The sequence below is a fragment of the Epinephelus fuscoguttatus genome, linkage group LG15, assembly GCF_011397635.1.
Source record: "Epinephelus fuscoguttatus linkage group LG15, E.fuscoguttatus.final_Chr_v1".
NCBI lineage: Eukaryota > Metazoa > Chordata > Actinopteri > Perciformes > Serranidae > Epinephelus > Epinephelus fuscoguttatus.
In genome coordinates, this window is record NC_064766.1 from 16,266,839 (window position 1) to 16,542,241 (window position 275,403).

The 275,403-nt window shown below is 40.3% G+C and overlaps 9 protein-coding genes across 16 annotated transcripts in view; 7 read left to right on the forward strand and 2 right to left on the reverse strand.

Moving 5' to 3' along the window:
- Positions 1 to 12,860, forward strand: part of LOC125902330 (microtubule cross-linking factor 1) — a 98,416-nt gene extending 85,556 nt beyond the window's left edge. For 4 of the 7 annotated variants that reach the window (XM_049598578.1, XM_049598579.1, XM_049598580.1 and 1 more), the window contains one exon: positions 11,620 to 12,860. In XM_049598578.1, coding sequence (XP_049454535.1) covers positions 11,620 to 11,823 — 204 coding nt within the window. In that variant the 3' untranslated portion in view covers positions 11,824 to 12,860. Of the gene's footprint in view, positions 1 to 1,695; positions 1,754 to 11,619 lie in introns of those variants that run through there. The other 3 variants (XM_049598583.1, XM_049598585.1, XM_049598584.1) reach the window with 3 other exon arrangements.
- Positions 12,861 to 37,501: 24,641 nt separating this feature from the next.
- Positions 37,502 to 57,798, reverse strand: acss2l (acyl-CoA synthetase short chain family member 2 like). The gene is made up of 19 exons (XM_049597993.1): positions 57,359 to 57,798; positions 57,071 to 57,228; positions 56,731 to 56,926; positions 52,264 to 52,355; positions 51,763 to 51,866; positions 49,105 to 49,177; positions 48,827 to 48,902; positions 46,573 to 46,657; positions 46,073 to 46,210; positions 45,174 to 45,344; positions 44,929 to 45,062; positions 42,708 to 42,840; positions 42,469 to 42,525; positions 42,107 to 42,187; positions 40,582 to 40,690; positions 40,279 to 40,347; positions 39,869 to 40,045; positions 38,641 to 38,715; positions 37,502 to 38,538 (listed from the first exon to the last, which is right to left on the reverse strand). The coding sequence occupies exons 2-19, from the start codon at positions 57,192 to 57,194 to the stop codon at positions 38,411 to 38,413; spliced, it is 2,022 nt and encodes a 673-aa protein (XP_049453950.1). The 5' UTR covers positions 57,195 to 57,228; positions 57,359 to 57,798; the 3' UTR covers positions 37,502 to 38,410.
- A 1,067-nt stretch (positions 57,799 to 58,865) lies between these two features.
- Positions 58,866 to 65,092, forward strand: ndufv2 (NADH:ubiquinone oxidoreductase core subunit V2). The gene is made up of 8 exons (XM_049597994.1): positions 58,866 to 59,022; positions 59,999 to 60,061; positions 61,582 to 61,644; positions 62,229 to 62,345; positions 62,470 to 62,638; positions 63,081 to 63,190; positions 64,698 to 64,774; positions 64,890 to 65,092. The coding sequence occupies exons 1-8, from the start codon at positions 58,981 to 58,983 to the stop codon at positions 64,981 to 64,983; spliced, it is 735 nt and encodes a 244-aa protein (XP_049453951.1). The 5' UTR covers positions 58,866 to 58,980; the 3' UTR covers positions 64,984 to 65,092.
- Positions 65,093 to 66,899: 1,807 nt separating this feature from the next.
- On the forward strand, positions 66,900 to 115,466 carry ankrd12 (ankyrin repeat domain 12). Of its 2 annotated transcripts, XM_049597743.1 has the most exons (13): positions 66,900 to 67,074; positions 96,889 to 97,002; positions 99,936 to 100,086; positions 101,232 to 101,303; positions 101,683 to 101,823; positions 103,357 to 103,560; positions 103,881 to 104,023; positions 104,777 to 104,924; positions 105,647 to 110,121; positions 111,675 to 111,773; positions 112,019 to 112,162; positions 112,254 to 112,349; positions 114,192 to 115,466. In XM_049597743.1, exons 2-13 carry the CDS (start codon positions 96,943 to 96,945, stop codon positions 114,375 to 114,377), a joined length of 5,919 nt encoding a protein of 1,972 aa, XP_049453700.1. In that variant the 5' UTR covers positions 66,900 to 67,074; positions 96,889 to 96,942; the 3' UTR covers positions 114,378 to 115,466. The 2 variants fall into 2 exon arrangements, with proteins under 2 accessions (XP_049453700.1, XP_049453701.1); XM_049597744.1 differs by lacking the exon at positions 101,232 to 101,303 and having other exon boundaries at positions 114,192 to 115,465.
- A 2,499-nt stretch (positions 115,467 to 117,965) lies between these two features.
- On the forward strand, positions 117,966 to 140,227 carry twsg1a (twisted gastrulation BMP signaling modulator 1a). Its single transcript, XM_049598111.1, has 5 exons — positions 117,966 to 118,415; positions 119,253 to 119,411; positions 130,625 to 130,724; positions 138,112 to 138,372; positions 139,753 to 140,227. Exons 2-5 carry the CDS (start codon positions 119,286 to 119,288, stop codon positions 139,932 to 139,934), a joined length of 669 nt encoding a protein of 222 aa, XP_049454068.1. The 5' UTR covers positions 117,966 to 118,415; positions 119,253 to 119,285; the 3' UTR covers positions 139,935 to 140,227.
- Positions 140,228 to 141,090: 863 nt separating this feature from the next.
- ralbp1 (ralA binding protein 1) lies at positions 141,091 to 150,585 on the forward strand. The gene is made up of 10 exons (XM_049598110.1): positions 141,091 to 141,176; positions 143,191 to 143,493; positions 144,554 to 144,985; positions 145,115 to 145,464; positions 146,020 to 146,181; positions 147,506 to 147,637; positions 147,841 to 147,951; positions 148,112 to 148,233; positions 148,331 to 148,451; positions 148,691 to 150,585. The coding sequence occupies exons 2-10, from the start codon at positions 143,244 to 143,246 to the stop codon at positions 148,988 to 148,990; spliced, it is 1,980 nt and encodes a 659-aa protein (XP_049454067.1). The 5' UTR covers positions 141,091 to 141,176; positions 143,191 to 143,243; the 3' UTR covers positions 148,991 to 150,585.
- Positions 150,586 to 151,652: 1,067 nt separating this feature from the next.
- On the forward strand, positions 151,653 to 163,586 carry rab31 (RAB31, member RAS oncogene family). Its single transcript, XM_049598703.1, has 7 exons — positions 151,653 to 151,849; positions 152,902 to 152,981; positions 153,878 to 153,959; positions 155,969 to 156,040; positions 159,251 to 159,357; positions 159,648 to 159,757; positions 161,461 to 163,586. Exons 1-7 carry the CDS (start codon positions 151,814 to 151,816, stop codon positions 161,556 to 161,558), a joined length of 585 nt encoding a protein of 194 aa, XP_049454660.1. The 5' UTR covers positions 151,653 to 151,813; the 3' UTR covers positions 161,559 to 163,586.
- A 2,737-nt stretch (positions 163,587 to 166,323) lies between these two features.
- vapal (VAMP (vesicle-associated membrane protein)-associated protein A, like) lies at positions 166,324 to 184,284 on the forward strand. The gene is made up of 6 exons (XM_049598249.1): positions 166,324 to 166,494; positions 171,764 to 171,916; positions 175,960 to 176,063; positions 177,638 to 177,718; positions 181,700 to 181,879; positions 183,327 to 184,284. The coding sequence occupies exons 1-6, from the start codon at positions 166,437 to 166,439 to the stop codon at positions 183,486 to 183,488; spliced, it is 738 nt and encodes a 245-aa protein (XP_049454206.1). The 5' UTR covers positions 166,324 to 166,436; the 3' UTR covers positions 183,489 to 184,284.
- A 1,594-nt stretch (positions 184,285 to 185,878) lies between these two features.
- LOC125902627 (protein APCDD1-like) lies at positions 185,879 to 219,464 on the reverse strand. Its single transcript, XM_049599123.1, has 5 exons — positions 219,083 to 219,464; positions 210,119 to 210,305; positions 207,224 to 207,749; positions 195,827 to 196,148; positions 185,879 to 188,525 (listed from the first exon to the last, which is right to left on the reverse strand). Exons 1-5 carry the CDS (start codon positions 219,120 to 219,122, stop codon positions 188,062 to 188,064), a joined length of 1,539 nt encoding a protein of 512 aa, XP_049455080.1. The 5' UTR covers positions 219,123 to 219,464; the 3' UTR covers positions 185,879 to 188,061.
- Between the last annotated feature and the right edge of the window lie 55,939 nt (positions 219,465 to 275,403).

Consider the following 275,403-nt stretch of genomic DNA (forward strand, 5'->3'; position numbering starts at 1 on the left):
TTAGTTAACCCAGTGAATTACAGCAATTATTTTATTTCATTCAAGTGGTGCACCCAATTCAAATGTTATCATTTGAATAAATGGCCGGTAGTAGTGGTTATCAGCGTCATAGATAAGGGTTAGAAGGCTCCCGCTGCATCAACTAGCCTGTTCAGAATGCCGTTGTCACCCATTTAATGCCCAGTTTCGTAAGGTTTCACTTTCACTTTCCCACAGACTAGGTGGTTAGGTTTAGAAAAACTTTATGGTCTTTGTCACCTGCCATATATAAAGTACCTAAAATAGCTCACAATTGACCTTCAGTTTCACACAGGACACAAACCCCAGTCTCCTGGGTCAAAGTCCTGTGTTATTTCCGTCCAAACTCCAACTTACCTCCTGAGACAGACAGCTGATTTCCTCCCTCACTGCAAAACAATAACATGCCCTTCTAATGTGCTGATTAACGACATTCTGAACATAGTAGTTGTTCTTGCCCAGGAGTGTCCAAACTCTTTTTGAATGAGGGCCTGATTAGATAATGTAAAACTACCAGGGGGTCAGCTGCTTCTCACATCATATGGGTTATTAAAAAAAAATCACTTGCAAATGACAGAAAAACAATTGTTTAATCTTTAAGTGAGAAAGCATTCAACTTTCCATCGTTCCTGACAGCAGCATCCCTCGCTCTTGACTTTATGCGTCTTTGTTGTGGCCATGTCTGCTGCCTTTCAGGAAATATCTGGCCTTAGGCAGCCTAACTGTTTGTTCACTTGTTTACTGTTTATCTATGAAAACACATCAGTTACTCCTGCGTAGTTTTGGTGCACATCTACAAACTGTATGATAGTCATCAACGTGATGATAACCCAATATTGTGTTTATCATATAGTATTGAAAGTCAAGACGAGGGCTGTTTAAAATAGGTCTGCAGGCCACTATTTGCCCCCGAACGGACTTTGGACATGACTGCTCTAGCAGGATCCTACTAATCCATCTCTATGACAGTGATAACCACTAATAACGCCCATGTAATGGAGTGATAACATCCAAACTGGGTGATTAATCATCAAAAAACAGTGAAAGTAGCCCATCAAAATGTTCCGCAGACATCACACTATTTGATATAAAATGAAAATGGTCACATTTGGGAATCTAAAATCAGCAAATATTTGGCAAGTTTTCTTTAATATATGAGAAATACATTATTGTCGATTTGCTTTCTGTTGATCAACATTTCAGCAATACAGTGAAGGAAATATCTGTCAAATCAAGATACTTCATGGAATTGAAGAAAAAATAAATTAAATCTAATGATGCCTTAAAACAGTCCTGCAGTGGTCTAATATAGCAGAATTACTATTACGTCAGTAGAAATAGTGTCGGAAAACCTCTGCCAGTAGTAACTTTATTACTTTTTGTATATTGATAGATAAACTGAGGTCAGTGTCCCAGTAGTGTTTTTTCCAGGTCTAACATGAATGGGTGTGTGTTTACTTTCTTTTCGGTATGGTCTGCAAACTGAAATCGGCCACCTTATTTCTTCTGGTAAACCTCTCTGCCTGTAATATGCCAGATTTTTCAGACTTCCTCTTTGCCCGATTTGACCAATTAACATTTCCCGCTCTATCTTCCCTCCTCCTCCTCCCCTCCTCTCTCCTCCCTTCTGGGCTCTATCTCTCCCTCCTCCTCCCTGTCCGCTGTGCTCTGATCCAGAACCACACTGTCATACTAACAACTCCTTGGGGACTCTAACTCTGCTTGTCTCCGTGATGTAAGTTCCTCTTCCTCCTCCTCTTCCTCTACGAACCTTTTGGCGGTGGGTTCACCAGCCACACGGACCTCTCACCTCACGCCCTGCAGACCTCCCCCCCTCTCCTCCTCCTCACCCTCTTCATTAATGCATGCTTCACAGGACGGCAGAGTGACAGTGTGTGAAGCCATCGGAGTGGTGTCAAAAGTTGTGCGACGGCCATGCATCTGTTTCTTCGTGTTAATGCACGCATGCTCAGTTTCTTTGTTAGAGATCATCTGTTTTTTTAAAGGACCATAATGGTGTTTTTGCATGTTTTAGTCCATTAACCACATAAATCACACCTACTGTTTATCATACCATACATTTTTAGAATATTAGACTTAAATAAAATCTTCCACCAATACAGTATGAACATCAACTTTAGGAGACTAGCATGAGATAGGTAATCAGGTACAGCGAACATTCATCAAGCTGGATTTGTTTTGGTGAGGTCAGTCACAGCTGAGAGCAGCAACTTATTTGATCTTCTTGTTGCTGGAAGTACAGCGTCATATACTATTTGGACAGATAGTTAACACCTCTTTGCCACTTATGTATGTTTGTGTAGACGAGACAACTGTAAGAGCATTCTTTCCTATGCGAAACTCCTCCTCTCTGTAATATTTTGGTCCGGAATTTGCCTCAAGAACATTAAAAAAACTGAACTTTAGCAATGGATTTCGGAGAGACCGTAGCTTAGCTAACAGGCTGCTAAGTGGCTAACTGGCTATTTTCCTCAATTCAGTTGCCTGTGTTGATGTCAAGTGAATCTGTACAATTGAAAATAACTAGTTTATCTAGTTTTAACACATTGTGAATCTGAGTAATGTTATTCTGCTAAATATGGCTATACAATATATAAATTCACATTGTCATTATGACTCGTTCAGCCGTTCATACGTCTTTTTAATTAAATATTTCACAAAACATACCACGTACCTGGCAGGCCAACGCATTCATTTATGTGTTGCCATGCGTTATTGGTCCTGTTTTTGTCCCGGTAATGTTCCAGGCAAATATTCCAAACTACTGGATGGCGAAAGACGGACAATATTAGCCTCCCCTAGTTGCTATCAAGTTTCTATCCATCCGTGAAGAAATGTACTTCCTTGTGTTGGACACTAGGGGCATCATCTGTATTTTTACAGATCTACAGACACCAGTCATATACATAAGTGGATACGAGGTGTATATCAGCTGTCTTAAATCATTAACTCCTTCACTTTTCACTGCTCTTCATACACTAAATTCTAGCATTAAAAAACCTAACAGGCAAAATACATTGGGCGTCACGTCAGGGCGGCAGAGCTTGGTTTCTTCAGCCTCAGCTTCACTGTATATTGCGTTTTACCAGGGGATAATGCAGTTGGTTATGCAGGGTTTGGAAGTGCAGAATAAATAAACTGGTACTGAATTAATTAATTGGATGTTTTAACTACAGGATGCACTGATTTAATTTATGTATTTTAATGTGACATATAAAAAGACACACAAGGTTGCTCTGCTGCGTCACATAGCCTCTGGTACAAACAGACTGTAGGCGTAATTGTTTTGTTTTTTTTGTTTGTTTTGTTTTTACCTGTTGGAGTGCCACATTAATCTGAAGCCATTTTCCAAAATTTTGCCAGTTGATTGTCATACCACACAGAGAAGAAATAAAACTAATACTGGCAGTAATGTAAAATATATATGATTTGACATTAATAAGATGCAAAACCACTGGTATGGTCCTTTAAAGCAAACTCAGTCCATGTGGCTCAAAGAGTCTTCAGATTGTGTCTTGACTACTGATCACGTGTGAACCAGTAAACATGACACAAAAAAGACAACTCTTTTGGAAGTTTCACACATTCCTCAGTGCAGGTTGTTTTGGAGGGCCCTGTGCGGACCCCATAGTGTAATATCTGGATTATTCTAACACTGTGTTTCCACCAGGTCCTCCTGTTTTTGTCACCATATGTGCGACTGGATGGACTGTGATGTTTTCTTGTGATGTTTTACTTTCTTCACTCTTTTTTTCCATACAGTGTTTTCTTTCCTCTTCCCTCTTACAGATGTCCCCCCTAGCTATTTCCTCTCACACTAACAAGCCCTCCAAAGATTAACTGAAGAAGACCGCTGCTAACACTCATCACTTTCTATACTCTATCACCTGTGGGGGGTTATGTTTGATGCCTGGTGGATATTAACTGCTTACTCTGGTTCATTTTGCATGCTTAAAGGGAAAATCCACCGTCAGATACTCTGACAATGTTATACAATATCATGCTGCCAGCCTGTCAGTGCATTTTTATGATGAGTGCTGAAGTTCCCTCGCCTACTCCTAATTCAGTTTCCTACATTATGTAAAATACCTTTGAAAAACAAAATATGCAGAAAAACTGCAACTTTCAGATTTAGTGGTAGGTGGCTGAAGCAGAGAGTTTTTTTGCACAGTAAGAAAAAACATGACTGACAATCTGCTCTGTTTTGATAACTCTTCTTGACGAATTCAAGGGCTCGCAAAAAGCTTTGAGATTCGAGAGTCTGCTGCTAAAACCATAGATGTATAAAGAGAACTGGATACAGAGTTGGAGGCGGCAACCCGTTTATTCTTACGCATTGGTGGCATATGCAGTTAAAAATGTTTGACTGCGGTGTATAACAGTGCCCAGATGATCAGCACCACTTTTGCATCTTTAAGCTCCATGGAGCAAGAGCTCCAGAGACTCACGGTTTAGTGCTATGCTAACTTAAATGGGGACTAAATGATTTAATTTTGTAGCTCTTGAAGACTTTCCAAATAGTATCGCACTGAATGGTTCAAATTGTGATAGTAAAACAGGTCCAAAAAATGTATCCATTGATTAACCGACATTTCTTTCACAATGCCAGTCTTTTTGGGCCCAGTGGCAACATGTGATGGACCCAGAAGTTGTAATTGCACTGTTTGTCAAATATGAAAATTGGCTCGAAGCCTGGGGCACTTAATTCATTAAAGCTGTCAGGAAGTCAGATTTTATAAAACAATATCAAAATATTAACATTGTGACAAGGATAATGTGAATTGGGTCATTTTTTGTGTTTAAAGTGCTGCAGACAAAAAAGCAGCTTAAGCCCTGTTTCCACCAAACACTTCAGGTATGGTACCTTTGGAACCACAAGTAACCCTTCAGACATGGTACCTAGACCCTTGGTCCATTTAGCAATACCACCTCAAACAGTACTCTCTCATGTGGGCGGGGTTGTTGTCACTCACTGCTTCGTCCACCACTCACTGTATTTCTTCATTACCGGTGACACAGATGGAAGTCTGCACCTCGTTTATCAGCCACAGAACGAGGTTGCACGCCAACATTTTCAGAACAAAATAGAACAGGCTGCAGTGAGAGTCTCTCTGCAGGCTACAGTGAGAGTCTCTCCATGGGATATTTAAAAATAGCAAGTTTATGCATTTGGTCCTTCTAAGGCAAGCTCAGGGGTTTAGGGTTGCCATAGCCCATAGGAATGATGCTCCACGATGCTTTTTTTTCTCCAAGTGAGGATTAGGATATATGCCGTTCACGTAATCCTGTCAATCCCGTTAATATATTTTCAAACGCAAACGCTTGAAGATCCACTCATTACTAAAAGTGTATGTCATCCAAGAGAGACAATAAAAACTAAAGTAATGGTCAAAGTTGTCACATTGAAGGTGTGCTGATGGATTCACATCGTGAGCTCATACATTAACATTCCACCTTAAAAAGTTGCTGGCAGTCGGCCAAGTGGATTCAATTATTTTTTTCTCTGCTACAGCTGCTGCAAGAGGCAACAAAACATCCTTTCATTTTATAGTTAGAGTTTATTTATATGTATAAAACTCTCCACGGTATGAACAGTGGTTACATGAGCCTCAAAACCAGTCACAGCTCAGCCCTGAGCAGAGTGGTCGTCCCCTATTGACCAATCAACAGACTGCAGTGTTCACAGCTCCACTTTTTAGTACCAGATCTGTGTGCTAGGTACCTCAACAGAGGGGTGACCAAAAATTTGTACCATCCACAACTTTTCACAGTGGAAACGGAAAAAATGCGTACCAAACTGAACTGTACCGTACCGTACTGCTCGGTGGAAACAGGACTTTAAGCCTTGTGGTGTACTTACAGTCCGTACACTCGATGCAGGCACCACTGTTCACACACTTACCTGTGTAATTTGTTTGTACTTGGAGAGTAAAAAAGTTTAACCATTAGCCTGCAAATAATCCCTCGTTAACATAAGAGAATGGAACATATTCTTTGAGAACTTTAAATTCTCTGGAGCATCTTAAGTCCCAAAGGTAAATATTTTTTATGCACACAAGATAATAGGCGAACTTGTTCACAGAAGATAATCAACTTGTGGGCACAAGATAAAAAAAATATCGCCTTACAGGATATTAGGAGCTCTTAAAAATTCTGTACTATCTAAAAATAACATGGAGACATTAAATATGTCGAGTTTATTGTAATTTTAATGGGATCACAGCAGAAAGGCCACAGAAGTATTAGTTTCTCTGTAAAACTTTCTGTTAGTGTTTCAAGTGATATACGGCCTATACTACCATTATTCTCATGCTGCTTTTTAATAAAAACCTGACATTTAATAGGGGTTAATTTATTTTATTTTGTTATATTTGTTTTATTCAGGGACAATGCTCCTTGACTAACAAGAAAAAAGCTGTAACTTTCCATCTGTTGTCGGAGCGTAACATCCGATGTTGAAAGATAGACTATTTTAGCTGTAGTCTACATTTGGCTAAGTTTCCATGGTGACAAAAAACAAAACATGCCCACAGATGCAGTCACATTATCTGTTTCGACAGTGTCAAAGTGTTTTACGGTGGATTTCTCCTTTAAAGTTGAAGCATCGACTGAGAAGTCGGAGTTGATGTTAAGCTGTTCACGTTGCTGTCTCCAGCAGCCACTCCTGTGCACTGACTTCCTGTTCACATTACTGGTGCATGATCTGTGACGTCGTGTGATCTGATGTATCCGCATCACGTAGAAAACTTTGTATTAACCCACAAGTCGCCCATTAAACAACAAGTTGTCTGTATTTCCGGTGTGTGTACACAGTCTTAATTAATTATTGATGGAGACGCCACCCGTCCGTCTCTGTGACTTGTTTTCCCGCCAGTTCATCAGGACTGCAGTTTGTGCAGCTCCTCACTCACTGTTGGGACAATCTTTTCATTCATCTGACTTATTTTTTTCTTCAGTTCATCCTCTCACACCAACGCAGCCTCACTGCTATGTATTTTTAGCAGAACTAGATTGTTGCTTTGCGGACTCGATGTCCCCCATCCTTCAGCCGAAATCTAACGCCTGGAGATGAGCTATTTATAAATCAGGCCAGTGGTGTGATGTCCCGGTGTGATCATTCACCCAATCACACTCTGACATCAGTCTGACAGGGGAAAGAAAACTCACCCACAGCCACTTCTCTCTCTTATCGCCCTCTTTTCCTTTTTCATTCAGGGGGCAGATGCATAAAATTTATTTCACCACCATTAATCTGTGTGTTTACCACAGCAGGAATATGCACACACAGTCTGGGACCATGTTTATATACCCATGTGTTTGCATTATTCTGTGTCATGTATCTCAGTCATGGTAACATATATGGATGTGAACACACTGCATCCATGTTTGAAAATAAACCAGGACAGTTTGTCCTTCATCTGACTCCAGCAGTGTCTTTTAACAGCACTAAAGTGTCTTGTGTGTCGTTACACCACTTGTATGACAGAAAAGTGTTGATTCATTTGTATGGTCATTTTTGAGGCTGTGGTTTGTGGTGTCGTTTCGTATTCGACTGGATTCTGTTGTAAAAAGGCTGCTTCAACTCAAGATGGTTGCAGTCTGTGGGGATTTAAAAAACACTGCATAGACAATATGACGTTACGTATATCCCTTAAAATTTGGGTTCAATTACTTTGAACGAGGGACTTTGTCTTGAGCAAGGGACGAGGGACTTGAGCTATTCATGTTTATGTTTTTTCTGCATTATTAAAGAAACAGTTTTTGCCAGAATCAAAAAGACATATTTTCCTCTTACCCATAGTGCTGTTTATTGATCTAGATTGTTTTGGTGAGTTGCTGAGTGTTGGAAATATTAACCGTAGAGATGTCTGCCTTCTCATGAATGTAATGGAAATAGATGGCACTTGGCGTGTGGTGCTCGAATCGCCAAAAAAAACGACTTTTGAAAAACTCAATAAGAATGTCTCTTTCCAGAAATCATGACCTGATTCCTCAACATAATCCACATACCTTGTTGTGAGCGGTTACAAGAAAAAAATATTTTTTATTTTTTTTTACCAAACTACACCCAGCAACCATATCACCATGTCGAAGGAAATGTGCATCTACTCATGGACAAGAGGCTTGTACTCGTGCAGGCTGTTCTCACAAACTGTATGTTTTTCCACAAAAAGTAATGCACCCAAATTCATATGTATCTCACATATTTTGTAAGGCTGCATCCACGTAACCAATGCGTTTAGTGAACAAGGAAACAGTCCTGATCAGTCTTGTGAGGAGGAATGTTGGGGGAGTGGATGGGTCACACTTTAGGAGATATCGATAGTAGAGATGTCTGCCTTCTCTCTAAAAAACTCAACAGCAATGTCTTTTCTAGAAACTATGACCCGGATACTAAAGATAATCCACAGACCTTGTTGTGAGCAGTTTCATGTAGGAACTATTTCTGTCTACTAAACTAAACCCACCAAACGTATCATTGCACAGAAGGAAGTGTGCATCTCCTGCTAACCCACCTAGCACCACTGAGTTGGCTAATGTTCCAGCTCTGCTGCGGAGGACGCCGTTAATGTTTACATCTCACGCTGTCATGAGCCATTGTATTCTTATAGAACAGTTTGTATGATATCCTATAAATTAGCACCCCACGAATGATGTTACGTCCATATCGTACAGTTATGTTACGTAAAGTTACGGAGTTTAGGTTTAGGTAAGCAAAGCTGCTGTGGTTAGGTTTAGGAAAAGAAACATGATGAAAACATACCTTAAAATGACTCAAAGTTCACTCAAAAGTCACACAGTTCCGAACGCGCAACTTCAGGGCAAAGTCCGTTTTTTGTGACCCATCCACCTATCCAACCTGCATCCTTAAAAGACCAGTTAGGACTGTTACTTTGTTTACTCCCATCAGCGCATTGGTCACGTGATCGCACCCTTTCAAAATACATGGGATACGTAAGAATTTGGGTGAATTACTTTTTGAGGGAAAACATACAAACAGTTTGTGAGATCACCCTGCACGAGTATAAGCCTCTAGTCCATGAGTAGATGCACACCTCCTTCTTCACGGTGATAGGGTTGGCGGTTGTATTACAGTAAAAAAAAAAAAAAAAGTTCCTATATGAAATTGCTCACAACAAGGTCTGTAGATTGTCTTGGGTAATTGGGTCATGATTTCTGGAAAGAGACATTGCTGTTGAGTTTTTCAAATATATTGTTTTGGCACTTTGAGCACCACAAGCTGAGTGCCATCTAGTTCCATTATATTAGAGAGAAGGCAGACATCTCTACGGCCGATATTGCAAACACTCAGCAACTCACACCAAAATAATCTAGACTGATACGAACACTATGGGAAAGAGAAAAATAATGTATTTGTGAATATGGCGTGAACTGTCCCTTTAAGTGCCAATTAATCTACGCTTTTTGAAGTTTTCCATTCAAACTGTAATAAAGACTTTTAAAAAAGTGAAATAAACTGTATGAAATAAATGTGACATGAGCCTTGTTCCTCACCACTATCAGGGTTTACCCTTTTATTAACTGAGTATCTTGCTAGTTATTCAGTTAATTTTTCAGTCAAGTAACACAGACTTGTTTAAGTTGTGTAATTTTTATTTGTTTTAAATGGGTCTTACTTCTTAAAGTGATGTGGGATTTTTTATTTTTTTTAATTATTTTAATGTTGTGCTGTTGCAGAGATTATCTCAATCAGTGATAGTGAAAACAGGTGTGCATCATTAGGTCCTCTAATCAGTGAGTGATTGAGCCAGTGTGCTGGTGTGGAGGGAAGGGAAGTAATTGTCTGTGTCAGCAGTAACCAGGCATCCCTATTTGGATATTACACATCACGCCTGCACCTGTTTAGCTGACTCCATGCTTACCTGAGCAGATGGTGAGTTCCAGTTAGGTGAGAAGTTAAAACGCTGTTCACGTGAGGCTGTGGATTCCATTGATTCATTTTCCTTCAGCTTTAAGTTGGTTTGGTTGAATTTCTTTAGGGTTGTTTGTGTTTCTTCATATTCACTAACATAAACACCTCTTCATTTCTGTATCAGCTCTACATCTATTTAAAGCTGTCTCTAATATTTTGTCCCTCATTTACGTACATGGGAGGAACAGGACATTAGAAATACAACTACACCACCACCTGCAGCCTCAGAAATTACCAATACATATTGATTAGGTCATTAAAGTGACAATAAGTGACAGGTTTTTAGTTGTTGAGGTTCCATATTGAATTTTTCTCTGTGTGGCATGTTCTAAACACGTGTTAGTATTTAGTTCATAAAATTCTGTCATAATATTAGTTGTATTTGTAACCTAGATGTCTACAAACCTTTAACTTGTCTCGTGTTATCTCGTCTAGATGATCCTAAACTTGGAAAGCAATTGACAAAACACTCAACTTAGGCCAGCCTTACACCAAACAAGTTTTCAAGCAATTTCACTGTCACAGACAAATTTCCAGTATCTGAATAAAATCATGAGATATTTATCTCAATTAACTTCAATCCTTTGGGGTAAGGAGGTCATAAAACTCAGTCTTTTAGTCTTTTCATGCAAAAAGCGAGGTTCAATGACATGAAAGTTGTCAACGCTGCTTCTTGTTAGGACCAAACAGGAAGCAGTAAACCAGATAGACGGTAAACATTGAGGGGAATCCTGAGAGGCACAAGAATGTGAACTAGTCTCGGTTTTCTTGTACTGTGGAAAAGGAGGAGAAACTGTTTGAGTTGTGAAGTGAGCAAGAGTCGATGTTTAAATTCGATGTGCATCTGATCCATCAGGCAGCATTTATTTTGGTGAGAAATCTTAATTTATGAAACGGTTCACGTCTCATTCCCACAGTCTCCTCCCACTAAAGTTGCACAGCGAACCGAGAAAGGCTGGTAACGAGTTAAGATGGCAAAATCCAAATTGTAAAGTTTTTAAGTTTTTTCTTTTTGATACCCAATAAGACAAGAATTCTGTCAACATGACGGCCTTTATCAAATTTTTAGTTACGTGTGACACATGACGAATTGATAATATGTCGTGTTTTTTAATGGGAGGTTGGCATAACGTTTCCTGCCAGGAGCACGATGGGAAATAATCTCAAAAGGAGTCTAGTTGTAGTCTTGAAAATAGTGACCCTGTACGATCCCCAGTCTTTACAAAATCTTATAGTGTGTGACTAAAAAAGTTGTTTTTTTTTTAAGTCTTCTAGTATATGGTAGGCTTTACTCGTTTGTTATGGAGCCTCATTAGGATCTACTGCATTTTAAACTGGTGAACCTAATTAACTCCACCAATTTAAAATGATGCTTGTAGAAAGAATGATAACACACAAACAATAGAATTGTTATAAGAAGTCTATGATAACCTGAGAAAATTAAAGTTCCTAATAAAATGACATTACCTCTTTTTGGTTAAAGTGGAAAATTAATCGTTTTAGTTTTCTGTAAACATATTTTATCCATCTGCCCCCGCTCATTCACTTTCGTTTATTTCCGTTTCTCAGTTGAAATCTGTTCACTTCCTGATTCTTTCACCTCGTTGCTCCGCCCCCTCTCACTGACAGCTCCTTGTCATTGGCAGGATCTGCCTCGCTCTCCAGTGGCTCCACCCCTGGACTCCTGCTTCTTGAGGCCGGCCCGCCCGGCCAACCGCCGACCCCCGTCGCGCTGGGCCGCCCGCTCCCCCTCCTCCTCCCCCAAGTGGAGCGAGGGCACGAAGAGGAGGTTCACCTTCCCACCACCGGGACACCGGAAGACCATCCTGGAGGGCGAGGAGCCAGCATGAGGCCATCCTCTACCTCCTCTCACCCTCCTCCACCTCAGCCTAAAAGACCCAGTACCTCAGAAACACCACCCACCCCCCAAATCTAGAGACTCCTGAGAGGCGGAGCCTGAAGGGGGGGTTGGGATCCACCCAGTAGCACCAGCTGACCATCGAGGAACCAGAAGTTCTCGTTAGAGGAACCTGGAATGTACTGTAATATCATCAAAGAAAAAAGATTTAGAAATACATTTCCATAAGAGGTGCCTGCACACTTGAGTTACTCATCACCCCACATGTGGATATATATGTATTTAATACATATATATATATATTTTAGTCTCAATCTGAACCTTTGTCCAGGTGAAACTTTAGGTCAGCTGCTGCATTTGTATGAAGTTTACGCCATTTTTTCTTATCTGTTTACACTTTTTTTTTACGTTGTCCTTCATCAATTCATGTTTAAGCTATTATTTTTTAATAAGAGCATACCTTCTGTTTTTTGTTGCCAGCCTTTTAAGCTTGACTTTTCTGTTTATTTTAAGGAGAGGAAAGACAACACAAGCAAACAAACAAACAAACAAAAACAACTTCTGCTTCATCGGGTCTGAAGCAGAGACACATGATGTCATTTACTGATGCTAATGTATTTATTTTTAGGTGGGTGATGAATGTTTGGCTCTGTAAACATGTAGACAATGGGTGACAACAAACTGAATAACCTTATGCATATTTGGAAGGCAGTTGTACAAATATCAGTCCAATATTTGCATGCCTTTTGAACACTAGCACTTTAGTGCATGTACATACGAGCTCTAGTCATTTGTGATCACTCGGCTCCGCTGTGGGGGAAAAGAAAAACTTGTCGTGATGGGAACTCTTGAGCTGTCGTTTTTGTTGTCACATGATTTGCATTGACTAAAATGAGGACAATTTTTAAGTGAATTATTGTACCTACTGGGCTGTCTTTGTACAGTTGTTACTATTGGATATGAATTACTTTTTCTTTTGACAAGAAAAGGGGATTGTGGGGGGACAAAATATGAATGTTTTAAATGAGAAGTCTATGTCAAAAAAGTCTAATGATCTATAGTCTTATGTAAATATTAAATGGTAATAAACATGAATGTGTATTTACAAGACCTCCTCCTCTGTGTGTGTGTTTGTATCTGTTGTCATGTTTTATATTTATCTCCCCGTGATGAAGGTTAGATACAGCTCATGATAGATTATACGCTCTTTCATTAGACCTGAGTTTGTGTTCTTGGCAGAGACTGATCCTGGATCGTGTGTGTGTGTGTGTCTGTGTGTCTGTGTGTGTCTGTGTGTGTGTGGATTACAGTGTAGACCACAGGATTACAGTGGGTCAGGGGGGACAGACACACACACAGTGAATGTGAATAAGAAGATTGCGTCCTCCCAGAAGTCAAATCCTGTTGCATCATGGTCATACATGTGCCACCTCACTCATGTTACTCAGCTTGTCACGCAAGATACAGACCCGTAATATAAACCCAGACTAGTTTATTTAAACATGCCCTTAGTCATTTATATACATAAAGCAGAGGAGATACCTGCACACCACTGCAACTGGGCACAAAAAATGTCAATTTATTTAGAACATTCGTGCAAAGCAAGACGGGTGCTCATTCATTCATTCATTCATCTTCTAACCGCTTCATCCTCTTGAGGGTCGCCTATCCCAGCTACATCGGGCGAGAGGCAGGGTACACCCTGGACAGGTCGCCAGACTATCGCAGGGCTGACACATAGAGACAAACAACCATTCACGCTCACATTCACACCTACGGACAATTTAGAGTCACCAATTAATCCCCAATCTGCATGTCTTTGGACTGTGGGAGGAAGCCGGAGTGCCCGGAGAGAACCCACGCTGACACGGGGAGAACATGCAAACTCCACACAGAAGGGCTCCCACGCCCGGGATCGAACCAGCAACCCTCTTGCTGTGAGGCGAGAGTGCTAACCACCACACCACTGTGCCGCCCAAGACGGGTGCTCAAAGTGCAAAAAATAAAAAGTGAAAAAAAGGGACTCAAATGTTTGCTGCTGTTTTTATTCACTTTTTATCATTTTTTGCACATTGAGCACCATCCTTTTTGTGCACAGATGTCGTTAATAAATTGACTTTTTTGCATTGATCTCAGCTCATGGAGCTCTTTGTGGCTGTCCAGTTGCATTGGTGTGCAGGTATCTCCTCTGCCTACCTTTCTTGGTTGTCCATTGTGCCGACGCACCCAAGATAAACTTTTTTGTCGCAGTTTCCCAGCAGCTCTAAGACTTTGCATATCTGCATATAAAACTTCTGCCAGTAGATCTTTTTCACTGCAGACAAAAATAACATTGACAATAACTCTGTTCAGTTGTTCAAGTGTCTCTGTAAACCATGACAGTGTGACAGCGAACCAGCACGCGCAGTACCAGGACCGTGAGACTGAAGCAGCTAGATGAGATTCAGGCGTCATTCTTTTTATTCCTACTATGACATATCAATAGTCTGCTGAGAAAAGCCTTTACAAATAAAGCTAAATACAGTTCTGTTTGTGCTCAAGTATTTAAAAATGTCTCCAAAATGTCTAATTGGCTTCCCAGACTTACCCATATGATTAACAAAAATGACTCAGAGGAGCTACAGTATATATGTGATGTAGTGTCATAAATAGTCCCAGTGGGACGGGATTGCCTGCACACTCTGGTGCTACAAGCAAACATGGAGGTGGCTGAGCCAAAATGGCTGAGGCTAGCAGTGAGAGTGGGCTTTACGCTTCCATGATGATCAGCAGGAAAAAACGTTGGCATTGTACGTTTCTGAAAACCATGGATATGTTACATTTGCACATTTTTACGTACAGTAGCACATATGCTGTGACTAATGGTAGTTCGGTTTAGACACAAAAACCACTTCCTTATGGTCAGGTAGAGCATGACATGATTTGGCTTAAAATACCCAACACTGGGGGCACAATCCCGACAGGACTGCAGCAAAAAACACAATTTCGTGGCACTATAATAAAAGACAGGTTGCTACAAAACACCTACATTTGTAGCCTTAAAAGCTTCTAGAAACATATTGACAGGTTGCTACAAAACACAACAAAACAGTGGTCTGCAGTTTGGAAAGCATCTAATCCATCGTCCCATCAACCTCCCAGTGACAGTCATCCCAGTGCCACTTTACAAACGTAAATTGTAAGATGAGATTTGTTTTCCAGTAGATTTTCTTGTTTTTCTCCGTTCATTATTTTGCATCACATAATGTAATGTTAACTACATTTATTTATTATTGACATATTTTATTTTGCTCTTTATGTTGAATTTGGACAATTTAATACCAAGCACCTAAGGTGCTGGTAATAGGGGTTATGATTAAGTTTGGCAGAGTGGAATGTGTAAGATGTGAGATGCCACAATTGTTGTCGATGTTCAATTGTCCTACCTTTCTTTTTAGGGCATTTAAGTGGATCAAGTTACACAGAGAAGCTGTCCCCATGCTCTCACTTCACCCACAGCCCTTTGAGAGTTGAGTCAGTAACGAGTAGGTTTACATGTAAGACATGAGAGAGAAACCTGCCTTACAGTTTGTACAGTCAAGAATCCAGACCATATTTTTAATTTGAATCCATTTGTAAGAGGGGACAAAAATAGGGTCCAGGAAAAAAAATTTTCAGTGTAATTCAGACTAAAAAAAAATGTCCAAAAGACACATATCTCAATACCTGGAAAAATAAAATCCCAAACTATCTACATGGCTATATCACTAGAGATTAATTAAGATTATTTAGGTGAACTACCCTTTAATAAAAAGATGAAGTCTAAAACAAATTTACGGTAAAGGTGCAGCAGCCTCTGGAGTGTGATGCTGCTGCCAGCTTATAGAGACAAATATCACCATCCTGCTTCGTTCTGCTCATTTTCAGCTCTTCACATCCGAGCAGGAAATATGGCACGAGAATTAAATCTGTAAATTTTAAACGGATGGCTTTTACCGGAGAACTCAAAGGTTTTATTGGCTCTGAGGGAGAGAGAGCTGATTGTAGGAGAGGGGAGGGGAGAGGGAGCGATAAAGAGGCAGAGAGCTGAAGGCCTCCGTATACCTTTCACAGAGTTATAAGGATGAATAATTAATGCGGCCCAGCTGCACTCTGGGAGCTGCTGATGGCACTGAGCAGGTCAGCGGAGGGAAGAAGAAGAAGATGCTCTGCTTTTACTGCCATTCGCCCTGAGAGAAACCCACCACTGCTGAATAATTTAGCCCTGAAGTCCCTCCACACACACATACGTACAACACACTGCTACTCTGCTTTCATGTTTGACGCCGACTGCAGCAGGGAGGGTGTGACCTCTGTGAAACAGAAGTCACGTTCAAATACAGTAGATGTCCTGGAGCCAAGATGGAGAAGGACAAGTCTGCTTTGAATTAAGTGTGTGACATTTTCAGAAAGTAAAGTGTGAGTTTCTGTAGGTGGCACTAAAACCTCTGCTGCTGTTTAGCAAGTAAAACATTATAGGATGCAGCTTTCAGGTGCCGAAACAGCCTGCTTGAGGATGGGAGGGGACCTAAGACAGTTTGAAATTATACTCTTATTTTTGTCTTTTGGCGAATTTATTTAGTTTAAAAAATAAGGCTGTCCTTGTTTGACATTAGTGTCAACAAATCCCATGGAAGGACTAAAACCAGCAATGAACAGTCCATTCACTCCAACTGAAGGCATGGCTCTTTAAAAACAGGTCACAGATACATTTTTCAGTCCTCAGCATGTTCCCTCCCATTCCTCATCACCAGCTCCAAACCCACCGTCACACCTGTTCCCAATCCCTTCATCAGCTCCTCAGTATATATACCTCCTCTTCAGCCATAGTACTCTCTCTCTGCCACCCTGTCTAATGTGACATCCCAGCTGTTTGTGCCTCCTGTCTAGTTGTTTGTACCTCTGTTTGCCTGGTTGTGCTCCTTTGACCTTGGTTGCTTGATTATACATTCATGTAGCATAGAGGGAGAAGATTCACCAGACACCTTGTGTTTGAATCCACAAATGTGAAACACACAGTGGCCCAAGAAAGCTCAAAGCACTGCAAGCACAATAAAATACATGTTCATCAGTTTTTTTTAGTGTCCCCTGGAAAGTTTCAGCAACTCAGCCTTTGCTTGTGCTTTCTCACGGAAGCTTGAAATTATTTTTTAATGCCTGTTTATAAAGATGGCATGTTAATCATGTTTTCTTGGGATCATGTGTTAATTCATGTTTATTCTCGAGAAAACAAAAGGCCAATTTCTTCAGATAATGAGATCATTTGTCACGAGAAAACCACTGTTTCCTTGAGAAAACGAAATAATTATGGGTTCTGTATGCAACATTTAGAGCATTAATATAGCAGCAAACTACTTTTTGCTATGTAAAGATTTATTGCAGGGGTGTCAAACTAATTTTAGTTCATAGGTCACATACAGCCCAATTTGATCTCAAGTGGGCCAGAATAGTGAAACCATTGCAAAATAACCTATAAATAACAACCCCGTTTTTAGAGTAAAGAAGTTCATTCTGAAAATGTTCATCCATTTACAAAACAAATTATGAAAAGCCTGCAATATATTTAAAATAAATATGCGCAAAGTCAACAGTATGTCTCAGTTTTTCCACATTCAGTCAGTCTGCTACTCACTGTCATTACATGTGCATTTTGTTTAATAAATTCCCACTAAAGTGAAAGCTATTAAAGAAGCAGGTTAAGTCATCCACTGCCTTACAAACCATTTACAATCTGAAGTTTTGTCAGTGCCTCAGCAGGAAGGTTACACTAATATTGTTTTAAGATAGAAGTCTGATACAGATTCTTTTGTACTGAAGCTGCTGCTTGACAATATTTTGCAGTGTTCAATATCTTTAAATATGGCCACAGTTAGTATTCATTGTTATTTCAGAGAGTTGTATTCTGGTCAGGCTGAAGGCAGAATTTTACATTAAATATCTACTCACTGATCAAACTGCTCCTGAAACCTCTTGGCCTTCACATGTGCATCAGTATTAGGTGTGCAAAGTCATCCAGTGGGCTGGATTGGACCCTTTGGTGGGCCCATTCTGGCACCCGGGCCAAATCTTTGACACCCCAATGCAGTGAAATAATGGTGTAGGAAATATTGATTGTTACATAATTTATAATTTATTCTGTGGCAGCATTTATTAAATAAATGCTCGCTGACATACTCCACCATTTTGTATGAAAAGTTTGATTGATATGATTCATTTAGGGTTTGCATTCTCCACCATTACATATGTAAGATTTGTTTGATTATATACACTTTATTCAGGTGCCTACGTTTTTCACCATGAATACTGTAGGGTTTGATTAGCTCAATATTAGGAAAAAGTGATGTTAATAAGAATCGTTAAACATAACCACTTTAATTATTCGTCCAGCAATATAATTTCATAGTCAGACTAATAAAACCACACCTCTTGTTGATCAGACAAGAATGTTTAACACACTTTGGGGAAATTATTAATTATCAATTGTCAATTCAAATAGAGCTCAAATAGCCAGAATCTTTGCACCCGTAAAGTGACTGAATGTAATCCTACAGAAAACCAAGACAACGATTTTATAGACAAACATTTATTCTAAACTACTGACACAGAAGACCAAGATACAATACAACTAACAACAGACAAGACAATGAGTAAATGCAACTATGAGTGGAATGAAATGGATACAGCGATGCTAATGAATGAATGAATAACCAGAGTGAACCAGATGAAGCAGTGAGCAATGGTGAAATAATTATCAGAGGAAACTTTAACATGGACCTGTGAAAAGCACCATTCAACAGCTGAGAGGCATGGGAAGCAAAAAAGGAAACATCTGAAAACTTAGGGGAAATCCTAGTTTTATCTAATGCTCCCTACCATACTTATTAAACTACGCATCAAACCCCAGCACAGGTAAATGATGTTGTTTCACCTGAGTTGTAGCAGACCAGAAAGAAGATGCTCTGGAGGGGGAAGAGGAAAAGGCAGCGCTGCTCCTTGGTGTGAACCGCTCCTGGTGCTGTCCCACGGGGCAGCCTGCTCAGCTGGTCCTTCTCTTCTCCTCAGTCGAACTTCCTGGAGCCCTCTGGCACTTTTGGGCGTTCTTGAGCCCACATGGCAACTTTGGCTCGGGTGAGCTTGGCTCTCCATGTCGGTCATCTTCACACACCCAGTGTGGGCATCCAGGAGTCTGCCTTTCTTCAGTCCTGACCTTGTTGGTCCAGGACACAGGAGTTAGGCAGACCTTGTGGCATAAAGTTCTTTCTGTTGGGTTTTAGCATGTTCAGTTCTGCTCAGGATGCAATCAAATTGCCCAGCGGGGCCATACTGGATGGGGCCCAGCGTGGCCCGCCGGCTTCTCAAAAATTCTTCTTCTTTTCTCTTTTTAACTTCTTTAACTTCTCAAGACAAAAAGTCTCTTCTCATCTTATAGTTGTTTCAAGGGGTTGAGACTGGCAGGCAGGCTCCGGCCTCTGCGCTGTGATTGGCCTTGCCAGCTGTCTGTGTCAGGCTGAGTCCAGTTGGAGCAGTTTACTGTCACTGGCGGGACATTATACTCCTCCCCTCCTGTACCTTTGCTAGTTTAAGGTTTAATTTACTTTAGTTGCTTCCTAGATGGTTAATGAAGCTTGGAACATTTCTAATGCTTCTATATTTACCAACGTGCCGCTGTCTGCTATTGAATGGTACCAAACACATATTGTCTGCAACAGGATATTACCAACTTATAAATAAGTGGTCAACAGACACTATTAATTCAGATTTAAATGTTATACATGGTGATCATGTTTTAACATCATATATATATGTACATGTGTATGTATATGCACTGAAATAGAAAGAAAGGTGAAGCATAAAATTACAATCAAGATGTTGGTTCCTGAAAAGAAAAATAAATGATGCATCAGAGAGACTACTGGATGTTTGTCGGGACGCTCAGTGACAAATACTTGCTGATCCAAAGTGATTATTGTGTCTGACAGGACACAACAGTTATACAACGTACAAAAGAACCAAAGTCACATGTACAAAAAAAAAAGTTTTGGAGTTGTAGAAACTTTTTAATGGGTCACTGCATTGTCTTTACTACTGTGAGTCATGTGGAGCCAACAGTTTGAAATCCAAAAATGCTGATCCATGAATAAATCAAAACTGCACTACGCTTGTTGCAAACAAAATCTAATTTCATTGCTGTGAAAAAGCTCTATCAGAATAATCAATGTGAATTAATTTTTTTCTGACCAAAAGAGAATTGACAGCTAGTTCAGGTGAGATTTTTCAAGTATACTGAGTTAAACTGTATGTGTCTGACTTCCCTCAGTATCAAACCACCTCCTTAAACCAAGCTGCTTTTGAATATTTGCTCTGACATTTGATTGTGATTGAAAAAGATAGAGAGAACCACATTTTCCTTGACTGCCAGCGATGAATAATGCAGTGGTGACTGTCTGGGCTCCTCTGTCAGATTGTTTAGAGCAGTTTTCCCTCGTGTTCCCAAATCTTTGTCCGTTTGACTAAACAGATGAGACGGGCCTCTCGTTTTCTCTTTTGCCTTGTTAAGAGGAGTTTGCAGCTGCTGTCTGAGGACTCAGCTGACAGTTGAATCTCAGCACTGGGGATCGATGTGCAGGGTTCAAGTCCAGTAGTTGTCACACCAATCTGCAGTCACTGCGGAGGAACACACAGCACATTTGTTTGTTTAAAAGCAGCAGAAAACAAGACTTTATATGCAGAGATTCAGCTGCAGCTGAAAAAAATGTCCCATCAAGCTTTATTAGGACTCTGTTCCTGACACCAAAATATCTGGAAGGAAGTCACCGTGAAAACTACAAACGTCACCATTTTTCAAAATCACCACCCTCACCAACCTGAAAAAAGATGACATTTCTCCTCGTTTTCAGTCCCAAGGCATCCAACACTGCCACTTTGTCACGCCTCTGTGCATGTCATATTGACACCGAATGCACCCTTTAACATCTTTATGAGATGCACCAAGCTTTCACCTCACCCTACTGTAAACCCATGTGCGGCAATAGTTGACACTAAGATGTCTGATGTAGTATAAAGATCAAGAAAATTTGCGGAGGGTGAAAGGGTCAAACAAAAGTGGGCTTTGACCCTGGAGACCACACTTTGTGTCCCATGTGAAACCAGAAGTCAATGTTGTCTTAACATAATGTTAATACAGTTTATGTACAATTGTTGCGTACTGACACTATTCATGTGACATAAGACGTCACCTCACATTACGTGATAAAGATGCCTATTTTAACCCAAAATATTATCTTTTTTCTAAACCTAACCAAGTAGTTTTGTTGCCTAAACATATAACCACAACTGTTTCACAACAGTGTAACAACGCGTTACATTGTTGTTGTGCGTCACATAGGTACATCCAAGGGTGGCCTATGCATCACTGTCAGATGCCAAACAGCATGCCAAAGGGTCAGTATTTGATGACCTGGAAATGAGAACGGGTTCATTCACATTCACATTAAACAAGGAGAAGTTTATTAACTGTTTAAAAACAGTTGTTTCTTGATGTCACCATGGTGTGATGTTGTGTCATTTCTCAATTGAGGTGAATGGGAGATGGAGCAAATATTTGTAGGACAGAAGTGTTATGTAACCATATCATAAAAACTTAAAATAAAAGATTTTTTGGCCACTTGGTGGCAGCAGAAACAAGTTGTGAACACAACATTGACATCATCACTTTTTGAATTGATCTGGCTAGATTTTTAGCAAAATGTTGCTTATTTACACATCCAGCAGTTACAAAGCAACATTATCATTCATTTGCATTTGGAGACGTGTTTGTGTCCAGCTGAAGAATGCAAGTCCAATATTCACTCTCTTCAAGCTCAATGTTTGGTCTCTACCAACTCCTCAGGAAAATATCTGTCTGTTGTGCCGCTAAATCACCACAAAGCTTTATAAAGCCGAGCTGAGCTGCAGAAACCCCTTTCACATTGTCACATTGTTTTTTACTTGTCATTTAATACATTGATTTTATAAAAAAATATTTAAGCCTGTTTTTTGGCCATAGTTTTGAGTAAAGTCCCCTTAATTTGTGTGCCCATACCCGAGCCCTGTCAAGGGTGACTAGATCCCAATAAACCAAATGCGGGACCAAGAGTATGTTTGTGTGGGCCAATGAGGGGCACGTTACCAATGCTGAGAGGAAGTCTAATTATTTTAATATAAAGATATAGAACTCTTTTGTATAAAAAAAAAAAACCCTCTCTAGAATCATCATCCGTCGGCTTCACCAAGTTATAAGCACTTTCCAGTCTTTGTCATGGCTGCATTAGTTCTCATCACATTCCACTTAAATCTGCACAGCTCGTGACTTTGTGGTGACTTGCAGTTCTCCCAACTGGGTGCAGAGTATACGGCAGTGACAGGTTCACCTCCACTTGACCCATGTGTGAGTGCTTTGATTGACATTAAACACAGCCTGGTGATGACAGCTTTCTCTGCTTTCTTTACAGCCATTTTAGAAAAGTGTCTGTCCTGCAGTGGTTTCACTTTTAAAAACTAGAGCCAGTCAAAATGCAGAACTCAATATGTGGGATGTGGGACATGGGATAAAAATGCTATGCAGTCCAGCACAAAGCGGGACACCTGGTCACATCAGCCCTGAAAAACTGCCTTGTAACATCTTTAAATGTGAAACCCTCTTAACTAAAACGGCATATTTGAGTTAGTTTGGTGAAATTTTGAGACTTAGCTGTACTTTCTAAAACATTTAGGTCGGTTTATTAGTTGTAACAGGTATATTATATATTTATGCCAATAAATTATCAGCATCAGATCAGTAATATTTGTAGGTAGGGGTTTGGATGTGCCAGGTTGCCTTTTTATCTAACTCTTTAATTTGTCAGGAGGGGACACCTGTCAAAGTGATTTTCAAATATTTTCACAACCCAAAAGTTATCCGTATTAATGGCTTATTACTGAGCTATAAACTCATTTATCAACCATTGATACACACTGTGGCTCAGAGGTAGAGTGGGTCGGCCACCAATCAGAAGATCATCGGTACGATCCCCAGTTCCTCCAGTCTGCATGTTGAAGTATCCTTGAGCAAGATACTGAACCACAAATTTCTCCCGATGAATGTTCCATTGGAGTGTGAGTGTGTTAAAAACTGAGTAGCAGGTGGCACCTTGTATGGTAGCCTCGGCCACCAGTGTATGAATGTGTGCGTGAATGGGTGAATGTGACTCGTAGTGTAAAAAGCGCTTTGAGTGGTTGGATGACTAGAAAGATGCTATACAAATGTAGGTCCATTTACCATTTACCATTTACACTGGTGACAACTTGTACTCTCTTTTTTAAAATTATACTACACTAGAAAATTGAACCAAAATATCAAGAATCGTGAATCCTCTCTAAAATGTATTAAAAATGAAGTGACCTGCTGTCCAGACAGTTAAATAACAGCATGTACAATCTGACTTTGATAAAGACGCATTTTAATCAATTTTACTAAACTGCCTCGTTCTCCATGTGTCCCGCTGACAGAATTAACCTTTCTGAGGCTCCATGCTGCCTCGTTCAGCGTGCAATCTGTCAAAAATTGGACCCCAAATTGCACATGCCTGCAGCTGTGAGCAAAGGCCTCAAACAGACAATGAGTGACACAATGGGCCTGGCTGTGCCATTAGCTGAGAGGTTGTCATGCCAACGATACAAAAAGCCCCTACGCCCGACCAGGAGCCCAGAGGAGAAATCATATTGAGCGAGAGCTTTGCCTGGAGGCCCTTCACTCCTCCTTACTTTCTGTTACATCATTATTCATGTGAGGAAATAAAAGCCCGTCCTCTTTCTAAGGCTTCCTGTCGCGGCCCGCAGACCGGAGCGGTGGCAGCTACCAGTGTGTTCAAACTGGGGAGGCAGCGTGGCAGAGGCTGGGTGTCAAGTTTTTTGTTTTGGTTTTTTTGTTGGATTTTAGCTCCACAAGAAGTGCACTATTGTATTTGAGTAAACAGACAGCCCCATTGTGCTGAAGAGTGCGACGACCGTTTGAACCCCGAACTAAAGCAGCAGGGCCGTCGCTCAAGCTGGCATCGAATCAGAAACAATACGTCCAGCAAGGAAACATTTTCAGAAAACAGAAAAGCAGCTGAACAAGAGATGCTGAGAAATAAGGCAGAATGCATTTTTCAGTTGACGATGTGAGTCAGTGGGGGAGGAAGTACTCAGATCCTTGACTTCAGTAAAAGTTCCATTACAGCAATTTTTAAAAAAAATACTTAATTACAAGTAAAAGTCCTGCCTTAAGAATTCTAATTAAGTAAAAGTACAGAAGTATTATCAGCAAAGGGGAACACCAAAGACTACATTAATGTGGGAAATGTAGGCAGCAGGTTTTGACAAGAAAGAAGAAAACGTGTGGAGTATATTCCCAGATTGAAATGGGAATACTCAAAATAACAATAAATGTACCACAGTAGTTGCACTCTGCTCACTATCATTAGTATATAGCACAAGCTTAATTTTTTGGAGCTGATCTCTGACCTGTGACTGACCTCCACCAGGTTATTTCAAAGCCGTCCTCTTCAACATACAGTACCATTTCAAAATAACAAATGTCAGTGGGCTTCAAGTTCAGTTAGACCATCTGTCTGTCTTTTGAAAAGCAAAAACAAAAAGACGGCATTCATTTGGTGCCTCCTTGATTCCTCTTTTGTTGTGTAATTTGCTTTGGACGTGCCTAGTCTCACACACACACACACACACACACACACACACACACACACACAGAGCTCACATCTTTGTGTCACTCGCAGTGGGGCTCTGCCTCCACACAGGCTGGGATGTAACCTCCAGGTCTCACAACATCTGAGGGCTGAGTCCCTCTCTCTCTGAGCTGGTGTGATTCCACATCAAAAACAATGACGGAGGATTTTGGGCCATAATCCTCCGTCAGCTCGGGGTTGAGGAAGGTTGGAAAAGAGTTACAATGCTTCACACACACACACACACACACACACACACACACACACACACACACACACACACACACAATAATGTTCTGCTTTTCCTTCCTTAGTATTGAAACATGTAAATGTAAATGTTAAAATATAATTGCGATATTCTCAGTTTTCTGCACGTAGAATGTTTCAGCACTTTTTGCTAAAATGGTCATTAAAAAATCTTCACAAATATGCTTTATTTGGTGGTTGCTTCATCTTCAGAGGTACCACCATGGCTCCACATTGATTATATTGTGGTAATGCCTCACTGCCAGCTTTGCTTGGGTCAGCTCTTCCATTAGAATTGTACACTTACAAGTGTAACCTATGGTGTATCATTCAATGTCGATTCTGGCACCAATTTACTCCAATCATATGTTTCCACCCTCTTTAATAGAGTCTACCTTTAAGATTTGGAACAGTAATGTCATATATCATTTTAAGGGCTTGCAGGTAGTTAAGGTATTTACCTCATTTACTCAATTGACTCAAACGTGTAATATTCCACAGACCCATTTCTTCCGTTATTTACAAATTAGAAATTTCGTTGGTGGATTAGTGGATAGAGCAGGCGCCCCATGTACAAGGCTGTTGCTGCAGCGGCCTTGGTTCGAGTCCAGCCCATGGCCCTTTGCTGCATGTCATCCCATCTCTCTCTCTCTCTCTCTCTCTCTCTCTCTCTCTCTCTCTCTCTCACCCCTTTCACACTTGGCTGTCCTGTCCATTAAAAGGCAAAATGCCCCAAAAAATATCTAAAAAGGAAAAAAAAAAAAAAAAAAAAGAATTCTCGACATTATTGTGCACAACAGGGGAGTAATCAAAGTGATATCTACTACAGTATTTACTCTACATTCTCCCCCTCTCTCCACTATTAGATCCCAGTGGCAGGATGATTTTGTTTCCACAATCACAGATCACAACTGGCAGTCATTCTTCATTCTTTCTAAATTTGTGCCAGATATGGCCTCCTACAATTCAAGGTCTCAGATCCCTTATGCAACAAATGTAGAACAGTAATGGAATCCCTCCTTCATACTTCCTCGATTTGTCCAAATCTTAATAACTATTGGACATCGAAATTGAATACATTATCTGTGGTTTTTGGAGCCAAATTTACCCCTTCCATACTAATTGCAATTTTCTGAATAGTTCCAGAGAACATACCTCTTCTTGGACACTCTTCAAATGCAATTGCCTTTGTATTTTGGTATTCCACTCTGGATATATTACAGCTGTTGTTGTTGAAAACAAGGAAAATTGAAGACAAAAAAAAAGTCTTCACATACATATTGTTTTCTGTCACTTAAATATGCCTTACATTTCTTTCCCTGTTTTTACCCAAACCACAACATGAATATCCCCAATGTAATAATAATAAAAAAAAGTCCCAAATCCAGTCTACATACTAATTATCAGCAGCATTCTCCTACAATGCTGTGTATCCGCTCAGAGCTGGAAAAATATAAAAAGTACAGCAATAACATTTTTGGAAAACATTTGTTATCAGCTGCAGCCCTGAAGTTATAGACTGATGTCTGGCAGCATAAGTATCATATAATTTCCTGCTAGTATAAATCAGTTAAGTATGTTATTTTCTTATATAATAAGTTATAATCCTAAAAATCTAATGACAAACATTGTGGGGACCAGCTTTTGTCTCCAAATGTGAGGTGAGTCCTTATAATGTGACTTGATAACACTGTCCTCACAATGTATGTAAAGCAAGTATAGTGTGATTAGTGTGATATGTGTTGAAGGTTGACACTGATGTATCAAATATTTAGTGCCATGACATTTGACATTTTCCATCTCAAAAAGCATGAGGTTCGGTGGTTTGCCAATGACTTTTAGGGACTGCATGAAAAGAATAAAACCTTCCACAGAAAAGGAGGAGAGTAATATGTTTCTTATTCTTCTATTGTCTTTGCCGAAGGGGGTGGTCCAACTTTTTGGGGAGAATGGGGGAGGATCTTTAGCGATTAAACTTCACTCCAGAGAGCATGTTGTTTGTCAATTACCTGTAGAAGCTTCAACCCTCATTTTATTCTGTGTTTTAATAGTAAGCGTTACTACAATAAAGTAAACAGTCTTAACCAATGTTTCATATAAAGCAACAGTGATGGCTTTTGGTTCAAAAATAAGGAATAGCTGTAATATTTGGTTGGCAGGATTTATCTTTTTGTCTTGTTTACCATAATTTTCTGATGTCACTTCTGTTGTGTAACTTGATGGCTATGTGAAAATGATTATTCTATAAAAATACGAAGTTTTAAATTGGATATTAAATTCTCTGTGCACTTGGTTATTCATGGGAAAAAGATAGTGCTGAATAGCTGTTAAAAAAGTGCTAATTATTGTACAATACCTTTTGCAAAATCTAATCTAAAGTAGAGGATACTGTTATGACACTATGAGTGCTACTAAATGGAATCAAGCAGATTATCAGACTAAAAATCAAAATTTTCACAATGACCTTAGCATCCTTTCAAATTAAGATCCAAGGTTGCCAAATATTAATCAATTCCACGATAACAGTGTAATCAATAAAACTATAATATCCACATCATATCAAATGTGGACAACACAGATATCTGATATCCACTGTCTTATTTCTTACAATCAAATTACAGCCTCAGGTATCAGCCTAACACACACAGCGGTTTGCTGTATGTAACCGAATTAAGGAGATTGAATTTCACAAACTCTGACTTTAAAGCATCGATAGCTGGAAGGAGAGAGCAGCTGAGCACTGCTGACAGAGCAATCCTCACAGAGTGACAGTCCGCTGGATATCGACAAGCAGCAGCACATCAGACTCCAAACAACAGAGGATGATGACATTATGGCACACGATGAATTATTGATCAACTGCTCTGGCATTGTTACAATTGATCTACCTATCCATCTACTAATGACTGGGCTAGGTTGGGCAAAATATTAGAAACACCTCTCAGTTTATATTTTAAACATCACATAACGGAAAAAAATGAATACTAATTCTGATTACTTACTTTGCAGAGACATGTCTTTGGTATTTGTGGACAGAAAATGTTCAGTTATTCCCTGATCAGTTATCACAGCTCTTACCATTCATGAAATTAACTGTAGAGAGAAACTTTGGATGTATGTTTAGAGATTTTTGAACACCTTTTTCTTCCATATTTAATAGTTTCTTTAAGTTCTTGAGAAAATGTTGAATTATGGAGCAGATTTTGTTGGATGGTACATTTTGTTTTTTACTCACATGATTAGTCTTACTTTTAATATAACATCTAATATAAGATTTCTGTAGGTTTCCCTGAAGAGTTTTTATTGATATTGCTACCAGTTCCTTTATTCTGACAAAACTTTTCACGAGAAGAGTACTGTTTAACTCTTGATGATCTTTGGGGAAATGTTGGCTAGTATGCAGGTGTTGGGGTCATTACTCAAAAAAGTAATGTATTACACATTACACATTACTTAGGAAAAAAGTAATCCCTTACTTTACTTGATTACTCCCTGGAGAAAGTGATTAGTTAAAATACACGATACATTACTAGTTACTCTGTAAAATTGCCTAAAATGCATTGTCAGTAATTTGCCAGTTAACGAAATAGCATTGATTCTTACGTGTAACAATCCTTAGGTAGGTATAGTTCACTAGATGGATATACCCAGAGTCAGCTTCACGAGGGGGCACCAGGGGGCAGTGCCAAGCCAACCTTTCTCAAGAAAAGAAAGGTCCGGCTGGGCCGACTCTCACTTTGAGATTGGAGAAAAAAACGCCCCGGCTGCTTGTATTTCTTTCAACCAATCACAATCGTTCTGGGCGGTGCCACAGCAACGGTGCGCTTGCAAAATATTGCCGGGGGGAAACAGGTTTTGCTGTAACACAGTCACAGAAATATCGCCTACAGGACGTGAACTATGGCAGAAAAATGGCTACATCCGCAAGATCAAACACCGCAAAAGTTAGTAAAGGTCGTGTTGAAAACGGTTGAAAACTGCTACACAACCGGAGGTGGTAGGGCAGGACTTCAGCAGGTGGCTCGTTCCGCCCAATGAGAGGCTGATCTATGCAGCGAACTTCCGCCCACTCAGACTAGTAAAATACTAACCGTGTTATCAATACTTGGTAGGACAACGGACGTTACAATTATGAACTGGAAGTGTGCGGTCCCTTTGCGCACAGAGTAGCGGAGTGAGACGTCTGTCCTCGCTCCTGCTATCTGCTGTAAACACATGAAGCTGCTCCCATGTCTCCCCGGATCTCCGTGCTTGTTTGTGGCAGAAACTCTCCCATCCTCTGGCTCGTCCCCACATCTGTGTTTGCCGCTGACAGGTGTTGTGCCGTATTAAGCACACCTGCCGCGAAAAGCACCCCTGGTCGCAGTGGGGACGCACATTCCCGCAACTAGGGGTGCTTTTCACAGCAGGCGTGCTTAATACATGGAACATGGAAAGGACCAAAACGTCTAATGTGATGTTCCCATTAACACGCCAAATTTGTACGTCTTAAGACGGTAAAAAAAATGCTCTGTTAACATGATTGGTACATCTTAAGACGCCAAAAAAATACCCTGTTAACACGATTTGTATGTCTTAAGACGCTAAAAAAAATGTCGTTAACACGATTTGTACGTCTTAAGACGCCAAAAAATGCCATTAACACGATTTGTACGTCTTAAGATGCCAAAAAAATGCCCTGTTAACATGAAAATGCCTAGCCTACCCATGATCCTCTGCTTCTTCTTCTTCTTCTTGTTTAACTGCGGTTAGCATCCAGCTTAATGGTGCATTACCGCCACCTTCTGCTCTGGCAGCGAAACCTAGGGGCCAAACCACAGCGAACATCTGAAATGAAACGGCAACAGAGGCTGCAAGCTTTAGCGGACAGATTCCAACAGCTGAGTAAACAATTCTCTAATACATTTATTAGAAATGTTTTAAATACACAGTACTATCCTTACCAGCTAAAAAGAAAATATGTTCTGCATGATTACAATGACGTGGAGGCAAGAAAAATAAGGAAGAGATATTTATCTTATCCAATCCCACACAAAGCTAAAGAGATGACATTTAAAATATTAAATGATATCTATCTATCTAACAACTTCCTACATGTAAGATTTAATTGGGACAACAACTCATGTGGATTTTGTGAGAGTGACATTGAAACAGTAGAGCATATTTTCTTTGAATGTGATCTTGTTAAAGAATTTTGGTCTTCATTTCAAAACTGGATGTTAAAGGGCCAGTGTGTAAAATGGGTTGAAAACAGTGACATCAGTGGTCAAATTCTAGATTGCAGGGCTCACTCGCTGACCCCTCCCGTCGGGTAAATGAGAGACAAAAAGCCTTGCGCACAAGTTTTTCAGGAGTAGGTCTATCTAGCAACGAGGTGAATGTTTATTTAGAAATCTAAACCATGTTACAATATTGCAATGAATCCCTCACAAGCAGAAGACCAGAGGAGCGTTCGGGAAAAAGGCCCATTTATTTGAGCACTCCAAAAAGTCTGGTAACACTCCAGGGGGTAAAAGACTCCGTCCCAAACTCTGACTCTTCTAGCGTAACAGACACACTTCATACACACATACTCGATTACCATCCCAAGTGGGGACCCCCCTCCCCTCTCTGCTCCGCCAATCTCCAGCCCGCACACTGACTGACAGCGTAGCCGGTAAACAGAGCTCAGCTGTTTATTTAGCCTAGCAATATCTCCGGACTATAGTAGCTGCAATGGCGACTTTGAACACGATTTTGAAGAGTTTCTTGTAGCAGACACAGACCCAGAGCCATACCTGTTTGAGCTGGAGCATACAGATGAGGAACTCCATGTGTTTGATGCTGAGCGGGCGAGACGAGAGGCTGAATGCACAGAATGGGATTCAGTGCTACTGCTACCATCGTTGGCAGATACATCATCAGGAGGAAAAGCGCCACAGAGAGTGCATCACAAGGAGTGAAGTTGCATCTTCTTTTCCTCGCAGATGACGGTTTGGGTTCATTCTCTCCTGTTGTGTGGTAAGTGTGGTCCATTCGCAAACTTTATAACTAAAAAAACTTTTCACTACTCTCTATCGACGAACTACTAACACTCTGCTGTTTCTTCCTCCTTCTTCATTTATACACACGAAACGCGTTCTCTGGCTGGCTGGACTGTCCACTCGGTCTGCCGTACATAGATGGCGGCGCAAGATGGCGACCTCTATATATATATATATATATATATATATATATATATATAAAAGCATAATTATAAGGCTACGAAAACCAAACGAATTTTATTTTATAGCGATCATACACTTGTATAAACATATTAATGGGTAGAATATTCAGATTCAGATTCAGATTGACAATAAATCATGCCAAATATTATACACTGGCCCTTTAACTAAACACATAACAGTGCACCCTTTGAACTGGATGTCTATTAAAGTTGGAGTACAGTTAAAAGATTTTATTCACAGATGCAAATACCTCAAGGTGAAACCCCACATCAAGAAGAATGAACTCAAGCTAAATAAGAAATCCCTGTACTACATGACAAACAAGAAGGCCCAAAAACTATCTTCTTTAATGGACTTATTTACCCTTCTAGAATGAGACCCTCACATTGTTGTTTGTTTATTTTTTTGTTTTTGTTTTATTGTGTTGATTTCTCTTTATAGAAGCTGATTCAACATCTTCAATTGTAATATCACCAACTGTGCCTTAAATGTTTGTAAGGTGATGATACTTGAATAAAGTGGGGGAAAAAAAAAAAAAATTCCAACAGCTGGTAAATCGACAGTCTGCTACCCAAAATGACAACAGAGCCGGCCTACACTGCGTATGTGCAATCCCCCCATGTTTGACCCCGTCTCAGCCTTCTCTTGATAAGCCTTGCTCAGTCATCGGAAGTACAAAACATGTCATCGTTACGTAGCATGGTACGTAGGCTAAATGTAGGCTATCCATCACAGGTGCGTATAAGAAACGTACTCACTAGCGAGAGCCCACGTGACAACAACGTAGGCATACATACAGCCCAGTGCAACCCCTACGTTAATAAGGGGCAGGTATATTGATGTCAACCAATGGCAGGGAAGCTTTCATGTCCAAACGTCTTAAGACGTTTAAAATTCACGTGTTAACAGGTCATTTTTTACCGTCTTAAGACGTACAAATTTGGCGTGTTAATGCGAACGTCACATTAGACGTTTTGGTCCTTTCCGCGTTCCATATTAATACCGCACAACACCGGCTGGACACGGAGGACGACCCGTAGGCAACAGCCTGAAGCCCATCGTCACTAACTCTTAAGTAAAGGGAAGATCTAATGATGAATTTATGTAATGTAAGTAATGACTTAAGTGTTTGATTAGTAACTGTAATGTGATTGCTGCATTTAGAGACAGTAGTGCCTTACACTACTCTTTACTGAAAAAAGCCATTTACACCCAACACTGATCACAACACGTTAATCTTTGTCCAATCACAGCTAAACATTGTCTGACTTCCCCTGGAGATCCCTGCCTGTCCGGCGGTGGAGGTCCAGGTGCTGGCAGCGATGCCACACAGCTGGTTCAATATGCTTACTCCAACAGCTTGACGGACCGTCACAAAGGGGCGGGGCTTAGCGAAAGGTCAAGTCTCTGCTTTTCCACTCAGGTTTTGCTATGTGCATTTCCAACTTGTGTATTAAAAAACCTGAGTGCAAACGCACTCAATTGCTCAAATCCATCTGGCTGCTGCCTTTCTGTGTGGAGTTTGCATGTTCTCCACTTAGTTAGGTTGGGTCTTCTCCGGCATGCTCCGGTTCGCCCAGCACTTGAAGACATGCAGGTTAGGTCATGGAGCAGCTGGGCTCAGCAGGTTAAGCAAGGCATCTACTGATCCCTGGCTTCTCCTGGCACTGAACCCCCAGCTGTTCCAAGCCATAACTTTAGTAGAATAATAATAAAATAATATAATTGGAATTACCACCTTATGGTTGTTTGTCTCCATGCACAGTTCACATCCATGTCTGTGAAAACATGGTGCTTCACGCTCATTGTTCCCCGACAGCACAGATGATCTATACAGCAGAGTTTGAAGGTGGGCACAGATGATGAGTGTCAGCAACTAAGTATCAGACTAAATGTCTTCCTTTCTGTTCCTGAGGTATGACGTTGAATGATGGCCAGAAAAGTGTTTTCTGCAGAACATTATGATGTCAAAGTGAAGCTGACCTTTGACCTTTAGGATATAAAATGTCATCACTTCATTATTTTATCTGCTTAATTGTGCGTCAGCTCTATGCTGAGCCTACACACATGGCCTATGCCGTTGTGAACATTTACACTTGTGTGGTGGTGTGTCTGTGTCACTCTGCAAAACACTGGTCAGCAGTGGGGCTTCTGTCAAGTGCTGTAAAGTTTAGTTGATTCAAAACACACATTAAACATGGCTTAAAAGAGACAAACACATTTCAAACACAAGAACACAAATGTCTTCACTATAACTCACAGCATTCACTGACTAAGCACTTGTCTTTATCTGGACACGTTTCCCCCACAAATCCCCCATGCTAATGTTATTAGCATGCACCGATGGCATTTTACATTGTATAAATTAGCTTAGCGGCTAGCTGACATTTCCTCTATTTACCACCAGGGACAACAGCAACATTTAACAAAGGTAACGGTACATACAGCTCACAACTGGTTCACTGACAAAACAACTGTCTCATACTTAACACCTTTTCTAAACAAATACAACATGCTAACATTATTAGCACAAGCCTATGGCATTTTACATTGTGTAAATTAGCCTAGTAATAAGCAGAGATTTCCTCTGCTCATATGAAGCCAGGATAAATCACACACAAGACTTAAAATGCAATTTTGTGGAGGCTTTGCCGTCTTCACAATTTATTGTTTCTTATCTGTGAAATTAAAGTAAGTGTCCTTCAACCATCTAAAACTAATGAGTTCATTGTTAAGTCCAAGTGAACATTTGTGCCAAATCTGAAGAAACTCCTTTGAGGTGTTCTTGAGATATCATGTTTGAAAGGATGGGACAGACGGATGTACAGCCATCCAAACAGACAACCAGGAAACATAAAGCCTCTGGCCACAGCTATCACCGGCACGGAGACATCAAAATATTGCAAAACATAAGAGTCATGATTATAAACGCTCCCTTTTCTTCAAATGAGGGGTGTTGCGATATACTGTTATTGATGAAAACCGTGATATTCAAAAATAAAATACATATCATGATGATAATACACTTTTAATAGTACTGTGTAAATAATACAGCACCTCTGAAATAAATGGGTCAATATCACCATGAAGTGCCTTTGAGAATTCAGTCTCAGAAATAAAAAGCTGAGATTGTTCATTTAAATTCATACTCATTATATTAAGAAGACATTAGGCTGTTAGAAATATGTGTTGCTCAAGCTCCAGCACTTTTCATAAATTCACTGAGTAGACAATATACAAGCAAACTGCATAATATGATGTCATGATGACCCAGCTCATAGGCCATGGCAAAGATGGCAGACACACATGGTATCAACTGAAAAGTGCACAGATTTATTGTTCACAAAAGATAATAGCAAAAACATAGTTAAGTTATGAGGTGTGTAAATCTGTGGTGTTGTATGGTATAGAACACAAACTGAAAACCACAGGCCTGTGCTACGAAGCAGGGTTTGGAGTTAGCAAGGTAACTTCAGGGTTAACTATGCTATTTCACACTCTGATCCATGGGTGCAGATCCCGGGGGGGACGGGGGGGACATGTCCCCCCCAAATTCTGAAAAACACAAATTGTCCCCCCCAGTTCTAAATAGCTTAAATGATTGAAATTGAACAAATTTATACAGTAGTCCTATATACTGGGAGAAAGGGAAGATGATGAGGAGAAATGGGAATCCGTGAGAGGCGAGAGATGAGAACGTGAGTGGACATAACATGCCTGAGACCCTGAAACTAGAAGTAGCATTAACTAACAGCGAAGCAGTGAAAAGGAGGGTGATGGCTGGTTCCATGTACTACTGGCTGTTTAAGAGAAATAAACAGCAAAGGTAAGCATATGATTCTCTGTGTAGTGCTTTTTGAATGACTTGGTGATGGTGATGAGCCTCTATGAAATTGTGAAATATGCTGGCAATCTCAAGTGCTCTGTGGGCATGATTTGCACGCGTGCAATTAAAAAAAAATCACAACTGATTGTGTCCCCCCCAAACAAAAATCAGATCTGCACCCATGCTCTGATCCCATCACTGCAGCTCAACATAACATGAGACACCTGTGTGATGAGAACTAGGATAAAACAGATCATATTTTATTAGTAAAATAATCCACACACTGTTATGGCTCCTCTTATTATAAATGCAACATTTCGGTCAGATAGATCTCATTAATCATTAACTACTTTTCCACACTTTACTTCAACAGCACAAACAGTCTGGTGTTACTTTAAAGTGTTTTATGTGACATATTCAGAGGAGTTTTAAAACCTAAACAGCAAAACATACTTTCTACTAATGTCACATGTAGCTCAGTGATACCTACAGGTAATTTAAAGCCCTATTCGGATGGGATTAGTTTAACGTGGAGACGTGGGGTAAAGTAATTATTACCAGGGATTTTAGTCCTGTCTGAACGTGCCATGTCTTTAATCGTTACGGATAATGTCAGTAAAAATTACGGCGACTTTTACCTTCTGTAAAACAGTCCAGAGAAAATACCTCAGGTAATATCGATCCCATGCATACGTGATCCTCTGTAAAAATTTGTGTAAATATTTCGTCACGTCACTGAGGCTGGGGAGCATCACATCCAGCTCCCAGTCCATCAGCACTGGTGCCCCCCAGGGGTGTGTCCTCTTCCCACCGCTCTTCTCCCTGTATACTTACGACTGCACCTCAAGGGATCCTTCTGAGACACGCCTCTGTGAAACTCCGGAAATTTGCGGATGACACCAGTCATCGGTCTAATCCGGGACTGTGGTGAGTCTGCATACAGACAGGAGGAGGAGCAGCTGGTCCTCTGGTGGGGTCGGAACCACCTGGAGCTGAACCTGCTCAAGACTGTGGAAATGACGGTGGACTTTAGGAGAAGCCCCCCAACACTGCTCCGCCTCACCATCCTCAACAGCTCAGTGTCTACTGTGGACACTTTAAGGTTTCTTGGTACCACCGTCTCTTGGGACCTAAAGTGGACCTCCCACATAAACACTGTCCAGAAAAAGACCCATCAGAGGCTATACTTCCTGCGACAGCTCAGGAAGCTCAACCTGCCTCAGGAACTGCTGATCATGTTCTACACAGCCATAATCCAGTCTGTTCTCTGCACATCCATCACCGTCGGTTTGGATCTGCCACCAAACTGGACAGGAACAGACTGAAAAGGACAATCAGGTGCGCAGAGAGGATTATCCCTCCATTGAGGACCTGTACAGGTCAAGGATCGGGATCAGGATCCTCCTCTCCGGTAGGCGCTACAGAGCACTGTTCACCAAAACTACCCGTCACAAATACAGTTTCTTCCCCCAGGCTGTCGCTCTGATGAACTCCTACACAGTCACAGAGTGGCAGGTGAAACAACACTGCATCCTTGTACATTGCATATATTTTTTGATATATAGTTGTATATTTTTTGTATATTGTATATTCTGTATGGTTACTTTGTAACGCGTTACACCCAACACTGGATGTATGTAGGTTTGTTAGTTGTCTCAGACTGGAGAGCAGTGTGCATGTGTGTGATGTTGATTTTTCTTAATCTGCTTCATTGTTATTTAGTGTATTTTACATTTTGTGGTGGAGAGTATGGATTTGGACATTTTGATTTGTGTGTGGTTGCTGCAACATGTTTTAATTTTATATCTCTTAATGATGAATTATGAAATATGACCTATGAATAAATAAATACCTGAAACCTCACCACTCTGCATAGTGTACCTCATCCCAACAGTATCATACAAAAAACCTTTAAATGACCACAAATTTGAATCGTTACCTCTCTGAAACAGTTTTCAGCATTAACTTAATTATATGGTGCATGACTCCTTTTTTATGGATTTTAGTTGTTGGTTTAAATGATATCATACAGGTCAAAAGATGCAGAAAATGTGTGTCTGTGCTGCGTGTAGGTTTCATTTACCCACGGTAGTGAGTACATATATGAAATGAAAGATTTGTTGTCCTCCCCCAGGATATTTGCACATCAAACACTGCATTTTCTGCACTCTGGTGGATTTATATGCATCAGATTTTGTGATGGAAATGTCTTTGTCAAAACAAGTCTTCTGCTACCTCAATATTTCTATTAAATACACATGTGAAATCCACACCTTTGTGTGTGTGTGTGTGTGTGTGCAAGAGAGAGACCAACAAGTCAGTGTTGTCAGGTTACAAAACATCTGCAGACTGCTGTTGTGGTCAGAGGAAGAAGGAGGGTTTACAGAGGCAGTTGAGGAGGTGGGGATGAAGAGGTTGTCATGGTAACCCCTCCTCTGCTGTTGGGGGTGATGATGTAATATTACCCATCGCCGTGTTTCTGGGCTCTTTTCTCCTTGTCCTTGCCACCTCCACACACACACACACACATACACACACACACACACACACACACACACACACACACAGCGCTGCATGCACGTGACATGTAATGGTGTAGAGGAGACAAATAAAAGGAAGCACAGGAGCCCCACACACTCTACATGACCCGACGTTTACAGTAAGATAAGAGAGCAGTCACTCTGAGCCACTTTCACAACAACCTGCTGCAATCTAATCTCTTCTTTTCCTCCTCCTTAAGGCCACTGATGCTTGTAATTTTAAAAGAATCCAGTGCACTTAAGATAAAAACAAGCTTCTCTTTTCTTCTTCACTGCATCCCGCTGCTTCCTGCGGCACCAATCACACCATCAAAGCCCTGTGTGTGTGCGAGTGTGTGTGTGTGTGTGTTTGTGTGTGTGTTTGTGTGCTCCGTGCATCATTAAAAGACAAAAGGCAGAAAGCTCTGGCAGCTGAGTAAAGAGGGCTTTTTACAGTAAACCATCAGATAGCAGCTGTAGAGGACGACTCCTGCCACATGAGGGGGCCAATCAGCTGCTGAGCTTGATGTAAAAGGACAAAGGGGACCAGAGAGATTAAACACTTCATTCTCAGGTTCATAGAAATGTATCACAGATTGAAAATATACGTTAGACATCAATCAAAAACAAGCTGTGCAAAGCTGACTTTTCTCTCTCATCTGAAAAGAGAAGATAGATTCACGTCCTCCTCCAATGATATGAGACACGCAGCTTAAAGACATTTAGAAAATATAAAAGATAATATTCTATGTTTAGTTTGTTTAATATTTTGGCCCAAATGCAAAGCAACAACAGTCCTGTATATCAACGCAACAACAACTTTTTTCAAAATTCCTTCTTCACATATAACAACAATTTAAACATATCAATGTCAGTGGTATTATTTTCTGATCCCAGCCCCGTCATTTAGTCCCAGAGTGCACAGACGCTGATCCAGAACCAGCAGTTTGTGATTGTCTTCATGTGTACCATTGCATAGTGTCAAAAGAAAGAAAGAGAGGAAGAGGATGAGGAGTTTTTTTCAGGCTGCAGCTTCACATCTCTGGCTGAACAGCTCATCCACCACCTTCGGGTCAGCCAGCGTCGAAAGGTCGCCCAGGTCTTTCTCATTGCGGGCGATCTGCCGGAGGATTCGCCTCATGATCTTCCCTAAAAATGGATCCAGAGTGAGAGGAGAGGACAGATGTTACTGAGGAGGAGCAGGGAAAGAGGAGGAGGATGTTGGCTTTAAAGAGGTGTTGAGCAATTTACCTGAGCGAGTCTTCGGGAGCACTGGAGCATTTTGAATAAAGTCTGGTGTGGCAATTGGTCCAATTTTCTCTCTCACTGACAAAAGGATACAGAGAGGGAATCAGTGCAGAGCCGATCAAAGCTCGTCCTCACTGGATTTAAAAGGTAATTTCTTTTAACAGCCTTGTGTGCTACAACCTATTTCCAATTGACAAAACCAAAATCAGACTGGTTTCACCCAAAGGCGTCAGTGCAGGTATATCAAACAGTTAGTGAACAACAAATTAAGCATCGTTCTGTAAAAGTACGCTTGTACAATGCAAAGTTTCTATTGTTGGCTGCAGCTGATGATTTTTTTTCTGTTATTAACCAATCTGTTGATTTTTTTTTCACTTATCTAATAATCATTTTGTCTATAAAATATGAGAAAATAATAATAACAATAATAATAATAACAATAGTAGCACAGAACCTGGGGAGACAGGGCGTTTTCATTCACTGCCCCCTCTCTGTGGAATTCACTACCACACCACATAAAAAATGCTCCACAGCATTGTCAGCATTCAAAAAGGCCCTCAAAACCCAACTCTTCAGACTTGCCAACCACAGCTAACCCCCAGTTTCCCCAGCTGACTGATGTTATTCTTTTATTTTATTGTCTTTAACAAAGAATTTACTGTTTCTTTAAATACCACTCTACGTAAAGCATCTTTAAGGACTCCGAAAAGCACTATGTAAGTGTGATGTATTTATTATTATTCAGTCCATCTGAACAACACTCCAAAACCCAACCCAAAACACAGAAAAGCAACAAATGTACATGTTTCAGAAGCAGGAATCAGAAACTTTTTTGTATTTTTCCTTGATAAATGACTTCTAGCTTGAGCTCTAGGATGTTAGACCAGGCATTTGGTCTGGTTTTCTGATGTTTTATAGACCAAGGGAATAATTGATTCATTAGACAACTACATGTTAAGTCTTCTTTTTGATCTGGTAAATCATCTTGAGACCAATCAGATTCGTCTTGTGAACCTTTGGAGGGATCCAGACCTACAGGTTGTGCTTTTAGCAATCTCCATTTTAATGAGAAAATCCAATCATCATGTTGTTAAAGTTCTCATTCTAACATCTGACATTTGTTAAATTTTATTTGACGTACTACTCAAAGGGCAAGGCGGACAACAGAAACATTTAAAACCAAAATGTACATCCACTCCTTGAGTAAATCCCCCGTGTGTCAGAGCCTCACCCTGTCTCTTGAGCTCCTCCACCAGTGTGTGGTTAAACTCCCTGCTGGCTTTAAGGGTGACGAAGCAGTACAGACACTCGCCTTTCACCTTGTGAGGCCGACTCACCACCGCAGCCTCTGCCACAGCCGGGTGCTCCGTCAGAGCCGCCTCCACCTCCGCTGTGCTCATCAGGTGGCCTGAAAAACACCAAGAACCACAAAGTCGTAAGAGACAAAACATAAACATACAAAAGATGAATAAACACACAGTTCCTGCAGAGGAAAAATAAAAGAAAACACTCTCAAAAGGCTGCGAGTTAAAATGAGTGTTGAAGTTACTGTTGCAATATTACATAACACAGTGGAAATAGCTCAGTTTGGTATAACCTTTATCGAAGGTTTTGAGTAGCAGCTGTAACACAATACAGTACCTGACACATTCAACATGTCATCTATTCTTCCTGTGATCCAGTAATAGCCGTCTTTATCCCGCCTGCAGCCTGAGAGAGGAGAAAACAAATTGCATAACCCCCAAAAGAGTTTTTATAGCATCTTTGTCTGTCCCTCAAGACACTCTTTGGTATTTCAGTAAGAAATCAAATACATTTTTGGCATTTAGTCTCTTGTGATGTACAATATTATATTCATTCTTTAGTTCAGAACCAGGGGGTGTGCAGCAGGTGGGTGAACTTGAGTGTGCAGATAGTAGATGTTACATATTTTTTGTGGCTTACCATCACCAGTTACATAGAAGCCTGGGAACTTCTTGAAGTAGGTGTTCTCGAAGCGTTCGTTGTTTCCGTATACAGTCCGCATTATTCCAGGCCAGGGCTTCCTGAATACCTGTAACCAAACACAGAAAACACCAACAAAATCATAACATACTACCGCTACTACTGCTACCAGTAATAGTTATAAAGTTAAAGGTTCAGTGAGAAGGATTAAGGGGAACCTATATGCAGAAGAATGTAATATAATACGTATGTTTTCTGTAGTTTATAATCACCTGAATCATTGGGTTTTCATTGCCTTAACATAAGCTGTTTATATCTAAATACAAAGTGGGTCCTCATCCACGGAGTCTGCCATGTTTCTAAAGTAGCTCAGAACAAACAAACCAAACACGCTGTAGATGGGGCCATTTGTGTTGCTGCGCTAGCCACTGTAGCAGCCACTTTGTGACAAGCCGAACGGCATTGGAAAAACACTGATTTTTAACATTTAACAACTTTTTTCAGTGCTTTTACCAGTTTAAATCATTGGGTCTGTTTGCTTTGGACAGAAAGATACCTCTGCAGATAATTCAGCTCCCTGGAAAAACCTCCTGAACTTATGGATCTTAAGTTATCAGGGAAAAAACATGAGCACACATTAGCAGATGCTGGGCTAGTGGCAAGTCTGTGACATTCCAAACAGTGTTGAAATGTCATGTGAAACTGCTTTTCTCAGTGTTTTTACTGGTTTTAATCACCTGGCCCATTTGTTTTGGAGAGGAAGACACCTCTGTGGATAATTTGGCTCCCGGTAAAAAACCTCGTGAGCAATGAACACTGAAGGAATTCTAACTGGGAGTTCATGCTTGGTACACAGGAGAAGTTTCAGCTGGTTGCGATCTGCAGTTCTCACCACTAGAAAATCACTAAATCCCACACACTGCTCCTTTAACAATAAATATTCACATCACACCTTTCAGTACAAAGCTAAATAGTGATTTACAAATGAAAATCAGAATTAAAACAATTCAGGGCTATGATTAAATCATCAGGCAAAAAAATGCAGACAATAAAATGAAATACATCACAATAAACATACGGTAAAAAGCAAATAAAGCTAAAAAGAATTACCACTACTAGTAGCAGGGTAATCACACCTTTAATTAGTATTAAACAGAATATAATACTATCGTTTTTTATGTTTTTAAAGCGCTTCAAACTGAAAGTCTGAAGCTGAAGCTAAATAATGCCAGCAGCAGAGATGTGTCCAGTCAACAAAACAAACGATGAATGGGTAATAATAATTGAAACCGAGGTGCTGAGCTGAACCTATCATTTATGGTTATTTATGAATGTTTTTATCATCAGTTCCACACACAGCACATTTATTTTTTAAGCCTATAACCTTTGAATGTTTATGGCTAACAGCATTTTTCTTTCCTTCCCATCTACCGTGTGTGTATCTGTTGATCTGGTCGTCGAGCTGCTGCATACAGCTGCCCTTACAGGGATAAATAAAGTTGCGTAGAATTGAATTGAAACTCACAAGATAACCCTCGGCCTCGCCTTCCAGTTCCTCCCCGTGTTCATTGAGGATTGTGGGCTCCACCCCGAAGAAAGGAAAGGTCTGAAATATGAGAAGTGGATTGAAGGTGAGATAAGGGTGTTCTTTCATTATACAGCTCCTGTATGTTTCTTCCAGATCACAACCCTGATCGTAATCTACACGTAGAAAAACCTAATAGAAACATATATGAAAAAGGTTGCATCTCCTGCATTGGTTTAGTGAAGGATACTGATGCATCTGTTTTCACATACAGATGAAACTCAGCAGAGGAAGGAGGTGCTGGTGTGTTTAAGATTTACATAAAGATGTCAGAGTATGATGTAACCGATGTTGTCACTTACAGCAGAGCCTGGTTTCAGCGGTGTGGCAGCAGGCAGAGGAGTCAAAACATGACCTCCCTGTAGAGACATAAAGTGATACTTACAGAGGAAACTCAAAATCATGTTTTAAGTAACTCCTCTTAGCTGAACAGCATATGGACTGAAATTTATTCTAACCCTCCAAACAGGATTCTGAAATATTACTCAATAGCAGCTGAGGTGTGAGTTAACTGCAGGCAGATGGCAGTGCCAAAACTTACAGTTTCTGTCTGCCAGAAAGTATCGACCACTGGACATCTGCCCTGACCGACGACCTCATAGTACCACTGCCACGCCTCTGGGTTGATGGGCTCACCAACAGTACCTAGAATCCTCAGGCTGGATAGGTTGTACCTGGGGGAGCGAGGTGAGGAAATTCCCCTCAGATTATCTTAAATTTCATTATTATGTGAAACTGATCACTGCTCTGTTTTTTTACATAGACCCTGATCTCAATGAGACTAACTGATTGAATAAAGTTGTATATCAATCTGTAAGACTAAATATATTCCATAAATTCAATTTTCTGCCATATCTACCACACCGAGTTAGTGATTGCTACATTTCAAAGACATCAGTGCAAAAATGATGTTTGTTTATTCTAAGAATTATTATTCCTTTACTGGTGATATTTTACATGTTTTGTGTTGATGTTTTAAATCAAAGCAGTAGTTCACTTATTTGTGTTAATTTTCATTATTGGGGTAATTGTGAATATTGTGTCCAGCAGCACTCAAAGAGACTGCTGGGCAACAATAAAAGAGACTCAAAAACAGGAAGAAAATGTAACCTCAAAACACACAAAAGATCTGAATCAAACATCTAGATATTTGAGACTGAAAGATATGACATCATTTCCAAAAGTTGAAAGTCTGGCATTTTTTGTTTTTAACCAAACAAGGATTTTTGCTTAAAAAAAAGTCATGTGTCCAATCCATGTTGCAAAAAAATCATTTGCTTCTACACAAAATGTAAGGTAACCTGATTACAGTAAGTTTTAGTGCCATTTCAAAAATTTTAAGCATTTGTTGATGGTTATCGGGATAATATTGTGAATCAGAAATTAAGCATAGCACTATTTCAGTTCTTTGCTGCTGCTCTCCCTGCCTTAGACCTTTCATGTAGGCGCATGGAAGGGCAGGGAGGTGTACTCTCACACCTTAGGCTTTCCATGTAGGCGCATGGAAGGGCAGGCAGGTGTACTCTCACACCTTAAGCTTTCCATGTAGGCGCATGGAAGGGCAGGTAGGTTTGCTCTCTCTGCCTTAAGGCTTTCCACGCAGGCACGTGGAGGGGCGGGGAGGTGTACTCTCATGCCTTAGGCTTCCCATGTTGACGCATGGAAGAGGCTTTCTGCTTAGGCCTGAGGAAAGCCAGAGGGGCCCCAGAACAGAGCCATAACTCCAAATATAATACCGCAAATGGAAATAAAAGTTTTCTTTGATTAAAGTGGTCCTGAGTGAATTATTATTTTGGAGAGGATAGTCATGACAGTATTTTTTTTTTCAATCCAATGCCTAGTCCAAAGCAAAAAAAATCTGCCTGCCAGCACCACTAATGCTCGCTACTAACACTCATCTCATTTGTTTAACATGTAGTAAAAAAATAAATAAATAAACAAGGCGGAAAAACAATAAGTTGATGTTTTATGAGGTTTTGTGTGCCAAACTACCTCTTGGCAGTGCCGGTGATTTCCGGTCATCTTGTCTGAGACTCCAGCACAGTAACAGGCTAGCTGTTTCGCCGTTTCTAGTTTTTATGTCAAGCAAAGCTAACTGGCTGCCGGCTCTAGGTTCATATTTAGCCTACAGACCAGAGAGTGATATTAATCATAAGCATATTTTACAAAATATCAAACTATTCTATTACATTTTCTGCCATAAAACTCCATCATGGCTGCATGGTAAATGTCTCATGTTGGAATGAGCAAAGGAGGTTCAAAAAAGGAAGACAGGCAATCAGTATCCGTTTTCAAGGTTTGTTCAACTGTTTTAGGGTTGTTGTTTTTTTTGCCAATTTCTAGTGTTGCACTGACAAGCTGATGAAACTTTGACTGGTTATCAAATCACCTTTGAAGTAAGTGCTGAGAGTTTTCCCTGCATCTTTTTTGATGGATATTGACTTAAAGGATTCTTGTATATTTAGAGCTGAAAATGCATGACAGTTCACAGAGTATAACTCACATCACCATTCATACAGTTTGTCTTCTTCACCTCACTACTGAGGAGCCTGTTACATAAGATGTGAGAGCAGAGGAAGGAGGTCTTTCAAAAATGAAAGGTGGATATTTCCATATGGAAGCTGGGAAACCCTGCTGTAAACTGCACTCAAACTATCTATCACATCAAGCTGTGTTTTCAAAGTCAAACTCCTGCTGTAGCTTCTGTAAATCAGGATTTTTCTGAGCTGTTGTGACATTCATGTGTACACGCAGGCTCTTACTTTTGCAGTGGCTCCCGTCCATACTTCATCAGCAGGCGGATGGCTGTGGGAGCTGTGTAGAACTTGGTCACTTTGTACTTCTCAATGATCTCCCAGAACCTGCCGACATGAGGGTGAACTGGGATACCTTCAAACTGGAGAAAAAACACATATACATCTCTAAGAAAGGATCTTTATAGTGGCTTCTCTGTCTTTAATGGCACTGTGAGAATTTTAAATGAAATAAAAGTCTCATTCAGACTCACTAGGACACTTGTGGCACCGTTTGCAAGGGGCCCGTAGGTGATGTAGGAGTGGCCAGTGATCCAGCCGATGTCGGCCGTGCACCAGTACACGTCGTCATGGTGATGGTCGAAAACGTACTTGAAGGTCAGTGACGTGTAGAGCAGATACCCAGCAACAGTGTGGAGAACACCCTGTACCGTACACAGTGACAGAAACATGAATGAGGAGGTAATTGATCAACACAGAGACAGCAGACAACGAAAAATAAGGGGGCAGAGGAAAGAGACATGTATGCAGGTGCAGGTGCAGGTGTGTGTGTGTGTGTGTGTGTGTGTGTGTGTGAGGGGGGACATGTATTACTCCTGTTGTGGGGACATAAATATGTTTATACAATCACATTGTGGGGACTCGCCTTTCTTCTGGGGAAAAACACTCGTTCCCTTAACGTAAATTTAAAGTTAGGGTAAGGTTAGGTTTAGGTTAGGAAATTCATGTAAGTCAATGTAATGTTCTCTATACTGACTCTGTGTGTGTGTGTGTGTGTGTGTGTGTGTGTGTGTGCGCGTGCATGTGCATGTGCGTGTAAGAGAGACAAAGACAGAGATGATCTCATACTATCTGATGTTTTGAGCTCTGTGTTTTGTGTCATTTCTACTTTCCTCAGGCTGCATTTATGCCTCTTAGTATTAGGAAACCATTAATTCCCACTACTTCATAGCAGAGACAGCAAATTATGTCAAAGCCTGCAAGGTTACCGCCATTAGAGGCTCATCAGAGGAGAAAATAAGACGTGATTTAAATGTGTGGTTTCACTGAGAATTTATAAACAGAAAATGAGCAGCATGCTTTTCTTTCTAGCAAAGCTACAATAAGTGTTTCTACTATAAAACTGGTTCCTTCGCACACCTGTACACCTTACCTTGGGTTTGCCGGTGGAGCCACTGGTGTAGAGGATAAACAGTGGGTCCTCAGCGTCCAGCCACTCGGGTTCACACTCTTCAGGAGAGTCTCTCATCGCCTCATCCCACCACACATCACACTCGGAGTCCCAGGGGGTCTGAACACATCAGAGCAGATGCAACACATAAAATCACTCATTTCATTTGCTCACAAACTGCTCAAAATACAAGCAGCAACACACCATGTCAATTTTGAGCTGAATATAATTTAGCGTGCCTCTGGGGGGGATATTCAGACTCCTAAATTAGAAGAGAGCATGTTTTCTTGTGATTTTTTAAAACCAAAACATAAAAATAGATTAGACTAGATTCAATTTTATTGTCGTTGCACAGAGTGCAGGTACTGAGACAATGAAATGCAGTTTAGCAGTGAAGTGCAGAGTAATGTGTAGTATAGAATACATAGTAATAAACAGAATAAACAGTGTTAATTAGGTGGTAATTTGTAAATCATATCTACCTGTAGTTTGTTGCATGCAGCTCCACTTTTTGTCCTCAGTGCGGGGTGCTTGATGACGAGGCATTTAGTAACACTACATGATGCTCTAAGAGGAAATTAAAAAAAAAAGTGTAAGTATTAAAAGGGACCAAAACCTGTCATAATGGCTACTGAGCACTTGTGAGGCTCTGCTTTGCATGACTTTAAAGGGCCAGTGTGTAAAATGGGTTGAAAACAGTGACATCAGTGGTCAAATTCTAGATTGCAGGGCTCACTCACTCACCCCTCCCGTCGGGTAAATGACGGTGGCCTTGTAGGGACAAAAAGCCTTGCGCACAAGTTTTTCAGGAGTAGGTCTATCTAGCGACGAGGTGAATATTTATTTAGAAATCTAAACCATGTTACAATATTGTAATGAATCCCTCACAAGCAGGAGACCAGAGGAGCGTTCGGGAAAAAGGCCTGTTTATTTGAGCACTCTGGTAAGTGTTACCAAGTCTGGTAACACTCCAGGGGGTAAAAGACTCCGTCCCAAACTCTGACTCTTCTAGCGTAACAGACACACTTCATACACACATACTCGTTTATCCCAAGTGGGGACCCCCCTCCCCTCTCTGCTCAATCTCCAGCCCACACACTGACTGACAGCGTAGCCGGTAAACAGAGCTCAGCTGTTTATTTAGCCTAGCAATATCTCCGGACTATAGTAGCTGCAATGGCGACTTTGAACGCGATTTTGAAGAGTTTCTTGTAGCGGACACAGACCCAGAGCCATACCTGTTTGAGCTGGAGCATACAGATGAGGAACTCCATGTGTTTGATGCTGAGCGGCGAGAAGAGAGGCTGAATGCACAGAATGGGATTCGGTGCTACTGCTACCATTGTTGGGGAGATATATCATCAGGAGGAAAAGCGTCGCAGAGAGTGCATCACAAGGAGTGAAGTTGCATCTTCTTTTCCTCGCAGATGACGGTTTGTGTTCATTCTCTCCCGTTGCATGGCAAGTGTGGTCCATTCGCAAACTTTATAACTAAAAAAACTTTTTACTACTCTCTATCGACGAACTACTAACACTCTGCTGTTTCCTCCTCCTTCTTCCTTCCTTCCACTGTCTTCGTTGGTTCACACGAAACGCGTTCTCTGGCTGGCTGGGCTGTTGGGTTGTCCACTCGGTCTGCCATACATACATGGCGGCACAAGATGGCGACCTCTCTAAAGCAAGGCCCTTGTTATATATATATCTATATCTATCTATCTATCTATCTATCTATATATATATGTATATACATATATATATATAGATAGATAGATAGTTAGATAGATAGATAGATATAGATAGATAGATATATTCAGATTCAGATTCAGATTGACAATAAACCATGCCAAATATTACACACTGGCCCTTTAAAAAAAAATTAAATATTATGTGAGCCTTTGGGACATGTCTTTATTCTCATAAAGGACCAAACTTTAACCAGAGTTTTATTTGACATCCCATGTGACAGTTTTCACATGAGAAAATTAGAGTTTACAAGCAGTGTTTTTTCTGTTTCATTGTTTTTTCCCATATATATAGATTGAATATTTGTCTTACTGGGCTTTACAGTCTCAGCAAAATGAGATCTCACCTCTTTTACCCTTGATTTGTATACGTAAAAACACCAAAAAACAGGAACAGGAAAAAAGGGGGACGCCTTAGAAAGAGCATCAGAGTACAGATCCCTCTTAAAACTGACAGAAGTAGCACTTAACAATATTAAGTAAAAAAAAAAAGTACATGATATAATAAGTTATTAGTAACTAGTAAGAAATAGTAAGAAAATACTAGATTTGTGTCCAAAATCTGAATTACACTTTTGTTTTGCCGCATGAGGTGTTGGTATAGTGAATATCACTATATGTTTTATTTTGCAACGATACCTCCACACCCCTGATAGCACATCCCTCCCAGGCTCATGTTGCCATGGGAGACGAGCAGCTTGAGCTTCCCAGGATGAGTGTAAGCGCCCCATGTTGCCCGGCAACCCCGTAATGTGGAAACTGGGCAGTGTGTTTCCTCAACATCCTTGATAACAGCTGATATGGCTTTGCTTTATGTGTGTGTGTGTGTGTGTGTGTGTGTGTGTGTGTGTGCATGTGCGTGCGCGTGTGCGTGTGTGTATGTGTGTGTCCAGTGACTCATATGCCAGCGGCTGAGTCCCATTACCAGCAGTGAGTGTAAATAAGGGTGGTTGCTGAGAACTGACAAACTGTTGGCCTTGCACGCAGAACATACTTTTCGCGGCACTTCTCCAGAGCCTCGTCTGCAATCTGTTTCAGGTTGATCAGCTTCTCTCCTCTGTAAACACCATCTGTATATCACAAAGGGACGGAGGGAGAGAGTGACGGTGGGACAGATGAGGAGGTGTGTGAACCAGCAGGGAGACGGTGTTTAAACACTGAGGCTCTTTACAACTTAAAAACCACATTAAGAGCCCCTGAGGGCAATAACACATCACATCCTGGCGCTGCTGTGTTGGCTGACATATCTCTTATCTGAGCTGCCGGACCTACCTGCTGTCACCAGGATGCTGCTCTGGGCATCTATGATCCTCTCACACAGAGAGTCAGCGGAGAAACCTGCAAACTGCAAAGACAAAGACAAGACACAGCTTATGACCTTTAAATAGATAATTCTGTTCTATTAAACGTGGGTGTTACTGTCACAGTTTTGTCCACCATGTCTATTGACAGCACTGTAATCATCAAAATATTTGCTGAGATCTGGGAACACAGCAACATGGGCGACACAAGAAAGTCCAAGAGGCCAAAAAAACATGACAGGTTGCAAACAAGCACATTATCTAAACCAATCCAACATTGCTCAGGAAACATGTGGGCACACAACTAAAGTAAATATGTGCAAATCAGTCTGTAAACTCTGATGAACATTTACTGTTTGCCTTTATTTTTGCTTTAAAGTAAGCTAACAAAAAACCTGTTTGATCTGACTGCTTATGTTTCTTGTCAGATGCCATTTCAGCGATGTTGTTGCATTCCTTGGTCTCTGCATTTAACTTTGTCAGTACAATGTTGTATTATCACTAATATTAATGACAGCCAGCTATAGGAAGAAGCCCCATCTGGACTGGACCTTTAGCACCAACAGGTCTAAGTCTCTTTAAAGGGACAGTTCACCCCAAAATGTAGTTCTATTTATTAGTCTACATTGTTTTGGTGGGAGGTGCCAACTGTTTGGAGATATCAGCAGTAGAGATGTCTAGAGTGGAACTAGATGGCACTGGGCTTGTGGTGCTCAAAGTGCCAAAAAATACTCTCTCTAGAAATTATGACCCGGTTACTCAAGATAATCCACAGACCTTGTTGTGAGCAGTTTCATGTAGGGACTATTTTCTTTCTGCTGAACTACATCCGCCAACTGCATCACTGTGCTGAAGGATGCATGCATCTACTGCTAGCGCACCTAGCACCACTAAACTAACCAACAGTACAGTTGAACTGAGGAGGGCGCTGTTAATGTTTATATCTTGCACTGTCACAAGCACGAGCCTCTCATCCATGAGTAGATGTACGCTTCCTTCTGTGTGGTGATACAATTGGTGGGTGCAGTTTGGTAGAAAGAACATGAAACTGCTCACAACAAGGTCTGTGGATTATCTTGAGTAACGGGGTCATGATTTCAGGGAAGAGACATTGCTGTTGAGTTTTTCAGGTGTATTTTTTGGCACTTTGAGCACCACAAGCTGAGTGCCATCTAGTTCCATTATACTGGAGAGAAGGCAGACATCTCTACAGCTGATATCTCCAACACTCAGCAACTCACACTAAAACAATCTAGACTGATATATAACACTACAGGTAAGAGGAAAAATATGTATTTAGCTTTTGGTTTGAAGTGTACCTTTAACAACAGGGAAAAAGTGTGTCAACCCAATAGATTTGGTTTCCTCCTAATCAAAAAACAAGATATGACTTCTAGCTTACATTTGAAGCAAGACTACGTAACAATTGTGGGAAGAATTACCACATTTTTTGTCTGAAAAACTACAATTTTCATTTCTACATAAACCACAACTCTGACTTTATGTCTGTACTCTTCTGGCGCTACTGTTACACTATGTTTTAGATTCAGTCATTATTCCTTGATTGTTACTTGTGGCCACAAATAGCTGCAGTTCGGTAAAAGGTATATAGTCTCCGTTAAAGTGCAGACAGACAGTCTGAAGCATGCTGTTCCCTCTCATTACCGTGTATAGCGCAGTCACCTTGTTCAATCTTACATAATGAACCAGACATTTATAATTAATCTTTTATATGATTGTCATCTGCTGCGTCCTCTGCCAGATGCTTGTGTTCTCACCAAGGTCAATAGTTCAGAGTATAAAGTTTCAGTGTTGATGACAGCATTATGAATCAGGTCACTGAGGATTCTGGACTCAGCAAAATGTCACAGTGTGAGTGGCACTGGCTGTCCTGTCTGGCTCCATCTATGATTTAATTTCATACCAAGCTAATTTATGATTAATATTAACAGTCACGTGAGAATCCAAGAAGCTGGCTCTATACCAAAGATCCTTATGTTACTGCATGTGTTCATGTCAAATGTAAAAACTCAGAGCTGGAAAATGTGCAACAATGCCAAGCACAGGCAAGGTCGCTTTCACGTCAATCTGTCAACAACAGGCCTTTGCAAGTCATAAAACAAACCATCTTGGAGCAGCGTGGAGATATTTTTAACAGGGCCACTAACCTTTGCGTGGATGAGAAGGCTTGAAAACCTAAAATACTGCTGGCTTGCTTGCAAAACTGCACAGACTCTAATGCCTCTCCAAGCTAGATACAGCCAGTAAATGACTGACCCATATATTGGGTGCAGGTGCTGTCAGCGCTATGTTCACACAGAGAACAGCTGGTAACTACAGGAGCGAGGCAGTCTGGACTAACAGGAGCAAGAGCTCAGGTTCAAGTAAGAGCTGCAAACACCGCAAACTTACGTGACTGTCTGCACCCAGATTGAAACGTATGCATGCCAGATATAGAGTTAAATAGTCCCATAAGACAATGATGCCTGACTCCTGCTTGGAGCACCAGAGAGAGTTAAGTTTCTCACAGATGACAACACAACAGGTGTCAGAAAGTTGAAAAAAAAACCCTTGACATGTCTGTGTCTCCAAAATGTGTCAAACAAAGGCCAAACATCCATCTACTTACCACAATGGAGTGAACAGCGCCTATCCTTGCACAGGCCAACATAGCGTAGACCAGTTCTGGGATCATGGGGAGGTAGATAGACACCCTGTCTCCCTTTTTTATACCTTGAACAAGGAAACAAGCAGATTTGATGTTTTGGATAACACAAATCACACCTGGGTATTACTTCTCAACTCAAACCAACAATTGTACTGTAGCTTTAAGGTGAATTTCAACATGATGGATATGTGCCAGATACTGCATTGAACATCTGATATTGAACAGGTGCATTGGGCATACTGCCGTATCTCTTGTGTTGCAGCATGCTGGTTTTTATCATTATGTTCATCTTCCCTCATGAAACCACAAACTGAAACATGTTATTTTGTGTACATGTCTTTCCTTTTTAAACTCAAACTTTTCAATGCTATAAGTAATTTCAAAAGGTCAAGTCATCTATATTTGGAGCTACTGGGCAAATTATACTATGTATTGTTTGCATGCAAGATTTAGGTTTCTCACCCATTTGCTTGAGGACATTGGCACAGCGGCAGACCTGGCTCAGCAGCTGGCTGTAGGTGATGGCCATGTGGTGGTCAGGTGAGTTCCCCTCCCTGAGATGACAACATACAAGAGAAAATACTCAGCCTAAACAGTCATGAAAAACCTGTTTCAGATTGTGTGAAGCTCTGTATGTGTTAAAGAGCTAACCATTTTTATACTTTTTATTTTATCATTTTCATACATATAGAAGACAGATATGGAGATATACTGTAGATACAGAAACCCTTCCAGTACAGAGTTCTTTGAGTTCACAGGAGAGATAACCTGTTCCCACTGTTAGTGCTGTCTGTATTTGATTTGAATGTTTGTCAGAACAACAGTTTGTGAAAGCCAAAACAGTGTGCTAACTTGGCATCAATTTTACACCATGATGATGGTGAAATAAATCAATACACTGACGAAACGCAACTGCTATTGATTATGTCCACATATTTGGTTGTCTTTAAAAGGTCCTTATATGTGATGTTGTGCCTCTTGGCAAATAAGTATCAGAGCCAACCAAATGAAATGTGGAGCTCCACAGGAGCCAATCCTTGGACCTCTTTGATTCAACTGCTAAATGCACCCATTAGCTCTAATATGACTCTCTGAAACACACCCAGCTGTGGCAAAATGTAGCTTATCAAAATAAATTGAGCAATGTGTTCAGGCAGGACACAATGTCAAGCTCAGCTCACATCCCAGCTACATCAGCTGATCTCAAACAGCCCAATCAACTAATGGAGCAGCTGATAGATCACATGATTCCTTTCTATGCAATCAATTGGCAAATCTCATTCAGGACGCCCTATTTAAACTGCTCTGGCCTGCCTACTGTTGCTGCTTCCTCAACAAGCCGTGTTGCAACCCACCTCCACCCCAGCTCCTCCTTTTCATGCTGCGTCTGACTTATCATTGTCATTTCTATTTGTCACTGATGCTGCTCTGTTCTGTTTCCGGGGGGTCTTTGCTGCTGCTCTCCCTGCTTTAGGGCCGTGATAGACTTGCCGCTTGATCGAATGTACGCTTACACAATGCGCCATGTCTGTGTATATACTTGCTGCAGCACTACGCAGCCAAAATACACAATACTGGCGGTCTCCACTTGGGGCAGACAACAGAAATATAACCCGGATATCAGGTAGTGCATGCTGGCCGGCAAGTTTTTTTTCCTAGGATGGTGAAGGCAAGACCCGCTCTACTCTGCCTTAATCTGCCTCAGATTGACTTACCCTGACATTCTTTCGTTAAACCTAACCAATCCAGCCAAAAAAAGGCACTGACTACTAGCCAATCAGAGGGAGAGTAGGGTGAGCCATGTCTTCGCCATCCTAGGAGAAAGAATTCAGTGGCCGGGTGTTGTAAACAAACATGGATGCCCTTGATATGCTTGTTGAGGAAGAAGAACTATGTCACTATGTAACAGCATGGAAACATCATAGAAATGTGGATAGTTCCGCACTAGGTCTGTCAGCCTCTCTTCAAAAGTTTCCACCATTGCTCCGACAGCGACTCTGTCTGGTCTGATCTCATGGTCACTAAGTCCATTCGCACAAGCGCCTCTGGCGGTCATGTCAATATTGCATCTCACGCGTGCGTCACGGTACCTCATGTTGAGATGTGCGGCCAACGCACCAAACGAACGCAGATCATGCATGGCAGCCATGATGCAGTCGCGTTGTTTGCAGCAAGTATATTACGGCCCTTAGGCTTTCCATGGAGGCGCATGGAAGGGCAGAGGTGTTTGCTGTCTCTGCCTCAGGCTTTGCTCATTTGTGCATGGAAGGGCAGAGAGGTGTGCTCTCTCTGCCTTAAGACTTTCCATATAAGCGCGTAGAGGAGGCTTTCTGCGTAGGCCTAGGAAAGGCAGAGAGACCCCAGAACAGAGCTATACCTCCAAATATAATACTGCAAATGGAAATAAAGTTTTCTTTGACTAAAGTGGACCTGACTGAATCACATTTTTCTGTGATGGGAAGCATATTCATGTGTTTCAGGTAAGAAGATGTTCTTTGTGACATGAGTCAACATGTCACATGAGTCACAAGACTCATTACCGATTGGCTGTGGTTATCCTCTGGCCTTAAACTAAAAGTAAAACTATCCCCAACTTTTAGTTTGGCCGCTCTTTGCCGGAGGACCAAATGCCTGAAGCTCAGAGTGGCCACCACAGCTTTCCATATACACTGCATTGGTGTGTTTTTGGCGCAAAGTTAACTAAAAGTCAGGTTCATCATTATTGTCTGCTGCTGAAAACCCAAATGAGAAATCTTGGTGTAGTCAGGGAATCAAAACCTAATTTTGATGCCCATGTCGAGACAATAACAATGTGGCCTATTACCAGCATAAAATAGAGCATGAATCAGGGAATTCACCAACAAACAAGATTTAGGAAACCTAATCCACGTCTTGATCTCTGTAACAGCCGGACTGCTGTAATAGGATTTTCTCAGGTCTTTCTTAAAAAGCTCTTTGACAGCTGCCACTCATTCAGAATGCTGCTACTTAAAATCTTAGAGAGACCAAGAAAGCTGGGAACATCACTCCACTTCTCAAATAACTTTTAGCCAATACAACTCGGCTATAAATCCCCAAAATGATTTATGAGCAAAATACTTTTGCAAGAGATTCAAACCCACAGATCCTCTGAGGTCGTCTATCATAAAATCCAAATATGGTGAAGCTGCTTTTAGCTGCTGTCCTGCAGTGGTATGTTTACCGTTGCTTTTAGCCTTTGTGCTGTTGTTGTGTATGCACCATGGACTTCAGTCTGTCATTCATTATGCTCTTTAATTTTCTTGGCTTTTTGGTTTGTCTTGTCTAAAAGATAGAAAAAGAAAATGGCACTGAGACAAACCTGACACTGAGATATCTCATTTTATCTGAAACTTGCAGTTACAGCAACAAATGCCTAACACATGCACTGATGCTTCTACTGTTTAACAGCTTTAAAGGGCATTTTGAAACAGCTGATAAATCACCTCTGAGGCTCTAATTTTACTTTACATTCAATACCTTAAAACCGGATGTTTCTCTTTCTATTATGACTCACCCAGTGAGACAGAAAATGTGTTGAGCTTGAAACCATTTCTTACAATCACTAGGTCAAGGAACGTATAGAAAATTGGTATTTATCTCTCTTTGTTTAAAACAGTTTGTTTGTTTGAATTTGTTTAAAGGGTGACACTTCAGTCATGGGACACCTGTCATCACACAGCATTGAGCTGCTTCTCAATCTCAGACTCTACTAGCTGCAAAACAGATGCACTTTTATACTTATACAGGTGAAACCAAACAAAAGGTCACACATTTGACTTTCAAATACTTTTTGCTGTCTTATTTTTTGCAGCGTGTCCTCCCATTTGAGACAGTTCTGCAACTGCTGTTTGGCAAAGGTGTGGGCTGAAGTCGTAAAAGTGTTTAAGAGTTCAAAACAAACCATCTGGCCACCGATCGTTTGAATATAAACACATTAACAACACAGCTGAAAGCTGCATCCTCCTCATATGGCGTGCTGCGTGCCCCAGCAGGGCAAACACTTTAGCAGGTATATTACATAAGTGCTCTGATGGAGTGCAAACAGTGTTAAGACACTTGTGTGGGCGATGGCTGGTCTCCACTGAACCCAGTTTCATTGAACTATTACTGCTGAACATGCAGAACCCATTTGTTGTTTGCTAAGCCTCTTCTGTTGACAGAGCAACATGACGACTGTGCCATGATATAAAGTCAAAACTACAGAAAGTATAGAGCCTTTATGGGAACTTGTGAAGGTGAAAGGAGAAAATTTATGAGCTTACATCCAAGATAAAGCAACTGAAAATACAAGTATTCTGAAAACAATCCAAAAGGCTTTTAGTGGACTTTCTAATTGGAAGATTTTCAGCTTTTGCACTGTGATAAATATCAAAAGCTTGTTTTTATAAGGGGCTCTTACGGTAATGTTAGATTGTAAAATGTGTTGTACCCAAAGTTTAAGTTTATTTACTTTATTAATCCCCCTGAGGGGAAATTCAGTGTTTTCACTCTTGCTTGTCAATTACACACAGGTCTGAAAGACACACACATGCACAAACAGGACCTATACATGCACAAAGTGGAGAGATGTCAGAGTGAGGGGGCTGCCCTTGGCGAGGCGCCCCGAGCGGCTGGGGGGTTCGGTGCCTTGCTAAAGGGCACCTTGGCAGTGCCCAGGAGGTGAACTGGCTACTGCCGCCATGACAAAGCATATGACATGTAATAAAATCCTGTTAAATGTTCTCTGTTGATTTACAGGATTGAAAGTTTGAAGCTATGACAGTGTGCTACACTAGCTGAGGTCTGCTTTGGTGCACTGGAGCTGGCAGAGGAGACACAAGAGTTGCTATTGACTGGAATACATGACATAACTCCAGGCAGTGTGTCCCATCAATGCCATCATTTACGGGACAAACATTTTTTGCTTACCAGTAATAGGCAACCTTATCGCGAAGATTCCTCTCCCTCACCAGCCTGTCCAGGACATTATAGCACATGTTGGTTTTGGCCCCTTCCATGCATTTTACGAAAATGTTCCCTTTTGTCACATCAAAGTTATACTGCAGCATTAGTCCTGTTGCTGGCTTCTTCCAAAAGAACTCCTCAGCAATCTCTTTCCAGAACGCTGGAACAAAGTGATAATTCATGTCAGTGTTACAGGCTGCAGACCAGGCAGATAAACACAGAGAGATACTGCATACAGAGGGAGTTGGGAATGCAAGGAAACACTGCAAGCACTGCACTAAAAATACAGACTTGTTTGACCTACCTTCTGGATTCTCGAGAGACTTCCTGTACAGTGCCAGATAGGAGTTAAAATCAGGCACATGAGCATCCCTCTTCAGGTCATCAGGAGGGTAGTACATTTTGTCCTGAGACTCAGGAACAACCATTGTGGAAGCTCAGATGCAGACGGGCCTATTTCATCTGAGGGTGAGTAGGAAAGTGGGTTAATCTGGAGTCACTGCTGATCTGTCTGGATCCTCCTGGGTAAGGTGAGAACACTACAAGGCCTCTTGCTCTGAAGCAACACAATTCAGCATGCATAAAGACCCACCTCTAATCCCTGAGCTGCAGGATCTCTCACAGTCTACTTAGGGCCAGGCCAGCCAATCGTCTCGCAGTGTGCGGCACTCCCACTTTTTCATTGGTTGAGCCCTCCCTGGCCTGTTGATCGTATTATTGTATTTTTCCAAGCAAGGAGGTGGAGGAGGAGAAGGAAGTGTGCAGCAGCAACATGAATGCTCAGGATTCATGCAGGCACAGGATTGATTTGACAGGGAGGGTGATGGGTGCTCTGAGGAGAGAGAGGGGTGGGATAGGGGAGCGGGGAGGGCTGTTTGTTCACTGACAGCCAATAAACTAAATTCCTGATCCTCAAAGCATTGTCACAGAACGTTCTCGGTATAGTAGCTGACACATTTTTATAGTTACATATTTGCTATTGCTGTAAGAGTTCTTTAGGTCATGTCAAATTATAACCCTTGCTTAACATTTATTGTCTGACTTGGCGTACATGTGTCATTATCATACCTTGTTTGCATGACAGATTTAGACTTTGTCACATTGTATTTTATATATGAAAATGCATGACAAAAACTGGACAGTTAATTTCACTGCAAGACCTGAGACATGAGCAATTATTATCAAATGACAAAAAAGTTTTTACAAATTAAATAAAAATGCCTCAAAAATAAATTGTTTTTATTTTACTCAATTTTTTAAATGTCCACTGAATATATATCCACTTAACTGACTGGAATATGTTGCATTTATTATTATTGTATTTTGTGTTGTTATTGTATTGATTATTAATTACCTGGGTATTTATACTTTGAACTTGTGTGCATCCCTTGCTCAATATTTTGCACATTCCTGCACAAAACTCTGCAGCTCTCCCACCTAAAAAACAACAACAAACTTTTTTTTTTCCATTTTCAATTGTCAGTTTTTCTATTTTATAACGTGTCTTTTGACTTTTGCATTGTGTTTATAGTTATGCAACAAATCACCAAGACACATTCCTTGAATGCAAGGGCATAGGTTTTGTTCCAACACTGGGGAGGACACATATGAAAAGGGAGGTTTGGGGGTGCTCTGCAAAAAAAAAAAAAAAAAAAAAAAAAATCCTAATGTCAGACACTCAATCTCCTGCATTCTGTTGAATTTTTATGTACAAATTTATGCCTTTTCTGCATCAATTTATGCTGTCAATACATTTAATCTTGTCAAAATAAAGGCTCCCCTGTTATTGTCATGTTTTTGTGAGGGGGGCAAATGTTCTCCTTTTCCCCCTACTCTGATAAAGCACAGTCTCAAAAAAAAAGTTTAGTATCATTTCTTTTATAAAGCTATTACATTCTTTATTATAAAATGTTATAACGTGTAATCAAAAAACTCTTGTCATGCTTGGGAATATTCGTCCCTCGTAAACACTGGTAGACATTAAACATGACGTACCGTTCAGGTTACATAACAAATGTCCAAATGTGCTCTTGACGTGATTTGTTGTCGAGCTCAAATTTCAATCTGGGATCGATTAGGTTGCGCCGGACTGACGTCTGACGTAACATCTCACGTCAGACCCTCTTAACCGAGCGTGATAGCGCTTGTGTTGATGTCGGCCGCTGCTACCCGGTCCATTTGGTAACATATCGGGACCAAACTTCAAGCCCCAAGATGTTTTTGTCTGCTGCTGTTCGCTCTGCAGTTTCGCAGACGGTATGTTTGTGATATTCTTTATGGTTCTGGGTTGAAGTATGTGTGCCATTTTTAATAATTTGTAGAGAAATTGCTGTGACTCCTCACAAGGGCAAGCAGGGAAGGCCGCTAAGCTAGCGTTGGGTTGAGTAACGTTAGCATGCTAGGTACTTTAGCTTTCTGCTGTCAGACGTTTACAAGGTGATATTTGGACAAAATTACCAATGCAAAGGAAATGTTACCCGACACGAGCAATTGCATATTAGAATTGACTTAATTATTCTGATAAATCACGTTTATTTTAGACATAACAACAAAATGTGAGCTAGATTCAGAACACGTAACTCACTCAATGTTGTAGTTGGTTATGTATGTGTGTGCTGATACTGCAGTTGTACAACATAGCAAAGCACTGGTATTATAATCACTGCTAGCACTAACATTTATTTCAGCTATGTGTGATTTATGGCCCTTGGGGGTTGGTTTAAATTAAAATTACATCATGATATTAAGAATTAAGGCAATAAACAAGCTGGTAACAGCCTTATATTCAGTTATACATACCTTATATTTTTCTTAATGAGTGCCACATGAAGATGCACATCATAGTATAACTAATCTACGACCCCTATTACTACAACTGCAAAGTGTTAAATGTGCAGAAACTAGCGCTCAAGTTATGCTTATGTGAGGGTATCACATGTTAAATGTTTTAAGCCTCTTACAGTTAAATAGTTAGACACCACTACAAGAATAGTCTGATTTTTATCCTTTTATTTGACCTCACAATTGTGGTATAGTTAAGTTAGAGAATGTCAAGTGGAAAATGACAAAATTACCAGTTTTTTAAAAGTCTTTTTACCTTCAACATTTCCCAGTCCTTTTAGGTTGTCTGAAGCAAGACAAACCTGCCAAAAGTCTCTCTCTTGGGATGTCAGAGTATGAATTAACATACTGACAAGTGCTTTATCTGTCCTCTTTCTCTCTGTGATTTCAGGCCAGGCAGGTCAGGAGTTTGCATCGGTCTGCTGTGCGCGCTGGAGCTGGTGGCATCTTTGTGGTGAGCTTCATTTTCTTTGACAATGTCTAGAGATGTGTAGAATAAGTTGAGTACAGACTATCCATCAGTGCTATGGAGTCAGGCAAAATTGTTAAAGGCTTGTTGAAAACCACAAATTGTGTCTCAAAGAATAAGCAGCTACTAGGGTAATTGTAAGTTATTATAAGAACTGATTGTCATGTTGCCTGTGTGCTTCAGCCAGAATCTGTGAGATAAAAGGTCCTAGAATTTGGTGAATGGGACCAGAATATTAGTGGTTTTCAATTCTGTCAAGCAGATTTCATTCTAGCTCTTAAACCAGGGACTACTTGGGATAGCAGTGAATGCACCAAGCCACCAGGGAGAACTGCGATCAACATTGGATGACCACTTAAATAATCAATCGTATTTTTCTTAATAGCGCTTAAAATATTATGAATAATATGCACTATTGCCTAGATCTGAATCACCGTTAATTGTCCTTATTACTGACCTCTGTGGCCTTGTATCAGTGTGGTCAGCCTGCCTGTAACAGATACCATACACCAATGTAATGTAATGTAATGTAATGTGCACCAATACTTTGTATTACGTCACAGCATCAGTACATTGTTTCTTTATTTATTGTTTGAAAATACTTTACTAAGTTAATGCATTTTGAAAGGGTATAAAAAAGATGTAGGACTGGGATTTTAGAAAATGGGCCCGTTTTACTCCAGTGTTCACTCACAATACTGATGTAAAAAAATCTTTCACAACCACAAACTTAAGTCAGTTGAGTTTAAACTTGCATTTACCCATTATTTACATGTGGTCATATCATTTGTATTTGTTTCTAAATAAGTCAGCCAGTAACTGTTTTGTGTGAATGTTGCTGTATGAATGCATAACTCAACAAAATGTTTGTGTTTCCATTTTCGCTGAAAAAAAATCCCAAAGGTGTCAGTTTTCAAAAAGTTCTTAATTTATCCCAGCAGCTGCCTTCAGAGCCTATTAGAGTCACGCTGTGTGACAAAAACATCACATGTGATATTTTCACGTAATGGAAACATGCCATGGTTTCATTGTCCCCTGGTAGTAAAGATGTTTTTGATCTGTGATTGAAGGAAAGTCGGTTCGGCTGAATTGTCTGCAAGCCACTCTTTTTCCATCAGGAATGTTGTATTTGACAATTTAATCTTCAAACACCATTACATTTAATTTTTTTCTTTAACTGCACAAAGGCTATTTGCTGCTCACAAGGGGGCAGTGTGTACAGAAGCAGAAATAATTGTTATCTGTGTTGAGTCTTTTCAACAGTCTGATAGCAGCACCTGTTTTCCCCTGTGGGCTTACATGATAGGTTATTCATATTTTATCAGGTACTATTAGAAACTGCACATGATGCTGTTACTCACATGAAAGCAGTGGTTACATAATAGCAGCTTCATGTTTTGAATCAAGACTTAAAAGTCTGAATAGTTAGAATAGTTATTCATAGATGAAACCTTTGGTATAAACAATGTTAACTGTCCTTTAACACTGTGGTCTTTCTTTTTTAGCACAGAGATACTCCTGACAACAACCCAGACACTCCTTTTGAGTTCACTGAGGAGAACAAAAAGGTAAAGTTAACATCTGAATCGAGCCAGTAAGAATATCTACCAATATTTTCCCACCTGTATTGGCCAGTTCTGATATGAGACTATATAAGTCAAACAAGTTGAGCTTTTCAGACATGCCTATCTTTAGTTTTTTTTTCTTTATTATCATGTTCATGTTCTTCTAATTATTGTTATATTGAATTGCATGGCTGTCTCACTCCCCTTGCAAGCATGCATATGTTTCAAAAGTTACAACTGGACATTTTTCTTTTTAATATCTTAAACTGAACCTTGATATAGGGGTTTCACCCCATATTTTGGTGAAAGGTTATATACCACTGTAGCAGATAGTAAAATAGGAAGAGCTGATCATCATCACCAAGATAAAACAACGATTATTTTGATACATTTAACTTCATATTAATTTTGAAAAGGTACCAGTATCAATTCATTTCTTGTAAATACCTGTATAGTTAATACTTTTGTATGAGCATCGTTTGATATTTTAAATTGGTGTAATTGTTGAGGTAAAGTGGGATACAGTCATTCTTATTCTAAGGAATGCCACATTAGTTAAAATGTCTTTTGTTTTTCTTCCCCTGCAGAGGATCGAGGCGATCATTTCAATGTACCCTATCGGACACAAGCAAGCAGCCACCATCCCAGTGTTGGATGTAGCCCAGAGGCAACATGGATGGCTTCCTATTTCTGCCATGAACAAGGCACAGTGATTCTTCCACAATTTGTTTTACAGCTGTGTAATGCCAATTTGTTGGACCATAAAACACCACGTCTTATGTCATGTAAGGGAACCTCATTATATGTTTTGTAATTGTTTTCATTCAGGTCGCTGAGGTGCTGGAAGTCGCTCCGATGAGAGTGTATGAAGTAGCGACATTCTATACGATGTTTCTGCGTCAGCCCGTGGGAAAATACTTCATTCAGATCTGCACAACAACACCCTGCATGCTCTGCAACTCAGACAGCATCCTGGAGGCCATCCAAAACAAACTGGGTAACAGAGCCATTTTCCATTTTATGGTGGGACACCAGAGAAGAGATGAAAACGCAGATGAAAACAATCTTTTTTTTATTGTGTATATTTGAGATAAACACAGATTGGGAACAAACATGTAAATATACAGTTGTTTCTGCAATTCAAACAACAGCGAGCCGTAGCAGCAAACAAGAATACACATGAGACTGAAATCAAGCCAGACGACTGCTAAGCTACATCAGTCTCTGTAGCGTTTAAAAGAGCACCCTCAGATTTTTGTTCTTTCAATCAAACAGATAGTGAGGTTATACTTTTTGTTATAACTCCCATATAGTGTTACAGCTGTGTAATGTCACGTAATGCTGCTTGAGTTTAAATTATTTGTTGCTTCAGTAACATGTGCAGCTTGTCGGAGGAGATTAGCTAAATAAAAAGCATGTCTTTATTTGTTTTTCCACAGGTATCAAGGTTGGAGAGACTACTCCAGACAAGATGTTCACGCTAATAGAAGTGGAATGCCTGGGTGCCTGTGTGAATGCTCCAATGGTCCAGATCAATGACAACTATTATGTGAGTGTTAGACTACTCTGTGCAGATGGCCTTCTCACCAAACATTATAACTTAATTAACAAAATAACGTTAAAGCCTGAAATGAGTTTTGCAAAGAATGTCTGCAGTGAAAACATCTCTCAGTCCTCTTTAAGGAGTGCTACTTTTTTTCCTCTGGAAGCCAATGCAGGTGTGGTATAGTCTACACTTGTAAGGCTCAGAAACTGAACGGGGCGGAAATGGAAACTGTGACAGGAAAATAATCTTGCATTATTAATAATATGGCTGGAATAACAACGTTGTCTCATCCATGACCTGAGCTCAGAAAAAGATTATGAGCCAGATGTAATATGAAAAGTTTGCTTTTTGCATTTGTGGTTAAACATTATGTGAAACTAATTCTGCAGTCTATTGCCATGGGAGAGTTTGGTTATTGCAAGCTGAGCACAAGTGGATGACCCAATTAAATTAAATGCGACTGAGAAAAGAGGAGTTTTCTGTAACACGTAAAATTGCTGAGGTGTGATCATTAGAGACAGAACAGGTACGGTGAGTATGGTGGTACTGAGTTTAGCATTTTCTGTGATTAATTAGCACTCAAAAATGCATGTAGTATCTGGGTTATCATATTAATTCCATCATCAGTTACACGCATTAGGTTTAATTCAAATTGTACAGTTTGTAAACAGGCATGTGTGAGGTTGTAAACCTGCAAAGACACAGCTTAGGAGCAGTCGAGGCAACACCAGTGTAGCTGCACAGATAGATATATTCCTGCTTAACAGGCGGTCCATTTGTTTTTGCAGAGTCTCATTCAGTCTTTCATACACATTAACATGGTGAATAATGCTGTAATTGAGCTCATTTTTTAAATGCAAGTGGATACGAGTCTTCAGCAGTGATGTAGTTGGGTGTAAAATTACTCTTATCATAACCAGTCCTGCTTTGGTTACCTGGGTTAAAAACAAGTTAAGTTATTTAACACAGTTTTAACCTCTTCAGCGCTTAATAAAGAAAATCATAATGTTATTTTATGAGATGGAGGTGAACTGACAGGGTTCATTATCTTTTGTAGTGCATTAACATTTGGACATTCTGGCTATTACTATGTCTGATTCAGTTTTGAAAGCAAAAAGCATCACAGGGCAATTATTCTGCATGTCCTTTTTCCCCCAACAACACAGTTATTTTGAAAATTTAAAAGATTTATTATCTAGGAAGACAGTTTGACTGAAAAACCTGCTTTAATATGATATCTGGAAAATCATGCTTTTCAGAATTAGCTATAATCATCATAAGCTCCTTGCAATATTGCAAAAGTAGTATTTCAAGTATTGCCTTCCAACCATCTCTGCTCTGTCTTTAGAATTAAATTTAGTAGGGATTAAAAAAAAAGGTGCTCATATAGGTTTCAGGATGTGGAAAACTGGTAAGACTTTAATGATCTAACATGAGACCACTAGTGATGGAAATCAGTGCCCGATTATGCTTTCTTTGCATTTAACCTTTTTCTTTTGCTCATTTTCAGGAGGACCTCACACCTAAGGACATTGAGGAAATTATTGATGAACTTATAGCAGGCAGAGTTCCACCACCTGGGCCCAGGTACATACTGTTCCTGGTCGATTAATTACATAGTTGTATAGATTTTTTTTTTTTTTAAATATTCTCTTTACGCTGATTGCATGTTAAGATTTATTTTCTTTTCCCTTTCCTACAGGAGTGGTCGTTTCTCCTGTGAGCCTGCAGGTGGATTGACTTCTCTGACAGAGCCGCCTCCAGGACCAGGCTTCGGTGTAAGAGCCGACCTGTAGACTTTTTCGGGCCATCATCTGCTTTTATCAAAAGCAACTCGTCGTCCCTGAAGCTGATATTATGCTTTACTCAGACATGTTGTGTAAATAAATTGTTCATATACCTGTGCTCTTGGCGTCATGGTGTCACTTACAGGGTTCTAACAATGACAAGGTAATAAAACTGATTATATATTTTTAATTTGGCTTGTGACCACAACTACAGCTCTTCTAGGCACACTTGACATTAGAGGTTGATAATAGACAAACTAGATATTTTGTAGGCATTTTCTGGCATCGTTATTAATCTGGTGTTTTATAGATTTATTATTCTACCATGTCTTTTCTTGGTTTTAAAGATTTATTGCAGTGATGCTATTTTATGAACTGTACTGTTGCAACAGATCAAAATAACTATACCTAACATGCTGTAACATGTTGCATTTTGTTAAATATCACCAAGATTTACCAGCAAAGAAAAGAGGCCTATGTCGCAGTTTCCAGTGTCAACACTATTTATGTGACAGCTTTTTCTGACAAGCTTATAAAGGGTTTTACTTTACAATCAATTATACAGCATGTACACACACAAATATTTCGAGGAGTCATCTGCATCATCATAAAATGTTTGCATACCCCAAAACAGAAATCATTTTATCCAAACTCGGTCAAAAAAAGGGAAGACATATATCCACATACACATTTCAACCTGCATTTCCCCTCTTGGGAGCAGTAAAGACGTATTTTAGTAAGAATCCCAAACATAATGATGTCAGAAAATCCAAGTCATTTTATCATACATTAGCTTGACTGAATTCATATTATAGATAAGCTTGGTGCTGTTCATTCAAGACTACTACTCTAATGCAACTTTGGACTATCATCTTAGTTTCAAATATGCAATACCATATGTAATAGTCAACAATTAGATGTTCCTGATTGAAACTGTCACAAGTCACAACTACATTGGAGACATTCTGTATTTATGTTTCAATTTAAATTAAGATATTTAAATCCACACACTAAAGAGTTAATTTGTGGATATTAATTGGAGGCTGCAACTTAATATCACAAGTACCTAAAGCCTTTGTAATAAGAGTGCAGTTGCTGGTAACTTAAACCAGCACTTTGACGAGTCAATATGTAGTAATAGCCGTGTTAGATTAATATTAATTCTAATGACTTATTCATGTATTCCAGACATCTTCACAGTCAGTCCGGTCAAGCTATTGTATGGTAAACCCTCTTCAACACACCCCCTTCATACAACTGCTCCTGTCATTTCCATTCCGCCCCGGTGGCGTTTTCGTGTCTAGCCGGTGCCCCTCCCCCACTCCGGTTTCCTCTTGCGACTTTGAAGCCTGCTCTGCAACATATAATATTATGCGCCATGACGCATGCGCGCAACACACCATGATGCAAATGTCACTGCGCAACCAATTCAAAGCTGGCCGATACAATGAGATGGCTAAAAAGGGGCGAATTTCAGCCGTCGGTTTATTCATGAAACTGTACCCAAATGATTTAGCCATGCTCACGGGCAAGAAAAGAGCCGCCATTCCACTGTTAACCTCAGCCGTGATCTTCGAGAAAGTTCCCACTAACCGCAACACAGCAGCGGAAAAGATGACGTCAAGTGCCCGTTACTGTTCTCCCTCTCCATTCCTTTCAGTCCCAAATTCACACGCTAGTAACCCACCAACAGATGTTACACACGCCGCTAGCTGACAAAATGTGACAGCACGGAGAATATTCTTAACATTAAAGGTGCGGATTTACTCACAGCGTCGATAAAACAAAGAGTTAAATCGTTTCCACACATACCCATCTACAGTCTATCCAGCAGACGGAGACCTTATAAGCTCGGTGGGGCTCAAGCGGTCACGTGACGCCCTCGACCAATGGGAACGGCGTTTGCATGTTTTGCTGGGCTTTTCTCGGAGAGGACGGGCGACGAACGGCTGCGATGTTTTCAAAACCAGCGATGAACGTCACACAGCCGTAGGCTACGGTTAACGTCCAATATTTAGGAAATAACTGTTTATATTGCGCAATATTCACATATAGCTGAACCTGAATGAGTCGGTGGGATACGTGTGACCCAGTTTAAAGGTAAGCGGAAAACTAGGTTTGTTGTTTGATTGCCTCGGATCATAAGGGGGTAAAAATCCTAGTTAACGTTAACCATCTGGCTAAGTTCTACAGCGAGCAGGCTAACGCTGAGCTAACGTGAAGTAAACTGCGTGCGAAAATTGAGTGTTATGTGTCTGCGTGGGCTTGGTATAGTTGTGTGCCACGTGCGTTACACACATTGAGTACTTTCTCTTCGCTAACTGGAATTTCACCCGTATCTGCGTCTAATAGCTCGCTGCCTTGTTGAAGCGAGAGAACAGAAAGCTGATAGGAAAATGTCGGGGCGAAGCAGAGCGAGCTGGGTTAGCCCCAGCCAGCCAGCGAGGCTGTGTAGGGCTGGGAACGAGCTTGCTAGCTAGCTAGATTAAGCGCTGGGGAGGGGGAACGTTGTGAGGGCAGTGAAGGGGCTGCAGTGGGCTTTTGTCTCAGGCTGTGCTCTCGTGTTAAATATTTCCATTAAAATATGAAACTTGAATGCTCTTTCTGTTGGCCACAGAGTGACAGGGCACAACACATTTACTAGTGCAACGCATTTCGGGACATAACGTTAATGATACCGTAGCTCGTTATGTTTACTTACCGTAGCCAAGTTGAAGATTTTAGCGCTCAATAACATATTGCTGGCTGTGCATTGAAGGCAAGCACGAGCGACATTTACCGTGAGGTGGGTGGTGTTGTCTGCAATGATCCAGCCAACGCCACCGTTTATTTACACCCAGCGCAGTCGTTGGAATAATAGCTATTATAAATCCAGTGTAAATATATAGTAATGCTTTGCTAATTCATACAAGGAACTAGCATAGCTTGAATTACTAGGAGCTTGCGCCTCCCAGCCAATGACTGTGACATTTTGGGGGTGTGTTGCCTGATACAAAAGCTGCCTGTTTTTAGATGGCTGTCCGTGCAGCGACCGCTCTGAGCCAACAAAACGTCGACCTTACATTTAAAAATACCTAAAGTTAAAGCAAGATTTTGTAAAGACTGCATTTTACACACTTAAATGAACCTTATATTCACTTCCCATACACCATTAGCAGCACCAAATCGTGGTAAAATTGCAACAGCATTTGGCAGTTGTGTATTATATTTCATGTGTTTTGGCAAGGCAAAGGCAAATAAAGCCTAAAATTGTACAACCATGCCAGTATTCCCAAGGATAGGAAGGCAGGGGTAAATTTTAATGTTTTCTTATATTATAATATTTTTTTAAATCTCAGTATTACAGGGTATGTTCCTTTGTGATCACAAGAGAACAGTTTGTCTTTCTGTTGCTGAGCACTGCTTGTGATCACAAAACCATTATGCTCAAGAGAAATGGCTTATGTCAACAATACATCAGAAAACATGCCACGATTGCTGGATGATACATGTTAGTTGTGTTGACATCAAAAATATTTTTCTCATAACCACCAAAAAGCAATAATAAAAACATCTTAACCCATGCTCCTCCCTGATCCTTTGTCAGTTAGAATTTATGCAAAATAAACAATTTAGCAGTCCTTAAAGGCATCATGAGCCACAGAGGTCTTCTTAATATGTCCAATCTTGCACATACCTTAAAATTGGCTTCCAAGTCATCAAAGCCAACCAATGTTTGGCCATTTGCTGTTAAATTCAACTTCTGTATTTGTGTAATTATTTGGCGGTGGCATCAGTCTTAGTTTTTCGTCTTATTAGTCACCACATGCTCTCACAGGGTTTTGCATAAGCTCATTTCAAAAAGCTGTATGGCAGGGTTGTCAAAGTACCACGGAAGACGGAGAGTTTAGCTGGTTTTCAGGTTAAACTGAAAAACTACACTTAGTCATTACAGTCATTGTCACACCTTAAACCAGACAGGAAGAAGTAATCGATAAAATTGACTATGGTAATGTACTTAGTGTTTGAATGACCATCTGTCTTCTTTTAGTTCTCCATGACACATCATGTTTTGGCTTACTGAGGCTATCTAAAGCACAGGATTTGCTACCTGCCACACTTAGTCATCGATGACCAGGAAATGCACAGGAGCTACAATTACAAAGTGCTTTAGAAATAATCGTGTTAATTTTCTATTTATTTATCGTTTCTAAAATTCAACAGCAATTAAGATAGTTGAGGAGAGCAAAGCTTCAAATTATGTTATGACATAGTAATACATATGTGGGTGAGAGTTTGCTGAGTAATCCATTATTCACTGGCTGACTAACATTTGATGTTAGCTGGTGCCTTTTTATATACTGACACCACAACAAACAAAAATGTTGATAGTCACAGCCCAGGCAGTAAAGAGAGACTACAGACTGCTTTTCAGAAATGTATCTAGTTCTTCTCCTATTAGTATAATAGCGTATCAGGTGCTAGCACGGTGTCTCCTGCTAGGGGTTGATGGTCTGCACAGCCAGTTTGTACTGAATTGTATGTGATGGGATTAGCAATCTTTTTGTTTAATGTGCCAGTGTAATCTAATTCTCCCACTTTACCAATGGTTTCTGGATCGCTCTCAGTCAGTATGTTTTTTTTAGTGTCCATGACAAGTTAGTGTGAATATTTCAATTTAACCGCAGTCCCAAAACAAAAAGGACATGAGAATTGATAAAGATCCTGCACTTAGTGTACTTAGCAACCAAGGATGCATCAGATGGTGATTTGGCTGAGAATGAATGAGAAGTCCCACGGTGCTGAAGGTTGTAGTGTGAGAATAGGGTGAGTACAAGACATTTTTATTGCAAGATATCACGCCTTATAAATACTCTGGCATCAGTACCGCAGTACCTTTTTTTTGTTGCGTCAGTGAGGCCAAGGTGTATCCTTTTACTTTCTGCAGTCACTCTGAAATGTTGTGCTTTCTGACACTTAAATCTTTTGCCAGCTTATAGATATTTGATATTGAAACAATGGCGTATGCTTATGTTGTTTTGTGCATAGAAAGGTTGTGTCTCTAAACCTTTAATGTATAAACCTTTGTTGAACTGAAAGCTCTTCAGAATGCAGTGAAATAAATAGCATAGCATTAATTTCCACTTCATTGAGGTATATTTTACTTTGTGGTACAACTAATAGTGTGATACATCTTGCACCCATGTATCGCATTTCTCTCACAGGTCTTAGAAAAATATTTGACGCAGATAAAGCAAACTATAAGTTAGTGACCGACAATGGACTATCATATCAACTATGCTGAACAGAAAAGGCACACTCCTGTTATTGTTTTATAAGTAGGCTGGTTTTATCTAACTGATGAACCCAAAAACAGTAAATCACAACAGTACAATTAATTCCTCATTCTGTAATGGCACTTACTACAAAAATATGTTGAAGAAATTTTTGTTGTTGGTATTAATGGCTATTTTATGTAGTTGGGGGTTTTAGTTTAATATATTGATATCCACTAGGACTGCCACTAACAATTATTTTCATTGTCGACTAATCTGCTGATTATTTCTTCGATTAGTCGACTAATCATTTCATCGAAAAATGTGTTAAAATGTTGAAAAATGTCGGTCTGTCTCGCGCAAACCCCAAAATTACGTCATCTAATGTCTTGTTTCATACTCACGCCAAAGGGTTTTAGTTCACTGTCACGGGAGAGTGTGTAAAGCTGCCAATATCTGAACGTAAGAAGCTGCAGTAAGAGTATTTTGGGGCACTTTTATAGTACTTTTCTATGAAAAATGACTCAAACCGATTAGTCGACTACTAAAATAGTCACCGATTATTTTAATAGTCTATTAGTCATCAATTAGTTGACTAATCGTGGCAGCCCTAATATCCACATAAGTATTAGGGGTGTAAATCACCAGTTTCATCATGATACGATATTATATCGATTCTTTGGACAAAGATATAATATTTTCCGATATTACAAAGTCTGGTACAATACGATTTCGATTCAATACAGTTCAGGAGTCTGTAAGCGATATTAGGCGATATTTAATGCCCATTTAACACAGTCTGTTACAGAAGAAGCTGCCACTCCTCTCTTTTTTACTTTGGCCATAAAACACATAAACAACACATAGATAATAAGTACAGTAAAGTTAACTTTAAACTGACTCCACTGGCACAAATAAAACAGCAACAACATTCAGCTCAGTAGTACCTGTCAAAGTTCAGAGACAAAACAATTGTTTTTTGCTGATCACCCATGATTAGCTTAAGCATGTGTACATTGCATAAATTAGCCTAGTGGCTAGCGGACATTTTTTATCTACTCATAGCTTAACTTTTCTTACTTACTGTTGGTTTAAGTCACTGTATCTCCCAACAGAACAGCTCGGTTGAATTTCAGCCTGCATGCATGTTTTTTCAGCCTAACGTTAAAACAGAGCAGCTAATGTTGCTAAAGCAGGGAGTTAGCGGAGTGAAATGCTCGTCCAGGCAGGTAATGTTATGTTACGTCTCTTGGCTGATTACCATCTGCGTGCCGCTGTTTGACACTGACACAGGCTTTCAAAATAAATGCCTATGCTAAAGATGACGACATGATCGAGGTTTCCGCTTTGCATCAATTATATTGGATCTTTGATCATTAAATCGATATATTGATCCAGATCGATGGATCGTTATGCCCCTAATGACTACCATATGTGGATAAACACTTTAGTAATGAAAACAGAGTAACCAGAAAAATAGAAAGACCTGTATAATTAAACAGTGTAATACAAAAGCAGTACAATAACTGCTACATTGAAATGTCAAGCTTTTGTTTAAACTCTCAGTTTAGTTGTTTAGTTGTAGACATTTCATATGTCAATATGTCAAGATGCACCACTGTATTGTTTACTTTATCAAGTGTCAATGCATATTGCCGCCCCAGACAAGGAGCAAATGAATCATTTTTGCTCTCTGGATTGTATTCTGGTTACTGTGTTAGTTGGAGTCGGTCCAGAATTAACTTTTTTGTCCACCGGCCAAATGGCTGGTGAATGTTTGGATTTTACCAGCCACTCAGTTGATTACCACTGTCATTTTAAGGCTGGTGAGTGAAGCAACTCTACTAGCCACTTGCATATATTACAATCATTTGGCCAGTGGATGGTGCTAATTTTGTCCCTGGTATTGGTACCATGTCTGCTGTCTGGTAAATGCAGGGCTCTAGATTACCTTTTTAATTGGTCACACCCTTTTTTTTTTGTTATCAGCATCTAAAGTGACCCCTCAGTCGACTGAAATTGTCTCAAGTCGAGGAGCCGTTTCTTTGCATTGTACTTCTGGGGATACTTTGGTCCCCAGATTTTGCTGCAAAGTGAGCGCTTTTGATGCTCACGCTTTTGATGCTCACGCTACTATTCGGCACAGGCAGCTGCAGACATGGAGGCAGCTGCCCAGAGGGCCTGGTCAGGCTCTGAGATAACATTATCGTTGAATCTCTGAATATACATATTGAACAGCCAAATCTGATTCGACTGCCATAATTCTGAGTCAGATACAGCCCTAATATATATATATGGCCCTTGCTGGCTGTTGCTGTGGATGAAGGGAAGGCTGAAGAACGGAGGAGAGAGAGAGAGAGAGAACTGACCCACCGGTCTATGTGACCAGCAGTATTAATTTCTTCTCCATTCATCTCCATTCCTTCTCCGCTGTTTTTGTTTAGCATGCATACATGATGTAATGGATGGTCTTTGTGGTTTGAAAGTTGAACATTTCTCAACTCTCTGCAACCAAGAAAAAATGCCAAACATGCAGGCCCAGCGCAGACTCGTGATGCTGCATATGCTGCAAAACATTGCTTTCACAGTATGCGCCTTTGACTGTCATGGCCAACTGACTAATGCCAGTATTAAATATCTGTGCATATCCCATGTGTAGGGTGAATTTAACAGCAGCCAGTGGCCAAATATTGGTTGACCTTGACTAATGACTGTCAATATAACTAGCCATGTGGCTCCCACCACAGAATACAGCCACTTGTGCTGAGAGGGTGCAGTATTCTTTGTCAGAATTGGTGTTGGATATGCTAATTTCCTCTTCCTCATCATTTCTTTAAGGGTTTCCTTGACTGACTCATTTTGGTCTTGTTTTTGCTGCTCCTCCAAAGCTTTTCCTTTCACTATTACCCATCCGTCTTTCTCTCAGATATTAGATTTGTTTTCATTCCTTACTAACAGTGCCTGTGCACAGTTTGTCACATGATTTCACACAGTCTTGACATTTTTTGGTGCAGTTTGGAAATAAAAGCTTTTAGTTTGATGGAAGGATTTGATCTCCCTTCCAACACAAATGCAACTGTTGTCATATATGAATGAGATTGCATAGATGCATGATCAATATGGAATCAAGAATTTGCCAAAACGTGGATGCAGTTTATAAAAATCAGCGTTTTCTTTACCATTATAAGAATTCTCTAGAGCGGCACAGCCTAATTAACAGAAGAAACCTATACTACTATGTTTTAGTGTAATTTTCGGCCATGCTGCTTCTGTCCTCTGCTCTCCGTGTTGGTGTTTCACCATGGGTGGATCTGGGGTTGAGCTCCTCCACACGTATCTGGGCAACTGGCAAATTGATTGAGCCAGTGCTTGAAATATCAAAAAGTAATAACAATTTCCCAGACATTAGTTTGCAAGCGACGCTCTTGTTTAAGTTTATTTCCTTTATTAATCCCCTCTGAGCTCCAGAGGCAGCATCTGATGTGTCTACATCGAGCTAGCCGTCACTCGCATCTCCCTGCTCCCCTATTCTGACCTGTAAATGCATTGAAACAGGTTACGATACAAATGATTATGTCTGCTTTTCAAAATAAGGTCTTAACACAGTGTAAATACATACACGGAAATATGATTAATTGGATTGTATTCACTGACCTACAAAACACATTACCTGCACTCCATATGAACTAAGAAATTCCGCTAAATTGTGAGGGAAATCACGCAATTCCTTGATGTTGGGTTGCTGGAAAAAAAAATCCTGACAGTGAACGTCATTGTTGGACCCTGCAGTCATGTGGAAGAGGTTCTCTGAGATGGCTAATACTGTGTTTACACTGGAGCAGTAAATGCCACGATATGTCAATTGTTGTGCAAGCAATAGCCTGGCAGTTCTGCGCTGGTCAACAGGTGATTTTGCTCCTCATCTCATTCTAATCACATACAAAGCTCTGTCTGCCTGCTTGTTCACGTTTGTGTGTACGCGTATGTGTGCCAGTCTCTCACTCTCTGTTTAGACACTACTGACAACATTTGGAATAAGTAGCAAAGTAACAAGCAGCAGTGATACTAGGCTATTCCAAATAAATATGGTGGATAGGCAGATTTTGAAATTTCATTATGTGTGGGTAAAATAAATAGATTGCCAGTGTATTTTCTTGCCAGATTTGCTCACGGAGAAAACAGACCTGACACTGAGACTATTCTTGCAGATTGTGACCCTTTCTGCTTCCATCGCTTAAAATGGGCGCTAAAACGAAGCGGGCAGCTCTCTGCAGAAGATCGGTGTGCTCTGCAACGCTTCTTTGTTCAGTGTGAACCTGGTGCAAGTCATCCGAATAAGAGGAATTTGATAACTGTAAAGAGAGAATCGCAATTTTAATGTCCAATAACTGCCACTTAGAAAATCCCCCCATGTACATATAATGAAACTACGCTGAGCACACTGACATACCTGGTTAGTTTTTAGCCACCTTTAAAAAAGGTCCACCTAAAAAAAAATCAACTTTAAATGTGTGCTGTATTCAGAATACGTTAACCACTTTACCTTGCAGTCAGACATCCCTTTTAAATGGTGAACTTTTATCTAAAACAACCAGACTTAATTGACAAAAACAGCAATTTTACTTTGCAGAACACGGGAGTTGGTGGTCTATTGCTACCTAAATTAGTTAGTGTGTAAGAAAACCATTGAAAATATTCTAAATTTAGCATACACTTGAACTGAAACAGTTGTTTTTTGGCCGCTAAAATATGGTATGTTGCGGTCCCTGTCCACAGCAGTACATTGCTTGGCTTTCATGTGGATACATTTGGTTTAAAATGCTAGCAAGCCAACTGTACATAAATTAAGCACAGTAGAACCGTCAGATAGGTCAGACCACTCTGTTTGACTATATATCTTGAAATGGTACAGTTACAGCTAAAAGTAAACAAGTATGGCGATTTCACATTTCTCCGCTATTAAAAGCAATTGCCAGTCTTAGTAATGCACCGAATATTCGGTAACCGAATATATTCAGCCGAATATTGCAAAAAACCACACATTCGGTATTCGGTTGAATAAGTTTAATAGTTTTATTATTCGCAAGGCCGAATAATAGTGGCGTGTTTTGATAACACAATCAAACAGCGTGCCGTGACGGGCGGAATAAAATGTCGGCAGTGTGGCGATCCGTCCGTCACCGCACTCGCATTTGTGACTAAAAATAGTTTTGAGCGAGCAAAACAGGCTTAAATCATTCAGCACTCTGTGCGAGCAGCCTACAAATTTCAACCACCAGCAGAAACGAAAGGCCAATCCCACCGGTTGTGGGTTGAACAGGGGTCACAGACACAGACAGTAATGTATTCCTGTCAATTACGGCGGCCATCGGCTTACAGGCGACGGAGAAGTTGGCTCCAATAATATCCTCTTCTTGGCGTCATGACTGCCCAGAAGTACCTGAACAGCCGAGCCAGCCGAACACCGTACGTGATGTGTCAGAGGAGAAACGGGCCGTTCACGGTCCACAAACCTCACCGCACTTTAGGGACTGTTCTGTACTTATGAAGTGACTTGTCAGGGGAGGAGGGTGGCTGGTTGATTCTTACTTTATTTATTTATTTTATTTTGATCCCCCTATGTTAATCACTTATTGATGCTGTTTTTGAAGTATGAATAAGTCAATAAGTAATTTATTCCATTGAAATATCATTGATGTATTATAGAAAAGTGATTTATCTTTTTATAAATGACAAAAGGCACATCTGCCTCATTTTCACTGTGGTATCGCGATACTACTCAGAACCATGATATTTTCATTGGTATCGTACAGTGGGTCCCAATTTTGGTACTGTGACAACACTGATCTGGAAGGGGTTCATCTGCAAAAACTAAACAACGATATTTGGTATTCGGTACTCGGTATTCGGCCAAGCGTTTAATATTATTCAGCTTCGGCTTCGGCCACAAATTTTCATTTCAGTGCATCCCTAGCCAGTCTTCTGGTCAGAAGTGATTGTTGTTGTTGTTAGCATGATGTCATGGTGATGTGGTCTGTTGAAGCACTTTCTTTGATAAAAAAAATATTGCAATGTTGTGTTACTTAATATGATTTGATATACATTAGATTTTAAATATTTTCTTATTCAATTGCTGAATTTTAATTCTTCAAACACATGATTAGATTTTTTTACTGATGACAAAATGTGCTTAAATCACAAAACAGATTTCTGAAAAATTAAAACGAAAAACAAGTTAAAAAACGAAATCTGGAAAATATTAAAATTGATTGCATAGGGCCCTACAGAGTAAAATATTAGCAGGTTATTTTTTATTTTTCTACTCCATTTATTTTTTGGCTGCTAGACTGAGACTGAGCCATTTATAGAGCATTTAATTTGTGTTCTTTGACATAACAGTATTTTGTAAATAAAATTAGCTAATTGTTCAAAAAACTGGATGAATTAAATCATGTGAATACTGATGGAAAATAGTTTGTTGCAGCCCTAATCTGAAGCTAGTCTGAGGAACGGCAGGGAGAAGATTTGGTCAGTTTGAAATGTTATTTTCTTCGTCTATCTTGGCGACATTCATTGCCAACTTTCATCCTCTGATCTCACCCGGATGCAACGAGTGCCAGGTCTGGATACAGAAAAATCAAATTTTCCTCTAATTTCTGCCAGATCATGAAACTCAGATGAGGGAGGGTCTGCAGTCACATCAGTTTTACACGTGCAATCCAAGCAACTGCTCACACAAGCAGGGAGAGGTACAGAGTGTGAAAAGCAACACAGGCACATGTAAAGAAATGCAGTCTCAGGAGACGCATAATGGACAGTTTGATTTGAAGTATGTACCATTAACACAGTCTTTACAAGCTGATGTCCAATCACACTGAAATGACAGATTTGCTAAATTATGTTTGAAGCCTTTCAAGATTTTCTGGCTTGGTAAACACTGGCACAGAAGGTACCTGCTGTATATGTAACTGGGAAACCATACCATGACTGCTGTAGCCTTGCTAGACAGATTTTAAGCCTCTTAGGTAGAGAATAGGGTATTGACCAAGGAACTGTAAAGCAGGAACAATTATGTAAGAACATACAGTATTCCCTTGTGTGCTGCTTTACAAGTTGAGTCTTTTTCGAAATTTCAGGGTTTTTCATCACAGTGGATCTGTTTATCAGTCAAGACATTTCATGCTTTTTAAAAATTACTATTAATTTGCTTTTATGTTCGACATAACACAAGTTAGAAGGGCCACTGTTTCTAATCTATTGATTTCTTTGTGTTAAAGCTAGTGATATGTTGTTTCGTTAGAGTGTAAGAGACAATGGCTGAAGATAGATTACAACACCGCTATCTTGCTTTTTAAAGGCAACACAAAATAAACCACTGCTACGAATCTTTGCATTAAAGGATTAGATAAAAATTGTTCCATTGTTTTTCAGAATCAGTACAGTATCACAAAACATAATATTGTGATACTCGAGTGTATCAGTACTTTTTACACCCCTGATCTGATTGGTTATACATCACAAGTAATAGCCTATCAACACTGAAGGCTGCTGTGCCACACACGGCAAAGACAAACACAGACTGGAGCTGCTCTGGTGTGCAAGCAGAGCTGTGTGTCGAAGGCAGCAGGTATTACTGAAGTTGTAATAAACATCACAATCCTCAGAGCTGCATTTGCAGAAACACTGGTAATGTTTTGCCATGAGTAATAGTAGTTACCTCGTGTAACTTGATTTGTTTGCAGGGGTGAAAACTTGTCACCTAATTACAAAAATTGACATTTTTTATCCAAAATAGGTCATTAGTGAGATTCATGTATATCAGATAAGGTTTTGAAATGGAGGGTGGGGGGGCCTGGGACTGGGTCTGTGAGGACAGAGTCACAGGGAATCAAATTAGGTTAGTTTTTGTTTGCTGGCATGCCTTAAGGTAAGAATCTCTTACAATAGCATTATGCTGTTCTTACTTAGCCTGATAAGGTTGAGTTGTTAGTTGTTTTGATTTAGCGATGCAGGCCATCACGATTTGAATCTAACAATCTGTGTTTTCATGGAGTCTAACATTAGTTAGCTAGCTACTTCTTCTTTCAATTTCTACTTGTGTTTGTGCTCTGGGACTACTCGTTTTATGTTACTGTTTTGCCGACGGTTACAATACAAGTTGAACTCCTCATTTTAGGTGCCAGCTAACTGCAGGGGCAGCTTGTTGAGCTCTCATTACATCATGAGGTGGAACTCTCAGTATGGCTACTATGGGTTCATTCACTACGGCATCACTCTCATATACTGGTTAGTGGAACGAGACAAAAACAGACTGGAGGTGAGTCCTTCTCTCGACAGTGTTAAGGCAGCCTCAGACTGCAGATTCAGACTGCGCCAAAGTAATAACTAATGCCATGAATTGTTTATCCCTGCATATAAGTGATCTAACGTGATCAGAGTTTTTCCCTAAATCCTCATGCTGAAATTCACTGGAAATCCACATTTTAAAGCTGATATTTTTAAAAAGCATCTTTCCAGGGGTTCGCATCTTTGTCACCTTTTCACCTCTGATAAGTTTGCATCCTTGTATATCAATACAAGAACTGCGAGAAAAGGACTTGGTGAGACGCCACCTGGATGTGGGTAAGAGATGTGACCAGATGATCAGAGTTTAGAAAGATTCAGTACAGTGGTGATGCAGACAATTCATACACCAGATGTATATAATGTAGACCTGCCAATCCGCATTCAGCCTGTGCTGGACCCATTCATATAAGTCAGCCTTGGCTCTGATTGTCACTGTCAGCAGAAGCTTCGGTCTGCAATGTAGTCACATTGGGCTTCATGAGGTTCATGCTGTTCCCGTTGGCTAGTTAGCTCCCATGCTAAAAACTAGCCAGGGATGTGACAGTCTATTCCAGCAACAATCTAACGGCACCACAAATTACATATATTCATTTATTGATTTCGTTAGAGGATACAGTCCTACTGGTTGGCATACCTCAGAAGACTCATGAATATGTCCATATAAAAAGTTTTGTGCATCACACATTTTTGGATGGTATATTAAGTAATTTAAGAAAACGTGGCAGGTCAGCAGTTTTTGCATACCTTCATACCATGCTGATATTACTGGGGTATATGGTATATAATGGTATTTGAGCGACAAAACAAAAAGTCATTGCCCCCCTCTATCTGCGGGCCAGCTTTTTACTGGTCCTACAAGAATATCCCCCCCACTTGCAGTCACCATCTTTCTCAGCTTGGCTTCCTGTACCACCAGTAGGGACTGACCTTGGGTGCTGTGCAGTACATCACCTAAATACTGCATCTCTGGATTTTTGACAGTATTGAAAATCATACCCATACCCGGATTTCTAAATACCCTGGTGTACTGTAATGCTGTGATAATGCCCCAGAATAATTTAGCAACAATTATACTTTATCCCTGAAAAAGATAGAAATGCTTACAAAATAATGCAGATTAAAGTCTGTAATGGTGGACAAACAAATGTCCTCAAGTGTGAGCCTCAGCTCATGATGTGAATTATAAGAGGAGTCAGTGTAACTCCTAAAGTTGGTGCCTTTTGTGCCGAAGTTTTCTCATGGGAGGCTTAGCCTAGCTGGCGATGAGATGTTGGGACTTAGATTTTGTCTTCAAGGTCTAATCCTTCTGTCATCTTGAAGCACACAAACCTGTTAGGAATTCTGTCTGTAATAAAGGTGTGAAAGTACTGGCCTTGAACATACTATGATTGCAGTTCCTCTTTTTTTGTTTTGAGTGATCACACCAGGGCAGTATCTTCAGGGAAACCCCCCAAAACGGTCAGGGTTTTTGTTTTACTCTTCTTCTTCCTCTTGTTTAAGATTCCTTCTAACTTGATTATGTCGAAGGTTTTGAAAGATTGTAATAAATAAGAAAAAATCCCACAGCACGGAGCGCCAAAGGCAGAAATCATCTGTTTCCTCTATTCCAGACAGCTTAAAACTCTGTAAATATCACTTTCACTTCAAGTTGTGGACCACTTTTATTGTGTTGCAGTTCAAACGAGACTGTGAAAGCGCTAGTGCCGTTTATGATATGAAGTGCCTCTAGCCAGGCATCTGCAGTTGGCTCCGTCAACCGAGTATCTGCGTCTTCGAGAGGCCCAGCAAGTGTGCGTGTGTGCGTGTGTGTGTGTGTGTGTGTGTGTATATCTTTGTGTGAAGAGGGTGGAGCCTCCTGATTACACAACATGTGTTAGCCTTTGCCAGCAGCTGAATGTGTGCAGAGCGTTGTTTTTGTTTGGTACGTTGAGTGCAGTATCTCGGTCTGTAACGGCTGATGATGCCCTGATAATCCACCATGTGCTTTTAAAGACTGACAGTTTTAGAGCCTGTGACCTTCCTGCAGGAGAACACAGCATGACAACGCAGAATGGAGGAAAGAAAGGAGGGAGGAAAGGCTGGGTTGTAATATTACAACGTTCTGGGTTTTTAATAATTGATGAGCCTTAAGTTCCCTTTTATGAATGAGCAGGGAAAGGTAAGCGTGTGCGTTGATGGTTTAGGGAGAAAAAAAGACAATTTGACAATGGGCATGTGGTTTAGATTCTTCATTGCTGAGCTGCTTTCACTTTACTGATGCCAAAGACAGCGATCATATCCTGTTTACTCTGGTTCTAACAGTGACCATGCTTTCTGAGGGCTGAAGACCCTCCTGCTGCTAAATGAGTTAATGTGTATTTCACTCCAAGGACATTGACTGAATTTGTTTTATCTCCCTTTTTTTTAATTGAATTAAACTTTTCTCCAGCCTTTCAACCTGAGCCTTTTTCCGGAAATGTGGTCAAATGTGGTTAATCATTGACAGTGGTATGACTTACTATTCATGCAGCTATTCATGTCTGTACTTGTTTTCGTTTACAGAGGTTTAAACCTGATCTGAAAAACAGCATGGCCACATCTATCAATTAGGGCTGGGCGATATGGCCTAAAAAAAAAAAATCTCCGAGCCACTATGAACTACGGGAGCCAAGTGTGGAGCGGCAGTGGTGGGTTGTAAATAGAAACTCAATTTTCATTAAAACAAATCGGCCTAAACTACAAATTCGAATTAATCGATAAAATCGATTTATCGCCCAACCCTACTATCAATTTTCAGATCAGTTGCATACATTATAAGACAGTGACATGTAGTATACTCTAACAAAGAGACCACTACCATTAAAGTTAAATTTGTTTCAATAATGGATTTAAAATTATTTGCTTTTAGAATCAGTGTCTTATTAGCAATTTCAGCATTATTAAGGATGACGGAGTTAAAACTTAGAGTATTATGTTTTTGATCAGTAAAATGTTGCATGCTGTATTTAGGCAAGGCAAATTTATTTATATAGCACAGTTCATACACAAGGCAATTTGAAAGTGCTTTAGCGACATTTCAACCTTAATATTGAAAACATGCACTAAAAGATTGAATAAATGGAACAACATTGTGTTTAATGGGTTACGTGTAGTCATATTACTATACAGTTTAGAGGAATGCAAATATGGTTGCAATTAGACTATTCCAGTGGCATGTTAAAATTCAAATTGGTTCACATTTGCTCAACAAGATGACTAATGTTGAATATAATGAAAGCAGAACTAATCAGCACTGAAATAGAATTTGAAGAGAAAGGAGTTGAAATGACTCAGGCCAAGTTCACATTACAAGCAAATGTAAAATTAAATTAATTAATTATTTTTTGCTGTCATGTGATATAGAACTTCTTTTTATTTCTTTATTTCAGTAGCGTAGACACAGAAATATGTTTCTTTCTCTCTTTTTTTTTTGCCCAATCAGATCTCGGCCACTTTCATATAGGGCTTGGCAATATACAGGGATGCAAATTTTTGATTAATTCATTAATCGATAGTTGTTTCATCTTATCGATCGATGATCGATTAATTGATAAGTGGCAATTTTCCTGAGAAGCTGAATTTCCCTCTGAATCAATAGGTTCTATCTATACATAACATAAAAAGCTATATCTTCCTTATGATATACAGACAAAATGCAAATCATATTCCTTAATGAAAGATTTATTTTGGGATATATTTGGGATACACTTGAGGGCAGGCAATAGCATTTTGGTAGCATATCAAAGATATTCTGAACAGTAAATATCAAAATATTACGCAGGCTACTTGTAACCATATTACATATTCGCTGAGTAATGCCCTCCGCTTTCCCAGCGTCACATACCGTCTGTCCCAACGCTGTGGTGATTGTAGGCTGTGAAGCCGATCCACTCACTCCATGTAGCACGACTGAATGTGTCATATTCAGGTGCTAATTCAACGAACTTGTGGAGTTGTTGTACTTTAAAATACTACCAAATATTGTGCATTTGGCGTCTTTGTCGTCATTAACCAACTTAAAATGGCTCCACACTGCACTCCATCTTGTCTGCTTCGTCATGCTGCTTCGTGTTTATGTTGTTCTCATCAGAGCCCTGCTTCTCATGTGTTCTTGCATGTGCATCAAGTACATCTGGCGTCAAGAGCGCCCTCACGCGGACTGGCAGGGAATTACGGGTTTAAAACCGCAATTAATTGCAATTAATTTGTTTTAATCGAGTAATTTCTTATCGACAATTAATCGATAATCGATTAGTTTTTGGATATTGTAATATTCTAAGTGTTGTCTTTTACTGGTTTTAAAGGTTGCATTGCAGTAATGTGAAGTTATTTTCTAAACTTTGTAGACTGTTCAGGGCTCAACAATAATGACTGCCCAATTGCCCGGGGCAAGTAAAACTCAAGGTCGGGCATGGAAACTAACAACTCATTTGCCCGATCGGGCAAGTTGCTAAAAATAGTAAAAGTTAATAACTAATTGATAAAATAAATGTATTTTAAAACATGCTCTTCTGCTCTGATGCAGCGGTCTCTCTGCCTGAAGTCACGGGCACACGTAACAATGTCCTGCCCACAGCCCCCATTGATATTATTTTGCGCGACGGACGCTTCATATAATAACATAACAATATACTATTTATGGTGTTATGTCATCATGTCATTTCTGTCTCTACATGGTCACGCCTTAACAATTCTCCTCTGCTCTCTGTATCGCGCACGGCGGAGTTCCACCACACACACAGATGAGCAGAGTGTGGAGTGTGGCTTGGGCCGCATTTTCCTGACCAAACCTGACCCCGAGCCCGGTGCAGTTTGTCAGCTGACAAAGTTATTGTTATGGACACTGTGAAAATAACCATCAACAGACTGCTGTTATACACAGACAAACACGCTGCTCGCACAGCAGCTCAGTACGGCACTCGTGCTGAGCTTGTGTTGCGTTCGGGCGTTGTCACGTAAATAACAACTTCCAACACTTAAATAGGTCATAGCACAAAACAGCAGCATGTCATGTGACTTTTTACTTTTATTATATTCAATAAAATTGTATGTTCCTAAATCTTGAGACACCTCATATGTAAGCTAGACAGACATTTCACCTGCTCATTACTGTGCGCACATTTACTGTACGTACTTAGTCCTAAAGAGCCCTTATGGCGCCAGTAGATACATAGAAACATCCCAGCAGGCTGTGCTTTGCAAGCATACAAAAAAGTTTTACGCAAGTGAAAATTATTTTTCATGCGTGTGCTTCACCTCCGCTGCTACAACTCCATCCTAGGGGAAACACTGCTGTGTGCGTTTTGTGCAGCAGGTGGATGTGGTAGTCTACTGGTAGAGTAGAGAGAGAGCTAAGTAGCATTGGAGTAGAGTAGAGCAGGGCAGAGAGATAGAAACAAAATATATTAAACCTGGTGTTATTACAGCAGAACTGGAGAGAGGGGTGAAAAATAAATAGAGGCATGGCTCAAGTAGGGCGCAAAATTATAGACAGAACGATTGACAAATTTTTCACTTTAAGCCCTGACACTGTCATTTTTGTGTAGGAATTAAGCTACAATATATGACATATGTTGTTATGTTAATAAATACAGTGTGAATAAAGATTACATAACATAAAAATAACTGCAGTCTTTGTTATTTGATAGCCGCTTAAATTAAACAATGTTTATAGGGCAAGTAAAAGCTGACTTCGGGCAAGTAGATCGCTGACCAACTTGCCCGACTGGGCAAGTGAAAAAAAAACCTTAGCGTTGAACCCTGCTGTTCTAGCTGTTCTATTATTAGCCTTTACCCACTTCAACATTATATCCACGTGACTGGTGATTAATAATCAGAAATCTCATTGTGTAAATTGATTTATCGATATCGAGGTATTTGCTCAAAGATATTGTGATTTTTGATTTTCTCCATATCAGCCCTACTTTCATTTGTGGTTCCTTATCCGATAAATATGTGATTACTGGCCATGCAGCTGCCGTGAGATTGGTCATTTCTGAATTCACGTGTGTTTTCCTATACCTCCATGTTTTTCCACATCACACTCGCCATACAGTGTTGGAGCGGTCTGTTGAAATTACAAAAGAAGAACAGCAAAAATGGAGGAGGGTAGTCCGCCGTCACAGCCGCGCTGTGAGGCGCCAACAAAGTATTTGGAATGTAGCCTTGGGCAGCGTAGGTTTTGGAGTAACTGTTGTACGTGAATCTCTCCATATCGCAGCAACACCACTCCTGACTTCTCTCCCGCATCGTCACCTCTCTCCACAGAACTTCTCTAATGGTTACTAATAGAGCTAAAGCTATGGCTTTTGTGAGTCTTCTTCTTCTCACCCTCAGCCTCAACATCAAATTATCATCCAACCTCTGCAGCAAGTATTTAGGGAGATGAATGCTTGCACTGCTATGTCATTAATTTTCCCCTCAAATGCCTGTCTTACAAATGTGACTTTTTTTGTTGTTGTTCCAGTGCTCATACGTGGAGTTTGGGTTAAGGAGTTTTAGCTTTGGGAGTTTCTGAAACAGTTTATGTTATCAGTGCAGTGGAAAACACAGCAGTTGGAACGTTGAAAGATGACAAAAGCTCACGTATGTATGCGCATCAGCCGATCTAGCCAATCTAGGTGTTGCATAAGATAGGAGTAATTGTAAAACCAACTGGTCTCTCATTTTGTCATTCCCAGATAATAGCAATCCTCTGTGTCTGGCCTGTTCTCCCTCCCGGCACTGAAAAATATTCAAATCTAGATGCAGAGCAACCTTTTGTCACCACAGAGTTAGCCCTTGGTGTTGACTTAACAATCTGATATACAGTATGTCTCATGGCTGCAGCTGTACCCTCCGTGCTGCTATGCCACAAATTTATTGACAAGTAAAGGTTTAAATTTGTTTTTTGGCCTTGTATGTAGACTACTGGAATAGTTAGTGTTCACCACTATTGGCCATCTCAGCAATACACAATGTAAAATCACAATTGAAGTAGGAGGTTTCTTTTTCATCTGAAATGGTGTTTATTGTGTCTTTGTACACAGAGTGCACTGGAGTGTTCAAATGTGAGGTAGTCAGGCCAACTCGCATTATTCTGTAATACTTACGTGTTAAGATTACCAGTAGCAGTTGGAATAAATTAAGCCCAAGGTCTCATGTTTAAAATGCAGGAATTGTCCTGATACAGCAAATAGTCACAGCAGTCAAGTGTTAAATTTGCCTTTTTGTCACAGAAGCTCATCTCTTTGACAGTTCCTGTGATCATTTCCTTTCGCCCCACACAGCCTCACGTTTTAAATTGAATACTTGGGAATCCAAATCAATACAGATTTATTGATATGAATGTGCTGGTTTAGATGCAGTGCTGACTATAGAAATACATCAACTCTGAAATGCTAGTATGACTGGAAATGGTTTCTGCAAATGAGTTCCTACCTCAGGGCAAGGGAATATTTTTCTCCTTTTCTGTGCATTAAGACCGGGGTGTTGAAAAAGGAGAGTGATATTTGTGAACCAATAGTTAGTAGAGCTAAAGTGAAAGTGTGAGGAAAATCGGTGGTTCCAGCTTCTCAAATGTGAATGTTTGGTGCTGTTTTAGTCTCCTGTCATTGTAAATTGGATATATGCAACATTTGGACTGTTGGAAAAGCTGGGCTGGTATTTACCAGTTTAAAATGGAGTGTCTTTCACTTTCCTCTTGTTTTCTTCCGTAGTAGCAAGCATACACTGTTTTATTGGCAAATAATCTTTTTGGTCAGTGTGTGGTTGTTCAACCTATATGTTGGCTTTTTTAATTATTAATGTGCACAATAAAGTAAGCTCTGTTAGTGCACTCTGTAGACAATATGAGGTGTTTATCTGCATTATCTGAAAAGCTCAGTGGTAAATACACTGAAATGAAACTGCTACTAATCTTGCTGCCTGACTGTTGATCAAAGATGTTGTTTGCTCAGTAGTCTGTGTATTCCTTACACTCCGAAGACGCTGTGTCAACCTTTACATGCAGGCCTCGCCGAGGCTTACTCTAGCACTGCAAAGCTGTGGTTTTGGCACAGCTCAAGCAGCCATGTGTCGCGCCTGTGATCGGATCGACATCTCATCAAGCCTAATAGGATGTGGCAGGTGTAGATGGAGTCATGTCTTGAATGTAATGATAAAAACTAACATAACATTTCCTCCCATGGTTCATTTTCCAGACCGAGGCCTGCATGTTGCTGACATGGAGCCCCGCAGATTGGGGATACCTTGAGGTTGTGGCACTTTGTTAGAGAAGTGTTTTGTTTTATAGTCATGTGGGAAGCTTCTGGTACAAAGATGACAAAGCAATTTTATTAATGTGCTAAGTGCAAAAGATTTGAGATCACTGTTTTTGAGTTAACACATCCTGTTTTATTGCTGCTCATATTCTTGTCAGCATATGAGTTGAAAAGTGACCAGAAATTAAGGTTTTCTGTTTACTTAACACGGATGCTTTTCCACAACAAATATAATGAAATAAGCATGTAATTTCTGAATTTTGAACAATGTTTTCTATCAGATTTCCACAGCTTAATTTCTGTAGTCGATATTGGACATTTCCTTGAAACAACAGCAACAGTTCCTCAGTGTTTGGTCCAGTCATGTGAGCTTGGCACTGTGGTGGAAAAAAGAAAAAGACCCACGCCTAGGTCCTAACCTTTGCTCTAATCCCTCCCGCGTTCCCTCTCCCCTCCCTTTTAACCCATAATCAGCACTAAAGGCTTCATTGTTCTTGTCCACTGCTCGAATATCTGATCATTAACCTACATTTAGAGCAGTGGTGGTAGGCTTCTTAAGGCTCCCGGACTCTCTGTGACCAATTTTAATGGGCGTGTTTCCGTGTGCTGAGCCCTATTCTCCTGCCAGTAAAGTTAACCCTATTTACGCCTCTCTCGTACAAACATTAGGCTATTTTATGAGGCTTTTGATTTGTGTGTGAGCCATGCCCTGAGCCTCTCCCTTGTAAATTTAGGGCTATTCCTGTTTTTATGGAAGCTTTTAAGTGATGGCTAAGGCTGTGAAACTATTCGGCACTCAGTCTTACATAAGAATACACATTTAGGACACATAAAGTACATTATGTCTGGGTCTTACAACAGTTTAATGCTTGGATTATTATGATTTAAACCAGAAAATTTGGAGTCCTGAAACTGTTTTTGCCAAACTGATATGATTTGTCCTTAGTTAAATTCAAGAGTATTCTTGCTGTGCTGTTGGATGAGAAGAAAATCAATCATTTGGTTCTCTTGTGAGACTCCCATCAAAATGACCATTTTCACTGTTAAAGGCGCTGTATGTAAGAATGTGGCCAAAACGGTTACTGCACTCAAATTCAAAATACTGCCGCGAGTTGTGTCCCCCCCCCCCCCTCCCCTACAGATTCAAGGTTGCTGAACAGCGGCATGCTGGAGACTGATTTGTTTGCCCACGGGCACCTGCTGTGGCAGGGCTGCGTCACCGCGTCCCTCATCTTCGGTTTTCCAGTGGACCATTCGAGCAAGTCCGGCTTCTCAGCTGCTAACGCTGCTGCCGGGATACAGCGGAGGAGGAGTCGGCTGCTAATGCTATGTACCGGGACACTACTAATGCTGCTTGCCGTGCTGCTGTAGCTCAGTCCTAACTGTAACTGATGCTGAGACTCTACTGACTGCGTGACTGGTAGACGGCGGTGGGTGGCGCAACAGGCCAAAACACAAATTCAAAACATAAACATGATTTGCGGACCATAAAATTTTTTTTTAAATGCGAATATTCTGGCTGTACTATTGTTGTCAGTGAGATCAGTATGTTATATGAACATTATTCCGTAGTCTCTGTGACATATTAGGATGATTTTACGATTGTTTGCTTTAGAATTCTTACATATAGCTCCTTTAAACCAGGTGGTCTCATTTTGACCACCAGATGCCATCTGTAAGGGTGGCTGGTGCCTTGATATTTTATCAGTTTCTGTGAAATTTTGGCAGCAGTTGTCTTCTGCTTGTTCATACATTTACTCACCATTACTGGCAATGGTAACCCATGCTTTTCCCATGTGGAGGAGGTTGAACCAGAGCCTGTCCACCTCTTCCCAGGAACATAGCTCATTTATGCAATCGAACAACTACTGGAACGAAGGCCAGACACTCTGGTTGGAGGAGGCGTGTTTCGTCTGTCTAGGGTTAGGGTAGTGAGAGGTGAGCAGACGCCTTGAGGCATCCAGTGTCACTTGCTGTTTGTCTGTCCATGTCGAAATCAGTTCAGATGACCCAGTGACGGGAGGAAGAGAGCTCCACTTATTTGGTGCATGCAGTTTTTATGCTTTTGAATGTGGTCGACAGCTAAAGTGGAAGGATTGCATGACCGTGGCTAAATATTACCAATGTGTGGTAATTTTAATTTGTTCATTTTTTTAAGTAATTTGCAGGTTTTTTGATTTTGTATGCTTTTAGTTTGGGCATTTTTTTCAGGTACTCCAGTCAGTGCTGAGTAGAGTTAAATACCACAGCAGCAACTGGCCTCGTTTACAAATTACTACAGGGTTATTTCTAGAGTTAAGTATTATTATTCTATCAGTGATTAATCCACTATACTGTTATTAATAAATATTTTTGCTCCATTAAAAATTACACACATCCATATAAACCCCAGATCTTTTAATTTAATGTTTTACAATTGCATAGCTAATCTGACTAACAGCCACAAATTCACAAAAAATGTTCAATTCATAAAGACAGTAAGTATAAAGAATATATATTTGATTTTTGTACATGATAAATACATTGGATGAATACCTCATCATAAAGAAATGGGATTCATCAATTTTCCATCATTTTAACAATAATTTAAATTACTGACATGTTGAAGATTAGGATTATCTTCTTATTTTGTATTGTCAACGGGATAATAATTGGGCTGGACATTTCTAGGGCATGTAACAGATTTGGCACACACAGTGCGAGGTATTTATATGTTGCAGGCACAAAAAAATGGTCAATTATTTAGACATGTATGCTGTTAGTCTGTGCATGTGTGATCATGTTGAAGATGGCTGGCTCTTTGCTGGGTATTGTTGCCTCCTCTGCCCCTCTCCCGTAGTCTCGGTAATAGGGCCTTTGCGCCTGGCTTTGTCCTGCTACTCATTAGGGAGTCGGAGAAGGCGGCGGAGGAGACGAAGGCTGGGAGTGGATGCGCAGCTGAGAGAGACCTCCCCCATCATTTAGCCTGATGGCATACAGGACCACAATCACGTGACCAGCTGTTTACTGTCGCAGCAAGCATAGTGTGTCTCCTTGAGCGTGTTACAGGATTTGCCTGCCTGCTATTGTAGGAAAAATCTGACTCAAGCTTTAACATAGATTTCACATATTCTTGCTAATAATCCACTTGGTTTTATTTCTACTGGTCCATAACCTTTTAAATGCAGTGATGAATTCAGAGCGTGTTTTCTATTCGGTTCCTTTGTGTGTGCAGTCGTAACTGCAGCCACATGGGAGACCAGGGGAAAATCACATATATTTTCCACATGGTGCGTGTGAGAGCTCACAGCAGGCAGTACTCTGCGAGCTGTAGTGGAGTAATGTTGCTGCTGCTGCTGCTGCTGCTGGTGCGGGTGGTGGTGGCGTACTCTGCACTCTGTGTGTCAGGCTCCATGCTATTCTTAGCCCTCTTCCCTCCCTGTCCCATCCTGCAGTCTGTGGATCAGGTTACTGTACTGTGTGTGCTCTCCATCCATCCCAGCTACACCACCCCCACCACCACCACCACTCTCCTCCTCACCACCCCCCAACTCCTCAAACCCCCAAACCGCTACACTCATGCAAGGACACGCACTGAAGCAGCCGCTCTGCTGTCAGGGCCAACATGCTCCGGCACTACAGGGAAATGGTTGTTATTGTTGTTAGTCAGGAACCAGTGGAGTTAAAGTGCAGGAACACCAGGTTATAAATAAATACAGAGACATCTGCTTCTCAGAGGGACCAGCAGTGCAGCCAGCACATTTAACTTGGGATTTTAGTGACTTAGTTCAGTCAGTGCAGGTGGATATTTAGATATTTTTAAATTCAGACCCATGTTTTTCATTACAAGTGGTTGTCATGCCCAGGCTTTAAGAGGATATCTTAGAAAATATGTCATATTTTTAAGTCTCATAATCTGGAAAGAAAATTGACCTCCAGCCCTGATGGCCACCATGTTTTGGTCATCCACTGAAACTGTTACAGTAATGTGTAGTAGGGCAGAGTATCAGTCAAAAGATTTTGATACTGGTACTGATAACTTGAATTTGATACGGGTTCCTAAACAGTTCTTTTTTTATTACCAATTTTATAAAATCCATTGTAATGAGAAAGAAAACTAACATTACACATCATAGTACAAATCTGTAATTTTATTTTTCAGCTCCTTGGCTTTTTACACACACAAAGCAGTTTCATAACATAAAATATATAAACCTATTTACCACATTGTGGTTTAACTTAAGCAGTATGTTTCAACTCTTAAGTGTTATGTTTCAGCACCTTGGCATTTTCCCACTCAAAGCAGTTTAACAGTATAAAAGAATAATGTTACCACAACTTCATCTAAGTTCAAGTCACTCCACGTATTACAGTATTATTACATTTAGTCAAAGTACAGATTGGCAAAATTTCTATATTTGCTAAACAGTACCTGCTAAAATCCCAGTCATCATAGTGCGGTTTTAGGAATCTTGGATGAGGGGGAATACAGTGGTGAAAATTTTGAAGGAGACTCTGTAACGTTGGGCAGATTTTAATGCTGAGAGGAAAATGACTGTGGTCCGTTCTTCTTCTTGCAGTCAAACATAGAGCAAATTTCTGCTCTCAAGTTTACTACATGCAAGTATTTCATCAAATTTGTTGTGTTTCTGGTCTTTGCGTCAATGTCCTTCTTGTATATAATGCATTGTGCACGATTGGCATCGTCCTTTTAAAACGGAGCCACTCTTTAGACCTTTTCTGAGACATTTTTTACATCTATGTGACACACACTGGAGTAACCCTCTCAAAATATAACAACACACATTCACATGTCCCATCTCTAGGTGTAATGTAGTGTTTTCCTGCATGGCTCTGTAACGTGTAATGTTAGACAGAAACTAACCAGCATTAGACCTTGGTACAAGCATGCTGCATGCTTATGGCTTAGAGATGAGACTTACTTCTTGGCTATTGTAATTGGGGACTAAATGACAAGGACTTTTTCAATACTCTGTAGCATCGAAGGAATTCGGTCGGTGCCATGGTGGTATCAAAGTTCGGTACCCAGCCCTTGCAATGTGGTTACATGTCAAACAGAGCCTAGCACATGACTTCATGTCCCAGACAGAAGGATTGTATACTTCTAGAGTTGGACCAATAGTAATGGGACTACAAACTAATGATTATTTTCATTATCGATTTTATCTGTTGATCATTTTCTCAATCATGCTGTTAAGTGTTTGGTCTCAAAAACATCAGAAAATTGTAAATCATATTTTTCCAAAGCCCAGTGTGATGTCTTGTGAATTTGTTTTTTTGTCCAACCAACAGTAAAAACCCCGGGGGGCTTTTGCTTGAATAATTACTTATGTGAATAATCGAAAATAGTTGCCAATTCATTTTCTTTTAATCAACTAATCTGTTGACCAATTGTTTCTGATCTGCTATTAATCAGTCAGTCAATTGGCAAAAAAAAAAAATCAACTATTTTAGATAATAGATTAATATTTTTTATTCTCTGGTCACAGCCTTTTCAGTGAAGAGATTTGCAGCTTTTCAGTGTTTTTATTTCATCATAGAATATTTTTTGGTTTGGGGATGTTAGTTGGAAAACATCTGAGGATGTCACCTTGGGCTCTGGAAATTTATAAAGGGTATTTTTTCACTATTTTCTGACATTTTATTGACAAAATGTTTATTGTATTAGTTGAGGATATTTGGCAGATGATTCAATAGTGAAAATAATCATTAGTTGCAGCCTTCGTAAAAAAAATAAATAAATAAAAAATTGTCTCTTCGGTGTCTTCTTGGCTGCTGAATTATTTACCACATCGCTGATGTTGAGACTGAAGCAAGCAGCCATCCTGAGTGTCTCTGGTGTCACATCTCTTGTCTGTACATCTCTCACCCTTTATACCGTTGTGATTTTGCAGTTTGAATCTGATTCTGTTATGCCGTTCAGTTTCATTGGAAGTGAAAAGTTGACTGGGTTAATGTTGCTATCACTGTTTTCACTGTACGGGATCCAGTGTTGAACTAATCTCTGCCATGGTCTCTGTGAACTGTAGTAGTCATTAAGGCAGGGTTTGATCTAGACTTGAAACAGCCCAAGGTTAATGGCAGAGCTTGCAGGGGCTCATGCAGCCCTGAGCTGCTCATGAAACGGCAGTGAATGAGAATGCCAAACTGGCGAGAGCCCAAATACCTCTGTAATTATAGTCACACCCTCCTCGCCTCCTCTCTGGGCCAGATTGGAGTCCTGTCAGCGTTTGTTTTCTGGTCTGGTCCCGGGCTGTCCATACCGCTTTAATACCCCCCTTACACTAGCCTCTTTACACCAACGTGTTCACTGTGGGCTGCTCAATTCTCCCTTTCAGCTGCCTGAATGACGATGCTGCTGCATACCGGCTATCTGCTGACTAATGATGGACCTCTCACTGGCCTCAGCTGAGCAGCAGGGCTGTGTGGTGGAAAAACGATACCTGTCAACACTGTACTATTACTTAGGATCAGCAAAGGTTGTAAAGATATCTGGAGAAACAAAATATTGGATTCCTCTGAAATGTCCAGTCATCTTATTCATGATAATTTAGTGCCAAGTACGAATGGATTCTGTGTGGAAAGGCCAAGGGCATGTGTAACCCTTAAGATTTGCCCTGCTGTGTATCAAGATGTAATTAAGATGTAATTAAATCCTTGTAATGTGTTGTAGTGTTGATTGATTAATGGATTGATTTTATTTATGGATATAGAAGACAAACAGCCCAAGGGATAACATGTAAAGTCATGTAAACTCTTATTCCTAACATGGTCCCTCATGTTTACACAAACTCAAAATTTGATTAGCCTAATAATGATTAATTGCCCATTCAAAATAAAATTACATAAGAACACTAAACTAACAATTATTATTTATTAAAGACTAGGCATAATTTGTTAATGTTTTTTTGCTGATTGCTTGGTCAATACAGTGTCAGGAAATGGTACAAAATGCAAAGCTATTTTAATTTATATTGATATAAAGCAGGGTGGCACGGTGGTGTGGTGGTTAGCACTGTTGCCTCACCGCAAGAGGGTTGCCGGTTCGATCCCGGGTGTGGGAGCCCTTCTGTGCGGAGCCTGCATGTTCTCCCCGTGTCAGCGTGGGTTCTTTCCGGGCACTCCAGCTTCCTCCCACAGTCCAAAGACATGCAGATTGGGGACTAGGTTAATTGATAACTCTAAATTGTCCATAGGTGTGAATGTGAGCGTGAATGGTTGTTTGTCTCTATGACCTGTCCAGTGTGTACCCTGCCTCTCGCCCAATGTCAGCTGGGATAGGCTCCAGCCCCCCCGCGACCCCCAAGAGGATGAAGTGGTTAGAAAATGAATGAAGATATAAAGCAGAGACGATCAGCAAGTCCTCACAATTAATGAACTGTAGAAAAAAAAGATAATTAATTGATTCCAAAATATTAACTTTTTTTTAAGAATTTACTAATTAATTGATGGACTAATCATTTCAAATCTAAAAAAAACCATACGCTATATCCAAAACACATATCACAGCAATCGATCTAAATCCTATAATCTGAAAATCCATAAATTGACACTTGACAGTTCATACATTAAAAATGTCAACAGCAGAACGGGTAACAACAGCAGTAGTTTCCTGCTCTGTTAATGCCGTGTGTCTCAGAGTGCTTTTGCTTCTTAAACTGGTAAGACTTGTGGCTTTGACATAAATCCTTAATACGCCACATTAATGTTCCAGACGAAGCATGGTATGCTAGACCATGCTTGTTATCTTGATTATATCTCATAATTACAGACCTTAAGTCTGTTTACCTCTATTTAGCGTCAGTGGTAGTATGTTTTTGATTTTGTTCAGTATTTAGGTATAGATAGATTGTGCTGTCATTGTGGTAGTATCACTGTTGACTGTGCACTTTACAGAACTGGAAAGCTTGAATCTCAAGTCATAAAATCTACATTTTGCAACAGTACTTATCTCCTTTATAGCCTGTCTGCTTTATTTGTAATTGAAAAGCAACCACTTACTTTGTTTTTACCATTTCCAAGACTTTGTTTACATCTCAGGGTTGTTTAGCATTGCAAAGCCCTTGCTAATCTTTAGACGTACTGTACATAATGTAGTGTGATGAATGTCTTAGTCTCACAGGATTAATGCCTTTCAGTCCCTGCTGTAGCCACAGAGACCCAAATGACTGGATAGCTGCATATGTAGATATAAACAGTACATATACACTGGATGTTTCTGGAAACCATGCTAGGTTAAATGGTTGTGAGATACATGTGTTTTTAAATAATATAGCAAAAATGCTTAACGGCTGATGGTTACAGTTACTTTAATGTGGGAATTTGCTACCTTCCTTTGCCTTTAAGGTCCAGTATGAAAAAAACCCCCAAAAAACAGGTGAGCTCAAATTGGAAGGTGCTGAGATAGCAGGCCATCTATGCCGAGCTATGGTCATCATAGTTTCCCAGAATCTAAGGACGAATTCACACTGGCACTATGTGGTCTGCTTCAAACGAACCCTGGTCTGCTTCCAAGGATAGTTCATTTTGTTTGGAGTGGTGTGAACGCTCATTCGAACTCTGGCACGGACCAAACGAGCAAACCCCGGTCTGCTTGAAAACTGGGGGGTGCGGTTTTTTTCTTCCTGGTCAGTGGTCGTTTAGGGCAATACTGCCCCCAAACAAGCAGCTGTTGTGACTGCGTGACATTGTCCAGGCGGTTTGGTCCGCTTTAAAAGGTGCAGTGTGAAAGTGAACTGAATCAAATGAAGGCATTCCCCGCCCAATCGAACTGAGTCCCCCGAACTATCCTGGTGTGAATGCACCCTAAGTTGGCATCAGATTGCTTGTTTTGCCTGACATGCAGTACAAAATCCAAAGATGTACAATTTACTGTGATAAAAGACTAAGAAAACAGCAAATATTCACATGAGAAGCTGCAACCTAAAGCAAGTATTAATTGATTTACTCTAATAATTTTATCAAAACAGCACTCTGCCCCGATGGGAATTTTGTTTCTGATTGGAAGAAATCCCCTGAAATGATGGGAAAATTTATGCTCTTAAAGCAACTCACACGCAGTAGAAGTGTGTTTGCTGTGTGAATAACTGCAGTACTAAAAAAAATCATGCTAGTTTCTTTTCTTTGTGAATTAAATGTTAACTAAAAAGATCATAGTGAAGTTGTAATTGAGTAACAGAGTAATGGGGCTGTCCCATGCTTCACAGCTTATCAGTGGCTCTCAGGTGTCCTTATATAGAGTTTACTGTTTGCGGTGCTTTCATTGGACCCAAGAAATACTGGTTCTGTAAAATCAAATGGGATGCTGCTTATGAGAGAGCAAGTATACAAAAGATGCAGGGAAAGTTCATTGAAAGTACAAGAGAAAGAGGATCTTGTGACTGAAAACTGCGTTCTTCATGTGACAAGATAACTGACACATGCCATGTCGGCTTTGTGCGCATGTTCAACCGAGTGTTATACTTTCTTCAGTCACTGCAGGCGCCCACAGTGCCCCCATTGACTCTGCTGCGTGTGTTACTACACTGACAAAAACCACATCAGAGGGAAGCTTGGTTACACTGATGAGTAGACCATAGTGACAACATGCAGGGGGGGACGTTCTCCTCTTAGAAACTTGAGTCCCTAAAGCTGTGATTCATGCTACCTTGTGTCGTTGTTTCCTGCCTGTATTTTTAGGGTCTGTCTCAAGAAGTGGAATGGAAATTTCAATAAAAATCCCTGATTACTGAACCACTCAACGCACATCCTGTAACACAGCTGGGTTACACCTTGTAGTAGTGCTGTGTCATACGCTGCCACTCCGCTCCTCTCTTGGGTTAAGTGACTTGTCTTTACTTGGCTCTTGTTTCCTCTGTGATGCAGACGTTTGTGTGAAAGTGCAGTCTCTGAGAAGACTTTTCTTGTACCTGTACTTAAATATACCTCTTGTTCTCGCCAGTGTCACTGCCTGTTATCACCGAGTCTAAAGGAACACTAGGCCAGGCAGTCATCCACTCAGACTGTGACGTGGCAATGTTGAAATCCTTCTCATTGCTGTTGTTTTCTGTCTCCAGGTGCATGATGAACCTACTGTGCTGTAGCTGTCACAGCTAGTCAGGTGCCGCACCATGGCCAAACCTGGGAGCGACAGAGATGGAGCCATGGTGGATAAGCAGGCGGGGAAGAAGGTATGTGAGCACAGACACAGAATAGACTCTTGAGTGAGAATTATGCCACAGTTATTTTTGTGTTTTCATTTTGCCCTCTTCTGTGTTTTTGTACTGTCTAGAGCTCCATGAAATGTGGGCTTGTTTGCTTTTGATTTTGACCTAAACCATACAGATACGTAGCACAGTATTAGATCCCACATCAAGGCTTTGTTAAGCAGTTAATAAATTAATCTTGCCTTACAGTTCATTTAGGAGATGGAGATCATGTAACACAATCCTCATCAGTTGTCATGGAATTATAGATATTAAAATTTCCAGTTTTTCAGAGCACTTTGGGGACTTCTTGTCCATGTTGGCATACAAATTGAGGTTCGGAGTTCATTTTTGACCTTGGAAACAGCAGTTGACGAAACAATAACAACCTCAGGGTTCATTGAGAAGCTGTCCCGAGTCCTGAGTCATCTTACATGTGGCCTGTATTTGAGTGCCTTAATTCTGATTTGTCAATATTTACCTGAGACATGGCTGTAATGTTAGCAGTTTGGCTTGAGCCCTATTCACATGTGAATAGTGATACATGGGGACCTCTAGTAAGTCCACCATGAATTACTGACCATATTTCACCAAACACAGAGATCATGTGATGTTTATTTGTTTTCTCTGTGCCTCTTTTCTGCCTCTTTCCTGGTCGAGCATTATGGAGGCTGCGTTGGCAAATATAAATGAAAGCGTTGACAGTATTTTGGGTGCAGGAGGCTCACGTAGCTACACAGCATGGAGACCCGTTTCAGAAAGAGCAAGCTCCGATCTAGAAGAGCGAAATCTCAAAAGATAATGAGATGGATGACTTGACGGTGTCTGACAGAGTCACTTCTGTTTGTTCAACCCACATAAAAACAGAAGGAGGTTAACACTGTAAATCACAGCGAGTGGTGCGGTGTAGTGTTTGTGTTGTGTAGAGTGGAGTCAAAAATGACGCATCGTATCTTAGGGATAATGTCAGTAGGTTCATGTGGGGGTGGGGGCTAATTTCTAAATCGCATGAGGTCCCCTGGTAATACTAGTCCTGTGCGAATGGGGCTCTATTAACTGTTAGCACGGAGGACCACAAGATGTAGAAGTGGTAACGCAGACTTGACTTTTTATCAAGATGCCTCGGTTCAGTCAGAACTTCCCTCAGAGAGTGTGCATTTTATGTCTTGGTACTTAAATGCACCCGCTCACCTCTTGTTTCATTATGGTGATAAGTTTTCCCTCAAAGACATTTGTATACATATCTCTGCAACTTGTAAACACGCTCATTATTACCCAATTGCTGTAACACTTGTAGACATGAGGTTTAGATACACACATCTGGGTGTTGGCAGGGAGCACATTCAACCTCCTAGCTATGCTATTCCTTGTAGCTATTTGCACCACATGTTGACACTGATGCTAATGTTTTGATTTGATCAGACGTGATTCAGCAGTACTGTAACAATATCCTATCGCCTATATTGTTATACCAGCACTGCTTATTCATCCCTTTCTTCATAAAAGAGAGAGACAATTATGTCTTGCTTTTATTTTTAAGGCAGAAGTGCTTCTCATCTTAACTCTCCTCCACTTCTAACACTGCCAGACACTTCAGCTTTGCACAGCTGGAACATTGCTTCACTGAGATCAAAGAAGCACCACACTGCAGACATTTTTCCTCCTGCCAGAAATGTATTTTACTGCACCAAAGTGCAGCTCACTAAAGTACGGGTACGGAAAGAGCTTTGTCTGCAAATCAGAGTGCAGAAGTACTCGGTAACTGGAATTGTAAGACATTGTTATAATGCAGATAAAAGTTGTAATGTTTAGGCCTGATGCAGTGGGTGCTATCATCAGTGGCGTATGATGGAGTTTTTTCCCTGTCACCACCCCTACCACAGTTTCAGTATTTTGTGAACTCTTTCCAGGCACATGCAAAACAATTTTTAATTGATGCAGTGAAAACCAAAGTTATATTCATAAAAGCAAATAGCAGCTGCATGTGGGAGGGATCAAACTTAACATTTTCTGTCTTGTGAAGTGGGAGTTGTTGTGTTTTTAGCTTAATTATGGCCCAGACTTTGGTCACCAAAAGAAATGTATTTAACCTCAGTGTGGGACTACTTGTGTTTAACATTAAGTGCCCTTCTGTGTATAAACAACATTGTGTTCATATTGTATGTAGTTTATTTTGAGTCCTCTGTTTTATTACATTTGACCCAGCCTATATAGTCTTGACTCAATTATTTTATTTGTTAGACATGCAAAGCCATCCTCAAGATGTGTAGCTTTCTTTCTGCTTTCTTTTTATGTATTTTAACATCTAACATATGTGTAAAAGGTTTGCATCAGTGTGAAATATTAAAATGTGAGTGCAAAGTACAGCTTGTCTCACAGACTAAAGGGAAGCCATTCATATAATAAGTCTATTAGTATTTACCGCTACTCCTGGAGTTCACTGAAACAAGCTTAGTACCTTAAGAATAGACTTCTTTCTTTCATATTTTTATTCTATGTGTAAAAACAGAAAAAACGAGTCACTCCTGATCTTTTACTCCTCACTTGGCAGAGACCCTGCCTTGGGAATAAGATTTTACTGAGTCATGCAGGCAAACCTGCTGCCTGCAGGACCCAAACAATATGTTGCAGAGACACAACACTGTGCCTGTAATATAACCACCTGCACTTTGCCATGTTAGTGTCATGTTTTAGGAAGCTTTAGTCTAATCTGAAACACTACCTGCACTGTAAGCTCAAGCCTTGGTCGTCGAGCTAGTTTAACAGATGTTTTTATCATAGGGCCGCCTCAGTTTATTTACCGTCATGATTGTATTGTTTACACACGCAGACAGACTCCAGTCATAAATGTTGCCACACCTTTGTTGTGTTTGATACCTGATTTGTATTTTTTTTTATTTCCCTCTCATATCAAACAGAGCAAAGACAAGTTGTCCCCTTTCACCAAAACTCCGAAGCTGGACCGGAGTGAGTTGCTGGGGAAGGAAGGGAAAGCCAAGTCTTCCATGAAGCGCAAGCTCTCCTTCACTACCAGTCCGCTCCAGACCGAGGAGCGAGACTCAGACACCGGTAAGAGCTGTTGCTGCTCCTCCCTGCTCCTCTTTCAACAGCCATGCTGCTGGCTGGCTGCCATGTCCTTACACTGCCCCCCGGTGGTCTGTTGTTGAACGTTTTCTTTAGATGCTGCTAATAGGTCAAAGGATTTACACTCAAAATCTGACCATGTTGATGAAGTTGTGGCCTGTTGTGTTGATTATAGAGACTTAACCAAGTTCCTGTTTTGTGGTCTTGTTTTTTTTTAAGGGATAAGGCTGGTGATATTCTGTATTTTTAATCATTGTCATCAAATCCTGTTGTCTGTGTAGCCAAATAATAAAACATAAATACAAAAGTACAGAACAGCAGCCTTCTCCTTTAAGACCTGATATTGTTTATGCAGTCGTGAGAAGACGTGCGATGGTAACTGCTCTATTTAAGTTTCTGGTCACTGTTATGCTGAATATAAAAATGCTTTACTCAACTGCTCAGCTTCACATTGGAGACACTGTAAACTTGAGGTCTTATTCTTACCTCTCTGTCTTGTGTAAATAAACTATTCAGCTTCTGTCATGTAGTCAGACGTTTAACTGTATGTTTACATCAGATTTGAGAGCTAAAAATAGGTTAGTGTGTCATACAGCCATAATTACAGTTGATGAAGTACAGTAATGTGTTTAACAGAGAGTTTGAGGTCCTGTAGGTTTCTCTTCATCTCCTCTGTAGAGCATTTCATTGTGTGGTCCTGCGTCAGTCTGACAGACGAGAACCCTCAATTTTGAATTCACTGAGTTTAATTTATGTTGCGCAGGTTGTAAAGCTAAACTAGCACGGAGGGCGGCTTTGCCTTCCAGCAGCCTTTCCCTCGCAGGTCCTGTGTCGATCAGCTGTAGGGAAAAAGGGAAGTAATGACTCCACTGACCACGTCGGATCTTCTCTCCTGTCTCCTGTGTTGCCATGACTCATAATCTGTGCGTGGAGTGCGAGTCTGTCTTTGTGCCTGAATGTATTTGAGAGGAGGAAGAGGGCGAGAGAGAGAGAGAGAGAGAGAGAGAGAGAGAGAGAGAGAGAGAGAGTGAGCGAGCGTTAATGCAGTGCTTTCCCACCCTTCCACCTCCCCCCTTGCTCTCCCCTCCCTCCTCTCTCCCCCTCCCCATCCTCTCTGCTTTGCACTGTAGATGACTCAGACCCAGGCCAGTCGAGTGAGACCTGGGGAGAGAGATTAGTGCCTCCCTGCAGGATATACGCAGGTAATCGCTGCAGCCCGATCCTCAGCCCCCGTGTCCTCTACAAGTCACGTCACCCACTTTGCGCCACTATGCTGCTGTAAACACACATACACACATGCACGTGTGTGTGTTTTCGCCCTGCATCTACCACCGTTACAGCTCACGCATGTCTGTGTTTAGTAACAACCGACTGATGGAGACGGGGCGGCTACTTGGCTGGCTTAAGAGAATGCTGTCTTTTTTTGTCCCCCTTTTTTGAAACCTCATGCTTGTCATCTGTTTCTCCGCGTTCTCAACAGATACAAGGGAAAGAGGAAAACGGTGTCACTGTGACGATGAAATTGCTGCTGGACATTTTTTCCGGACTGTTCTCTTTAATCTTTCTCGGTTGTGTTTACAGATAAAGATGGACCAGACAAGAAGAAGGTGAAGAAGGAGGCTGGGGGCAAGAAGTCCCAGGCTCCCAACCTTTTGTTTGGGTATCCTCTGTCAGAGCGCAAACAGATGGCTCTCCTAATGCAGATGACTGCCAACAGTCCAGGTTTGTGTGCCTGCCCTTTCACCTTAACCACATCCTCAAGATGGCTCAGAGTATATTTACTGTTGGATGAGTCATGCCTCTGAGCATTTTGACAAACATGCACTCTAATATTTCAAGGTTGTTTGAGAATAGGGCAATGTTTCATATTTAATGCAGTTACTCGACTGCAAAAAATGGCTCAGTATGATTATTCTCAGAAGTTGACATCAAGTATGTAACCGGGGAAGTTGACTGAGATAATTTTTTGTTAGTGATCGGTTCTGAGTAGTTGTGAGACAAGGACAATTAGTACATACATGCTAAACACACAGAGACACAAGTAAGCACAGGCTTCTAGTTAAACCAGTGTTACTGTGGTTGCTCAATCAAATCCTTGCTCATTGCTCATTTTGGGAAATATGCTCATTCGCTTATGCCACAAGCTAACTGAGGAGATACCTCTCTCCTGTGTCTGTCCAAGCAAGAACTAGCAGCTGCTTAGCTTAGCATAAAGACCGGAGAGCAGGGGGAATAGCTGCTCTATCAGAAGCAGAACGAAATTCACTTACCAACATCTCAAGAGCTCATTAATCAAAACATATCTCGTTTATGTAATCTCTACAAAAGCAGAAGAGCAACGGCGCATTTACACCAGATTCGGCAACAAAGAAGCAGTCATGCAATGCATGGTGGGAGTGTGGCAGCGAGTTTGGAGGAGAAGTTGTGGTGCATCTGTAATTGCAGGAAGTAGCCTAGATTCAGCTTTATGCCAATGAGGCCGTCCAGCACAATGGAGCTGGCTAGTGAAACTTTGACCAAGCTGTCAGTCTAGGTGATGTAGTTCCAAATGAAAAAAAGATTCATTAGTGGCATTGCCTGTTTCTTGCCTCAGATGTTTTCACAAATGGATTTTGTTGGTTTATTTTGATAGAATAATAGAAAGCTTATTAGCAGCCTACCATGTTGTTTCCTGTTTGAAACGGAAAGCAGAGAACCAGGGACCGCCCAATTAGCAGTGTGTTTATCCAGTCACGTGCATTCCATGATAGGATACGTCACCAACGGAAAGCCCATCAGTGCGGCCAGTTGAGTGGAGCAGCGCATCCCCTAGCGGTATCGCAAGAACTTCTGGAAATGCACCATAAAAAATGATAATTTGTGGTTTAACTGAGGTTGTGCCAGACTATTATTGTTTTGTTACCTTTGGACAGAGCTACGTTAGCCGCTTCCCCTTCTTTCCAGTCTTACTGTAAAGATAACCAGCTGCTGGCTGTAGCTACAAATTTACCAAACCATGTGATATAGATCATCTTATCTAACTTGGCAATAAGCCAATAAACATATGTCCCAAAAGGTTGAACGAGTCTTTAATGAATACTTACTAAAACACATCAACACATAGAAGCTTAGTCTTTGAAGTTCTCTGTAAAAACAGTTTCTCTGTCGTTGCTCAATCCAGTGCCTTGCACATTAATTCAGGTAGTTATCTCAACCCGTGACAGGCTTTTGCTTCCAGCATCAATTAAGTGCTTTTCTCTCCCCGTCTGTGTCCAGACTCTACTCCCAGTCACCCCTCACAAACGACCCCTGTGCAAAAGAAAGTCCCCAGCAGCGCCTCGTCTCGACAGAAGGACAAGGTCAACAAGAGGAATGAGCGAGGGGAGACTCCCCTTCACATGGCCGCCATCCGGGGAGACGCCAAGCAAGTTAAAGAGCTCATTAGCCTGGGAGCTGACGTCAACGTCAAAGACTTTGCAGGTACAATGGCCTGGGAGGTGATCATTAACAGCTCTCATCATGTCTGTATAGTGGCTATTAATGACACGAAGCTGACAACAGCTGAACAACAGCTGCTTATTCAAAGGTGATATCTCATGATGAGATAATAAGAAGGACATCAGTGTGCATCTTATTTCCTTCTGTGCCCTTTGTTTATAAAGCTTAATTTGTTCTCTTTATTTTTTTTGTTTTGACTATCTTCAATCAGAAATCTGTCTGAAATTAAGAAACTTAATGATAAAATTTGAACTTAACTAATAAATTAAACTCTGGTGTTGCTGTTTTCTGTCTCTCACCAGGTTGGACTCCTCTTCATGAAGCCTGTAATCTTGGTTACTACGATGTGGCCAAGGTCTTAATAGCAGCAGGTGCAGAGGTGAACACGCAGGGTCTGGATGACGACACGCCACTCCATGATGCTTCCAGCAGTGGGCATAAAGATGTAAGAGCTTGAAGTTTGTCCTTCCACTGTCGTATAGGACTTGAAAATAAATTACACATTTAAAACTGCTGATTAAGGTCTTGGCGCAGGTCTTACATGTCTGATATTTTTATTTATTTATTTTTTTTAAATTTTATTTATTTATGTTTTTTTAAAGATATTTTTTGGGGCTTTTTAGCCTTTAATTGATAGGACAGACAAGCATGAAAGGGGGAGAGAGAAAGGGAGTGACATGCAGCAAAGGGCCACAGGCTGGACCCGAACCCGGGCTGCTGCGGCAACAGCCTTGTACATGGGGCGCCTGCTCTACCACTAAACCACTGATGCCCCACATGTCTGATATTTGATATAGTGTAATGTAGACAGATGTAGACATTAACAGTAGTCGTACAATGATAACAATTATTATTATTATATGAATATCCTCGGTCATGCCAGTCTGCGGTGAAAACTGTACATCACTAAACCAGTTGTACTCAAAGTTAAGTCAAAAAAAGTTAAATTTGGAAATAGAAAAATAGCTTGAGCTGCTGTCCGATTGAAAATAAAACATCTTAAGTGTGTTCCTGACACAGAAGATGGATTCCAAATGATCATGAATAGCATTTACAAACAACAACACAGGTAACACTATAAAGTACATAAGTTGTCACAATTCGTTTTTGCAATTTTGTTGTTTGTAACAGTTTCTATTTGATGTATATACCTTGATGTTTGTCTTGAGATTCTCAATTCCTATTATGTTTGATACAGATCGTGAAACTGCTGCTACGCCACGGTGGAAACGCCTTCCAGGCCAACAAGCGTGGGGAGCGCCCAGTGGATGTGGCAGACTCTCAGGAGCTGGAGCAGCTATTAAAGGGAGAGGTTGCGCTGTCGGACCAAGAGGACAGCTCTTCAGGTATGCAGAAAATGCTGTAGTGTTTGGCTGACCTCCCGGTTATAGTCACATATTAACATACTAACCTCAATGTTATGCAAGACTTTGATTCACTCTGCCTTACAGCATGATGTGTACGTGTTTTCACTGTAGATGGACCAGACAGTGTGTTTAGGGCTTTACTTGGACTACATATAGTTTGATAAATATAGGTACAGTTTTGACAAGTTTTATTATAGGTTTAGTTTTTTTTTCTCTTTTTCAATCAAGGGGAAATAAATAATATAATTGCATGTGTCATAGAGAAAATAGTGTTTGAAGACAACATGGTATATCTGTCACTGCTTGAGTTTGCATGAAAGAGTAAAGTAGAACAATTAAATTATTAATCAATAAGTTGTCAACTATTGAATTAATCAGACTAATTTACGGATTGATTTATCGGTCTCTAATTTCTGCCTCTTACATGTGAATATTTTCTGGTTTCTGTACCTGTTTATGACAGTAACCAGAATATCTTTGGGTTAAGGACAAAACAAGGATGTCATCTTTGACTTTGGGAAACATTGAGCAACATTTTCCACCATTTTCTGACATCGTAGACCAAACAATTAATTGATAAAACATGTAAATAATCGACAGATTAATTGACAATGAAAATAATAATTAGTAGCAGCCCTGGGATAAAGTGCTTTATGTACTTGAATTGTATCATTTTAAAATTGGTCTTTTCTTCTCTGCAGAGTCTGAAGACCCTCCGTCTGTCAATCCATCCAGTGTTGATGACAACATGGAAGACTCTGATACTGAAAAGGACTCAGATGGCAAACCAGCCACGAAAGCATCATCGTCCATGCCAGGGCTGGATGAGTACGAGTTCAAGGACGAGGAAGAGGAGGAGGATCTCAGTAAAGCCCTTAACGACAGACACATCCTCCGGAGGGAACTGCGGCAGCGCGAGAAGGAGGAGAAAGATAGGAATCACGTGGCAGGAAAGCAAAGCGGAAAAGGGGATTCCTCCTCTAAGTCAAAAAAGCAGAAGACGCCCCGTGTCCACTGCAGCTCGGATACCTCCAGCGACGAGATGGAGAGCCTGTCAGAGAAAAGGAATTCCCCCACCTGCTCTCAGAGCTCAGAGACTCTCAAAGTGGACACAAGGTCGAAAAAGGAGAATGCTGAGCAGAAGGATAAGGGTAAAGTCAAGAGGAAGAGCAAAAGCCAGAATAAAAACAAGGAAAACCAAGAGGATGGGAAAGAGAACAGCAAAACTTTGGTCCTCTCTCTGGCAACCGTGTCCGAGAGCACAGAAAAGGGTCGGGAGGAAGACTCCTTCAAGATGTCTTTCAGTCCTAAAGACGACTCATCCGTCCACCTCTTCCATTTGTCGTCCATAAAATCCCCAAAACTGAACCACAGCCTGACAGATAAACAAACACCACTCAAACAGGAAAATACTAAGATGTGCATTTCCATCAGTGACAGCTCATGTCCGGTGGACGGTGTCAAATTCAACCACTACACAGAGGCAGACTACTGCACAGAAGGCTCCAGCACCAAGGGGTGTAAGCACAAGGAAAAGAGCAAACATCAACAGAAAGACTCCAGTGGAGACGGGGATGATGGTCATTCGAGTCCTTACAAAGATGGCAGCATAGGAAACAGTGTAGACAGCTCTGAGGGTGCCTTACGGAAGACTGACTTAGATGGCAAAGTGGTGAAGAAGCATAAACTTAAACACAAGGAGAAAGACAAACACAGGAGGGAATACGAGGCAGAGCGGAGCCGGCACAGGCAGAAGGAGGCTAGGAAAGACAGCCACAGGAATTTGGAGTTTGACAGAGAGTTCTGGAAAGAGAATTTTTTCAAAAGTGATGAGACAGATGAACATCTGCCAGTGAAAAAGGAAGGAGAAGACAACAGCTCACTTCAGAAGACCTCCGATTCCTCCCCTGTCAAAGATGAGAGAAACACGAAGGAGAAACACTCCAGCAGCAAGGAAAAGAGGCCAAGAGAGGAGCGAGAAAAAGACAAGGCTGTGAAAAAAGAGCGGAAGGAGGCTGTTGGTAAAGAGGAGAAGGTAAAGGATTCAAAGCTGAGTGAGCGTGACGAGAGAGTGGACTGCCACGGCTCAGGGCGGATTCCTGAGGAGTCGCTGCAGAGCAACAGCATGAAAGAAGAGACAGAAGAGAAACCCATAAGTGGGATCACAGCTGATCAAGAACAGCTGGAGCTCTCAGAAAAAGGCTCACGCGAGAAAACTGACAAGAGGCTCCCAGGAAAGGAAAAGGATTCAGAGAAAATGGAGAAAAGGCATCTTGACAAGGAAAAAAAGGTTAAAACGGAGCACGCTGACAAAGCTGAAACACAGAATTCAGTGGATCGTTGGAAGGAAAAAGAAAGAACAGGAACCATTTCTACCCACTCGCCTGGAGATAAAAACTACAAAGAGAATGAGAAACTGAAATCTTTATCCACAACTAAAAAGCATGAGGACGGCAGGAAAAATAAAGATAAGTTCGACAAGCGGTCTGATAGGGAGAGGCAGGACAGAGAATATAGCGTTGGGGATCACAGAGAAAAGGAACGCACCAACTCAGATAAGAAAGGAAAACCTCTGGAGAAGACCACAGATCATAGTAAATCTGATCGCTCAAAAGAAAAGGAGTGTGACAGGAAAAGGAGAGAGAAAATAAAAGACGGGACTCTTTCCTCAAGCTCCAATCTGAAGCTACTATTAGAAGAGAAGAAGAGCTATCTGTCCGAGAGCAGCAAGTCCTTATCTACGAAATCAAAGGAGGAAGTTGTGAGAACACCAGAGAAAGATCGTGACCGGAGAGACCGGGAAAGAGAATCAGATAAACACAAGGATAAGGAGCGGCACAAAGACCGCTCGCAGCAGGCCAAAATCAGCAAGGCCAAACCCAACGAGATGGATGCAGACAAGGCCAAATCCAAAGCCTCGCCAGCAACACGAGACACCAAGCCTAAAGAAAAAAGGCTTGTGAATGATGACTTGATGCAGACCAGCTTTGAGCGCATGCTCAGTTTGAAGGACCAGGAGATTGAGCAGTGGCATCGCAAACACCTGGAGAAAATAAAACAAAAAGAGCGGGAGAGGCTTAAACAGCGGCCTCTGGCAGATCCAGGGAAGTCCAAGCCTAAAGACAGAACGAAGTCTGAACAGTGCCTGAGTAAGGAGCTCATGCGCTCAAAAAGCTCTGAAGCCTCTGATGTCCACAGCAGAGATAAATCCCTGAAGGACGGCACCAGCCCCCGAACAATGTCGCTTGATGGAAAGAGTTTGCCGTCTATCAGCGCAAAGGTCATGTCGGCTGTGGAAAACTGTCTGACTGGATCCCCGCGACCAGAGAGCGAACGCTGCGGCCTCATGTCCAGGTCCGTGTCCCTGGTGTCCGTCGCCAGCTCAGAGGATTCGTGTCAGGCGACAACATTAACACCCAGACACATTGAGTACGACTCCGACATGAACCTGGAAGCCTCGGATTCTCAACCTGCATTCCTCCAGTCTTCCCTTGTCATTCAAGCCACCAGATCGCCGTCTGTTCATGACAAAGATTGCAACAGTCTTCCAGATGTGAAGCAAAGTAATCGGACGCTGCTGCCCAGCAGACATGAGTCTCCATACCTCAGGGCTATTTTGGACGAGGATGCCAACTCATCGACTGAAGGTAGAGTTGGTGAAAATCTGCCAAAACCCAGCCAGCCTGCAGAGGAGCCAGGAACCAGAGAGACCTCAGCAGAGACAGACGAGAGCCTCAACAGTCAGCAACAATGTGTGAATTCAGTTGCTGACTCAGTCACAGAGAGAGAGGGGAGTGCTCCTGGTGGTTTAGCACCTCAAATATCAAACAAAGATCCTCAGACTAAAAACCTGACACTTCCAGAGTGCGGTGGCTCTCAAACAGGGTCAACAGAGAAAGAGAAAACTCTTCCCTCCTCTGATCCGCCTGTTGTAAAGGATGTCCAGTGTCCGACAGAGAACTTACAGGCAGAGTGTGGTAACAAGGATTCAGATCAACCATCGACACCTGCAGCTTGTCCGTGTGCTGAGCCATCAGAGCTCACAAGTACAAGTACAAAACCCCTCCAGCAGAGGGAACTGCTCAATGTTTCTGGGATGGAGAGCACGCAGCAGCAGACAGAATCAGGTACCACACATGTTTCTGACCTTAAAGACGAACCGCTCGAGAGTGCTGAGGGAGCAGAAGAAGAGAGTATGGAAACAGAGAGCACAAGAACAGAAGGTAGAGGAAGTCCTGAACCCTCTACCAGTTCGCACATTCCCAGCTCCACTGCAGGGGAGTCCTTACCAGGCTTTAGCCAAACAAGCACTGAGTCCAAATGTTCTCAAGAGAATATGGATGTAAATGACCAAGACTGCACGGACTCAAGAACTCCCAGTGACAGCGCAGGTTCATATCTTGATGCTCAGATGGAGAAAAAGGACAGTATACCTCCATCATCGTCCTTAAGTGCTAGTCCTGAACACAAGGCTGAAGAGATGACTGACGTCCCACAGAGTTCAGAGAACAACAGCAGTGCTGCTGTTTCTGTCACAACAGAGAGTTCGACAGTTGAGAGCAACCTTGCTACAGAAGGCTCCTCTGAATCTACGGTAGACGCTAGCTCAGAGCCGATGGAGGTGACGCCTGCTGATGAGAAGCCAGAGTCATCTTCAGCTGGAGAAGAGCAAAGTCAAAGCACCGGCCAATCGGCAGTTCAGACTGACAGCAGCAGCAGCAGCAGCAGCAGCAGTAGTAGCAGCAGCACCTGCAGCGCCTCAGGGAGCTCCTCTCCACAATCTGCAGACCGGGATTCTGATTCCTCTGGGGCTAAGGTCAAAGTTCGCTCCACAGACGAGGAAGTAGACATCCACGTTCCCCATCCTCGTAAGAGAAAGATGCCAAAAGTGTCGAGCTCCCAGCCGTGCTCCACGATTCAGCAGGATAAGGAGAGAGGCCAGCAGTCTCTGGCTGCTATTGTGGATGCCGTAAAGCTGGAGGAGATTCAGCCCTACCAGACAGAGAGGGCAAACCCTTACTACGAGTTCCTGCACATCCGGAAGAAGATTGAGGAGAAGCGCAAAGTGTTGTGCAGCGTAACCCCCCAGCCACCGCAGTATTATGATGAATATGTGACCTTCAACGGATCCTACCTCTTAGATGGGAACCCACTCAGCAAGCTCTGCATACCAACAGTGAGTTCTGCGTTTCTAATCAGAACTTTACAAAACAACTTCTTACACTTGACACACTTCACTTTACACTTCAACATGACATTAATTTGAGATCAGATTGTTCAGCTCTGATTCTCAGCCTGCATGTCAGGGTTCTTTGTTGCAGTGGTTCGGTCCAGTTTGTTTCGGCTGACGTGGTACCTGTCAGTTGAACTCCCAAACTCCAATACCCACATCATTACCTTATCTTATTTGCTCTACTAGTGGTGTGAAACCATATGAATAACCAGAGGTTTTTGTGATAGTAGATATGTGATTTCACCATGAACTCAAAAGACGACTATTATTAAATCCATCTGCTGATCATGAACCGTCACGTTTGGTAACCATGTCAACACATATGCGCTTCAACACGAGTGCAGGGATTTTCTGATACATCAGAGTGAAAATGAGTAAGAACAGCAGGGTGCTGTTTTCATGTCCTGCTCAGTGTACTCTAGCACTAGTAAATTGAGATGTGTCCATCCTTGTGTAACTTTCCCCCTCATAAATTTACCGTACATTAAGCCTCCATTGTGCCTGTTCCTATCCAATAATCATAGTCACTTATTTCTTAACAGTTTCCTTGTGAAGCCATGGTTTGTAGAAACCAGGAGTGAGCACAAAACGAACCAGAACTTTAAGGGCTACTATGCAGAAATGGTCGGTTACTGTTTGTACACAGTATCGCCAGCAAAAGTGAAAGCCAAACTCAGATCATGGTTTGACTCTGTTTTTTAGAAGATATTTTCAGGGCTTTTGGCCTTTATTTGATAGGACAGATATAATGTGAAAGGGTTAGAGAAGGGGGTATGATATGCAACACAGGGTCATGGGTTTGACAACAACCTGTGGCTGCTACAGCAACGACCATAGCCTTTTGTACATGGGGCGCCTGCTCTCCCAGGTGAGCTTGCGAGCACCTCAGATTTGCCTCTCTATTTTTGTGTTTTTTGCTGCTTTGTCTGCGATTTTCGCACCTTCCTCTTGGATGCGTGCTGTTACAGTCTGGGATCTGGTTGTTTCCTTTTTATAATGTCCCCAACTCCCTGCCCAATATTAGTGGTCTGGGACTACAGGCCCAGGAACGTCCTGAACGCAGCAAAATAAAATGTTATAGGCAGAGGGCTGAGTCTCTGCAGAAAAAAAACTGCCACACACTTCTTGCGGGTCACAAGTGATGATTTAGAGGGATTACTTTTGTATGAGTCTATGTTGTTTTTTAGGAAAATCCTGCATAGTATACCTGTAAAGGAAACAATATATAACTGATCAAATAACAGGACTACAAGCCTTAAAGCACCACAGTATACTTTGGAGTGTCAACCCTGTCGAGGTATTGCCCACATAATGAAATTTTACAGTGTCAAGCAAAGAAAGTAAAACGTAAAAAAGGTAACCTAAACTAGAACCTTAGCTGACATGATAAATATATTCTTCTGACTGATCTCTGCACAGTGACTCATCAGGTAGCCCATCACAGCGTTGACAACGTGTTTTAAACTGATCCCTTCTCCATTGTTGTGTCTGAACAGATAACTCCACCTCCATCGTTACCTGAGCAGCTGAAAGAGATGTTCAAACAACAAGAGGTGGTCCGTATGAAACTACGACTACAACACAGCATTGAAAGGGTATGTGGTTTACTCCCGGAGGGTTTTGTTTTGGTTGGATTGAGTGCCTCTAGACACTTTTAGTGCCACTTGTAGTGACTGAAATGGAACAAATTGCCTTTTTTGGAAAGCCTCTTGACATTTTGAAGCTCTGTGTTTGTTATTATACCCTCCTGAAGACTTTAAATGGATATCAGTGCTCAACATACTTAATGTCATTTTAATACTTCATATAACATTGGATTTATTTTCTTCCCCCCCTACAGGAAAAGCTGATTGTTTCAAATGAACAGGAAGTCTTACGAGTTCATTACCGGGCAGCAAGAACACTAGCCAATCAGACTCTGCCTTTCAGCGCCTGTACGGTTTTATTGGACGCTGAAGTGTACAACATGCCTCAAGACGTCCAGGTGAGTAGTGTGTTTCGTCTCCAGTCAGTTCTTCATGATGATGTGTGGAAATACTGTGTGTTTGATGAGTTGTTGTGTGTTTGGTTCACAGAGCGATGATGGCAAAACGTCAGTGAGAGACCGATTCAACGCCAGGCAGTTCATGTCCTGGTTACAAGATGTTGATGACAAGTTTGACAAACTGAAGGTGAGACCGCGGTGATTGTTTGTTTTCACTGGCCACCGCCTTTTTAACTATAAGGTGCATTTGTAGTGAAGAATCATCTTTAAACTCACCGTAGAGCAGGAAATGATCTGCGATGTTTACCACTGAATACCAAAAAAAAAAGTTTCTAAATGTTTCTCTTGTTGTTGCCTCAGCAGAGTTGTGAGTTTTTACATGAAATGTTGAAAGGTTATTTTACTTTATAAAGGAACCATAGATGGCAGGCTCTAGTTGCCAGGGCTAATGAACTCAACATCAGCAGACAGTTGCAAACAAAGGTTGACGTCAGAATTGGTGGCAGAGCAAAGTTTGGACTACAAGCATTGTCCATGTCCACATAGCGTTTTTTGTTTTGCCTTTCTCCACGCTGGAGTCTTTTTTCAATTGTTCCCAATGAGGAGACTGCCTGGAGAAAAGGCGCTGCGCCAAGGACCTTTTTCAGAGCGCCCTGACTTTTTTTGTGCGGCCGCTCACAGCGCTTCTAGATGAAAATCTCTGAACAGAAAGGCACTGGTGTCGTAACAGCAACTCTTTAAGCTACTGTGTGATTCGTCAGTCAGAAACTATCACAACAAAGACAGGAAAGCCCTTTGTAAGAGCGTAATTGCCATACGCTGGAAGTTGCTGAGTGAGTGTTGTGCTTTTATCACCAAATGTGTTGTAAGCTTGTTGTTAACTGTGTGGTCAACCCTCTGTTAACGTAGTGTTACGTTAGCCACTTTGCTAATGTGAATTTTAAGAAAGACAGAAATGAATGTGTGCCATGCATCATTAAAGAAAAAGCTGGAAGTGCTCTCCAACACAGTGACATAGCTTTTTCGCCAAAGAGAAAATGGACACGGACCTTTTTTATGCCTGAGCAGCTCATTAAATAACGGTGACAGACGGACATCTGAAGTCTCACAGTGGAAGCACAAATTTACCTGTTTTATTTTGACAACTATATGAACTGAAAACAAGATTACTTGAACAGACTGTGGATGTGGATGTTCTCTGCACGTAAACTGAGCTTGTGACAGAGTTTGCAGTTTGATACACTCTGTGGCTGCTCTTATAAAAATGTAAACACTGTGGATACAAGTCTACAAGTCTCACACAAAATAAAAACAGTTTTCAGGAACAGATCCCCTCTGAATTTTTTGTCACTTTTCATATGTAAATATTTATGTCCTTGTTATTTATGTCATATTATCTAGTGTCCTCGTTGCTTGTGGTGAAGCTGATCGTTTTTTCCATGTTATGGGAAAGTTCTCCTCCATATTTCTCAGTGAAAACCACCAACACGCATCTCTTACTTTGTCCATCCAGTGTTTACGACCTGGAGGTTCCTTTTAAACAAGTGTTTAGTTATTGCTTTCTTGCAGGCGACCAGGAGAAGTGTACAAATACACAGAGGTTTTGTGCTGTAATCAGCCCTCCTGGTCATAAAGAGAGATCCCTTTTAGCGCAAGTGACGGTGGACAAAATCTACAGTCTGTATTCAAACATATATTCAGATGTGGATGAGGTTAATATGAGGCATCAGCAATGGACAGTCTTTATAGTGTGAGATTCCCTCTTCTTGTTACCATTCCTCCATCGTAGCTCAATAAAAGAAACACTATCAAAGAGGGAGTTTTAATCTACAGCACCCTTGGGTCCAACAGCATGATGGTGAATTGTTCAGCAGTGATGAAACTTTGTGCTCTCATAATGCCTGACTGCTTTTTGTGTTTGTCTTTGTGGTCATTTCCTGGCCAAATCCACCTGGTACATAGACGTTCCTCATCTAAATAAGAACATGTGCTTGAGTGAAATACATAATGTGCCTTTTTCCCTCCACAGACGTGTCTTCTGATGAGGCAGCAGCACGAGGCGGCGGCCCTGAACGCCGTGCAGCGTCTGGAGTGGCAGCTGAAACTGCAGGAGCTGGACCCAGCTACCTACAAGTCCACCAGCATCTTCGAGATCCCCGAGTTCTACATCCCGCTCGTGGAGGTCAACGACGACTTTGACCTCACCCCGATATGAGCTGTAGGACAGACGTTCTTTGCCACAGCGGCGGCCCGCGCATTCGAGGAGAAGGAAAGAAAAATGTGAAGCACTTAGAATGTGGCGGTAAAAACAGAAGAGCACTTAGAAAAGACACGATTTTACTCCAGCGCTCTTACAGTCCAAACCGGCACGCCCACCACGAGGACGGGGAATGAGGACCGACTGTTCCTCGTACGGAGAAAGGGGGGTCCAGGCCACAGACGAAGCCCGGGGAGCAGAGACCAAAAGCTGGGGCGCAGCGGTGCAGGGAGCTGCAGCACGAAGCAAAGTGTGGAGGACGACCACCTGCTACTGCTCCTCATCAAGCAGGGTCACACAACTGAAAGAGTTCAATTGTTTTCAAAGTGAGTGTTCATACATTGTGTACAGACTGTGCTCTTAATTTTTTAACTTATTTTATACATAAAAAAATTGTGCATTTGTAAATAGCCATGTAATTATTGTTTTAAACTTGTAAAAACAAAAAATAATAGATATTTTGATTGTAAACTCGTTCTGTCTCATGTTTTAATGGACCAAAGTTGGTTTTTATATCGAGTGTCCTCTTCGTCCGTGATGTTCTCGTTGTTGTTGGCTTAAAATCTTAAGCATGTGTTGGCTTCTGTTGTGTTTTTTGTTTTTACTGTTTCTTCCCTCCTCATCTGGAGTTCCACGCCACAGCTGGTGTTTTTTGACTTTGGCAATTAAATGCTGTGCATGCGTTGCGTTGTTTGTACTTTTTTCCTAAAAAGCTGTACTGTGGACTTAATTGTGAGGTTTACTGAAGTGTTCCAGCTTTTCTTTTGTTTTTGTTTTTTTTTCTTTTCTTTTTGTTTCTTTTTGCGCCATTGTGTTACGTCCCTTCTCGCGGCCTCACTCCTCATGTGTTGTCCATCGTGTCTCGCGCACATTAAAGTCTGTTGTGGCTTCCAAGGGAAAAAAAAATAAACACATACTTTTACAGTTTCAATGTGAGATCACAACAAAACCTATTTTTTCAACATAATGCCTTTTTGAACGATAGTTCTAAAAAAATGTCTATTTTAATATTTACTTGTTACATGACTTGTACATATTTGTAATATATAATTGAATAAATTTTATTTGTTGTGAAATTAAAATGATTGGTTTGGGTGTCATTAATCTAAAGAGATGAAGTTATTAATTTATTAACTGATTAGTCAATCAACAGTTTTTCATTACTGATATTTTTTATTTATCAAGCTGCAATGCCAAACATTCCCTGCTTTTTTAATGAGGAAAATTAAATATATTTTTAGTGCTGGTCTGACAAAAAAAGTCAGAATTTTCAGACATTGTATAAACTAATAAGTAGATTTATTAATGAAAATAATCATGAGTTGCAGCCCTGCAAGAAATGGTGCATAATGTTAATATTTCAGACTGATATTTGGTCACTCTCTTGCTGCAGTATTATCCTCAGCCAGTAGATGTCGCTGTACACAACACTGCACATTCAGCAGGTTTTAAGTGTCTACACTGAAAACTGATGAGCTGGTTGCAGAGCTCCTTAAATATACCTGTCTCTCATTCAGTTTATTCCAATAATATATGTGATAAATTAGACAATCTGAATTGTGCTATATTTGCACAATGTGTACTTGTGTGACTAAGTCCATTTTTAGCTTACTATTGTACTTTTACTCAGGTGAAATATCTTTTTTATTTTTGAAATGCAGAGTTAACACATCCTTTGTCAGTGCCGATCAATATATGGTTGCTGAGAGAAAGAAAACTTACAAAAATAAGTAAGTAAATTAAACCAATACATAAATAAAAATAATAAAAATAAATATATAACAAGACCTACACCCACGTATAAAAAAGGAAGGTTGCAAAAATGAACCTTGTATCAGAAATAAAGCTTCATTTCTACTGACCAATATTCAACTACTAACCATATACAAGCAGAGAGGCAGCGATAAAGACTAAAATGAAATAAAACAGTAAATAAAATGCTTGTTACTGTGCAATATCTGGACAAATAAGAGAACACTGTAGATAAAACAGTTCAGGATATTCCTTCAAGTTATTATCTTAAAAGCAGGTCTCAGATGCTCAACGTATTGCTCCCATTTCTCCCAGTGCTGTATGAGAATGCCCATCTTCAGGTGTACAGAGAAAGTGACCTTCTCCATCATGTAAATCTCCATGGGTGAAGTAACTTGTACTGGTTTCTATATTATTGCATTATTACTTAAAAGGAAGCTATTAATACTTCCTCCACTGGAGGTAAAGGGAGACACAATGAGCTAACTACTAACACTCCACACATGCAGGAGGTAACACAGCTTTTTCAGTATAATAGGTTTATGTTGTAGCTCTTGGTGCTTGGCATTTTTATCACTTCACTCTCCCACAAAATTATGTCTGCACTTAAACATAGATTGTTTTCACTAACATTCACATCAGAGTAAATATTAGAGATTTAGGGTAAGCTCAGACTTTAGGAGGGGTCAGAGGTCGCTGTGTGCACAGCTAAGATCTGGTACCTTGCCTCTGGAGATTGAATAAGGCAGGTATAAAGGTGTCCTTGAAGAGCAGCGTATATGTGTTTGTGTCATCTTGAATTTCATTTTCTGTTTCCCTTTGAGAGAGCATTTGTTTGAAAAAGTTCAGGCGAGGAACCCCAACTTATTTTGGATGTCTGAGTGGGATATGTTGACTTGGAGATTTATGTCTTAGCCAGATTCATCAAAAAAGCGTGGATATTAAGACGAAAAACACTGTATCCTCTGTAATATTACAATCTTATATCACTGATTTGTAAATTTTGGAAAAGCTTATTTATTTATCTGTTTGTATATGTTGAAATTCTCTTGGCATGAGTCTGTTAATATATTCATGAAAATAATTTGTGGCCATCTTTGAATGTTGGTACTGATAATAACTGGGCACAATAATGTGCATGACACTCAAAGAAACAAATTGATCAATCAATATTAGAAACAACCCTCAGAATAAGAACAAACCTCCATACTGACAGTGAAGTTGAATCAACACCTCTCTAAAATATTACAAACCTTATGAAAGTTCTCCATTTTTAAACATGTGTAGCTGCATCATTAACTGGCGTCTGAGTGCATTTTCAAAGGATAATTATGCAGTGAGTCACTGAACTTTGACCCGGAACACTTCGTTTTAAGCCACAACCACCACTCTGAGCAGCGCTTCCTCTTAACTTCATGTTTAAGACTCAAATTAATCTCTAAATTATTTAAGCAATCTGACATTTCTGGCCTCAGTAGTCAAATATAAACGACCCTGCCCTGTTGGAATGTGTGTGTTCCTCGCTGACCTTCCTCCCCTGCAGGCTGGCCGTGTGAGGCCTGTTGTGTTGTTTGATGACGACTGTGGAAAACACGTGTAAACATCTGTGGGGTGAAATGGCCCATCAGAGAGAGGGAGAGTGTCTGTGCGGCGGCCTCTCAGTGGGAAGTCTGCGCAGCTTCACAGCTTCCGAATCGGCCTTTCTCACCTAATGAGCGCACTCACAGGGCCGCTGATAAGACTGCAGACAAAGGAGTGCTTAATGGAGTGGGGGTGGTTTGGGGGGGGAGAAAAGATTTGCTTGTGTAAAAAGAGGCTACAACAGAGCTCACCTGAGCAGGCGAGCAGTGGCCAGAGTTTGGATTAAAAGGAGATAAACGGAGATTTTACGCACAAGACTTTTACGCGCACATCTCCAGCGTGGCGCGGGTGTGAGTGTTGTCTCGTGGTGGTGGTCACGGTGCGGTGAGGCGGATTATTCGTGTCCGTTTTCAGTGAAGGCACTCCGGTGTGTTTGTGTGACCTGAGGCCCGGTGTTCTCCTCCACAGACGTTGGATAGAAAATGGAGTGTGTGCCTTTAAGGCGCCCGACTGCCTGTCGCTTTCTGCTGCGGAGAGACTGACGCCCTCTGGACACAGTGGACACTTGAGCGGCGGCAGAACACCATCCTGGAGAAGTTCAAAGAGAAAACAGCCACTCTCCCTCTTGAAAAGAAAACTGTCTGACTTGTTATCAGCGCTGTGGTAAGTTTGAAACCCTTCTTTCTTTATTTCTTCGCTGTTTTCTGCACTCGTTTCGCGCGAGTGAAACAGAGTTTTGGTGTTAGCGATGAGCCCAAAAAAAAGAGAGAGATGAAGAAACGCGTTCATGAGTGAGGGAGCTAATGTTCCTCACATGTTTTCTCTCCGTTATGTGAAGTGGAACAATGTGCAGCAGAGTGGTGAAGTGTAAAAGCAGAGTGTTAGGTTCATTTTCAAAAGTAGGTGAAGGAGGCTGATGTTGCCAGATGTGTGTGTCTCTCAGTGTGTGTTTGTGTGTGTGTGTGTGTGTGTGTGTGTGTTGTTATGCCACAGTAACGTGAGTGAGTTCTGGCTTTGAATGAAATGTGACGCAGGCCTTTTAGAAATGTGATGTTTACATGTCAGAGTCTGCATAACAAAGCTGTGAGTTTCACTTTGTATTTTTAACACATTTCCATCTAGTTTTTGCTGCAGCACAGCAGCCCCGGTGTGTGTGTGTGTTTAAGCACTTAAATTTAGATTTCAGATCCCCCAATAAGGGTACAAAATATCCTGTACTGCATGTGACACACTAATGAAGAGAGTGCAGGTAAAACTCAGTGTTCCATATTGTTATTTAGCCTCAAATCTACCTAAATTCATCAGGACTTGATGGATGCAAAGCCAAAAATCTGTTTTGGAGAAACTCAAACTAGTGTTTCCGTAACGCACCACCTTTAATGTTCTGGTATCTTTCATGTACCCTCTGCTGCTGCTCCTCCTGTGGAATGTCAGTGATGAAGTTGTGTTTATTTGTCCTGGTCTCTGAGGTCCTGTCCTGTGTCCCGTGTGTTGATGTAGGTGTTTCCAGTACCGTGCTGGTGAGCCGTCAGGATGAGGCCTGGTCAGCTGATCCTCCCCACCGCCGCCGCTCTCCTCTTCCTCCTATCGGGATTGTCTCTGACCTCCGGCTGCAACAAAGCCCTCTGCGCGAGCGACGTCAGCAAGTGTCTCATCCAGGTAAAGGAAGTCATGGTTTTGCGGAATGTTGGATTTACGCAGCAATTGCACCACAAGCGACTCCTCCCTTCGCTTCTGAAGCACGGCTGCTCTGATTTTCCAAATCACAGTCCAAGAAATTGACCCAAACTTCACTTCACTTCACAAGCAGATATCACTCGTGCTTTAAATTTGGAGTATAATGAATGGTGTTCTGTGTGCTGGGTTGAACAGCTGTGAAACTGCATGAAAATGTGGTTTGCATCTTTGAAAAATCTCCTTTAATTGTCTTAAAATGAGAGTGTTTTCCTTGCATTACGTATTGGTTGCAGACAGATAATCTAATCTGATGAGTGCTGAGCTTAACTCATGAGCTGTTCTCCAGATCAAAGTGGGAAATTTCTCCCTGAGTGCAGCCAAGTTCAAGCTTTTCATCCTACGGTGTTACAGCTGTTTTCGTGTAAACAGAGATTGTTGCTTCTCGTTGACAGGAACACAAATTAAATCGTGTCTGCAGCTGGAGTCGAGTTCAAGCTCAGAGCAGTCAGGACCTTGTGTTAATACTATTTAAATCAGCATTAAACTGGCAGGGCAGACTGGAAACTACACATGGAGATGTATCTGAGTTGTTGTCACGTCTTCGCATGCAAACAAATACTCAGGCGAAGCTGTAGTCAGGCTGAAATCTCTCCGCGTCCGAGATGGAGATCTGGATCGGAGAACAAAGATGGAATCTGTTGTGAAGAATGCAGATACATTCCTACGATAAGCTGAGCGAAGTCTGGAGGGAAAGTTTTCCCAGAGCGAGCAGCAGAGGAGCAGAAATGTGAGCTAACTGTCCGGCTGCATGCATACCTGTTCTCTACCTGTGTGAATCCTGCAGGTCTGTTTTAGAGCAAGGGATCATGGGTGAAATTGCTCATGTGTCACCTCAGCCTCTCTTGGTTTTGTTTACTTTCTAGCATCACTTCCCTCGTGTCACTTTTTCCCTCGCATCTGAAGTTATTTTAAGGAAAAAACATGAAGAATAGTCTGTGTTTCCACCACCTGTCAAGTCAGATTTGAGCTGCTTGTCCTCCATCCTCCGTGAGTGTGTGTGTGTTTGACCCGCTGTGTGTTTAGTGGCCCTGCCTCTCCCATTAGCATCTGCAAAGTACTGTATTTAACCTCAGTGGCCATTTCACCTGTTTGACCTCAGTCACTGTGTGAGAGAACACAGGTAGTTGAGGTCGACTAGATTTGTGGGACTCTTTGGGTTTTGCTGTCGGGCTCCTGTTGTGGTGATTCGGCTAAACATTACTTTACGTAGGAATACGTACGCTGTAAGCACAGGACTACAAAATTAGCTCATAGTGCAGGGTCCAGCTTTAGTTCAGTGGCTGAGATTCCTGAACAAATGTGCAATTAATTACGTTACTAAACTACGATTGGCGCACAGTGAATCAGGGCTCTTTAGTGTTCTGGATCCTACTTTGCTGGTTGGTAATCTAGCCTTGGTGATGTCCCATTTGGTCAAGGTGAACCTAGCCTTTACTATATTTTATGTTGCGATGGCACCGCTCCAGCTGCAGTTCAGTGATCTGCGACTGGGCCAGGGGCGTGAAGTGGTGGGGAAGTGAGAAAGGGCCTCTTCTCTACTTTTTACCACCCAATTTATGCACCGTTGCGCAAACCACACCCATCTTGAAATCGGCCTTTATTTTGTTCCAGCTACACTCTTGTAGTTTCGTGCATGCATCACGCACAGTAGTGACGCTATCATGGTGACAAAATCTGTCCGCAGACATATAAATACCTGGCTGAGTACTCATAACGGCTTCGGTGGTAGTTCCCGCTATAGTAGGTGTTTCCAGGACCACATTTTATTTTATCATGCTGACACACACACACACACACACACACACACACACACACACACACACAGACTCACGAGGTGAAAGTGATATGCGATGTTGCAACTTTGTTACTGCTGGTAAGGACATGCAGTAATTGAATACCTGAAATATATACAGTTGAATATAACTTATCAAGCAACAACCATCAATAACAAACCAAACATGTAGAGGCAGGAAGCAAAAAAAAAAAAAAGAAATCTATGAATATATAAATTTACAATGCAATTTCAAAAACATTAAAAAGCAATTTTGTTTTTCTGTTTATTTTTATTTTAGGCGACTTGAGTCTCTGTCACAAAGTAAAAAACATAAATTTGTGCCTCAAAAGTTGACTTAACTACCCATAATGCACCTGGCTTATTATCATTATTTGTACAAACAATTTAGAAATCATTTAGTCCACTAAAATGTCACAAATCAGTTAACAGTGCCTGTTGAAGTTTCCCAGAGCCCGAAGACAAGTCTTGCTGGTTTCATCAAACAAAAGAAAAATAAAAAGATTACCAAGAGTGATTTCAAACAGAGAAAATCAGCAAATTGTCACATTTGAAAAGGTGGAAGCAGCTGGAATCTGTTGAAATTTTCTTCTTAATAAATTATTTTAAACTGTTTTTAGAATGATTGATTATTAATTTCCTTAATAGTCTAATCGGTGCTACAGATGCTTTTGTTCACCCACTGTTTTTCTTTCCTGTTCTGCAAATTTAAAGTTTTAAACTAAAAGATTGGAGAAAACCACATTTTCCAGTCCACTTTAAAAAATGTAAATCTTCCCAGGAAACAAAGTCTCTTGTGGGCCTTATTTCTTTTACCAGAGATTTGCAGATTAGATTGTTTTTCAGCATTTTTTGGCGCAGTTATTGCTACCAAAACCAGTAACTTCAGCTCCTGTATGATCCAAACCTCCTGAGATCAGCAGAACATTTGTGGTTGCTGCGTGTTCTTCTTTACTTCCAGGTGGCTTATTTCGCCTGATGAATCATTGCAGCTCTGTAGCTTCCGCGACCCCGCCGACACTGACTCGCTAGCTGTCAGGGGCGAGAGCGATGGTGCGTGTGCCGTGAAGGAGAAACTTTTTCCTGCCTCCAGCCGCTCTGTAGACGCTCCATGTTGCTTGTGATTAGTGGGATCTGCTTGTCCGACGCTCGCTTTTACGCTCTGCTGCCATCTCAAGTCATTTGTCTGAATTCCCCAAAACCCCTGAGGGTGGGAGAACATGAGAAGAGGGAGGGGAGGCTAAGGTCAGGAGGAGGTGTGTGTGTGTGTGTGTGTGTGTGTGTTGGGGGAGGCTGGCTGAGGGAAATATACAGTTTGGTGCAGAGATTCACAGGCCGACTCCGTCCAGGCCGGGCTGTTGAGCAGGGTGGGGCAGCAGATTTCAAAGTTAGCACACAGCAGCGGTCGCTCGGCAGGACGAGGCAGCACATGTTCACTTTCTCTCCAGAGTCCTTTTGTCTCGCTGCAGCTGAGTTTTCACTGATTACAGGAGTTTCCGCTTGAGAGCAGGGGGAGCCCAATAGGAGCTATTCAAGTCATTGAGATAACCGCATCAGGTTCAGTGAGGTTTGCAGCTACGATTAATCTTAGTTTTGCGATTGTTTATTCAGTGAAATGTAGGAAAGTAGTGAAGAAATGCCCATCACAAACATCCGCAACCCAAGCTGATTTGTTTAGATTGTTTATTTTATCCAACTAACAGTACAAACCCCAAAGAGATTCAATTTACGATCATACGAGACAAAGAAAGCAGCACATTCTTACATCTGGGGAGCTGGAGTCAGAAAATATTTACATACTTTGCTCAGTAAATGTCACTGTCTTTGGATGAAAATCTTGTGACTCAGAGTTTGGCCTGTTTTATGCTGTTATTTTAGCTGTGGTAGTTTTCCGAATGTGTGATTAGATTCATGACTTCATGACTTTAAAAGAAGTATAGACGAACACTCTCAAATCCGAAGCTTTGTATGAACTCTTATCTCTTGCACTATTTCTTTTGTAAAGAAATAGTTTGGCATTTGGGCTAGACGTGCTTATTTGCTTTCATGATGAGAGTAAGATGAGAAAATCGATATCACTGGCTTAAAATAAGATCAGTTATCACTCAAGGTATTGTATTATTTTAAGCCATGGGGGTTTGTAGAACATTACAAACTACATGTGTAGTTGCTACATGTGTTCGTGTGCCTCTTAGGAACTGGTACCTTTCCAGCACCGAGTAAAGTCATGCTGTGTTGATTTTTGTTTCCATTGTCAGTTTAGACGCGCCAGAGGCGAGCCGCCTGCCCTCCAGCGGGTAACTCGACGACTACAGCCAGAACTTTACGGATCATAGACTGTATATCCTCCCTGAGACCCTGTGTCCTCATAGGTGGACATCACATGCCGGGTTTACTGGACCTTATACTTCATTCTGCTTCACTTAGTCCTGTAGTCCTCGTTCATGGACACTTTTTTGTGCCATCTAGTGGTAGTAAGAGCACAATACACTAATCCATGTAAAAACAAGATGGCAGCCATCTCTGCCAAGTCAGTCTGAGGCCGACCCCAAAACAAAAGTGGACAAGGTATTAAAACCTGATCACATTTTGATGATTGAAACCTGTTTGTTTTTGATTAATAACATTTGTTGTTTGATACGGCAACAAATTTGACCAATTTTAGCAACAGAAACAAGATAAGATGTTGATAAGGAAGTACTCGTTTGAGGACGTTGGGACTTTATTGTCGTCTCATTTGAGGACATTAGGGCTTAATTATTGTTGTCAGTGTCAAGTGTTTTATGCTTACAGGATCCTACTGATCCCAAATAGCTAGGAGAAATTAAAAATGTAAAGAAACAAAAGTTCAGCTCACTGGAGGATATAAAGATGGAAGACACATCTCCACTCAGCCCCACTGTACATTGATGAAGCCAAAATATCCCAGATAGTCTGCTGCCATCTTGCACTGGGGACATTGTTTGGAGCCAGAGTCTGCACAATATCGATCACTACGGTGTCGAGTTCCTGCTCAAACACCCGTCTGACCATGATGTCAGATCTTCTTTTCAAAGCATCAAATAACTAATCAAAACCAAATGTATCAGCACAAACCACTTGAACAAACATCAGCCTGATAACAACTACCTAAAATGACAGAAACCATTTTTTGGAAACATTTATGTGATGCGTATTAGTTTGGCCTGTGTCCCATTGGACAGGCAGGGTTTATGACCTATGCTGCACCCAGCCACCAGGGGGCAATTGCGATGTTTTGGCTTCACTTTTGTGGAGCTGTTATGTCGTCCATCTTTTAATGATGGTATGGATGTGCTATAATGAAAACCAAAACAGAACACTTGACAAGATATTTAGATTTTTGGTTTTGTGCTGCGTTTACTGGTCACTTTTTATTTTATCGTTATATTACACATAATTTAATATTGTAATATTAATATTAACCATCGTAGTCACTTACCTAACTGCCTACTCCAATAACAGCTCTTTTCAGGGCATTTTAATATCATAAGTTAATTAACTTATCAGTGTTAGTTTATATGATCTGTGTGTGCTGGCAATGTTTCATCCATTGACTCTGATGACTGAAATTTGCCAATCCTATCATCCGCTTGCAAAAACCGCATAAAAACTGTCTCATTTTGGTAAATTTAAAGCCCATCGCAAAAGCTCAAGCTTAACATCTGCTCCATCACAGCAGTCACAAGCACGAGTACCAATCATTAAACAGTGATGGTATTAACTTCACATGTATTTAATCACCCCCTTTTGCAAGACTGAGTGTCGGTGTCATATCCAGAAGTAGGCTCACAGAAACGCCCCTCAGCCTTGCTATCAATTTTTCCTAGTGGCTGCTTGCAGTCTTGCTGTGAAAATGTCCCTTGCGACCCAAAAAGCATTTTCTTCATAGATTATTGTGAAAGAGACATTGACAGGATGCCTCGAACTGTGAACAAGGTGAATTATGACTCTCTTTATTATGAATTTTTGATCGGTGGAGGTTGTAAAGTAAAATTGTAAAAATTTCTTTGTTGGTGTGTGTGCCAGGCCAACAATTCTCATTGGACTGAAAAGGTGCCATTGTGGGGTCAGGTATCTAGTTATTATTATTCACCCATGGTTTGGACTGAGCCAAGTTTGCTGTTTGTCCCTGCTTCTAGTCTTTGTGCTAAGCTAAGCTAAGCTAAGCTAAGCTAAACAACTCTTGGCTCAGTGTCTGTTGAAGCCTCTTTTATTTCCATGAAATGGTTTGAGAAAAGTTTTGTGATTTGTGAAATATGAGCTGCATGTTTTCCCTCCTGGGGCAGCTGTTTAGGTTTTTTTTTCTAATTCCACCTTTGAGAGTCATAATTACTCATGGGATCAGATCTTGATCAGAGGTTTGGGGACTGAGAGGCTGGTGATTAAGTGAACTGTGTGTGGTTTTGCAATCCCTCACTTGGTGAGTCACTGGAGAATCTTTTATCACCGCCGAGACTGCTTTCGTGTAGGAGATGGCTTCTGCACAGATATAAAGGAGGAGAGAAACGGAAAAAAGAAAAAGGGGAGAAAGAGAGAGGGAACATGACGGCTGAACGGAGAAAAAAAAAACAAGGGAGAAAGGGAGGGAAGAAGGGGGAAAGTGTGTTGGTGTGGGGGGAGCAGCCATGTTCTGTTCTCCAGGTGTTTTCTTCTCCCTCTCCCTGCCCCCCCCCCCACATCGTGGTGACCTTGACTTGGAGGAATGTGCTCCCTGTTCTGTATCAGGAGAGAGCCGAGGGGGGAGAAAGAGGAACTCACCCACTTTTCAACCCCACCTACACATTTTGAGTTTTGTTTCCTCCACTGTCTCCCCGTCCCCCGAGACGAGCTGGGGTTGAGGAATGAAGCTATTTAAGTGTTAGTAGAAGAGTTATGGGATCAGCAGAGGTTGCATGTTTTGGGGATGTTTGCAGAAGCTCTTGTAACAATATTACCGTCCTGCTATAAAAGGCAACACGAGAAGTTCTCTGCAAGAGCTTTTTCCCCCGTGTTGACAAGCCTGCGTATGTTAACAAAAATGAACCCAGTGAACCAGAACTATATTTGAAAACTGAGAATTATCACAGGTATTTCAGTATAAAAAACGACTCTAGTTATTGTCTTCTGTTTTATAGCAAAGCACGCTGTAAACCTGCTGTTAGTGGAAGTTACAAGCTTTTATTCTTGTTTTAGTTGCTTTGTGTTTTTATTTCTATTACACAGTGTTGCTGACAGGTTACATTTTATACTGGATATGTTTGGGCTGTAGTTCTGAGACCTGAGTTGAACATGTACAGGACGTAGAGCAGGGATTTTCTGATACCCAAACTCAGGGCATTTGTTGATACCAAGAACTGATCTCATATCAGCTCTCTTTGTTGTACTGCATGGAACTCATTGAAATCTTTTAGGCAGCATGAATCTTTTTCATATCAGAAACAGTGCTTCGACATTGACAAAAGAAAGTGTGTTTAATTTGGATCACTTTTGGTCAGCGGCCATTGCTGATACCTGATCTGTTTAATACAGGCAGTATTGGTTCAGTCAGTGCATTCCTGATTTAAAGGAACAGTGTGTAAGATTCAGGGTCATTTAGTGGCATCTAGATCCATTTTTACTCAGAGATCAGACTATAGGGCCACTACGAAGTCCCTGTTTTATGCCTTCTTTGTGTTCGCACACAGAAACCAAACTACAGCAGCATCATTCTGCCCCAATATGTGATTTTTAGACAGCATGCGGGTAAAACATGAACACAGCGGTGTCAGCCTCTTTCTGACTTATACATGTCAGCAGCGCTTTATAAACAATAACAATGGCATTAACATGTCAATAACAATCACTCACTGTCCCCGTTTTATGGCGGCTGATCTTGTCATCTGCTTGGAGGGTAAGGACCTGGACCTCATTGTTTTCCCAATTTCCAGGCATTTTCAGCTGCAGTTCTTTTTTGAGTTAGCTGCTAACTGCTACAGACTACTTTTGAAATCTCTCACGGAGGGTTACATTCATAACACTGTCAAATTGTCGCACCAGTGCCACCCATGGTCCCATCCTGCCACTTGTTGTTTATACAGACATAATTTTGGCGCTGTTACTACCTCCATTGCTGGTTTAGAGGTGAGACAACTCTGTCTCCCAGTTCTGCAATTGTACCTCATACACAGCACAACAAGGCAACAAATGGCACAAAATTCCTGCCTTGAAGAGGCAGTGTAAGGTGCTTCGCAGTGAGGTTTGTAGATTGCAACCAGCTGAAACTCCTGGATAGAATTCTTTCAGTGCTCAATGCTGAGGAGGTTTTTACTGCAATTTAAATTATCTGCGGAGGTTGCTTCCTCTCCAAAACAAGCAAAGCTGGTGATTTAAACCAATAAAAGCACTTCTCTTCATGTTACAAATCAGTGTTTTTCCAACTCTCTCAATGGGAAGAAGCTGCTAATACGGTGGCCAACGCAAAATTGAGGATGTCCCTTGTTAGAGCCAGTGTTTGGGTTGTCTGTTCTGGGCTACTGTAGAAACATGGCAGTGAACATGGCGATCTTGATGGATGAGAACCTGCTCCCTATGCTATGCCTAGATATAAATTGCTTTCTAAGGTAACATAAGCACAATGAGTCTGGTGATTATACACTAAAGAAAATAAATGTATTATATTATATTCCATTTCTTTCAATATGTCCCCATAAACCCTACACATTGAACTACTGTCTTACTTTTGTAGTTCATTGCCTCCAGCTATAATACAATATATTCAGTAAGCTCTGGTTACACTACTACAGCGCTACAACAAACAGCAGTAAGACGATCAGTCGGTTAGGCCAGATCATCTGACCCACTTTATTCTGACGTAAAACTGTACGTGAGTGTACCTAGAATGCTGCTAATGGTCTCCTTTTGTGCACAAAATCTGCATGCAAAACTACGGTAAGTCCTGTGGGTCAAAGTTGAACCAGGAATTTGTTCTATAAACTGTGATGGAATTCATAATGAGCAGGGGTTTTTTTACAATTCTTCACAGATTCACTTTTCACAGTGAAGTCACGTGTTGCTACATTCACAAGATCACAGCAATTAACTGATCGGAACGATGTCGTTACTTAACATGATGGCTGAAACTAAGAGTTAGACCCAAGGTGTAGTAAACCAGTACTGTCATGTAAGTCTCAAACACTGGACTGGAGGCTTGATTTGGAGATGACCACTTAACTTCCTTTGAAACTTCTCAAGACTTAACCTGGTTTTGATTTGGTAAAATCCAGATGCAATAAAATACAAACAAAACAGTGTCGTGTGGTGATGCTAATATCACCACACATCCTGAATATATCCTCATTAGGCCTCTACATTTAGAGGGATTGTTGTCAGCTATGGAAAACACTAAGTATAGTTTTAAAGGAACATTTTTGTTTCAGTTGTTGGCATTCAGTCTTGAAACACTTGCATCTTGACTTACAATGACTTGTGTTAAACTTGCCCTAAAAGACTTAAAGACTGCTCTGAGATAAAAACTCATAGCTGTACCTCAGAGTCCAATATTCATAATCACACTTAAGTAAAAACACATACAATTATTAGCAGCAAATTGTACTCTAAGTATCAAAAGTAAAAGTACTCAATATGTGAAATCTTGTTCTGAAAAGTAACTCTGAAATAAAGCTGAAGGGAAAGTAAAATATTTCCCTATGAAATGTTGTGGAGTGAAAGTAAAGTAAAGTACCTTAAATTTGTACTTGTCCACTGCTGTCAGACGCTGAGCTTCAGCTACAGTGTAAAACCATTCAAGAAAATGATTTGCACTGTGAACTTTGACGTGTCAGAACCTGCTCCGCTCATGAATGGAAATACAGGCGAGGTTTATTTTTTTTCCTCCGAGTTATCACACTGTTACGTACTTCGATAGATACCACAGATTCCTCGTGCAGTGATAATTACTGCACATGAAGCAAACCTGCTGTTTCTCTTTGTGTTGATGTTTTAATGATATGTCGCCTGTTTGTATGTGTACATGTTGTGGTCTGTCTGCTGTGTGGTTTCTAACTGCACACAGTTATTCCTCATTTAATTATTATCTGCGATTTTCCAGTTTTCTTAAAATTACACAGATTAGCACGAAGGGAACAATTTGTTTCACCACAGATTTGACCAAAGTTAGATCAGTGAAGCATTTGAAACACATATAAAACAGATTAGCCCTCTAAAAGGCTCAATAAAAAACTCAGAATGTAAAAAATTAGAAATCAATTCATGCTTTATCACTGTTTGGATTTTAATATGTGGAGGATGCATGTTTTTGCTGTTTGATTCAGGTGCTCTCTGCAGAATTAAGGTGTGTGTATTCACCTTATTGTAGGGTTGCAGCAATATACCAGTTATAAGGTATATTGTGATATAAAAGTTGAGGGTTGCCATACCATGTACATTTGCTTTCCTACAATAATAGGGGAAAAAATGCAGCTGGACAGAGAATCTTCCCTTAATCTGAGTTATTTTCAAAGGGGAGACTTTTTACACATACTTCCAATAGCAAAAGAGTTTCAAGTTTCAGTTATGGTAACAAAATGTTTGCTCAACACTTCCATTTTAATTTTTTTTAAGGGTCATTTTGATTGATAATAACATCAATTCTGCAATACTGTGATACTGCAATATTTTTTTTAAGTGGTTATCGTAGCGCGAAAATCTCATACCGTTGCAGCCCTACCCTATTGCTAACAGCTAAAAATCAAACTAAACATTGTCTTATCACATTAATACTTAATGACTTTTCCTGATTTGTTTAGATAGCACGATTAACATGATTTTTAACTGATGATGTTTCAGTGTGCTACAAAAAATGGTACATCACTACTGTTTGGGGTCTCAGAGAACATTTAAAAGAAAAAAAATGTTCATTTTTCAATTACTATGATGATCTTTACACGTTTAGTACTGCAGTATGATCTGTGGAAGCCCAAACAGCGAGGAGGTAAAACCAGTGTCAACAAAACACAGAGGATAATAACCATAATAATCCTAATTTAGAGTTTAAATAGGCTAAAATGTACCAAGAAAGTGTCATGTTGCTGTGCATCATGTCTCAGATCTGCACATCGCCCCCATATTATCACCCTGTTTCCAGACTTTTACTTTGGTGCCCAAATCTCTGTTTTTAATCAGCAGTTCAAAGAAGTGATGAAGTGAGTCAAGTCAGTCTCATCATGAGGCCACAACAGTTTTATCTGCCATATTTTGTCAACAGAAGCGTTTAGGATCTGTGATGATGATCTTTGGTTCTGCTTTATATGTTTCTGTTTGGCATGTTTTTGATGTGTGTGCGTGTGTGCGTGTATGTGTCCTGCAGGAGCTGTGCCAGTGTCGTCCATCTGATGGGAACTGTTCGTGCTGTAAAGAGTGCATGCTGTGTCTGGGGAACCTTTGGGAAGAGTGCTGTGACTGCGTGGGTGAGTGCAGCGTCTCCATTTATTAGCAGCATATTTTAAAGCTGACAGCAAAGTCAAGTCAGCGTATCATTTTGGACTTTACTGTTGTTTAGCCCACGCTCTGTGATGACTGCTGAGCTTAACATCTGAAAAAGAGATCAGTGCCAGCAAAGAGTGCGTTTGCAATGTTTGTCAGGTTTGTTTTGGACTGTAAAGATGCATTTAAATATGAGGTACAATTTAAATCACAAAACCACAGAAATTAAATTGAAACATACAAATAATAGGAGGTGATAATACAGCAGGCAGTGAGCTCTATAATATATCCTGCCATGGCTGCAACATATTGAAAATGATTTTGGCACTAATCTCCTTCCATACATGGGACACCTCAGTCTTGTTAATCTCCTCGTCACCCTGCTGCAGAGCACTTTCTCCAGTAAAATCAGACTGTGGCTGTAATGCACTCGACAGCTGAGAAACACACGCTGGTTTAAAAAGGACCCAGTTTGTTCAGAGTGTTGCTGCTCCGATACAAGATGAGTGTGAGGTGAGTGGAGCCAGATATCCAAGGTGCCTCTGAAAAGTGACAACGCTTTGCTAATGCAAAGCAGAACCGAGAAGGACCACTGTTCATCAGATCGCGGAATATGAAAGGAGTATTGTCACTACCGAGTAGCACCTACACATGTGGACAGGAAGTGTCGACGTCCTCCAGGAGATCAAAGGAGGAAGAGGGCGGAGGAGAGAGCGGACGAGGAGGTCGAGCCGCTCAAATGAACTTTGACTTTCAGCCTCCCGGTGAGGTGCTGTGGGGGTGTAAATCCCAGCAAGATCCAAAACAACCGGATTTGTGAAACAAGAAAACATTCGGCTTGTTGACTCGTCTCTTCATCTGTAACCCACCTCAAAGCAGCAGGGACGGCGTTAAAACTTTAAACTGGGGGGCACGGACTGGAAGAATGAGGGCACAGTTGTAAAATGAGTAAAACTATGGGTTAAGTCTCAAATTTAAGGACTTGGTTCTTTGATGATGAGACAATAGGCCTCTGGACATAGACATGTAAAAGCACCCCACCCCTGCTACACAGAAGCAGGTCACCCACGCTGAGTTGTTTTAAGTGTTTGTCTCTTTTTGTGGTCACTGCGTGTTTTTCTTTTTTATGTCTAAGCTGGTCGGTCCTGTTATGATCAACAATCCCTTTTACAAGGGAGACATAGCCAAGACACAACTAGTCCCAAACAACATTAACTACAGGAACAACATAGACGATATACATTAACGTGTCATCATATCACAATTCTCAGTGACAAGAACTGGCCGATTCATTTACCAGTGTACCAGTGAGGGCTTTAAAATCAGGCAGGGACCAATTCTCTTAGGTCCTGGTCTTTCTGAGGGCTGTTTCAAGTGAGAGCAGAGAACGTTTTGCAGCTGTTTTCAGATGCTTAACGTCCCATTTCTCATGTCATGTTGTATGTTGTGTCTTTGCATGTCATATAACAGCACTTTGTAGTTGTTTCATGTCTCTTTGTAGTCACTCTACCTCTCATTTTGCATGGTGTTTTGCTCTGTGTGTCATGCTATATCCCTGTGGTTGTTCTGCATCTTTTGTTGCTTCTGTTTATGTTTCACATGGTGATATTTATGTTTTGCATGTCTATGAAGTCATATTGTGTGTCGTTCTGGTCATTTTCGCATCTCTGTCATAGTCGCTTTGCTTCTTTCTGTGGTTGTTTTGAGTCTCTTTGTCTCTGTCTCTTTGATTTTTCAACACGAAGGTCTTGTCCAGGGTGCCATTGGTCCTAAACTGGGTAGTCCAATTCAGTAATCCATCCATGATAGTCAGAGTGTTAACATGCAGCTTGAGAAAATCTAATTATTGGCGACTGAAACCTGACTTTTAAATGCATGTAAGCAGCTTAGTCCGACTAAAATTGGACTGTCCGTACCTCGACTAACACACCTAGATAATTCTTTTGAAAATCAAACTATTGCTGTATGTATCCACTTAGTCTGACTGGAGTCGGACTCAGCGTTCTGCACATGTGTTACTTTTCCTATCGCGGGCTTTCACCTGGACGAAGAAGGAGATGACGTAGCAGCAGTTCAGTATATAGCAGTGCATTAACTCTCGGAAAAACAAACAAACAAACACCATGGCAACCAAGAAGCAGAAGACGCACTTCTGGATGGACGAGGAAACTACATTCTTGCTCCGGCATCTTCATTCGTCGTTGGCTTCCTCTTCGGGTCAAACGGAGCTAGTTCAATACACACTATTGTTGGACTAAGAGTCTCATCCTACTCTCTAATGTGCTATGTGTGAGCTCAGTCCTGCGTGTTCTTTAATGAAGCAATAGGAGAAGATATTCGGTCTCAGTTAATGTAGTTTATTAAGCAGTAAAGGAATAAAATTACAGAGCTCTGGGTCTCAACTTCACGTCCCTGACGAACAACAAAGGTGTGTCAGTTCACGAAGTCTGACCTCCTGTCCTTTCCCTGACCCAGTATATTTGAGCGTAACAGAGTGTCATTGTGCACGCAAGCCGTTGTCCTCTTCTCATTGGCAGTTCCACTTCCTCCTTCACCACACCACGCCCCTGCCTCATGTTAATCTGACTCCTTCCTGCTGGCGGTGGGGGCGTGGTTCCTGTTTTGAAAGACAAGAGAACAACACAACTCCCTACACGTGCTGTACCTTACTATCTGTACATCACTTTCTATTCTTTTTACCATACGTATATGAAACTAATTATCTAAGCATTGTGGTATGTGCTCCTCAGACTTCATGTCTCTTCCTCTCCTGCACTTCTCCACTTCTGCAAAGCAAACACATTCAGATCAGCTGAAATCATCTCAGTATTCTCATTGTTCACATATCTAAAACTTATATAGTGAAACACAACTGATAGTAAAACACATAAAATCATTCTATTCCCAACACTATATTAAAAAGGACAAAGCGCCGTCTATCGAGGCAGAGTCAGACGTACTCGGTCAGAAATTCGATTTTCTCTTCTGCATGTTTACGCAGACAAGAAGAGAAGTCTGACTTGACTGATTAGCCAAGCTATGAGCTTAGCTCGACTACTGCGTTCATGTAAACGTACTGAGTAAGGGCCCTGACACATCAAGCCTACCGTTAGCCATTGGTCAGTGTTGGGCTGTTGGTTAGCTTCTGTCAGCCCTTGTCAGTGTTTTTTTTGGCTAAAGCAGGATTTATACTTGTGCGGCAGACCCTATGCCATAGCCTATGCATGTGGCCTAAGCTGTTTTAAGCATTTATACTTGTGCGGTGGTGTGTCTGTGTCACTCTGCAATTACACCACCTAACCACTAGTTGGTGGTGGGGTTTCTGAGAAGTGCTGTAACGTTTAGTTGTTTCAAAACACTCAAAACACACATAATCATTCAGCATGTTGAATCGGGGTCAGAGTAGGCGGAGCCCATAGGTGAGCGAAATCACTGGCAGTTCAGCTCAAAAAAATGAAACAGAAGTGAGGAAAGTAAACAACGGCTGGAGTCAAGATCAAAACAAAGTGTTAGGTGAGATTGTTTTTTTAGCCATTGAGCTCTTTAGCAGACATGGCTAAAGTGTTTGTGTTTGTGTTTTCGTTTGTTCTTTCAACATGGGGTTGTATTGTCAATGTGCTAACAGGCTAATTAGCGTCTTGCGTTCATCCTGTCAGTCTTCCAGTTTCCCCTTTTTAAAGAAGAATACAGACTATCGCTGCCTGCTGGTATGGAGAGTTATCTCCTCTCATGCAGGCACAGAACGTCCGTGCTTGTTGGCTGTTGGTTGTAGTCTTTAAGGTGTGTTCATGTGCAACTTTTCAGCTGGGACACAGGTGACATGAGGCAGCCTTCATCACCACTAGTTCTTTGATTTCACTTTAGTGTGTCTGAGCCTTAACAAGCTAACTACCTATCATCCTCTGACTCTGGTAGGGAGCGGCACCAGTACGGGGGCTGTGCCACCCCTGGTAACCCACCCCTGTAAACCAATAGGCTCTCAGATCAGCTTTGACGGACAGATATTACTGTACGTGCTGACAAGGAGGCTTTATTAAAACTCTTTCACGTGGAACACAAATACAAGAATCTGACACAGAGCGCTGAACTTGCTGCTGCTGCACAGATGTTACAGAGGTGGAGTTGTTCTCTCAACAGTATTTTACAGTACACCGAGGACAGCCTGTAGCTTTAGGCTGGAATATATTTCTTATTTATGCGTTTTTATTTTTTCTTACAGAGTTAGCCTTATAGCCACTTTAAGTAAGTTTCCACTCTAAACATGTTATCTGCGCCAAATGCTGGCCACTTTGAAGTGTGTATCTGCGAGTGGTTAGAGCAGCCCTGTAGAGGAGTGGTGGGGAGAGGACAGTTTGTGTTTTAGAGAAGGGGGGAGGAGGAGGAGAAGGAGGAGGAGGAGGAGGAGGGAGGACCCATGTGTACTCTTTATCTAAAACAGCTGTTCTGGCTCTGCTTTTAGCATTGGTTTGTAATCTAATTCCTCTGTCAAACTCCGTTCCCCATTAAATGATTTACCCATTAGCTGTAATTCACTTTGACTCATTTGAGGGGTTAGGAAGATCCTATCGGAGGATGTGGGGACTTTGTCAAGCGATTACTACTGTATTTGGAAATTAAATGAAGTGTTAAAAGGATCTTAATTGCGACAAGATACTCTTGACAGTTTTGTGGTTTTACAGAACTGCCCCTGTGAGCCTAAATCATGTGTGAAACCATTTTAACTATTAACCCTTGCCAATGTGCTGAAAGGGTCAGTTTACCCAAGTTACAAAAAGAAAAACATAACCTTTAGTGGAGTCTAGATGTGCGGATAGTTTGGGATTTATTCACCCACATTTTAAGATATCCATTTCTGAGATTTCTGCCTCAACCTCAGTCAGGACTGCAGCTAGCTCTGAGGTGAGGACACAGAGGTCATGTCAGTGCCATATCTGTGAATTTGTTGGGTTTAATGACACAAAGAAAAGTTAATGTTCAATAATGACTTATATATTACACACTGTGTTTATGAAGGTTCAGGATGTAGTAGGATACATTGGCAGAAATGGATTATAATATTCAGAACTATGTTTTCATTAGTTTACAACTGCCAGAAAATAAGACTTGTGTATTCGTCACCTCAGAATGAGCCTTTTATATCTACTCTGCTTCCAGACCTAGAGTTGTCTTGCTTTGGTCCGAATCAGGGACTACTTATGTTACAAAGTTGCCTAATTACCTAGAGTTGGTTCATGTTCTCACGGCAGCATTTACAAGCTGACCAGATGAAATATCTGCGGGAGAAAGCTGCTCTTGATTGGTCAGAATTTCTATGCGGTAAAAGTCCAGGAAGTAAACCAAACGTTGAAGAAGAGTACACTTGAAAGATAAATGTGACACTTTCTAATGTCACAATGGAGGGACAACTACGCAGGTTGATTTAGCGCTGGTCATCATGGACTATATTGCTGTCATTGTTCATTTTAGTCAAACCATACAGTTTGAAAATGAGGCGCAGCTTTAATGTTTTGATGCATTGGATGTGCTGAATGTAGATATTAAGGCAGTACAGGAGGAGGTGCACATTAATAATCCTCCAGGACTGTAACATGCTCATGTTTAACCCAAGCAATGTGTAATGCAACTAAAGTTGGTTCAGATCAAGGTCGGAACATGTTCTCACCACAAACGAACTGCACCAGAGTTCATTTGTCACCAGACAGAAACCACCTCCACGAGGGTGTCGGTCCGCTTGTGTCGGTGCGCACCCGAGTGTGATTGCTGTGTTCACACCTGCCCAAATGAACCGCACTTAGGGGGCAAACTAACATGAGTTTGATTGAACTGAACCAAACAGGGCAGGTGTGAAAGCACCCAAAGTCATACACACTACACCTTGAAAGGCTCATTTGACTGTTATTTTGGCAAAAATTATTTAAAATAAAATTCAATATTCTTCACCAGAATTACATCCATGGCAGTATGGAGGCAGAGAAGGCTTTCAAAACAACATTTAGACCTTAATGTAGGCGTGTGGAGATATAGTGATGGTAAATACAACTGAACAGTTACATGAATAAATAAGATCTTCTTTTCAATATTCATAAAATTTAAGTTTGATGGCTATAAAAATATGCCTTATGTGGTTGTGTTTCTGCTGTGGGGAAATTCATGACTTCAGTATTTCTTAAACTCTGGCTATGACCCTGATCCGTAGACTGTATAAAAGAAGTGGAAGTAACCACGGTGACATCACCCGTTGGTTTGTGGGCTCTCATTTTCATGCCTCAAATTTAGCATTTTGGCCAACACCTTTTTTTTTTTTTTTTTTTTTCTCCAGAGCCAGAGGTGACCATATTTAAGTGAGAGGGTGGAGCTGGGGAGGGTATGCATATAGACCTCTATCCTGATAGACAGGTCACTGTTGGAGCAATTTATTAACTTAAAACATACCCTGCTTTGTCGTCTATTTTGCTCTAAACGGGACCATAATTTACTAAATGAACACCATGCTGTGTTGAAAAAGACTTGAAACTAGTGATTAAAATCATAAACTCATTAGAAAAATGTTTACTGAGATATTAAATCCAGTGAGAAGTACAGTCATTTTCTCACACACTACTATGCATTCAGATTTTTTTTTTTTTTTTTACAACCAGTGGAGTCCCCCCCTGCTGGCCATTAACAATAATGCAGGTTTAAGTCACTTTGACGTTAGTCTCTATATACAGACTGTACATTCAGTGAATGTAGAGTCTGTAGGCAAACCCCGGAGATCTTGCCTCCGGAAGAAGAGTGGAAGAGCCCGGGTTTCCGGTTGTAGGCTGTTTGTAGTCCGCGTGATGTTGACCAATCACGTTCGAGCCGGCTGCAGTTGTTGCCAGGTTAAACGGTCCGTGCTGTGAACTAACGAGGCGGAACATAATTGGAGTCACTGCAAACTCTAAATCCATCGCAATGGTTCAGCATATTTACTCATATATAAACGGAAGTCGGAAACGGAAATTCGTCTCCTCTGCCCAAATCAAACCGGAATGCCAAAAAATCGGGGGTTGGCCCCCAGAGGCTGTATCGCCGTCTGCCGAAAGTCAGACGCCAAATGCGGCAGATGGGTTCCGAGAATGCCCTGACGTTGGCTTCACTTTTCAGACCTGAGGATAACCTCTCACCCTAATAGTAAATGTCTATTTCTTTGGTAATGAGTGATGAAACATGTTGACAGTGAGGTCTGGATTATCCAGTACAACAGGGACATTATCTCTGGTAAAACAATGTCATCTTAAAACCTGCACAAATAAAATTTAAACTATCTGCAGGGCTGAATATAGACAAGCAGTTTTGGGATTTTCATGAACTGATCTTTTAATCTCTTCATCCATCTTTTCATGTCAGGGATGTGTAACCCCAAGAACTACAGCGACACTCCGGCCACGTCGAAAAGCACCGTGGAGGAGCTGCACCGCCCAATTCCCTCCCTGTTCCGCGCCCTAACGGAAGGCGACGCGCCAATCAACATGATGGTGGTGTCCTTCCCCGTTGCCGAGGAGCTTTCCCATCATGAGAACTTGGTGTCCTTCCTGGAATCGCTTGACACCCAGCATCAGAACGTCTCCGTGCCTGGCAACAGCATCCACGCCAGCTACGACACTCAAGGTAATGCTTGAGCTTTTAGGGATTATTTTAGCACACAGAAATCCATTTTAATCCATATACTGAAAGTCCCTCTTCATAGGAAGTTTGGGATCCAGTATCTCAGAGTAATATTAGACCAAACATCATTTTCAAAATGATGGAAATTATCATTGAATACAAAAATAAAATAAATGTGCTAATACCAACTAAAAGAGGACACAAAGTTAAACTAAGTATAGGGCCGTAACTGTTTGCAAAGTCAAGAAACAGGAATTCCCTTCCTTTACTCCCCCTTTAGTGTCCCTTATCTTCCCTAACCTGTTCCCTGTCCCCCACCCTTCTCTTACATATTAACTCATAATTAGAATGATCAAGAAGAATCAAGAAGTTGATTGATCAATTAATCTAGCTGAAAGAAGAAAATCAGTTAATCATTTGTTATTTTTCAAGCAAGACATTTGCTTTTTCCAGCTTCTCAAATGTGAGAATTTGCTGCTTTTCTGTTCTTATATCACTGTAAATGAAGGATTTTTTAGTTTTATATTATTGGACACTTTGGCTCTGGGAAATTGTGATGGCCACTTTTAAAAACAAACAATTCTGAATACCCAACAGATAATTTAACCATAAAACAACAATGATCAACAGTAATAGCTAGTTGCAGCCCTGTTGGCGAGCTGTCCAGCTCCTCTGATGGACCTGAATCAAAAAACAGTGGTTAGTCACTTGCTGTGTGATGCCGTGCAGCCTCACACTGGTTTTTAAGCTCCTGCTGGGAGCCTGCGTCACATCCACATCACTGATAACATTTCTGCATAAGTTACACTGCATGAGAAAAAGCACATTTTGCTTTGTTCCATAGTTTCTGGTCCTGTCAAGTCCAGTCAGATTTTTCATTTACATTTATGGACACTCACTGAGACCCAAGGTAATAAAATCAGGCCCGGCCCAGAGCCGAAGTCGACTACAAAGAGTTGAACTAAGACCAGTTGGGGTTGGGTCAGATTTTCATCATGTCAGGGGGACATGCTGCCAAAAGACCTCCAGTTTAGGGAATTGTAACTTGGTTGAAAGTCTTGCTCAGCTGCCATTTTTTTTATTTTCGTTTGCGGCTGTTTTGGCCGTCTACCTCTAAGCCAGCACTATTTGCTATAAAGACACACTCATAATAGGAGTGTTCCCACAGCGCTGAGCAGTTAACTCATTAAGCTCACCAACACATATGGTCATACTTAGCAGCAAATTAATTTCCTCCCCGAAGTAAAAGTAGGAACATTGAGGGTTAAAGGTAATTACTTTAAAACGCTGCTTGTTTTTTTTAAACCGTGTTTTACTGGATTTGTGACTCACGTTTTTCTTTTTTTTGTTTGTTTTTTGTTTTCTGTCCTTTTTTTATTTCAGAAAACATGTGCACGGTGGTCTACTTTGACGACTGTGTGTCTATCCGGCAGTGTAAACTATACTGTGAGTCAATGGGAGGATCGAAGTACCGCTGGTTTCACAACGCCTGCTGCCAGTGTATCGGACCCGAGTGTGTGGACTACGGCAGCAAGGCTGTAAAGTGCATGAACTGTCTCTTCTGAAGTGCGGGCACATGTTGGTACCAAATGTCTGGGCCATACCAGAGGACTGAGGGCAGAGGAAACTATGACTGTTATGTGTTAGCATTCCTCAGTTACCTTGTAAAATACCCCCAACACCCCTCCTCCTACCCCTGCAAATTGTTTTTATTCTGCTGTTATGTTTCACTGTATATTTTTAGATATGTTTTCAATAGTGTTTTTTACTAGAGGTGTATATGAATAATGTATTTTTACAATTATGGTCTGCTAAATCCCAGTCTCATGCCAAATAAAGAAAAGTTTGGTGACATGGACTGGTTTGTCTCACAGAAGGGTGTCTGATCCCTAAAATATCTTTTCTTCTTTTCTTATATTTTCTTAAAAAGATGTGTTAAAATGTGCTCAGCACGAGTGGAATAGTAAATGTTTTTCCTCCCAATTGCATGTCTCCTGCTCTAATCTTAGCCTAGTGTTGCCCGAGTCAGGAAACACATCATTTCCTGGGGAAACAAAGTTGTTATTATACCATTCTGGTCCACAGGTGTTCCAGTGCTCAGTGACCATCTCATGCAAGCGGAGGGGAAAGGGAACGTTTACCGATGCCAATCTCTCACCGCCACACACAAATGCTCTTTGTAATGCCAGTGCATTTTCAAAAGGCAGCAGGGTGCCCTATCACTGATTCTGTTCCCAATTGGCATGCGACAGCAGTTTGCACAGACTAATGTACCGGACGCACAATGAGACCTTGTTTGTCTTTTTTTTTATGATATTGAATCACGACCTCATTTCGCCGCTGCAGCTGTGGGTTTGGAGCCGATGGTGCCAACAAAGATCAGAGGACAAATGTGTTGCATATGTTAGGATGACCACCAGTCTTCTGAGTGCAACCACAGCGTTTGGGAAAGTACACATGATCCAGAATAGCAAGTGGTTTCACCAAATTTAGATGATAGTTGCTTTTCAAAACATTGTTTGACAGTTTCTCATCCTGCACATGGGGCTTATATAACAGCAGGCTTGTGGTCAAAATAAAAATGAGACCATAACCTAAACATTCTTCATTAATTCCAGATCATTCTCACAGCCAAGAAACTGTCATAGACTATACATTTGCGGTCAAGATAAAACCTTTAGAATATTCGCTTTGGAACTACATGTCCCATCGTGCACTTGGGCTACTGCGCAGGCGCAGATTGGTTTATTTAGTATACAGACAACCGGAAGCGCCACACTGAAATTGACCGAACGGGATAGTTCTTGGTAAAGTTTCTTGTCTTTTGTGTTTTTCGTATTCAGTGACAGTACAGCTGTTATAAAACAGAGTTAAGCACACGTAGCTAACTATTTATCTCACGTTGGATTTGTGTTGACAAAACAGCGGCTTTAATCGTGACGGACAGGCTAGCTAATCAGCTAGCTTAGCAGGTTGGCTGCTAGCTGAACTAACGTTAGCATATGGGCCCCTCCATTCAGAGGAGAGCTTCTACTTTCTGATTGTTATCTATGTAAATACGCTTAAATTCGTTTGTACAGAAACTAAAATGAGTATTTTAACAGTAAGGTGACGATATGCGACTGGTTTTATATGAGTAGCTTCTATCTGGAAACAGGAAAGGGCAAGAAAATAGTGAGGATAATCTGCCCACAGCGAAGGAAGATTAAGATGTCAGAAAGACAGACAGGCTGTATTATTTAGTGTGTGTACAGGGTTCAATTAGGACAGTGCAAGTGAATGTATGGCTGTTGTGTTACATAATCTACCACATATCTCTTCTTTATAATGCAGCGTCTTCTTTGATGCACCATACTAACCACTTGACTTAAATTTAAGTTGTTTGCAGAGTCAACATGTAACAGGAGATCATCGACCTGCTGTCAGATTTAGAAACATATTTCAGTTTTTAGTAGGTATACGGAGGCTTTTCAACACACAGCACCTCTGCAATGATTACGTAAAGCGATCTACTTCCTAAAACATGTATGTAGGTTACAAACTGACGGCTGAGGAGTTCCCTTTTATGCTCAATTTAACACAAACAAGCAGACAGTCATACTGTCGTTTCAAATGATTGTCTAAACACTCTGATGAAAACATATTTCCTAATCTACAGCCTTCAGGACTGTCAGATAAATCACTGTTTGTTTATACAATAGAAAGGGCTGTAGTTGTGATTTTTTTCTGACTGTGGATGTCAGAATTTGCATCTTACAAGAAGGATAAGCAAGATGTGATTGTTCATGTGGCAGAGCCCCATCTGGTGGGAGGATGTCACTGTTGCAGTTGTTCTCTTCATAAGTCATAATTAAAACATTCAGGAGAGAAAGAAAGAAGACGGAGAAGCGGGAAAAGGCTACAGTTTGTTTTGTGGTGCTTCTAACTTTCTGAGTACAAAATTTTTGGTTTACAGATCAATTCATCTTTTACAGATTTTAAATGTTTGTCTCATTGGAACATAACTTTATATATATATATATATACATACATATATATATATATATATATATATATACATCGCAGCAGAAAGGAGCTTTAAAAAAGATGTTTAAATTGTGATATAGCTGTGTTGTCCACTTGGTCTAACATAGTTTATAAATGATGTGTAGAAATTGCTTTTTTTAAAAGGCAAAATTATTAATATAGATTTTCATTTGGTGGGGCACTGCTGAGACATGAGTGGATTTTGTTTAGACTTTCTTGTTATTGTAGTTAACATATGGTTGTGTTGCTATAATTTACTTTTATTTAGTTAAAAGCTACTTCTTTCATACTAAGGAGGATCTAGGTAGAGGCAGAGACTTTTCTAACCTTTACTCATTGTGATTAAGATCTCTCTTGCAAGAGTACAGCAGGGGAAACGCATACAAAAAGAAGACATGCAATGCAACAGATATAGTTCAGATGATTGTATGTGTATATTCATGTTCTCAAGCTCCAATGAAAGCTGTCGCAAACACTTCAAATAGGTTGTAATAGCTGAGAGTTTAAAATCACTAAATGGAATGAGGTACTTGAGTTTTAAAATCCTTTTAGTGGTTTATTTCATCAATATTGTTCAAGTTCAGCTCTTTATATAATTTTTATTTCAAATATGATCTGTATTACTACAAGTCAATACAGAAATAAATCAGATGAAAAACTCAGAGACCTGGCCCATGTCTATTACGCAAATAAGAGATGGATAACAAGCAGAAGGAGCTATTAATTAATCTGTGTGCAAACTGGATGATGCTTGAGATCATCTGTGTTATCATCTTGTATTTCTGCCCGCTGTAGGTGTAATGGAGAGGTGATGTGCCAGTCAGAGGAGTGATAAGGCCAGAGCAGCCATGACTGAGTGCTTCCTGCCCCCCAGCAGCAGCCCTGCGGAGCAGCGCAGGGCTGAGCACCCAGGGGGCGTGGCCCGCACCCCAAGCTCTGAAGAGATCAGTCCCACCAAGTTCCCTGGCTTGTATCGCACGGGTGAACCGTCTCCGCCTCACGATGGCCATCACCACGAGGCACCTGATGCGTACATCTCAGACGATGACAAAGAGCACAGCAAGAAGAAGAACAAGTTCAAGAAGAAGGAGAAAAGGAGTAAGATATAATATTGTTATTTGAGCTTGATGGTTTATAATTGACTTGGGAGATAGCTGTGAAAACAGCCAGCTGGGGAGTTTGCATGTGTTAGTGTGGGTTTTCTCTGGGTATTCCCACAGTCCAAAGACATGCAGGTTAAGTTTACTGGAGACTAAATTGCCTGTAGGTGTGAATGTGAACGTGAATGGTTGTCTGTGTCAGCCCTGTGATAGTCTCTTGACCTGTCCAGGGTGTACCATGCCTCTTACTCATTGTCAGCTGGGATAGGCTCCAGCCCCCCACAAACTTTAAGAGGATAAGAGGTTACAGAAAACTAATGAATGTACAGCAGTTTGAAAAATTATCATTTAACACCTGGGAGCTGCCGTGTACATACAGATCATCTACTTCCGGCCACTAAGCTTCAGCTGTGGAGCACTTGAGGACTCAGTACCACTGTAATGTTGCTGAAGGTCTCTATAGTCGTAGCTGTTGAATGAAGAGAGAGAGCGTCTCACTTTTCCATCCTGTTGGCTGTAGCGGTGAGAAATGTTCCTTTAGTGATAATGTTTTTCACTGAGTGGTTTTCAGGTTCATTGTCCACTTTGTATCAGGATTTTTCCATGTCTGTATTTAGCTCCTACACCAGGGTATGGTGGGAGAGAGGAAGAGATGAACAGTTCAGAGCACACCCAGAGAAGGTGTGTCTCAGGCAGCGGTGTGATACAGGAAACCCAGAGTAGTGACAATTAGAGGAGACAAAGAGGCCACTAACGGTCTTTGACACTCTTGTGCAGCTGTTTGCTCTGAGGAAAAATATTTTAACTGAGCCTGTTCTAGAGAGGAGAGGCGTAAGGTGCTGTGGGAGCTATGCTAAATCTGTGGCTGACCTCTTTTCTAAGTCCCCATTCTCCCCCTCCTTTGCTATCTTCTCTCGCTCACACATCTCTCTTCCTGTTTCTATCTCAATGCTATCATGGTGCTGTCGTAGAAGGCGGAGGATAACAAAACAGAGGTGTTTCGCCCCTCAGATCTAACCCTATATTTGCCTCTTCCAACTCTTTCTTTACTTTCGCAGCGGAGGGTTACGCCGCCTTCCAGGAGGACAGTTCAGCAGACGAAGCAGAGAGCCCGTCTAAGATGAAGCGCTCCAAGGGAATCCATGTGTTCAAGAAGCCTAGCTTCTCCAAGAAGAAGGAGAAGGACTTCAAGGTGAAGGAGAAGGGCCCCAAGGAGGACAAGGCCAAGGATAAGAAATCTAAAGACCTGACAGCTGCAGATGTGGTGAAACAATGGAAGGAGAAGAAGAAGAAGAAGAAACCAACAACAGAGGCCGAACCAGTTCCAGTGGAGATCCCCACATTTAGGCCCATCTTTGGAGCACCTCTGACTGAAGCTGTCAAGAGGACAGCTCTGTATGATGGTATCCAGCTGCCAGCCATCTTCAGAGAGTGTGTGGACTACATTGAAAGTTATGGCATGAAATGTGAAGGCATCTACCGGGTGTCAGGTATAGAAACTTTCAGAGGAAGTTGATTTTTTGCCTTGTGAAAAAAGTCTTATTGCAGAAAAAGGTATAACTAGTATCTTAGTATTTGTATGTCTGATTGATACTCACATCAAATTCCCTTTCTCTCAGGTATGAAGTCCAAGGTGGATGAATTGAAAGCAGCATATGACCGTGAGGAGTGCCCCTGCCTGGAGGAGTATGACCCCCACACGGTTGCCAGCCTACTGAAGCAGTACCTGCGTGAGCTGCCAGATAATCTGTTGGGCCGGGAGCTGGCCCAGCGCTTTGAGGACGCCTGTGGTCGGCAGGTTGAGGCCGAGAAGATGACGGAGTTCCAGAGGCTGCTGGCAGAGGTGTTGCCAGAAAGTCGACTTCTCCTCTCCTGGCTCATCACGCACATGGACCATGTCATTGCCAGGGAGGTGGACACCAAGATGAATATTCAGAACATCTCCATCGTCCTCAACCCAACCATACAGGTCAGAGAGGAAGCACAGATCAAGCTGAGTAAATGGAGATTAATGGAAAAAGATAACGAAGGAAGGAAAAGGCGGGAAAATGTCAAAATGTTGGAGAGAGCAGGCGAATTAAACATCAAATACAAAAATGGGCTCAGGCTCAAGTGTACCTCAAAGATAAGAAACCTCCCCTTAGCAACAAACCAAGTGGGTTTTTATTGGATCAAACAGTCAGTTCGTCTCTAAAACCCTGGCCTAGTTTAGTGAAACTAATTTATTCCCGTAGGGGACGTCTCTGTGGCTGCTCCACTTATTCTGAACCAACAGCAGCAGGAGCCACAACACTGTTAAATAAACACTTCTCTCAATTAATGAGTGGAGACCAGGGTCCGTTTAATCAGGCTAAGTAAATATGCGGGAATTTGTGTTATGGAGAACGAGGCGCAGAGACAACTGGGTTATATATTACAGTCTAACAAATACATATCGCACACACACCACAAGACCAGATGCAGCTGGTGCAGAGCTCTGAAGCTGTGTGCTTTGAGTTTACTGATTTGTTTATCTTGTTTTCAGATCGGGAATCGTGTCCTTTACATGTTCTTCACACATGTGAGGGAGCTGTTTGGAGACGTAGTGTTGAAGCCAGTGGTGCGGCCACTCCGCTGGTCCAACATGGCAACGATGCCGGCACTGCCTGAGACCCAAGAGAGCATCAAGGAGGAGATCCGACGACAGGTGGGTTCAGTCCTGCTGCAGCCAATATGTTTATTGTAGTTGATTCATTTATTGACAGAATTGATCAAGAAATAGTTTGACATGGAGGGAGGAAAAAATGCTCATTCCGAGAAAGACACCACTCTCATGTCTGTCTGTTCAATTTGAAGCTGGAGCTCATGACAAGATAGGTAATAGTCTAGCACTCCGACAAGCTGTTTTTGGTATTTAAATGGATTATATAAACCAGATAACATGTTAATTAGTGAGGTGTAGAGGTGCTGGTAGTACAATTTTTTTTTTTACCTTTGGGCAGAGCCAGACTACTGTTAGAAACAGACAGTTTACCCTGTTTCCAGTGTTTGTACTGAGCTAGCTTGTGCAATATATTCTTCAGCTAATATTTAAATGTATTCTTACTCATACCTTTCTTGCATTTATCTTTAAGTTATTCCTTTAAATAGCAACATCTTAAATTTTGTTCAATTTTTTAAGTCAATATTTGCCATTCGCGGCCTCTAAAATATGAGGATTCCTGCTTTTCTCTTTTCATACAATTTTAAATTGAATGTCTTTGTATTTAGACTGTTTAACAAGCTATTTGAAAACATCACTTTGTGCTCAGAGAACTTATAATGAACATTTTATTTCACTTCAGTTATCCTAAAACTTTTTACACATTGACAGATAACATAAAACACTTGCTAGCTGCAGCCCTGATCCATTTCTTGCTGAAGAGTTCTCAATCAAATTACTTAATTGTGTATACTGCTCTTCCTAAGCTCACTCAAATATTTACATATCTTGTTTTTAAGTAGGCAGATGATAAATTGTCTCTTTAAATAGGGATTAAAGTGTTACACAGTAGATGCACAGTAACGCAGCAGGAATTTAGCAGAGTAAGCTGCTTCTGTTTATATTACATTGTCTTTGTCAGCAGTGCACATCTTTATCTTTGCCTCTGTTACTCAGTGTGCCAGGACTTGGTGTTTTGTCACCATGTACTTGAAGTTCGTGCCATTTAATTTATATGCCAGTGCATGCATCTTGCTGCAAAATAAACAAACACTGGAGAAACTTAAGCTGGTGCAGACACGTTCAACATCACGTTAGCATCTTTGTGAAAGTCAGTGTAAAGAAATAACCTTACGTGGCTCCTAAATGTCTTCCTGGTGAAATGTTTCTTGTTTGTTTGTTTCTTTTTTTTTTAATAATCATCATTCAAAGATCACAAGTTAGTTTGCCACTGTTGGCTGTAATTGCAGAACTAAAACTTGTTAAACTATCACACCCATTTGAAGTCATTGTGGAGTGTCAACTAAATAAAAATGTGTCTGTGTTTCAGGAGTTCCTGCTGAACTGCTTGCACAGGGACCTTCAGGCGGGGGTGAAGGACTTATCTAAAGAGGAGCGACTCTGGGAGGTTCAGAGGATCCTGACTGCTCTGAAACGCAAACTGAGGGAGGCCAAACGTCAGGCAAGTTGTTTCTGGATACTATGTCTGCTTTTTTTTTTGTAATAAGGGCAAGAACATCCAGTGCAGCAACACCACAAACTACTGCCTCTAAAATGATGACCATACACGTGAATCAGCGATGTCTGATATACCTCTAAACAAAGATTAACATTACAGAGTTCACTGGGCATTATTCATGTATCTTTCCTCCTTCTGCTTTTCAGGAGTGTGAGAGTAAGATAGCCCAGGAGATAGCAAGCCTCTCAAAGGAAGATGTGTCAAAAGAAGAAATGACTGAGAATGAAGAGGAAGTCATCAACCTCCTCTTAGCACAGGTGAGACATTCAGACACATTTATAAAGGATGTGCTCAGAGCAACCCAATTCACAGGCCCTATCTGAAAACCTAAAACTGTTTCACTCTCACGTAGCTCCATGTATGCCAACCTCAGATGGAATAATGTTGTGTTTGTCCCCATGTCCTCTCGATAATCAGGAAAATGAGATCCTGACAGAGCAGGAGGAGCTGATCTCTCTCGAGCAGGTGCTTCGTAGACAGATTGCTACTGAGAAGGAGGAAATCGAGAGGCTGCGAGCTGAGATCGCAGACATACAGAGGTAAGAGAAGACGAAAATTTGTTAGTAAATATGTTGTAATATGATATAGAAATATCATTACCTGTACTCAACCATAACCCAGCATTGTGCTCCTCAGTCGACAGCAGGGCCGCAGTGAGACAGAGGAATATTCATCGGACAGTGAAAGTGAGAGTGAAGATGAGGAAGAGCTGCAGATGATTCTGGAAGACCTGCAGAAGCAAAACGAGGAACTGGAGGTGAGAGAACGTGCAGCACACACTGGCTGTCCGTTTTTCACCTGAAAGTTTAAGTGACTTTTGTGGAGTTCTGAAAGTCTGAAAGTACATTTTAGAATATTGATTGAATAGTTTTTTTCTCAGAGGATGTTTTTTGAGCATGGACACAAGCAATATAGAGTAGATATTTTCTCTCTGATTGTTGCCAGAGATTAATCAGTTGGTTTCTTTAGCACTGTCTGTGTGTCACTGCCCTGTAGAACAAAAACACCCACCTGAACCAGGCCATCCACGAGGAGCAGGAAGCCATCTTGGAGCTCCGCGTCCAGCTCCGCCTCCTGCAGAGCCACAAACTGCAGCAGGAACTGACCGTCCAGCCGCCGGCCGAGCAGGCCCCGCCCACGCAGCCGAGCCCAGAGCCCCGCACTGAGGAGCAAACCAAGCGCTCCGTTGCCGCGGTGGTCGTCGGTGTGGACGCCGCCACCTCGGCCAACGGCAAGGCAGCTAAGGATCCTTCGAAGCCCTCACCAAACAAAGACAGGAGGGACACCAACATGTGAGATGTCATCTCAGCGACGTGTTTGGTGGCCCTGTGCTGCTGTACGTCTCTACCGCTGGTCAGTTGTCCTGTAGTGTCACTTGTTATCCACTGGAGATTTCACGTTGCTGGATCCATGAGTTCATGAGGTAATTGTGTCCACCGAGCGGCAGCCATGGAAAAATCTGTCATACTGTCTTTGTCTTTGACTCTGTAGCAGAAATCACCTTGTTTCCTATTTTTCCATGCAAAACACAAAATGCTAAAAACATAGTAGCGGACAACTGGCTATTACTGTGAGAGACCAGGTGGACCATATTATCAAATCCACAGTGCCAAGCCTGTATGAAGGAAGAAGGGGGGAAAGGAGAAATGAAGGGATCATAAAGCAGGTAGTGGGATGGAAGAGAGTTAAGAAAAAAAAAAAAAGTCAGGCACCTTGCCAGTGTATGACAGAGATTATTTTTTGCTGGTAAGGTCTCAAGAAATGAACATATACTAGACATAATCTCAGTCCCTGTATCTCACTATGTCCCTCACCTAAATGCAAATTGGACATGTTAGGATAGAGACCACTGTGCCATAACCGAAGATGCCAGACTGGACACGTTTCCCCAGAGAACCACTAATACAAAAGCTCTTTGAATAATGAAGAATTTATGATTGGTCTATCTATATGTTATATATTTAAGTAGTATTCTGAAGAATACGGATGAATATTTGAGAAATACATTGATTTTAAGTTACAGCTTTTTAGTAATATATGAATATAAATATATTGTAGATGCTTTCTTTTGAACAGCAGATGCACATAAACACAATGGCGTTGTACTTTGCAACTGACCAGTGGACGGAAACACGAACGGCAAACAAATACGCAACAAAAGCATATTCATCACTGGAAAAATGTAGACAAACAGCTGGAGGCAGCGTTGTTACACTCTCTGCTCTGTAGTGCAATCATCGTCTCTGTCGTCTCTGCCGCTCTTGCACAAACAAGGAAATGTGGAAAATGACAATTGTCCAGTTTTGCGATGGAACAGCTAATCTGTAGTGATGATTATTGTCGCTAAACGCAGAGACACGCAGGAGGCTTATTAAGTTCTGTTGTGTATTTGATTGTGTTTTTTAACTCATGATGTGTGGAGTTGTTCATGGCATCAGTTGGAAGTGAGTAAAAAAAACAAAGTTACAAGTCAATCATTTCATTTCACAACTGATTCATGACTATTGCAAAGTACTGTCATACCTTCAGTGATATTTAAAGCAAAGGCACGGCCTGACTTACTTACCGTTTGTGTATATCATTGTAAAATTGCAAACATACTGTATTTTCAGCTCTTATGTTTTATCACGTTCTTTTTTTTATTATTATTAATGACCTGTACGGAGGATGCTAGTGTGACTGCCCCTGCTTTGGTCACGGGCAAATCAAAGCAATCTCATCTGGATTTATGATTCAACGTGTTATTAATCCTGTGACTGAAACAGATAAATGCTAGATTGGGCTCAGAAGCTTCTCATGAGGTTATTTTCATATTGTTCTAAGCTTTTTGTAGCTTATCGTTGCAGACAGAATAATGCTGTGAAGAATAAAGTGTCGATCTGAATAATTTATTCATATCTCTGTCTCTTTCTCTGACACAAAGCCTGATGTTGACCTTTTTACTCAACTATGTCTGCTGGACATGCAGTCCATATTCAGTGATTCCTATTTTCCATTACACATTCTCAGAATACTTTTCCCTCTCCCAGCCTAATGAGGATCCAAATAAAACCTCTGCATCCATTTTGAGGAAGTGAAGCATGTCATTGTTGTGTTTGGATCCAGAATCAAGGCTTTGGTATCTAAAGAGATAGTGGAACCACCCGAGTTTTTGTCACTGTTTTTACTGGTTTCCGATTTGGAACGGAGCTCTAACAAGTAGAAAGAAACAGGCAGAAAGAGACAGGAAATGAGCAAAAAATGGTTTCAAAATAAAACGTTCTTTACATTTTTGGAATATCTTGACAGTTACATCAGAGATAATATCTCTGGTATATGTTCAGCAGGCACGGTAACCTTGGTCTGGAGTTTATTTATTTTGAAATTATGATACCCAAGTGGAAACTAAATTATTTATGGGTGTGTACATCCATATTTCCTTGTTTCAGAACTTCCCCACTGAAACACAATGTCTCTGTCCATAAAGATTATAGTTATGATTATTCCTTTAAAGTCCCCCTCTAATCAAATATGTTTTGCCTATTGTTATTTCACTGGAATGTTTGTTTTTAAGTGTGGTGTAAAACCGTGAAGCCCACAGGACATATACATTTAAGTAATGACTTGTGTCTACATTTTGTAAATGAACAACTTTTGATAATTTCCTTGTTATATTCTACGGCACTGGCCCACAAGTGTTTCAAATTAACTGTACCTACCAACAGCAGTCGAGCATAACCTCTGCTGGGGTACGGAAACACCACTTGGACAAACCAAACTGCGGTACACTGTAATACTATAAGTGGTAGTAATATTTATGACACTTTGTAAACTTTATTTATGATTATAATTATATTTACTATTGATTATTTTCCCCTTCGTGTCGGAAGGAAATCTACAATATGGAGAATACTGGACTGTGCATGTCTTATTTTGAAAATCCCCACCGGAAGTTCAACGTATCACTCCTTCAATTGACTCGACGGTAGGATAGCTGGTCAGTCTGTCTGTCTCAGGGGCTGGGTTTCTCTTTTTACCCAAGAAGAGGAAAAAAAATCTGAGTTTTTAAGCATGACGAGACAAAGACACTGAGTGAACACTGACAAATAATGATTTAAAAAAAAACTTCCACAACTCACCATGGCCATAAGGGAGCTCAAAGTTTGCCTTTTAGGGGTAAGTGTCAGATGTTTTTGTTGATCCACTTTGGGGGAAAATTCCTTCTGTATTCCTGCTGCGAGTCTAACGTTAACTAATGGACAACATTTTGACCGTAACAACACAGTAACAGACGTTAGCTTCAGTAACTGACATTAATACTTGGGTTGGTTTCTAACGGTCTTTATCGTGTTGCTCTTCGTCAGAAACTTGAAAATGTTGAGCTAGTTGCCTAAAAACCAATAACTGAACGGCCGGTGGGCGCAGCAGCCATATTACATTTGTTTTCTCATCGTGTACGTCTGTTTTTTTATATTTACATCGATTATCTGTCGTTTTTTGCGTGTTTCTGTCTGAATTTTTGACGGACGTGACAGTTTATCACCCATTACGTCATCATAAGACAAACCGCTACAAGTAAGGCGTTAGTTAGGATTTCCTGCTGCGTTAGCAAAACAGCAGTCCCTCTTTATACACGCCGTCGGGGATGTCCACATATGTTTAGTCTGCAAAGTGGTAGTTTGTTAATGAATTGAAGCTACATGGAGGTTTACCAGGCCTGTGCAGTCTGCCACAGAAACTGACATGCTCAGCAAACATTCCTCAGACAGCCCTTACCAATCTTTTGTTACCCCTGTGCTTATATGTAGCAGGTTTTCTTCATACTGCAGCTGTGTGAAGCTAAAATAAGAGCTGTCATCGTGCCTGCATCAACAAAAACTCCATAAAGCATAGATAAAATGCAGCCAAAAAGGCCCATATGTCTCTAAGTTTTCATGTTAATGTGTTAGGGAACTGGGAGATGCATTGTGTTGTTTTACACAAATAATATTGACTTTACAATCAGAGCTAGTTGTAGAATCTGTGCACTGACAGTAAACTATGTGATGGAGTGGGCATGTGACCAAACAGTTGCCCAATCAATAGGGTGACAAATAGTGACACTGCAAGGCTGTGACATGTTAGTAGCACAGTGACAAATGTGTGTGTGTGTGTGTGTGTGTGTGTGTGTGTGTTAGGAGTGCTCTGACTGATGTGCTGTTATTGATGTTGTCACCCTGTGTTTTCAGGACACTGGAGTTGGAAAATCCAGCATAGTTTGCAGATTTGTTCAGGACCATTTTGACCACAACATAAGTCCCACAATAGGGTAAGAACACCGCAGTAGCCTACATATCACAAAAGACAGTGTAACAACAGAAAACAACTCAATCAAACAATAGAGATGCCAGGTGTTATGTGTTTATGAGCTTCAGCCATCTTTATAGTCCCAAACTGATATCAAACTAAGACCAAAGTCTGAATTGACAACACCCTTGTTTAGTGTGACCAGGTGAGATGTCACGTGACATTTATACAAAAAATAAAACTTTTAAGTCATTTCTATCACATAAAGGTTAAGTCAGTTCATATATTTACACCAGTATAACTAATCATAGGAAGCTCAAAAATACCTCAGTATCAAGAACGTTTTTTAAGCTAAATGGTTAAATTTACGGAGGGGACAATGTTAAGTCAGACATAAGAGAAATTGGCTACCTCATTTTACATAAGACAAAATAGAATATGCCCCGGTCCCTAACAAAGTGATGGTTAATGCATATTCTTTGAAAGGTGGGTCAGGTCACAAATAGCAGACAAAAGAATATAATATAAGCCAGACAAATGCCAAGCTTAAACACACTAAGGAAATAATGTACAGTTTACAAGTCATGAGACTGGTGAGATCTGGAATTGGGACATGCAGAAGGCAACATTAGGCTGAGATAAAAAGGTTTAAAAAGTGGATTTAAAAAAAAAATATATCACTTTAGCCATATCAAAACAAATGTTTGTTTTTGTGTTGGCTCTGTCTTATCTGATGGTTGGTCTGTACGCCTCTGACGCAACACTACATTAGTGCTCTCAGGCAAAGTGGGTTCAGTGTCGACCATCTTTCTTCTGTGTGTTCTTTGTTTCCACTGATGACTTGACTGATTTGCTTCCGTTGCATTTTAAGGAACATGCTCTGAAGCATTATTGTGAAATGCTCTTTATCACCCACAGAGCATCATTCCTAACCAAAACAGTGCCATCTGGAAATGAACTACACAAATTTCTGATCTGGGATACAGCCGGACAGGAAAGGGTGAGTGCAATCACATCATAAATGACTGCTTTACTTATTATTAGCACACATGACTGTAAGTTAAGTTAATTTCCCATCACATTATACAGGAAGCTAGCAGTGACACAGTAATTTCACTGTTAGCAGTCCTCATGACATAGAGTTATTATTAGGCATGAGATAAGATGATTCACATGGGGTTCAAAGGTCACAAGGCAGTGGTATCATCACAGTGATTCATTATTTGGACGGGGGTGGTGAGGGTAGTTAAAGCTTGCCCAGACATGCTTACAGCATGGAAAAACTAGTGCACGTATTTCCTGCTTTTGTGTGAAAATGATATCTTGGAACTTCTGTTACCAGGGTTTAAAGTTGTCTTTATTTGTGGGACTAATATTAAACTTATCACTTGAAACTATCTGTGTGATCTGTTTGATAAACAGCATACATACAGTTAAAAATCTGAACAAAGCACTAAGAACAAAGTTTAAAGGTGTTTATTTGAGGAAATCATGTCACCACACTTAAATGACTACAATGTTGCTATCATGACCACTAGTTGCATGCACTATAAAGACACAGTGACGTTTCTGACCACTAGTGGTGCTTTAGAGCTGTGTTTTGATGAGTGGGCCTTATTGTTTGTATTGCCACAAGCACAAGGATGATGTGATACACATTTGTACTGACTGCAGTCACTGGTAGTGATGTGCTGTGAAAGAAAAGAGGAGAAAAGTACATGTAAACAACCCAGTTTTTGGAACATTACAATAAAGATTTGGATGTGTCTTGGAGATGGAAATGCTTTCAACATGTTTGTTAAGGCCTTAAAGCTACAGTTATGAAAATAACTTTCTGTCATATTTGCTGAAACTGTCATTATATTCTGAAAGAAGTACATGTGACAGAGTCTGAAAATATTAATGTCCCTCCTCCTCTTCCTACTGCCTCTAATAGTATTTGCTAGAATCAACTGTGGCACACCAACAACAACCAATTAGAGCCAAGGAGTCTCTAACATAGCTGTCAATCATTTCAATCACTTTGTGAACTGCAGTCAGTCCGTCTAACTATGCAACACTGATCCAATACGAATCAAGATTCTGTTACTGCATTGTCTATTTCTTGCCTCAAATGTTTTCAGGAACATATTTTAGTGTACTGTTTGACTGTAAAATGAGACAGTTTGTGACCCGGTCTCCATTTGGATACATTCAACCAAAATATCAAACACCACCCACCAGCCAGAGCAACTTTGTCATTTTACAGCTAAACAGTACACTAAAGTATATTCCTGAAAATGTTTTAGGCCAGAAAAAGCAAATGAAGTACCAGAATCGTGATTTATATTTGATCAGCACTGCATAGTTTGACAGTTTGAACGCAGTTCCTGAGCAGCGATTGACAAGATTGACAGCTGCTTTAAAGACTCCTCAGCTCTGCTCGGTTGTTTTTGTTCACGTGCAGTAAGGCCATTTGAAGCACTGCAAGGCAATAGAATATTATCTGTCTCATTTCATGTTGCGTGAATACAGTGACAGTTTGAGCAAATATGGCAATTTTTAAAAAATTTTTTAAATAAAAGTTACCAACTACAGCTTAAAGGATACACATATTGGATTTTGATGTAATGTCAAATACAATATAATGTGTGAGTTTCATGTGGAGGCTGTAAACACTTCTCTATAAGAGCATTCCTCTGAACGCTGGAGCAACTTTCATAGTGAACTATGAGGAGCTGAAACTTCTAAAGAAGCAACTTTTTCATGAAGGCCGTCATCACATAAGAATATGGACACAGTCTACTCACACTACTGTATATTGTGTTACTCTTTTATGGGTTAACATAGTATTTTTAATGTTACAACCCAGATTTAAGATTGTGTTCAGTTCTCACCAACTAAATAAACAGTTCAGAAACACTGAGAGCTAAATGATCATGGACTGTTTTTGAAGTCATGTTTATAACTTTAGGTGACATTTCTTTGTAACTGTGCTTGATTTGATATATTGATTGTTGTCTCTTTTAGTTTCACTCATTAGCCCCTATGTACTACAGAGGATCGGCTGCTGCTGTCATTGTCTATGACATAACTAAACTGGTAAGAATAACTCGACACTCATGATCAACTTCAACTTTATTTTGTCCCTGGAGGACAGTTAGTTGCACGGCAAATAAAAAACACATAGAAAGACTCGAGAGATTACATAAGAGGTAATACTCAACAACTGGGGGAGGTGGGGGAACAACAACCATCAGTATCAACATTAACAACATCATCACCGTGACTCATCACATGATCATAACAAGAATAACAACCAGCCAAAGTCTGACTCTTCCATTGCCTTATATTCAAAACAGAGAAATGGCAGTAGGTATGACTGAGTGCGTCTGTCTGTTACTTACAACAGGAAATCCTGAGCCGAGAGGCAGAAGGCAAAAACTATAACTCAGAGAAAGGAAGGTTTTAGCCTTCCATCCTATCTGTTTATGAAACAGGACACATAATGTACTCTGCTGAACTCCCAAGATCTTGCTACTTGTTTTTACTTTGCTACTTTCATTCAATTCATTTTTGGACCTGATGTTGAGATTGCCAAACCAGCAGACAAAGAGAGAAGGTCAAAACAGACTCAATATAACTTCTGTAAATTAGGATCATAAGAGACTTGTCAATGTGAAAGTTTCCTGAGGCAAGAAAGACGCTGCAGGCCTTTTTTGCACATTGCCTCAGTGTGAGAATTAAAATTCATCTTGTTATCCACTACAGTCCCAAGATATATTTATAGTTTTCTACAGAGTCAACCGCCTGTCCTTTGATGATGGTTTTAAGAGAAGTTGACAGTTTAGGCCTAAAATCAATACATGTTCTAAGTTTTTTGTATATTTAGTTGAAGAAATGCATTGTCACACCACTCTACAAATGCATCAACTACAGGTCCATGGCTGTTTTCATTGGCATGGAGGAGACTAACTATTAGAGTCGTCAGCAAAGTTTAAAACTGAATCTGTTGTCGTGCCGGCTAGAGATGCACAGATCCAGCTTTTTCAGTTTTGATACCAATTTGATACCATGGTTGACCTAAAAAGCTATATACCTTTACATGTAGAACAGAAAAGACTAGAGGCATCAGGCATATATGACTACGCAGTTCTTTCCTAAAATAAAATGAAACAAGATGGAACAGATTAATACAATGATGAACTATTTATTTTTAACAAAAATAAACAATTGTGCAATAGCAGTTGAAATAGTGTGAAATGCCTCCCCACAGCAGATTCTCTCCTTTGCTCCATGATTTACTCCCTGAGTAAAGTAACTCACGTACTTTAAAAGTACTTCCAACGTTACTCCCTGAGAAAAGTAATTCAAGCACTTTTAAAGTACTTTTGAGTATTCTACATTTCCTATTGGGCAATGGACCACAGGGCGCTAAGCCTACATTTTTTTTGTCTCCAAAATTAAAGTTATGGACCACTTGCCCTTCACTGAGATCCAGTTCTCCCATCACAGCCGTCACTTTGACCAGTAGAAACACAGAACAATCTGCTGCCGTAGACAACTGTATGACAACAACACCCCAGCGTTTTTAATATTTCCTCTAGGGATGTTACCACACAGTAAAAGGGGGAAATGATGGTGTGAAACAGCAGAGGCACTTTGTCAACCCGCTGAGTTAACGTTACTGTCATTAGCATCAAGCTGGCAAACATCGTTACATCCTCACGGTCGGACATAAAGTAATAACATTAACAAATAGCTGCGGGACTTTTACTCACCACAACTGCAGAGGCTCCCAGCTTCATTTGAAACAGACTACATTATAGATGGTCCGTTATTCATTAATCCCTCTGTGTGTTTATATATTTACTTTTTATCTGCTCCGTTGTCTTTGTAAAATTAACATATCGCACCGTCATTTCAAACTCAACACTTGTTTCAAATTAAAAGCCCCTTATAACCTCGGCTAGAGAATCCCTCCATTTTCTAAATAGGCTGTTATTCTGAAACATTTGTCAGAACTTCCTGTGGAAAATACAGTAGCTTGATAGTTTACATATGGCGCTTCAAATGTAGCTCCTGCCATCTGCTGACGCTTTTAGGTGACTACAATAACATGTCGGCTGGCACATGAACAGACACAGTTCTGACTCAAATAATAGTGAAAGTAATAGAAATAGGACAAGAATAACCCGATGACATCACACACGCCATGAAAAATGACCGGGGATAATTGGTGAGTAGCAGCGCGTAGCGTGTACCAGGCATAATGCAAGTCCTGAGTCTGAAATATGTCTGTCAGCGAATCCTACTCTACCTATTTAGACTCCACCGTAGACAACGGCAGCATTTCTCCGACCACGTAGGGAGCAACAAGTTCCATGGCTTCTTTCAGACTGATAGGTTTAACGTCATCTCGGTTACTAGAACCAAACGACAGCCGTTGCTGTTTTGGAGCTGAAGGACCAGCGTTCTAAAAGTAACCAAAGTAACTGATGTCTTGTTTGAAAATGTACTTGATTACTCAAACAGCAAACTAACGCGTTAGGTTACTCGTTACTGCAAAAAGTAATCAAAGTACTCTAATGCGTTACTTTGTAACACGTTATACCCAACTCTGCGTATGACGTAGCTTGCGTCGCAATTGATTTAAAGGGAAAGGATCACCTCAGGTATAGGTTGCATTTTCCAATACCTGATCCATCTATTTTTGATGATATCGGGGCCGATATTCGATCCAGATATCGGATTGGAGCATCCACTGGGCCACTGGGATACTATGGACTGCTTCCAACTCGTCGGCACCCTCTGTTGGTTTAATGACAAGTTAAAGATAAGGTGGAAAATGGGGGCTAATTGTTTAATCATTAAATCAAAGGGATGACAGGATATTAAACTTGGGTGGGGTGCTGTCATCCCCAGACTAGTGGACTAAATCCCTTTAACTAACAATCCTTTTTGCCTCACCTAACTTAAATATTGAAGCACTCGAGCACTGCCCTTCAACTATAAACGTACCATTAGAGCTGCTGCTGTGTTCAGTAACTCCCTAGTGTATTAAATGTGTGTAACAGAAGCAGCCGGTTTCACACTATGAGCCTGATGTAAAACTCAATGACTTTTCCATCACTCTGGGATGCCTCGATTCCATGACTTACAAATGTCATTCTTTCCTGGTCGGTTCATGGAAACTATCTGAAAAACATCATCTAATGCGATGAATATGTGACACACGTTGTAAAAGCAGTTGGGCATGCTCTCATAAAGAACCTATCTCAGTGTTGACCATGATGTGCTCTTGTTGTTCAGGACTCCTTCCAGACGCTGAAGAAGTGGGTGAAGGAGCTGAAAGAACACGGTCCAGAGGACATTGTTGTAGCCATAGCAGGGAACAAGAATGATTTAGGAGACATCAGGTGAGCAAAGGCTTCTTTTCTTAGACTGCCATAGCTGTAAAGAAATCGCTTCGCATCAGCATTATGGTGATAATATAAAGTTTGTTTCAAGAATCTTCATGATGCACCATTTTGGTAGAGTTTCATATTCATCATAAAAATCTCCTCCAGCTCTCTTCCAAAGCAAACTAGCCAGAGTTGTAATGGATGAAAGTCACTGATAAAAATTTTGATTTGCCACGGGACCCTTGTTAACTGTGAACCTACTCCACACCTACTTAAATGTTCTTCTCTTCTCTTCTTCTTCTCAGGGAAGTTCCTATGAAGGAAGCTAAGGAGTTTGCTGAATCAATTGCAGCTATTTTCATCGAGACTAGTGCCAGAAATGCTGTCAATGTTGAGGAGCTCTTTCAGAAAATCAGTAGGTTTCTTGTCTGTCTTTACTCTGTGTGTCTGTGGCTTATGTGTCTGTATTATTTTGGGAGTTAGCAGTAAAGAGGAAGATACGTACTGTTGAATTTAGAGAAGCCTTTTAGTAATGCTGCAAGATATTACTTATTTCTCATTTTATTGTGCACCATGTAATGTCTTTTGGGATGGATGACTTACATGGAATGACATGTGGAAAAATCATTAATTCTTTCAGTTACAAATCAAATATGACTGATTTACTGTTCAGGTTACAGAGGGTTTTTTGCATTTTTGTCAATGTGCTTTATTTTGGGTGCGTCCGAAATGCTGCACACTTAAACAGTATGTGAGATTTTTTTTAGTATGTCTGAAGCATGAGGACAGTAGTATGTGAATTGCAAACTATTTCTGGTGAAATATTGCAGTATGCAAACACCAGACACTACACTAGTATAAATATCCCACAATGCAATATTGCAGTGACAACAACATTCATAACAGACAATGGCGGACAGCAATCAAGACAGCTCTGTAACATCAATATATTTTTAAGTATAAGATTTCACTTTGCTACTCATAATATTTTGTTATTATTATTGTTGTTAAATTGAGAGTAATCCCTAGGTTGGCACAGGTTACCATGGTTGCACATCTCCAACTGGCAAGGGGCAAGTGATAATTACAGCTTAGTGCCTCCAAAGAATACTGTTTTCACACCAAATTATGTTGAACTATAGCACACATGTTGAGTATGTAGTTCATAGTATGCCATTTCAGATGCAGCAATCATGTGCTTTTATTTCTTCAACTTTGTAAGTTGTAAGTATGTTTTTACCAGATTCCATTATATATTTTTTACTGAACTAAAATGATTTATAGCAGTTAATAACATTTTAGAAGTATGCGTCTTTTGAAATTGGCATATTTTGGTTTTACATTTTGTATTATTTTATGAAAAGCGGTAGCCCTGGCGTTATGTTTTGGCCAGCAAATATATCATGTTAGTTAGTAAAAAGCAGTTTATTTCAAAGATGTAAGTAGCAAAGAAACAAATAATCATACAGTAGTAGACAGACATAAAAAAACAGGTTACTAAAAGAAGCATGAAAACTGAAAACAATATATAAAGATCTGATTTACATGTCCAAAAAGAAGTGGGAGGAAGTACAACCTTATTTTTTCCCACCCCTCCTCCATAAATGAATAATAGTCAATTAAGTAGCTCCTCATCAGTATAAAGCTGTACAATAATTATTTCTTCTAGACCTATTCTAATATATTAAATTAATTACTAATAATATTTGTATTACAGCAAAATATGAAATAATTACAAAAATACTTGATCGATAGATACACACGTTATTAAAAAAAATCTTATCTTCATATCCTTATCCAGTTATGACAGGTATGTTTTGCTTTGTCAAACTATGTATATATACTCACACATACACAAAACTGATGATAATAAATAAATAAATGAATAAATAAAGAGACAGTCAAACACCTTCTTCATTCTTGTACCTTGTGAATATCATCTCTTTATACCTCTTTTTAAACTGATTTATCTTTGGACATTTCTTGTTAAGCTTTATGGCTTCCAGTAGTGCTGGTTTATGCATTGCAGAGGTAATAATACAACTTCTAATATATTAAAAATAGTTAAATCTGCCATCATGACAGCTCTGTAAATGACCCTGTACTGTGTGTGTTTAGGTAAACAGATTCCACCCCTGGAGAATACTGAGGTGGAGAGCAACGACTCCTTTAAATTGACCCGGCAGCCTGCTCCGTCCGCCAGGAGATGCTGCTAGTATCAGCAGCAGCTGATGAGATTACATCCTTCAGCAGCAGGGAGCCCACCGCTGCAGCACATAGTCCACAATGCACACAGTGTCTTACTCCTGGACAAGACAGGACAGTGGACAGACGGAGGTCAGCCTGCACATGTGGTCAACTGCAACATGAAACAACAGTATTATTTGGGTCATTGCACATTTATTTCATTTAATTGTAGCAGTTTTAACTCTGCTGAGGTCTGGGAGCAGAAGGCCTTCAGTTTGTCCCCCTCAGGTGGTGTTGTGTCTGAATTACATCAGCATTTCTGTGTTGTAGTACACAGCTCATTACTAAGAGGCAGTTTTATCCCATTTTCCATAGTAACTTTAAAAATCAGCACACATTAATAACAAGTCATCTTGTTAAAGTTGAGTTTCGGCTATTAATGCAACTATATTTCTTATTCCAAGAGCCAACTGCTCTGTAGGTTCCATTGCACTGTGGCACACATTTTTTTTTACAAGGCTACCGCTTTTGTGTACATGTATGTATCCCTCTCGCAAAGAATTGAATTAGAATATTTTGAATGAGAGGTTGTCAAGATCCAACCTCAGACAAACATTCTAGAGGTCAAACACAGCGGCTTTACATTCCACTTTGTCATGTGTTTTCACGCACATTAACTGTATAAGGGTTTAACTGTAAACCTGCAGAACGAACAGCTTAGAGGCCTAAATTGTAGTTACAGTATGACACCCCCTGTTGAAACACTGTGACCTGTACTAGAATTGTTTACATGGTGATTTGTTGAAGATGTTTTCTACATGCTGAAATGTGTTGTCTGAGATTTCACTACAGGGAATGACTGTATATGACAGGTTTGTTTTTTTAACTGAAAAGGGGTTTCATTTATGATGTTAAAAAGAGGAAAGACCTGCATGTATTTTACTCTAAACTTATCTGAAGCTGGTAAAGTTCCAAAAAGGGTTGTATTCTGTATATTAACGAAACTCTAAAATAACTATCGGAATAAACCTTGCATAAAAGTGTAAAAAGGGTAACAATGAAAATAGTCCTTCGCCCATTTGTGTAAACTAAGATTTTATTTCTTTGCTGCTGTTTGTTTGGCAGTAATGTTCTTGGATTTCACCACTTGAGAAATTTATAACCGCACCTTTGCACACATTTAATAGTATTAATTCGGAATCAATATTTAGGTAACAGGACATCTGGACATCATGTTTTGAAATAGACATGAAAGTTGGCTTCAACACAACATCGTTTTTTATGTAACAGTATTTCTGGTTCTACATTTCCAGAGCTTAAAAGAAAATACATATCTACATTTGTGCTTAATTTAGTAAGAACAAATTAAAGGTCATTTTAAAATGTACAATTTTTAACATCACGTATGATGTGATAATGGAGTTCAATTCATTGTTTTTAATGCAGTTATAGTCAATTTTTGCCAATATGTACCGTTCTTTTTTAATGGAAAGTCACACTAGACTCCTTTCAAAAAATTGCCAATTATTGTGGCATTGCTTCCTCTAAAATGCAACGAGCTGATTGGCTGAAATTGAAAGTTGAAACTGAATTAGGAGCTGCTTAGTGGGACAGATGTACAGTATGTCAAATTTACCTGCAGACTCTTTAAAACAGAAATAGAAATAAAACTCTTTAAAGCAGTCTGGCTGTATATTAACACCCATACAAGAGATAAAGACATATTGAGCAAAGAAGTTGTTACAGGCTACATGCTAACATTGTGATGAGATTTTAAAGTCCTATATTCGTCGCCACACAATGCCTTTTTAAAAAATGTTTTTAATCAAATGTATGACATGGCTTAAAAGTTCATACTGCAAGAATAATGCATGAATGACTTGACTACATTAGTACAAGACTAAATGTATGCCGCGTAACAGTCACCTTTGAAACTGCCACTTATCTGCAGCCATCCTTTAACTGTGTGCCTACAGTAAGTCATGCTTCCCTGTATCCTCTGTAGACCAGATTAACTTTTGTATATTAATCAGTGTAATAAAGTAGTGATTATTCTATTCCTCTGTTTTGTTTTTGTTACATTTACTAACTGGGAAGATAAAATATGTGTTTTGAAATGTCACAGACACCAGAAGGGATTTTAATATAGCTTTACTTATTGTTTAAAGTTTTGTTGATAGAAAGATAAGAGAGAGGAGAGGGGACTGCCCAACTAAAGGTCATGACTTGGATTAGCCTCCTGACGTCATGGGGACATGGTATCCATCTGATCTGAGCCACCCTGACACCTCAAAAACATAAGTGAAAATCACACTATAGACATAAAGCTTTTACTCCAGTCTTTTTTTCTCTTCTTAACTCTTATGTAAGACACTCCAACTCTGGAAAAGTGGTTTTACTCTCCCACAACCTATTAGCTTTAACCCCAAAATAGGAAACACTCAAGTTAGTCCTGTGTTATCTTTGCACATATATGTCCAGGGTGACCTCCTGGAAAGCTGTAAACAGCATAAATTACATGCAGAGTGGAGCATTCCCACAGAGTCATAATTCAGTTTACCACAGTGGATTACTCCCTCAGCAGCTTACAGAGCAGAGGTCTACACGTCTTGTCACGAAGATGGATTTAACCGTGGCAGTTGACAGTTGTCAATGGTCTCTAAGAGAGGGTAGTGGAACACTAATAGTTCAAACGAAGCAAATACACTATGAAACCTGGGGATTCCCCTGCACTAACATTTAATGTTATTTTATTTAAAACTGTCTTATTTTAAAATTTGAGATCTCACATTATCAGCATCACAAAGTATTGACTTAGCTTTAGTTCGTTTTCTTGCAGCCAGGCTTGCGGCCAAGAAGAACTGAATCTTGATGTGTTAATAATGTGTTGTGTGAAACTGACAGAAGATCTCTTGCTCTAATGGGAGGGTGAACTGAGTTAATAACAGTTAAGTGTGGGGGAGAGTTGGAAAAAAACTACTCAACTACACATAACAATGACATGAAAGTGGATAAATCACACAAAGATAGATGCACTTATGGCACTGTTTGTCATTTCCGGTTAAAAAAGATGATACTTAACACACATAATGACCATATGTATATCAGTTAGTCATGCCGTGTGACCTTGACTTTGTGAAGAAATCTTTCGTTTTTCATGCGTGCCTCCACAGCAAACACAGAGAGAGACAGAGAACACATTGATTTATTAAATGGGAACCATGTTTAACAACAGCAAAACAACATACAACATTCATTTATAAACTCTCACTCAGCTCCTGCAGTGTAATCCAAGTCTCATTTATCCAGCTCATGCTCATTACTTCCCAAACACATCCTAAGCTCTGTATCGTAGACAACTGGACTTGCTTGAGTTTCTTAAAGACGTTTCACCTCTCATCCAAGAGGCTTCTTCAGTCCTAATGGCCATTACAAAGACCTGGATGACTGAGAATCTTCACCAACATCTTCCCAAACACATGCATTTTCATTAAAAGTGGAGTCTGGCTTTGAAGAGAGCATAGATAAGTTCCTCTTTTAGTTTAGTTTTAAATAGTCAGGTTTTAGCATGTATTTTGGAAGTGCTGAGCATACAACTGGATAAATGAGACTTCTATTACATGAGCTGTGTGAGAGTTTGTAAATGAATGTTTCTTATAGCTTTGATGTTGTTAAAAGTGATCCCCAAACAATCAATAAATCAATATGTTTGCCATTTTCCATGGAGGCATGCGAGAAGAACAAGGTTTTCCCTCACGAATTCAAGGTAACACAGCATGACTAACTGATATACACATGGTGATTTTGTGGGTTAAGTATTCCTTTACACCTTTACAACCGACTTTTTTTTTAAAACAGAAAATAGTTCATCTTGACTGTCAAAAGAAGAAGAGCCTGACTAATAAAATGGCAGGCTGATATTAGCTTATCACAGATAGACCTATATTAATATCAGCATAGAGATCATTTAGAAACAGTGTGTATGTAGTTTATATAGTAGAGAGCACTGACAAGTTTTTCTTTTAACTGTAGAGTATTCCACTCAGTACACATCTTAGTCAAAATTCTTTATCAGTCAAAATAAATGAGTCTTGCATTACAGTGCAAATACATTTGAGTAATTGAGCCCTTTTAAAAACAAAGCTACAATGTGCTTTACATGGTCGAACAAGGATTCAAACATTTCAGGACTGCAATGAGGCAAATACATTGATTTTACTGACTTATCTTATTTATTGATGTAAGAAAATAAATCTTGGACAATTTATAACTGTCAAATGCTTCAAAACTTTGAGATATCAATATAGGATAATGCTTTAGAAAAAATATTCATATGAGATTAGACTATGCACCACAATATTCTGCAAGATAGGACATAAATAATGTATAATTTGAAAATTATTGTGTGTTACTGTATGGATTCTATGACTTTTACATACTAAATGGTTTTAAGGGAGCCCAGCCCAACATAAAATAGATATCAAGTGTTGCTGTGAGATTTTAACTGTGAGAAGTAACAGAAAGTGAAAGGATAATGAGCCCATGTGCATTTTCTTGAGTGCAAAATCCCCTTGTAGTGTGTATTTGAACCACAAACAGACCAAGTGACTTGCATTTAACTAGCCAAGGGTCACATCAGGACTCGTGTAATTTTATAAAGTATTTTACCTCCAAAGTATGTCAATGTACTCGCAGTATAACTAGTTAACTTTGTACTTGTAATCACATCAGTTGCTGAGCCACGAGGGCGCGCAACAGGGTTGTGCACTCGCGCGTTCAAGTATTTGTACCCACATGCTCGTTCGCAGAGCTCAGTCAGCATTTGACTCAGTAGTGGCAGGGGATCTAGGATTTCCACTTGTCAGTTTCTCCCCGATACCAAAATCAAGTGCATCCCCTCAGCTAAAATGTCAAAGTTGGATCAGATCCTTATCCTCGACCCTCCCTCCGACCTCAGATTCAAAGGTAGGTGAAGCAACACTTCTTGACGTGTGAAATGTCCAGCGAGTAGTGGTGGAGAATTTACCTGACTGAGACGATTTCACACTCCCTCAAGCGAATTTCGGCGCTAGCATGCTAGCTAGCATTCACCGCCATTTTAAGTTAGCCAGGGAAAAGACGGGCCGCTGTATCCTCGCACTGTAGTGACGTGGATAGCCGGCGTGGCGTGCCTCTTGACCGCCTGCCATTCACAAGCGGCTAACTGACAACGCACAGCAAAGAGGGGGGGTAATGTGTGGGAATAGATAGTGTTTGTAAAATGGAATGAAAGTGATCATATAACGCAGTGTTTGTCTTTAGCAACATGAGCTACTAACACTATGCTGTTGCTAGTGATGTTAGCAACAGCAAACTGTTGTTTCCTCAGGGTTCAGCCTATCCCCTGAAATGCACAACCTGGACGTAATATCGAAATAAATTTACTTTTTTAGCAACAAATGTTAATTTCCAACCTGACATACCTGTCAGACACTTTTTCGTGGCATACTCGTAAAGTAACTTGACAGTAGGAATGACAAACTTAGCCAACTGACGTTAACAACCTAACGTTACAGTTTTCAGCAACATTTAGCTAATGTTCGTTTATCCTAACTGCATTAGCTACATATGCTCAGTAAACATGTTAACCTACAACACTGTAATCACAACCCATTCATAGGAAACGAAAGTAATCCGCACATTAGAGTATCACTAATGGCTTGCTTGGCAATGATAACGTTCAATGATGTGTCAGTTACCCGTTGGCTAATGATAGCAAGGCTAGCTTGCTAATGCAAAAGTTGTTACCTTGCTAGCTACATTCATAGCTGCTCTCCAACAACAAACATGCATTTTGCGGACCTATCAACCTTGTCTCATAGCTTCAAAAAACTCCTACATGTAGTTTAAGTTATGACATTTGTATTATTCAACTGTTGCTCCTGTTATTAAGTCACCATTACAAGTGCTGAAGATAACAGCTAACAGTAAAACTGTATTGATGCAAGTCCAAGTTTCAGTATCACCAAGGACATTATGTCGTAAAACAGTCCCAGCAGTTGATCCATTTATCATGACCATTGTTCATTTTGACCCAGAAATCTTACACGTCTTGCATTTGTCCCAGTTACTAGTCTCTGTCTCTGCTGCAGGCATTGTTGTCAATGAGGCACTGTTTTATTGTTGCTGAATGCCCCACTGTCATAGAACCAAGAATCTCTCAGACCATTGTCTCGCTGATCCTAAGAGGCTGATTGTTAGCTAGGATTAGGTATGACTGGTCACTGATTGTAGCCTGAACATGACAGGATTGTTGCAAAGGTCACCGGTTCAAATAACCAGACTCGCAGGATAGATTTGGGTGGGAGGAAGTCACTGAACTGTTTTGGTGATTAGGTGTGGTGTGTGAAAATGATTTGTCACATCTTTGTACACATTCAGGTCTTTATCACAGGCTTGGAAGAAGCAGAAACCCATCATTATTCTCTATACTTTATTAAACAGCTAAGGAGTCCTAACTTCTCCAGTCAGGAGAAGTATTTTTTTCTGCTTCTGTTAGGCCTGTGACTGCATCATCAGGTGCACGACGTATGGTAGAGAATACAGCCTGCCCGTCAATGAAATTGCAGAGGGATACAGCTTAAAGTAAATAAAACCCATGGTGAATTAAGTTTAAAACTAGCTAGTTATAAGTAGCTAGTAGTATCGACCGTGACAACTGAGCACCTGTGAAACTAGGTTTAGTTTGTGCAACAGTTTAATGGTGGTTTTACTGACAACTTCAGTGAAGTAGTCAAACGGCTGACTGAGCCGATAGGTGCAGTCAGACGTCTACTTGGTTTGTTTTGGCTACATAAAAGCCTGAAAAAGTGGGGTCAAGAGTTAAACCCAAATACATAAATTAATGGTTGTCCTTCAGATGAATCTTAAATTGATATTGGCATTTAGTCTGATGGCAGAGACATGGTCCACCATAACCTGATCATGGACCTCCTTTTTTTTTTTTTATTTGATTTAAAATTGAGTTCTAATTAGACTTACTCTGATTTGTAGACACATGTCTTACATTTTCTGTCATCAGGTTAACTTTTTACCCTCTGCATACTGGAATGGAAGCAAGGCTGTGTTGCAGATAATCATTTATTGACCATCATTAATCATTTAATCACAACTTGTTTTTTTCTGTTGCACTGAGAACATAACACATGTAAGGCGTGAGGAAGAAAATCCCACTGGTTTGGTCTTAATATGAAATGTAAATTAAAATGCAAAGCAGCTGCAAATACATTGGTGTTTCTGTTAAGTAGGAGGATAACTAGCATGCAGACTTAAAGCTACACCACTGCTGCATCTGCTCGAGTATAATTTGAATAGTCATGATGTTTAACCTCCTGTGTATGCAGGCATGAGTCTGAATACAAAATGTTATGTGAAGAGTTAGTTTTTGCGCTTTGATACACATTAGTTACTGGTATGAACCAGCACGAAGCTAAATGTCAGATTGATCAAATAAAAAGATCATGCACTTTGGATCACATAAGAAAATGAAATCGTTCCTATTCTGTCTTTGAGAAGCAATATGAGGAGAAGGAAGATGACCACAGCTCCTTTGCTGTCACAGAGGCCGAGCTAAATTGGTCTGCGTGTATCTGAGAGCTGGTCTGTTTTAGAGCCTCTGCTGGGATTCCTCCAGCAAGCTAGAGGGGGCAGCCCTCCTTTCCTTGGCTGGTATTTTTAGAATAGGACTGGCCTGGGGGACCCTAACTCAGCATACATGCAACGAGATGAGAGAGACGGTGCTAACGCTGCTTGAGCAAAGGTGGCTTCTCAGCGTTAGGCAGTGGATGCAGGCTATGTGGGTGTATATCTGATGTGCTCAACTGCTTTCCAGTGTTTTATCTGTCTCAGTCCAGGTTTTAGTGCTGCTCACAGTACCTTACAGTGTAGAAATGTATCTCAGTCAACCTAAAACTCCTTTTTGATGAAGCAATTACGAGTTGTCTTAGGTCTGCGTGTTTTTATTGTGTCTGTGTGACAGAAAGGCTTTTGATAAATGAAATGAGTCAGAGTTTTTACCTCCTTTTAATCTTTCTCATGCAAAGAGCAGGTAGTGCTCTTGTACTCAGCAGGTACAGGACATCAGAAAGGCTTCAGGCATGTGCAGAGTCAGTAGATAAGGGTGACAAGCTGTAATTATCATGTACTTTGTATCTGCACACAAGTCACATTTACTCACCGTCATTCCTCACTCATTCACAACATCCACAGGGTCATTATTTCAACTTGTGATTGGGCAGATTGCTGCTCTGAGTCAGTAGGGGTGGTATGGTAGCAGTGGGTTTTTCAGGTTTATAGGAATGTCTTTGTGATGTACCTGTGTTGAAAACAATGCCCCAGTCATCCCAGTACATGTTAGCTTTACCTGGGTGGAGCCCCTCCAATCTGGTCATGCAATGCTTCTTATCTCTTTGAACACTAACTGTGAGTGAATGCTGAATGTGGGCTTTGTGAACAGCAGAGCTACAACCAAGCTGTAAAAAGGTATGGAAAGTAGGAAGAGTATTTGAATGCTTTTATTTCTTGGGCGTTTTCTGTGATTTTAATGTATATAATTAATGCAAAGAAGTTCAAACTTCAGTCACCATCAGTTGACCCTAAGGAAAAGACACAAGAGACACCTGATAATTATTTAGTGAGAGTTTACCTTAAATGAATGTATTATTATCTTAAATGAGAAATTTGTTAAGTGCATTTTAAACATTTGAATCACATAGTTGTGTAAAAACCTTTAATAATTGCATGAAAATTGTAATTTTATTTTTATTGATTTATGTTTTGGCATCCCTGTGAAGTAATTAAGACATATAAGGGATGTCACAGATAAAAAAAAAAAGCCAGAGTATAACCTCATATCTCAGTCCAAAATCAAAATAAAACTAGCCTATATTAAGCCCAACCAGTCAATTTAATTTCCCATTGGTTGACAACTTGCACTGTTAGCCTTTGAAACACCCAACAATCTGTAAATACCAATGGTAACTTGAGGCAAGTTCTATGAAACTCAAATTTATGTCAGAATTAGTGATATCGAAATAAACACTTGATAGTGTCAGAGGTAAAATGAGTAGACTGTTCTCACCCATAGCACCCATGCTATGATGTCAGCTAACCATGCACTTGAAGACATATTTTATTCCAGACCCTCAGGCTAACTGTGCTGATTAAGTTGTATTTGTTTTGGACATGATATCACGCATCAAAGCTGGATGATGTTGACCATGATTACGGAATTTGAAGCAAGCTCTGTCACAAGATAGAGAGCTTAATATTGATCTCTTGATGTTTGACCGAAGTAGGGCAGGGTCGTCATTTCCAATGTGAATGCATGAAATTAACTGTCAGGGGGAAAATGTAATTGATTTGGGTGGTTTGGTGTGTCGCTTGAAGACATGTAGGGAGTGATACTGATCTTCATGAAGGTCTCATGCAAAGCTTTGGATTTGTAGGTAGTAATACTCCTCCGTCAGGACTGGTAAGATGATAAACTATTTTAAGACGCATTTTGAAAATTGCATCTTTTTAAACAAGGTGCTCTTAAGCGTGTCTTACAAACGAGCTGGAAGTAACTGAAAAGTCTTCAGTAATAGTCAAACCAACCAAAACATACACCTTAGCATACTTTTTTTATGAACTATTGCAAGTTGCAATTGATGTAGAAGTAACTCCGATAATAAATCAGTGTAGTTCTGGCTACTGTTTTTTCATCTTTCCCGTTTTTAGAATATTTATGCCAAAACTATCCTGCAATCCAGCTTCAAGCCCAGCGAGTCACTATTCAATTAGTCCTAATTGGCCTAATTGATTTAAAGCCTGACAGTATTTTGAAATCAGTCCTTTTTTAAAGTTCTTTTTGAACTCTAAAAAGTTGGCACCAAACACTGCAGACCTTATCTGCCTTTCAGGGATTAGATGCAACCTGAAATGTTGAATTTTCCGTATTTCCACAGTTTACTGTAAACTGTAAACATGCAACATATTTATCCTCCATTCTCTGGTATTCTACATTCACTGAAAAAAATTGTGTCTTCATTGCATTTTAATGCTGCAGCAGATAATTTAAGTTGTGGTATGAGGATTTTTTTTTGTTGTTGTTGTTGCTTTATTTTTCATTTTACAGTTTTGCTGTGGTGGTGTGTGTAAAGACTGTGCTCCAAAAGTACAGAAATAATTTAATTCATCATTCTGTTCCCATCAGGTCCTTTCACAGATGTAGTCACCACCAACCTCAAACTGAAAAACCCCTCTGACAGAAAAGTGTGTTTCAAAGTGAAGACAACCGCGCCTCGCAGGTACTGTGTACGGCCAAACAGCGGCGTCATCGATGCCGGAGCAACTGTCGTTATCTCTGGTAAGTTTTTCAGAGATTTTCTCAGTCAACCGTCTGTCCAGTGACTTTTCTTCAGCCCACAAAATGTTAATTGAGAGAACAGTGGGAAACTAGGTCAGGGAGATGTAGCAGTTTGGTCACAGGTTAGCAAGGTCACATGCTGAATTGAAGCGGAGTTATCAAAGCCACAAGCAGTGATATGTGGAAGCAGTTGTTATCCAGTCAAGTCCATACGGTTCGCATTCCACTTGTGGCACATGTGGTGTACTGTACATACTGGATGCAGACTGAATCTGACCTGTATGCCAGTTGTATAATAAGACAGTAAACACTAAACCATCAGTGGTCTCTTCAGTGGGATGGGAAATATACCCTAATATCAATGTTGGGACAATATTGTTGGGTTGACTATTGGTGCTTTCACAAAATATTTTATGTCTTAAATAAATAAATAAATATGTCTTGATAATCATCAGTTTTGTGGATATAATGACTAAGTGGGTAAAGGCAAATAATAGATCAGCAAGAACAGTCTGCAAAGTTCAGAAAATTACATCACTTTACTGTAATTCAAGACAACATTGAGTCTCGTATCACGATATCGATATAATATCAATATATTGCTTGGCCATACTTACAAACCGCTTTCCTTTACTCATTTGAAACTGCACAATATATTCGCTTGGTCGGTTAAATACTGCAAGTGGATACTGGCATCCAATATTTTAGCATTACAAATATTAATTTGTGACCCAAGGGTAAGGAACCATATGCTGTATAATGCATCTTGCAAAGAGACGAGGCTCATTTCCAAAAAGGAGATACTGCAGAGGAAGATATCCTTGAGTCTTAAAACAGACCTGACAGCAGTAAAATATTTTTTTCTGCTTGAAAAACAAACAATCAAATGAGACACTTATGATAGAAATGGATAGGGCGGAGCAGTGTGGAGAAAATCAAATATCACAATCAATATATTAATATCAGTATTGTGACGATATTGTAGGGTCACAAAATATTAACACAATGACATTTTTGGTAAGTAATCATCAGTAATGTGGATATAATGATGAAATGGATAAAGGCAAACAACAGAACAGCTAGAACAAGTCTGGCAAGTTCAGAAAAGTGTCTCACTTTACTGCATTGCAGCCTTAAAAATCAGGAAAAGGCAGCACTTACGATCTTACATTATGCAAAATCTAAGACAATAGCAAGTCTCATATCACAAAATCGATGTGCTCCCAACATATTGCCCAGCCCTAGGAAGGTCCCTGGCTACCTTTTAAATGCACAGCAGACATCTAGCCATAATACCATGAAGGCAGCGATGTGTGCAATTTGAAGCCCAGATAAAGTCTGAGTAGGTTATTGTCATTACATTTATACTCTAAATAATCAATCACTGTAAAATATGCAGAGTGCTCCTATTTTTTTATTATACTATTGAAGGACCTTTTTAGTTTTGCAAGTATCTATTTCAGACCTCAACTTGTTGATTCAGCCAGCTGCTGCTAAGGGTTGACGAGAGCCAACTGTACTGAACACGCTGCTAAAACTACACGTTAACTGACTGATTGTCAGCTTGGTGTTTGGGGCCCTAAAAAACTCCCCGCCAGTTTTACAGTAATAGTTACACAAATATTGTTAACAAGGGGCTACCACAGTAGTGTCATGGCAGAAATATTTGGTTTTAGGTTGAATATAGCTGATGTATGTGAACTATAGCATGAAAACAGGAAAATTAATGTAACAGCCACGAAAGCAGCCTACAGAAACATCTTAATCGCAGCTGCTGGATATTTTCATCTGGCTTTTTAGGGTCAAATTAGCCTCAATATAGGTGCTGTAATTGTCAATCAGTTTCAATCAATTCAATCAATTTTATTTATAAAGCCCAATATCACAAATCACAATTTGCCTCACAGGGCTTTACAGCATACGACATCCCTCTGTCCTCAGGATTGGTTGATTTATCATGGAGTAGTGTTGTCACGATACCAAAATCTTTGTTTCGGTACCAATACCAATATGAATTTCGCTACTTTTCGATACTCTTCGGTACTTTTCCTAAGAAAAAGTCCTTTTGGATACAAACCTTTAGAACAATAAATAGTAGGGGTGTAACGGTACCAAAAAAATCATGGTTTGGTAAGTATCTCAGTACGGACGTCACGGTTTGGTAACTCAAATGTTCCACCAAGTTTGTGTTGTCTCGTGTTGTCTCCCTTTGCGAGGCAGACTTTCTCTTGCCTTTTTTCACATGCGCCAGCTGCGAATGTTGATACAGGTGTTGTCATACACACCACTTGCGCAATCTGTGCTCCAATAGGAACAAGAAAGGCGTTTGTGTGCATAATTGAGTAAAATAAATTAACTAAATTAATGAATTGAATCAATTTCAAAGTACTGGTATTTTCCGAATGCAGTATAGTACCATTTGGAATACTCTAGTTCCGCGGTACTATTTTAGTACCGGTATACCATGCAACACTATCATGGAGTCTGTACATGTAAAGTTGCCTTGCCCAAATCTTATACAGCAGTGTTTCAGGTCACTAAATTTAATGATTTTGCTTTAAAATGGTGACTGTTGAATGTTAAGTTTCCTCTAGTGACTGTAGACAGCTTCAATTTGTGTTAGTTGCAATGTACTTCAATGATAACATTCAAAGTGGGGAAAGAAGTATCAAAAGGTCCAAAGAAACCTCTCAGAAAAGTCCTGCAGAACCACTTCTCCTCTGTCTGTGTGCTCAGTATGTTCCAAATACTCACATTTACAATCATAGTTAAATTTGGAAAGGGTTTTAATACTTTTTCTTGCAGTATTTATGTATGAGCACCAGCTGCGCTTTCGTGCTCTCTCTAATGGCCTTTACACACCAAATCTGTATGTTTTGTATGTGTTTTTCAAAGCCGTCATCATTTGGTTTGTTGCGAAAGTCGCAGTAGGAGACAAATTGGAAACTCAATTGTAACTCCACTGGAGTTACCTCCCTGGCCGTCACCACTCTCTGCTCACATCTGGCATTTGGCACTGCAGCTACCTATCTCTGTCTCTACACTGTTGCTTTCTCCTTCTCTGTCTTTGTGCAGGCTTCATCTTCTGTTTCATCCTCCTCGTCATCATCATCCACCTGAATGTGACCTGTTGAAAGTATGCTGAGTTATGAAATAATGCTGTGCACCCAGTTCCTCTCTGTCATTGCAGATATATGTGTCCCGCTGGTTCCATTTTCTTGACTGCTTCTTGTTCAAAAACTCTCAAGGCTTTTGATGGATGCGGGGAAAAAAAGCACAGAAAATTGAACCTTACTCTGAAACTTTCATCTTACAGTTTTGAAATCAGTGGTAAAGGTGATTGACATAACGTGAGGTTGTATTTATTTTTAGATGTGCAACAATTCCGACGAAAAACACAGACTTGGTGTGGAAAGGCTTTTATTGTTAATGTTTACTTAAGTAATTCTGCTGTTCTCCGCCGCTAACCAAGAAAAGAGAAGATGTCGTTATGTGATAGCCTTGTTATAGCTATCTTTTAATAAGAAATGTTCAGTGCTTTGAAAACATATTGCCATTGTACATAAGTTTTATTAAATCATCAAAGCATCAAAGGAACACAGGAGTTTGTTTAATGCTATTTAAATTTTGGATGGTGCACCACTCTGCGTGGACAATCACGTTGGAGATTTATATTTAATTCATTTAAATTTTGGAACATAAACAACAGCCTTTTAAAGTTGGTTAGGAGAAGATGGAATTAACTAATTTAAGAGAAAGACAACAACATGAGGTTGATCAGAAGTCAGCCTTCCAGCTTCACTGTTGGATGAATGTACTGACTTGGAATTTCCACATTACATAAAGAATGTATTCATTTTTGGCTTGCTGAGGTATACATCTATTTAAATTAGGCAAATTCTTAAATTATATTTTACCACGGCAGTGTGTTATCACAGGTTATACATTTCTGGGATTTATTATGCTGAATATTGAGGTAATATTTTTTCTGTGTAGAGATGTCTTTGCTTAAATGTTTTACAGTGATTATCTTTCATTTACAGTCATGCTACAGCCCTTTGACTATGACCCCAATGAGAAAAGTAAACACAAATTCATGGTGCAGACGATTTTTGCCCCGTCAAATGTTTCTGACATGGATTCATTGGTGAGTGATTTTTCTTTACTTTTAAGACTCTTAGCAAAGATGTTGTTTAAAATGTGTAAAGCAGAACACACTTTAGCACCTGTCAGTAGTCATTTTAATGTTTGGAAATCCACACACACCACTAAAAAATAGGGATACACTGATGTTGGAGCTTGACATAAATGTTTGCCCTCTTTACCTGTTTTACTCTTTATGAAACAAACTCTTGTGTAAGGAACTAGTTTCCTTGGAATTACCTGTGGGTCTCTGTAGTATTTGCTATAGACCGTTTACTGTAATTGAATTGCTAGGCAACTGCTTGGGTCCATGTTTACTTCCTGTCAGCTGATGTTAATCACATACACTGCAGAACATTCTAGGAAAATATGAAAGGACCAATTTAGGATATTTTGATAAGTTTGAAACTGTCTACATTAGGGCCCGGACACATGCTGCATTTTGTGCGCCCTCTGTTTTAAATGACAACGCACAAAGGCCACGCTCAAAAGCTGGGGCGACACAATCACGACATGCAAGCGTTCCCAAACAGTCAAAAGCATCTGTTTTTCAGAGTGTGGCGGCTGCGTCCTGAGATAAACAAAGTCCACCTTTCGGGATGCAGCAACATACACCGCATGTCATGTAATAAGAAACAACCAGTCATGGGGTTAGATATCTTTCTTGTGTAAACATCAGTCCATGATAAATATTGAGAAGTTGGTCATTTTAGTGCAGGATGGCCCAGAGCTTTACATCTGTCCCATGCACAATCGTTTGGCCTAATACACCATTAAAAAACAACGGCTAAAAGAAGATCAGCTCTGAACTTGGGATTGCTGGTAAGTTGGCTATGATACGGTGCTGGTTAGCCACAAGAGTAGCACCCAGCGCCCAGCGCCGGAGATATATATATATATATATATATATATATATAAAATATAAAATATAAGTGAGCTATGATGCATTCTCAAGTGTCCACCAGAGGACAGCAAAGCCTTAGTCAGTCAGTTAAACATTCACATACCCTGAAGTCATGTTCATGAGCTGGCTTGTCCTGAATGAGATGCAAAATCCAGGAAGTGTGAAGGAACAAATGTCTGACTGGTCCTGATAACCAGAATCTCACAAGGTTTCTGTTTTATCAGATACTTTGGTTTCATGGCATAACTTAACCTTGTTAGACCTTTCACCTCTGACACAAATTATGTCACTTACTCAAGCATAAATCTGTGCTTTACATTATAAGCACTTTGAATCATAAGCACACACCTTTGTTATTGAGTGAGTAAAATCACTAAACAACTGTCTCAGGTTAGGAGCGGACTTTAAGGAAATTTGTCATTCAAACATACAGACCCCGAAAGTAATGGAAAATATAGACTTTTGTTTGTGTAGGAAAATGAGGCTGGTGGTTATTACTGTTTTTTAAATGAAGCTGTGCATGTTTTATGTTATGTCCATAGATTTAAGGCTGCATTGTATGTGAATAATATGAAGTGTGTGTGTCTGTGTCTGTGTGTGTCTGTGAGTGGATAGGATCCAGCTGCTAGCAGTTTGACTTGATGAATAACATGCCCATTTTTCATCTCCACCAGTGGAAAGATGCAAAACCCGATGATCTCATGGATTCCAAACTGAGATGTGTCTTCGAGCTGCCTTCTGAAAACGATAAAGTGGTAAGAGGTGCTGCCGCACATTAAGAACTTATTTCCACATAATTTAAATCACAACCTGGACTATAATTTTTGTCGCTGAAGGACTTTTGTTGAATGCTGAACTTTGAAAATTTCCAGAATACCCAAGCTTTCCATAAAGGCAAAAGCTTTGGATAAAATCCACTGTTTTAATGTCGAATAAGTTGAGAATGCTGCTCTAATGGAAACATGGGCACGTGCATAAATATATATGAAAATAAAAAAACCTCAGCTGCTAGCTTTCATTTCTCTCGCTCACCATTTTACACTCATAAAATTATCTGCTGTTTCCCTTCCAAACCTCACCTAAAATACTTAATTGTGTCATGCCATGTCACACCTCTGTTTTTCAAATGGTGGAAATTTTATTTTGTCAGGCAGATCAGGAACAGTACCGTCTTGACACTCCTTGTTTTTAGCTGAACAAATCTTCTGGCAACCTCAGGTGTGTCAAAGATAGGGCTGCAGCGTTACAGTGGTTTCACGGTATACCATGGTATGAAAATTGATGGTTATTATACCATGTACATTTGTTTATCCACAGCATTGGAAAAATATGCAACTGGATGGAGAGTCTCACCTGCTTGTGTGTTTCTCCTTTCCTCCTCAGCTGCCTTTGTTACATGTACTTCCATTAAAAACAGTGGTTTCAAGTTTCACACATAATTGACTGCTAGCTCAACCAAAAAACCGCTCTTGTTGTTATCTGTTAAAGATCATTGTAACTGATAATAATAATAATGATGGTGTAATATTGTATACCATGATACAGTGAAACCATGAATCAGAGTTGGCACGTAGCAGTCTGTCTCTTGGCAGCAACAGGGATTATGGCACAATTGGAAAGTGTGAAAAAAATGTGAAAAAAATAGAACAACCACCAAAATGATTATTTAAAGTGTTTTGTTATATGTTAAAGTTTGACACTTAACTGTGTGCTCCTGTTAACCCACACCAACCTGGCGGCCAACACAAGTGATGCCACAAAGGATTGTTCGAAATTTACAAGCAATGCTGCTGTTCTTGAACGTTATCAAAATTCCCACTGTGTTGTATGCAGATATTCTGTTGTGGGCTGCATGAAATCTTTGCATGCATCTGATTTTTGTTGAGCATGAAAACCGCAGCCAGCGGGTGCCTTTTGCACTGCATTTTGCATTTGGTGGCTAACGCCACCTATACCGCCTACATCAAGCCCAAAGATCTCTGGTGTGAATACCAAGAACAGCAGTGTGAAAGCATTTCAAGGTGAGAGAAGCGCTCTGAAAGATAAACAGTTTGAATGATGTGGGTGTTTATTTAGTTGGTTGCTCCAACCACTTGTTCACATCAAAGTAAGAAGCATGTTGATATTAAAATGGCTAGTTTACACATTTAAGATTCAAGACCTCACCACAGCTCTGAGTGTGACTGTAGCTGTGGTGTTGTATTGGTCTGCATTACACTAATGTTTTGTGAGTCCCCATAGAAACACACACGGCACACTAACTCAGAATTTAAAATTGAATCAACAAAACAAACTGAATGTAAAAAGCCGTACAAAGATAGTGTTGATTACAGGGCTATTGTAATGGATTGCATTAGTTTGTGCTTAATAAACTGGTGACTCTGTGAACACTGGGACCCTGTATTAATGAGCCTCTCAGTGTAATCAGGATTTAGGTAAGCAGTGTTGCTGGACAGCTCAGCAGGTCCTCACAGTTCAGGTGAAATGCCCCTGGGGCCAGCCAGATTTAACTTCCTTTAAGAAGCTCTGCTGTGTGGATATGTGGACTGCTGAGTCAACACGGTGTCTGCTCTCTGCTTTGGCTTGTGTTGCATGTATGTCACTTGCAACACGTGAAGTATGGAGCTTTATGGGATTAAGACGTAGTGTGAGGTGTAATGTTAAGATGTGGAAACTCATGAAGAGTAACATTTATAGAGTGCGAGAAAGGCAGGGTATTAAACCTCAATACTTTTTCAGTAACAACAAAATGTGTTTGTTCAGTTTAACAAGCTGTCAAGGACTGAAAGCTGGTAAAAAAAAATTACTACAGAGCTCTAGCACACCAAAAAGTCTTAGATGGATACATTGTGTGAAAGACTGACTTGTGTAAGAACCAAAACAGTTCCACAGTCTGTCGACCACTTTTTTTACCTAATGAAAGTCTGAGGACCAAATGGCATAAACAAATTAAGCACAAGGGATTGACAGTGTGTGAGAATTTTTGTTTGGTTCGTTCAGAAGTACTAATACAAAATCAAATATGTGGTCAAATTTGAGATCTTGTTTACTTAGTTTTCAATCAGATATTTTAAAAAAGCATTTCGTCAGTTTTATCAGGCACTGTCTCAACTGCTGGTGTTTGAGACTGAAACTCATGTTCTCATGGCTCAAGTTCATATTCCTCAAGAGAAAATATATAAAAATGTTATTATTGTCTTTCTACCAAAACTTGGTTATCTAGTTAGCACTAGTATAGGAACATTTATGAAGATACCCAGCTCTGTGTGGAAGTAGTGTTGGTAACATACAGTAAGTGCAGGTGATTGAGGTGCACCATAGAGGTGGTTCGGCCAAGAAGAGGTATTGTCCTCTGGGATGCTTAAATATACTGCTGAGAAGCCTAAATCAATGATGCACTGATTTATTGGTCGAACTGTGATATCGGCCAATATTCGCTTTGTTTAATGCCATCAGCCGGTTGGCAAATAAGATGACATTGACTGATGGCAGTGGCGAGTCACAATATTTTTGTGTGGCAATATTGTATTGTCACACAGTGCCAAGTATCGTTTTTTTTTTTTATTAAATAAATTATTAATGTGACAAATACAAATTAAACTTTAGGTAGCCTACTAGAATAATATAATCATTTGCTTTTTCAGTCCACCAGATACATTCTGCAAAGAAATGGCTGAAGGAGGATGAACAGACTGAAAACTATCTCATTAGCTAAAAGAGATGTTAAGTTTTCCTCTTTGGACATAATTTACAGTCCAAAAAAAGGAAATAAATCGCAATATATTTTAGCGCAATACTCAGCGTATCGCAACATATTTAAAATTGCAATAATGAGTTTTGCACAGGCTAAAAAGCAGTGCTCCAGACCAACGGTGTCCCAGGGACAATAGAAAACGTGTTTGGGACGAACTTGGAGACGGAGATCTTCCCTTGCCTTCTTTGATTGAATTTGTTCTCATTCAAAGGTAGTGTAAGGAAGGGCTGAATGACCTCAATTAAAACACTTAAGTATTTTTTAATAATGAAGATTGCTTTCTTCCCCTGGCTCTAAAGGGGTAATTAATAGCAACAAAAACAAAATAAATAACAACAACCAAAAAACATCTGTATCTGCTGTCAGCCACATTGTTATTTTGATTATCAGTATAGGCCCTACATTTGACAACTGGTGCATCCTTAGCCTAAATTAATAAAACGTCATGAACAGAGTTGCCCTCTTGATAACCCCAGTCACAGGCACACACCCACTCTGCTGTAAGACACAACAGGTCAGTGTTGACCATCTGAACCTTCCTGCTGATTTATGATGAGACATCCGGATGTTTGCAGCAGCACTTATTTAGTATCATTTCTTCCAAAAATGACCTTGGCCTTGATGGACGTCTATATAAATGTTTGCCTTGGATTGTGGTAAAAGGGATAATAACATCATATCCTGTCTGTGTATTGATTGTCAACCTTCATCTACAATACAGTTGTTGTATTTCCATTACAAAGCCCTTCATTTCCCTATGCCGTCATGTTGTCTGTCCCACAAAACAAAGCCACATCAAACATGACTTCTGGAGGGATGTATTTCCTCCTTGGTCTCTTTGATCTGGCACTGTGAGCTTCTGGGCCTCGGACAAGGCTGCCTTTCTTTGGCACGGGCTTCCGTCTAGAGGCTAACCTCCCTACTTAGCTCAGGGCATGCTGAATTTCACTTCAGTGGTTCTCTCCCTCTACTTGTTGGGCAGAATGACGTGGATGCGACCAAAGCAGCCCCGGTGATGAACTCTGCGAAGGGCGACACATCAGCAGCCACGGTGCCTGTCACTGCCTCACTGGATGATTCGGAGATGAAGAAAGTGATGGAGAAGTGCAAGAGGCTGCAATCTGAGTTGAACAAGCTGGCTGACGAGAACCGACAATTAAAGGTTAGATGTGTTGATAAGACACAATAAAACATGGTGGTTTCATTGTGATTACTTCCAATCCTAAAAACATCGTGATTGTACTGCTTTCTGTGTGTATTAATACCTGGCATTTAACATACATATTCCTTATACAGATAGCATATTATTACGGTGTGCAAATGGGCTCTTGAAATAGAAGTAAAATCTGCTTCAGTTCCTCTACACTGAAGCAGTTACTGTGGACACCTTGACACAATCAAAGAAAGCAAATTTTACATCTGGTTTCTACCTAGTTAGTCTAGCAGAGGAACCAGACCAGCTCCTAATCTTCAGAGAAACAAGTTAAAGGGCAAAACACAAATGCATCTGCAGCAATAAACAAAAATGTAAAATGGAGCCTGGTATTCATGTGTCTTGGGTGATCCAATTGCAGCTGGACAGCCCTAGTTTGTCTGGTCACATATGGACATAGAATGTGTCTCCATGTGTCTCGAGTGACCACTTTTTAATGGATCTCAATTCCCTGCTCTATATGCAAATAAACACGTAACAGCATATGGTGAACTGACTGTTCATTGGAAGGAAAGCGGCTCCAGAGATGATCCTGCAGTACTGTGCATCTAACCTGTGTAACAACAGCAACATAAAGTCTGGCTCTTTAGCAGGGAGTTGGATGAATAAGACCTCAGCTGAGCTGGTGGTCCTTCAGTGTGGTCCAAGACAAATTAGTGTACACACTGCTGACAGAATATAACCATATGCAGCCCAGACCACTTCTGAATGGCATCTGGCCAGTCAGATCTCAAGATGCTTTGAGGACGCTCTGGGCACACTCACATCTGTACTTCGAGCCACGCCACACAGTACAAATAGGTACCAAACACAAGTTACCCAAAACATAAAGAACAATATTCAATACTGAAACTAAGCCTGCTACTTGTGATCTATAACATATCTTTGTTTACGTTAGGTTACGTTTTCATAAGGACCCTCGTCGACATCCGGCGCTTGGGCAGTGACTTGCGATGTCAAACACCGATGAAAAAGGCCGTCCTTAAACGTTGGCATGATATGCGGCCGGTTGCCCTTATAGTTTAACAGTACCTCAAGGTTGTTGAGGTATGACTGTAAGTAAATGGTAAATTTCCTGTGAAACCACAAGTGTATCTTGAAAGAAGGCAATGCATGTAACAGGCAAAACTTGACAAGGTGTCCCAGAACGTCAACAACCAACGCACCCAGGGTACCTTGCATGTCATATGTGGACGTGGAAAGTCCATGACCAAATATGTGACGAGGTCGGAGTGAAAATGTGTCCGCTTAAGAGCTCAATATCATATAGGGGACTCATTAAATGTGATTTTTCAATTATGGGTTCCAAGATAATAAAGTCTGAGGACCCTCCTGGCTCGCAAACATGCCTTGTATGTTGACGGTCTTCTTTTCCACTCCTCCTACTCTGTTACAGGAGGATGGTATCAGAATGAGAAAGATGCCCCGCTCAGACCACATGACATCAAACTCAACCAGCCTCCTCGGCCGAGAAGCCAGCACCGCCTCCCTGCCCTCCCTCCTCGTCGTCATAGCAGCCATCTTCATCGGATTCTTCCTAGGGAAGTTCATCTTGTAGACTGGGAGATGCATGCCAGCCGTATCCCCCCGCCCCGGCTCCGGAATAAAAACAGGCCTGGAAAAACCGAGAAGTCTTTGTGTTGACTTTGCCATATCATTGGTAGTGTGGCCTACAGTGAACACATCTGTACAGCATCATTCGAAGGCGCCGCCTTTTTACAATCTCACACGGTTAGTACACAGAGAGTTGAGAAAAGAAAGGCGACAAAAAAGTGATTGCTCCCTTTTTTCTTTTGTTTTCTGTTTTCTGATGGCTGGATTATACAGGTAATGTGGCGGGACAATGAGAGTTGTATACTATCAGTCAACATGGAAGATGCACCTAGAGTGAACCATGGGCAAGAGGCAGTCAGAAGATTAGATTTTTTTCTCTCGCTCTCTCTCTGTTGTTTTTAATAGGAATTGAATGGAATGTTAGGTGTCTTGTAAATGTTGTTTTAAATCCTTTTAATCAAAAAAGGAAAGAACTTCCATCAAAAACACCTTGCTACCTGTTGCTGGATTGCCTCTGAAGTAAATTTGTTCAGTTTGTAATTTCTACTTCTTGTCTTGGAATGTTCAGGTCCAGCTGGGGATAGGTGCCTCCTTCTTGTACATTTCTGTCCTTTCCTTTTCCTCACAACACCAATGCAGACTTTATATATTATTATTATTATTATTATTAATATTATTATTATTATTATTATACAAATCATATATTCCTTTTGAGGCAAATATGACTGAAATAAGGTCTCCATTCTTAAAATCCTGTCCCATGGTATTAAGCATTGAAGAAATAAAAATGAAAAAATGTGGTTTCGATAGCCGTCTTTTCCTGTGTCTCCCCTTTTCAGTGATACACCCTCAAATATTCTTTATGTGATGCCATAAAGTGAGCGTGCTATGTTTGTGTGCCAGCTTTTCCATCAGTATTGCCGCCAACATTTTGTATTGGATACTTTTTTCTTATTACAAGAACAAAGTACCCTATGTGAGCTAACCATGTGTTTTAATTACACTTGATGTTTCAGTCAAGCAATATCTACCATATCCCCGTTATTTGGTTTTATTAGCTGCCAAGAGTCATACAACTAGAAAATGCTTCTCTACCTCAGACATCTGCTCTGTTATGAAACTGGAGAAAATGCTGTGTAAAGTTATGCAGTGTTTACGGACCAAATTAATCAAGATGCAAGTCTGGCACTCTTTTGGATTCTTTGTTAGATGTTTCAACATTTTAATGGTTTTACCTTGCATATATTCCGGGCTGTTACTCAGTATTTTTGAGGTTTTCTGCCAAGGTAATTTTGCTAAGTTTTTGGTACATTTCAGTTTGATGGCTAAAATACTGAACCTTCTTGACAAGATGCTTATTTTACCCAAAAGTGAAACCTGCAATCTTTGTATTAAATGTAAAGAGGTATGATTCACACTGACTGCTGGAGGACAGGGTACCGTGGGAAAAGACCACTGGACGTTTTTGGGTTTTTTGGGGGGTTTTTTTTTTCGTCTTTTTGGCAGTAGAGAGAGGGACATCCTGCGCCTGCGGGGTCTGAGCAAGTATTGAATGTCGATGAATGCATTAGGTGACAAGGCCCTTTAAAGAATTGGTAAATTTTTTTATGATGACACTTTATAATGACACACAATACAATGACCTTTTTTTTTTTAATGGCACAATATACAATGACTTTTTAATGGCATACTTACCTTTTTCAAAGACTTTGTTGTTATTTTTAGAACACTTTTTTGGCATGCAATACTTTGACTTTTTGTGTCATACCATACTGTGGCTTCTTTGTCTTTTTAACATACAATGCCATGATTTTTTTTAATGTCCTGTTTTTTCATATATTATACCATTGCATTTGTAAAGGCTTTTTATGACATACAATATTATGACTTTTTTTGACATACCACCCTTTTTTAATGACTATGACACAGTAGTTTGACTTTATAATGACATAGAAGTTTTTTAAATTATTTTTTATGACATACTATTCTGTGACTTTTTTAAAGACTATGCCGTGCTATACAATGACATTTTTTTTTTGTAGCATACTGTTCTATGACTTTATCACATGCTAAACTATAACTTTTAAAAACACTTTTACGGTATGCCATACTATGACTTTTCTTAGAACTTTTGATGACATACAATACTGACTTTTCTTAATGACATACTATGACATTTTTTAAGACCTTTTATGACAATGACATTTTTAAAAAATGTTATGACACAATACTTTTTTTTTTTAGATATACTATAGGTGCCTTTTATTGTTTTGTTTTTTTTACAACAATGTGACTTTGTTAAATTACTTTTTTCATATTGTAAGCTTCTTTGACACTTTTTAAAAGACTGACATACAATACAATGACTTTTATGCCACACTATATTTTTATACATTTTTTATGACATGGTATAATGATATTATTTTTTTATGGCAGACTTAAGTATGACTTTTTACGACATAATACACCATGGTGGCGAGACTACACCATGACTGTTAAATGTAAAATTCCATAACAGTTTGAAAGTTATAATATATTGTTAGAGGTAAGTATACAAAAAAGATACTCTAAAAAAATAAACAATAGATCAACACTGAAGAGTATCAAACCTTTAATCTTATACATGTAACCAGTTACAAAAAGACATTTCTTGGAGTCCAATACAGGGTCAGGCCTGCGCACACTGAACGAGATTCTGCACAATCAATGACAATTGTGCAATATAAGAGTTTTTCCACTGCAGGAAAAGAGTATGCTGGGATGGGGGTCTCTGTTGAGCACAGTCTGAAAGTTTTGGTTCAGTAGAAGCGTGCTGGAAAGTTCCCAAACAGGTACTGGTCCACCATCCAGACGGTGACGACATCTTTACACTGATGATGACAACACTGCAGTGAGCTTCATTAAAGTTGTGATCGAGATCCGACTGGAGATCTGAAGGGTGCTGATGACCTTTATCCTATGGAAAGGTATTTTGAATTTATTCCATTGTCAAGATTAGACAGGACCTTGAGGAGCAAAGAGCACTAATTTATGTTGTCATGTCGATTCCACACTGGAAGACTTGTTCAAGTAGCTGCACAAACTGGACAGGTAAGACATGGCCTACTACACAGTGCTTCGTAACCAGAATCAATTCTTTGTTACAAATACACAAATGTCCAGTTAAACCTAAACCTCAGTCTTCTATATTTGTTGTTACAACAAACTTTAAAGCACAATCCTGTGACTGTATTTGGAGGGATAAGACCCACATATACCAAAAACAAGGGTCTGTTTATGTCTAGTAAAAAAAAAAAGTAATACAAAGGTCAGATGTTAATGCAGTAATCCTTGTAAAACCAAAAACTGATGGACAAAAACATATTATGATACCCTTTCTGAAACTGGCAGTAAATTTGAAGTTGCAGTTTCATATGTCCCCAGATGTAGTCCTTGCTTCATTTCCTAGCACGAAATTATAGGTCCACAGTATTTCAACAGTAAATTCTTGCACTGACTGCCGAAATAGTTCACTATCAAAATGAATGACAGTATCTAAATTTTAATCGTGGAGTTAAGCTTAAACTCCCCCCCCAAACAGGGCCCAAATGTATGTATAAAAATGAATTGGAATCATTTTGTGATTTTATCATATTGTAGTCTAGTTTGTGAATTTGTGTTTACAATTTGATTAGAATCACCAAATAATCAAAAAAATTTTCTCCCATGAAACTTTTTGTTCATGTAAAGCACAACAATAAAACACATGATTGTGATTTTTCATACATTAACATTATTGATATTTATCAAAACATATTGTTAAAAGTGTAATTTTATTAAATTTAGCTCAGTCCCAATTCAAACTATTGTAACTACTGCATTGTAGCTGAAGTCTCCAGATGCTGAGACTGGCAATTTATATGCCAATTTTTAAGTGCCCATCCCAATCTGAGTATGACATAATTTCAAAATAGCCATTGATCGTATTGGCCAGCGTAGATGTAGCTCTCTGATCAGTGAGGGAATGAAATGCATGGAAGGTTATGGACTTTATTCTATCCAAGATAGCATCATGACCTTAATATGGAATAGATGACAGATAACTGCTGCTGAGTTTGTTGTACTGTAAGGCAACATTTAAAGAAACTTCTGTAAGATAAGTCGCGTAGTTCCCTTTTGCTGTAAACAGTGACTGTCCATAAGCACATCTCCTCGAGGCAGGGAGCTTATTGTCAAGAGTTCATCATAGAAAAAGTTTCCACACATTGAATCGTGTCTTTTGGCAGTACCAAGAAATGACTTGATAGTTGTAGGTAAATACACTGTATAAAACATACTCTCAGGTCTGTGTGGATATATAGACATCTTTGTATACTTGTGGAAACACAGACAAGTTGGTCTTTGGTTCCACTCTAAAGTGCTAAAGTTTCTGTGGTGCAGCAGTGTTGAGTCTTTGGTAGCTGGGAAGGAGTTCAGAGGATCAGGCGCACCAGTTTTCATCCTCTTTCACATCAGAGAAGTTTATATTTGCTGTCTGCTTTTGTAATCCACACTCTTTTCTTGTTGTGTCTTTATGTAGAAAAAGCCCAAACTGCTCTCTAGCTCTTCCAGCAGAGAAGCAGAGACATGACGAATGCAACAAGAGCCACCATGACGTGTTGCTGGCTACCTCTGTGCCATCCTGTGCAGTCATTGTGGTGCAGCAGAGGCCTGTCAATGTCGTCCGCTCTGCTGTACTCAGAGGGCTGGCTGCTTGCCGAACACTGCACCAGGGGCATCTGGTAGGAGGTGGCCCGCTTCTCCGGCCGGTCTGGGCTGGAGCCGTCGCTGGGACGCTGGCCATTGTAGAGCAGGTAACGGCCGTGGGCGTCCTGCTCCATGCGGAAAAGCTCGTATTCTGTGTGGGGGAGCCGAATGCCCAGTGCCACGCAGCCATTGGTTAAAGTGACGTCCTGCTCCACCCCGACCTGCCAGGACCCCTGCACTCCACACTCGTTACCATTGAAGACATTCAGGAGCGAGGTGGTGGCAAAGTCCATGGGAGTTACTCTCATGTGGTTTACTGGAGGAGGAAAGACACAAAGAGACCTGTTAGCTTCAAATACTTCACCTGCAAAATGATCATCTGTATAGCCATTACTCAAGCCGTGTTATGTTGAATTCATGAAGACTTTTTCTTGCATACCTCTTTGTAATTATGATCATCACTGCTAATAATTATAACTCACCAAGATACACAGTATAACATGTTAACTAGCGAGCATTAGAGACGCTGGCTCCAGCTAAACATGTACTGAACAGACTTCTCATGTAACTTTCAGAAAGAGAGAAAATAAACACATTTCCCAACATGTTGAACATTAATTTAACTTAACTGACTGTCAGAATTGCATCAACAATAAAAATGACTGAAACATAGTGTCCTGTACTGTAGCGTAATTTGGTTATTGTGTTGTACTAGTTCTTCTGAATGCATACATGTGTCAAAAACCTATATACCTGTATGATGGACTGCATTATTTTTTTGTATCATTAAACAATATCATATTTAGTATGTTCTGTGTTTGCTGCACCACACTATATATTATGTTACCCTATATTACTTAATGTCACATACTTGATCATATTTCCCATACTATGTTATACTGGTTTATTAAGTTATAAACTATATTATATTTACTGATGGAATGTAACTAAGTACATTTAGTCAAGAAGTACAATTTTGTCCAACCTGTACTTTACTGAGTTTTTCCACTTTGTTACTTTACACTTCCACTCCACAACATTTTTGAGGCAAATATTGAACTTTTCACTTCAGTACATTTATTTTGACAGCTTTAGTAACTTACAGTCAGATTATCTTTACAAAGCATCGATCAACTAATAAACTAACACTAAGATGTATTTTTATGAATTCAGATACCCAACAGTATTTAAATTATTACAATAAGGTCTTCCTTTACCAGTTGCCAAATTAAAGTGATGAAGACATTATGACATACTATACTATGACCTTTTTTGGCATACTATACTAAGACATTTTTTATGACGTACTCTACTATGATATTTTTTTGTATACTATACTAGGACATTTTGATGACATACTCTGACATTCTTTGGGATACTATACTAAGACATTTTTTATGACGTACTCTAATAGGACATTTTTTTGCATGCTATACTATGAAGTTTTTTATGACATACTATACTATGACATTTCATATGACATACTATACTATGCCATTTTTTTTGCATACTATACTATGACATTTTTTGGCATACTATACTATGCCATTTTTTACGACATACTATACTATGACATTTTTTACGACATACTATACTATGACGTTTTTTACGACATACTATACTATGACGTTTTTTACGACATACTATACTATGACATTTTTTACGACATACTATACTATGACATTTTTTACGACATACTATACTATGACGTTTTTTACGACATACTATACTATGACATTTTTTGGCATACTAAACTATGACATTTTTTAATGACATATTATACTACAATGTTTTTTTTATGACATACTATACTAAGACATTTTGTATGGTGACAAAAAATGTCATCGTATAGCATATCATAAAAATTGTTTTAATATGTCATAAAAAAGTCACAGTATAGTATGTCGTACAAAATGTCATAGTACAGTATGCCAAAAAATGTCATAGTATAGTATGTCCTATAAAATGTCATAGTATAGTATGGCAAAAAAAAAAACATAGTATAGTATGTCATAAAACATGCCAGAGTATGCCAAGAAATTTCAGAGTATGTCATTAAAAAACGTCATAGTTTAGTATGTCGTAAAAAATGTCATAGTATAGTATGCCTAAAAAACGTCATAATATTGTATGTCGTAAAAAATGTCATAGTGTAGTATGTCTAAAAACATCATAATATAGTATGTCTTAAAAAAACGTAATAGTTTAGTATGTCTTAAAAAAAATCATAGTATAGTAAGTCTTAAAAAACGTCATAGTATAGTATGTCATAAAAAATGTCATCATATAGTATGTCTTAAAAAACAACATAGTATAGTATGCCTAAAAACGTCATAGTATAGTATGTCTTAAAAAATGTCATAGTATAGTATGTCGTAAAAAATGTCATAGTATAGTATGTCTTAAAAAACGTCATACTTTAGTATGTCGTAAAAAATGTCATAGTTTAGTATGTCTTGAAAAACATAATAGTATAGGATGCCTAAAAACATTGTAGTATAGTATGTCGTAAAAAATGTCACAGTATAGTATGCCTAAAAAGGTCATAGTATAGTATGTCTTAAAAAAACGTCATACTATAGTATGTCTTAAAAAACGTCATAATATAGTATGCCTAAAAACGTGATAGTATAGTATGTCTTAAAAAATTTCATAGTATAGTATGTCTAAAAACGTCATAGTATAGTATGTCTTAAAAAATGTCATAGTATAGTGTGTCTTAAAAAACGTCATAGTATAATATGTCGTAAAAAATGTCATAGTATAGTATGCCTAAAAACGTCATAGTTTAGTATGTCTTAAAAAACATCATAGTATAATATGCCTAAAAAGGTCATAGTATAGTATGTCTTAAAAAACGTCATAGTATAGTATGTCGTAAAAAATGTCATAGTATAGTATGTCTAAAAACGTCATAGCATAGTGTGTCTTAAAAAACGTCATACTTTAGTATGTCGTAAAAAATGTCATAGTTTAGTATGTCTTGAAAAACATAATAGTATAGGATGCCTAAAAAGGTCATAGTATAGTATGTCTTAAAAAAACGTCATAATATAGTATGTCTTAAAATATGTGATAGTATAGTATGCCTAAAAATGTGATAGTATAGTATGTCTTAAAAAATTTCATAGTATAGTATGTCTAAAAACGTCATAGTATAGTATGTCTTAAAAAATTTCATACTATAGTATGTCTAAAAACGTCATAGTATAGTATGTCTTAAAAAACGTCATAGTATAATGTCGTAAAAAATGTCATAGTATAGTATGCCTAAAAACGTCATAGTTTAGTATGTCTTAAAAAACATCATAGTATAATATGCCTAAAAAGGTCATAGTATAGTATGTCTTAAAAAACGTCATAGTATAGTATGCCTAAAAACGTCATAGTATAGTATGTCTTAAAAAACGTCATAGTATAGTATGTCGTAAAAAATGTCATAGTATAGTATGTCTAAAAACGTCATAGCATAGTGTGTCTTAAAAAACGTCATAGTATAGTATGTCGTAAAAAATGTCATAGCATAGTATGCCAAAAAACATCATAGTGTAGTATGTCTTAAAAACATCATAGTATAGTATGTCATAAAAATGTCATAGTATAGTATGTCTTAAAAAACATCATAGTATAGTATGCCTAAAAATGTGATAGTATAGTGTGTCTTAAAAAACGTCATAATATAGTATGTCGTAAAAAATGTCATAGTGTAGTATGTCTAAAAACGTCATAGTATAGTATGTCTTAAAAAATTTCATAGTATAGTATGTCTAAAAACGTCATAGTATAGTATGTCTTAAAAAATGTCATAGTATACTGTGTCTTAAAAAACGTCATAGTATAATATGTCATAAAAAATGTCATAGTATAGTATGTCTTAAAAAAACGTTATAGTATAGTATATCTTAAAAAATGTCATAGTATAGTATGCCTAAAAACGTGATAGTATAGTATGTCTTAAAAAATGTCATAGTATAGTATGTCTTAAAAAACTTCATAGTATAGTATGTCTAAAAACGTCATAGTATAGTATGTCTTAAAAAATGTCATAGTATAGTGTGTCTTAAAAAACGTCATAGTATAATATGTCGTAAAAAATGTCATAGTATAGTATGTCTTAAAAAAACGTCATAGTATAGTATATCTTAAAAAATGTCATAGTATAGTATGCCTAAAAACGTCATAGTATAGTATGTCGTAAAAAATGTCATAGCATAGTATGCCTAAAAAGGTCATAGTATAGTATGTCTAAAAACGTCATAGTATAGTATGTCTTAAAAAATGTCATAGTATAGTGTGTCTTAAAAAACGTCATAGTATAATATGTCGTAAAAAATGTCATAGTATAATATGCCTAAAAACGTCATAGTTTAGTATGTCTTAAAAAACATCATAGTATAGTATGTCGTAAAAAATGTCATAGTATAGTATGCCTAAAAAGGTCATAGTATAGTATGTCTTAAAAAACATCATAGTATAGTATGCCTAAAAAAAACATCATAGTATGTCTTAAAAAACGTCATAGTATAGTATGTCGTAAAAAATGTCATAGCATAGTATGCCTAAAAAGGTCATAGTATAGTATGTCTAAAAACGTCATAGTATAGTATGTCTTAAAAAATGTCATAGTATAGTGTGTCTTAAAAAACGTCATAATATAGTATGTCGTAAAAAATGTCATAGTGTAGTATGTCTAAAAACGTCATAGTTTAGTATGTCTTAAAAAAAAAATCATAGTATAGTATGCCGAAAAACGTCATAGTAAAGTATGTCTTAAAAAAACGTCATAGTATAGTATGTCTTAAAAAACGTCATAGTATAGTATGCCTAAAAAAAACATCATAGTATGTCTTAAAAAACGTCATAGTATAGTATGTCGTAAAAAATGTCATAGTATAGTATGCCTAAAAAGGTCATAGTATAGTAGCCTATGTCTTAAAAAACGTCATAGTATAGTGTGCCTAAAAAATGTCATAGCATAGTATGTCTTAAAAAACATCATAGTGTAGTATGCCTAAAAACATCATAGTATAGTATGTCTTAAAAAACGTCATAGTATAGTATGTCGTAAAAAAGGTCATAGTATGTCTAAAAACGTCATAGTATAGTATGTCTTAAAAAAAACGTCATAGTTTAGTATGTCTTAAAAAAAATCATAGTATAGTATGCCTAAAAATGTCACAGTAGAGTAAGTCTTAAAAAATGTCACAGTATAGTATGCCTAAAAACGTCATAGTATAGTATGTCGTAAAAAATGTCATCATCTAGTATGTCTTAAAAACATCATGGTATAGTATGCCTAAAAACGTCATAGTATAGTAAGTCTTAAAAATGTCATAGTATAGTATGTCGTAAAAAATGTCATAATATACTATGTCTTAAAAACATCATGGTATAGTATGCCTAAAAACGTCACAGTATAGTAAGTCTTAAAAAATGTCATAGTATAGTATGTCGTAAAAAGTATCATAGTATAATATGTCTAAAAAAAGGTCATACTTTAGTATGTCGTAAAAAATGTCATAGCATAGTATGTCTTAAAAAACATCATAGTATAATATGTCATAAAAAACGTCATAGTATAGTATGTCTTAAAAAACGTCATAGTATAGTATGTCTTAAAAAACATCATAGTATAATATGTCATAAAAAACGTCATAGTATAGTATGTCTTAAAAAACGTCATAGTATAGTATGTCGTAAAAAATGTCATAATATAGTATGTCTTAAAAACATCATGGTATAGTATGCCTAAAAACGTCATAGTATAGTAAGTCTTAAAAATGTCATAGTATAGTATGTCGTAAAAAATGTCATAATATAGTATGTCTTAAAAACATCATGGTATAGTATGCCTAAAAACGTCATAGTATAGTAAGTCTTAAAAAATGTCATAGTATAGTATGTCGTAAAAAGTATCATAGTATAGTATGTCTAAAAAAACGTCATACTTTAGTATGTCGTAAAAAATGTCATAGCATAGTATGTCTTAAAAAACATCATAGTATAATATGTCATAAAAAACGTCATAGTATAGTATGTCTTAAAAAACGTCATAGTATAGTATGTCGTAAAAAATGTCATAATATAGTATGTCTAAAAACGTCATGGTATAGTATGCCTAAAAACGTCATAGTATAGTAAGTCTTAAAAAATGTCATAATATAGTATGTCTTAAAAACATCATGGTATAGTATGCCTAAAAACGTCATAGTATAGTAAGTCTTAAAAAATGTCATAGTATAGTATGTCGTAAAAAATGTCATAATATAGTATGTCTTAAAAACATCATGGTATAGTATGCCTAAAAACGTCATAGTATAGTAAGTCTTAAAAAATGTCATAGTATAGTATGTCGTAAAAAGTATCATAGTTCAGTATGTCTTGAAAAACATAATAGTATAGGATGCCTAAAAAGGTCATAGTATAGTATGTCTTAAAAAAAATCATAGTATAGTATGCCTAAAAACACCATAGTATAGTATGTCGTAAAAAATGTCATAGTGTAGTATGTCTTAAAAAACGTCATAATTTAGTATGTCGTAAAAAATGTCACAGAATAGTATGCCAAAACATGTAAGTAGTAGTATCCTATGACATTTTGTTGGCATACTATAATATGACTTTTTTTTGGGGCATACTATACAATGACACTTTAATGACATATTATACTATTTGTTTTTATTTTCTTTGTTTATCTGTAGTTATTTCTGAATTCCCTGTCCTGGGATAAATAAAGGCTTCTTTTATTTCCAATTTTTGTTATCTTTGCTTGAGAAAAGAATGGTCCTATTAGGGGTATCGGTGGCTTAGTGGCAGAGCAGGTTCCCCATGTACAAGGCCGCTGCCGCAGCGGCCCAGGTTCAAATCCAGCCTGTGGCCCTTTGCTGCAGAAGAAAGTGTGAACACAGCCTTTCTCCTTCAGCAGCTCTTTCCACCTGGGAAAGGCTACCCCGATGTTGACCCTTGTTTTTTTGAATTTGCTGGTCACGCTGCCTTTTTGATTCCCTTTCGCGCTTTCTTGGCGACGAAGATTCCGTCTCCCGTGATGCTGCATGTGCATGATTCTGCATTATGCTCAAAGAGTGGGACTTTGTTATGCTGCAGTAGTACCGGGGTAGTAGCGAAGCGCCTCTTGCTCCTCTCCTTTGACTTCTCAGTCATGCAGCGCTGGCCTGGCTCTCCACAAAAACGCTGAGGGTGTGGCTATTCCCTGGTAGTGCTATTTGTTCCTTGCTGGCGGATGCATTTTCAAGATGGTGAAACGTTATGGAACCTCCCAAATGACTTACCCGCCCGATGTACAATCAAATCCGAAATTCTCCTTTTGCAATAATAAGTCAGATTATTGGTGGAGGTAATAATGACATATTTATGAATGCAGACATCGATTTTTGCCAATAAACAACTGAAAATGCTACACAATGTCCCTTTAAGTCTGATTCACACTGATGATAGAGTTTACAAGGAGTTGCACACTCTTAATAAAGGTATGAAGGCAGGACAGTGAGAGGGTAGATTTGGTTCTCTAGTCACATTAAATGTTAGTCTCCTCTGAGGATTGTTAGTACTTCACTTTTGAAGAAAACACCAATATTAGATAAGAAAATAACCACTTACCTTTGAAGACAAAGTCTGTCCCACCCATCACACGGGTGGAGTGAAGCCCCCGGCTGTAGCGCCCGCGGGCGTAGATGGTGAAGGTGGGGTGTTTACAGACAGGGTCAGAGTAGTGGTAGTAGTGGCCCTCCCAGGTGTGGTTGTTGTCGTGGAAGATGAAGTGGCGAGTGAGGAAGAGGACCTCGGGGCGAACTTCACAGCGCTGGCTCACCCACTGACCGTACAGCCCGACGGTCAGGTCAGCCCGCGGTGGCAGGATGGGAGGGTGGAACTCATCTGAGCGGTAGATGATGCGACAGGCGATACAGCTATGGTCATGGTTCTGGGAGAAAAGGGAAGGGAGAGGTGAGCCTAGTATAGATACATACACCACAAAAATATTTAAGGGGAACTTCTTACATTATTCCTACTCTCCAAAAATATATATGAATATTAACAACTCTCTCCCAGATCCAAACACTATAGTGCTAAAACTCAAATTTGTGTTGTCATAAGATATAAAGTGTGGAGCTGCTCCATACACAGTGAATTGGGAAGTATGTTCTAGATGACACTGAGAGCACCCAGAGAAATGGTCTGAGTATATTGGGACATTTTCTGTGAACACTACAAAAGACCAAAGCTCATTTGGGTTTAAAAAAAGAAAGTAAATCAGGCTCCCATTCATTTTCCCCGTTAAAGGGTATTTTTGGGGGAGTTTTTCCTTATTGGCTGTGAGGGTCCAAAGGACAGAGGGATGTTGTATGCTGTAATGCACACATCCTTCTGTGCAGTGATGCAGTTGGGAGGTGTAATTCAGTAGAAATAAAATAGTTCTGACTGTTTTGACTTTGGTGTGAACTGTTCATTTAACTTGAATCATACATATAAGACACTTAAATTTAATGCTTTTAAAGACCTTTTCCAGATAATTTTTAACCAAATTTAAGACTAATTTTTGTACAAATAATCTTTTTCTTATTCAAGCATTGCAAGTAAGTATAAATTTATAGTATACAACATATATGCTCTTGTGTGGAGGTAGGCTTTATGTAGGAATTAGTTATTCGAATGAGTTAGGTTCATCTACATTTTGCCAACAGGTAAGTACAAGAATAAAGCAAAAAGACTATTAGTTTCAGTGGTAGGTTTAAAGGTTTGTAACATCAGAAATGTGGACTTTCACGCACAAGAGCTTGACTCATGTTAACAGAAAGACATTAAAATTTCAATTCAATTCAAAATTTAAGACATTTTAAGACTTTACAATTAAAAATAAACTTGTTAGAAACTGTTATGGAGACACGGTTTCTAAATTACCTATGATAGGGGAAAAAAACTTTTTGTACTGCATTTTCCAACAAGTACATTTTTTGATATATCTGCAATAAGCTAATCAGCTAATAGCATTAGTTAATGTTATAACATTAGTTTGGCTCTCATAGACACAGTTGTGTGCAAGCTCATTTTTACAGGTGAGATATAAAACCCAGTTCAGCGACCTTTTATATGATAAATGACATCATCTTTCAGGGCTGTAAAGTGTTAACAAACTCTGAGCTGAAGTTCCCACTGAAAATCACTGTATGAAAATCCAGTCATATGAAATCCGTCAGCGCTGAAAGCTTTTTTAATCCATCACCAGAATATTGTATCATGAAATCCACATAAAGGACCTCTGGCGTCTGTTCAGAGGTGAAGGAGGAAAAACTATTTCCTTCAGTCTGAATCTCTTGAGTCCTGGAAGCTAGACAAGGTTCCAGCATTTTCTCAGGGTGATCACATCATTTTACTGTTAAAGACAGATGTCTGGTCAAACTACAGCCATGACAACAGGAAGTCACACAGCGAACCACGAGCTGATCTTTCATGCTACTTACAAACAACAGCGGGAATTCCCTTCTTATCCTTATATTGGCAGAAAAATATCTATAAAAGAGCATTAATCACGTTGAATTTATATCATGTCTGGTTTAGTGGAGCCCCGGAGCAGCATGTGATTTTAGTATCCACAGACAGGACAGCTGTGGCGCTCTGGCTGCTGAAAAGACGCAAGGGCCTGACAGATTCGGAGCTGGAAGCCTTCGTCATACTGTATTCCACAAAATCTCTTCCAAAGACTGAACTCCAGGGAGGCGGTGGAGTTTTTGTTATTTGAGGGTGGTCAAAATTTAAGACCTAACCTCCCCGACCCAATCACTCTTTTCCCAGACAACATTACGTCCGCATGAGATTTATGACAAGTAAAAAGAGAAAAGGAAAGAAACTGAGAATGCTGAAAGAAGGAGAAAAACACCACGAGTATCACTACATCCTACAGATGAGATAATCCCAGTGCAGCTCCACAACTGCCTCTGAGTGAGAGGTTAATGGGACGACTGGAGGGGAGGTCTCCTGTGTGTCTGTGTGTGTGTGTGTGTGTGTGTGTGTGTGTGTGTGTGTGTGTGTGTGTGTAGTGTATTTTTACTGCACTTTTGCATCTGTGTTTGTGGTTCTGAGCAAGAAATATATACGTAGCACGGGGAAAAGAAATAAATACAGTGTGCAGAGAGGAAAATACATACGTGTGTTTTAACATATATGTGGATACAAGAACGAGAGTGGAAGGTGGGAGAGTTTCTGCTGCAGGTGTGGGAAAACATGTTCCAGATCTGCAGGAACTTTGAGCCCATAAAACACAGACAGCCTGAGTATGAGCTGGGGAAAAAAATGGCCTGACTATGAACACCTCTTTCTATGGATACTGGTAACACTGCTCATCTAAGGCAATGAACATACACACCATTCGGCCATAACAATAAAACCACTGACAGGTGAAGGGAATAACACTGACCATCTCATTACAATACCATGTTCTGTTTGAAAGACTTGGGTCCTGGCATTCACTTGACGCGTACCACCTACTCAAACACCATGGCAGACCAGGTGCACTCCCTCATGGCAACTGCACTCTACCAGTGGCAGTGGCCCCCCAGCAGGAAAGTACACCCTGCCACACTGCAAAAACTGTTCAGGAATGGCTTGAGTGACAAAGAGCACAATGTGTTGAGCTGGCCTTCAAATTTCCCAGATCTAAATCTGATCGACTCTAAGGATTCGCTGCTAACACCCCGGTGCCAGAAACCACAGGACATCCCCAGAGCTCCTGTGTCTATGACTCGACAGGTCAGAGCCAAGTCCGATCCAAGGTGGCCCCAACCTGGACAGGACTTGGCTCTGACCCATCAAGACATGGACACAGGAACTCTAAGGTACCAGTGTGTCCAACAGATACTCGATCAGATCCTCGGACCATTCCTGAGCAGTTTTTGCGGCGTGGCATGGTGCATTGTCCTGCTGGGGGGGCCACTGCCATCAGGGAGTGCCGTTGCCCTGAAAGGGCGTACTTGGGTCTGATTCAATGTTTGGGTGGGCGGAGCAAGTTAAGTGGTATCCACATGAATGCCAGGACCCGAGGTTTCCCAGCGAAAATTTGCACTGTAACAAGATGATCAATGTTATTTACTTTACCTATCAGTAGTTTTAAGGTTATGGCTGGTTGGTGTATTCAATTTAACTGAGCAAATAAATTCTGACAAAATTGTTTTTTTGTGCTTTCTATAAAAATTATAGAATAACAAAAAATAAAAAGGCAATATAAACCTCTATGTTGCAAGACTTTTTCCAAATCATTTTGTTCCCTTTACAGACACCTGATACTTCAATTACTTTGGTCAATTCGAGTGTCTTTTTATGAGAACATTGACTGTAAATTAAAACTATGATTAAATGATTTCTTATCTGACAGATGACATTGGCAGTGGCGTTTATTAGTCCCGAGTAGCATCTGCAACACACTCCAGCTATAAAGCAGGGCAGCCTATATGTAGCCTGGGGGTGAGTCTGTAAAGCACTCACAGTTGCTTTTTAAGCTTATGGTAATGGCTGAGGGTGGCTCAGATGAGTGTATTAACATTATTTATCAACTCCTCTCTTCTCTCATCTGGAAGCTGGGCAATAAGAGGCAGATTTTGGTAGGAAAATCATCCTGTAACAATAAAACCCTTAAGTAAGTGCAGCATATAAAAAGGTTAATATGTTAGCTGTGGTGATTACTGTTTGATGACGAAGTGAGTGTTGAAGCCAGTTCAGAGGTGCCCTAGGCGAGCTTTACACAACCCAGGATTTGTACAATTATTTGCAGGTTGCAAATAAAAGTTTTACTGTTGTTGTGACACCATACTTATCTCAAATATTCAAAATAATGATTCAAATCAAATTTGTTGAGGTTTTTTTTTTTTAGAAAAAAATAAAAAGAAAAGACTGCTGCCTCACTCAAGAAATATAAATTTAACGTTCTCTACAGTGTTTGAGTCTAAACATACCATAGTAAAAGGTATAGTTCAACATTTTGGGAAATTCAATTATACACTTACTTGCAGCAAGTTAGATAAGAAGGTTGATACCACGCTGGAGCTGCAGGTAGTAGCTGGTTAGCTTAGCTTAAAGAATGGAAACAGGGGATCAGCTGAAACTGAACAGACTTCCCATCCAAAAACGTGATGCTATGATTAACTATTTGCAAATTGGATGGGTGAAAGTAGGACTGGATAATCTAGAGAAAATTAAATACCATGATGTTGTTTACAAAATAGTCTCTATATACAGTAGGCAAACCCCGGAGATCTTGCCTACGGAAGAAGAGTGGAAGAGCCCTGGTTTCGAGTTGTAGGCTGTTTGTAGTCTGCGTGATATTGACCAATCACGTTTGAGCCGGCTGCAGTTGTTGCCAGGTTACACGGTCCGTAAGGTGAACTAACAAGGCGGAACATAATTGGCATCACTGCAAACTCTGAATCCATCGCAATGGTTCAGCATATTTACTTATATATAAACAGAAGTCAGAAACAGAAATTCGTCTCCTCCGTCCAAATCAAACCGTAATGACAAAAAAATCGGGGGTCTGCCCCCAGAGGCTGTATCGCCGTCTGCCGGAAGTCAGACGCTGAATACAGCCGATGGGTTCCAAGAATGTTTGCCAAATATCTTGGTATCAATGTTACAAAGATACTGTAAGTTGACTATCTGTGTTTTCATAAAATATTTACACAATGAGATTTTTGATAAGTAATCATCAGTAAAGTGGATGTAATGACTAAGTAGGTAAAGGCAAATAATAGAACAACTAGAACAGTCTGGAAAGTTCAGAAAATTACATCACTTTACTGTAATTAGAGCTGCTATTGACAATCAATTTAATTATTGATTAATCTGCCAATTATTTTCAATTGTTTGGATCATCTAAGTTTCTCAAAGTCCAAGGTTATGTCTTTAACTGTCAAAGATATTCAGTTTGATATGATCTAATACAGAGACAAGCAGGGAACTCCATTTTGACAGACTATTTTTGCATGGAAAATTACTTTAGCAATAATCAATTATCAAAGTTGGCAATTATGTTTCTGTTGATCGACTAATTGATTAGTTGGCTAATTGCTGCAGCTCCAATGGTAATGCAGCCTTTAAAACCAGGAAAAGACACACTTATCCTATCATAATATCCACAATCTAAGACGATATCTTCTCTCATATCATGACATTGATATGAAAGCCTGGACAAGCTGCTCTCAGTAAACTTTTGTAACATTTAAACAGTTGAAATACATGTGTAGGTACAGCAGGTGTCTTTGCCATTACACACAATGTCCAGCCTGTTGAAACTTGTGTCTCAATCAATTGTTGGCCCCTCATGTTGGAAGCAAAGCACTTTATACTCTGACTGGAACTGAAGGAAAATAAGGAAATGAGAAATGATATTACTGCCCTTGCATCATATAAATTATTTTTATTCATTTCATTTTTTTACTACTATATTTGGCAGCAACTTTTGCCTAAACTGACGTACAAATGAGGTACAATCCAAGCCACAGTAGATGGAGGAGAACTAGAACTGAATTTCACTTTGTTTGGCATCGATCTTTCATTTGGGTATTTTTGGGGATTACTGCCATAGTTCAGGGGAGGATGATGTCCAGAAGCAAACTTTTTATGAGGAACAGAAACCACGTCAGGCTTTAAAAGCCTTCTTGGTTGTATCATAGACATTACACCCATGTTTTTCTATGTTGGCATCCGTAGCGCTAGACCAGCATCTCTTCTGTAAGATGACTTCCAGGAATTCATAATAAGAGTCTTATCTTAGTCTACCTGGCTTCATTGCTCAAGTTTTAGATGTATTTCAAAGGGTTACAGGCTCAAAAAAGTATCAAGTGACAACAAAAACATAAATCAAACTCAGGAAAGCATAACGAATGAGTCTCTGCATGAGGGAGACATATTCAAACAGGACAACCACAGAAACACTTCAACAACAACAACAACACCCTTTCCAACAAGCATCATCATCAAGTAGTCGTTACTCTGCCTCGGTGACGCAGCAGTGAACCAGGCGACAGAAAATGGAGAAAACAGATTAGAAACAAATTTAAAAACAAAGTCTGCTGCCTTGCTCTTGCATCACTACTAAGATCCACCCAATAACCACAAATGAACATGTTGGCACCAGCAAATGTTCTGGACTGGGACCAGCTCTGGGTACACCGCTCAAGATTAATGGATTGGATAGTCACCATGGTAATAAAAAACTCCCTGAAAAGAAACCATTACAACCTCAAGAGATGGTCGGATTTAGTGCTTTTTGTGTAGAAAGGAGTGAAGTATTTTCTACCACCATTCCACCAGAAAAGTATAGAATATAAAACCTAATTGACTGTATGTGCATAGCTGGTGACCAATGGGGCCCAAAATTGACCAAAGCTATCAAATTAGTTGTGATGTTCAAAAAATGCTTATTATAATTCAGCCTTGTATTATAATAGAAGTATAACACCAAATTTAAGGTCCAGTGTGTAGGATTTAGGGGCATCTATTGGCAAAAATTGAATATAACACTCATCATTATGATTTTATTAGTTTGAAATCACCTGAAAGATAGAAAGATTTGTTGTGTTTATGTTCTTACAGAATGAGCCATTTATATCTACATATGTAGTGAGCCCTATCCCACAGAGTATGCCAGGTTGTTCTACAGGAGCCCAGAACAGACAAATCAAACACTGGCTCTAGATAGGGCCATTTGCGCTTTCAGGTTGGGCACCTTAGTTCTCCTAAAACACTTGGGACATGGGAGAGGTTTTAGTTCTTCAACCTCATCGCTAGATGCCACCAAACAGTCCTACAAACTGGACATTTAAAGAGTCAGTCGACCCAAAATTGAGCATGGCGTTAGTTCAGGCAGGACACAATGTCAAGTTCAGCTCACATCCCAGCTACATCAGCTGATCTCAAATAGCCAATCAACTAGTGGAGCAGCTAATAGATCACATGATTCCTTTCTATGCAACCAATTACAGAATCTCATTCAGGGCACCCTATTTAAACTGCTCTGGCCTGCCTACTGTTGCTGCTTCCTCTGCAAGCTGCTTTGCAACCTGCCTTCACCCCAGCTCCTCCTTTTCATGCTGTGTCTGACTTATGAGTGTCATTTCTGTTTGTCTTTGATCCTGCTCTGTTCTGTTCCCAGGGGGTCTTTGCTGCTGCTCTCCCTGCCTTAGGCTTTCCATGTAGGCACATGGAAGGGCAGAGAGGTGTGCTCCCTCCACCTTAGGTTTTCTGTGTAGGCCCGGGGAAAGGCAGAGAGGCCCCAGGACAGAGCCATACAGCCAAATATAATACTGCAAATGGAAATACAATATATATAGATAGTGAATTATAATAAAGTATTTCCTCACTTACCTCTACAGGGATCTAGCCAAGCAGATAATTTTGGGTCTATGTGCTGAGATTTTTATAAAACTGGTTCAGAGATTTCTGCCTCCAACAATTAAAAATGGAGGTCAATTTAATTTCACTTAAGTTGCTCAAAATGCTAAATAAATAGATTTTAAGCTAATGTTAGCAAACGGTTGCCTATTTACACATTTGGTTGACATAAAATAATTATAGCATTCCCTTTGAGTTGTGTTTCTGGCCACTTGATGAACTTAAAGGGGAACTGATTTTACACATCAAAGTGTTCACAGGTCTAAGGGAGCAATACTAAACCAGTATTCACCCTCCTTGTAGCTCTGTTTTAGTGTCCACCAACTCCTACGGGAAATATCTGGCTCTGTAGCTGCTACAGTAAATGCTCCTCTATGTTCACCAGGAAGTTTCTGACTGTGTCTGCTGCCAGGCACTTAACATGCAGCTGAATTTTTTCGGTGAAAGCAGCTGCTTGAGACAAAGTTGAGAGTAAATTAAGGCTGTAAGATTGCTGGCTGTAAACCCAAAACAAAAAGCTGAAAGACAATAAAACGCTCCTTAGAGCCGAGAGAAACATGCTGTTTTTTGCCTCACCATTCTGTATAAAAGGTAACAATGTGGAATTGGAGGACAGAGTTCTCTCAATAGAATCAACGTCTGTGTAAAAAGGACAGCCAGCAGGACGCGTTACGTGTGCGACCCATCATTGGGAGATTTAAAAGGCAGCTGACAGCAGTTAGCAGCTAACTCATAGAGGAAGAACAGCAACCATTAATGTCTGCAAATTGGGAAGACAGTGAGGTCCGGGAGTTCATTACCCTCAAAGCAGAGGACAAGATCAGCTGTATAACAGAGACAGTAAATGTTATTGCGATGTTAGGATATTGTTATTTTTTAGAACGTGTTGCCAACAAGTATGTGAAATGTCACAGGAGAGGCCAATGCTGTTGTGTTACACGACACCCCGTTCACACCTCGTTTGCTTCTGGAATGCCGGCATGCTATATAAAATAACACACTGCCGTGGCATGATGCCAGTGTTGTTTCTGTGTAAAAAAAAAAACCCCAAAGAGCTAGTGTAATGAAAGGACTTTGTTGCAGCTCTATTGCATGATCTCTGTGTAAAAGGGCAAAAGTTACTTGACCATTGTATACTGATTAGATTAACTTTACCAAAATATCAGCAGCGTGATGTCTTAAGAAACAACTGGACACTTGAAAGATGGGTTTCTTGAAAAAGATGTTGTAATGTTTCAATGCTGTTAGCACCACAGGCAGATCTCCATTTACTTCAGTTATATTTGGGAGGTAGCAGTAAAACAGGTCTCTCAAAACCTTAGCAAGCAAAAACAAAATTATCTGCATGGATATCTGCTGCAGGTAAGTGAGGCAATATGTTCATTTGTAATTTTGGTGAACTGACCCTTTAAGGCAGTGCTGTAATTATGTTAAAACTCTTTGGAAGTGCATCTGAAAGTGAATCACACCCCACCTTCCTTTTCATTCAGGAAAGACTGAGGCGAAATAGAGCACATGCAACACTTTGATTTGAGCCTCAGGCATGCATGAAATCAGACCTGGTATGTGCTCGCTGGAATAATTCATATGGCCGCATGATTCCAAATTCTAGGAATACCACATGTTGATCACTCCCAGAGATAGGCTGGGTTTCACATTGCGCCTCTGTGGGCCAGAGGGGCTTAAAGAGAGCAGCTCTGGTCATTACAGCACCACAGGGGAGCTCGTCTGATCACAGATCCTCACTCCACACTGTGTTTACATTCTGATCAGCAACACCAAGCCCCCATCATCCCCATACAAATGGATGTTTATTTAGACAGCGGACCTGAACAGGATTTCATTGTAATCTCTGTAGAGGGTGACAGTGAAAACATCACTCTAGGGTTTCACCCAGCGGGGAAACTGCTGTTCAGCAGTGTAAATAGAGAAATTACATCCCCTAAGCACAGCAGAGGAAAGAAAGGGCTCTTTCTTGACGGTAGATTTAGGAGATGAAGTCAGTATGGCCATAGTGTCTGGTTTCTACCAGTGCAAATGTTTAGTGTAGAAGGGCAAGATTGTTGACATACACGCTGATCCTAAATCAGATTTGGATTAAACAGTATTAAGTCTTAGAGGGCGGTTTGTCGCTGCAGACAGGTGGAGTTTACTGCTACAGAAAATTCATACTGATAAGTCCACCACTCAAACAAGACGTAGGGAGTTACTTTCAAATACCGTTTTCCCCAGGTTTCCTCACAGCCCTGCGTAGGCTACGCTTAAGATAAACTCACATAAAAGAACAGTGTTCTTAAGGTCAGCTCGTGCTCTCTATGGTGTGTGTGGTCTTTGCGGTGCGGAGGGTCGACACAGTGGGAGTTGAGTTCAGCAGAGGTTCTCCACCGAGCTGCATGCTCAGGACAGAAAACAAAACTCTACCTCCGGCTCGGTCGTGCATTCCAACAAACACAAAAGACAGTGGACGGGAAGAGTTCTCACACTGGTTGCTGCACAAGCGACTACTACTGGTAAGTCTGTGTGTACACCTCAACAAACTAACAGTATGATGAATACTAATATTGATAATATTGGCATTAGGGGTGGGCGATATGGAGAAAATCAAATATCACAGTATTTTTAACCAAATGCCTATTGGTACTTTTACAAAAATATCTGTATAATGAGAGTAATGTAAAGACGAAGTAAAAGGCAAACAAAAGAATAGCTAAAACAATCTGGTGTGTTCAGAAAATGACACCACCATCCATCCATCCATCCATCCATCCATCCATTTTCGTAACCATTTATCCTTGAGGGCTGCGGGGGGACTTATCCCAGCTGACATTGGGCGAGAGGCAGGGTACACCCTGGACAGGTCACCAGACTATCACAGGGCTGACACATAGAGACAGACAACCATTCACGCTCACATTCACACCTACGGGCAATTTAGAGTCACCAATTAACCTGCATGTCTTTGGACTGTGGGAGGAAGCTGGAGTGCCCGGAGAAACGCTGACACGGGGAGAACATGGGGCGACAGTGCTAACCACTATACCACCGTGCCGCCCATTGCAAGGAAACGTTCGCGGGTGATATGATGTCTGTGGCCTCTGAGAACTGCAGACAAAGATTGATTTTTGCTTCCCAGACTGTTTCATATGAGCAGTTTTTGGAGGCCTAAAGATGTGAAAGTCTAGTATTTAACAAGAAACAAAAAGTATACAGTCATGTATTTGAGCTGAATTGAGCTATGAATGTGTGCACCAAATTTGACAGCAATCAATCCAGTAGTTGTTGAGACATTTCACTCAGAATGACACATCAATCTCATGGTGGCTCTCATGGAAAAGGTCAGGGGATCAGTAGGTTACACTGTCTGAGAAACATGAATGTTCCAAAATGGTGGACTCATCAACAGACAACCAGACAGAAGATCAGGAAAGTCCGAAAGAAAAACAACAAACATACTTTTGTGATACAGAATTCTGTTTATCACCTCACAACCCCTTACAAATGTCTTGTGATCCCTTGGGTGGAGAAATCTACAGAATTATAGCAGCTCTGAATAAACAACATTGTTCCCCCTCATCCCTCTGAACTAGCCTAATTGAGACACGATCATTAGGGGCTTACCTTGGCATTTTGCAGGGCGGTCTGGTAGCTGGATGGTTTGTAGTACAGCCTTTGGGACGGGTCGGTGTGGATGTCTCCTAGAAACAGCTCCTCCACCAGGTGATCCAGGTTGTGATGCAGGTACTGCTTCTCCACCCTCAGCAGCTGCAGCTCGTGCATGGCAAAATTAAGCTCCCTGGAGCAGTCGTAGCCACCCTCCTCGCTCCACAGCTCGTAGAGCACACTGGGCTCCCAGGGGCCCTTCACGGCCCCTCTGCAGCTGCGGTTGAGCCTCTGGCTGAGCTCCTTGGCCACGGTGGCTGTGTGACAAACCATCTGGACGCGGTGGAGGTGGTACTCCGCCTCTGTGCCGCCGCGGATGATCCAGGAGGCCTGGCGTAGGCGCAGACGACCCCGGATGACCAGAGTGTAGGTGGGTTTGGTGCAGTGGTTGTCCTCGTAGTAGAACTGGTGAGCCTGGAAGGTGTTGTTGGGGTAGAAACTGTAGGAGCGCGTCAGGAACTCTGGGCCAGGTCTCACCTCACAGCTGCAACAGAAAACAGAGGTCTCAGATAAACACTAGGCAAGTTTGCATCCAGAAAATGTTAATAAAAAGAGGAGCTTAGTGTTTTAGTTCGCAGCAAGACCTTCCTTTATTTTTTGTTCCCTTAGCATAGCCTTCGTCTGCAAAATATATCGGAGTCAAGCTGCTTTTTAAAAGACCTTCTGACTTCACAAGTGCATGCTCTTCCACAACATGTTTGCTATTCTTTTGTGTAAAATACTGTTAAAACTGAAAATAAGGTCTATGAGAAATTTAAATTTGGCATGAAATTATAAACTGAATTATAATGAAGAGAACAAGAGGAATTACTCTACGCTGCCTTAGACCAAATCTTATTTACCATGGTTTTGTTTCTACCCTCTAAGCAGCCACAGTTTTTGGTTTATTCCAGTATAGTAAGGTGGTCAGTTTGCAGAGACTTGGAAACTTGCTTAAGATCCCTATGATCCATTACATCAAACTTTTAATCCCCACTTTTTTTGTAGGGGGGATTAAAGAAAAGTCATGTTTGTGCGTGTTCATGTGCAAACTTTGTGTTGCATTCATGGAAAGTGCTAACCTGCACCCTGTGAGTAGGTTTACACTGGCCAGATACATTCTTCATTGTTTCAGGGAATAGTGTATTTTAAGTACCCTAAAAATACAGTACATATATGTTGTGATTATTTCTGTGTGAGGGCAGGGAGAAGAATGATTTAGAAATTATTTTGTAGTTTTTGCCTAGAAATTTTATTTTATTGTCTTAGATGATTATGGGTTAACTTTGATTTGTCACCCTGTTTTAAAGCAAGAGGTAGAATCTTCTGAAGGAGAGTTCAGTGTTAGAGCTGAAGTTGGTTTGATTCAGGTGCAGACCTGGGGCACGTTCAATCTCAAAACGGTTTCCAGGTTGAACGACATGTTTCCCCGAAACAATGTGCAATGGGCTTTGAGGTATGCTTTCTCTGGTTTGGTGGGAGGTGTTACCCAAGCAACCAGCAGCAACTTGTATATAAACCTGATTCTGGTAGATCATACATTTTTTGTTTTTATTTAACACTTGCTTTAGCAATGTAAATGTTTGTTTTCAATGCCAATAAAGGCCCTTCTAATTAAACTGAACTAAACACAGCAGTTGTAAAAAGGCAGTGCACCTATGTAAAACAACAGGGTGCCCAACACACTACCCTTTCTGTTTAAATAAAGGTTTTGCTACATTTTGCCCTGCTGGAAGTTTGCCATTCGCAGCCCAGTGGCCATGAGCCTAACTTTTCTTTTGTTGACTTCTGGATCTTATGTTCTTTGGGAAAAGCTTTTGTTTATTTGTGTATTCACAGCCTCACCAAAACCAGCCTGAACTGCTTATTGGTTCTATAAAAACTTTAAATAAAAATGACACTGGGTAAAGATTATTCTGGCCTCCATGTGTTTTCCTTCCACCACCCGGTCAGTCCTCAGACAGTCAAGATTGATGATTTGGTGGATGCATTTCTTTAACAGGCGATGGATTTTTTTAAATGCAAGCCAAAAAGCCAACAAAAAAGTGTTCAGATGTTTAGCAGATGACCATGAAGTACCACAAATGCACCAACAAAGCACTTTCAAAAACAGTCCCTGCTCACAAAAGGATGATGAAGAGGAAAGAGAGCGCTGTAAGTTTATTTTCTTCTGTGTCATTACCACTGCATGGTTCAGCTCAACTCGACTCTGCTTGACTTACTTTTGGTACCAGAACTTTTCTCAATTTTGTTTTCCACTGCAGATAGTACCCCGTCAATGAAGGTGGGATTCTCAGTTGATCGTCATAGAAACTGCTGTGACATCGTCTTCAATGTGTCACAATGCGTGTTTCTCTATTCAACACTTGCTGGAACTTTTCATCTGCAATCAAACAGGATAATGTCTGCACTTTGTCAACTGACCACGGTGTGGTTTTGTGGGCTGCCATTTAAAAAAAATCTAGGTCAAGTGAATAAAAAAATGCAGCTGCTAATGACAGTAGCTTGGCTATTCAAAAATGGCAGGTTTGTGCAGGATGTCCCTTGTCGTGCTAGTGACGATTCTTGTGCAATCAGCGGTCTGGAGGATTTAAACTCCTGACTTCAAAGTATTGGCTCAGCTCGCTTGGACCATCAACCAAAGTGGTACCAAAAGACAAACGTTTGCAAGCAAGCTGAGTTGAGTCTTGCCTGTACCATGATGTGGAAATGAGGCTTTACTGTTGCTTGAAAAGTATGAACACTCTAAAACCTCACAGTATATTCTTAAAATTCTTAAACATATAGGGGCTAGCTGCATTGGATTTCGTTTGCCAAACTTCCTGCCTTCCTGCATAAAAGATACACATAAAACAGAAGTCCACGGTTGTTTACCTGGTGGACACCCAGTGACCCTCGACGTTGGGAGGCATCTGCACAGTGATTCGGGCTCCATTGTGGAGGTGCTTCAGCATGTGCTGGCACTGGGAGTCTTTAAGCGACCGGCCAAAGGTTTTCTCCAGAGAGAGACGGCTGGACCGTCCGTCTGAGTAGTGAAGAGAGGAACCACCTTCGGCCCAGCCTATGGAAACAATAAGGACACAAAAAGGTTTAGTTCAGGTGAGATTTTACCTTTATTCATTTACTTGGTCTTCTTTTAGGCATGAGAGAAATGATTTTATTGTTAAAACATCAAATTTGGAGGATATTAGTCTCTTTATTTCTTTATTTTCAAGTATCAATGTAGTGTTATGAATTATACTGAAATCCTGAATAGATACATGATAAAAATTGAGGTTTAAATGTTGAATAAACCACTTAAGAATGAGTTTAGTTTGGCAGATCCTTTTTCTTTTAGTCCTTTACACCCTAATAAATGACACAGCTGCTTTTAAGGCAGCTGATAAAGTCAAAAACACTTTGATCAAATGGAGAAAGACGTTGTCTTGTTGGTTTCTCTCTCATGTTTTCACTCTGCTTATTCAATCACTCAGGCCTCTTTGAAGTGTTTAGAGGGTTTTATGTAGCCATTTTAACTCATGTCATCACCCGGGGATTACAGGGCTTTATCAGAGACCTGCAACACCTGTCATGAGTGGAGTCTTTATGGGTTAATATTGGCTGAACATGTGATGAAAAGGCAAAACTTCAATGTCCAAGCTGAAGAAGTGATGGGTGGTTTCCACAGCAGACTTGAACAAATACTAAAACCAACTCTGAAATTAAGCTACAAACAAAGTTGAAAAGGATAAGAGCAGTACTCAAGTTTGAAAGCTCAGAGTTCCCACCCTGTCCGCATACCCTCGAAGCAGCACGTGAAATAACAATACCTTCAACAATAGGCTGAGCTTAAGGGGATAAAATATCGGAAATGAAAGCATTTTCAAAGCCTGCAGCCAAAGAAAAGCCTTGAAGCTAACATTCCAGCGAGGATTTATTCCATGTAATACTCTAATATCACCAAAATCTACCTTGAAATATGAAGACTTTGCCTTAAATTCTTTCAGTTTGGACCTGACTTGCCTGGCAATATCATTTAACGCCTTGGAATGCTGCTGTGGTTGCCTCTGTGCTTTTAATTTGAGACTAATAACACCAAGGGAGGAACAAAAAAACATCTGATTAGAAGACGCTGAAAGCTCTATGAAGAACAAAGCTTCATCCAGTTGTTTTACACCCAGCGAGGCAGCTCTTATGTGTGTTAGCCGAAGCTTGTGTGTAAATCACCACATCACAGCGCTGCTCAGTGGAAACACTGGACAGTTGGGAGACTTGATCCCCAGACTCAGCTGGTGGCATTAGTAACGCTGCTGGCAGGAGCTGTGTTAAAAATCAAAGAATAGGCTTCACAGTTTGCTCTGTGTGTGTGTGTGTGTGTGTGTGTGTGTGTGTGTGTGTGTGTGTGTGTGTGTGTGTGAAGCCTTTTTTTTTGCACCTGCAGAAAGCCTGGACACCGAGTGGCTGTGAACAGCTTGTTTTTACAAAGAGGAGAGCAGAAACTAGCACTAAGTGTTTGTGTGTGTGACTTTAAAAGGAAACCTGGTGAGATGTTTAATGCAAACACACTTTTAACCTCACTGAGGTTTCCGCGCCTCGGATTTATAGCAGGTGAACTTCAGGGTAGGAAACACTCACACAGCATATTTTCTAGCTCAGAACACCAGTATATCCCTGCATACATGCACAGATGCACAGAATACACACAACTGTATTTCTTCAATGGAAAGTATTGAAGGTACAAAGACACTTTCAGCTATAGAGCTGTATCTCTAACTCACGTACACTTGTTTATGCCTTTAAGAACTGAAATGATGAGTTCATTTATGAAATTAGTCCTTCAACAGAAAATAAATCAGCCAAAAAGTGATAATTTATTAATATAGTAAAGTAAAAGTAAAAAATACAAAGAATTGAGTCTCTCTAATGTGCATATTTGCTGTTTTTTTGTCATCTTCTATGACAGCATATAAAACCATTTGAAGACATCACCTTGTGTGCCTTATCACTTTTTACTATTTTCTGATATTTTATGGCCTAAATAATTAGTTGCTTAAAGGGATAGTGCACCCAAAAATGAAAATTCACCCATTATCCACTCACCCATATGCTGAGGGAGGCTCAGGTGAAGTTTTAGAGTCCTCACAACACTTGGGGAGATCCCAGGGGAGAGGGGGTAGCAACACAACTCCACCTAATGCAGGCTTACGGCCTGTAGCTCTAACTGCCTCTCTGTGCGCCTCACTCACGTGTGCGCGCTTGTGTGTGAGACCAGCGAAAGCTACAATGAGGCTAAAAACAGAGTTCAAATGATGTTTTTCCAAACAACTTTTTATGTTGGGGCTTTAGGACACTTGGATCACTATGGACGAGCAGTATGGAGATATTTTGTGGTTTCAATTATGTGTTTTTGGACGTTTGAATCTGGGGCGCCATAAGCCTGCATTAGGTGGAGTTGTGTGGCTACCCCCTCTCCCCTGGGATCTCCCCAAGTGTTGTGAGGACTCTAAAACTTCACCTGAGCCTCCATCGGCATATGGGTGAGTAGATAATGGCTGAATTTTCATTTTTGGGTGTGCTATCCCTTTAACTAAGCTAATACTTGGGTTGATTTATAATGAAAATAATTGTTATTTAAAGCCCTTTCAATTAACAACCAATGCCATCTGAGCAGTAATTAACTATGTTAAGCAATTCATTGAAGCTTCAGCTGGTGGGCTGGTACCTGGATTGCTCATTTTTTCATCTGTAAAAAAAGAGTTTTCCTTTCCTTTGACTAACGTTTCAAAATAATTGATAACAATTAATGCATAATGAAAAATGCTGGATAATTATTTCAGAATTTATGGGAATTTGGGGGTAAGGATTACCATTGATTACCAAAAGTTTGATTGCTTGTTATGGAGACAGCTCATTGGTAGTAAGTAGTCTTTTGTTAAAAGGCATGAACCACATTACAGTTGTTCAAAGATGAGCTGTGGTTGAAAATGCTGGGAAGAACTAGTAAGTGGGTTTTATATATACTGTATATTTACAAATTGTTACTCTCTGAGCAAACAGTCTCACCATAATGTCTATTTAATGGATTATTTATCTTCATAAAGAGCCTATTTTAAATCCCATCAGCATTACACACAACACCAAAAACTGAATATAGTCAATAAAAAAGGGCAAATCTGATTATTTTATAAAATGATGATGATGATTTTTGACAGAGGATTCCCAGCAACCCAGCAGGGCTGGCAAAATCTACTCAGCTCTGCAAGAATTTATGTAAATGTTGTATCCAAACACAGAAATATGCTGATCATAGGATGGTGAATCCTCTGCTTACATTCTGCTGTGCTTTCTAGGGATTCTGGGTAATGTATGCCCTCTCCCAACGGAGATACTGAATTAATGTATTGTTCCAGTATCCACAATATCTTAGTTTCCTTCCCAGCTTCCAAACAAATCGAGGACCTCACTTTTTCCTCAGTTAAAAACACATGTAATGTTAAAAAAGAAGAGCTGATTTATACTCTAATCTGTGAATAACTTGCATCAAATAAAAAGAACATCTAGTATGGATCTTATTTAGCTGTTTTTGGTAACAGATGTTGGAAACAAACTGTTAATGTTTCTGTATCTGATGTTAAACTCTGTGATTTGATGTTAAACTATGCAGCAGCAACAAACCTGATCCAGAGTCAGCTCGTCAGACTTGTTTAAGGTTTATTTGTGGCTTTGTGAAAATATCATAATTATAATGAAGCACACGCTTTTTTGGAGTAATTCTAAACACAGTTACAAATCTTTTTTACAAAGAGTTTTATTACATGAAAAATGAGAGCTCACAATGGAAAACAGGCTTATGGGGAAACAAATGAGGAAATGATTAAAAAGAGGTTATGTGTGTAGCCTGTTTGTAAAATTACTTTTTAAGAGGAAGCGTCATACAACTCTTTCTATTCTTATTTAACGAGTGTTGAATGTGTGAGTGGTGGGAGTTTCTTCCAATAGCTGTCTTGAATAAAAAAAAAAAAAAAAATTAAAAAAAAGCTTTCCCCACATTAAGGCAAATAATCAGACCGGCTGGACTCGAACCCTCTTTGGTCCCTCGCTGCTGCTGCTTTCCCAAACTGCTGCTCTCTATCTAAATCAAAGCGCCCACAAAACTCCCAGAGCCCCAAACCACAGAGAACATTTCCAGTTGGCCTGAGCCCACCAGTGAGGTAACAGCACTGGGACCCCTGACAAGCAGAGAGACTCCACATCGTTTATGGGAAGAAAAAAGTCCAGAAGTGCCAGAGCAGAGACCAGACAAAGGACTGTTCTTTGTGTTATCTTAGCATTTGGCAGCGACCATGACGGAGTTGAAGGGAATGGAGGAAATAACACAACATTTAGGGATTTTGACTTTAAAGTCACAAAGTACAGTGGTACAATTTTAAAGAAATAGTGGTGCTTGAGCATTTTTTATTTTGGAAATGGGAAATATTGTACGTTCTGTTATCCAACACACATTTATCTGACAACTCTAGGTACAAGTCTCTTTATGCAGATTAGAAATGTACATTTAGCTCTAAGTGTAGTCATAAAATGTTTCTGTTAGTAACAAGGGTCTACAGCCATGCTAGTGGCTAAATGCTAACATCAGCATACTAACATGCGACAATATAAGTCTCGGAGGACGGTCAGGAGTGTGAGGAACAATCTACACACACAAAAAGCCTTTGGACAACAAACTTAAGAGTCTATAGCCATGCTAGAAGTACTGTGACACTGTAGCACTGACTGTATGTAAAGGTGGACAACACGTCTCCACTTCCTGCAACTGTACAAAAATGAGGCCAAAATACCGCGGATATGGCCGCTGCATTTGGAGCCAGAGTGTGCATAGTAGGAATCACCTTGGTATTGAGTTCCCACCCATAAACCCGTCTGAGAAATCGCGAGCAGCACCACTGATCGCAAGCACACAGACTGACACACAGACATAAATCTTGATGTCAAATAAATAATTAAAACCAAACTTATGAGCAAAACGAACACTTGAGCAGACATCAATTTGATATTAACAACCCAAAATCACAGAAATAAGTTTTGGGAATACTTTACTTGACGTGGACTTGAATCTTTTAGTTTGGCCCATGTCCAATCCACTAATATGGAGGGGGCGGGGTTTATGACCTGCACTGCAGCCGGCCACAGGGGGGCGATTGAGATGTTTTGACTCCATGTTTGGGTAGCTGTCATGTCGTTCATCTTTATTATACAGTCTGTGGGTTATAGTATTTGTAGCATGTTAATGCTAAATGATGCTAACGTCAGCTAGCCTGGGAAAAGCATCCTGATGACATGAGCTCAACATTCTGTTTCGTTCTCTGTCTCTAGCTCTAGCTCTGCCGCCTCCCAAAAACACTTTCCAGAAATTAAAATCCAATCAGGGCCAATCAGGGATCCCCACCACAGCTGACAATGTAAGCAGCCAATCGGGGACTGTGTTGTAGTTGGTGAGGTAAAATGCAGGCTGCAGCTTGCAGAACAGTAATGGCCTTTCCCGCTCCCTCGTGAGTAAACACAGCACTAAGTGAACTTATTGCAGAAACAGTGTCAATGACCACACTTAAACAAGAACAAGAGTGTGATTGTTGAGCTCAGGTCAGGATGTTCATCCCAGGTTAAACATCAGTGTGATGGCATGCTCACAGTGACAACGCTAACATATGAATGTTTAGCAGGCATAATATTTCCATTTGTGTTGGAATGCTAACAAAGGCTAAGTAGCACTAAACACAAAGTTCGGCTGAGGCTTTAGTCTTTTTTTTTTTTTTTTTTTTTTTTTTTAAAAAAGGTATTTGGTCATAAACCAAAGATTAGAAAAAATGCCTTTTTGATCCGATGATGATTTCATCCTGAGGGGGATATTAATGTCATGGCAATTTATTCAACTGTTAGAAGACAGTTTATTAAAAGTAAAAAATGCCAACCTCATGGTGGTGCTAGAGAAATCTCATTTGGTAACCACGAATGGCTCTACAAAATGTCATGTCATTACAAGAGGTAAAGTTGTATCACCAAAGTCAGACGATTCATCCTCTGGGGATCATGAATGTCTTCACAGAATTTCATTGCAATCCATCAAACATCCATCTATCTATCCATCCATCCATCCATCCATCCATCTAAAAATCATATTAACCTTTAAAAAACTCTGAGAAAATAATTCTTGTTTACGTTTCATGACACAAGTAACATTCCACATTAACTAAAATGCAAAGTGTACACTAACAGGGCCCATTCAGTCTCATCTCAAAGTGCATTTAGTAGCTTTTCTGGAGCTATAGAGTGGTCAGAAAAAAATGGGAATTTGAGCTTCAATTCTGTGACAAACTCAAGCTGTTGATGAAGATCATGTGACATGACTGAAGGTCCAAGAGCAGCTACTAAATGGACCTGGAGGTGAGATCATTTTGTCAAAGGTTCATTCTTCACTATCAGCACTTTTCCTGCAGGACTGAAGAATATTCTCCTGGCGCTGTGTTGCTATTCTCAAAAAGATTTTGACGTCTTCCTTCCCGACTGAATGAATCACCACTGAGACACTGCGGAGACAGAAGTGGGACACGCTGGGCTGCCTGACGATTAGCATCATTTGTATCCCCTCCATCTGTCTTTCCTCTGTCTTCCCCCTGTTGGTTTATTTGAACTTGTGACCACATTTTCTTTGTGCTGCTGCAGTTTGTCTCCGTTTGTCAAACTTATCTTGACATGATTTCTAGGAATCTTTCTTGTTCCCTTGATATGATGTTATTTTGCTTATTTCCACGCTGATGCCTCTGCAATTAAACCTGCAGCACTTACTACTTGGAGTTATGTTAGTTGTCTCGTGTTTCTTTGAAAACTCAAACATCACAGTGTTGATCACACTGAAACATGATGGTAAGTGTCGCTCAGCCTAACAAGACCTCAGCTGTGGTAGCGTTAGTATCAGAGCGAGACTGATGTATTAGCAGGCTGATGTCATCAGCCGATATCGCCTTAAAGTGGCAGTGTAGTATTTCTTTTGTTAAGATGGTTTTATACGCCCATTTAAAAAAATCTGACCCGCACAGTAGCAAATCCATTAACATATTAAATTTTGTGTTTTGTTAGTTACATATATGCAACAAATCAACAAAACATATGGCTGAATATACACATGATACATGGTGCATTAAACTTTCTCTTCATATAGTACATTTTCCTGTATTTGTATGTGTTAATGGACATTAAAAACATTTATTGATAATGACTAATAAACCAAATTTCCCGTGAAGCTTACTTGTTAAAATTGAATGTGATCTTAGTCAAGTTTAATTATTTAACTGTCAAATATCAGTCCTCAGTACTAGGACTGTTACAATATCAGAATTTCTAACATTTATACAGTACCTTGAAAAATATCAATATTTAATACCGTTGAGGAAGACTGATTTTGAGGGCATACAATTTAAATTTTTTATTAAAAGGTAAATATAACAAGGCTATAAGATGAAGACGACAACTTTCCCTTTCTTGTTTAGTAGCAGAGAATGACAGACTGACTGTGGTAAACGTTAACAATGAGAGCAAGAAAGAACTACTGATCCTGGTGTATCGATGCTGCGGAAAATGAGTATTGAATCTGTTTCAAATATTCAGAATTGATATGTATGGATCAATCAATACTTTTGACAGCACTACTCAGTCCATATCAGAGCTCTACCAATATCGGTTTTAGCCTCAGACATAAGATATCAGTCAAGTTCTAGTTTGTACTTGTGATAACAATGATTAAATGGTGTTGTTTTTTAATAACATTTTGTCTACTTTATGTACTGGCAGTGACTAAAATTCGAGAGCAACTTACACATATCTTCACTTTTTATCAATCTAACATCAAGATGAACATAAAAATTTGTGAGATAGGATATTAGTTGAGCAAACAGTTTGTAAAATGCTGAATATTTGCTTATGTAATAAAACTTACAGACCCCATCGAGGCCCAGCAGAAGTCTCATATGAGTAAAAAGGTGACCTACAGCTGCTGCTCCATGTTTCTTCCTGTCTTTCATAAACTTTGCTATTTGACTCTCCTAAATTCTCACCGAGGTTTTTTCTCTCTCCCCCTGTAAATTTACTGCGCACACTAATCTAGGCTGACAGTGCATTTTCATTGCCACTAGGAAAGGCTGCAATAACACACCACTTAATTGAATGTTGCATTCACTTAAACACACTTAAGGATAAGTGGACTCAAAAATATCGTTTTATCTCAACCCAGTCATTTGAAGTCGCAGCCAAATGTTGCCTTCCACTGTCACTGCCAGCAGATGGATTGGGTCAACTGCAGTCCCATAATCCTCTGCTGCTCAGACAGGGTTTTCATCAGGAATGGATGTTTTAAGTGGCTCTTAACTCCCCGTGCTTTCATCTGCCCTGCAGCCCTGGGGGAAGCTTTTTATTGCCTTTTAGCCTTCAAACATGTTCATCACTGTGGCATAAGGGATAACTTAGCCGGAAAATATTATCACTATTAGTCCTGTTGGACACAAACACACACAGCCATGACGGTAAACAGGTGTGCAGAGGTGAAGAGGGGCATGTCAGGTTCCTATCTGACATTTATGCTTTACAGAAGAAGTAGTAAACATTTTAAAATCCACTGCACTTTCTAAAAATGCATTAATAATATGGATGATGTCATCCTTCTTTATGGTTTGTGCAGCAGCGCTTCTATAACAGGCTGTTTACGCACTGTGTTTTGCATGCACACGTGGAGTCAAACATGTTTCCACTCAGACCTCCACACTTGCTGCACTTCGTGGATCAAAGTCAATTCATGGAAAAGTTTCTTACCCAAAAAAGCAACGAGGAGCAGTGTAGATGACGGCCCCATTCCGCTCTCTGGGGGGACTGAAACGAGCTTCACTGGTCACACTGGGGAGATCGGCTTTTCCTTTACGCAGCGTCCTTATTGATTCCGACACAAATCCTCACATTATGTATCCAAAGCGTGGAGCAAATACTCCTGAGATATCCGAGCATCATAGGAAACACACCTCCGGTTCTCTACAGAGGATAAAACCCTCCGATGCACCTGGTTCAAAACAAAGAGTCGCACATAGAAAAGGAAGGAGAGTCCAAACTTTACAACTCTGGAGGAGTTCAACGCTGTGGTTCACTGTTGAAATGGAGCAGCTCGGTTGCTTTTACGCGCGTCCTCCGTGCGCCCTGGAGGAGTGTTTGTACGTGTGTTCAGAAACTGGACTCACCCCCGCCTCCGTACGGATTTTAGGGGCGTGGAGTGTGTGGAAGTTTTCTCCCGTTAGGTGCACACTGCAAAAAGTTGCCCATGTGAACAAGGTGTGTTGGTCAGCAGCTGAACTGTTGAAATTTTTTGAGTCTTAAAATATGTTCAGATAAACTGAAATAACTTTGAATTCTCTTAGTACCTCAAATACAAACTTGCAAAGCAAAACAACATCACATCATCATAACATCGTAGTGCCAAATCTGTATGTTTTCACATTATTTTAAATTAAACATAACAATTAGATTTTACAAGCAAAATCTTCAAAATGAAAAGTGAATTGAAACTCAACTTTACATCAGAAAATCTAAGGTTTTTGTTGTCTGGGTTGTTTGCAACCATGCAGGTTTGTGTGCACGAGTCCCAAAATGAAAAACCCCCAGATAATATGATATGATAATATGACACTGAATGTATACTGGCTCAAACATGGTAAAATATAAGGGTTGTTGTTGCAGTGATATGGGGCTGTTGAAATGGTTTACACAGATAGAGCAGTAAAGGGGTAATCAAAAAATCTTGGGATTAATGAGGGGTAACGTTGTCCTGGGAACACACTGAGCCTTTACTGTTGAGTTTTCAATCTTTTCATTCATGTCCAACTTCCTGTTTGTTATCATTCATGATGAATGCTGCACATTTCTGTTGTCCATGTCTCTCAGATTATTCACCCTCTCATCATGAGCCTGCCTGAAGGAAGGAACTACAACACAGCTTCACAGAGCCTTTTCCCTCCCAGACACCTGTGTGTGTGTGTGTGTGTGTGTGTGAGAGAGAGAGAGAGAGAGAGAGAGAGAGAGAGAGAGAGAGAGAGAGAGAGAGAGAGAGAGAGAGAGAGAGACCTTGGCCTTGAGTTTCCAGCCCTCTGTCTCTTTCAGCTTGTGCCTCTTTGCTGTTTTGTCTCTCTGATCTTTTGACCCTGAGGCGAGAGTCTCTATCTCCTCTTCACTCATCCAGTCAGCCACCCTGACACTGAGCCAACTGTGTTATAGGCCTCCCCATCTTTAAACACTGAAGGCATCTGCACAAAAACACAAAGTCTACTTCTCTTTCATTTATGATACTGTCAATTTCAAATCATGATTACGGAGGATCAGTTTTTACCTAAAATTGTGAGTTACATAATGTGAGTTGCTTTTCAAATAAACAATAAGATCCTGTTTGAGCTCAGAAGAAAGAACAGATAGAATAAACAGACAGAAGAACATTTGTAAACATGGTTTCCTGATGGGAATTTTACCACAGTTAAAGAACTAGTATCCCTTAAAGGAGCACTCCACAGACTAGAGCTGCATTCCTAAAACTGTCAGACTCATAACATCTTTAAAAAAAAAAACCATCAAAATCAATGCAGCAGATCCTGAGATTTTGATATTTTTCACATTTTGCTTCCTTGTCAAAACTTGATGACTACATTATCCACGATGCAACTTGACTCCCAATAGTTAAGTCAAAGATTTGAGTGTGTTATGCTAATACAGCCTGGAGCAGAGATAAGGAGCGAGCTATAGAAGTCTGGCAACTTCACCTCTTTCTATCAGCATACCCTCAGATTTGTTTATTTCAAACTTCTCGGCACCAACTGACGCTGACTCAAGTGACATCACTGCAGGCAATTTATCAGATTTAGCGCAGCTCCATCTGTTGCTGGTTTATACATCCTTTTTCACAAATTCATCAGTCTCGGAATCCATCGGCTATCATCTTACAACGATAAGCCTCTGGGGGCAGAGGCCGGTATTTCGGTCTTGTGTGCACCAGCCATTTCAGCTAATCTCTACAAACACATATCTGCATATGAATACAGATCAAATTCAGATAAAAAAAGGCTAACATGAAGCTAACCGTGGTCAGACAATAACTGATGGGTTCCGAGAATACATTTCGGCAAAAATGTCCTGCGTCTCCACACAGACTCTTTACCTTCTGTTCAAATATGATTGGTCAGTACTACTCAGACTGCAAATAGAAACCAGAACACTGTTGATACCATCATCTTGTCCTGTTGCCTACAGATTCTGCACACATATTGTGGCTCTGAGGTAGAGTGGGCTGTCCGCCAGTTGGAGGATTGGCAGGTAGATCCCTGGCTCCTTAAGTCCACATGTCAAAGTATCCTTGGGCAAGCTACTGGCCCCTAAATTGCTCCCGATGGCTGTTCCCTCAGTGTGTGAGTGGTTAGCAGGTGGCACCATGTATGGTGGCCTCATCCACCAGAGTGTGAATGTGACGTGCGCTTTGAGTAGTCGGAAGACTAGTAAGGCACAGTCCATTTACCATTTTACCATATGCAGATGTCTGTTTGCAGAGATTAAATGCAGTAGTAGGCTGCTCCCTGAGACCTGTAGACAGATTTTGATGTGTAAAATCAGTGGAGTTTTCCTTTAAAACTCACTGCTCTGCCTGGTAGGTCAGTCAGCACATATTCATGCTGTACAGGAAAACATTGTTTTAGATATACACTACATCATCTTAAATTCTAGAACAAAACATTTTCTAGTGATACCTAATATTTCAGGATGCGTATTGGGGCAATGCACAGAAAAATGATGCACAAGGCATCTAAAAAATTTTCCATTCAATGTTAAAAAAAAGGAGACATAAACAATGTGAGGGCTGGGTTTGAATATTTAACATATTTCAGTGTAAACATTATATTGCTTGAAGACCCTGAACAAGCTGATACAAAATCATTAAAGCAACCACCTATAAATACTTTTATCTCTGATTAATCTGTTGATCAGATTTAACATGTAGAGAGATATAATAGTGAAGGAGGCCCCACCATACACAAAAACACTATTTCACGTGCTTATCCAATAATCCTCCAATCCTTAATCAGCAGAGCAATGCTCCACTGAGGGAGTTCTAATTAATTTCTATTGTTTGGCGTCTTAACCCTCACGGCTGCCTCCCTCTATACGCTCCATGGTATTTGCTCTTTTTCCTCTAATCCTGGATCCACGCTCTGGGAGAGTGACTTCAGCCCTCCTCTCTCTCTCTCTCCTTCTCAATTCCTTCTTTTCTCAAGATCCGGAAAAGCCGCAAAGCGAGATCTGGACAAACAGACTGATGGGATTTGCAAGAAGCCCGGAAGGGGCATTAATAAGAGGAGCTGTATAGAGGGAGAGGCTGGAGGCAGGGAGGTGAAACTGGGAGACTTGTTCTGGTGTGTTGACCCCTGCGTTGTCTTGTGTGGCAAATCAAAGCATCACTGCACTCTCTTTGTGTCTCTGCAGGAATGTGATCTATAACACTGCTTTGCTTGTGAAAAAACTCAATGGGACAGTAAAACCAGTGAATAACTTGAACCCCCACATTTCCTATGGAGTGTTAATACTACCATGATCTTTTTCTATAGATGCTGAAACTTGTTATTTCTCTTTAAACCCTCAGGGATCTTTCTGACATGTTTTTTGCATTAAGCCTTTATCATCAGTGTCCCTAAACATGTCAGAGCAGATGAATGTGAGTGGGGACATTTCAAAGTTACTGTCTCTCTGTTTCTGATTAAAGCCGTGTTCTGAGATACTGGATGACTGCGCTGTTTTCTGTTTGCCTCCTTCTTCATGTCTCCCCGTAGACGTTTGTGTCATTTCTGGAGGGTGCTGTAAAAAGGCGGAATGAGAAGGGAGTGGCGCACAATGAACATAAAACTCACACTGAGTTATGGGATGTTAATTGTTTTGCTGTTGATTGTTACTGTAGATCAGGCCAAAGGAGTCACTGACAGTGATGGCAATATGTTTTCACTGACACGTAAGCTATCATCTTGAGTTTAACCTCTTCAACCCTACAAGCTTACTGGTGGGTCAGACACACTCATGCTGTGCAGCCACTCACGGGATTTCAATGATCTGCTATGAACTGCTAGGGCATGACTCATAGATGCAGCAATGTCTCTGGTAAAGTAGGAAGTAGCTGTATGCTGCATCTGCCAACAGAAGGTAAATGAAGCAACTCTGCATGGTTAGGTGACACTTCTTCCACAAATTGATGTGTAAAATTTCACCAGAATGCAGAAAATTAAATGTTTGATGCTTAAATCTCTTAGGGGAGTTAGTATTGTGCAGCCATAATGAAGACGGAGTCTCAGGTTTGACCGTTTAAATTGGTGTGCACATCTTACAGCCTACTATAGGTTCCAGGAGGAGCTGGAACAAGCTGATACAGAATATACATATAATAAAGCATTATATCAGGCAGCGTGGAGATGATTTTAACATCCCTAAAGCTAACCTGCATTAACACATTTTTGGCCACTTGGGGGCAGCAGAAAAAAATGTAAATACAACACCAACATATTATCAACCCTAACAGCCGGGCTCCACTGGCTGCAAACGTAAGCGTCATGTCAGCGTAGCGTTGCGGCGTATTCATTTGGGCTCCACTGACTGCGTACGGAAGCGACACGTGTTTACCGTTTGCCGAGCCGAGAGGCTACATGAAATGTTAAAGCATTTTCCACCTAAGTTATTAGGCCTACATATATTTGAGTTATCTACAAGTTTACTGTACTGTTTGTCATCTACTCACTTTAAAATGTCCGCCACGGACATTTACACAATGTCACGGATAAACATGGGTAAATGCATGAAAAAAAATCATCACATATCACCTCTGATAATGGTTTATTCATTTAAAAACACATTGTGCTCGTTTAGCACACTATTTCATGTAGTTTTTACCTGCTGGAGGGTCGCATAGGGGAGCGTAGCGCGACAAAAATAGAAGAGCCGCCTAAAATAGAGAGTTGTCGCGCAGCAGACGGGGGTTGTCGCACCGCTCCCGTTGCGGGTGGAGCTGCTGTAATTGATTAACAGGGGAGCGAGCTGCTACGGGACTCGCGCTGCAGACCTGTCGCGCCGCTGACGTGCCCAGTGGACCCTGGCCGTTAGTCGCTATGTTAAACTTGTTGGCAAACAGCTAAATTTGACAGATATTTTAGATTTAATCTTGAGACAAAAATACTTAATTTTAGGCACATTTTAGTCATTTTTATCTTTCATAGTTTTAGTCTGGTTTTTGTCAACAAAAATTCACGTCATTTTCGACATTATTTTAAGTCAATATGTTTTCTATATGTTCTCTAATCTTTAAACTAAAGCAGTTAGTTAGTTAGGCTAATTCACGTGTCAGAAATTAGAACCAAGGTGACAGGTTGTATAAACATTGCATTTAGACAATTTGTCTCTACAACTACAAATAATTTCTGCACACTTACAATGATCATTTCTCCAGCAGTTTTTGAGGTTCATGACAGTAACACTGCAAACAGTTGCATATTTACTTATCCAGTAGATAAATACAAACATATGGGGGTTGTGTTTCTGTCCACCTGATGAATGTAAACTATTCATGCTTCTTTTAGCTCAGTTTTTGGTCCCCACCAACTCCTTAGGGATATTTCTGTCTCTTTAGCCGCTAAATGGCTGTCCAACTTTGTCAGCTGTATGTTGCTGGGCAGGTAGCTTAAATTTGGTTTTTAGAGCCTGCTGTGGCCAGAAATGACGCTGATGAGAGCCGTGAGAGTGAACCCAAACAGTAAAGTTTCAAGCTGTAAAATCAAAACAATGAGCTGAAAGACGCTACTACGCTACATACAGCTAAGTGGAACTGTAGATTCGTGTGATGATTCCCCGTGGGTTAAATCGCATTCAAATCAGTAAGTTCTTGTTGTGCTAGTGCCAATCTGTTGACTTGCTTTATATTGAATATTAGGCCGCACTGTTCAATTATTATACTTTGGGTATCATATAAGGGGGATTCTCTGTGCGATAACAACTTTTAGTGTATGATTTGTTATCTTTCAAATACAGAATATTGTTTTACTTGATTTTCTGGCCCTCCAAGTGACCTTCTTTGAATCAGATACCATCCATCGTGCAGTTAAAGGACTATTTGAATGATTTAGTATTTTACTTCAATCATGTAGGGGAAAATGTGAAACAGATTGAAAGAAATAGTCAAAATATGACATACAAGCCGAGATATCCAAACATCAAGCTTGAAAAACACCTGATCCTACAATTCCCATGATGCAAATCCATACCCTATTTTATTCAGGAATCCCAGCCTGTTAAACACACACGCAATTGAATACTTTTCAATAGGAGTTAACTGATTTCATATGTAAAATCACTGAAGTGCCCATTTAAGTGATATTAAACATGTGAATTGTATCTGCAAACACTACTGTACTTGACCTACGTTTGCTCCAGTTGCAAAGAACAACTGTGATACTTGGAAAAACACTGCAGACAAACAATGAGTGAAACACGCGAGGCGGCCCTGAGCCCAGTCGAGAAGGCCTGGCTCTGAGTTCAGTTTCAATATGGACGACATCTGCTGCTGGAAAGACAATTGAAACAGTACAGTTAAATCAATCCAGACTGGGAGTGGGAAACAGAGAGACAGAGAGAGGAGGGGAGGGGGAAAAAAAGCAGAGAGGAGGTGTAGGAGAGGAGGGGAGGGAGGTCTTTTCATCTGCGTTGCGTTGGTAAATACTCCCATGTGCAATGAGAGATCCCATTGTATGGAACTGCGGGGTCAAGGACAAATTTTCCCTGGAAAATGAAATAAATCCCAGAAACAATGGAGACAATAAAGAAGAAACACAGTTCCTGCCTGTTTTCTTTTTCCTCGATCGTTTAACACGTATTTAAAATCAAACTCAGGCTTTCATGTCCAGTTTATAGACGCTTGAAAAAAACTTTAGTCCCACAGGAACCCCCAGATGCTACACTAATGTTTGTCAGGCAACAAGCTTTTGAGCAATTACTTCCTCCAGGAGACCTTCAGGTCCTCGTGCGGGTGTGAGGTGATTGACAGTAAGCAGAGCGTAACGTAATGCAGCACTGATATGAAAACACTCTGCTGGGCTCAGAGGAATAATGATAAAACTGAAACAACTGACAGAACCCATAAGCTGTCATGTTTTCTGTGATGAATTGTTTACCTAAGGCGATTTTCAGGACCGCTGAGGATGTTTTTCATAGTGGACAAGAATGAGCTGCAGCACATGGCTCCTTCTGAAGGGAGAAAAACAATAGTGATAAAAATGGAAAGGAGGGGAGAAACTTAATTACTGGCGCAAGCCAAAAAAAGATAAAGTACTTGAGATCCATGATGCAGCACGACCCTGTCTCCCTCTAAACCATCCTAAAAGAGGCCTGAGCTGTTGCTCTGCTATGCCAGAGTCAGGATTCTTGTGGTTTTTGTGGCCGCTGGCCCATCCAGCGGCCTCTGGCCTTCTCTGACAGGCCCGTTTGTCCTCTGTGGTGCCAGCTGCCTGGTGAACACACAGGCTGACTCGTCATGGTCCTGCTCTGCTTGAAGAAGAGGAAGCAGAGGCCTTCAGCCGACTGGAGCAGCAGTGATTTATGCTAAAAGCACAACCATAACCATAAATATACATGATTGATTCTTCTAGTGACCAGAAAACCAGCTCTGTAGGTACAAAGTGTTTGAAAAGAGGGGATAAAAGGAAAACATGAAAAGAAGTAAAGCTGCCAGGTTGCTTCTCCAGAATGGCATGTTGGATGGTCGAATAATGAAAACTCCCCTGCCTCCCCCAAAACTCCCTTCCAACATCAGAATTGGAAAAGCTACTTCAGACACTACCAGTGACTTTAATGCCGTGATTGGCCAGTTGTGTTGAGAGGAGCAGCTGGGTTTGAACTTCTTTCTCTAGCTATAGTTGTTTATTTCTTACACAAATATTTCTGTCACTTTCCGTGTGAACAACCGAGTGTAACACTATGAATGTTCTCCAGAAGAAACTGTCTGTAAATGATATCCCCATATTTATAACATTTGCCTTCCGATGTATTTGGACAACACCTGGTACAAACTAGTTTCTTGGAGCATAACCTGACCCTAATGTTTCTGAAGAAATTAGACATGTACACATGTACGACACCTACGACCCCACAATTACTGTGTTGTGTAACTGACCACATGGTGGTGTTGCTGGTAACTCTTCACTTTATGGCTCATGATTTGTGAGCTAAAACGCAAAGTGCTCAACAAATGGCCTCAAACAGATGCCCAGATGGCACCTCTGGTATGAAACTTATATTAATTCAATTATTCATTTTTTTCACTGTAGTGTCACCTATTGATCAAATGGCATTAAACTGTAGAGTTATGGCAGTTTATGCAATCCTTTCAAGAGTTTGGCAACCAAACAATGTATCATCATACAATGGTTCATGTGATATCTTAAAAAAATGCACATATGATTTGTATCATATGAAACGAATTAGCGTCCCACGAATGGCATCTTCACGTTACGCAGTAAGCGTAGAGTTACATACTGCAAATTGCAATTTGGGTTTAGACAAAGTTATATACGGTAGGTTTGGTTTAGGCAGGAAAATATATGTAGGTTAGGTTTAGCAAAAAAAGAAACATGGTTGGGCATCATCACGTTATGCACTTCACACAAAGTTACATACTTAATCTAAAATTACATAGATTAGGTTTAAGAAAAGAAAAATGGTTTGGCATCAACACATTACCTACTTCATCTAAAGTTAGATACTTAACGTAAAGTTAGGTTACGTTTAGGAAAAGAAACATGGTTCAGCGTTGTCTCATTACCTACCTACCTACCTACTTCATGTAAAGTTATACATAAGTCATGTGGGTTAGGTTGAGGAAAAGAAACTGTACTTAACATATAATTACGTTGGTTAGGTTTAAAGAAAGGTTACGTTCATAACATTTGGTTATGTAGTTTAGGTTTAGGTAAATAAAATTACATAGGTTAGATTTAGAAAGGTACAGTTATGTAGGTTAGGTTTAAGAAAAGAAACACGTGACAACATACCTTCGAATAACTCAAAGTTCACTTTGTTTCACGCAATATACAAACACCTGGGGGAAAGTCCTGTGTTTGTTTGACCCGTTCATCATCCCAACCTGCCTCTTAATGCTGACTTTTGCTCTTCACTGTACTTCCTTCTTTTCTCCCATCAGTGCACTGATCATGTGATTACAGCCATTCTGAGGGGTTGCACATGAATTCAAATGCATAACTCTTCGTAGGTATACATACTAACAGTGTATGTGAACAGCCTGAACCATTCACGTTAAAGAGTCGATACTCCAAAACAAATGTATGTATTGTGTCTGTAGTTATCCACATATGGTAAGTATCAACTTTAGTAAAGAAATATGAGGGGTTGAAAGCAAAAAATGCATTTTTAAATACTCAAAACGGCTGAAAATCTGGTCAACTCAGAGCACAAGTTATTAGACTGGTGCCTTTAAAAACAAAGGAGGCTGGGGGCAAAATTATGTGTGAACCTGTGAACCATCTTTGTCTGCAGCATTTATTGATTCTCAATGTATAGCTTTTTGTGATGGTATCGCAAACTGTATGCTGTACTGCAGCCAAAAATCTTAACACCTTAATCCTAATGAGGTCACCAACTTTATCTAAGCTTTGTATTCAAGGATTCGATGGACTTAATGCACAAAATGTTCACACTGTTGACGCAGTTTAGAACCATTTGTCCAACAAGTTCTAAGTTCACATACAGAGACACAGCAGATGTCCAGGCTTTCATTTTGGTGCTTTATAAAATCATGTGTTAATAGCCTTTGTTCAGCATAATAATGTTTGCAGGGCAGCATCGCACCACAAAACATGAAAAAAGGAGTCAACAATAAATTACAGTTCTGTTGAAGGGTTGCCACGAAGTCAGATATAGAGATTTCATTTTATTTCTGTCCAAGTGGTTTTCCCCTGGGTGTGACAGGCAGCTGCATGCTTCAAAGGCTCTGGCATGAGTCTGAAGAGGAGGAACAGAGAGCTGTGAAATGCTTTCTGACCATCCAGAACGTTCTGCTCACAGGTGGCAGGAAGATGAGTGGAGAGCAGCCTCGCAAGTCAGACGTCTCGCTGTGGATTCTGGTGACGCTGGGAGATGAAGTGCTCCGCCAGAGAGCTGAAAATGCATCCATCGCCGCCTTTTAAAGTCTTGCCATCACTTTTAAATTAGTTGAACTTTCTTTTTTTTTAGACCTTGTTTTCAACCAGACAAGTCGATGACATTCTTATTTACAGCGGGGCTTTAAGACGAAGGAAGTTTGAAGTAATAAAAAGAACTTTTCATATAAATAAATGCCTGTTTCGACAGCTAGTGCCAGTTAATAAAGGTTTTATATTTCCGTGCTGTAAACATTTATGAAAGGGAATATCTCATGCTGCACATAAAAGGATGCATTTTTTATGACTTTGGAAGCTGTTTGTAATGTGTAGATACAGGAGGTCACTGCATTCTGTCAAAGCAATGCATCATCAAAGTTTAGAAGCTGCTCGATTCAAATGGACTTGGACTGGTTGTCACTGGATTGTAGATGTTTAAATAAACAGTTCAAAGGGACTGTGAACCCCCAAATAAAAAAATACATATTAACCCTCTCACCTGCAGTGCCATTTATGAGTTGAGATTGTTTTGGTGTGAGTTACCGAGTGTTGGAGATATCGGCCATTGAGATGTCTGCCTTCTTTCTGATATAATAGAACCAAAATAAATACATAGGAATAACTCAACAGCGATGTCTCTTTCCATGATCATGACCAGATTACTGAAGATAATCCACAGATCTTGCTGTGAGCAGTTTCATGTAAGAACTATTTTTTTTTCTTCAGAACTACATCTGTCAACTGCATCAACAGGCAGAAGGAAGTGTGCATCTACTCATGACGAGAGGCATTGATGGTATCCTCCTTGGCCGAGCTGTAACATTAGCTCAGTGGTGCTGGGTGAGCTAGCGGGAGATGCACATTTCCTTCTGAGTGGTTATACAGTTAGAAAGAAAATAGTCCCTTCATAAAACCACTCACAACATGATTTCTGAAAAGAGACATTGCTGTTGAGTTTTTCAGATGTATTTTTTGGCACTTTGAGCACCACAAGCTGAGTGCCATCTAGTTCCATTATACTGGAGAGAAGGCAGACATCTCTACAGCTGATATCTCCAACACTTGGCAACTCACACTAAAACAATCTAGGCTGATAAATAGCACTACAGGTAAGAGGAAAAATATGTATTTTTGATTTTGAGATGAACCTTTACGGACTTCTTGTCCACATCACATCTTAAAAGCTGAGATTGAAAATTCACTCTAGACCTCAGAAACAGTAGTTTAACTATTGTCCAAAGTCTGTGTGACTAAACTTTCAATATTATATTCACCATTGTTGTAGCTGAATTAAAGACAGGCATGATTCAAAAATTATGGATGAAATAGAGGCTGAGTTTTAGAAAATAAAAAAACGTATAATATAGTTTATTACCTCTTAAGACAATCTGAGATAGTTTAGATTTAAAGTGATATTAAGCTGAGGGTCTGGACTTTAAAGGGAACAAATAAGTCATCAATTATTAATGTTATACTAAAAATATAAATTGATTGTTGTTTGCATCTTTAGGTTACTGACTGTGTAATGACAGCCGTGTTGTATGTCATGTATAGGCCAACTGAAGAGTAGCTGCTGTGATTGTAAAGTGTGCCTCATTTACTTTCCTTGCTGGAGAACAGTGTTTACCAACCAGTCAGAATATGTCTTATTATTATGTAAAATTAAAATATGGATCAATTTAAATTTAGGCAGGTTATCTACTTATCTTTATATCACTGACACTAATGGTTTTCAGGCATCCAAATGTATTGAAAACATCCAACCCACAGCTGTTCCTACATTATAGTTTCAAAGGGAAGGAAAGGCTCTTTTGGTGTTTTAGAGGGTTTTTTTCTATGTTGGCGTTCAGACAAGTTTGTTCGTCAGGTTCCTGTCAGGTGGATTCGACCTCTGCACTCACAGCCCGGAGCAGAAGGGATTGTAATCCTTCACTGGATTTTCAGAGTGATGAGGTCAACAGTGTTTGGCTCTGGACTGATGCTGTCTGGCTGACTCACTTATTTCACACCAACTGCTGCTGCAAGACAGGCTATGCTTTTTATCATGTTGTATTACTAGGTTATTGGTCTTTAAACTTTTATCCAAGGTCAGGTCACTTCTCTAGAGGTTATCAGAGGAAACTCTGGGAGGAAGTCACTTAAATGATGTAGAAACCAAAACACAATATCACAATACAACAATGGGAAAGCAGTTAATGTGACAGTTTTACGACAGTTTTCAATACAAGTTCACCATTATCAGAAATCGTAAACGTTATAAAAATCAAGTGGTTGAAGCACTTAATATCTAAGATTTCTTAAAAAACCTCCAATGCAACACACATCTTGTACAATTTCTTATTAAACTTCTTCTGTAAGCACAAGACTGAAAGTAGGAAATTATACCTGCTATCTACAGTATCTGTATTTTAAATAAATTGTTTGAAATTGATAATTATTCATATTTTTAGAAAATAAATCCAAACCCAAAGTGGTCAGATATCCCCTGCACTTTTCAGAGGGCAGTATTGATCCCTTCACTTCTCTTCAGCCCAAAAACCAACATTGTACTAAACTAGAATTACTGCCTTGTGGTTACACAGGTTTGCCTCCGCCAACCAGTCAAGCTGCAGTTACAGTTTATAACCATGTCTGTCCAGACTGTAGCCATGACAGCAGGGGTCCATGTCATTGGTCCGACAGCCGTTCGACGGTCCGCAGTGCTGAACAGCTCCCGGCGGGCGTATTTCTACCTTGATGGTGCACCGCGACTGGCTCTGGGTCAGCTGGGAAAGGCCTGAGGCAAAGCAGGCTCACGGCTTATGTGTTTGTCACTTTCTTTTTCATTTTAACCCACACCATGATCTTTTCCTGACCCTAACCAAGTGGTTTTTGTGCCTAAACCTAACCAGACCTTAACCACAGGGCATCATGATGATTTCGGAACAACGGGACTTTGGAACAATGAGTTTAATATGGTCGGAACAATGGGCTGTCGGACCAATGGGCAGTTCCCTGACAGCAGACGATGCTTCAAATATGAATATTACTGCAAAGACGCTATAAATCCTACAACATGGACCTTTCACACGCATCTTCAACCTGGCAGCACAGATCTACGCAATCAGAACAGTTTCAAGGTGTGCACCCAATATTAGAGTGTCCCACAAAATGTCTCCCCTTCTGTTCCTGAGATATGACATTGAGTAATGGCCAGAAAAGTGTTTTTTTGCAGAGCATTGTGATGTCACAGTGAAGCTGATCTTTGACCTTTTGGATGTAAAATGTCATGGAAAATTCCTTATTTTATCCTATCAGACATTTGTATGAAATTTTGTCATAATAAGTGTATGAATTCTTGGGTTACGGACAAAAACATGTTTTGTGAGGTCACAGTGACCTTTGACCACCAAAATCTAATCAGTTTAAGTCCAACTGAACATTCGTGCCAAATTTGAAGAAATTCCTTCAAGGTGTTTCTGAGATATCACGTTCATGATGGGACAGCCGGATGCACAGACAGACATACGGGTGATGGACAGAAAACCTGAAAACACAATGCCTCTAGCCATGGCTGTTGCACATGTCGAGGAATGAAAACAAAAAGGAAAAACTACACGCGCTAGGGCCACTTCGAAACAGTGCCTGCTCAAGCACCCAGTCCCCCTTCCGTCTCCTCTCATGCTGTCATTCAAACCAATTCAAGCAGCCCGCAGCTTAGCCGAAATGTTACCATGATGTCCAAACCCTCAACTTGCAAAAGATGGAGGACATAAGAATGAAAACAAAAGAATGTGAATGATGTCTTCAGACTCAATCTGTATAAACTTAGCTAACATTACATTATATTAATATTCATAGTCAGATCATTATGTCGATACCACTTTGTGAATGTCTTCAAGTTAGCTAGCCACAGAAAACTGTAATGTTGAATTGCCGTGTTTTTACATGTTATTAAGCACAATTGATTCTTGGAAGGTTGTTTTTTTGTTTTTTGTTTTTTAAATCATGTATTGTGTCTGTGCATAAGCAGGAACAGCTGCCCCCGACAGGTGATAGGCAGAGAGCAGGAGCTGCGTGTAGACAGTAAAAACACTGCATGTGGATTAACACAATCTCCAGAGTGATTTAATTCTGCACTGTTTCACCTATGCAGTGAGTCAATACATGGATCAATTTTAGCACAATTTGCTCTATAAAATATGTTACAATCATCTATTTCATGAAGGGGACAAATGGGAATTCATTTAAAAAACATGGTCGTGTTTTGTTCTGCCTCAGTCTGAAAACTACAGATTTTGAGGACGTGCACTAACTGCTGCCCCAACCTTTGAAATTAAAATTACGCCTCTGATCCTAACCAACACTCCACCCTCCTGGGCCCACAGTACTTTCATCTGGTACTAATTTAGATGCTTTAAAGCGGAGACAAAATGTAATTTAATGGCAATTCATTACTGTTCATCACTTGTCAAAAACATGTCTGTGCAGAGCTAAAATCTGCTCTTTGAGTTTTCAGCTGTTGAGCTCAAAGAGCAGCAGGAAGCAGCAGGTACACTCATGTTTGTGCTTTGGTGCCTTTTGAGTGACGGGGAAATTGCTAGAGGGTCACATTTCAAAAAGTACCATCACACCCCTTAACATTTGATCTTCTTTCTGTGTGTGAGTTGGTGTGTGTACGTGTCCAGGCCTGAAGACAGGAAAGGCATTAAGAGGATTTTTTGATCTTTTTAACAGTGCGGATTTGTTTGTTTAAAGACTTCCAAGCGCACACATGAGACAGAGGTTGAGGTTAAGTTTCATTGACATAATTGTATAAAAATGATGTAACACTAATACAATAGAAACTGACAACAAATTTAAGAGTTTAAAACCGTCTTGCCAAAGCCTGTAAAGCAGTAAAAAGATGAGCGTGGGAGCCAGAGTCAGACTATCTGTGCGAGTGAAGTGGTCAGAGCGCGGAGATTGATGGATTCTCAACGCAACACCACTGATGTGCGCTGCAAGTTTTCCATGAGCAAAGACACATTTGCGGTGTGTGTGTGAAACAGAATGTGTCCCAGATTTTCTCTCTTCTTCTTCCTCCCCTCTTCGCTCTCCTCTCTTCTCTGCGGGCTGGATGGAGGGAGCTTTGATGTGGCACTCTCTCAGTGTTGTGACCGCAGGCCCAAGAGGAACCAGATGCTCTTTGGACTGGCTTGTGGTGGTGAGGCATATGTATAAATAAAAAAAAAAAAAGACGAGAGAGAAAAGATGGTTGCAGGGCTACGAGGGGGGGCTGCCTCCATGCCAGCCAAGTTTACTGTAAAGTTTCCAGTACCAAAGCTGACAGAGCAGGGTGTTGTTGTTCAGGTGACCGTCGTCAGGAAGAAAACAGCAGAGATGAGCATAAATGTTCTCACATTCACAGCTTGTGTAGGCAAATAATCGTTTTATAGCAGAAATCATCAAATTATCAGCATACATGGATGTTGTATTTGGGTTCAAGCCAGCAAGAACAAACACCATTAAATAAGAGTCACAGGGTTGCACTCTTCAAGTGACCCTCTAGTTCCTTTTGTTATCAAAACTCAAGCATTTAAAGGACAACTTCGGTATTTTTCAACCTGGGCCCGATTTCCCCATGTGTATGTGTGCGTATGATTCATAGGTACAACTTGTTCTAAAATTGGTTCAGTATTGAGGGAGGCAGATGCAGCCGGGAGCCGCGAAACGAGCTAAAATGGTAACGGGGGCAAATGCATCCCGTATAAGTTTGCGCATTCAAAGTGCTTTTTTTCGCCACTGACCGGTTCAGATCACTAGTGCTATCTCTGTAAATAGCATAGTAAACGTTTCCCTCTGGGGTGTGTGTGACGTCATCTCACGAGAGCTTTGCTCCACTGTGTCTGTAGCTCTCTCTACTCGTGGGACAGCCGTTTTCTTGAGGAAGAGGTGTTTCAGGATTGGATGTCTTCTCTTCTTCGGCTGGCAGTAGTCATCTTGGGAGAGTTGAGCACTGCAGACCTGATGGTCTGCAAGGCGCAGTGTCTGGACAGGAGTGTTAGCATCCATTTGTAGCACAACTAGACACAACTTCAGCATCTCGCCGTCTGACAAAGGCAGCCTATGAAAGCTGTATGGGGTGTTGTGCGACATCCTGTTCTTGCAATTCGGATAAGCACAAACACGAACCATTGTTTTCAATTGATGCAGTAAAACTCTCAGCTGTACTCCGGGACAACCAGTGCCACTCGAAGCGGTGCTCTGCATGGCTCCTCTGTTTTCTTCCGGCAACAAGCAAAGCTCTCGCGAGATGACGTCACAGCCCAGAGCAAGTGAAGGGTAAGAGAAATGTTTAGTATGCTATTTACAGAGATAGCACTGGTGATCTGAACCAGTCAGTGGCGCAAAAAAGCACTTTTAATGAGCAAACTTACACGGGACGCATTTGCCCCCGTTACTGTTTTATCTTGTTTCGTGGCTGCCAGCCGCATCCGCCTCCCTCAATACTGAACCAATTTTAGCACGAGTGGTACCCGTGAATCATACGCACACATACACATGGGGAAATGGAGCCCAGGTTGAAAAATACCAAAGTTATCCTTTAAGTCCAACTAAACATGGATGCATAAAGGCAACTGGATACAGCGTTGGAGACGGGACTCCAGTCTTTCCTATGAAAATTGCTCAGTAGCACATGAAGCCAAAAAAGTTTTACTTCTGCATATAAAACTATCCAAATATTCAGCACTGCTTCTGCACTGTGCTGCCCATAGAGCAGTCCCACTGGAGACCTCTGCCAGCCAAGCAGGCTACTTCCAGTGAATGGGGATAAAACGATTCGATCGCACAGCAGTTCTAGACTTTCAAAATCAGTTATCAGACAGAATGGATCAAATCTCATTTCACAGTGGTTGTGACATTTAAAATAATGTATCCATTGATTTACAGACGCCTCATCCACCATGTAAGTCAATGGGAAAAAGTGTTTTGGGCAACAGAGCATCAAGTGACCATGGAATTACACTGTTTGGCCATTACGAAAATTGGCTTCAAAGCACGGCACACTTCATGGGGGCCTGCAACCAAAGGGTTGAGCAATTTATGTGCTGTGTGGGCTGGCTCAGCCAGAAAGGACATTTAATATGCCTGCTCAAATACAACCAAGATACATGGAAATCTGACCGAACTATCCGGCATAAATGCTCACTGAGCCACTTTCATAGGAATGGATGGGTCGCCATCTTGGATTACATTATCCAGTTCTCGTAAAATACCAGTGATAAGTACTTAGACTAAAGTTTTAACTGATAAAGCTCTTTCAACACTGATATCTTTATACTAACACAAGACTTATTTTCTCTCTAAAGTCTTTCTAAAACATAATTTTGACCATGACACAACAAAACTGCAACTGAAATGATTTAGCCCTGCTGATAACTGATAAAAATGAATGAGGCAAATGCTCAAATAAAAGTTGATTGTACTGACAGTTTTTGTTTCTAATATCAACACTGGAAGATGTGACTTACTGACCTTACATTTATTTGTGTTTTAAGAAATGGCTGGGTACTGAAGCTGGACTTGACTTCAACGTCAGCAGTTCAGAGCAAATAATATCTCTTTTACCACAGAAAGATCTGAGTCAAATTCACGTAAGTCACATGAGTCAGATTCTGCCGGACTCATAGACAGAAGAGGACTTTTTATTAGAGGAAAAATATCCTGGACTGTGATTTAATGAGGAAGAAAAAAGATCCTGATGAAAAGTCAACTCAGAATCACAAGACTAGACCTTCACACTGTCACTGAAACATTTTAAGTTCCTCTCTTGCACTGGTTAAACCCCTAAAACTCACCTCTGTTGATCAAAATAACATTTTTTTTCTTTTAAAGTCCCTTCATGCCTTAAAATGGCTTATATGGCTCTGCATGTTTACCTCATTTAGTATGCACAGATCTATGAATATGCAATGTAGCCCTGCCCCTCAGTCCCTGGCCTGCAGCTCAAGCGTACCCGCTCACATTCGATTCTGCTCATGGAAACACACAAACCTCTGCTTGTGAACAGTAGCAGATAACATGAGCCTTCAGCTTGACTATGTTACCAAACAGCTAATAATGTGTTGCTAATATTAGATAAACAAACGCCCGCTCTGCAAAGTTGAAGTGTGAGTGAACCCTAATTTGCCAATACATACATACAGTACAATAGCTACACCTGGCTTCTCACCGTTTTGTTGTAGCGTTATGGAAAGCTCCACCCTGCAGGTTGATGGGATTGGTTCCTAAGGTTGGTGATGTACAAACCCTGGAAGTCAGAATCAGACTGTAGACCCCCTGTCTAATATGATAATATTTCTTCAGGGTTAGTTACAGTGTGGGCTCCATGCTTACTCCCACAGCTTGCAGGACCATCACAAAGGGGCGGGGCTTAGCGAAGGCTCAATTGGTTAAAGTTAATTTATGATTGTAAATGTTTCATCCAACCTGCTTCGTGTTCCTCTGCGTTAGTTTGCATTTTCCTTCATTTCCCAGAATGACTTGTGGCAACACCCAAAGAACATGCCTGAACTTGCTCCTTTCAGCTGTGGGTTCTCTGTGTGGGTGGAGGGAGTGATGGTGGCAGTAAAAGCAAGACAGCGGGAGTTATTCTGGTTCCCAAAAGGGAAAAGAAAAGTGTTGCGGCTGTTAAATAAAATGCGGCATGTTTTGCTGTTTGTTGTTGCTATACGGCAACAACAGAATGTTGTAGGACATTATGACTACACGCTGCGGAGGAACGGGTCTCTCCGCCTCTTATGCAGTTAATTTCTAGAAAGTAGATGCAGCCTGCAGTTTGCATTTTGGATCATTAAATATATCTCTAATTTGAAACTCCACTGGTGTGTTCTTATCTACATTTGATCACACTCCGCAAAACAGTAAAACAGACTCTTAAAAATCTACTGTACATCTCCAATGATTGTTAAGAAATGTTTTTCCAGGTTGACTTTTCCCCTGAGGACACTTCAGCAGGCTGAATATTTGCTGACACAGCGGGTTTCTGTACCCGGCTCCTGTGTTTGAAGGACAGTCTGTCTGACCACCAGGCCACCAACAACCACACCAGCATCAGCAGCATGACAGAACACAAGCTGAATCAAATCCGTCTCCTCCACGACTCTCCATAACCGCTCGTACTGTACCATTACACAAACCTCATAATAGTTTTGATTTATGACCCTCATGTGACATTGTAGAGTTTGGCAGGAAGCCTACGCAGCTCCGTCTTTGGCTTCCACCACAAGAAACATAAAGGCGTACATTAAGAATTTCCCTTGGGTCGCCGGTCACGGGGGACGTTTGTGTAGCTGAGACGACATGAAAAGCAATGAAAGCTACAGACAGAGAGATTAATTTGACCTCTTTATAACGATGCTTTCCCCTCGCTGTCTGCTGGGAGAGGAAGGAAAGATTATGGCAGAAAGAAAGTCAGTATTTCCACCATTTGTTTCCTCTCTGCTTCATTTTTCCCTCCATCTCTCTGTGAGGCAGAAATGACATGAAATGTTTACCTCATATGTCAAATAACTGTTTATGCAGTAAACTGAGGCAGGGCAGCACAATGGCAGGGTAATGGATGCTAGATGCTAAGTACAATGGAGTCATCCAAGTGTTTTGATTGGAGGGCAATCGAATTCCGGCAGAGAATAAACAGAAACAACTAAGAGCTGATTTTGTTTATTAAAGACAAATACAGAGAGCACTTTGGTGAGTGATAGTGTTTGAGTCGGCTGCCGGGGAATTTCAAGAGGTTTTAAATGAGCTGCAGGATCAGAAACAATTTAATCGTAGTAAATTACACACAGCAGAGTTTGTCTCGTTGACTTTGGAGCAGAGGCGTATTGACAACTTAGAAATATACAACCTGACTTACTGGCAGAGGAGGGACCAAGTCACAAGTAGGCTAAGTCTCAAGTCACTAAGTTTCAAGTCCAACATGCTGTTCTCCAAAATGCCAATTTAAATTTGCAAAAATCATGAATGCTTTTTAGAATTTGTATTTATTTGTCAAAACTATTGCGACTGATCTTAATCATTAAAAACTAATGCTGATATTCACTTTCACAGCATACAGCACTATTAACTTGTGCTACTATTAGCTCACAGTACCCACGTTAGCTTGCTAACTATATTTATATTAGCCTCAACTTCTTCCCCTGTTTTTGTGTAACTTCAGTTGTCAAACTAAGTTGGAAGTTGCTGCATCTCCATCTGTTTTGCATATTGCAATTTCTTTTGCGTTGATCATTGAGTAGTTTTTGTATCTAAATGACATTACTTGTGGCATCATTTTTTCCAGCCAATAAATAATGTGACATTAGTTCTTTATGGTTCTCTCATGTGGATCATCTGAGGAATTAAGTGTCGACTTGCTGGGAAAAAATAGCATTAGTTGATCTGGGAAATGAACTGATTTGTCAGACACTATAAATAATATACTTTTGAATCTTTGGTTTTGGGTGATTGGATTTTTGGGTGGTATCAACTGTTTTCAAGTCAAAATGCTCAAGTCCAGTTATTGGTGTGGGGGTCCAAGTGGAGTTGCAAGTCTCCTTCGATTTTGTCGAGTCTAAAGTCATCAAATTTGTGACTCGAGTCTGGCTCAAGTCCAAGTCATGTGACTCGAGGCCACACTTCTGCTTCCTAAATTCCTCAGACTCTGTTTTATAAGGACTGCAGACTATTGGATTATGAACAGAATCAAATGTGTGGCACTGATGGATGTTAAAGTAGGTCAGTCAGGAACATTTTAGTCAAAGAAAACTTTATTCCCATTTGCAGTATTATATTTGGTAGTATGGTTCTATTCTGGGCCCTCTCTGCCTTTCCTCGGACCTATGCAGAAAACCTCTTCCACGTGCCTACGTGGAAAGCCTAAGGCAGCAAGAGCACATCCCTCCGCCCTTCCATGCGCTTCCATGGACAGCCTAAGGCAAAGAGAGCACACCTCCCTGCCCTTCCATGCACTTACGTGGAAAGCCTAAGGCAGACAGCGCACACCTCTCCGCCCTTCTGTGGAGAGAGCAAACGCCTGAGGTGGAGAGAGCAAACTCCTGCCCTTCCATATGCAAACAAAGAAAGCCTGAGGCAGAGAGAGCAAATCTCCCTGCCCTTCCATGTGCCTGCATGGAAAGCCTAAAGCAGGGAGAGCAGCAGCAAAGATCCGCAAGGAACAGAAGAGAGCAGCATCAGTGACAAACAGAAATGACATGATAAGTCAGACACAGCATGAAAAGGAGGAGACAAAGACATGGTTTTTTGCAGCTTTTCTGCCTCCACTGACAGAATACAGTAGCAACAAATAGAAAACATGGGGAGACAAGCTACAAATGTGCCTGGTCAAAATCAAACTATGCATGCAGTGACTATGAGTCATAACCATGAGGCCACCACAATGCCCCGAGCACCACAATTTTTCTAGATGTAATAATAATACCACAGTTCTAATTTCATAAAAGTGATGCACAAGTTTTATGAGAACTGAAATTGTGGCCAAATAAAATGTGAATCACTGCATGTTTTCATCAACTACATTTGTGCCAACAAATGATTTATAATGAAACTGTATATGTGTACAACGCTGTGTTTTTATCAGCAGTGGTGACTGAGGAAGGGAGCAACACTTAAAAACGCCCTTCTGCCTGGACTTGAACCCTACATGTTACAGTTAACTCCTGACTCCCCCGCTCCTTTTATGCTCTATTTCTGGTGGAATGCACTGTCAGCAGGTTATGGTGAGTGGCATCATGACATGACTACTTTGTCACAGTACAAGAACACATAAATCTCTTGCTGTTAGTGGTTATTGCTTTTTTTTCCATTTATGATACGCAAACTTTTCTATTTGAGCCAAATGTACAAATGTCTATCCTTTACGTCAGCTTTGTTTGAGTTCCTGGCATTTTCACTGACATTTTTTTTAATGTGCAAATTAAAAGTGGTGGACGGAACCAACGTTATGAGTTTCTAATCCTAGTGTTTGACTATGATAGGACTTCTGTTTTAACAATGTTAAGAGTAGTTAAGGGTTAAGGGTGCAGAACAGCCTCATAAGGGCTGAAATGATGCATCCACGAAGACACATGTAAATGTCTCTGTGGACCTATGCAAAGAAGGGTGTTGTGGGTAACCACAGGTCACAGAGGCTCACAGAGGAGCTGATGCGTACACCTCCCGAATGTCAGCAACATGTCATGCAGACTGGTGGATCAAGCAAGCAGATGGGTCGATACAGCTCCCATCAAGAGCTAGGTTTGAAACAAAACAAAACCCATGTCGCCAATACACATGTATAAAAAACCCACAAGTATAATAGGAGAAGCCACATGAACGACCCCCCTGCACATTTTCCTTTGTGAGATGAAGCTGAGAGAAGAATGTTTCAGTTTTAAATCACCTACAGTACGTTAGCGAATTAGCTTAGCTGACCCTTCATGTTCAAACTAGCAACATTTGCCTAAAGCTAACTGCTCAAGTTTCCAGAGTGATTTACTGTCATCGTCTCTGACAACAAAATTGCAGTGTTTGAGTTTATCTTGCATGAGTGAATGAAAAATAAATTCATATTGTGATTTGAGTGTGACCACAGTTCCTGTTAGCTTCACAACATTGCCAGGTAACTGACATGTCCCTAGAGACTGATTATTTGGCTCCGCTCACCGATATATACCTTGCCAATAAAATGTTTCCTGCCTTAGACAAATCGTCGTGTTGCTAAACCAACAAGATGCTGGTTTAAAAGATTTAAAATCCAGATTTTTCCAGTCAGCGTCGAGTCAGATGAAAGTAGTTGACAGAAAAACTCCAAAACTATGCCAGTGGTTTGTTTTAAGTTGGAAAAGTGGTGCCCATTTAAAGATCCTCTTTGGTTTCCCTCTTAAAGATCAAAGGATCTGAGCTAATCTATTTGACTGGGCCCTGCTGTCTCCACGACAACAAGATCACAGACAGGAAGCCTGTCCTTCCTTCACGGGACCTTGTCATCAACAATGCAACCACTCAGCAGTGTCTGACTCTTCCATAAGTCACTGTGTATGTGCGTGCACGCCTGTTTGCATTTTTGGGTGCATATGTGTGTAATTTAACTCCACAAAGCACGAAAAGCTTTCTTGTTTTTTCCTTCAGTGTGCGTTTGAGAGTACGTTTGAAGAAAGTTTTGGAGTCATGCACGATTTCTACTACTCTTCTTTTGATCCTCAGGTGTGTGTGTGTGTGTGTGTGTGCAATGTAAGTGAGAGAGTGTTGCATTCTGCTTCAGTGACCCAGAAAACAGCTTTAAATGCTGTGTTCTTGGGTCACTATGGAGCCCCCCTGTGTTTGCCCAACACATGATTAGAAACTAAGACTAAGCTTTTTGTCTTTGGCTCAGAGAGGGGACGAAGCATTACCACATTACATTCACACAGTCCTTCTTTTAAAGGGAAAGTCATTTCTGTGGTGGGGTACTTGCATAAAACTTACCCAACTATTTTTTATACATACTCTGTTTGTTTATAAGCTTTTAAGTTGTGAAAAACCAAAAGGTTCAGTGTGCTTTAATCAAACTAGTTTGTGTTTAGTGTGGTTCAAATGCATTTAAAGAGTGATCATATGTGTTCTGAATGGTAACAGGTACTCTCAAAGGGAGCCAAACCTCCAGGTTCTTTCTGACAGATTGAGAAAAATCTCAGGTTAAATGCTAAATCGACAATATAGGGATGAGTTCACGGGCAATAAAACAGTTGTGGGTTAGTGCAGAGGTGTCCAAACAGAGGAGCGAAAGCTGTTTATGTTGTATTGTTAGGGGCATGACACGACCAAGGGTAAAATGTGGATAAGTTGTACACATGAAAAATGATGGAAGTAGATGTGTGACGAATAAAAAAAGAGAAATCTAAGTTTAAACCCTACTTAACCTTCACTCCTCCACATAACTGTGTCAGGTGATTGTGGATTGTAGGTTTTAGAAAGTTGAATAAATTGTCAGAAGCACACTGATCTGTAAAAGGTGTGGAAAGAGGAGGTCACACAGCCCATTTTAATGATCTAACAAGCAGTTTGAAGCATACGGACACCTTTAAAGGAGGTTTATGTCAGGGAGAGACTTCAGAAATTTGGTCCAAAGTATACTGGAGCACACAGACTTGAGGCAACAAACTATATTTTAGGAATAACGTTTTGACACCAGATGTGTCTTCAGCAGAATCAAATAGCACAGAGGCTCACATTCTCTTAAATAACCTTATCATTGTAAAACATGCCTACGTGCATCGTATTGTCCCCTCCCTATTCTTCCAGCCTGTGCTGAATGAGTTCTTAATTAAAGGAGGTTGTTTAAGTGCGTTTTCACGTATCGTCCTTTATAAATGAACTGAACTCAGTCCTCTGAAAGTGCGCCAAAAAGTAGACCAACAGAAAAGGGACTCAGGTCTTTTTGTGTTCACATTGTCACTGCACTTCAAAGAGGACTCAGTTCTCTTTCTGGTCAACTTCAGCTCTGATGGAGTCTCAGTCCTCTTTCTGTTCACACTATAGCCTATATATGGTATATATTGATATAGTCTTGTTTTTACTTTGACATGGCACTGCAGTGCGGTTTTGAAGCACCTCGCTTTCAGATGAACTTAAAATTGGGGGAAAACCTTAGTGTTTCTGTGCTGTAGGCTGTTGCCATTTGATGTGTTCTACACTCCACATCTGAAGACTTGCAGCATCTTCTGTGGACCAAACTACTTCTCGTCCTGTGTCCTTGCAAGTAGTATAGGCTGACGTGGTTTCGTCTGTTTTTTTGGCATGTGATCTAGAGGGCTAAATACAATGGCGTTCACAAGAGTTCACAAGGCACAGGTTAAGTGCACTGCACTTGAAGCAAACCAAACTCAGACCACCACCTGAGGTGGTTCTTGTACTGTTTGACTCTGATGAAGACGCACCTGGCATCAAGACGGAAATCCTCATACTGCACAAAGTTTGTTGCCTCAAGTCTGTGTGCTCCACTATACTTTGAACCAAATCTCTGAAGCCTCCCCTGATACAAGCTCACCCTACTCTGAGAGCACCTGACAGGCCTGCTTTTCCTTGTTAGGTGATTGAAGCCCATTAAACCTCTTCCTCCACTTTTAAAGGATAGGTTCAGATTTTTTAAAGTCTATCTTGAAACAATACTCACATACCATACACTGAGAGAGTTATTAGTCACTCTAATCATTCATCTTCCCCATGTTTGTCATAAAGAAATGTCCATGTGCTGTGCCTGCACTGTAACAAATGGGGATAAAATCCACAGTCCTTGTTTACAGCTTAGCAACGGGATTTTTTTTCTCCTGGGTAGAGTTTCCACAATCACTTTGGTTGTTCAACTGTCTGGCATTTCAGCTACTAAGGATAGTAACCACAATGAACTTAGATTGATTCTCTTTAGGAAATGTGGATAGCTACCTATAGCTACGGGGGAAAACAAAGTGCTATCCTCTTCCCGTTTGGTTGTGCAATGGTTGACACACTTCCTTTGTGTCGTAAATTGAGCCTTCATTTTCCCATAAGATTGTACCCCGTGGCAGACAGAATTGCAGAGTGAAAGCGTAGCTTATGGGGAACCAGTCTAAACGCAGATGGTGTCATTATTCTATAGTCATGACATTGTGAAATCAACATTCACTTCATGATGATAAATCAGGGAAAAAAACTGTCAATTTCCTCTTTGAATTTAGCCAACGCTAACATGAGGCTTTACTGAGTCAGTCAAATCAAACATCTTGTCTCTACCAGGACTGTGTCATGGGTCACCAAGGAAACACTGTCTGGGGAAACACAAATATTAAAATGAACTTAACTTTGGAAGATACCCACTCAGTTTCTCTAAGACAGACAATCTCTATTTCTGGAGCCTGGACTTGGCCGGCAAACCAGACAGATTCAAAATTAATCTGGAAGGAAAGTTTCAGTTTTTATCTACCCAAAAGTTTCCAAAGATCTGACCTTCTTTTTTCATTTACAAACAATCACAAACAAATGTTCCTCCTTCGTGCTCCTTCAGATTCACAGTTACCAGTGGAGCTGAGCACAATGTGCACATCATCACTGACTCTCCTCCCGGCCACCGCCTGATGAGAACAGTGTGTGTGTCTGTGAGTGTGTGTGTGTGTCACAGACTTTTTGTCATCTTCAGACTGTTTCAAGCTGAATGTGAACAATATGATTTGGATGCCTGTAGGCCTTTATGGACTTGGGGAATGTGGAGTCTGTGTCCCATTAAGAATCTGTTATAATCTTATGATTGAAAGATGGAATAAGGCTGTGAAAGCTGGGGGGATCAGCTGCAGCACATTAGGACTTAAAGCCTGACAGATCTCGCTCTTCGGGGTTCAAGAAATAGATTCCATGCTGTCCAACTAACCGGATTTTTTCCCTCTCCACTCCATCTTGTTTGCATAACACCAAGGGCTGGGTAAATTGAAAAGATAATCCCCATTCTTTTATGCGTTACTGTGGGGTATGTGGCACTTTGTGCATCAAACACTGAATGTGAAGCAGAGGCAGTGTGTGTGTGTGTGTGTGTGTGTGTGTGTGTGTGTGTGTGTGTGTGTGTGTGCATAGGACATTAAGTTTGTGAGTTGGATCAAACTGCATTCACAAGTAGTTTTTATGGCTTTTTTTAAGTACAGGGTGGTTTTTGATTTGCCCATAAGTACATAAACAAAGTCATACTTTATAAAAGGTTTATACGTTGGTAGTAATGGCTTTAAAAATGGTTAATTATGCTTTACAGATCACCAAGAGTCATTAATAAAAAACATTTGCCAGGTTGTAAAATTTTGGCTGGTTTAGAGAATGTAAAGTTGATGTCAAGCTGTGGTAATTTTTTGGATGGGACCACCATCTTGATCGCGCTCTGTTAGCTGTGCCTGCTACTATGGTCAAACAACAGTATTTAGACAAACAAATCAGGACAAACAACAAAGATCTGTGTGTTTTGGCAGCCCAGGGCTGGATTGCAGACCCTGATGCACTACCTTTATCCAATCTTGGTTTTGGATGTAGCCCACTGTAATAACAGAGATAACAGAGCATGTAGGCTACCTCACAACATGGCGCCCCTGTCCCACACAGCATAATGTAGAGCTACAGCTGTGTCTCAATTCAGAGGCTGCAGCCTTGGAAGGCTGCATTAAACTGGTTGCATCACAGTGGTGTGACCAAGGCTATCTCATTTCAAAGGCTCCTTCAAATGCGATTAAAAAAGAGGCCTTCTTTCCTTAAATTTGGAGAATGCAACGGCTGAATCGTCCAGGGCCCAACCCATCCTGAGATTCACTGACAACTGGATTATTTTTCAAAGAGTATGACGTTTCTAAACATGACATCATTTTTTTTTTTATTAGCAAAAAGTACACAACCTAAACAATCTTAATTTGAAATATTTCATTTACCTAAAAGCATCTCCTCAACCATGTGATAAAATTTAATATAATATAATTTCTGGCTCCATTATTAAACTATCCTGTAGCTTCCTAACTTCCTTTGTCAAGCACTAATCACTGCTCAAAAGGACACAGCTGAGGTAGCCCGCAAAGGCTGCAGCTCCTGAACTGAGACACAGCTTATATCTCCCTTTAGCATGATTACTGTCTTTTCAGCAAACACTTTAATTCATCTTAGTTATATATCAGACAGTGAGTCACTGACATTTATAACTACAAACTTGTTTGCTTATTAAAATGTGAGAAACTCACAGCCCTTCATTAATGACGTACTTATTTTCATTAATAAACACCGATTCATTAGCCTAAGTGCTAGCTGCAGGTTATGTTAGAGTAAGAGTCTCAGCACAAAAATGACATATTAGTGTGACATTGTGAGTGCAACAAACCCTTCATAGCAAACTTTTGCTGAGGCTGTAATAGACAATCTTTTTGCTTAGTTTCTGTCTGCATCTGTTTGTTAACCTACACAAACAGAAACCTGCACAGCTCAGTGTACGCGTGTTGATAGGACCTGGGCAGGCTGGCCATAACACGTAGACTGATGGGGATGTATGGCCTGTTGGTAGCTGCTACAGCTAGAAGGCTTATCGTAATTAAAGGTTACACTATGCAGGATTGTCGGTTACTGTATGTAAACACTAACCAGCAAAAGTGAAAGTAAAAGTCAAACCCACATTCACTCTCATTTGGCATTTCACCTCACTATATGGATGCCTGCTGCTTACGGACTGGCACATGGTCACTTCCTTTTTATAAAGCACCAGCCTCACCTGGACGTAATGGGGGTGCATGCCAATAAACATCCTGAGCACAGAAAATAAGAGGAAATTAAGAAAACACAGGCAGAGGGCAGAGTCTCCGCAGCAAAACACACCACCATTATAAGTGATGATTTAGAGGGATTACTTCTGTATGAGTCTATACATTGATTTTTTTGTAGGAAATTCCTGCATAGTATTTTATTTATACAGCGCAAATCATAGATCTAATCCCCTAGCCCTAACAACAAATCATTTTACCAACACTACCTGCCCTGTGACCTGTGACATCTCCTGAAGCATCTGTGGGCTAACACTGCATCAGGGAAACAGCGAGGACACTGGACAAGAGACTGAACGATAACCGGAAACAGACAACATCAACTGTCTACAGACATTCAGCTCAGTCCCGTCACAGACACAGACTGGAAAGAGGTCATCAGCCAGAGGTCAATGTATGGACAGGTAAAAATAAAGGAGGACATTCATATCTGACACCAGCGACCACCTTTGAGCAGAGACAGTGGCTATACTTGCCTCCAGATAGGGTTCAGCTTTCAACACTTCACTGAAGTTTGGCACATTGATACGCAAGCTAGTTAGCTGACTCTGAGTATTGATTATTTCTTTTAGCCTATGTAGCCTGATCTGTTTTTTGTTGTTTAGGTGTGAGGACTAGTTGCAATTCCTATCATCTGTTTCGGAAAACCCAAGGATCATCTTATCCCATCTCAGAGCCATCATTAATCCACTCCTGATCCCCCTGCATTTTGCCCACAGAACCATACATCAGCCAGTGGTATTGTGGAGGGTATAAGCAGGTATACAGGGTATACTCACCTCTTTTTCTAGTCATTTACAATATACTCACCTATCAGCCAGAAAGCCTATGGAATTTACAGGAGAGTATACCCACTTCCTACTCGGTAACCTACTCATCTACCTAGTAGTACACCCACCTCATCAACTACCACTGACATCGACATAGCCCTCCAATTCACCCTTCAGTACCTGGACTCCTCAGGAACCTACGCAGGGATCCTGTTAGCTCTACCTACAGGTGGATACCAGACTTCCTGTCTAACAGCTTCCTGTCTGTAGCATATCATTTGTTCCACTGAGAAGGTGATTAGCTGCAATCTTCTGTCCCTCCAGGACCCTGAGGCAGGCAGGAAAGATTGTGGCCTACCCCTCCCACCCGGACACAAACTCTTTGAAACACTTGCCTCTGGCAGGAGGCTCCTCATGTCATGAGTAGTTTCTTCCCAGCTGCAGTTGTCCTGATCAACAAGGCCCAGGACCCCCACTCCCCACTCGTCTAATATCGCTGCTTGTAGAGTGGTCATCAACGTCACATACTGATGCACCAAGGCACCCTTTAGCACAGGTATGGGCCGCACCGCTGGTGGCATTTTTGGAAACTTGGAGAAACTGCTGTAGTATAATGAGCAGGAAAGTCCACACAGGGCAGGTGGGAGCTGGGGTGGATGGGTCAAACAAACTCTGGACTGTCACACAGGAGACAGCTGTTCATGTCCTGACTGAAACCAAAAGTCTATTGAGTTGTAACAACATAATGTAAAAAATATGTGTAGCATTCTCCGCTAGATACATGACCTATAAGACATATGTAACATGACATTACATTACGTTACGATAAGCCAAACCATGATGTTTTTGTTCTGAACCTAACCAAATGCCTTTGTTGCCTAAATCTAATGAAGTAAACCTAAAAACATTTTTTCTCCTATGTTCCAAGTTTAATTGGTTTAACAGTACATTTCCAGTAACAAGGGAAGCACATTTCGAAAAGACACAATGCATGTAACAGGTGTAAACTGACACCCATCCCTGAGCATACATAACTGATGCTGGAGGGATACCTAGGGCGTCATAGTTTTAAATGTGGGCCACTGACCAAGCGGCAGTATTTAAGGAGTTGGGAATGTATTGGTATGTTGCATATTCTTTTTTATACCTCATACTGTGCACATTTCTGCACAAACTACCACCTCTAAGAACTGCAGCTCTTTCTTTTAATTGTTTTTTTTTTTATCAAAATGTTATTCTATTTTGTATTTGTCACTTGATTTTTTCAATGCTTGCTATATATATTTTTTTTAATTCTATTTTTTCTTACTATGTTTATGTTATGCACCGATACATCAAAGCAAATTCCTTGTATGTGAAAACCCTACTAAGCAATAAACTGGATACTGATTCTGGTAAATATAACGTAATATTAAGTACGCCCTGTTTGAAAGTGATACCAGTTTAGATAGTTCCAAGAATACAGACTTATTACTGTAAGATGAACTGATTGCTCAACTTTCGGTAAACCCTATTGCTTTATTTGGACATGATTTTGAAATAATTTAATTTCTACCAAAAAACATATTGGAGCAACCTAACACTGTCCACCCATCAGAGAGTCCAGATGCGATTCGCTCACCGTCACCATTTCAAATGAAACATTGAGTAAAGTCTGAATGTCACTTTAGAAGACACTGATTAAGAAAAGTGCCCCAGAACCTCAGACTTGACTTTGTTAATGGCCAGGCCAGAGTGTTGTATGACTCTTACAGTCATTAGAAACCTGCAAAGGATTTGTCACAGAGCCTGAAGCTGTCTCATTCCTCCCCTTCCCGCTCTCCAGCCCGCACTGTTTCAAACACTTCATTACTGATGAGTTGCGAGGCAATGGATTTTCAAACATTTCACTGACTCCATCCCTTGGCAGGGCCGTTTTGTCTGGTCCCTGCAGCAGGTTGGAAACAGATGGGAGGAGTGACCGAGGAAAATGTCGGACGATATCTAAACTATCTCAAACACTTGCCTCATAATCTGTCAGAGTGCCTGCGCTCTTCAGTTTGTAAAGGGACAAACTGTGCAGCTGCAGAGTTCAGTAAACAGACTCCAAAAGACGTCTCTTACATGCACCTCTTATTTCTTTCTCATTGTTGTAGACCTCCCTTCAATAAAAGATTAAACCAAATATATGTGTATATTCTGGTTTAAAAGAGTATCCAGATTAATTATTTTCCAGCTCTGTTAACTCACAGAAGTATTACCATATAAAAAAAAACAATCCTCTCACATTTCTTTCTATATACCACTATTAATAGAGCGGAAACCTTGAAAATTCTATTGGCTGCTTTAGATGAATGCAGTCATGTTTTCATCAGGTTTTATGGAGGACTGTGATTATTTTCATGCTGCGTTCCATCATTATCTCGCCCCGTTTTACCCTTTAATTTATGAGGCTTATCCAGTAACATGCAAAGATACAACTGCTTTGTGTTGTGTTTTGTTTTTTTGTTGCGCGCAGTTTGTTGCATGATGCAGGAGAAGGAACACATTTATCCATCTCTGTGACACACATGCTAATGGGTTAAGCCAAGTAAATCATCATTTGTAAACATTTGGTTTTCATTTTATAAATGCATATCAGATTTACGTAAAGGACAAGTGAGTCCCCAACATTTGGGAACAGTGACTGTGTCTCCAAGCCAGGCTCCTTTTTTTGCACGCATGCTGTGTGAATTAAAAACACAACGTGATATTGGCTCTTGTGTTTCAGAGTCTGTACATCACACTTCATATTAATTTGCAGAGTTGTATTCTTGCAGCTGTGTTTATTATACTGTCCCACACTCGCATTGATTAACACCAGCAAAATTCTTGTAGAGTTCACTTTGTGTGTACCCCACTCTTAGAAAAATGTTGAAACTTTCTTCAGATATTTTTCTTCAAATTTCATGAAATGAACACAAACTCAGAAATACAGCTTATATGTACAGTGAATTATTTCGTACGGGTGTAAATTACAAATATCATCATCACGGTACAATATCATATCAACTCTTTGGACAGGGATCCAATATTTGCTGATAACACAAGGTCTACCATAATATGATTTTTTTTTTATTCAATATGGGGTCTGCGATTAATACAAAAGACAAAATCAGGAGATATCCTCTTTGGCCTGGTGGTAGGCTGCTAGCATTGTTTGAATGTTTAGGAAGTAGGTGCTCTTAAAAAGTAATGGTGACCCAGATGTGTCAAGGGGAATTTCAAAATAAAGGTGTATCTTAAAAATGATGAAATTCATCTATGTGTTGACTTTGAATCAAGAATATTGGATCATTGACGACTGCATGAATATATCAGTCCAGATCAATGTATCATGGAGGTCTCTGGACAGACACATGAAGCAGGTGACCTAACATGTTTTATGTTTTGAGACTTTCCATGACCCTGATATATCTTCAGGGTCATGGAAAGATTATTATAAAAAGACTGCATGGCCGGATGTTCCTAAAACTTTTGTTTGATTAAGGTTAACTGATTAAAGTTTTTAAGCCTGACCTTTGGGACTCACTGGTTTTTGTGGCATTTTTCTATTAATTCATTCGGGTTGCCAGGCTATCACAGGGCTGATACATAGAGACAGACAACCATTCATGGTTACACTCTCACTCACACCTTTGGGCAAATTAGAGTCACCGATTAGCCCAACCTGCATATTTCTGGATTGTGGGAGGAAGCCGGAGTACCCGGAGAAAACCCACACTGAAACGGGGAGAACATGCAAACTCCACAAAGAAGTGTTCCCCAACCTGAGGTTCAAACCAGGAGCCCTCTTGCTGTGAGGCAACAATGCTAACCACTGTACCACAGTGCCGCCAGCTTCTTTCTAATCAGGGATTTTTGACAGCAATGATACAAAAATAAATGTAATTAACCCTCCAAATGAAAGACAAATATGTATCATATCATACACTGTTGTCATTTCACAGAATTACAAATGAATAGATCACAAAGACTGAATTGGCAAAGGTTGGAGTCATTCTGATGTTCCCTGGGTCATTGTGGTAAGAGATTAGTAAGAGCTAGCTACACACTTTAAACTGAAACAAAAAAAACAAACAAAACAACAACAACAACAAAAAGAAAACCAAATGACATGGGTGTTTCAATTGCTGTTTGAATGGTAAGAACCCATTAATTAATTATTAGGGTATACGCTGTCGGCAGGTGATTTAACTCACCCAGGAAACATATTGGACATTTGACCTGCCAAGATCATAAAACCCTTTGAAAGGTCTCCTCAGTGTGTCATATTAAGAAGTGATTGAGCTGGAGAACATAGCACCCGAACACAGTCTCATTCTGATCAGAGCTCAAAGAGAGGTATATTTAGAAGCGTGTTTGCATGATTGATAAGAATCTCATCACACTCAGCCTCCCCTCTGCGAAGCTGGATTTTATCCAAGAAATATTATGCAGAGTGCTCCTTGACCGTTAACGTAGTGGTAGACATCTCAACACTGCCCTTTATATAGCTAAAGTCTACTGAAGGCCTCTCTGTCATGCACAACCTGCAGCCACCCAGGCCTGTGGCAACACACCCTGACTGCTGCACGGGTTCATACACTGAAAAAAAGTTGGACCAGCATTCGAGCTGTCATCACGCTGTATTTCAGGGGTGTTTGACATCAACATATGTTGCGTTCTTCCAAAAAAAAAAAAAAAAAAAAAGGCAAGAGGCAAGTGAAATGTTTCATCTGGGAACAGGCAAGTAAAAGACTGGATCCACATGCATGATAAAAATGATTTCCACCTGTAATTCCCTTTAACAATATTTCCAAAATTAAACTTTTTCTCACTAGAAAAGTGTTATGTAATGAAAAATGTATCCAGGAAGTGGAAGTGATAATTTTACAGGAGGTCTGAAACATAGTAAAGGACTTAACTTCAATCTGCTGCTGTCACATCTTCAACACTGATAATGATGTCATGTAATCACGCCAAACAAATATATGTATCTTACCAACATTTACACGTACACAGTACTGTACATTTCAAGCAGTTTAACAGTAACAGCCTCGTGGTCAACATGGCCTTATGTTTTCATTTATTTACTGCTGCAAATAATAATGTTGCGGGACAGGAGACCAGTTTTTCAAATCAAATGAATGATGATTCAATAAAATAATAAAAGCAGTTGTGTGACTACTTATTACAATCTGTTTATAAACAAAATGATTTCCATCTTTTATTTGTTTAAAATGTGCTTTAAATAAAGAATATTTTTTCCTGTGCCTGCCCAGAATCTTCTCTTTGATCTTATTTTGCAAACAGTACTGAAAATATTTAAAGGATTGTCAAGTAAGGACAAGCTCTGGTATCTATTCTTAATATTAAATCATGTAATAGTGACTGCTAAAGACACAGATGCATTTTAGAACAGCTTGTGTGCCCGACATGCATGTTTGGAGTTGGTGAGGTTTGGGTTTTCAAGGCCAAATCAGATACTGAGTGACTGAGCAATCTGTGTGAGCTCAAAGGCAAACTTTCAGCATTCCTAATTCTGGGGCGGACCACCCAAAAAGACCCCCACGCAGCCCTCCCCCGCCTCCACTCCCAGCTCACCCAACCCTCCCCTCTGTCTCGGGTTACAAGGCATCGCTGGTCTCCAAAAGAAAATGTCACAAAAAAGGAACTTGAACTTCAAAAGGCGACTAATCTGAAGTAGCCTGAGTTAATCGTGTGCATCTGTTCCACAGCTCTGAGGTTTCTGACCCGCAGGAGTCTCGCTCTGCCGGCTGCTTCACCACGCAGTAAGCAGTGAACACTAACCCAAATACTGTTAAAATTATCACTACTCAGTGTCTGGATGAAGGCGCTCCCTGGTGAAGGCTGTTGACAAAGCCACATGGAGAGAGAGACTGTCATTTGGAGGTTATGGATGCTGGTGTTCCCTCCAAAAAGTTTCATTTTATGAGTCTGTTATCAAGTTTGTGTCATGACTTCAGTAGTGTTTTGTTTTAACCCAGATGATCGATGCATTTTCCAAATACTAAAGTCAGTCGTCAAGGGGAGAAAAACCAATGTGGAGTTAGAGCCAGATATTTTCCTCAGCTGGTGGAGACAAAACTGCTAAAAGGAGAGTCAGTATTCTCCTGGTGGCCACGAACACAACTCCAAATAAATGCTAACATTGCTGCCAACCCGTTGAATATGTAAAGAGACAACTGTTGATATCTGCTGTCAGTTTTACAAAGGGATTATATTTCAATGTTGAATTTACAGTTTGTTGCGGTGCCCCTAAACAGCCCAAAATAAGTTCTACAGAGTTCGTACCACAAAATCAAAATTCCAGGTGATCAGTCCAGTTCATTTGTTCAACCACAACCACATACACAAACTTTAAAAAACAACTTTAAGCCTGAAATGCTTCGATTCCTAATACTTTAATCTTGGTAAACAAAACAGGGACACAGTCAAAGGTTTGCACAAAGCCAGGCCACAGACTATCTCTTTGGCTGCCAAATATTCCACATCTGAGTTAACGTCTCGAAGCAATGAGATCTGTCCTGAATGATGATGCTTTCTCTTGTGGCAGATGCTAAACAAGTGAGCCCAGATGTTTCTCTGTACAGGGCTAAACTGCTTTTACAATAAGCTGCTACAGTGAAAGACGGCATGAACAAGAGAAAACGACAAAATTAAATAATGAAAGCTCCAGAAACAAAGCTAGTAAGTGGACCTGAACTTTGATAATGACAATTTTTAAGACAACACTTACAATACGTTCTAAAAGGGTTATGTTACTGAACTTGCATGTCAACAGACCCATCTTTTTAACACTGAGCGAACCTAATCTGCAGATAATGCCCATGTGACAGAGTGAAAAGCTCCAGTTAAAGTTAGCAGTCATTAATACACTTCAAAATCTAAAAAGGCTGAGGTTCAAAGTTCATTCTTTCACTGGGAAGCAGCAAAGGACAAAACAGTCTCACATAAAGGTCCATTTAGCAGCTGTTCTGAAGCTTTCACTGTCACATGTTGAATGATAAAAAGACAGAAATGTGAAGATCTACAATTCCAGTAAAGTAAACTTCATCCGATGCTGAAAATTGTGTAACATGACCGAAAGTTCTAGAAAATCCTCTAAATGAACCTTGAAGTGAGATTGTTTTGTCGCATCATTCCTGCCTCCATTTTGTGAGGGCAGATTTTGGTGTCACTCCCTCACAATCAAACACAGTGTGCGTCTTAGAGACTCAACATTTTGTGACAAACTTTCAGCAGCTGTTCAGGGAGGAATCAACTGTCACAGACATAATTTACCTTAATGTGATGCAGCCATAAGACATGTGTGTGAGTTCCACCGGCAAGAGTTGATTGAAAAACCAAACCAAAATCAAAACACCTGTAGCCAGCAGCATGGAGCAGATTTGTGCAAAATGCATTCTGGGAAATGTAGGATGTTCAATAAGTTAAATAGCAGGAAACACAGCAAGTTTGAGAGACGTGTGTCCACCAAAAGGTTGAAGAGCTCATCAGAGAATAACTTCTAAAATGAATTTAAAAAAGCTTTGACAAAAAAATAATAAATAATAATAAAAAATTAAAAATCACATAAAAAATGAATAACAGTTTATTTATTTTTTTATTTTTAACATTTTCATCTTTATTAATCATTGTTGTAGACCTAAAGAAATGTGTATATTCTCCACTTGTAAAAATGTGTAGCCTAAGCCTAAAAAAAAAGTTTTAATATTTTGTCAACTAAAATATGCATCATATGTCTATGGCACCTTTTCATCTAAATTTTGCCAAACCTCAACAGTGATGACTAGTCTTGAGCCTCCTTAGCTAGTCGAGCTATGGATTCTAAATCCATAAAAGTTAAAGTCTCAGAGGAAAATACAGAATTTAGAATTGGGTTAACAGATTAATTTGCTTTCACCGCTAACACTGCAAAGTTAAAATACTAAATAATCATACATTGCCTATTGCAGAGCAACCACCTTGCAGTAAAACATATTTTTTAATGCTCATTTAGACCTGCTTTTAATCTCAATAGGTTAATTTAGACTTAGTGTGCAGTGTTACCATAAGGCTCAAATATGTTTTGTGGCTCCAGGCAGATTTTTTTTAATTGTTTTTGGTCAGAAATGGCTCCTTTGATAGTGAAGGGTGCTGATCCCTGGTATAAAACATACAAATGTAACTATTCATGGTTAGCAGAAACTTACAATGCCAACATTTTCCTCTGGCGACTGGACTAATATAGGGTAGATTTCTATAAATCGAATAAAACACAGGATCGTCATGTAATGTACACGTTTTTTATTCTATTGAATTTTACAAACTGCTTGCTAACATCATAATACTCTCTGTGTTAAAAGATATTTTTGGCTCAAATATATATGTTTCTAATGCATTGCTTACTCTGACGATTGCATTATTGGTGTTGCAGTTGACTGATGTATTTTGTATTCATCATGGAACATTTCATGAATATAGACTTTGTCAAAATCAGTTAGACTCTTTGAGTTTTAACCTCCTGAACTCTTGAATCACTACAAACTCATGTGGTGTGGCCAAACATTGTTGAAAACCCCCAGAAATGAAGATTATATTCTAGTAGAGGTCACGTACTTTCCAAAGATACCAAATATGTCTGATTCAATTACATGATGTGTGCATAAAATGATGCATGGGACATCTGATGCAGCCTTAAAAACACTTTGATTAAGTGTTACATATTACAGTGTGGATTACTTGAGGGAACATTTAAGAGTGAGAAATTAGGGTCAGGAGATTAAATCACATAAAACATGGTTCCTATGTACAGGATCTTTCACCTTGTATGTCAGTAGCAACATGGAAACATATTTCCAGGTCAGATTTTTTCATATTTATTTTACCTGTGGATCTTATCCTGACTCCGGTTGTCTCAGAAAAGGTGTGTAAGTCATTTTAATGTCACCAGATGTTCTCCAAGCTCTGCACTGGATAGACCCGACCGTGATCATACGATACATGACACACAGGAGCCAGACGTCACTGACATCAGTAATTAGATTTCTCTCTATTTGGGAGTAATGACAGACCCCCAACCAAACTGTCTGCATTCCTCTCTGTGGGGACAGAAAAAAAAACACAGCCTATCATGTTTCATCCTCAGCACCACCTTTGCCAAGCAGATAGCAACTCCAGCAACATGTGGCCTGCCCTTGAAGACAGCCCAAAACCACATGTGAATCCCCCATCCCCTCACACACACACACACACACACACACACACACACACACACACACACACACACACACAACCTGGTGTCGTTGGAGTGGGGTGATTAGGGGGAAGCCAAAATCAAAGGTACAAATCTTGAAAATTAAAGGACTTGCAGACCGGCCATCTCCTCCTCTCTCACGCAGGAATGCTTCTCATTAGACGGCTGCCTCGATGTGAACCAGCAACCCACAGATGCAGATTGGAGTGGGCGTTCGCTTTTTCTGAGCCTCTTCAGAAAAATGAAACAAAAAACAGAGGCTCAAACCCTTAATGTTTTCAGTGTGTCTGAGTGGGTTTAGATCTGACAGGATCTTACAGGATTTAAATCAAGACGATCATTGGTGCACTGTGACGGCGAGCTGGGGATACATGAAATTAATCAATTAAAGGGTTAGTTCACCTCTTCTGACTGAACACTAGCGATTTCTACCCATGCAAAGAGGTTTTAAGTGACATTTTTAAATAATAAAAAAAGGTGTCAGGGTCAAAGCCGCTTTTGTTTCTCTCGTTTCAATTTTCGCTGCAGACGGATGACATGAGTCAGTGACATGTCTCTACATTTTTCCTGCCCTGTGATTCACCAGACATTCATCACACAATCTGACATCTCTAACTTTATATCATACAGGCTGACACATGTGACCAAAGATTTTATTAGACCATCTTGCACCATGTGAAATGCAATGAATTTTAAAGAACTGCTGTTACAGTTAACAGGACTATTTATTTGGCAGAAAGTAGCTTCTCCCCACAGTAAGAAAAAAGACAAGATGGAAAAATCATGTCCTTCCTCCCCTCCTACTGCACCTTAAGGCATTTGCAAGAATTTCAGGCACATGTACAAGAACAACCAATCACAGCTGAGGAGTCTCTGACACAGCTGTCAACCACGTCAGTCACTGCTGAACTGCAGTCAAACTGTCAAAGCAGCGCTGATCAAATATGAATCAAGATTCTGTTTCTGCATTGCCTTTTTCTCACCTCAAATGTTTTCCAAAACATATTTTAGTGTACTGTTTAGCTGTAAAATGAGAACTTTGGTGACCCAGCTGCCACATTGGAAACAGTTGTGCAACTGTCCATTGGCCGGACCAACTTTTTCATTTCTTCTTTGCTTAAAATGCAAGATTTCTTACCAGCACACAGATGAGGAAGTCTTGGCCCACATATCCACTTCCTATACTGGAACCCTCAAAATATTAGCTGTGACTCCCAGAGGCTTATTGTCGACTTGTCAGACCAGATAGCCAATGGGTTTACCAAATTTGGAGATACATGGTTTTTTAATCTGAAAAGTAACTAAAGGTGTCAGTAAGTAAGTACATTATTTGCCACCGGGATGTCGTGGAGTATCAGTATTAAGTTGCATAAAATGGGAATACTTAAGTTAAGTGCAAGTACCTCCATTTTTTACAGTAGGCTTAGCATGACTCCAGTAAATGTAGGGTGCTTAGTTAGATTCCACCACTGGTTAAACTTCTATTGAACTTTGCCAGTAGGCAATTTGAGGGAGAACATGGACCATGACGCCATCCTATCCAGACCTACACCTATTACAGATAAACTATTGAGACTTATTAACTTGACAGAGAACTTTTTATTTTAACTGGAACAGCATTTGTAGCAGTGGTTTAGCTGACCAGGAAACTCACAGATCATTGCATGCATTAAATCATCTCATGTTCAAATCTACAAGACCCATTACTGGAATACCTGAGGTCTATATGAGAGATTGAGTTGGGAATGGCTGTGCCCTCACAGGGTTCCACATTGCCTCAATCTGTGCCCGGCATGGCCTCATTCAGTTCAAGGTGATGCATCACCTTCATTTGTCAAAAGTCTAACAGGTGCTACAGGTGCAGACTTTCGCCTGCATCCTTAGCACACTCATTCTGGCTGTGTCCTAATTTGTCCACTTACTGGAGTTTGATCTTCAAAACACTATTGATATTTTTAAACGGGAAATTCATCCAGATCCTTTGACAGCTATCTTTGGCATAGCAGGAGAGGAAAATAAGGATCTTTCAGGATCAGGATCCCGCTCCACTGGAAGAACCCTCATCCACAAAACTGGACTCAGTGGTTGAGGGAAGTGATGCAACGTCTCAGACTTGAGAAACGATTCAAAAGATTTAAAGATTCACATTAAATGGTTCTTCTGATACATTTATGAGAATCTGGAATCTATTTTTTGGAATATATAAAAGCTAGACTGTAAACCCCCACTTTATTGATAACACCAAATGAAGTAAGTCACATTCACTTATTTTTTTATTTTACATCTTACAGCAGATCATGATAGGATAGGCCCTGATTAGGCCTTTATCGTCTGCAACTTCCTGTTCCTTTAAAGGTTCTATGTGTATGTAGGTGTCTGTATAACAGTTTATATGTTGTTAAGAAACTAATAAAAATATGTTAAAAAAAAATCTCATGTAATGCTACTCAGCCAATCAAATCTATGCATTCCAGTAAGCATTGCGACTCCAGTAAATGAGATACACAAACAGGCGAGACAAGATGAGAGACAACAGTCGGAGAAATCAGAGAAATGTAATTTCACATGGCGATGAAGAGTCATCCAGGTCATGGTAATCGTAAATGCTAATGTCGTAGGCAACTGGACTTGCTTGCGTTTCGTGAAGACGTTTTACCTCTCATCCAAGAAGCTTCTCCAGAGGCGAAACATCTTCAAGAAACGCAAGCAAGTCCAGTTGCCTACGATATTAGCACTTACGGTAATTTCACATGGTGTGTTGTACAAAGAGAAAAGTAGCCACTGGAAACAGAGAATAGTCAGACTTTTACATGTTCATTCCTCCCACAGGTGGTTTAAAAACTGTCTCGTCATATGTTCTGAGACTGTGGCGATTATTAAAAGTTGGTGGGGGGGTGGCAGCCTGGACCCCCCAGTTAGAAATGAACAAATCGCCGACTGGCTGTAGTAACATAACATTCAACTTAAACCAACTGCTGGTGACAGAAATCAGCTAAGTGACGGTGATGGATGAGAGCAGGCTGATGAAAGAGCTAATAAAATAATAATTAATGCCATAATCAATCATTAACTGGTTCACTCCAGTTGTAATGACCGGCCTGTCCTTCTGACAGGAACTCATTTGTCAGCGTCAAAGTTAAAAAGATAACGCACATTCATCTCTGCAGTGGCATCCTGCTTTACCTTGGGAAAAATACAATATAGCCTCACATCTGAAGGAGTGAAGGTGTGGAGAGTCATAAAGGGGGTGTCAATAAATCACAAACTTTCCCCTCGTCCTCTTCATCCCTCTGCATCCGTGACATGATGGATAGGAAACACTTGAGATCACGTGTTTATGTTTAAAGTGCTTCAGTTATGAGATCCGTTGCCCAACACCTATGCACATGTTTAACTTATGCGTGTGTGTGGAGGACAGCGGTGATTGGTGAGCAGGAAGTCCACACACAAAGTACATCCACTTTGTTTCACTGTTGCCTTGAGTTTTGTCCCCTTAGCTCGCATTGACTTTATCAAGCTGGTGAATTATTCACCGCAGGAGCCGTTCAATCATGTGAGTTTATTTAACCTTTCAGAACGCCCGCCCAACAGCCAACAGGGCCATGTCATAGGTGTGTGTACACTACAGAGAAAGGCATGCGCTAAGTGAGTGTATGTATAGAATTAGAGTCAGCGCCATATCCTGTTTACATTCACACGCTCCACTCCCGTACGGCTTGTAGTCGGGTATAAGTCAAGCTAATGCCCCCTTGCCTATTTCTTTTGTTACTTTTAAGCAGCATTATCTATAGCTTCAGTGCTGCGCAGATGTGTAGAGAAATGGCTCACCACTCTTCAGCACATGGCACTTCATGGTATCGTCATCGTCACTCCACCTGTTCCCTGCACAGCGCGTCCATTTTGTGCCGAAACAGCAACTGTCAGGAGAAGGGGGGTTTGAAATCCCTCTGAAAGCAGCCCGCCGACCTACTCCCTAAGAGGTGTTTATTGCAGCAGGTTGGATTTTAGGCACTTGAGCTATGTGACCCCTCCTGATCCCACATTCGTATGAAAAAACAGTCCCCTCATTCCTCGGGCCAGAGCTCCGACCACCGCTAAGCCACGGTTTGAAATCTTAGATTGTGGGAATACGTCAGAGAAATGTCCACCTTTCATCCCTGTTGGATTCTTTAAGTGTAAAGAACTCAAAGGCACTTCTGGTCTGATGGTGATAAATGTGGCTTCAGATGATTTCCCTGGAAGTATGTGCACGTAACAACTGCTCATATCTTTCCACTGCCCTCTTTGTTCTGTTTCAATCATTCAGCGAGCTGGCAGGCGCTACCTGGAAAATTAAGAAATTTCCTTTGAAAATGTCAGCCACAACATCGGTCTGATTGAATAACTGCCTCTACTGAACCGCATTACATGATGTCGGGTGGGTGGTGCCAGATAGTGAGTTCAAAACCTTTGGCTGCGGTGCTGTTGACCACTTGTGATGGTTTGGAGACAAGGCCTCCACTGTGTGTGGAGCAGCTCTCTGTGAATGAGAGCAGACCAAGGAGGCCACAGCTGCTGATAACGCCAGCTCTGGACTGATTTGAGTCATGTGTTACAGGATGAAAGCAGATGCGCCGAGAGTGAAGTTTAAAGTGGTAATCTCCGGATTCGTGTCGCTTTGATTTTGGTGACATCTGTGGTGCTAAGCGGTCATTGCTGTGGTGTTTTTTTTTCACCACATTTCCCAGCAATCTCTCGTCAAACAGGGACTGTTTTTCCTGTGAAGATTAAATGTTTTTGAAGTTGACAGGAAAAGTATGGCAATGTTTTTTAAGATCTAATGTTCTTTAATCTCTTGGTTTGAATCCACAGAAAAAGCTCTACAAAACTTTTTTGCCTCTTTCAGCTGCATGTTACAAACCCAACATCAAAACAGCAGACAAAGCGACTAGCTAACAAACATCATGGAGCATTTAGCAGCTAAATAGCCAGATATTTTCCTCAGGAGTTGGTGGAGAACAAAACAGAGTTAAAAGCAGAGTGAATTTTGGACTTAAATTCATCTTGTGGACTGAAAAACAACTCCAAGTGAATGTTAATGTGGCTGTGTGTCTGCTGGATCCATAAATAAGAAAAGCACTTTCATCATAACAGCTTGATAAGATGCTAACATGTTACCTGCTGTGTTTTGTCCCACAAATATCTCTTTCTCTCAAACCCTACCTTACACCCGGCGTCAAGCAGCACACAGGGCAGCACAACTGTCATTGCTAGTTTCAGAGGGACGCCGTTGTCATTTCACAGCCAGTGCTCACGGTGTGTAGGTGGCAAAATTACTTGCACCCATCTACCCATGAGTGTGTAGGTCTTAAATGAGGTGTGGTCAGGTGCAGCAGAAAGCAACTGTGGCAATGCCAAACAAAACCTCGGTCTTAAATTGCAGTATTTTCCTGCTATTTAAAGGGTGCATTATTCAGATAGTAAGATGCGCCCACATAGGCAGGTTTGCATCGTGCCTACACTCTGCTGATTAAACACACAGTGACAGTGACGTGACTGAAATAATACATCATTAATATGGAAAATATTAATTACATTTTCTCAAATGTGAACAGAGCAGAGCTGCTGTCAAACTTCCAGTGAAGACAGATTTATGCATTTACGCACGAGGAGCAGTTTAACTTCACTGATTATTTCAGAAACTGAAATTTTAGTTCTGTTTTCTCTGTAAATGTTATAACTACAGTTTTTAGTTTTGCTGCTTACACGCCCCACAGTATTTGCTGTGGTGATATTAGGCTACTGCTCTTACTGCATTACTCTCAGCAAAAACCACAGTTTGCTGAATCTGCCATGTAAACAGGAGCGCACCAGGTGCAGGTGCACCTGGCTTTTAAAGGGAATGGGAGATGACACTGATTGGTTGAATTCATGTTAAGCCCAAAACATGCCTATGATTAATTAAGGGACTAAATACAACCTCATTTGCCTCTTTCATCTTAGTTACATGTACCCTTCATGCCCTTGCACCATGCACTTCAGACCATACACTAAATCATTTAAATAAGTCTGAGGCAATTTTTGCCTTTGAGCAGGGCATAAGATAAGCACCATTTATCTGCGTGGTCAGTAGATTGGCTTTACTCATTATTCACTGCTTGTGAATGTTCAGTTTTATTCATTTTTCCCCCCTTACTGTGAATCATTTTGCAAGTGGATGAAAAAAATAATTTTGCATCACGCCTTTGAGACAGAAGCTTTGGGTGCATTGTCAATTCCTTTTTTATCTCACAATGTGACATTTCTAAAATTGAGTTTAAATTAGAGATATTAATCTCAAATGTTTGTCTCCTGCCTCTAGATTTTGTTTGTTGTTTGTGGGTCATGTTTATCTGTAGCCTACTCTTTATTTATAAATGTATGTACTTGTTGTTTGTTGTTGTATTCTTAGCAAATTGAAACCAGCCCACCAAATCACAATTGTTTTATGCTGATCAATATCAGAATGGAAATGCAGTCAAATGAAATCAAGTAAGTGCAAACAAAATTCTTGTTTGCACTTACTGTCATGTTTTCGCAAGATGAACCAGCAGTTTACAGCAGTGCTGTTCATAGACTTTCTGAGGTACAGGGGTATAAAATCAAGTGGCAACCTCCTGGAATGAAAAATGAAGCCAACACTAAAGCGCCAAAAACTGCAGCTCATCAAACGGCCACTCGAGGCTGGCTACAGAAACCAGTCAATAATAAACATGTTTACAGCCTGGTACAAAAACTGTTTTGGTCTCCATAGCTAATTTCCTCCTTCATGACAACTAAAAGGTGGGTCACACGTTTAAGTGCTATTAAGGCTTAAAGTTACGTGCAATTAAAGGCAGGCCATTTCAGTCAGATCCACCCCTCACTCCTCCACAGCACCAGCCTCCTGCCCAAATATGGTCACTTCTGGGTCCAAGAAACCAAAATTGCAATGGCCAAAATGCCGAACTTGAAGCTTTAAAACAGGAGTCTACAAACCAGTGTGTGACATCACAGAAGTTACATCCATTATATTCACAGTCTATGGTAAAAATGAAAAAGGACCACCTCCACTTTAAGCAAGGGTAGGGTACATTTTGGGTTCCTCATCTTCTGTAACATTAAGGAAATGAAGTGTGGAAGTGTCGCTTTATAGCAAGACTGTGTGACATTTGAAGGGAGAAACAGCATATTCTTCTTCTTGGAAATAAAAAGTTGAATTCATTAGCAATAAAATAGAGCCTTGCTCATTTCACTGCTCTCAGGGGTTTTGCTGCTACAGCATTATTTGGCTTATTGCAATCTTTAGATAGATAGTTCTGTGTAACTGACATTACTGAGTCAGTTCAGTGGTTTTATGACTCTTTCTTACGTGTGCTGCTGATAGATTAGATTTATGCATTTGCCTTTTTCTTCACATATGAAGTCTCACAGGCTCCCTTTAAAATACACATTGCTTGAACTAAGGTTGAATAAAGCAGGAGACGCTGTTGACAGAAAGTGAATAAAACCGCAGATAAAGAAGTTAATATATTTGTTCTACATTTTTATTTGATTGTAATCTTTAAATTTTAAATATATAAAAAACATTTGCATGTAGCGCATGTTTTCATATCAGGTTCCAGAGAATTGTGCCTCGAGTGATAGATCAATATTTTCAGGGACTCCCTCTGACCTTGTGTGATGATCAGCAAGGGTCCTGTGGTCTGAGCGTCTGGCACACGAAAATAGAGGCCCCTCTCATGAATGCCAGACCCCAACAAGGCTGGCGGACATCAAAGTTCCCCTCCACGCCCAGACACAGACAAGACAGAGAAAGCCAAGCGGACAGACATCGAAGCGATACCTTTTATCATTTATTTTCCCTCAGCGGGGGACGTCCTTAGATTAAACACCAGACACAGACTGAAGAAACAAGCACTGATAATTGATATTTGAACACCTGCTGAGAAAAAAAGGCAGCCAGGCTCTGGACTCATTTAAACATAGCTATTGTTCACCCGTCCTCAACCACAGATCCACTTAACATTCTGAATGAGGTGTTTGCTTCACCTCCAACTCTGCTTTGACAGGCCTTTATGATAATATTGTCGAGGTTGTCCGGGTTGACGTACCCTGCCAAAACAGCAAGACGCACATCTGAATCACAAGTGGAGGTTCTCTCTGTAAAGACTGCTGCCCTCCTCCCCTCAGGAAGAAACCACAGAGTAACTTGTGATGGTGGAGTCATGATCTGGGAAGTGGGAGAAGCTACGTCTGGAGACGATTACAAAGCACATTTGGAAGTGGATCTGACTCTTCCAAGAAGCTTTTAAGTGACATGCAATTTGTATCATCTCTTACGGCATGCGAGTAAATCAAGACTGTCTACACAAAGCACAAGGATCTTTCGCAACTGACTACAGTGTGAGGTCGATGGGGCCAATCACTCGAGTCCTATCATTGGTTAAACTCACTGTGTTTATGTGGCGAGTTAAACGCCTCACTGGGGATTCATCCTTGATTCTCTCTAAGTTTTAGTCAGAATACTTTTGACAACTTCAGCTTCTATTAAAGAAACCCTCAAAGCTAAGAGAAATTATGTTAACTCTATTTTTTAAGATGTGTGCCATCTGCTGTTTGAGCTCTCGTCAAACATGAGGCAGGAATAAAGTAATTGTGAGGTCGAACAGGATGTGAATCAGATAACAAAAAGTACAAAGTACAAAAACTGTATTCTTTCTCGAATGGATTTTTTTTTGAAAATTAAATTCCTGTCTTAAAGCAACTCTTACCTATCTTGCATTTCACACAGCACTTAGAAAAAAATTGAACATCCACAACTCCACCTCCCTCCAAAGTCCCATCCATCCCCCTCCTTCTGCAACTCCACCTCCCTCCATAGGCCTACTCCCCCCTCCTCCATTACGTCCTCATTATAGACGTAGGTGTTGGCAAGGTAACGTTAGATACACGGATGAGGAGAGCAAGTGTAACATTACAACCAAGACAGTCAAACGCAACCCTGGAGTTTTAAAACTCAACCGGAGTCAGTGATGACTGATGAGTTGTAGTGTTAGCGTTACTAGTAAGTGGAAACTCACAAGGAAGATAAGTTAATGTTTCAGAGGCTACGCTACAGTAGGCTAACGTTAGCCATTAGAAACCGGATGCTGTGTTGTCATATATAACATTATATGTTATATTAGAAGAAAACTAAACATACCTGTTACCTGTCCTGCACAGTCACACGCGAGTTTTGAAACTTATCTGGGGTCAGTGATGAATGATGAGTTTTATAATACAACGTAAACGCTAACGTTACATAGTACTGGTGACTGGCAACAAACAAGACAGTAGGCTAACTGTTGTCATAGATAATGTTATAGCCTATGTTACATTAGAGACAAACTAAAAATACCTGTCCAACAGAAACTCTGCGACCATCTTGTCCCTTTTTAGCTCAGGATGAAGCTGCATCAGTCTTCGCCATCGCTCGAAAACAGAGCCGATGTTGACCCGAGTTTTGGCTCTTCCAGCATCGAGTTTTCTCTTAGTGTTAGCTTTTTCTGCAATATTCTTTCCTTTGCCAACTGATTTCCCTGTTGGAGTGGCTGGAGGTGGAAGTGGTGTCCGCATTTGTCTGCCATTGTGACAGAGAAAAGTTTATATCCATAAGCGTCGTTGTGGGGGGGCATGGAGAGATGTTATGCGAACGGTTACATCAGTCGGAGGCCTCCATGTGGGGAAGACAGACAGGACGCTTGGCCACAGTGATTGTTTGGAGTTTTGTTAGAACCATATGAGAATGGTATAATTATGAGTTTTTATCTCTGGTGGAATTCACTTACATTTCAGTGTGCCATCAGCTGAAACTTATCCACTAAAATATCATGGTTGCTACACTATTTTAAAGGTCCAGCATGTAGGATTTAGTGGCATCTAGTGGTGAGGTTGTAAAACTGAAACCATGAGTGGAGGGGAGCTACTGTGGCCAACAGGAAAATGCAAAAACGCAATAATGCAAATGGCCCTGTTCAGAGCCAGTGTTTGATTTGTCTGTTCTGGGCTACTGCAGAACAACATGATGGACTCTGTTGGAGAGGATGCTCCATATGCAAATATAAGCGGCTCATTATAAGGTAACCAAAACACAATGATTCTTAGTTTCAGGTGATTATAAACTAATGAAAACACAGTTATGGATATTATATTTTTATATATATATTTCTGCCAATAGACGCCCCTAGATCCTACACGCTGGACCTTTAAGACAGTTCTCTACAGAGATTGACATGACTTGTTGATTTATGGCTTTCACTTTCCACGGTGCAGTCTTGCATTTGTAGATGCAGCGATGAACTGTATTTACTCACAGTGGTTTTCCCAAGTGTTTTTGAGACCATGTAGTAATATCCTTGATACAGTCGTGTTGGTTTTTAATGCAATGTAGCCATTCAGTGATGGTTTTTCTTATGTGCAGAGATTTCTCAGGATTGTCTGAATCATTGATGATATTATGGATTGTAGATGGTGAAACTACTACATTTCTTGCAACTGTGCTTTGAGAAATGTTGTTCATAAACTGTTGGTCTATTTGCCCATGCAGTTTTTCACAAAGTGGTGAACCTCACACCATCCTTGCTTGTGCATGACTGAGCCTTTTGAGGATGCCCTTTTCATACTCAGTCATGGTCTTTGATCTTTTATCAGTTAACCGGTTTACCTGTGGAATGTTCCAAATTTTTTTTTTTGGAGATTGCCACAACTTTCCCAGTCCTTTGTCTCCCCTGTCCCAACTTTTTTGGAAAATGTTGCAGGCATTAAATTGAGAATTAGTATACATTTGACAAAAAAACAATGAAGGCGGGCCATTGCATAGGTTATTTAAGAATTATGATATTTTAAAAAAACTGCTGCGTTTAAGTGATTTACTCACACAAGGTAAAGTTAGAATGCTATAGTACTTGTGATTCGACTGATGCAGACCATTTTAAGATACAACCACCACAGCAGGTACAATAAATTTCTTCTGTCAGATGACCAACAAACAAACAAACAGTTATAACTCCTCTATAAAGCCTTATCATAAATCACTGATCTATAATATTCCAACAAAAACAGTTCTGTTTCATTAACAAAAGTCAGCACAATCCCAATCAAGTAAAATAATTAGTCCAAACACATTATTACATCCATAGATATCCACAGCTTGCTTTTGTATCATTTCAAATGATGAAATTTCTCCATGTGTTGTTCAGCATATCTTCAGTTTGCATATACATATTGCATATAGTTCAATATAAAACAGGAACAGCTTTCATTTTACCCTGGGTGTGCCTTGGACAGATGTTTTACACACATTTTACAGGAATGGTGAGGGGTCAAAATAATGCTATAGATGTAATCAGTTGTGACCTGTCCAATCAGGAAAGTATGTATTCCACTGGCACACTTCAAAATCTCACAACACTGCACTTACACTGAATTCAACGTTACTGAAAAGCCATGAAATAAGGTTTGGATAAATTCCAATGTAGTGAATAATTAGAAACTGTCATATAGCAGCGTTTAACACAAGATTAAAAACACAGCTGAAGCCAGGATTTTATAAATAGAATAGACAGAAGTCCCCCCTACTATATTTCATATAAAATGTATCACCACAAACATGTCACCTTCTGTACACTAACAGGATTAAAAATGAATCATTGATGTATTTCTATTTTTTATTTTGCCAGCGTTAAGATTTTTAGTGGACCCACTCATGCACTGTGTGATTGTAACTGTTGAACAGCAGGTATTTGCTGAAACGTAATTGTCCTCTACAGGGTTTATCAGTACTTCAAGCATCTACAAGGTCTTTTTAATCAAGTGTATCGTAATCTGCCGAACATGTTTGTGTGTGTAACAGATTCCAAGTTGGGGCAGATTCCAGATAGCATTTTTTATAATCAGATTACAGCTGCTATTCCTTTTCATGCCCTCAACTACTCCCCAGATGTGGTCTCCAAACAAACGCTGCCTTTAGATCCGTCAGTGTGATCACTGAGGGAATTTCATTAGTGTGGGACCTCCGTGACTGAGACTGATAACAGAGGAGGAGGAGGAGGGCAGGAGGAAGGAGGGGAGGGAGGAGAACAGCATGGACTGTGTTTGACCAAAGACAGCCCTCAGTTGTTATCTGTGCTGGGCAGTGAGGAGGAGAGAAGAGAGGGCAGAGAGGAGGGGAGGAGATAAAAGAAAATGAAGGAGAGGGGAGGAGAGATGGAAGGAGGCTAGGGATGAGGTGAGGGGAAAAGAGAAGAAGGGAGGAAAGGAGGAGGGAGATTAGGAGAAAGGAGGGGAGAGGAAAAGATGAGAGAGGGATGAAGGGGAGGGGTAGATATTGGAGAGGAAGGGATGAGAGAGGGAAAGGAGAGAGAGCAGATTGGCGATTAGATGAAGGAGGGGAATATGAGGAAATGTAGGAGAGGAAAATATTAGAAAGGAAAGGAAAATAGAGGATGATGAAGAAACAGAGAGGTGAGGAAAATCAGAGGAGAGATGAGGTGAGGAGAGGAAAAGAAGTGAAAGGCGGGGAAGGAGGTTTGGAAGATAAGAGGAGAAAGACAGAGGGAGGGAGAGATGGGAGGAGAAATCAGGTGAGAGGAGAGAAAAGGATGAAGGAAAAGAAAGGAAAAGAGGGGAGGAGAGAAAGGGGAGACAGGGAGAGTAGAGAAAGGAGAAAGGAAACAATAAGGGAGGATGGTAAAGGAGAGGAAATGAGACCAAAGAGGAGAGGATGATGAAAAGGAGAGGAGAATGAGGAGTAGATAAAGGAGGGGAATATGAGAAGAGAAGAAAAGAAAAGAAGGAGAAAGGGGACTAAGAAATGCAGAGGTGAGGAGAGGAGAGGAGAGGAGAGGAGAGGAGAGGAGAGGAGAGGAGAGGAGAGGAGATGGGTGCAGAAAAGGAAAGGAAAAGGGAGGAGGGGGGAAAAACACAAGGTAAGGAGAAGAGGAGAATAAAATGAGAGGAGAGGAGAAAAAGAAGGAAAGAAAGGGGGGATTAAAGAGTAAAGGAGAGAGTAGAGAAGGATGGAACAAAGGCAGGGAAGAGGAAAATGTTGAGGAGGAGAGATAAAAGAGGAGAGAATAAAGAAGAGGATAGGAAAGAAAAAGTTAAGAGGATGGAGAAGAACACGGGGAAAAAGTAAAGGATAGAGTAGAGGAGAAAAGGGAGGATGGGGAGAAGCCAAAGGATAGGGGAGGAAAGTAAGGAGGGAAGCATGCAAAGGAGGAGAGGAAAGGTAAAGAGGAAGGAGCAGTACATGGATAAGGAAGGAGTGAAGGATGAAGAGATAGGTAAGGACTGAGGAAAGAAGACATGGAAGGAGAAAACAGATGAGATGAAGAAGGAGAGGAAGCAGGGCAGGTGGGAAAGGTAAGGAGATAAGAGGACTACCAGAGAGATAAAAGACAAGCGAGGAGAGAGGAGGGGAGACAGTGACGCAGGAGAGGGCGAGGAGGCCTGGACTCCCCACTGAGGAGTGATGCGATGGTAATCTCTCAGCTGGAACATCTGGTGCGGCCCTGAACAATGACTCCTGCAGGCAGATCGCAGCGATCCAGCCGGCCTCTCTCAGACCTGCGGAGATGGCCTGATAACCCGCCTCCACTGGGCCCAGTCTGCAGGTCAGCGCCATCAACAAAGACGCACCTTGTGTGCGGACACACCGGGTCACAGTTAATAAACCTGCGTCTGTGAGGAGGAAGCTGGTCAGATAGGAGCTCCTGTGTTCAAGGTGATGAGTGAAACTCCTCCGGGACAAATTCCTCACAGATCCTTGGCGCATTAATGTGACATTGACTCTGAAGATGAGCCGTTAATCGAGTGTTATTTTACACTTGTGTCGTTCTCTAAGTGCGGCCCTATAAATCACTTTAATAGCCCGAGTGTGTTTGTACAGTAACTGGAGAAACACAGTTAGAGGGTGATTAATGCTTTTTTGTTTTAGCTTTAAGATGCCTTGGAGATCAGATCAAGGATATAAAATGTCCCATGAAAAGACACTGGAGGACAGAGAGAGACACTGTGATCATGAAGTCCTTAAAACTGAAGAAATTCCAGATGGTGCTCGAGTGGAGGACGACATCACAGAGACTATATGGCTCATGAATGTCAGCAACTCTGATTAAAAGCCACTCCGCTTGGGGGGAGAAAAAACTGCTGGCTTTGCCTTTCATGCCCATTTATCACATGGAATTGTTTGTATACAGTTGTTTTATTCTCCCAGAGTGTGTGTGTGTGTGTGTGTGTGTGTGTGTGTGTGTGTGTGTGAAAGAGATGAGATGAATGTAATTAAAGTTTTTTAATTAGATGCTGTTCTTTTCTGGGAAGCCTGTGGCAGCGCTGGGTGGAGCCAGAGTGGAGACAGGAGGTTTGTGGTCTGGCTGAGGGAACCACGCCGGCTGGGGTAATGGAAACCGGGTGTTCGCTGTACGCATATACACATATAGGCACACACACACACACACACACACTCGCGCACACACGCACATAAACTGAAGCTGAAGAGAATAAACACACACAGAAAGCCGCATAAAGTTATGCAGACATGAATCTGAATGCACTGCCCCCACAATACTAATGTATGCCACACACACACACACACACACACACACACACACACACACACACTCAAATACAGAAATTCATTCATGTGACTACCTGCATTATAGAATTCAGCCTGCTGACACGTAAATTCCCTAAATAGTGATGATGTGTGCATTTGCATGCACAAACATGCATGCAAGCTCATGCATACATAAACACAAATATGGACACACACACACACACACACACACACACACACACACACACTCCTTCACTCCATACTGATTCACAATCCTCACGCACAGGCACGGATGAGTACACGCAGAGAGGCACATGCATGAATGCACACTCACTCGCTGCCTGTCACTCACACACGGATGTGCGTGCTCACACACAGAACTCATTATAGATGCATATAGCGCACGCAAACATATAAACACTCTCCACTGTGTGCCCCCCCCCCCTCCCATTACACATGCATACACACGCACACATGCATGCACACACATATAAATGCACTTAGGCGCATGCTTCAGCACACATACACGCAAACACACAATAAGCCTTCATCATTCAAATCCCTCGACACGCACGCACACACACCAATATAATGCATGCACACATTACATGTCAGACCTCTCTACACACACACACACACACACACACACACACAGAAGCAGTCACGACATGAAGGCACACACACATACACACACACAGCCCCAATCAGTCCAACAATGGGATACAAAACCAAATCCTGCATCGCTCACTGGGTTTAATGCACTCTAACACAGACACACACACACACACACACACACACACACACACAGGGGCCAAGAAATGCAGAAAACAGATCTCGGGCATCTACTGACATCAGTGAGGCAAGGCCCGCCTTTTCCATTAGACACTGACGTCAGTTTTCCACAAAACTGTTTCACCCCAAATTACAGGCGATCAAACCCTTCCTCTGTTGACAGTCAAGAATAAATCAATCTTAGCTACACGCAGCAAACAGCGTCTTCTCCCTCCAGACTGTGCGGTCAAACTGTCATTAATAGGGACAGAGTATCTGCGTCTGACTGTCAGTGCAAACGGACACTGTGAAACCCCGACACTGCACTGGCCCCGCTCCAACCACTGGAGTCAGATGTATGTAAATATATGGAAAACACTGAGGTGTGAGAGCGCATACATTTCACAAAGCCACCATATGTGCTTTTCAGCGAGGTTGGCTCCCTTTAATAAAACCCCACTAACTTTTATTCCTCTGCGCCGTCACAATGTGCAGTGTTCTCTCAGTGCTGGTCGGTCAACATGAGTAGGTCAAATTGGGCAGCAACAGGTCAATCACTTTGAACAGGGCACCATCTAGTGTTGCATGCAGAGTATGAGAGAGCTGCTGGGAAGTTTTTTCCTTTTTGGTGAAACACAGCCATGTTGGGTGCGTTTGCTGGCGTTGTGCCGTGTGCAAAGTGTTATTAACCTCATCAAACACTCAGGTCGCTGAGAGGTGAGTTTCATCATAGGAGTCAGACTGAAGAGCTGAAATGGAGCTGAACAAACCCAAAGGTGCGGAGGACTTCCGGGTTGGGTGAGGGTGGAGAGGGGCTGTGCAGCAGATGTGACTGTTTGCATAGGTTGCGCTAATAAACAAACCCAAGCCTGAGGCCCTGCTACAACTCAGGATGGAGGAAAGTTTCAACTGGAACTAAAGATTCATTATTCTGAGCAGAGCTGCGACTGTCAGCTTCACTATCGATGAATCTGCCAATTACGTTTGTGGTTACTCATTTGATCTGAATTCATTGTTGGAAAATGCTCATCATATATTCTGAAAACTGGAGGTGAAGCCTTCAGATAGCTTGTTGTGTCCAAACATCAGTCCAGAGCCTAACGATATCCAGTGTGCCATCACACAATAAGGAAGCTGGACATGGTGTATTCAGCATGTTGTAATCAGCTTAGCATTAATTCAAGGGTTATATGTTGGAGCAAGTAATTTTTAAGCAAAAATGCCAATCGTTTTCTCTTGTCAGTTTCTCAAATGTGATTATTTGCTGCTTTTCTGTTTTCTCTCATTGGAAACTGAACATCTTTGGGTTTTTGACTGAGCTGATCAGACAAAAAAGACATTTGAAGGTGTCACCTCAGGGTCTGGGAAATCCAGACTGGCATTTTTTTTTATTATTTTCTGACATTTATAGATCAAACCTAAAATCAAGGATGTAATCTGAGGATCAATAAATCGTTAAGTTGAAGCCCTAGTTATCATATTGTCGTCCCAAGTGCATCTTGGTTCTAATGCTGTCACACACATACAAAATACAGCAGCTTTACAAGCAGCACATCACTAACACATCTTCACCATTTTACTTTTTAAACACTTTGACGTGTGCAACAATGTGTCCAATATTAACATTTACCAACATTGTGTTGCTGCTCACACATGTAGTTCCCTCTGGCCTAGTTTTCTGACTGTTTACAGATCATGACGACCCACTGAGATTTTATTTTTGAAAAGCTTTAAGATCCAGGCGCATTATGTTTTTCATTGACAGTATTGTTCTGGTCTTACCCAACTAAATGTGGGGAATTAAGGTCAATAAACCTTTTCAATAAAACCACATAAAGAGATGCTCAGGTACCATTTTTTACCTTACGAATACCCGAACTTGTATATCGACCAAAGCTGAGTACCGATCTGATACCAATGCATTAAGAAAATAAATTTGCTAGCTGTATACTCTTGGCCCTGTATGAATATGAAATGATTGCTATCATTGTTGTATGGCATGGCTCTATGCATACTGTACACTCTGACTTTTTACTGGTGGTATATTCCAGTGTAAAATATTACCAAATCGCTAACGGCTAAGGTTACACTATTTAATCAATTCTTCTTTGCCCCTATAATACAGCGGTTGCCATTGGCTTCACAGTGCAATTTGCTGTGTAGGGTGCTGCTTTAGACTGGCAAAGAAAGGTTGTTATCTGACGTCTTATACACATGCGTACTCACAGATACCTGATTTATCATTTAAAG

Coding starts and splice junctions, on each gene's coding strand:
- acss2l (XM_049597993.1), bottom strand. CDS start 57,194: ATGGTTGTTCCTGAGTCTCAGGACAAAATGTACTACCCTCCTGATGAC. Junction 42,841..44,928: donor GGACGGGAGCCACTGCAAAA/GTAAGAGCCTGC, acceptor TCGCTCCCCCAG/GTACAACCTATCCAGCCTGA. Junction 38,539..38,640: donor GCTCCCGAAGACTCGCTCAG/GTAAATTGCTCA, acceptor ATCCATTTTTAG/GGAAGATCATGAGGCGAATC.
- ndufv2 (XM_049597994.1), top strand. CDS start 58,981: ATGTTTTTGTCTGCTGCTGTTCGCTCTGCAGTTTCGCAGACG. Junction 60,062..61,581: donor GAGCTGGTGGCATCTTTGTG/GTGAGCTTCATT, acceptor TTTCTTTTTTAG/CACAGAGATACTCCTGACAA. Junction 63,191..64,697: donor AGATCAATGACAACTATTAT/GTGAGTGTTAGA, acceptor GCTCATTTTCAG/GAGGACCTCACACCTAAGGA.
- ankrd12 (XM_049597743.1), top strand. CDS start 96,943: ATGGCCAAACCTGGGAGCGACAGAGATGGAGCCATGGTGGATAAGCAG. Junction 103,561..103,880: donor CAACGTCAAAGACTTTGCAG/GTACAATGGCCT, acceptor GTCTCTCACCAG/GTTGGACTCCTCTTCATGAA. Junction 111,774..112,018: donor TACAACACAGCATTGAAAGG/GTATGTGGTTTA, acceptor CCCCCCCTACAG/GAAAAGCTGATTGTTTCAAA.
- twsg1a (XM_049598111.1), top strand. CDS start 119,286: ATGAGGCCTGGTCAGCTGATCCTCCCCACCGCCGCCGCTCTCCTCTTC. Junction 119,412..130,624: donor TCAGCAAGTGTCTCATCCAG/GTAAAGGAAGTC, acceptor TGTGTCCTGCAG/GAGCTGTGCCAGTGTCGTCC. Junction 138,373..139,752: donor CGCCAGCTACGACACTCAAG/GTAATGCTTGAG, acceptor TTTTTATTTCAG/AAAACATGTGCACGGTGGTC.
- ralbp1 (XM_049598110.1), top strand. CDS start 143,244: ATGACTGAGTGCTTCCTGCCCCCCAGCAGCAGCCCTGCGGAGCAGCGC. Junction 146,182..147,505: donor AGGAGGAGATCCGACGACAG/GTGGGTTCAGTC, acceptor TCTGTGTTTCAG/GAGTTCCTGCTGAACTGCTT. Junction 147,952..148,111: donor TCAACCTCCTCTTAGCACAG/GTGAGACATTCA, acceptor CTCGATAATCAG/GAAAATGAGATCCTGACAGA.
- rab31 (XM_049598703.1), top strand. CDS start 151,814: ATGGCCATAAGGGAGCTCAAAGTTTGCCTTTTAGGG. Junction 151,850..152,901: donor TCAAAGTTTGCCTTTTAGGG/GTAAGTGTCAGA, acceptor CTGTGTTTTCAG/GACACTGGAGTTGGAAAATC. Junction 159,358..159,647: donor AATGATTTAGGAGACATCAG/GTGAGCAAAGGC, acceptor TCTTCTTCTCAG/GGAAGTTCCTATGAAGGAAG.
- vapal (XM_049598249.1), top strand. CDS start 166,437: ATGTCAAAGTTGGATCAGATCCTTATCCTCGACCCTCCCTCCGACCTC. Junction 166,495..171,763: donor CTCCGACCTCAGATTCAAAG/GTAGGTGAAGCA, acceptor TGTTCCCATCAG/GTCCTTTCACAGATGTAGTC. Junction 177,719..181,699: donor CTTCTGAAAACGATAAAGTG/GTAAGAGGTGCT, acceptor CTTGTTGGGCAG/AATGACGTGGATGCGACCAA.
- LOC125902627 (XM_049599123.1), bottom strand. CDS start 219,122: ATGGGGCCGTCATCTACACTGCTCCTCGTTGCTTTTTTGG. Junction 210,306..219,082: donor GCTCCTCGTTGCTTTTTTGG/GTAAGAAACTTT, acceptor TTGTTTCCATAG/GCTGGGCCGAAGGTGGTTCC. Junction 207,750..210,118: donor GGTCACTGGGTGTCCACCAG/GTAAACAACCGT, acceptor TTTCTGTTGCAG/CTGTGAGGTGAGACCTGGCC.